General features: G+C 58.8%; 1 protein-coding gene and 1 non-coding gene across 2 annotated transcripts; one reads left to right on the top strand and one right to left on the bottom strand.

Annotated features, from left to right (window-relative positions):
- Positions 1 to 52,816: 52,816 nt before the first annotated feature.
- Positions 52,817 to 276,032, top strand: COL22A1 (collagen type XXII alpha 1 chain; the record flags this gene model as incomplete). Its single annotated transcript, XM_066372771.1, has 63 exons — positions 52,817 to 52,925; positions 56,762 to 57,328; positions 80,331 to 80,405; positions 86,923 to 87,034; positions 91,908 to 92,031; positions 97,649 to 97,924; positions 103,368 to 103,448; positions 104,460 to 104,582; positions 108,286 to 108,330; positions 113,357 to 113,419; positions 116,767 to 116,805; positions 135,805 to 135,858; positions 137,039 to 137,083; positions 138,074 to 138,127; positions 138,806 to 138,850; positions 144,605 to 144,658; positions 147,738 to 147,782; positions 151,371 to 151,415; positions 151,684 to 151,713; positions 151,996 to 152,049; positions 158,812 to 158,865; positions 168,758 to 168,811; positions 179,263 to 179,316; positions 179,969 to 180,022; positions 183,214 to 183,267; positions 184,181 to 184,234; positions 186,732 to 186,776; positions 187,986 to 188,048; positions 188,380 to 188,433; positions 192,739 to 192,780; positions 196,117 to 196,149; positions 200,979 to 201,032; positions 201,287 to 201,340; positions 203,865 to 203,918; positions 205,185 to 205,238; positions 206,436 to 206,489; positions 208,923 to 209,027; positions 209,733 to 209,777; positions 214,268 to 214,345; positions 220,101 to 220,136; positions 221,733 to 221,786; positions 222,972 to 223,016; positions 227,096 to 227,143; positions 231,866 to 231,979; positions 232,342 to 232,395; positions 243,878 to 243,931; positions 245,568 to 245,621; positions 245,915 to 245,968; positions 247,035 to 247,088; positions 249,368 to 249,421; positions 251,347 to 251,400; positions 253,104 to 253,148; positions 253,825 to 253,878; positions 255,981 to 256,034; positions 256,665 to 256,718; positions 258,172 to 258,243; positions 259,751 to 259,786; positions 264,054 to 264,098; positions 268,571 to 268,750; positions 269,281 to 269,347; positions 271,030 to 271,212; positions 272,934 to 273,011; positions 274,915 to 276,032. Coding segments are annotated over 63 exons (4,830 nt in total), but the record flags the coding sequence as incomplete, so codon positions are not given.
- On the bottom strand, positions 73,969 to 74,044 carry TRNAA-UGC (transfer RNA alanine (anticodon UGC)). Its single transcript has one exon. It is a non-coding gene; the product is annotated as a tRNA-Ala (tRNA).
- Positions 276,033 to 281,567: the final 5,535 nt, after the last annotated feature.

Here is a 281,567-nt window from a genome sequence, read left to right as displayed (position 1 = left end):
GAAAACCGTAGGGACAGACGGTTGGAGGGACAGACGGTTGGACAGCTGCTGGAGGAGGGACTGTGCTCAAAGTGTATGAAATACAAAAGGACGCTCACAGGGTCTCTCTAATCGAAGCCACAGAAGGTTGGGCATGAGATGACAGTGACCTGCTTCATCTCTGCAAAGCCGAACCAGAGTGGACGCTGGCATGAGAGATGACCTGCACACCCCATCGGTGTCAGGAGAGGCGGAGGGACCCCTTCCCTACACCCCCTCCAACCCACGTGCCTCCTGGCGCTCCACGCTGCTCGAGAAGCGGTCATTCTGGACACACCGTCCGACTCTGTCCTCCTCCTGTCTCAAAGTCCGTGGTGGAGCCCACTGGCTCGAGCAGTTCCGACCTGAATATCAGAATCACTAGGTGAAGGGTTTCCTTTTCCTTTTTATTCAGAATTCCTAGATCTTGACCCGGAGTCACGGGCTGAGACTGTTGGGGAAGAAGGCGTGGGGAGCTCTCGTGTTAGTGTCTGGTTCCCACGCAGGACCAGCTGAGCCTCCACGACACTCCACATTCCCCACGGGACGCTTCCCCAAACCTGAATCCTGAGGGTGGCATGCCTGGCCCTCGAGGAAGCTGCACAGACGGCATCGTCTCCCGCCACGCCGGGCCACAGTCGCCAGTGACCGATGCCGGGGCGTCCGTGCAGTCAGGTATGAAACTGTGTTTCTCTTTGTTTCTCTGCCTTTGCGAGGCTGGTGCCATGTCCTTGGGAATTCTTTCCTTTGCCTTCAATGTTATGTAATCTTTCAAGGGTTTGAAACTCAGACACCACATCAAAAGAAAGGCCACTCCGGCCCCAGATGGGGGTTGCCAGGGGGATCCCGGTCAGGGCACATAGGGGAGTCTGCCTCATTATCTCCCTTCCTCTCACCTACAGACCAAAAAAAAAAAAAAAAAGAAAAGAACAAAGAAAGAAAAAAAAGAGAGAGAGAGAAAGAAGAAAGAAAGCCCACTCCACGCAGAGACCCCAGAGGCAGGAGCGAACGTCTGGGCTGGCAACCAGAAGCAACCACTGAACTCGTGACCGCAGAAGACTGAGTATCTCCACCCCCGAGCCAGCAGGTACTGATGAGTGGGTGAGCTGGGCTCTGCCCAAGGTCCGAAAGCTGTAAATGCTCTCAGCGGTTGTGCTGTTGTGATGGAGTGTTGGGATGACCTGTTTGTTACGCAGCCATAGGCACTGGTAACAGCTACACACAAAAACGTGAGTAACTCTCAGAAATAAAAATAGTTAAGGATACCAACAGCCCATGAGCTCTGTTCCTGCCTCTTCCGCAGAATCCCGAGAGCTCAGGAGGACTGTGGTCTGTAAACCCTGTGACTGTGACGGAGGTCCTTTTCGCTTTCTACATCCTGTCATCCCTGCGTCTCCAGGGCCTGCCACAGGGTCCGACCTACAGCAGCTGCTACATGAATGCTGAGTTCACGAGGACACGGGTGAGGGAGAGAGAATTCTGTCTGTCCAGGGCCCCTGCAAAGCACTCTTTCCACGGGACAGAGAAGAGCCTACAGATAAACTGGAACTCCAGGAATCCTTTCAGACATTCAGGGACCGCTTTCAAATCATTTTGATGAATTACTGTCCATTTTTCAAATTACTGTATATTTTGTAATACCTGTGCCTCCTCCGCTATCTAATGGAAGCTTTGACAGCGCTGTTTCCTCCCATTAGTTCCAAGCACTGTTTATATAATGGTATTGGAGGCAACCCCTCGGAGGACAGCTCACGAGAGACACCGTGGCATTCAGAACGTTAATAAAACAATACGGTTTACACACTTTCTTCTGCTTGTTGAAATTCTTATTTATTCCTTAAAACTGGAATTAAATATCTTTTTCTTCTTAATGCCCTTTCTAAATTCTTTAGACATAACTGTGTCCATTAAGTCATGGTGCACTTTTGACCGGTCACAGGAAAGCAACAAAATACAATAGAAATGTGAAATCTGCATCAAATAAAAGGAAAACTCTCCCAGTTATCATACCTATTCAGTGTAGTTCAATGTGGGCTCACGCACAGATTTTTAGGGCTCCTTAGGTAGCTATCCCGTATAGCCTCTACAGACTCCTCACTGACTGATGGCCTACCAGAACGGGGTTTCTCCACCAAACTGCCAGTTTCCTTCAACTGCTTATCCCACTGAGTAACGTTATTCCTATGTGGTGGCACTTCGTTATAAATGTGCCGATATTCATGTTGCACTTTGGTCACGGATTCGAATTTAGCAAGCCACAGAACACACTGAACTTTCCTCTGTACCGTCCACATCTCGACTGGCATGGCCGTGGGCTGCTCCGCTGTATACACGGTGTTACGTCATCATCTGCGCGTGCGCACATGCTGCCACTTCATCCTACAGAAACTGGGAGGGTTTTCCTTTTATTTGGTGCAGATTTCACATTTCTATTGTCTTTTGTTGCTTTCCTGTGACTGGTCAAAAGTGCACAATGACTTTACGAACACACTGTATATTAGATATAGCCTATTCATTATATATAATATTATATAAACATGTATATAATCTCTAATGGCACCAGTATGTATGTATGTATGTATGTATGTATATATATACACTGCTCACAAATATTAGGGGATATTTTATCGCTTCATAGTCATTTTGAAATATCCCCTAATTTTTGTGAGCAGTATATATGCATGTATACCACACATATCACATGTATATATATGATATAGATAATCTTCTTGGTTCATTTAAGATGAGGGTGAGGGATGTTAAAGGGAACATCTACGGACTATCACTTATGTCCTAGCCATATATAAGAAGAGCATCATGCTTTGACCAAGTGTGATTCATTCTAGGAATGAGAGTTTGATTTTATATTAAAATTGTGATTACTTAACTTACACATTAATAATACAGGAGAAAAAACTCTGATATTCTCAATCAATGTGTAAAAGGCATTTGACAACATTTGAAACATATGAAGGATAAAAAATAATTAGCACACTGAGTTAAAGGAGACTTCTTTAATGTGATAAAAGATACAAACTAAAAACCTTTTGCTTACTTCCTGTTCCATATTAAAACATTCAATGCTTTCCCTCTGAGAACAGGGACAGAGAAAAGATGTCTACTGTCAACATTTTTTAATCAACTTTGTACGGGAGACATTAAGCAGTGCAATTATGCACAAAAAAAATAAATAAAAACTATAAAGGTAAAAAATGGCATTAAGATCGCCATCTGTCTTCATAACTGGCAGGATTATGAGTGCAGAATGTGCTTTAGTCCACAGCTAGAATTAATAAGTCAATTTAGCTAAGATGCTGGAACTAAGCTAATAAAAAAGTCTACAGGAAACCATATGTGTCTATATTCTAGCAGCAGAGAAGAGAAAAATAAATTTAAAAATACTACTGTTTACAACTGCATAGAAAAATGCTCAAGTACAAAGAAACACATCTGTGGGAGTATGTGTAATATTAAGATCATATAGCTGTGTGCATAGGAATTCCACACAGACCACAGAACGCTGCTGAGAAAATTAAGGAACACCTCGATGCATGGACTAATATCCCAGGTCCCTGGACTGAGATACTTAATATTACTGAGATTTCCATTCTCTCCAAAGTCATTTATAAACTCCACATAATCCCAGACAAAACCCAAGATGGTCATCCTTTCTGTGTTGGCATTATAGCTACTGATAAACAAATGAAAAAGTGTTATTGAAATGCGATGGACACGGACTAACCAAGACCCTATTTAAAAAGAAATAGAGGATTTATAGGTTTCAAGACTTGGAAGGAAGCTAAGTGATTAAATTAATGTGGGGATGGACGCACAGATAGACAAACAGAGCCATCCGTCAAAATAGAGACTCCAGAAATAGAGCCCCCCCCCCCACACACACACACGTAGATGGCCTTTGCTCTTCCTTGGGGAAACCGCCTTTTCAATACGGTGCGCCTCAAAGTGCTAAGACGTGTGTGGGGAAAGATGACCTCTCCTCCCTCTTGCACAAGTGCACCCGAGGACAAGCACAAGGACAGGTCGGACAGGCGGGACGACCCGGCTCTGGGATGGAGAGGGAACTGCGGTCCACTCTGCACCCTGCCCATTCATCTCGGTCCTGGGCCCCCCGCCCAGGGCCGGGAACCGGTCCGTGCCCAGGAGAGGTCTGCTTCCTCCCTACCCCTCACCCTTCCCTCCCCTCTGACGGTGTCTAGCTGTGTCACACCAGCACCCGAGTCTCCTGCACTAGCAAAGCGATCCAAGCTCACCGTGCCTCACGTGGAGACATGGATGGAGGTGGTTTATTGGGCAAGTGTTCTAAAGGACCCCCTCCAAACAGCGAGGAGGGAAGATTGATGTGAGTGGTGGAGGACAGGCACAGACCATGACCTGTGTCCCAATAATGTCTACTCATCCGGGGGTCACGGCCTTCACAGTCCGTCAGATGTGCGTACCATCAAGTGCCGGCGGTGTGTGTAGAATTTACTTGTTGGCTTTAGATGAAACACCACGTCCCTCTGGGTCTCATTTTTCTTATCTGTAATGGGATCACTATTGAGTAGTTTGTTTTTAATGATTATAATATCAAAATCCCTTCCATGAAACATTAATTCCTATAATGCTAATGGATATTCCCACATAGAAACTGTTTCATTATCAAGTATGGCTCAATAGTTTTGAATAGAAATTAATTTTTTAACTTCATGGCTGCTAAAGGGATGTTTGCAATGAACATTGTACATCTTCGTGGAGGGGCTATCCTATCCGGCTTCCGCCTACATCTCTGACCCATGAGACATGTCCTGTGACACAGGACTAGTGTGGCACGAACACACTCGGGGAAATGATGATGTCGAACAGGACAGACATTCCAAAATGCCATCTGCCATCACTGTTACGGTTAGCAAATATTTTTAGGTTATTAAGTGTTACCCTGTAGCAACGATCAGCACACAAGACGTCCAAATCCAAATTGCAGTTCAAAATCCATAAAGCATCATTTTTTTTTTCAAACATCATTTTGCATGTTGCCTTTTGCCTGGGACATCTCTGAATCCTAGAGTAGAGGGTTTGAAAGTAGCTGTTTCCCTTTTCCCCTTGCTAATTAGTGTGATGGATTGTTGAGGTGGGACACTGCTATCGCAGAATGATGATGCCGTGCTTTTAATTAACAATACAGGGACTCGAATTGATTCAAAAGGAAAGAGAAATCCCGAACGTGCTCACTGACTGGGTTAATGACTAAAGAAGTCAGAGGAAGAGGAGAGCTGTGGGCTCCCACTTTCTATTGCATTCCCTGGATGACAACAGATTTGTATGCGCCGCTTTGCATATTTATAATTGCCTGTGTTTTCTTGGCATGGGGCTAATGAGAACGCGGACAGGGAAAGCGGTGGGGGCGCAGAATTCTGGGGGGCTGGCAGCGTTTCCTTCCCCTGCCTCCCTGGTTCTGCTATGAATTGCTTAGAACGTCTGATGCATCGTCGTTGCTAGGTGATGGGTGGTCCTCCGTTATTCGTGAGGGCGTTCTCGTGTGCAGACAGCAGGCTCTGCGTGCCCGTCTCCGTCTTGCTGGCTGTGACGGGGGCTCAGACCACTGTACTCTGGCTCTTGGCCCTTATTCCAGTGTCCTGAGGTCTCCAGGATGCTGGATCACCAGGAAGCACCCAGGCCTGGGTTCTGGCCTCTGGGTTCTCATCTGGACTTCCCACCTGTAGAGATGTGTGCGTGGCTGTCTGTCATTCCTCTTTCCTCTGCCGGCAGGAGGCCACGAAGAGCTCCCCGGTGCCAAGACCCCAGACGGACGGTCTGATTTCACGGCTTCAGTTTCACATGAAAGCAAAACCGTGGGGGGGGGGGGTGAGGAGTGCGGGAGTGCCTGGTTTGTCGCTGGCCCTGACTAGCCTACATCGTTCAGCCCGCAGGGACTGAGCACCTAAGTCACTGGGCTAGGGGCGGAACACCAGGGACACAGAGATAAGTATGTGCCGATAACAGAATGTGGCACGGAGCATTCGATACTGAGATGAACGTGATTCCACTTCTGGGGATTTATCCAAAGAATCTCGAAACACTAATTCAAAGCATACATGCACTGCCATGTTCGCTGCAGGGTTATTTACAGTAGCCGAGGTCTGGACGCAGCCCAAGTGTCCGTCAGTAGATGAGTGGGTAAAAAAGCTGTGGTATGTTTACACCATGGAATACTACACAGCCGTAAGCAAAGAAGGAAAGCTCACCCTTTGCGACAGCCTGGATGGACCTGGAGAGCACTGTGCTAAGTGACGTGAGCCTGCCAGAGAAAGACAAGTGCCCTATGATGTCACTCATGTGTGGAGGCTAATGAACTAACAAGCAAAATAGAGACAGACTCACAGACAGAGAGCTGGCCGAAGGCTGTCAGGCGGGAGGTTGCGGGGGCCAGTGGGGACGAGATAGGATTAAACAAAACAAAAAAAAAAAGAGAGAGAAAAAACTGATGGCCCTGAACAACAGTGTGGTGCCTGCCGGGGGAGGTGGAGGGGGGTGTGGGGGGTAGATGGTGATAGAGGAGTGCGGAACACACACTACAGATGACAGGTTGTGGAACTGTGACACTGGAGTTACGTTAACCAGCGTCACACCACTAAATCCAATAAAAAGGAAAAAATACTGATATGAACGTACTACCAAAGAGATTCTAATCTAGGGGGCAGAGAGGGATCGCAGAAAGCCTCCCACAAGGTACACGTATAAGAACAGACGTCTGACTCACGCTCCGCAGTAGCAGTCCGGGAAGCCAAGCTTCCCCGTCTAGCAGCCGCCCAGGAAGCCAGCCGATAACTCCTGCAACAGTCCACCCCAGACGGCCGGGTCTTGATTAATAACTGACAGCTTCCCCAGTGTTCGCCCCTACTTCCAAATTAGGGCCAACAGGAGAAAGCGCAGTATCTTTCTGCCCCTAAATAATCACGTCAGCTGTCCTCCCTGTAGGCAGCCCGCCGCCAGCTTCCCCAGGCCGGCCGCATCCAGTCAGCCCCCCGGCAGCCCCCCATCCACATGAAGCCCCCACCCCACCCCACCTGCCTCCCTCGCTCTAGCCAGTGCAGAATCAATAGCTTTGCTTGTTCTTAGATGGTCTTCACTGATTTTCACAGCACAGAGACGTGAAACCATGCATTTTATGTAAAGAACTAAATGTGCAAACTCTGTAAATGGTAGTGTGAGTGCGTGTTTCTGTGCGTGTTCACGTGCGTGAGTTCCAGGGACGGTAAGGGCGGCAGATGAGTTCGGGAAATAGTGCCGGCCAAAGCCAAATGGACGTCTGTATAACGTGTTAGTTAACTGTCGCCGTCTCACAGGATTACCGCACTCTTAGGAGCTTAACCAACACAGGGTGTCGTCTCATCCCTGCGCACCAGGAGTCCAGGAACGCCTCAGCGTCCCTCGGGACATCAGCCGGGGCTGGTCTCATCGGAGGCTCGACCGGGGAAGCATCTGCTCCTGGCTCGTGTGCCTGTGGGCAGCATTCAGCTCCCTGTGGGCTGTTAGTCTGAGGGCCTCAGTTCCTTCCCGGTTGGTGACTGTGGTTGGCAGAATAATGGCCCCCCAAAATGCTGCATGCCCTTGTCCCCAGAAGCTGTGGATATACGTCCCTGTACCTGGCAGAGGAGCGTGATAAAGGTTAAGGACCTTGGTATCCTGATTATCCAGGTGGGCCAATCTAATCATGTGACTTTAAAAGTGGAGAATGTCTCCTGACCATTCAGTTAGACAGAAACATGACAGCAAAGCAACTGTCAGGCTGTTTCTGTCTTTGGAGATGAAGGAAGAGGGTCATGGAGCAAACACAGTGCAGGTGGCCTCTGGTACCTGGACAAGGAGGACCCGCTGTCCCCTAGAGCCTGGGGTGGGGCCCCAGCTCTGCCCGCACCTTGATTTTCCCCTGGCAGACCTCGTGGCACGCTGGGCTCCAGAACGGTGAGGGGATAAGTGTGAGTGTGTGTGGTGACTGTCACAGCAGCACGTGCTGCCCCTCAGGTATTGCGCCGGGCCCCCTCGCCGCCGGCAGCTCACACGGGGCGGCGGCTGCTCCTTGCCAGGTGGGAGTCATCATCCTCTGCGGCGTAATCGCGCACACCCACCGCCCTCACCCGCGTCTGCTGCCAGAAGCAAGCCCCAGACCAGCCCGCCCTCAGAAGAGGGGGCTCCACAGAGGCCGCGGGGCCACCCCGAGTCCCCCCGCCTCACGTACCAGGAAAAGGTGCTTGCACCTCCCAGCAGACTGTGTTCTCAGTCTCCTCCATTCATTTGGGGGATGCCCGTGATCACAGTGTTTGCAATTGCTCCTCCTGATCCTGGGGAGCCACACAGGTTGGGGGTGTCAGACCCCCTGGGCTGGGGGCCGTGACCACGGCAGCATCGGCTGGTGGGCCAGCCCTGTGGGCATGCCTGCGGGGGGCAGGTGTGGTCAAAGGGTGGTTTCGGATGAAGCCTCCCGGCTGTTGCAAGCCCAGGCCGTGGTGGAGCAGAGGGAGGGAGCTGTCTGATTCAAGCGCATTTACACAGTAAGTCTCTCTGGATGGGGGACCAGCTGGATGAGACCAACGCTGTGTGGGCAGGCTGCTCTCTGCATATCTGTGCAGGCCTACGGGTGCAGACAGATGACCGTGCGCTGTTCAAAGATCCCCACCAGGCTGAGCAGCCGCTAGAACCCTGCCTGTCCTCTGCTCACCCAGCGATGCCCCGTCCAGGTGGCGTCCAGCCAGGGGTCATCCCTGTAATCTGTCCTCCTGAATCTCTCTAGAATAGAAGGGCTGTACTTTCACAATTTGCACAAAGGCCCCAGGCAGCAAGTCTGTCTCCGTTTTTACAAACACTTCCATGAAGTTACTGTTTCCTGTTCCCTGGAAATGACATGGGAAATAAGTAGCATTTTGCTATTAACTCAAAGGGTTGGAGGCTCTAATTTTAGTGCATTCCCTCCCACCCCCACCCCACCGCCAAGCCATCTCTTTCTTTTCTGTAATCCCCGGAGCCTACATCCATGAGAGGCACTCAGAACACGTCTGTTGCATTGAAGTGACTAGCGGATTTCCAAAGGGACTTGAATAATGAGGCTCCCGCACCAGGGCTGCAGCCAGGGACTGTCCATCATAACAGCCACCGCGTACAGAGGCCACTCCAATGCCCTGGAGAGTGCCAGGCAATTTGCATTTATATCACCCGAGCCCTTACACCAAACCCACACAAAGGTCTCATTCTTGCCAACTTCCAAATCAGGAAATAATAGGAGACCGAGTAGGATGAATGAACTGGGCCAGGGTGATAGAACGTGTGAGGACAGAGCTGAGATCAAAGCCGACCTGGAGACACCCCTCCTGCGGGGAAGATGAAGGTAAGACGCCCGGGACAGGATCACCTGTTTCTTCGTAGCATGCAGCCCAGGGCCACGCCCAGGTTCCTCACCCCCCTCCCACAGCACCTGCCCCAGGCCAGAGACCCAGGTGAGTCCCTCCCGGCACCGTCTTCCTGAGACACCCCGCAGGTCCCCGCAGCGTCCTCCCCCTCTCCGGAAGGCAATACTCCGACTCGTTCCTCACAAGTGTTGCTGGGGGTGACTGGTGGGGAGAGGGCGCTGACCATGGTCTCTCCAGAGACCTCCCCTTCTCCCGCGCCCCAGGTGCGTGCGAGCGGCAGATCAGGGAAGGGTTTCCAGGCACTCATGGCCCTGGACGCAAAGCTTCCCCCGACCTCTGACCACCTGTCCCTCCGTGTCTTCACGTATCCACCTCTCTTGCACTGAAAACTGAGAACTTACAGGGCATAAGCTTCTCTAGAGGAGAGATGTGCCCCCCACGCCCAGCCCCCGAGTGGAGTGACCTGGCGGTGGTCAAGGCCACGATGACAAGATGTTAAGGAACGAAGTGCAATTCCTTTTTTTATTTGCTAACACAGTCACTTCCTATACGGCACCTTGGTGGTCAGGCGGCCCTGCTGGTCATGGGGCCCATCCCACGGTCCCCTCCCCAGGCTCCCGTCTCTGCAGGTGGCCCCGACCTGGTTCTGTCCAGTGAGTGCACCGTGTCTCCTGCGCCCTGGGCAGCACCCGGCGCACACGGGGCTCCCAGACCGCTGTAACCGCAGGACCAGCTCCAAGGGGCCCCGGGCTGTTTAGCAAGACGCTGACTTGCTTTTCAGGGACAACAGCCAAAGCAAGCACTTCGACCTCCCAGGGCATTCGGAACCGAAGCTTCCCCCGGTCCCCACCTCCACGGAACCACAGGACCAGGATAAAACGGAACTTGAACTGGGACCCTTTCAGAAGCGGAGGGTCCACTTCCCAGGGAGCTCCAGCGGTGATGCCCCTTTGCCATAAACGGCCGAGCTCCGCGGACCTTCAGTTCAGACTTGCCCACCATCATTCCCACGTACCTGTCCCTCCAGTCCCTGGCCCCACCCACACCCTGGACTGCGGAGTTCCGGCTTTTGAGCGGTGACTTTCCTGCTCGCCTGGCTCTGTAAATAAAGCAACTGACTTCTCCACCGCAGTTCTCCACGTTCACTGTTTGCTTCTGCGAAGCCGGAGCTGGAGCCGCGCGGACGAACTCTTCCTGCTCGGTACCATGAGGGGAGAGTGCTGGCCCCTGGGCTCTCCCAGCTTGCCGAGAAAGTGACCCCTTCTCCTTCACCACCTTTCTGTCGCTAACTCAACGCATGTCGGAGCCCAACTCACCGTCAGGGGCCCCCTCCACGCGGCACCCCCTCCACGCGGCACCTCCTCCACGCGGCACCCCCTCCACGCGGCACCCCCTCCACGCGGCCTCCCCTCCACGCGGCACGCCCTCCACGCGGCACCCCCTCTGCGTGGCACCCCCTCCACGCGGCACCCCCTCCACGCGGCACCCCCTTCACGCGGCACCTCCTCCACGCAGCCTCCCCTCCACGGGGCACCCCCTCCACGGGGCACCCCCTCCACGTGGCACCCCCTCCACGCGGCACCCCCTCCACGGGGCACCCCCTCCACGGGGCACCCCCTCCACGCGGCACCCCCTCCACGCGGCACCCCCTCCACGCGGCACCCCCTCCACGGGGCACCCCCTCCACGCGGCACCCCCTCCACGCGGCACCCCCTTCACGCGGCACCCCCTCCACGCGGCACCCCCTCCACGGGGCACCCCCTCCACGGGGCACCCCCTCCACGCGGCACCTCCTCCACGCGGCACCCCCTCCACGGGGCACCCCCTCCACGCGGCACCCCCACCCCCTCCACGGGGCACCCCCTCCACGCGGCACCCCCTCCACGCGGCACGCCCTCCACGCGGCACCCCCTCCACGCGGCAACCCCTCCACGCGGCACGCCCTCCACGCGGCAACCCCTCCACGCGGCCTCCCCTCCACGCGGCACCCCCCACACGGCACCCCCCACGCGGCACCCCCTCTACGCGGCACCCCCTTCACGCGGCCTTCCCTCCACGCGGCACCCCCTCCACGCGGCTCCTCCTCCACGCGGCTCCTCCTCCACGCGGCACCCCCTCCACGGGGCACCTCCTCCACGCGGCCTTCCCTCCACGCGGCACCCCCTCCACGCGGCTCCTCCTCCACGCGGCTCCTCCTCCACGCGGCACCCCCTCTACGCGGCACCCCCTTCACGCGGCCTTCCCTCCACGCGGCACCCCCTCCACGCGGCCTCCCCTCCACGCGGCACCCCCTCCACGCGGCACCCCCTTCACACGGCACCTCCTCCACGCGGCACCCCCTCCACGCGGCACCTCCTCCACGCGGCACCCCCTCCACGCGGCACCCCCTCCACGCGGCACCCCCTCCACGCGGCACCCCCTCCACGCGGCACCCCCTCCACGCGGCCTCTCTGAGTTCACCGCCAGGCGGGGCCCCTCCCTTCCCCTGCATTTCCCGAGGAGATCAGTGAGTCCTTAGGGAAAAGTGAATGCGTGGGCCTCAGGGAAGACACACCCATGCTAATGGAGATACTTCTAAAAATTCACCTTAATTCTGCTGTTCCGGGTCAGCCCAGGCCACAGAGAAAGTAAGAAACACATGGAAACACCATCTCGTCTTCTGGCCCAGCCCCTTCCCGCAGCGGCCCGCCTCGTTACCAGTGCGCAGGGCAGCTGGAGGCTCGTGGCCCAGCAGCAGAAGGCGGGCCTGCTCCCTGCCCTTGTGAGCACCCAGGCAGTAAGTCCTCCGTCAGCACAGAGGAGCAGGCTAGGGCAAATTTCCTTATTGCTTTTCGTCCTGGAAACGGGACTGTGAGGCTGGCATTTGAGGAAAAAACAAAAAAGTAAATTTTAAAGTCAGTTTCCATTTGTCAGGACTTATGTCTTGCCGGGTAAGTGACTTAAAATTGCTCAAGACTATGGCTAGGAAAACAATTATAAAATTATAAAAGTTATTCATAGCTATAGAAACATATAGACACACAACACATTTCCCCCTTGTAGATAACAAATATTTAACATCAATATGCTACTTATGAATTACTTTAGACTTTTAATAATAAAGGTACCGGTTAGAACCGCCCGTATTTATCTGGCATGACATACGGGCGGCACAAACACACCCCTGAGGCCTGCGGGTTCACAAGTAGCGACGCCTTACACTATGAAATGGAGACGGGTCTGTGTCACGCCCACGGAGACATCACACTCCGGGGAAGTCACTGCGCAGAATGGGATGAAGGCACAATGGTCTAGCATCGGACAGACCTGAATTTGGGGCCAGACCCCTCACGGCTCTGCACCGCCGCCCGAGATGCTGACTGCTTCTCTGCAGGCATCTCGTGAGCAGTCAGAGCCGTGTGACGTGGCGTGCACACGGCATCACCACGGCACGCCGTGCGTGTTCGGGAACCGGCTGTGCGTGTCACTCATCAAGCTCTTGGCACCTGCGATGACCGACATCCCACCCCACGTGTGCTACCCACGGAAACTGCCACACCGGGGCAGGGACCCCAGAGCTGCAGAGCTGTTTGCTCCTTGTTATTTGGGGGCACAGTCACCCCCAATGACGACAGGAGAAGGGCCCTGAAGCACCGCTGTGGCTCCCCGGTCCCTCTGCTCTGTGAGACTCTGGAGGGAAAAGCCACCAAGGCTGAGGAAGTCCGGCTTCCGGGGCGTGTGGAGCCCTCCGTCCCAGCGGCAGCGCTGGGCTCACAGCGGCCCCTTGGCGCGGGGCCCTTCCCAGTCCCTCCGTCGGCCCTGCCCCCCCCAGTCTCCTCAGGCACGCCCTCATTCACTCACATGGTCCATTCATCCAGACGTGGCCCACACAGCCCCTCATCCGTGAATGCCCGGAAATGCCCTCTCATGTAGTCAATCATGTAGTCCAGGGGTCCCCAAACTTTTTACACAGGGGGCCAGTTCACTGTCCCTCAAGACTGTTGGAGAGCCAGACTATAAAAAAAACAATGAACAAATCCCTATGCACACTGCATATATCTTATTTTAAAGTAAAAAAACAAAACAGGGACAAATACAATATTTAAAATAAAGAACAAGTAAATTTAAATCAACAAACTGACCAGTATTTCAATGGAAACTATGGGCCTGCTTTTGGCTAATGAGATGGTCAATGTCCGGTTCCATATTTGTCACTGCTAGCTGGAACAAGTGATATGACGCGCTTCCGGAGCCGTGACGCGTGCATCGCGTCACCGGAAGTAGTACTGTACGTGAGCGACGCTGCTACATACAGTACTCCAGGAGCACAGGATATGGATGCTGACCACCAGTGAAAGAGGTGCCCCTTCCAGAAGTGTGGCAGGGGCTGGATAAATGACCCCAGGGGGCCGCATGTGGCCCGCGGGCCGTAGTTTGGGGACCCCTGATGTAGTCCTTCACTGCCACCTCCAATCGTGGAGCCTTATGCTCGTGACTGCTATGCTTATCTGTCCACTTATCCATCCACGTCTTCATTATTTATTAATTTGTTTCCATGCATGTTAATTTAGTATTCATTCTAAAATTTACCCAACCACCCATATACATGAATTTCTTTGCATGCTTACTCACTGATTCATAACTCACAGGTGTAGTCACTTATTATTCACCTACTTATATAGCGATCTACCCATCGGTTCAGCAGTTAATTCTGACATTCACTCAGAGATCCTTTCATTCATCCATCAAGGGCCATAACCTCTCACCCATCCACTCACTTGTCCATTTGCTCATCTTTCCTCTAATCCATGCACCCATCCATCCATCCATCCATCCATCCATCCATCTCCCCTTCCATCCATCCACCCATCCATCCATCCATCTACCCTTCCATCCATCCACCCATCCATCATCCCATTTATTCACAAAGCATCTTGGAGACTGTCATCTATCAGTATTGGGGACACAGATGTATAAGAACTCAAGCTAAATCTCTTGAAATGTCTCTTTAGAGGCCAAATGATATAAGAGAAAATTTAAAAGCTTTGAGGCAGAGGGACCTGGTATTTATAATTAAATTAATCATAATTAATTTTGCCATTTCCTAGTAAGGGGATATCAAATAGCCTTTTTGAACTTACTAAAATTTTCCATTCTGTAGAGTGGGGAGTTGTATATAAAATTCCATGTTGTGGAGTTTAGGACAATTTCAGAATGTAGTTCCAAGCAGGCAATGAAAGTCCTTTCCTTCTCTGTCCCTGTGGCGAACAGGGTCTCGTCTCATCTCCTGGCCTGGCATCTCAGGCGTTTCTCAGTCTGCCTCTCACCTCCTCTCTCCTAACCTTCCAACCCCCCAAATTGTTGAACTCTACAGTGGCCTTTCACAAATATTCCTCTGTTCCTTTGTCCATGTCACCGCTCCCTACCAGAACACCTTCCCTGGTCACAGCTGTATAAACTGTCACAGGGTGTTGACCACGGGTCATCTTCTGACCTGTGGGTTGGCAAGGGCAGAGATGTAAAGAAATGATTGCAATGAACTGTGACAATGTTCTAAATGGAAGTGTGCTAGAGTCCTGTGTGCGGCTGAGGAAGGAACCGCTAACCTTTGGATCGGTTACAGGATTGGGGGGGGGTGCTATTCATAAGAAGAATGAAATGTGAAACTCACTACTATTGGGTGGGGCTAACCAGAAGGAAGACCACCTGGCAGGCACAGGCATCAGGCTGGTTCAAAACCAAATGTCAGCAACGCTGCAGCGTGCCCCTGGCAACCTGCCCAGGGCACCCCAGGCAGAGCCTGAGCTTTGTGTGGGAGAAAATGACAACAGTTTGGTCTGAATATGGCACCATCTCAATGCAGGCTGCAAGGGAGGGGGGTCTGGTCAGTGCACCATGCTCTCCACACATGGGCCTTCTCGCTCTGAGTGCCCTGGGCCGTTCAGCAGCCCGAGAGCCAGGTGGGCGGGCAGCCGAGGTTGCTGCTGGGAGTGGGCAGATGTGACCGTCTGTGCTCCCGCTGGGCGAGACCTTGGCAACACCCTGAACTCACTTCAAAACTCTGCTGGAGGGATGTCAACGCTGTCAATCACTGAAGCTTCGCAGTGGCCTGCAGATGGCTCCGATGTCTTTGGGGGCCGGGGGAAGGTAGACACGTAGCTTTGGAGGAAACGAATTCTAATGAGGACAGTAATGAGAGCAGTCAGCACACGGCCGGCCCTGTGCCAGCCCGTCGGGCACGACCGCCTCCTCTCCTCCCGCCAGCGACAGCGGCGGCACTATGCTCACCGCGGTTACAGACGATGGGGCCGCAGATATCTGAGGGTTGCTGACCACCTGTGGTTGCTGGACGGCGCACCAGGAGGCACTGCTTCCTTTCATACCCGCCAGAACCCCGCCAGGAAAGTGCTACTGTGATCCCATTCCACAGGTGGACAACCGAGGCTGGGGCTCTCAGGGTTTGCACACGATCACACCTGTGAGCTGGGCTTGAACCCACATGGAAGTAACTCCTAATGACCTTCGTGAAGTCCAGGGGCCGGTTGGAGGTCAGGGCTGCGGAGGGCAAGAGGGGGAAGGAAGCGTCCCCACTCTCAGTCCGGGCCACAGCACAGCTGGACGGCCAGAGAAGCCGCGGTGCTTTTCACGGTGGCTTTCGGGGAATAAGCTCGTCCCCCCTCTGGCCTCCGTGTCCAAGGTGGGAGCAGCAGCACCACCTGCCCTGGTGATGGGAAATCCCACTCCCACACCTGGAGCCGCGCTGCTGCACCCTGTCGCACCGACATGCCCAGGAAGCACTCGGTAAGTGAGAGACACCGACATCAAGGCATCGTACTGAGTGATGCTGTTTGTACGGAACGTCCGGAGGAGCCAAGTCTAGGGACACAGCAAGGAGACCGGCGAGGTGAAGAGTGACCGCTCATGGGCACAGGGCTTCTTTCTAAGGTGAGGGAAATGTTCTGGAATTGGACAGAGGTGGTATCATACCACTCTGTTAATACATAAAAACCCTGAATTATACACTCTAAAACGATGAATTTTATGGTGTGTGGATTATATCTTGATTAAAAAGACCAATTTCTTTTGATGTTTGTTTAAAGGAACTGAACACCCAAAAGGGTGAATATTACTGTGTATAAATAAACCATAGCTTCAAAGAAGCCAATATGAAAAAAAGTTAAAAAGCATTTTATCAAATATTCATTAAAAAAATTATTCAACCAGGGGATTGAGACTTAATAAGAATCTTGGATAAATAGATAAGATTATCCCAGAAGGAAGTTTTGCTTTTCCCTTTATCTTAAATAATAAACTTTGGAAAAAAGAATTTTCTGTTTAAAAAAACACATCAATTTATTTTGCATTGCCTCATGCTCTGTGTCTTTGTATTATTTTGTAGTGGTTACTCTAGACATAAAATATACAACTATATTAATGTAATTGTGTTAGGTTCAGGGACACAAAATAACAATTCTACATTTGTATCTATTTTAAAGCAATCACGCATCTGTTCCCATACATAGTTACAAGGTTTTCCCTTGTGATGAAGACTTTTAAGATCTAATCCCTTAGCAACTTTCAAATATGCACTATAGTATCATTCACTACAGTCACCATGTTGTACATTACACCCTCATGACTTATTTATTTCATAAGTGAAAGTTTGTGCCTAGTGTTTCTTATACTGCTATGGATTGTGACAGACCCTGGCACTTAACCGTTCCCTCTCATGTATCCTTGTCACTACCTCTTCCACCCCAACCTCAGCACGTTCAGGTCCAGCTGGGGCTCAGCCAGCAGGATAAAAAAAACGTCTGTGGTGCATGTCCACGTCTCCTGATGCTTCCATTAACCGACAGCTTGACACTCAGCACCTTTACAATCAGCTTTCTCATCTGTCTCCATTGGACAGTCAGCAGCGCTTGGATGACAGGGACTGCGCCTCTCCATCTCTGTGGCCCTGGTGCTGAGTACAGCCCCCGTGCACAGTAAGTGTCGGTACACACACCAAATTCACATCGCGGGGGCTTTGCCCTGGTGCTGAGTACAGCCCCCGTGCACAGTAAGTGTCGGTACACACACCAAATTCACATCGCGGGGGCTTTGCCCTAGTGCTGAGTACAGCCCCCGTGCACAGTAAGTGTCGGTACACACACCAAATTCACATCGCGGGGGCTTTGCCCTAGTGCTGAGTACAGCCCCCGTGCACAGTAAGTGTCGGTACACACACCAAATTCACATCGCGGGGGCTTTGCCCTGGTGCTGAGTACAGCCCCCGTGCACAGTAAGTGTCGGTACACACACCAAATTCACATCGCGGGGGCTTTCGGGCACCATCGAGTCTCAAGGAGCGGCCGGCCGGCAGAGCTCCGGATCTCTGCACTCGTAACCCAAATGGGCGTCACAAATCAGCGACCTTGAGGGGCTGAAGTCGGAGTGAATACCCACTTTTTATTGAGCAAGAAATGAACTGTTATAATAATGGCTAAGGAAATTGGGGTGAAGTGACATTTAAAGGGCGCTGTCAGGAATCCAGGCCCCGCGTCAGAGGCTCCTCATGTGACCTTATCAAATTTGTAGTCACCTGGCCTCCTAGAGCCAAAGAGGGCCTTGCCTCTGGTTTGAGCCAATGTTTTCATTCTGAAGAGGAAGAAGATGGAAGCCTAGAGAGGGGGTTCCCCCACATGACCCCAAGATGCACAGAAAGGAAGTTTGGGGAAGAGCCAGGCCTGCAACTGGGGTCCTATTTCTAGTCTGTAAGACACTAGTCAGAATGTCTGGTACAAGTATCTCCACGTCCCCAAATCCCTGGCCATTCTCTCTAATAGTCACCTAATTCTTCCTGGGAAAAGATCACTGTCCTACCGTCACAGGGGAAGGCACTGAAGCTAAGGGAATTTAATTCACCTGCCGGAAGACCAAGCAGGCAGAAGTAGAAGACCAAGATTCTTATGTATGGATGCTGCTCTGTGGCAGTCCTAGGCCACAACTGTGGGCTGAACATATATACACACACACACGCATGCACACCTTTGAGTGTGAGGATACCTAAACCACAGGGTGCTGACATTCCTGCAGTGACCACACGCAGTCCAGGTGCCCGTCTATCCGTCCTGACCGACTGGCTGTGGTTGGGGTGTTGGTTGCGGTGGGTCCTCCCTCTTCAGCAGGGACCAGGAGCAGACGCTGTCCCCGAGGGGCGGGAGCGAGCACGCGAGACCGGCTGGGGTGGGGACGTTCAGGAAGAGATTCGCCAGCTGCTGAGGCCATCCACCCCCCTCTCACCTCGTCTTACCCAAATGGCGTGTCAACAGTCAGGCATGTCGTGGGGCTCTGTGCTCAATGAAAAGGGCGTGAGTCAGTCATGGGTACCCCCAGACCTGCTGCCTGGGACCTGAAGAAGCCCTGAGCCTGTGAATAACTCACTCTTCAGCATCAGAACCCGGAGCCCAGAGTGGAGAGTAGGGCCTCCCTCTGAGCCACAGAGAGGGCAGACGGCCCGGGATCAGAGGGTGGACATCTGGGGAGAGCCCACACGAAGGCCCTCGAGTAAGAATGTGTCTGGGTCTTCCCAGTAGAGCAGATTAACCTCCCCAACTGCAGTTAATCCTGGCTGAATGTACCTTTGCCCACCATTCCTAATAATGCATATGTTCTGGTGATTAAGGACCGCACCCCCCAGGCGGTCCCTGCCTGCTGGGGCCAGGCTGGCTCAGAGAGGGGCCTTCGCCGGGGGCAGAGGCCATTACCCTGGCGGCCCACCAGAGGGCCCACTCCTGTCGGGAATCAGCCCTGGCCAGAGAGGCCGGAGCAGGGCCCCTCATCCTGCCTGTGCCGAAGCCCAGCTGTCCTCCTCAGCCCACCGACCCCTCCGCACTGGCCCGGCTTCTGCCGTGAGTTCCTGGGACGGGCTCCTCTCTGGCGGGCCAGACCGGGGTCACAATCCCAAAGTGACCTCAGACTCCTGGGGACCAGGAGAGGGCCCACAGCAGGACCAGCTCCCTGCCTGAGGCTGGAGTCGCCTTCCTCATATCCTTTCTCAGGGCTCGTCCAGCTGTTCTGGGCAGCGCCCATATGCAGGTCAGCTCCATCATTCAGAAAGCAATGTGAGTAGAAGTTGGCATTTTCCGGGCACCTACCCTGTGGTGCCAGGCCCTTGACTGTCAACGGCTTTATCCTCCTGGGATGCTGCTATTGTGACACGATGGCAGGTTAGTGACGGTGGGTGACGGATGGGCCGAGAGCCCGTTAGCTGATCTACACGTTACAGACCAGGGCCCCCTGAATACGTTGTCACAGGTCCTACAGCCCTGGGATCGGAGGGCTGGGCTGGGGTCAGCTTTCCCGGGGCGATCTCCAACTTCACACGGCAGATCCTGAGGCTGCTCAACCTCCACGACTTCGGTGAGCAGGTTCTTTGATCGATCGATGATAGATAGATAGACAATCTCATTGGTTCTATTTCTCTGGAGAACCCCGACTAACCAGCCTCACATTTGGTTGGGTTCTTGACTGTTACTGCCTTGAAACTCCTAGCAAGTTTATGTTGAACTTGTGCTTTGGGAGTGACGTCTGATGGGACAATGGAACGTGTGTGCGAGTGCAGGAGGCACGCAGCAGATGCCACCCCTGCCATCCCGTTTGCACACGACTTGTCAGCGGCCCCAGCAGAGAGCAGCGTCCTGGATCAGAAGCTCCGGCCGCTCAACGGCGCTGGCAGGGAGCACGGGTGAGGGTGTTTGTGACAGGGGGAGGGAGACACATCACTGGCTTCAAACACGTGAGGAAGGCACTGGTACTCTCGCCACGCGACCAACCACGGAACTGCATCGACCTTTTCTCAGCCCTGTCCCTTCCCTGTCTGAGTCAACCGTTCCGTCTGAACCAACGAGGGGACGCCAAGACAGAGAGGACAGAGCCCAGTCCCCTCTCCTGTGGGTCCCCTCGCTTCCCAGCGAGCAGAGGCAGAGAGCGCTGTAACTTGCGTCAGCCTGTGACACAAAGCAGTGGGTCACTCCTGCGCCGCTGCTGCACGGTCCAGTGACATCACAATCCCCGTGCGAGCGGGCAGCCGGCGAGGAGACACAAATCCCCGACGTGGCCAATCCCAGCGCTGCCAACGCTCCTACGTTTGCATCGGAAACAATGTAAGGACGGCTGGGGACACTCACGCTAGCAATGTAACATTTTTAAAAATTTGTCTTTCCTTAGGACGACATTAAATACCAAACAAACCACAATGGTACCATGAGAGAGCGATAGGAAAACACCTCCTATTTCAGCCCCTGGGACAGCACCATCCCCCGGCTTCGTGAACAAAGGTCCTTCGCATTTTCATTGTGGGCTAAGCCTTGGACATTCCGTGGCCAGTCCTGAACAGAATATTTCAAAGTTGAAAGAGGATTCGGAGGAGTTTCCTGAAACGCTCTCGTTTCCCAGATGTGGAAACCGCTGGGAGAGGGGGGCAGCGGCTCTGGTCCCCGGCTCCCCCCTTCCCGGTGGCTGGCCTCCTGGGGGTCCCACATGGGCGGCCCAGGCTCTGTGGGGCTCACACCCCTCCTGGGAAGGAGCTTTTCTCATGAGCTGCCCAGGCCCAGGACCCCAGCCTGGCGGGCGTTCCCTGAGGGCCTGTTCCAAGGGCAGAGGCTGTCTGCTTAACGGTTTCCTGAGAAAGTCCCAGAAACCCCTGCCCCCTTCCCAACAAAGTGTCTTTAGTCACGGGAGCCCCCATACTGTGAGGCCCGCGGTCCAACACACACCCTCATTATAGCCCCGCACAATGCAGGGCTGCCCCGCACTGCCCGGAGTCCCGGCCTCACTCGCTGTGTTGTGCCCGGAGGGAGAAGGGCGCTTTGGGCACGGAGAAGAGCGGGGCCCCTCCTGCCCGAGTGTGGAAGACGGTGTCCACCCGGCGGGTCGAGGGGCCCCCATGTTCCCACGGCTCCCCCCTTCAGACGGGGCTTCATCCTCCCGGCTGTGGGCTGTGAAGCTGAAGGTTGTTTCCAGGGTTGATCTGCTTTTGTGCATCTTGGGTCAGCAGAGAAGAAAGGTGCTGATGGTGGGGGCAGGGCTGTGGGTACAGGCGGGCAGCTGGGCTGGGCCGGGCTCCGGGGGAGGCCGGTGGGGGCTGAGAGGCCGGAGGGCCTGGGAACTGCGGCACGCGGCCAGCCTTCTTCAGAAAGAACCCTCCCGGCAGCACTTCCCCCGGATTGGAAGGAAGCGTCTTCCTTGTGGGACCCTCATCAAACCCGCTCCTGTGTGCCTCAAAATCTGCACGCCCACCCCACCTCCCTGCTTCCATTCCCACGTCCGACCAGCCTCCTGCTCCTGCCGGATGGGGACAGCAAGGAAGAGTCGCCACCATCGTGCCAGGCCCAGCCCTGCAGCTCTCTGTTCCCCTAGGCCTCGCCCCCCACGGGCAGCTGTGACCCCTGGTCCCCGCCCTCCACGGGCAGTTGTGACCCCCTAGGCCCCGCCCTCCACGGGCAGCCGTGACCCCTGGTCCCCGCCCTCCAAGGGCAGCCGTGACCCCTGGTCCCCGCCCTCCACGGGCAGCCGTGACCCCTGGTCCCCGCCCCCCACGGGCAGCTGTGACCCCTGGTCCCCGCCCTCCACGGGCAGTTGTGACTGAGTCCTAACAGCTACTCCCGTGCTGACATGGGGCCTTCACCTTGAATATGTAGTCACTGTTTATTTTCATTTTTTTCCTCCACGTATGTGCTGACCTCCAGATGTGCAAAAGAGCCCCGGGCCAGGTTCAAATGCTGGACCCGCCAGTCTGCAGCTGTGGAGCTCGGGCACGTGGCCTCACTTCTCTGAGTCCCCCTCCCGCCTTCTCACAGCTCTCAGGCTGTGCAGTGAAGCAACTCAGGAGTTCTAAGTCGGCAGAGCGGGGGCTTCGCACTTTCCGGGGTGACTCTGAAGACCGAGGGGCTCTGGAACCCCCCATCACAAAGGTTCACAAAGGTCCACAGACAAACAGCAAAGAAGCCCCCGGGAGAGTCGGGGTGGGAGGGTCACTCCTCACGGTGGGACCTCTGGCTCTCAGAGGCCTCTTTTACAAAAACAATAGTATACAGGAGAAAAAGCCATCTGATCCTCTATGAAGCACAAATACTGTCAGTCAAGGAGAAACCCCAGTGGGTGCCCGGCCGTGAGGGGGGCGGGGAGGCGGCCTGAAGGATGTTCAAGGCAGCCCGGTCCCGGGAGGCGGAGCGCGGGCCCTGGAGTCTCTCTGTGCGGACGGACTCCAGGCTGGGAGTTTCCAGTCCTGCGACCTTGGCCGGGGCACTGCCCTTTCCAGCAGCAGCTTCCGCACCGACGAAGGTGAGGACAAGCGGGGCCTGCTCCTCTAAGTGTGGTCGGTCCACGGACGAATGCGTGGACATCAGGCGGGGACTTTGTCAAAGACCAGATGCCGGGGCTCTACCCCAGCCCTCTGAGCTACGATCCCCGGGGGTCTCGGCCAAGTCTGAGACCCATAAAAGCTGGAAGGCGAGTTGTCTGCGGTTGCCAAGGCCTTTCCTAGCTCTAATGTTACAGAACGCTGTTTTCCAAAAGGCACCCCCTGTGGCGAAGAAGAAAGCAGGACACATAGCTCAGCGAGTGCATTCGATTTTATAAAGTATGTTTGGCTGCGTCTCTCTGGACTCACGCAGTATAAGCCATGCCCACAAATAAGAATCTTAAAGTGGCTGCAAAAATAAACAGATAGAAAGTTGACACAGAGAGGCGAAAGGTCCGGAACAGCCAACACGCGATTGAAGGGAGAGCGCAAAGTCGGAGGACCGGCCCCACCCGGCTTCGAGACTCTCTGTAAGTTACAACGGGCAGGACAAGCGTGGCGTTGGCTGAAGAACAGAGCGCTGCGTCAGTGGGACAGAGCGGAGAGCCCAGACACAGACCCGCATAAATATACTCGACGGACCTCGGACAGAGGAACAAAGGCAGTACAGAGCCGAGACGGACTTTTCAACAGACGGACTTCCACAGGCAAAAAGAAAGAAAGAAACTAGACACAGACCTCACACCCGCCACAGAAGTTAACTCACCACGCACCACAGGCCTCTTTGTGAAATGCAGAGTCTAAAATTCCCGTCAACGTAAGAACCATCCAAACCTGTAAGAATTTGTTTTTATGAGTTTATCTGAGCCACACAGTGGACAATTGTCAGGAAACCAAGCCTCAACGGATTGAGAAAGTGCTCTGGCACATGGCGGCGTCACCACTTACTGTATCCATCAGAGTCGAGGGGAAGACTTCGGGGGTGGGGGTGGGGTACATGAAATTGATGGGTGATCGGTTAGGGAGGCCGGAGGAAGCGAAGAGGAGGGGGATCTCTGGGACTGAATAAAAAAAAAATGTAACTATTGAAACTTCTTTTACAAGGGCAGGAATAAGACAGTTAATAGTTAATTAACAGGATAATAACAGCCATGAGGGGGTTTGTGGCTCCTGCTCTGGTATGAGGCTTGCCCTGAGAGGGGGCAGGAGATGGCCCTTACATTTCCAAGGCACGTTATCGGTATGTTATTGTAGATGCAAAAGGCAACAGACAGGCTGAGTTAAGGTAAGCATGGACCATTGTTCGAGAAAAATACCTCCCTAGGACATGACTGCCCACCATGAACTGCTTTTAGTTAGATAGTTTTAATTCCAGACCATCCTGTGTGGTTACTTTAGGTCTCTGAGTCCGCAAGGCCACCATGCAGTGTGGCCCCTTTTTCGTCCACACCCCCAGAAGATAACTTCGGAGAACATCGAGGCAGCCTTGGGTTGGGTGAGGCCATTTCAGATATAAAACCAAAGACAAGATCCAGGAAAGAAATAATTGATAAACTGGACTCCGTTAAAATAAAAAGAAACTCTACACCTTGAAAGACAAAGTCAGGAGAATGAGGGGAGAAGCCACAGATGGGGAGAAACACTTACAAATGACACATCTGATTAAAAAGAAATTTTTATCTCAAATACACAAAGGACTTTTCAAACTCAGTAATGAAATACCCCTACACAACCAGAAAACAAGCAACCCAGTTAAAAAAGGGTCACAGATTTTTTTTTTTTTAGCATGACCGACGAGAAACATCAATTCGTAGTTGCCGCGCTTTAGTTGTTCATTGATTGCTTCTCATATGTGCCTTGATTGGGGGAGACACTCCCACTGAGCCTGTGACCCCTTGCTCAAGCCAGTGACCTTGGTCTCAAGCCACTGACCTTGGGCTCAAGCCAGCAACCTTGGGATCATATGGATAATCCTATGCTCAACTGAATGAGTCTGTGCTCAAACTGGCAACCTCAGGGTTCTGAACCTGAGACCTTAGCTTCCCAGGTCAACAGTCTATCCACTGTACCACCACTGGTCAGGCAGGCCAAAGATCTTAACAGACACCCCAGCAAAGAAGAGCAGGTGGCAGAAAAGCACACGGGAGATGCTCCATATCTCCTGCATCAGGGAATGCAAACTCACACAGGAGGCACCACGGCACACCTGGTAGGATGGCCTGAACCGGGAACACTGACCGCACCAGGTGCCGGAGGACAGGAAGCGACAGGACTCAGTCACTGCTGGTGGGCATGCACAACAACGCAGCCGCTCTGGGGGACAGCTTGGCAGTCCCCTACAACACTAAACATGCTCTCTCCGTACAATCCAGCCATTGTGCCCCTTGCTATTTACCCACAGGAATGGAAAACTTATGTCCACACGAAAACCTGCACACGAATGTTTATAGCAGCTTTCTTTATTCACCAAAACTTGGAAGCAACCAAGATGCCCTTTAAGTAGGTGACGGATAAACAAACTGTGGTCCATCCAGACAATGGAACATTATTCAATGCTAAAAAGACGTGAGCTGCTAAGCCATGAAGAAACAAAGAGAAACCTTAACTGCATATGACTAAGTGAACAAAGCCGATCTAAGTGTCTACACATCGTGCAGTTCCAACCCTATGACATTCTGGAAAAGGCAACACTCCAGAGACAGTAAAGGACCCGTGGTCCTCAGGAGCCGGGGGTGGGGGTGGGGGGTGGAGGGATGAATACGTGAGCACAGATTTTTGGGACGGTGAAAATATCGTGTATGATACTGTGATGAGGGACACATGTCCCTCAAATATTTGCTCAGACCCATAGAACGTACAAGCAGTACAAACCCTAAGGTTAACTATAGACTTTGGGTGATTACTGTATGTCCACCTCAGTCCATTCACTGTAACAAAGGCACCTCTCTGGTGGGACGTTGGTAATGAGGGGCCCGAAGGGGATGACTCCGCACAGTCTCCTGATTTTGTTGTGAACCGAAAACTGCTCTAAAGGAAAAGAGAAAAAGTAGAGTCTTAAAAAAAAAAACAACAAAAACAAAAACACCAGAAATCAGATACAATTAAAAATCTACCATAATGAGATAAGTAGGGGCTCCAGAAAGTTAATCCCACAAAACAGTGGTCCCCAACCCCTGGGCTGTGGACCGGTACTGGTCTGTGGGCCATTTGGTACCGGTCCACAGAGAAAGAATAAATAACTTACATTATTTCCGTTTTATTTATATTTAAGTCTGAATGATGTTTTATTTTTAAAAAATGACCAGATTCCCTCTGTTACATCCGTCTAAGACTCACTCTTGATGCTTGTCTCGGTCACATGATACATTTATCTGTCCCACCCTAAAGGCCGGTCCGTGAAAATATTTTCTGACATTAAGCCGGTCCGTGGCCCCAAAAAGATTGGGGACAACTGCCGTAAAACATGGCATTGTGTGAAAGCAAAGTTAAAGAAAAGCAGTATATATTAAGGGGTCAGAAATAAAGTAAAAAAAAAAAAAAGATAGTAAAACTTAAAATTATACTGTTCACAAAAATTAGGGGATATTACGGAATGAATATGAAGTGATAAAAAAAAGCATTTGATTTTTTTATTAAACAAGAACATCAGAAAAGCAGACAAGTCAAAGAAAGTGGTTTGATTACGCCAATGAGATGCAAAACCGACTTTTATTTCATTGGTGAAAATGGACTAGACAAAAGGCTGAAAGTCCTGGAGTGTCTGCACGGTCCCTGGTCCCCTAATTTCTGTGAGCAGTGTACATGCAACTGAAGAAGCAGACGCAGAGAACGTCTGAGCCTTCAGGAGGCAGGCAATTTCCTGATGCACACCTGGCCCCCACCCCAGGGGAGGTGAGGACCCCAGGGGAGGTGAGGACCCCAGGGCCCGGTCTGACGGCAGGGCGGTGCAGGGAGGGACCGGCGATCCCTCCCTGCGTCCTCTCTGCGCGGGTCTGGTCCTGGACCCTCTCCGTGCTCACTCACGTTTCCTCCTCCGTTCTCAGTGCTGCGTGCACCTGCGTGCGACCCCTCTTGTGAGGCTATGGCTCCTTATCTGCTACACGTCAGCTTTTGTGCCTCGTTTCATATAGGGGATGTCATTTCCTTTAGGGAACTACTTTGCCGTTATCCTTGGACCACTTTCATAGGGGGCGGGGCGGTGGTGACAGTATAGGGCCAGGGATATTGAGGGGCGTGTGGTCCAAGGTTATGCAGCTGGGTAAGTGGCCGAACAGGGATTCAAGGTTACGTCTCAATCTTCTGCCTTGTGCCCTTCACGGCAACGATGCTCGGACTTCCAGGCTTCTCTCTGGGAGACGATGGGTGCGATGCCCTCACACTGTTTTCTCGTCCAGGGAGCCTGACGTCCGGGCTAGTCCCCACTTACTTCCACCCTGACAAGAGTTCAGGGAGCTTTCTCACTCCTAGCGAAGGTGAGTAAGGGCACAGCTGGGCTGGGCATGTGAGCACAGGCCCTCTGTCAACATAATTGATACCACCAAGCCAGAGGGCCAGGACAATGGAGGCTTGCCGAGCAGATGGGGGAGAATGTGTAATCCCTATAATACACACAGAGGCATGTAATTTAGACAAGTGGATTTGTTTTTCTGAAACAACCGGGATGAAGAATGCCCCTCCGTGTAGTCAGCGCTGTCTCCGGAAAAGTTCAGACACTCATTATATTTCCCCGTCCCGCCTCCCAGCTCTGGTTCTGGGGCATCCACCCCAGGATGGTGGCCCTGGGGGCCATCCCCATTGGCCTCCTGGGCGTGGTCTCCCCACCCCCCAGCTGCCCACATGCATGTAGACTGACCTCCAGGCAGCAGCGAGCACTCCTGGGCACTGGGGTATCCAGCAAGGCCCCACTTTCTTCCTCTTCATGATGGAGACACCAGAGCTCTTCGCATGACCCCTCACTCATCGACATCAAGCATTTAGGCAGCAGCTGGCACCTGTCCTGAATGGCGGCAGAGCCGCCCTGTGAGCTGCGTCTGAGCACCGAGGCAGGTGCCAGCACACAGGGATGCTTCCTACACGTGACTCCCGTCCGTTCCTTCTCTCCTGCAACTCCAGGGTCCGAGCCACCCCTCCCGCCTCTGAGGCCCCCTGTGGCATCTGACCTGCACAGGATGGAGTCCAGATTTCTTCATTAGGCCCTAATGTTTAAGATATCCAAGAAAGATACATCTATCCGAATTTAAACGGTGCACGTCCTTGGACCACGTAGCCCCCCCCCCATACATAAATACAGGTACAGCACAGCGTGAGCCACGCACACAAAGGTATTCATGGCAGCGTGTCGCAAGTGAAAAAAAAGAGAAGGAAATAACCATCTATCAGGTGAGGCGTCACGAAGGAGCTCGCGGCCCCGCCACGGACCACGCCCAGGGAAGCTCTCCCTCGCACGGAGTCTGGCGTGTGCCGAGATCTAACATTAGTGGAACGAGAGCACAACAGATGGAACGCAAGCTGGCTGTTAATGGAATAAGGCAGAGCCGAATGAAGTGACAATGACAGGTGTCCAAGACACATAGTTAGGTGGGGGTGAAAAAAAGCAAGCTACGGAATAGGCTGTTCTCATTTTACAAACTAGGACGTGTCTGGCTCTGTACGAGACAAACCCCTGAGTGGGCAGAAACGTTGTGAAAGAATCTCTTTGAGAGGTATTTTTGGAAAGAGAAATGGAGAAGCCTGTTTTATTTTTCTTCCCCACTGAGCAACAGGCAGGACATCTCACCTAGTAATGAACCCAGTTCCCCTGGTGATGGACTTTCTGACCATTGCCGATTTGCACGTTTATGGACGATTGCTTTCTTAAACATTCTCCGGAGTGCATCTCGGCCCGTGAGTAATACCCTCCCGGAAGCGTCACTGCTGTCATTTTCCAGGGATGCTAATTATGGCTGTCTGGGCGCCGCACCCCGTTGAACTGACTTCAAAATCAGGGCATGGCTCAGCCTCCACGGCCCCTGAGGCAGAAGGAAGAGCCGCGGAGGCCCGCTGTCCGCACCTGGGAAATGGAAGCCTGCCTGCGGCTTGCGGTGCTCTGAGACAACGCGGCCGCCAGGGAAGCTCCGTGGACGTGGGCGGGCATGTTACCCCAGGACTGCCCAGGGATCCTCGGGGGGGAACTCTGCCCAGAGAACGAGTTGTCAGTTTGACTCCTTACACAGGAAGCCCGGGCCGTGGGGTTCACACACAGGGCGAGAACCTGGCTAAGTGGCTTCAGCAGGGTCACGTCATCGGCGAGTGACACAGGCTGTTCGGCTGAATTATTCTGAATGGAACAGAATGTGGGGGCAGAACGTGGGGGAAGGAGAGTCCACGTTGCCAGGAGACCAGAGTTTGATTTCACAGCGGACAACTGCAACTAACTTTTCAGAAATCGGAGAATCCTAGTGATAAGAACTTTTAAAGTTATTTTGCAGGTGAGATAGGGAAGAATGTGCAAGCTTTCAGAGGGAGACGATGAGAGGTCTGAGGTCAGGTGAGCGGCTCTGGCAGGCCCCTGAGCGGCCCCAAGCCTCCGTCTCTGTCACGATGACTCGAGGACGTCACTGCCGCTCCCAGGTCTGCTTGTTGCATGTCGATGTATTTGCGAGGGTCTGGGAGTGCGTCCGGCACACAGGTACTTAACCAATGGCCACTGTCAATATTATTGTGATTGCTGTTGTGTTATTACTACGATGATTACGCTCTCTCCTGGAGAAGCTAGGGCGTCTTAGGAGGATACACTAGGCCAATGACTAAGTGCACTCCCTCAGGGCTCAGGGCCCAGCGGGGAGGCAGAATGTCCTGCCCCCCACCCCGGATCTGGCTTCTGGCTGGGGGGGGGGAGGAGAGTAACAGGTAAATATAAATCGTGCAGTCAGATAGCAGTAAGAGCCGGAAGAACCACAGATCCCAGCAGGAAGCAGAGATGTGTGGCTGGTTTCAAAGGGGGGGTCTGTTTGTTTGTTTTTAATTTCCTTTTACTGTGGTGAGAACACGGAACAGGACTGCCACCCTCTTAACGTGATTCCACGCAGTTAACCAGGACTGCCACCTTCTTAACCAGCTGTGAAGCACGTGATTCCACACAGTTAACCAGGACTGCCACCCTCTTAACCAGCTGTGAAGCACGTGATTCCACGCAGTTAACCAGGACTGCCACCTTCTTAACCAGCTGTGAAGCACGTGATTCCACGCAGTTAACCAGGACTGCCACCCTCTTAACCAGCTGTGAAGCACGTGATTCCACGCAGTTAACTAGGACTGCCACCCTCTTAACCAGCTGTGAAGCACGTGATTCCACGCAGTTAACCAGGACTGCCACCTTCTTAACCAGCTGTGAAGCACGTGATTCCATGCAGTTAACTAGGACTGCCACCCTCTTAACCAGCTGTGAAGCACGTGATTCCACGCAGTTAACTAGGAGTGATTTTATACAGCGGCTCTCTAGGGCTGACCTGACTGGCGAGATGATGGGCAGCTCACCACCTGTGCCCCCCCCACCCCAGATCTCGGCCACCACCATCCTAACTCTGCTTCTCTGAGGCTGAACCGCAGCTCCCTCCTGTCAGTGGGCCACACAGTATCTGTCCTTGTGTAACTGCTTACTCACGTAGCCCGGAGCCTTCCAGGCTCACCCACGTGGCGGCAGGCGGCGACACGCTGCTGGTTCCAGGCCGGACAGTGCCCACGGCCGGTGCAGAGCACATCGTCTTTGCTCGCCCCCCCACCCGTCGGTGGACATCTCTGTTGTCTCCCTTCCCTGGACACTGTGACTGATGCTGCAACATGGAAGGGCTGGTGGTCAAGGGCGAGAACAGCCACCTGAGGGAGGGAGGGCTCTGGCCACCGGGCAGCCCACTGGAGGTTCCCGATCCGGGTGTGGGGCTCCGGGTCTGAGCCAGCACGAGGAGGCCATGGTGGCTGGGACGCTGGTGAGGGTCCCGTGGTCGTGGTAGGACGTGGAATGGGCAGGCAGGCCTCTGGGAAGTCTGGGAGGGAGCGTGCTGGCCTGGGGTTTTAGAGGGATGGACCCTACGATGCCCCAGGAGGTGTCAGCAGGAGTGAAGAGTCTGGGCTGCCTGTTGAAAGGACCCGCCTGGTGGCCGGTGGAGAAGGGGCTGGGGGAGGGGTGGAGGGGGCCAGGCTCTCCGAGCAGACCACCCACTTCAAACACCACCCCCCTCAGGCCCTTCCGACCATGTCACCCTGGTCCCAGCTCTTTTCTGTGACTTTTCTTTTGACCTCCCAGTCTTGTGCACTGTCACATATTAACGAGGTTTGATTTAAAGTCTACGAAGGGCCACGTGCGAATCTCTGAGAGGGGGGCTTTCTCCTCGTCACTCATTCCTTCTGTCCCTCATCTATTCAGACTTCAGAGATGCTGTTCACACCTGTTACACGCCAAGCACCAGTACTTGGGGATACAGCAGTGACCAAAAGGTAGGACTTAACCCTTCGAGGAGTACGAACGTTCATGAACGTCCTCGTGCCTCCCGTCCATCCAGAGTACGAGCGTACATGAAAAAAAGGCAAATGTATGTTCTTCTTGTTTCCATAAATTGGTTATCAAACAAACATGATTTTAAGGTAATAAAACTGTCACTGGAACTGATTTCATTTTTTGAAAAAAGACTCACTCCCAGGGATCAGAGAGCAATGAAAAAAACTCTACTCAAAGGGTTAACTATCCTCACAAAGATGGAAGTCAAATAAAAATACAGGAGAGAGACAAGTTTTGGGGGGTGAAAGAAAAGTAATTACAAATTTCAGTACATGCAGAATTTTTTTTTAAAAAGGGTGTGGGCATGGTAGGTCAGAATTATGACCCTCAGGAAGTGCCCCGCCCTGACCCCCGGAATGTTAGAACGTGGGGACACCACTCTGTACCCGTGTTACGTTATGTGGCCCTGCTGGCCTCCGTAGAGGGTGGTTATCTGGGTGAGCCTGCTCTAGTCACAAAAGCCCAGGAAGTCAGAGAGCTCTCTCTCTGGTGGCCGAGGAAGGCAGGAGGTGACAGAGAGGCGTCCTGTCCTCCAGCTGGCCTGGGCCAGGAGGACGCAGCGCTGACGGGGAGGGTGCCGTCTGGAAGCCGAGAGCCTTCTCTGAGACTGTCAGGTAGCGGGAAAACAGGGCACTTGGTCACCCAAGAGCTTGGGAACGAAACTGCGGGAGGAAACGCAGTCCGGCCAGCCCCTGACCCCCGCTCTGGGAAACCGTGGGCAGACGGTCCGTGATGGAGAAGACAGACCTCGTTCCCACAGAGACCCGGACGGACTGGCGGTCACCTCCAAGTCATCCGCAGAGTGACCTGCGGCATTAACTATCTGTGACAGAAGGAATGACAGAAATGGGAAGGAATGAAGTCACGCGGGGACGTCTTCTTCCCCCTTGTTTAATGCTCAGCCATATCTTGTGGGTGTGTAGTGACATATGCTTGTTTTCTCTCTCTGTTTAACACATCTTAGAACTCTGAACAGTGTGTCATCCTGGCAGACAGTCGTCCCAGGAGGGGAAGGGAGGGAGACAGTTCCAGAATCATCTTTGCAGAACCCTCTGCTCACGGCCTCCAGCCTCGCGGCCCCTCCTGGCAGAGCAGGAAGGACATGTGGGTTCCAGTGCCCCTCTGCTTTGGGGCAGAGCACAACCTATGTTCCTGAGGAGAAAGCGGGGAGGGGGGGCATTGGGAGGCTGTGCTGGGTACACAGCTCACCGGCCTCTGCTCTGGGCCTGGGTACACTCAGGTGACAAGGGGCTGTGGGAGGAGGTCCCTGGTCTGCAATGGGGGGGCACTGGGAGCCGGGATAGCCACAGTGCGGGGTTCCAGAGGGGGTTCCGGTGGTGGAGGGGGTCGTGTCCTGTGAGCCTGACCTCCCACAGCAGAGCCCAGGGGTCGCCAGAGGGGAGAGGCTGTTCTGGGGGCTGCCCTGGGCTGCCTGTCAGCTGTGCCGTGCTCCTTTGTACCAGGGGTCTTTGCACTTGCTCTTCGCCCCCTGGTACACTCTTCCCCAGCCTCCCCGCCCACAGCCCCTTCCCTCAATTCCTCACTGTCACTGACAGCACTCGGGATGACCCTGTCCACCCCCGTGGTGGTCCACCTCCCTGGTTCCTGTCTGTGTCCCCCAGCAGACTGCACGGAGGCAGAGGCAACCCTGAGCTCAGCTGGCTAGCCCAGCACCTGGACTGTCCTGGTGCACACCGGGCTCCCGAGGGCCAGGTGCTGCGTGAGGGTGCCAGGCAGCCTTCTCTCACCGGTGTGACCACTCTCTTCTCTGCCTCCCTCTACCTGGGCACCACCCCTGACCTCACCGGCACACCACCTGTGCCCTTGCAGCTGGCACCCAACGCTGGACGGCACCAGGGGGGCACTTACTGAGCGCGCGTGGGATGAACTATCACCAGGCTGGGGAACAAGGCAGGGGAGGAGGGCATGGGCCAACTCGCTGCGGACTCCCTGGGTCACTACCATGTGCTTATTAACCCCGCTGCCCCGCAGGCAGCCATATAAAGATGTCCCAGAGTTTAGGGGCCCACGGGGAAGGGTGTGAGGGTGGGGAGGGCATCCGAATCAAGCCCTGTTCTCACCGAGGTCAGAATACCCCTGCCTGCCCGGGCCATGTTTAGGACCAGCGGTCAGGAAGAAGTGGAGGGGCCCCTCCCCCACCCACCATTCTCTCTCTGTGCATTTAGGGGCTGGACAGCCCTTTAGGAAGGAAAGTGTTCCCCTCAGACTTCCTGGGCCCCCACCCCTACTCTGCTGTGGACCCTGGCTGGTGACAAGGGCTCTGTCTGAGCCTTCACAGTGTTCGTCCAAAAATAAGGTCTTCAATCCATCCCTCTCCCGCGGTGCAGTGAGAGCCAGTCAACCCGGCCAGCCACCGGCAGAAGGGCAGCTAGGAGCTGGGACAGGGTGGGCCCCTCCGCGCACGAGGAAAGGCACAGAGGCCTGGCCCTCCGCCGCTGCCCCCCTGCACTGCCCAGGCTTGCTGCAGTTGCTGGCTAGTAGGGGCTACTTCAGACCGGGCTGTCAAAGGGACCAAAATATCCCAGGAAGTCTATAATTGGGCAGAGTTGTCAGTCTGTGTCCTGGGCTTCCCAGGGACGCCTCAGTGCTGCCTGGAAGCCGACGCTGTCCCTGCTTCCCGGGCCTTGGCTCCTCTTGCTTTGGGGACCTCCCCTGCCAGCAGGGCCTCCTCCCACCCCTCCAGCCTCGCCTGCCCCGAGGGAGCAGATCTCCCGCAGGAATCTGCCGCCCCGCCCCCGGCCCTCCTCCCGAGCCCGCCCACCGCCGGCTCCTCCCTCCACAGCTCTGGGCTGGGGATCCCACCACTCTGGCCACTTTGCCCCTGGGGGGATCCAGCAGCTTTGTTCTTGGGCAGCAGCTGGGCCAGCTGCCTCTGCCGCCCGCCTTCTCCCCAGGAAGTGTCCCCCCTCTCCCCGTTTTTCTGTTGCTCCCACACTTTCTATTTTATCCTCTGGGTTCCAAGCCTTACCTTTTCACTGCACTTACTTAGTTTGTTTTAAAAGTGCTCTGTCTCAGGACCTCTGGCCTGGGGGAAGCCCCTCAGACTTCACTAGGCTGGTCCAGAGACTGAGTTTGGGGGACAGTGGGGTGCGGCTGCCAGCAGGTGACCCCTGGAGGGGCTGCCTGGGGCTGCCATCTTCTCCAGGACTCACTGCTACCAGAGGACTGGCCCCGGACCGGAGCCCCAGCCGGCATCTCCTGTGTCAGGTAAGGCTGGATCTCTCTGCTGTGGCTGCTGGGGGCCAGGGGGCCCTGTGACATGCGGAAAGAGCCATGGGTGCACGAGAGGGGAGAGCCCCTTCCAGCTCAGACGCTGCCTCTGGAGCCCACGCACCTGTGCTCTGCGAGAGTGTGCACAGTCCTGAGCTCCTGAGTGGGGGGCTCTGCGGGAGTGTGCGCAGTCCTGAGCTCCTGAGTGGAGGGCTCTGCGGGAGTGTGCGCAGTCCTGGGCTCCTGAGTGGGGGGCTCTGCGGGAGTGTGCGCAGTCCTGGGCTCCTGAGTGGGGGGCTCTGCGGGAGTGTGCGCAGTCCTGAGCTCCTGAGTGGGGGGCTCTGCGGGAGTGTGCGCAGTCCTGGGCTCCTGAGTGGGGGGCTCTGCGGGAGTGTGCGCAGTCCTGGGCTCCTGAGTGGGGGGCTCTGCGGGAGTGTGCGCAGTCCTGGGCTCCTGAGTGGGGGGCTCTGCGGGAGTGTGCGCAGTCCTGGGCTCCTGAGTGGGGGGCTCTGCGGGAGTGTGCGCAGTCCTGAGTGGAGGGCAGTGTGCGCAGTCCTGAGTGGGGGCTCTGCGGGAGTGTGCGCAGTGCTGAGCTCCAGCGCGGAGGGCTCTGCGGGAGTGTGCGCAGTCCTGAGCTCCTGAGTGGAGGGCTCTGCGGGAGTGTGCGCAGTCCTGAGCGGAGGGCTCTGCGGGAGTGTGCGCAGTCCTGGGCTCCTGAGTGGAGGGCTCTGCGGGAGTGTGCGCAGTCCTGAGTGGGGGCTCTGCGGGAGTGTGCACCGTGCTGAGCTCCTGAGCGGAGGGCTCTGCGGGAGTGTGCGCAGTCCTGAGCGGAGGGCAGTGTGCGCAGTCCTGAGCGGAGGGCGGTGTGCGCAGTCCTGAGCGGAGGGCTCTGCGGGAGTGTGCGCAGTCCTGAGCGGAGGGCTCTGCGGGAGTGTGCGCAGTTCTGAGCGGAGGGCTCTGCGGGAGTGTGCGCAGTCCTGAGTGGAGGGCGGTGTGCGCAGTCCTGAGCGGAGGGCGGTGTGCGCAGTCCTGAGCGGAGGGCTCTGCGGGAGTGTGCGCAGTCCTGAGTGGAGGGCGGTGTGCGCAGTCCTGAGCGGAGGGCGGTGTGCGCAGTCCGAGCGGAGGGCTCTGCGGGAGTGTGCGCAGTCCGAGCGGAGGGCTCTGTGGCTGGCCTAACCTCAGAGTCAAGTGTAACACGGCCTCTGAGAACGTCTGTCTGCTTCTCCTGGAGCCGCTGGAAGGCAGGGGCGCACGGGTCACTGCAGGGTGTCAGGTGCGGGCTCATTTCCCAGCTGAGCTGCCACCTGTAGAGTTGCAGAGAGAGCCCAGCCTCTGTCAACTTCCAGTAAGAAAGAGCCAGAAAACTGGGAGTGGGGGCAGGACAGGGAAGCGGGGATTCCCTCTCTGCAGTTCTGCATTTATTGTAAAAAGAAGCTCTTCCTTTCGGGTCTATGTTTAGATCTCTTTTCTAGCCAAGCACTGTAGCCCCCGCTCCCATTTTTCTCTAGTCCGGAGATGAGTTTTTTGTTCCTTTTTCTGCACATGGTCCTCTGCTGCAGGCCAGGGGTCATGTCCAGGTTACGGAGTGTAACTGGTGTTAGTCATCTTATTGTAGAATGTGCCCTCGCTTCTCCCCACGGAAGCTGAGACTCAGAGATGACAGGGACACGCTGTCAGGCATCCTCCGAGGAAGGCGGCCCTCCGGCTGTCCTGGCGCTCTGTGCTGGGCACACCTCCCAACACCTCACTGCCTTACTTGTCAGCTTCCAGAGCCTCGTGCCAGCACCTGTCTCTGCACAGGCCTGTCCAGCCCCAGCCAGCCTGTGTCCCATGGACCGTGTATAGCTGTCCGTGTACCACGAGCCAGACTTCTGCCCAGACCCCTTCTAGCTGGGTTCTCCGCGTTGTGCCCGGGTCATTGTACATTCCAGGGCTTCTGCGTCGTGCGTGCGGGTCCTGCTGATGGGGCGCTGCCCAGCTGGTAGGGGGTGCAGGTGCAGGGCAGGGCGGAGCCCTGCGGCCCCTCTCGCTGACCAGTCCTAACTCTGTCTCTCTGTCTGAATGCCCGGAGCTAGAAATCTGTGTCCAGTGAGCCTCAGTGTCCTCCTCTGCCAAGAGGAGGGGACGGAAGGGACAATGTGACAACCCGTGAGTGTGGGGTGCGTGATCAGCACGCGACAGATCTTAGTTCGCCCCTGCTACCCAGACGCGGGGAGGTAGAGGCGTCAGTGTTTCTGAGGGAGGAAGCCCTCCCCCCTCCCACCCTGGATCTCCTTGTCACAGGGCTATTGTGTGACTTCGGGAAACTGTCACCTTGCTGTTGGACCTTCGTTAAGGGCAAGAGGCTAGAAGAGACGAGGGTTTCCCTGATCCAGGAAGGGCTCCGGGAGCCCACGAGCCTGTAACATGTTTGGAGCAGAAATCTGTGTGTAACCGGCTTTTCTGGGGCATCTTCAGAGTGCCATCAGTTCCCTCAAAGGGTTTTCACACCTACAGAGCGGTGAGGTGGGGGGCCCGCGGGCAACTGCGACACTTCGCCAGTGACTCTAACTTCACTCTAACGGCTTGCCAACATAGACCGTGCCAGAGGGTTCCTGTACACGCCCTACTCTCCTGAGAAGTGAGGAGATGGGGGACTTTGCGCTTGCTTTCCTGTAAGGCCTGCATTAGGGTGCTGGTCCTCTGTAGCCAGGCGTGTGCCCTCCGGTCACCCAGGGTCATCGGTGATGCCTGCAGGGTTTCCCCAGACATGAGAGTGGCGGGCTCTGGTCGAGGTCTGGGCTTGCTCTCTCCCTCCAGCCCCACTGTAAGAGGGCTGCGGCGGAGTGGGGGTGCTCCCGTTAAGAGAGCTCCGGGGAAGGTAAATGCCACCACAGCACAATCCTGGGGGATGGAGGAATAGAGTGCCGTGGCCACGGTGACCCGTAGGAGAGGCAGCTGATCTGTCCTGGGTCCCCACAGAGTGGAAGGAGGTGGACTAGGGGGACCATTTCACCGAGCCCTGGGCTCCAGTCCCACCCCAGTGAGCCCGCTGGGGAGGCTGGCTGGTGGAGGACGGATCTGAACCTTGGCCCTTGGGACCCGGGGAGGGGGAGGGGGGCAGCGAAGGCCTTCTCTCAGGCTGACATCCTGCGCTGGGAAGTGCTTCCTCTGCAGCCTCCACGCTCGGGTCCCCTCTCCTGCCGCCCGGCCACTGAGGGCCGCAGAGGCTAACAGGGACTGTGTGGTCACCCCGGGCCAGGGCCCTGCACTGTGTGTCCTCCGATCTCGTTTCATAAACAAGGAAGGAACGATCAGAGAGGCTGAAGGATTCTCCTGAAGACAGGCAGAGAGAACACAGGAGGGAGCATTCAAAGTCACCCTGGGGGACCGGAGTCCGCTCTCATGTCACCCGGGGGACCGGAGTCCCCTCTCAAAGTCACCCTGGGGTCCGAAGTCCCCTCTCAAAGTCACCCTGGGGTCCGAAGTCCGCTCTCATGTCACCCTGGGGGCCGAAGTCCGCTCTCATGTCACCCTGGGGGCCGAAGTCCGCTCTCATGTCACCCCGGGGGACCGAAGTCCCCTCTCAAAGTCACCCCGGGGGACCGGAGTCCCCTCTCAAAGTCACCCGGGGGACCGGAGTCCCCTCTCAAAGTCACCCTGGGGGACCGGAGTCCGCTCTCATGTCACCCTGGGGACCAAAGTCTGCTCTCAAAGTCACCCTGGGGGACCGAAGTCCCCTCTCATGTCACCCCGGGGGACCGGAGTCCCCTCTCAAAGTCACCCCGGGGGGACCGGAGTCCCCTCTCAAAGTCACCCCGGGGGACCGGAGTCCCCTCTCAAAGTCACCCCGGGGGACCGGAGTCCCCTCTCAAAGTCACCCCGGGGGACCGGAGTCCGCTCTCAAAGTCACCCCGGGGGACCGGAGTCCCCTCTCAAAGTCACCCTGGGGTCCGAAGTCCGCTCTCATGTCACCCTGGGGGCCGAAGTCCGCTCTCATGTCACCCTGGGGGCCGAAGTCCGCTCTCATGTCACCCCGGGGGACCGAAGTTCCCTCTCAAAGTCACCCTGGGGGACCGGAGTCCCCTCTCAAAGTCACCCCGGGGGACCGGAGTCCCCTCTCAAAGTCACCCCGGGGGACCGGAGTCCGCTCTCAAAGTCACCCCGGGGGACCGGAGTCCGCTCTCAAAGTCACCCCGGGGGACCGGAGTCCCCTCTCAAAGTCACCCCGGGGGACCGGAGTCCCCTCTCAAAGTCACCCCGGGGGACCGGAGTCCCCTCTCAAAGTCACCCCGGGGGACCGGAGTCCCCTCTCAAAGTCACCCCGGGGGACCGGAGTCCGCTCTCAAAGTCACCCCGGGGGACCGGAGTCCCCTCTCAAAGTCACCCCGGGGGACCGGAGTCCCCTCTCAAAGTCACCCCGGGGGACCGGAGTCCCCTCTCAAAGTCACCCCGGGGGACCGAAGTCCGCTCTCAAAGTCACCCCGGGGGACCGGAGTCCGCTCTCATGTCACCCTGGGGACCGAAGTTCGCTCTCATGTCACCCTGGGGGACCGAAGTCCGCTCTCCTGTCAGCAAAGGCCTTTGCCCGTGGGCTGGGGAAGTCCCCAAAGGGGACATCGTTATCGAAGCAGGCCCACCAAGGACGACCCGAACACTAGAGAGGCTCACTGACATTTTTTAGGGTGGGACAGGTCTCTGGGGGTTTTTCCAGCCAATCCCCTACTCGGAACTGAAGACACCCCAGGCTGCCCAACAAATATAGCTCCTGAATCGAGGCAGTCCCGCGTCAGGTACGCCGGGAGAGGGGCAGTCCCCCCACATGAGAGATGAGGAGAGAGCTCAGGGGGATGTGAGTGACCTGTCTGCTCTGCGTTTAGACACAGAGGCGGGTCTCAAACACAGGACGCATTCAGTGACGGGGACTTAGTGGGTCAATCCTTTGGTCTTCCCACCCAGAACTGTGCAGTGTGTGTGTGTGTGTGTGTGTGTGTGTGTGTGTGTGTGTGTGTGTCTGCATTAGGGTGCTGGGTTGGTGGCAGAGACCACCAGTCCCAAGCCAGGTGGGCAGCCTGACATCTGCTTTGCACTCCGGCTGGGGCCGGCACGGGGTCTGTTGAATCAATGAGTGAGTGAGTGCCCCATCACATGAATGCAAATTCAAATGAATGAATGATGTGATGTGATCATTCCTCAGCTTTAGTATTTAGCAAAATAGACCGCTCCCATTGTGGTTTTAATAGATACCGTTTCTAAGGCTTCTTAAGATCCCTTCAGGCGAATGAGCTGTGCCGTGCTAACTGTTCCACCCGCTACTGCAGTGAGGATCCTTGTGCCCGTGACTTCTGCCCTGTGGCAAAGACGTCCCTCAGATTATTTCCAAGAGGCAGGGTTCCTGGGTGTTGCATATTGGTTCTTAAGGAGGTAGTAGGAAGAAGCATTTGTGAGCAGCTGAAAGCCGGTTAACCTCATGACGCAAACAAAGGGAGTCTTGGAAGATACCGACGGACAGCATATAGCAGGGGTCCCCAAACTTTTTACACAGGGGGCCAGTTCACTGTCCCTCAGACCATTGGAGGGCCCGACTATAAAAAAAGCTATGAACAAATCCCTATGCACACTGCACATATCTTATTTTAAAGTAAAAAAACAAAATGGGAACAAATACAATGTTTAAAATAAAGAACAAGTAAATTTACATCAACAAACTGACCAGTATTTCAATGGGAACTATGGCCTGCTTTTGGCTAATGAGATGGTCAATGTTGATTCCATATTTGGCACTGCTAGCCGTAACAAGTGATATGACGCACTTCCGGAGCCGTGGCGCATGCGTCCCGCGTCACTGGAAGTAGTACTGTACGTGAGCACGCTGCGCTTTGCTCTCACTGACCACCAATGAAAGAGGTACCCCTTCCGGAAGTGCAGCAGGGGCTGGACAAATGGCCTCAGGGGGCCGCATGTGGCCCATGGGCCGTAGTTTGAGGACCCCTGGCATATAGGGTGGACCCGCCAGTCTGCGCAGTTGTGGACATGTCAGAATCCTGCTGTGACAAAGCCCATCCGATGGCGAAGTTCCTTAGCTTGTATACTCCCAGTTATTGGAAGCTCACCCCTTCTACTTAACTCCAGCTATACTATAGTAGAGATGAGAGTATCACTTTAATTTTTTTAAAGTTGGGTTTATAATAAAACTTTGGAAGAAAAATAGGAGTTTGCACTATCTTCTGGTTGAAAGCATCTGGAAGAAGCTTTCCCTTTAACCAAACGGTGGCAGAAGCAGCCAGCTGGAGCTGCCCTTGACTGTGTGCCCTCTCAGTGGCCTGGGGACAGTACGCTCCTGAGTCCACAAAGACCAGGAAAAGCAAACTAACCTTAACGGTACCTTAAACAGTATCTCACTTGAAAATGAAACAACTGCAAACTTGATTGTGATTAGGAATTCAGAGTGACTACGCCAAATCATCACTCCTTCTCTAGGCTCCTTCCTCGGAAGGCTGGGAGATGGGGCCGCCACGGCCACCTTACTGATGACTCAGTCCCAGTTCTCCCAGGCACCTGCTCGTCTTCTCCTGGCCCAGCTCCAGTGGCTGAGTCCCCACCTCCCAGGGCTGCCTGCGGTCACTGCTGAGAGCCTGGTTATGAGTCTCCCTTTGATTGAAAGCTCCCTCCCTGCCATTCCCACTCCTCAGTCCTATGTCATCTTTTGGGGGCACTGAGAGTAAAATAAATTAAGTCCCTTTTTCTTTGAGCTCTGCAACAATAATAATAAAGGTGCCCCCGAGCCTCTCTGAGACTGAGTGCCGGTCGGTGCCGGGTGTGTGCTAGCCTCACGCACAGCATTCACTCCTGCGAAACAGCTATGCTGTTACCCTCTGTGCAGACGGACAAAGGGAGGCTTACCGACATTTAACCCACAACTAGGGAGTGGTGGGTTTGGGATTCAAACCCATGTCTTAGTGCAAAGCCCATGCCCTTAACCAAAATTCCAGACTTCCTTAAGTGTGTATATAAATTAGGTAAATATATAGAATCCATACAAAAAAGACAGACCACTTGGAATATCTTTTTAAGAGGATTTCTCATTATCATGGTTCAAATGATAAAAGTAACAAAAACATATTGTTACATGTGCAACAATACCAGCAACCACACTGAGCTGGGTTCTTCCCACCCCCACCCCCTACCCCACCTTAGCCAACTGTTACATTATGGCAGACATCCTTTCACAACCTTGTATGCAAACATATACATCAATCAAAATCTAGCACTGAAGAATGGGGGAATAAAAAAAACGGACAGAAAACTGTATCTAGCACAGTATCTAGCTCCATAGGAAGTATTAGCAATGGAAACACTGACTTGCTCTAACGACTCCATTTTGCCTGCTCTAAGGTTGCTGTGAGTTCATCAGCCAGACTGATGGACAGTGTGGCAACGCTGTGTGGGATGTTTCCAGGCCTCTGGGGACATACCTAATGGCCACCCAAGCCTTTTCCCAGAGTTGCTGTGGCTTTTCTCTGCATCTCTGATTTTCTGACCTGCTTTGCCCCCGGCACCCTGACCAGTCCACATCATCAGCTGATGTAATCCACTGTGGACTTGCCCATTTTTGCTGCTAGGCCCCTGGTCGGCAAACTGCGGCTCGCGAGCCACAGGTGGCTCTTCCACAAAATACCATGTGCGGGCACTACGTCGATAAGGAATGTACCTACCTATATAGTTTAAGTTTTAAAAATTTGGCTCTCCAAAGAAATTTCAATCGTTGTACTGTTGATATTTGGCTCTGCTGACTAGTGAGTTTGCCGACCATGCACTAGGCAGTGAGCTCATCACGTCCGTGGGCTTTGCGTTACTTCCACGTAAGCTAGCAGTACCTACCCGGTGTAGGACACCACAGGAACTCGACAAATCTTTGTGGAATCAAATTATCTCAGAATGGTAGTAACCAAGTACCTGACACCTAGTTAGTGAGTGAATGAAATTACAGCTTCGTTTAAATCCCAGTTAAGTAAGTGCAGGAAGTGTCAGAATGGGGTGAGTCCTGCTGATACTGAGCATGCTCAGCCCAGTGGGTCACGTATGGTGTGCGTGCCAGACGCTATCCACCAGCAGGCCCAGCTCAGGGAGGGCGCTGCCTGATGACCAGGTGGTGGCACCCTGGGCGCTGTCGAGGCCCCCAGGCTTAGTGGGATTCACAGATGGGCTGTGTCAGCGGCTACATGTCTGGCTTGGGTCTGAATGTGGCTGCGGTTTCTAGCATCTTTTAGCACATCTTTGCCGAGCCCTTTGGCTCAGAAAGTATAACCAGTGTCAGCCTAGAGCCCTGTAGTCTCTGGTCAGTGAGCAGGTCTGACATCCTCTGCGCCTAGTAGGTCAATTTTCTATGACCTTTGCAAGGTGACGTGGGCTTCTGCATTCCCTTTTGACCCCACTAGCCTGTCCGTCTGCTGAGAAAGTACATGACTTAGTAGGTGTACCATATATATATCATTCAACCCACGCTGAATGCCTGCAGTGTGTCAGGTGTGCTTAGGGACTTCAGGGGCAGAGATGACACCCCCGACACCGAGCTGCTCAGTGTGCTATGGGGGGAGGGGAGCTCAATTGCTGCAGGCAGAGGAGAGCGGAGCACCGCACCCTGACCCTCCACTCACCGTGCATCAAGTCCTGGCTAGAACATGGACGTCGGCATTGCGAGTTAGTCCTCCCCGCCTCACGCAATTCTGCAACAACCTTACAGGCATTTAGTAATCACTTTACGTATGAGGAGAGACTGAGAGAGGTTAAGCGATCTGTCCCAGGGCAAATGACCAGTAAGGAGAGCCCCTCTGCTCCATGCCAGCAATTTGTGACTAGTGTGCTGCAAGGATTTTTAAAACATGCAGAAAGGGGCACCAGTCCCTCTTCCCTTAGATCGTCAAATAAGAAAATGACAACAGCCAACACAATAGCTGCCTGGTGTGAATGAATCAAAATCATACCCATTTTTCCCATTTTTCTTTTTTTTTTTTTTTGCAAAATTGGCAAAAAGTATCACATATTTTTCAGCGTGCTGCAGAATTTTGAGAGTGTGTCTGCAGGTTCGAGCAGGGAGCACAGTTGCTCATATCCCCTTGACTGAAGAACGGTCCTCTCCTCTATCGGGGAGGTCGTCCTCATCATCGGAGTGCGCAGCCTCGGGAGGGTCGCTCACGGAGCCCTGAGGGAGGAAGGGACACCCGCCTAGCCGACCAGGTCAGCCAAAGCAACCCTGGCGACCATGGGGTGACAGGCGTCACAGCCAGGTTGCCCTCACACCCAAATTTTGGTAGTTAATGTGTACCATGAGATTAAAAAAAAAAAAAGGTTGGAAACTGCTGCTCTATGCTACGCTACTCTACTGAGTCTGTGCGCCTCTCCTCTGCTCCAGGAGTCTGTGTGTCTCTCCTCTGCTCCAGGAGTCTGTGTGCCTCTCCTCTGCTCCAGGAGTCTGTGTGCCTCTCCTCTGCTCCAGGAGTCTGTGCGCCTCTCCTCTGCTCCACGAGTCTGTGTGTCTCTCCTCTGCTCCAGGAGTCTGTGTGCCTCTCCTCTGCTCCAGGAGTCTGTGCGCCTCTCCTCTGCTCCACGAGTCTGTGCGCCTCTCCTCTGCTCCACGAGTCTGTGCGCCTCTCCTCTGCTCCAGGAGTCTGTGCGCCTCTCTTCTGCTCCACGAGTCTGTGCGCCTCTCCTCTGCTCCAGGAGTCTGTGCGCCTCTCCTCTGCTCCACGAGTCTGTGTGCCTCTCTTCTGCTCCACGAGTCTGTGCGCCTCTCCTGTGCTCCACGAGTCTGTGCGCCTCTCCCGTGCTCCAGGAGTCTGTGCGCCTCTCCTCTGCTCCACGAGTCTGTGCGCCTCTCCCCTGCTCCACGAGTCTGTGCGCCTCTCCTCTGCTCCACGAGTCTGTGCGCCTCTCCTCTGCTCCACGAGTCTGTGCGCCTCTCCTCTGCTCCACGAGTCTGTGCGCCTCTCCCCTGCTCCACGAGTCTGTGCGCCTCTCCTCTGCTCCACGAGTCTGTGCGCCTCTCCCCTGCTCCACGAGTCTGTGCGCCTCTCCCCTGCTCCACGAGTCTGTGCGTCTCTCCTCTGCTCCAGGAGTCTGTGCGCCTCTCCTCTGCTCCAGGAGTCTGTGCGCCTCTCCTGTGCTCCACGAGTCTGTGCGCCTCTCCTCTGCTCCACGAGTCTGTGCGCCTCTCCTCTGCTCCAGGAGTCTGTGCGCCTCTCCCCTGCTCCACGAGTCTGTGCGCCTCTCCTCTGCTCCAGGAGTCTGTGCGCCTCTCCCCTGCTCCACGAGTCTGTGCGCCTCTCCTCTGCTCCACGAGTCTGTGCGCCTCTCCTCTGCTCCAGGAGTCTGTGCGCCTCTCCTCTGCTCCACGAGTCTGTGCGCCTCTCCCCTGCTCCACGAGTCTGTGCGCCTCTCCTCTGCTCCAGGAGTCTGTGCGCCTCTCCTCTGCTCCACGCTGCTCAAGCTACAGCTGCGGGGGGAGGAGCATTCGCCGCCCTGCTCCTGAAGCAGCGGTCCCTCCTTCGGACAGTCGCCCTGCCGCGGGCAGGCCCAGAGGCAGCTGCAGTGTCTGTGGCACGCGTGGGCATTCGCGTGGGGGAGTGGGTGGGCCAGGATGAGTGTGAGAGGGCGGGAGCGCAGAAGGGCTTGGCTGGTGGCCGGACAGGGTAGGGAGCAGTCAGGGGACAACGGACGAGAAAGCACACACGTCGGTGAGTGAGTCCGTTAGTGTCACCAGGTCAACATCAGCCACGCCTGGACGGACCTTCAGGTGGGCAGGCAGGAGGCGAGAACTGTGGGCCCTTCGCTCAGACGGAACTTTCCCAGAGGCCTTTCCCTGGCCCCTCTGCGGGATCCCCATCCACAAGCGCTCACACTAGTGTAAAAGCCCGACTTCGCGGGTACACAAAGCGCGGGGGTAACGAGCAGAGCTCCCCGCTCCCGCCCACAGGCTCCCCTTGAGGGAGAGACAGACGTTCTAGGACCTTCTCCTCGGCTTCCGTCGGGCAGTCGGGCACAGCGATGCCCGAGCCGGGCGCTCCTCTGGGCGATGAGCGGGAGAGCCCGCAGTGTGGTGGCTCAGGAGCCCCTCTCTCCGCTGCGCTGCGCCCATTTGTACATTGACTCCCGGGGAAGAAAACTGCAGAACCCGAGGAAGTCACCGTGGCGACTGGGTCAACACAGACCCTTCTGTGCTGCCCACATGCCCGCTCTGTTCCCGGGAGGGAGGAGTTCCAAGACTGTGTTTTTCTTTTTTAATTTTTTTAGAAAAAATAAAAAAGAACTCCTTCTTACCATTTAAGTTAAATAGAGTGTGAGATATAATTCAGACATTCAACATGTTGACTCATTTCTCCGCTACACTGATGCTTGGAGTGCCCTCTCTGGCCTGCCATCACTCCAGCTGTGGAGGAAGGGACCAGAGACGCCGTCCCTAAGTCCAAGGAGCTCAGGGAAAATGCAGATCAATAAGTCAGTCAATTTTTTTTTTAGACTTTATTTATTGCATTGTTTTTCAGAGAGGAGAGAGAGAGGGGAGGGGGAAGAAGGAGAGAGAGAGAGAGAGAGAGAGAGAGAGAGAGAGAGAGAAGGGAGGAGGAGCAGGAAGCATCAACTTCCATATGTGCCTTGACCAGGCAAGCCCAGGGTTTCAAACCAGCGACCTCAGCGTTTCCAGGCCGATGCTTTATCCACTGCGCCACCACAGGTCAGGTGATATAAATCGGTCAATTTTAATGCCACTTCCGGGGTGATAATAGCAAAGGGCCGGTGGGAGCCTAAAGAAGACAGGGACACACACCCTGCCTGGGAAATCAGGGAAGGCTTCACAGAGGATACGCTGGCTGGGTTCTGAAGGGTGAGTAGGAGTCTGCGTGGCAAGGAAAAGTCCTCATCTCAGAGGTATCAGCAGAGGCAATGTCAAAGTCAGGAAGAGAAAACGCAGGGTGGGTGTTGCAGGAAGAGGGGGCACCACTGAGGTTGGAGAAGAAGGTCTGTGAGATGGGGGTGAGCATGAACCCGAAAAGGAGGCTGGGGCCAGTCTGAGCAAGGCCTTCCAGAGAAGGCTGTGAGCGTGGAAAGGACATGGACGGACCTGTTGCGTCCGATCAGACACTGCCCCCGGGGGTGGTGTGGGGGGTGTGCTCACAGACGGGTCCCCGAGCGGGGTTACGTGCTGTCAGTATGAAATCCACGCCGAAAAGGGCTCTCAGATAATAACAGCTGCCTTTAATTGAGCGCATGTAGCTTTTTAAAATTTTTTTTTCTTTTATGACTGCCATTGACTGACAACGGGGCACTGTGCGAGGGACTCTAATCCCTCCAGGAACTGGGTGGGGGGGCAGCTGAAGTTTAGGAGAGGCACCAGCTGACGTCGCACAGCAAGGGAGTGGTGAGGACAGGAGCCTGGACCCACGGTCCCTGGCCCTGCGATCCACTACGCTGTCTCCCGTCTCACAGGGGGGGACCCTGCGCCTGGCTTCTCCTTCCTCTCCCCCAGGAGACGGGAGCCTGCCGGGCCAGCGCCCCAGAGCCAGTGCGGGCGCTGTGGCACTATTTATGCACATTGCTTCATCATTGGCCAGACGCTGCTCAAAATAAGTGAAACAGAAATGTCTCTCTGTGTCCTCAGGACCCTGTAATCCGAGACAGCCTCCTGTGACATGGACCCAGACCGTGTGGTTGGGAGGGGAAAGACGAAAGAATCGGGAAGGACTCAGCACTGGAAATGGGGAAGAAATGAGGGTGGGGATGGCATCTCTAACGTGTGACTATACTTATGAAATAATACAGGGACTAGTGTTCCCTGTGCTGACAGGGCGGGGGGCAGGCTGGGGAGCTGTGCCTCTATCTGGGCTGCTGCCCCATGGCCCAGGAAGGATGCTGGGCGGGCTATCTGGACGGATCTGGGAGTCAGTCCTCGGAGCAGGAGGTTGAATGGGGTAATTCTGGGAAAGCCTATCTAAACTGAGTTGTCAATCAAAGATGGAAGGAGAGAAAGAGAAGATGCAGAGGGGAGAGGAGTTTCAGGAGCCAGAGACACTGTGCGGAGAGGCTGGGGGGGCCCAGAGACGGGGCTGTGTCCGAAGGCAGTTAGCGGGTCACCGCAGGACTCACCTGCGAGTCCGAGGACCTTCCTTGGGCACCAGGAGCCTCCCTGGGTCCTCGGGAGGGTGTGCAGACGCGGGGTAAGGGCCCAGTCTGAGAGCCGGCGGCCACTGCCCAGGCTGTTGGTTGCAGGAATCAAGAACTCAGAGACTCACCTCACCCCCTTTGAGGATGGCTGGCTCCGTCCCATCCGTCGGACCTCCATTCAACTGTCCCCAGCTCAGAGGAGATTTCCCTTGTACAACGTGCAAAAACTGTCCTACCCAGTCCCCTCCTACCCCGGGACTGCGCTGTGTTCAAGTCAATGATTACTCTCGCAAACCGTGTTGTCCCTTGTTTTCTTTAGTTTTTCCTTCTGTCCCCAGACCATCAGCGGGAGGCAGGATGTTGCTATACCCAGTGACAACGATACCCAGTGACAACGGCCATGCCCGGCCTTAGTCTGGCACTTGACGCATGTTTGTTGAATTGGGTCATCAATGAGTCCAAAAGCGTGTGCAGAACACTGAGGAAGTGTCTGATGGCTCTGGGATGAGGGGGTGCCTTCCAGTTCTTCGGGGGGTCAGATTAGGAATCTTCACCGTTTCAAGAATAGACAGACATGGCTTGAGTTCCATTCATCATTTTTAGTAACTAGGAAACACAACTGGCATCTGGCCTCTTCTTAGGGGGAAAAAATTACTAATAATATATATTTTTAATTCCGTAACATAAAAAAGGAGGTTAGGAAAACGCAGTTCTCACTCCACCTCAGTCCCTTCAATCAAACTGATCCCGCGTTCTGGCAGCGTGGGGCTTACGCCGACTCCGTTTAAACCCCGGAACGTCTGTGTGGACAGGACATAAGGACCGGGTGGCTGGTCCTGCTCGTTAGCGGGACCAAAGGCTCCCGGGGGCCTGAGCTCTTTCCTTTTCTTTCTTTTTTTTTTCCCCCGGAATGATTCCCCCGAGCTCCGTCTTGTGTTCCTTCTGCACTTTTCCAATTTCTCTTCTGTGCTTTAGACTCCAATGTCTGTCTACCTTTGACTTCTTGACGTGGCTGAGTTCCAGGCACCTGAGTCACTCAGTGTGTTCAGCCCCAACCTCCTCTCTCTGAATCCTTCGGTGACTGGCTCCCAGGTGCTCAGCCTGTAATTCCGGGCTCCCTTCGAGCCCTCTCCTTCCTCCACCCGTCCACTCTGACAGTCCCCTGGAGTCACGGAATCTGCAGCTGGTCCCCTCGGCCTGCTGCTGTCCTAGGAAGAGCACCGATAGCTGGTTTTGGGGGTTGCTGTGACGTCCTCGTTGGTACTGCTGCCCAATCCACCCCTCTCAGCAGCGTTTCCTGTCACAGGGGATGCCTGGGAACAGCCACTGGCCTGACCCCTCACTCTGCCTCTCTTAACACTTGAATGCCTTCCTCTGCACAAATTCCTCCCATCTGCTCTGGCCAGAACGTTCACCATTCCTTTCATCTTCTCCTGCTCGTGCCATGAGCCATACCGGGAGGGAGGCAGGCTGTTCCCGGAGAAGGCAACCCTTGTCCTCCTGCCTACGCCCCACCCATCTTCCCAGGCTCAGCCAGAGCACTGTCTCCTCCAGGAAGCCTTCCCTGACCTCCCAGGACTGAGTGAAGTGCTTGTCCTCCCTTTTACAAGGGCATGACCCACATAGAAAAGCCAGCGTCTACCTGCTTGTCTTTCTCCACCATGAGGCGGCAAGCTGCGCAGACAAAGCGGCTGGCACTTCGTGAGTGTTTAACACGCATTTTGGGCGTGACTGAGTTAGAGACTGAAACGGTGGCGTTCCCAGGACCCCTGTGTAGCTGACTTCTCTCGGTAGCTCAGACGGACAAGTCCCCCCTTTGGGTCCATTACGGCAATAATGCACAACATGTTACTTTCTGAAGAGTGATCACATCCGCTGACCTATGTAATCTCTACAGATCTATGAAGTCGGGGGTGGCGTTCCCATTCTACAGGTGAGGAAACAAAGGACTGGGCGATGACAACACCACCACGCCCTGTGCGCTCCCCGGGTCAGCGCTGTTCTGCATTTTTTACCTGCAGTGACTCGGTTCTCCCAGTGGCCTGCGACGCAGGTGCTGTTATCCTCACTGCACGTGTGCAAGGGCCAAGGTCCAGAGAGGTCGAGTGACTTCCCCTTGTTTGCACAGCTAGTAAGAAGAGGCAGGGATGGAACGTGAGCACAGATTCTGGCTGAGAAGCCTCATCATTATGTCAGCTGTCCCAGGAGAAATCACTGCCCAGAACAACACCCCGTATACAGAAGGTGCTCAGTATGTGTTTGGTGACTAGGTCAGGTCACACAGCCCTGGGTGTTTGAGTCCAGGACTCAGGCCTCCCCCTCCTCCCAGGCAGCTCTGCGCTCAGGCAGCCCTGTACTGACAGAGACCACCAGCTCCCCCTTCCCGTCCCTGACCGGCAAGTGCGGCTGGCATCACACACAGCCCAGCAGACATGCACCAGGGGCTCAGCGCTGGGCCTGTGGGGCAAGGACCTGCCTGGCTCCGGGGTCTGGACAGAGTCACGCCATGCTTTCATCTCCCAGCCAGATTCCTGCCCAGAGCATCTCCCGTCACCCCAGCAACTCGCCGGCCCCGCCTCCGGTGGGCAGCGGCCAGACCCTCGGATTCAGACAGAGATCGCACTCTGCCCCGACTGCCCTAGCAGTGTGCCAAATCTCATTTTCTCCCTCTAAATTGCTTTCTGCTCAGTATCTTTCCTCCCCCACCCCTGGGTCCCTGAATAGGGAATGCTGGTTACTATGGTGACGGGCTGGCTTGTGGAAGAAACTCAGCTTAGTAAATTAATTGCTGGACTTTTGGAGACTAATGGCAGAGCTGTGTCTCCCAGGGACAGGGTGTGGCCTACATCATGCCAGCTGGACAGCCATGATGGACATTTCTCAGGGCCTGGTGAGAGAGAAAGAGAGTGATGGTGCCCGTGGCAGCTTGCGGGGGCTGGATGGGTGGGAGGTGGGCCCCGAAATCTCACAGTGACCATGTATCTAGTCCATGCTGGGGTCTGTCCTGCACGCTTTGCAGAAATTACTTTCTGTAAGCCTCACTGCACCCCTGAAGGAGTAGAGATCATCTTCATTTTGTGCAGAAGGAATGCTCACTGATACCACCAAGAGGCCTGAGGATTCTATACCAGCCTGCCACACTCACAGGGCATTTATTAGGAGCACTCCATTTATTCCTGGGTCAAAGGCCATCTCATCTTCACAGTCTTTTCCAGAATACAGAAGCACAGGGAACATTTCCAAACTCAGTCCATGAAGCCAGTGATTACCCTAATCCTCAGACCAAAGACATCCCAAGAAAAAGAAAGTGACAGGCCAAAATCTCTCATGAACATAAGTGAAAAAATCGTCAAACTATATTAGCAAATCAAATAGAATACTGTATAAAAAGAAGTATACACCATGACTCAGAGATTGTAGCCAGAGCAATCAGACAAGAAAAAGAAGTAAAAGGGATACAACTTGGAAAGGATAAAATGAAACTGTTGCTATTTGCAGATGACATGATCCTATATATAGAAAACCATAGAGAATCCACAGAAAGCTATTGTAAGTAATAACTAAAATCAGCAAAATTTCAGGATACAAAATCAACACTCAAAAATCTGTTGCATTTCTGAATACTAGCAGCCAATAATCAAAGTAGAGAAATTAAGAAAATAATTTTATTTCCAATAGTATCAGAGAATAGCATAACAATACTCAGGAACAAAGTATTTCACAGAGGCACAAGACTTATCCACTGAAAATTATAAATCTTCATTCACAGAAATTAAAGAAGACCTATATAAATGGAAAGACATCTGTTATTGCTTAATGGTTACAGAGTTTCAGTCTAGGGTGATTAAAAATTCCTGGAGATAGTGGCGATCATTACATAACATGTATAATTAATGGCACTGAATTACATGCTTAAAATGGTACAATTTGGCTGATATATTTGTCGTCACACACACATAAAAGGCGTTCATGACCCCCATCTCTGTGAATTGGCAACATTACAAGGCAAGGGAGAATTCAGGTTGCTCCCAATCTGACTTGAAAACATGGAAATGACCCTGGCATATATGAGTGGGCTCAGTGTCATCACAAGAGCCCTTACAAGTCAGAATCCGAGAGAAAGGGACAGTGAACCAAGGAAAACCTTCCACACTAGGCTTGGCTGGTGCTAGTGCAGAAAACCAGACCTTTCCTGAAAGGATTCTTTCCCTGAAAGGATCATGTGACACCTCCCTCCCCCACCCAGTGCTCCCATAAGCCCTCGTGCTTCCCTCCACCTGTGCTCATTTCACCCTACCTTCCCCTGGCCCGAGTCTTACCTGTCTCCCAGGTGTCAGTGAGTGCCCTTGTGGGTGGATCTGGTGCCATTCGTCTGCCTGCCCTCAGCACCTGGCATAGGAGGACCACTGGTAAACATCTGTTAAGTGAATAAATCAATTGTGAAATCTACAAATGGTCTTCCCTCTGCTGGATCTTGCATGACAAATGATAAGTACCTGTTGAAATGGATAGGAAGGGGAGATACACTCAGCTAATAAACCTCCTGGATCAAGGAGACGCATAGCAAGCAAGAACCAACCTCTCTCCTATCGAGCTGGCAAACTTTGAAGGAATGATGGTACTTGATACTGCCAGGTAGGGAGTGAGGAGGGCACCCCCCCCCCACACACACACACACACTCCAACACTGCTGGGGGCAGCGGGAACCAGGGCGACGTTCTTGTCGAGCAGTTCGACAATGCCTATCAGGATCCTTTCAAAACTCATGTGACATCCTAAGTATTTTCCACAAACCTTCCCTAAAAACTCAATATAAGGCAAAAACCGGCAGAAAGATGTCCTCTGGTGACATATTAAACTAATAAAGTAGTCTATTAAATGTCTGAGTTAGAATATGTGATGAAAACAACGGTGCTGGTGCATAGGTAGAGCCTTTGGTAGTTACGGTGATGGGGCCCGGCAGGTCCTCAGTACTCGTGTGCCAGTTAGTGAAGGGGGAGGTCACCCTGGACTGCGGTCTTTAGAAGGTCACACTGTGAGAAGTGTCGGGTCTGATTACTGAAGATGAGCCGGGAGGCTGGGGCTGGGGGAATTCCTCCCACCTGGGGGCCCAGAGGTCGCCTCTTGTGGCTTCTCAGCTCCAGGGCCTCCTCTCAACGTGTGTCTTTTCTTCACACAGGAAATGCTCCAGTAGAACCCAACGGCGTGTTTCTTCCTGGCCAAGAAATGCTGGTCCTCAAGCACAAGAGAGCCACGGCCAGCCTGCGAGGGAGCGCCGCGACCTGCCTTCTCTGGGTGCTGCTGCTATGGCCTGGGGACCGCGGCTGCCAGGCCCAGCGGGCAGGTGGGGCTGCCGCAGTCTGTGCGCGTCCGTGCGCGTGCGCGTGTGAGTGGGGCTGCCGCAGTCTGTGCGCGTCCGTGCGCGTGCGCGTGTGAGTGGGGCTGCCGCAGTCTGCGCGCGTCCGTGCGCGTGCGCGTGTGAGTGGGGCTGCCGCAGTCTGCGCGCGTCCGTGCGCGTGCGCGTGTGAGTGGGGCTGCCGCAGTCTGCGCGCGTCCGTGTGTGAGTGGGGCTGCCGCAGTCTGTGCGCGTCCGTGCGCGTGCGCGTGTGAGTGGGGCCGCCGCAGTCTGCGCGCGTCCGTGCGCGTGCGCGTGTGAGTGGGGCCGCCGCAGTCTGCGCGCGTCCGTGCGCGTGCGCGTGTGAGTGGGGCCGCCGCAGTCTGCGCGCGTCCGTGCGCGTGTGAGTGGGGCTGCCGCAGTCTGCGCGCGTCCGTGCGCGTGCGCGTGGGGCTGCCGCAGTCTGCGCGCGCGTCCGTGCGCGTGCGCGTGAGGTGCAGCGGCGTGCCTGCCCGTGTGTGTCAGCCCTCCTCCAGCCCATGTGCATAAAAGTCGGCTACCCAGCAAGGGCGAGGGCCTGTGTGTGTGTGAGTGCGAGAGCGTGTGTGGGTGTGTGTCGGGGAAAGGAACGAGCTGTCTGGACCCGTCCTGAGTCCTTCTCAGAATGAGCCGTGAGCTGCTCCCTCTCAAATGCCTGTTGGGTTTTGGGGACAGCAGGCAGGGCTTAGGGCCCGGTTGTGTTGGTGAAGGCTCTGGGGCTGTTCCCGGGGAGAGGGAGGTAGCCAGGGCAGGTCCACAGGAGACGGAGGAAGCAGGAGAGTTTATTGGAGAAGAGGAGGCCCGAGGCGGGCAAGGGAGGCCTGTTGGGCAAGGGAGGCCTGACCTGAGACGGGGGCTCTGCTCACCTGTCCAAGGGCCTCCTGGAGGAAGCCAACATCCGTGCGGAGACACGCAGGACCAGCAGGAGCACTGGGCACCTGTCATCAGACGCCTAGACTTAAAGCATCACCTGCATAGTAAAGCGCCAGCTGGACATAGAGCCCCTGCTCCACACAAAGCCCCGCCCTCATTAAGCCCCACCCCACGCCAAGCCCCGCTCTTGTAAAAGCCCCACCCCCATGAAGCACCACCCAGAAAGCTCTGCCCTTGTAAAGCACTGCCCCTCGCATAGCTCCGCCCTATTCATAGCCCCAGCTTCATAAAAAGCTCTGCCCTATTCAAAGCTCCGACCCCAGGGCACCCCCCCCCCTGGACCCCGTAAAGCTCTGCCCTTGTAAAGCGCAGCGCCCGTTTTGCAGATAAGGAACCCAGGTGTGAGAGGCCAAAGCCCCACACAGGTGAGGCTGGTGAAACTCGGCGCTTGAGTCCGAGCCCCAGCTGTTTCCTCTGAGCCTGCAGGAAGGCAGAAAACAAAACAAACTGCCCGAAGGTGGGCGTTTCTGTGTCGTTATTACAAAGTCTTTGCGTGTATTTCACTCTGCCCCAACCTCTGACCACCCGGCTCACTGGGAAGACAGTGATGACATCCCGGGTTTCAGGTGAACACGTGAATTTATGTTCCCTGAGAGGATCTCGCTGCGCGGTTGACACAGGGTTATTCAGTTCAGGAATGGGAAGGCCGAGGGCCGGCTTTTCCAAGCCCTCGTTTTCCTAGGGTAGAAAATGGTCACCAGACTGGGTTCACACAACCTTTACCTGTGGCTGAGCAGAGGCCAGAAGCCAGGCCATGCGCCCCAGGGTCAGGGCCCTTCCCTGGACATCACACTTAACTCTCACGTGCCTACCATCCAACCTGCTCTCTGGCCACCAGGAGAAATGTACAGAGAGCTCCGAAGGGCCCCTTGGGGAGGCCTTTTGAACACATGAATTTTCTTCAAGATTAAAACAAATTTGCTCAAGGATTCCAGCCCACAGGCCGGGCCCTGCTGAGCCCGCAGCAGCAATTATCCTGAACTGACTGGGACATTATTGTGTCACAGACAAAAGGATGACCTTCTGTGTCAAGGAGAAAAACTCCCCAGGAATTACCTCTTGAGTCCACACATCTGGGCAAACACACTCCAGAAGCTCTTATCCCATTAGGGTTCAATTTTGGGAAGACAGGGATTAAGCTCCGCTCCGACAGGCCGATTGTCACTTGGGTTGTAGGAACTAGAGGGAAGGGTAGATGGGGAAATATCAGGAGTGGCCCCAACTCAGGTTGAGACCGGAAAGTGTGTGTGTGTGTGTAAACTTTATTGTTACTCTTTCGAACTTAATTTACTGTTTGTATACATAAAATTAGAGATACAAGATAAGAAATCATGCATGGTTCTGCTTGCCAGAGGTTAGCAATGTTTCTTTTTGCATGTTCTCTCAAGCACAATCCCACACCTAGACACACCCGGCATTTCACACCCAACAGTAAGTGGGGAAAAGGTGTCCCTATTGGCAATAAGAATTCCTTCACAGCCATCCCTGTCTTGACCGCCTGCCATTTCACTGTAGGGATCCAGGTGACTTTTATTTCAGTAAGGCTGTACAGGCTGTCTCCAGGCTTTTGCTTGGGAATGCTGCCGTGAACTTCCTTATATAGTACATCATTTTTTTTCCGTCTTCCATTTATCCGGTTATTTTCTTAGGGTAAATCACTAGATTTGGAATTGGTCGATCAAAAGACTCATTGCATTCTCTTCACGTTCTCACCGGTTACAATGGTCTTTGTAACTTTTGTCAATCTGATAGTTTATATCAAAATGGGGTTTGTGTGTGTATGTGTGTGTGTGTGTGTGTCTTTTGTTTTTACTAGCCAAATGTTTCTGCCCGGTGTTCCCAGAGGCCTGGTCGGCTGTGCTCTTGGCATGACCAAAGCCCAGCTTCTGACAGAGTCAAGACTGGGGCCTCTCCTCAGTTCTCTCCTAGGTTTGTGCAGCTCTTTGGAGTGTAGCAAACACTTTTCCTCATATTCTCTAATTGTAAAACGGAGATGAGCAAACTCTGCTCTCGTTGCTCTGAAGCCTAGAAATAAATTATACGAAGCTCTTTTTTGTTTAATCAAAAGCATTGAACAATTAATATGAAATTGGTATTTATCTAGTTATAAAAACATAAGCAGGGTTTCATAAAGCATTATGGAATTCTATGAATGTATATTTAAAATCTATGAATGCCATATATTGTATTTGACTTCTAAGAGTAAAGTATAGTAAAGTGTTTAAATATCCAACAGGAAAGCACTGGCTAAATAAATTATGCTCCTCCTTGCAGTGGACTCTCTGTAGCCATGGAAACCGGCATTATCACATTGAAAATGGGTTCCCAGCACATTGCTGGATGCAGGAGAAACAGCTAATCCTTCAGCGTGTCTAGTAGAGTCCCACTCCCATCAATAACTATATGGAAATAATGGAAAGTAATCAAGTATCTGGACCGTGGTTAACAGTGGTTGTCTCTGTAGATGAGAATACCAGCACTTCAAACATTTTTTTTTGATTGCCTCTTCCAACTTTGCTGAAATGGGCATGCATTTTTTAATTTATTTTTTGGTAGTGGGTTGAAAAAATAATGAAGTCACTTGTAACCACATAGATAAAGAAATTGGGACAGTACTTGCTGTTCCATGAATGTTAATCACTTTCCTATAAGATTATATATTGTCAGCTGAACCTCACAGCCACCTTGGGGACACTTGTCATCATGGGACAGTTAGGAAACTGAGGTTTGAGCGTTAAGGCAGCAGGACAAGGGCCCTGGGTGGGTGTCTGAAGCATGTAGTGTGAGTCAGAGACCATCCCTCCAGGTCCCCCAGGGGTAGCGCTCTCTCCACAGCACATGACCCTGCCTTACCCCTTGTCTCACCCCTGCAGGCTGCAAGACTGTCCACTACGACCTGGTCTTCCTGCTGGACACTTCCTCCAGCGTGGGCAAGGAGGACTTTGAGAAGGTCCAGCAGTGGGTGGCCAACCTGGTGGACACCTTCGAAGTGGGCCCCGACCACACCCGCGTGGGGGTCGTCCACTATAGTGACCAGCCCACCACGGCCTTTGAGCTGGGCCACTTTGACTCCAGGGAGGCGGTCAAGGCGGCTGCGCAGTCCCTGGCCTACCAGGGTGGCCACACCAACACGGGCGACGCTCTGCGCTACGTCACCCGCCACAGCTTCTCGCCGCTGGCCGGCGGCCGCCCCGGGGACCGCGCCTTCAAGCAGGTGGCCATCCTGCTGACGGACGGCCGCAGCCAGGACTTGGTGCTGGAGGCGGCGACCGCAGCCCACCGGGCAGGCATCCGCATCTTCGCGGTGGGCGTCGGGGAGGCGCTGAAGGAGGAGCTGGAGGAGATCGCCTCGGAGCCCAAGTCCGCCCACGTGTTCCACGTGTCCGACTTCGACGCCATCGACAAGATCCGGGGCAAGCTGCGGCGCCGCCTGTGCGAGAGTGAGTCTGCGTGGCGTGGGGGGCGGAGGCGGGGGCGGGGGCGGGGACGGAGGCGGGGGCGGGGGCTGCGCTGGCCGCCTACCCAGGGCTGGAGCCGCGGTTTCGAGCAAGGCTGCTGGGCCAAGGCGAGGGAGGCCTCAGCTGCATGACAGCGGTGACAGCTGTGGCCTGAGTCCACCATTCCCAGCTCTGTAATGTAAGAAACCCAGTTGCACCTACGCATAGCATGTGCCTGTCACCAAGATCACGACTTTCAGGGCTGCAGAAATGGAAAGGGAATTACAGAGGCTGCGTTCTGACCCCACCCACCCCACCCACCCTGAGAGGCATGGAGACCGGCTAAGGGTCTGGTCCAGGGCCGTGAAGACGGAGCCTGTGCCTGCAGAGGGCTCGCTGAGGCCTCCACACGCAGCAGGGGGACAGAGAGGGGACCTGTCCTGATGACAGCTCATGTAAGAGCATGGCACAGGCAGGCTCGGGGACTGTACCCCGGGACCCCGAGTCAGCCGTTTCGCCGTGGTGGGGGTGCTGCTCTCCCAGAGGCCAAGGCTGTGGGCCTGGTGCCCTCGAGATAACCCTAGGTCTCCGAACCATTTGTCTGAGCACGGCTGTGGCTGGGGTGAGGGAGAGGGATTGGGCTGCAGGCTGAGAGCCCATGCCCCTAGGGGCTCTGACCTCTAGGAACTTATCCTGAGGCCATCCCTTCCCTGGGGCAGGAAGATGGAAGGGGGCTGTCATGGGCCAGCCTGTCTCCACCTTCTGCCTTCTGCCTCATTAGGGTGGCATTTCCACCTTAGAAGTTACCCACTGCCAGACCAGTGCTGGGTAACTTCCCCTCCAGGGTCAGCAGGTGGGGGCAGGGAGCAGTCTCAGCCTCCCTCCACCTGACTTCTGGGGACTGAGACTCTCAGGTGGGAAGCCCAATGGTTATCATCTCAGCAGGTGCAGGGGGGCGGGGGCTGGTGTCTCCGATCCTAGGGGTGAGCCTGGCTTGCAGCCCAGTGAGAATCTGAGACTGGAAACCCTTTGATTTCTTTACCACTTTGTGACTCTTTCCCCTACGTTGGCTCACTTAATTTCTAATAGTCACAGCTCCTTGTTGGAGATCTCCTTGTGTGTGCCCTTGTGCTGATTCTGGGCCTCTAAAAAAAGTTGTGACACAGCCCCTGTCCTCACAGTCTAGATGGCCAAGAAAAAAAAAACATAAAGAGGAATGGAACGCTGCATGGATGACTTTAATGAAGGTTCCACAGAGCCTCATGGGCAGAGTCCTGCTGTGGTTTGGATGGGAGGTGACCATGAGAATGAGGGAGAGCTTCCTGGAGGAGGTGGCATTTCGGTGGTGGTAGAGAAGGACAAGCATGAGCTGCATGATGGGATGGTGACATGGGATTAAGAGACAGCAGGACACATCAGTGAACTATACTGGGCCACATGGCCAGAACAAAGGGGGGGGGACCAGGGGTTGTAGCTGTGTCTGGTTGTCAGGGTCTCAGTTGTGAGCTCAGGTGAAGCACTGGAGGGTTTGTGCCAGGGCCTGGCGTGGTCACATCTGGAGAATGGGCTGCAGAAAGGACACCAGGGAGAAAGCCTGCTGGACTGGTGGCGCATTGGTAACCAGGCCTGTTTTCTAGACCAGGAAACCATGTGCCCAGAGGGCTAAGTGAAGGTGGCCTGTCCTGGAGGCACTGGCCATGGACTTTCTGTGAGTGACTTCCTTTGACCCTCGTGACAACCTCATAGATTAGAGGTACCTCCTTTTCACAGATCTGAGCGTTTGGGATGCTAAGCTCCTGGGAGGCTCAGTTGTGGGCAGGGGGGGCCATGGGGGTCAAGGTGGAAGAGAGGGGTAAGGGAGGAGACAGTCCAGCCAGGGGTGATCTGGGTGCACACTGGCCAGAAGTCTGGGCTGACCAGAGCCAGGCACCGGGTCCCAGGCCCAGCCAAGAGGCAGAAACCCAGAGCGGTGGCTCGGGGTCATGAGCACCGAGCTGTCATCCCAGAGCCCTTGATGAGCCCTGGGGAGCAAGGCCACGTCCAGACCCTCTCCACTGGCAGCTTGCCATCCTGCAGTGCTGGCTCAGGCTGGTTCTGGACCCGGGCAGAGTGGAATCTAGAGTGTGAAGCACTTGTGTTCCCAGGGGACGGTTCTGGGCCTGGCAGGGACACCCTGAGAGGGGAGGTCACGGGACTGTGGTGCCCAGTTAAGAAAACAGCAGGGCTGCAGCCTCCACACTGACCTCGTGCCCCGGAACACAGGCTCTGAATCAGGGATGGTGATGTCAGTCACGGGCGGCGGAAAGCCCCCCTCTAGCTGCCTTAAGGAGTGGAGCAAATGGACATGACACACGATGCAAAGGCCCGAGGTCGGGCGGCCTCAAGGGGGAGAGGCTCCCTCCACTCCCTCCATTTCTCCTGGTGCTTGGTTCTTTTCTCGCATGAGCCCTGTTCTCGGCAGACTTGTGTGTCAGGGTCCTGGCGGGCCGAGCGAGGCTGAGGAGGGGTCCCAGGCGCTGGGAACTGGCAGGAGGGAAGCCAGCTATACAGGACAGAGGGTGGCTGCAGCCCTGTGGGGGTGGCAGAGGGCTGCCCCCCGGCTGTGAAGTCACCTAGAGGGACGCAGCACTGCCTCAACGCCTGCCCGGAGGGAACACGAAAGGCTCCCCTCCTCTCTGGCTGCTTGGCACCCCCTTTTGGCCTGACCCTGCCAAGCGCCAGCCAGCACGGGGGCCCGGTGCAGGCAGCCTGCCAGGGCTCGGAGCAGGGCAGAGAAGGGGTGGGAGAGGGTGAGGGGGCCGCCAGCGTGGACAGCTCTCGGGCTCTCGGAGCCGGGTGAGTCTCCAGACCCGGGCAGGGGGCTGAGACCAGGCACCCTGGCTTCAGTCTGATACTAGCATGGGCCCTGGGACCCTGAGACCCTGAGACCCTGACATGTCACTGTAGCCTGGGCGTGGAAACACAGGCTGCGTACGGCCGGAAGCACCGGCCCCTGTCTAGCATTGGAGAGTTGAGTTAGAGTCCACCCCTTCTCCCTCCGGGAAAGGGGTTTGACCTGTGCTGGAAAATTGGGGGGCGGTGGATGTAGCCAACAGAAGGAGAAACGGACACAAGCCCGCCTGGTCCAGCCCACCCCCACCCACATGATATCATTAGGAAAACCCCCGTTACGCTCTCCCCAGCCTTCTCCAGTTGCTGTAAGTTCCGCCCCCCTGTCCGTCCGAAGGGAATCGCTTTGGTAAATACAGCTGTGAGCTGACGAGGGCCTGCTCTATTCTGGTGACAGAGGGAACGAAGTCCCCTCACAGTCGCGTCAGTTAGAAACCAGGCACAACCAAGTAAAATAGCTAACAGTAACACTGAAACGCCGTAGGATGGGATCAGGAAGTGTCACGGAAACCCCCGACGACAGAAATCCCGTGGCACCCAGCAGAGACCTGCAGGGGGCTTCACGGCCCACGTGGGAGGGACTCTGAGTAGGGGGTTTCTCTCAGTGATCTGGAGAGTTATAGACTAATTAACATGGGGTTTTGGTGTAGTAATCATTTCATTTGCTCTAAACTACATACCCGTTTGTTCATGGCAGAGCCCTGCGTTGCAGCAGTCATTGGGTCCAGTCTCAGTCATTCATTCCATCAGTCCACAACCACACGCTGACTGACTCCTCTGCTGGGGCACAGCCACCGTGACCAGTGGCTGTTTGTTGAATGAATGAATGAATGAAGTGCATGGTATTTGAAAAAAATCATTATCCCCATGTTATAAAAAAAGGAGATGAGAGGATGGGATCAGAGAAGGAAAAGGGACTGGTGAAATTGTATACACATAACACAGCGTTATGGAGAGCAGGAAAGAAAATCCTGGAGGGAAGGGGGGAGGGCGTTGCAGGGAGGGGGGCAAGGGGGGTGTTGAGGGGAACACGGGGGAGGGGGAATGCATTGGGGGGACACTAGAAACTATATAAACACAAAAGAGAAAAAATATATATATAAATATGTATATATATCTGCAAACTTATGAGCAGAATAACATTACCAGCAGCAACACGTGGCTGACGTTATTAGAGGTGGATTTCTGGCTTCAGCCCCACCCCGGGGCCTCTCCCAGCTGGCTCCCCTACCATCTGCTCTGGCATGTGGCTCACTGTCCCCCTGGCCTCAGGCTCATTCGGGGAAGCAGCTCAGGGTCACGGCATCAAGCCCTGCGTCTCCGTGGCCTGACGAGGTTCCCAGGGGACTCAGCCTCGGCCTGGCCTCCTGCAGCGTGTGGGGCGGAAGCGGCAGACGGCCCGGCCCCGGCACGTCAGCTGTAATTAAGAGCTTTCTCCACCCCGGGCTCTGTCGTGGCCGCAGGACGACTTTATATAGCTTATCGGGTCGCCGTAAGTGACCTGTGGTGTGCCAGCCGCCGCGGGGAGAGCCTCCGCCCACTGCTATTCCGAGGACACCGTGGTGGTCCTCTCTCCCCTCTCCCACGGGCAGCGGACACTCGCCTGGGTGCTGTCCTTTAGCGCCTGGACAGGGGAGCTGATGTGTTATCGTGGACTAGGGCCAAGCAGTGGCCTCTCCCATGCTTCCAGTGTCTGTGTCCTGACACATGGTCACCCTCTGGGTCTCCCTTGATGTGGTCGTGACTAGCTGCACCGCTGTCCTAGTGAGAGCTTTGACTACTGGATGTTATTCTTACCACGATGTTGGGGGGCGTGGAGAGGGAGAGAATGTGCTTTCTTTCGGAAGGGGGGATGAATTTATTCTTCCCCTGCTGTTCTCACTGGAACCTGGGTGTCTGCACCCAGCTCAGCACCCGCACCAGAGCGAGCCGCGGGGTCAGCTCTGCACGTGGGGCCGCCCCCCCCCCCCCCCCGACAGGCTCAGCTGTAATGAGAAGTGAGATTGGCCTGGAGGGGGCGGGGCATGGATGCTGATACTCATTGAGAGTGTCACCCTAGCTTCTTACTGTGGCCAGGGACAGGCCACTTCCCTTCTCAATGAGGGAATTATTCGGTTCACTTGAACATTTGTTTATGCTCTTTTTCGTAGTGTAGAGCGTGTTCAGTAAACAACAGAACTTGTTTATGTGGCTGGGAACGGACTACACAGGCCTCATAGCTGTCATCTCACGACAGTGGGTGTTTTAAGGATCTTTATGTATACTGTTGGGCTGTTACTATTATTTTTAACACTTATTTATCTATCTGCTATTTCCCCCTAGACACTGTGCTGAGGCTCAGGGGTCACACTGGTGAAGGAGACATCTGTGATCCTACTCTTAGTGTGCTATTCCCCAGAAAGGAAGGAAAATAGATAATAATAAAAAAAATCAATGGGTAAGGTCATTTCAGATGGTGACAAGTGCTTGAAGAGAAGAAAACAGGGCCGTGTGAGAAAGGGTCTCAGGCCGGGAGGTTACAGGAAGGCCTATTTGGGAAGAACAGGATTGAGTTGAGGTCAGGATGACACGCCAAGACTTACAGGCCCAGAGCTGCAGGTAGAGGCCCAGGGAAAGCAGAGGCCAGGACAGGCAGGAACCCGGCCCCCTGCAGGGCAGTGCCGAGGGCATGGGCAGCAGCTCGTAGTCCTTCGGAGGAAGTGTCACTGTCCCCAATCTCAGGAGGCAGAAATTGAGGCTGAGCTCTGAGCCGACTTCCCCAAGTTCACACGGCAGGAGGAGGGGGTCCCGGGTCCGCCCCTGTGCTTCTCAGACAGAAGCAGTGTCCACTGCAACCCCCCGCAATAACCCGCCCCCTGAAGACCCGGCGGCCACGCCCAAGGGTGGAGCTTTGGGGCCAGCGGGCGGCAGGTCCGGGTGGCCCGTCCAGCCTGGTGATTTCTTTGGGCCCAGAGTCCCTCTGAGCCCAACTCTTGTAGTTTGTTTAAAGAGGGCACAGTCCTGCTGGTGTCCTTGTCCCCATCTGCTGTGAGCACACTGTGTTCTTCCTGACCACACTCCTGCCTCTGTCCTCATGCCCCTCTGCCCACAGAGCCAGCAGTGAACCCAGGACACACATGCACACGTAGATATACCACATGCACACACACACACCACATACACACACGTGCGTGCACACCCACACCCATGTACCGCACACACACATATACACACCACACATGAATCACACACACACACATCTGGGAATAAGTCTGTGGCCACGAGGGACCCACCCAGCGAGTGCCCTGGCTGGACCCAGAGGCCCGGGAGGAACCGGAGGAAGCGTCCGCTGTGGGTTTGCAGCTGCCACGTGGATGTCTGTGGCTTGGCCCTTGGGACTGCGTCAGCCTCAGGAAGCAATTCAGGCCTGGTCGCCACCCTTTACCTAAGGGTCACTGGGAGTTCCTCCTGGAAAAACTTGCTATGATCGTGGCCAGCCCTACAAGTAGTAATTGGGCCATTTAGTTCTCATTACGAGTTGAGAAACGTTATTAGAAAAATGCCTGAAACTGACAAAACACTGAAAACCGCCCATAATTTATTTTTAATTTGTTTATGCCACGGAAGATGACCCCTGGGGGCCCTCGAGTGCATGTCCCTGCCTGACTCCTGTCTGGACCGAAGACTCTCTGACCCACATATCAAAACCGAATGGTCCTGCCTGCAGCCCCGATTGGACCAGGGCACACGGGGCCGTCTCAGTCTTCATAGCACGTGTGTCCCCCTCAACTGTGAGGGCCACGTGTCGTCATTTCCTCAGCCCCCCCAAACCTGTCCTCAGCACTCTGCCGCCGGCATTGAGTCCTGCCACGCGGCGTGCCAGCTCACGCGGGGCGGTGGTGCGCGCCAGCTCACGAGCTCACGAGGGGCGGTGGTGCGCTCCAGCTCACGAGGGGCGGTGGTGCGTCCCAGCTCACGAGGGGCGGTGGTGCGTGCCAGCTCACGAGGGGCGGTGGTGCGTGCCAGCTCACGAGCTCACGAGGGGCGATGGTGCGTTCCAGCTCACGCGGGGCGGTGGTGCGTTCCAGCTCACGAGGGGTGGTGGTGCGTGCCAGCTCACGAGGGGCAATGGTGCGTCTCACACGATGGCTTCCGTCTCCACTCGGTCAAGGGGCAACGTGTAACGGCCACCACTAAATTGGCACTTGCAGAAGGCCTGTTGTACACATGCACAGACCAGCTCTGTGTAAACCGGGGCCTCGCTCTAAACACGCCTCCCTGTCATTAAACACGAGGAGGGGTTCCGCACGTCTGCGTGGCTCCTGCGTCCTGCCGCCATCCTGTCCTAACTGAACTTGTTTCTCACTTGTTGGGGGCCAGTGGGACTCGGGGCCTACGTGGTGTTTAGGGGCTTTCCAAGAACTGTGGCTGATTGATGACAGTGCTTCTGACCCCGCCCCGCACTTCCTGGAAGGCTGAGGGGGCCCAGCTGTCAGAGCAGGGTGTTGGAGGTGACTGTGCTACTGCAAGACGTCCGTCTCGGTCCCTTTCATTAGAGACTCCGGTTTCTTTGCCTTTGCCCACACCCAGACGTGCTCAAGCACACAGCGTTATGCTCACACCCAGACGTGCACAAGCACACAGCGTTACGCTCACACCCAGACGTGCACAAGCACACAGCGTTATGCTCACACCCTTATGCTCACACCCAGACGTGCACAAGCACACAGCGTTACGCTCACACCCAGACGTGCACAAGCACACAGCGTTATGCCCACACCCAGACGTGCTCAAGCACACACACACAGACATGCATTGACGCTGAAACGCTCAGGGACACAAACACACTCGCGTGCCCGCTCACGCACACACTCCGACGCCGGCGTGTACACACACATGACGCGCACACACTAATGACCTGAGACGGGGGTGCGCAGACCCCTTCTCTCTGCCTCTCACCCTGGAGCAGCCTGGGTGCGGCCGCTTAGAAATACATGGCTTCGTGAAACTCCGCAGGCCGAGTGTCTGTCTGCACGTGTGGCATCCCCACGCCCGCTTTCTGGAACTCTGACCAGCCGATTTGGGTCGCCGCTGTGACACACAGACAGCGTGTTTTGTTTGTTTTTAATGAAGATTAGGATGTAAGAAGGGGTGGGTGAGCGGGTGCTGTGCTAACGGTGCTCTTGGGGCTGCCCTAAGGGAGCCTGGCAGGCCGGGGAGGGGGCGGGGAAGGCGTGAAGGGGTGCCCCCTGGCAGGGGAGAGGGGCGGGGAGGGGGTGAAGGGGCGCCCCCTGGCAGGCCGGGGAGAGGGCGGGGAGGGCGTGAAGGGGCGCCCCTTGGCAGGCCGGGGAGAGGGCGGGGAGGGCGTGAAGGGGCTCCCCCTGGCAGGGGAGAGGGGCGGGGAGGGGGTGAAGGGGTGCCCCCTGGCAGGCCGGGGAGGGGGGCGGGGAGGGGGTGAAGGGGTGCCCCCTGGCAGGCTGGGCAGAGGGGCGGGAGGGCGTGAAGGGGCGCCCCCTGGCAGGCCGGGGAGGGGGGCGGGGAGGGGGTGAAGGGGCGCCCCCTGGCAGGCCGGGGAGGGGGGCGGGGAGGGGGTGAAGGGGTGCCCCTGGCAGGCCGGGGAGGGGGGCGGGGAGGGGGTGAAGGGGCGCCCCCTGGCAGGGGAGAGGGGCGGGGAGGGCGTGAAGGGGTGCCCCCTGGCAGGGGAGAGGGGCGGGGAGGGGGTGAAGGGGCGCCCCCTGGCAGGCCGGGAGGGGGGCGGGGAGGGCGTGAAGGGGCGCCCCCTGGCAGGCCGGGGAGAGGGGCGGGAGGGCGTGAAGGGGCGCCCCTGGCAGGGAGCGCTCTGGCATCCCTTCGCCTCCCCTCAGCGTGTGCGTTCTGCCCTGCAGCCGCCTTCTGCCTCAGACCCCCAAACGCCACCCCGTGCTCGGGTTGGGCTGCAAGGGAGGCGCTTGGGCCGGAGCAGGGCTGTGCCAGCTGGAAGTGAGTGAGCCCCGGGGGGATTCGTGAAGCCGGAAAGCAGAGCCAGACACCTCCGTTCACCACCCTGCTCGCCCGAGACCCTGCTCCACACTCGGCCCCGGGAGGCCTGGGCAGGAGAGCAGAGGGAGGCCTGCCTGCTCCCTGCTTTGTGTCTGTCAGTGACAGAGGACGTTTCAGGAGCGTCCCCGAGAAGGTGCTCCATTGTCCCACCCAGGGGCCTGGGAGGCAGCGCTGTGTCTGGAGGCCTTGGGCCCCTCTCAGTGGCATGCAGGGACACGGTGCCCAGGATAGGCACACCCTGGCCCCAGCGCTAGTCCACGCCCCCTTCCCTTTTCACCTCCTGTGGCCTTGGTCTCACGCCAAGGGGCGGGGGGCCTCACGTGCATGTGTGAGGTCACTCTGATGTGAGAACAGGATTAAGCTCCATTCGGATCCACAAACAGCTGCCCCTCACAGCCCTGGGCCATGGCACACCCTCAGGAGAACAGGTCTGCTGCGAGGCTGTGCCTGGAAGCAGCGTCGGACTGTTTGGGCAGGAAGTCCAGTGGGTTGGAAGAGGAGCACGGGCCTGAGTGGGCCTGGTTCTGAGGCTGTTTTCTCCTCCGTGGGGACGTGGAACTGGCCGAGGTCTTTCGAGAGGCCCCGGGGCGTGTCCAGGGCTGAACGTGGCATCGTCCTTTGTTTCCTCGCTTTTCCTTTTATTTACTTATTTATTTATTTTTAAGGGAGGCAACAGAGAGCTGAAAGAACGCTCTTTCTGAAATACGACAGGCCTGGGCCGTTGATCAGCTGTGTGGCTTTGGGCAGGAGGCTTAACCTCAATCAGCTTCCTCATCTGGAAACCAGGAAGCAGGCCTGTCACAAACATGCTGTGAATGTCCTTGGCCCGCCTGGCCTGGGTGAATCTAGCTTCCCCACGGCAGAGGGGGCCTCAGCCAGAGCCCAGAGGAGGCAGAGCCGCCCGGCACGCCCCCAGAGCCACACCCACGTGTGCCCCCACCCCACCCCACCCCACCGCGTCCTGTGCAGACATGCAGCCCCAGGAGGTGGAAATGGCCCGGTCAGCACTGCTTCTCTGCACACTGGAGCTCAGGGTGAAATGGACGGAGAGACGTCCACCCAGAGGGCGGGTCAGGAGGGAGAGGGGCCTGGGCTGCCGGGGGTGTGAGTGTGGGGGGTCTGGAAGGCTGAGCCCACCAGCGCTCGGCATCTCGCTCTCCTCGCTGCTCCGTGCGAATCTGACGCCAGAGTTCACGTGCAGGGGCCACGCGCTGGGAACTCAGACTGAAGCCCGTGCTGAACAGAGAATCGGGCTGTGGTCCCCAGGTGGGTGGCAGGACCTGGCCACAGGGTGTCCAGGGTACCATCTCCAACAGGTGCTTGCTGATTGGAGGCCACCGGATGGCCTTCAGGATCCATAAAAAGAAAAGGAAGTAAAGAGAGAAAGGGGCGTGGGCACCCGCGTGAGGACGTGCTGGTGTTCTGGGCGGGGAGGGCTCTCCCGGGTCCGCACCGCCGGTCCCGGGTCCACACCGCCGGTCCTGGTCCGCACCGCCAGTCCCGGGTCCACACCGCCAGTCCCGGGTCCGCACGGCCAGTCCCGGGTCCGCACCGCCAGGCCCGGGTCCGCACCGCCAGTCCCGGGTCCGCACGGCTAGTCCCGGGTCCTCAGGGCCAGTCCCGGGTCCTCAGGGCCAGTCCCGGGTCCGCACGGCCAGTCCCGGGTCTGCACGGCCAGTCCCGGGTCCACACCGCCAGTCCTGGTCTGCACCGCCAGTCCCGGGTCCTCAGGGCCAGTCCCGGGTCCTCAGGGCCAGTCCCGGGTCCGCACCGCCAGTCCCGGGTCCGCACGGCCAGTCCCGGGTCCGCACGGCCAGTCCCGGGTCCGCACCGCCAGTCCCGGGTCCACACCGCCAGTCCCGGGTCCACACCGCCAGTCCTGGGTCCTCAGGGCCAGTCCTGGGTCCGCACCGCCAGTCCTGGGTCCTCAGGGCCAGTCCCGGGTCCGCACGGCCAGTCCCGGGTCCACACCGCCAGTCCTGGGTCCACACCGCCGGTCCTGGGTCCGCACCGCCAGTCCTTGGTCCGCACCGCCAGTCCTGGGTCCTCAGGGCCAGTCCTGGGTCCGCACCGCCTGTCCCTGGTCTGCACCGCCAGTCCTGGGTCCGCACGGCCAGTCCTGGGTCCGCACGGCCAGTCCTGGGTCCGCACCGCCAGTCCTGGGTCCGCACCGCCAGGCCTTGGTCCGCACGGCCAGTCCCGGGTCCGCACCGCCAGTCCCGGGTCCACACCGCCAGTCCTGGGTCCACACCGCCGGTCCCTGGTCTGCACCGCCAGTCCCGGGTCCACACCGCCAGTCCTGGGTCCACACCGCCAGTCCCGGGTCTGCACCGCCAGTCCTGGGTCCGCACCGCCAGTCCTGGGTCCGCACTGCCAGTCCCGGGTCTGCACCGCCAGTCCTGGGTCCGCACCGCCAGTCCCGGGTCCGCACCGCCAGTCCCGGGTCCGCACCGCCAGTCCCGGGTCCGCACCGCCAGTCCTGGGTCCGCACCGCCAGTCCCGGGTCCGCACCGCCAGTCCTGGGTCCCGGCCACTTCTGCGTGGTTCGGTGCTGGGAGGGTTAGGCTGGTGGAGCCGGGGGTGAAGTCCTGTGTCTGCCACTTGTCCTCTCTTAACCTACGAACCTCTGTGCCTGGGTCCATCGTCTGTGCAATGGGTACACCACCCCCTCGCTTCCGTGAAGGGGAAATGCATTCGGGTGTGGGAAGGGAGCGATGGTGGGCCCAGGGCGAGGCGTGGGGGGGGGAGGGCAGTGCCGTGAGGGGTCTATATTTGGAGAAAGAACATAGTAGGGGTGTAAGCCGAAGGGAGGGATTCAGGGCTAACTCCTGGGCACCTTCGAGAGTGACCCTTTAGGAGTGGGGGAGGCTGAGGGATCAGTGGGTGCCAGGAGAGCATGTGTCCCTTGGGGACTCACTGTGTTTGAAGTGGCTGTGAGGTCATGCAGGTAGAAAATTCCAACAAGGAGCTGGAGATGCTGAGAAGCAAGGTGGGATGTGGGCGAGGCCACGAGGCCCCCGGATCTAGAAGGGGCTCACTCTGAGGGTCTGGCAGTGTCCAGGTGGGCACCTCGGGTGATGACTCTTCAGACGGCGGGCCCTTGCGGTCCTTGCCCTGCTCTGACCCGCCGCAGAGAGGACGTGAATGTGCCGCTTTGTGCCACACAGCTGGACAGAAGCAGCTGGGAGATGAGGGCAGAGGGAGGAGACCAGGAGGGGGTGGGGTGGGAGGCTGGCTGGAGGACGGGGATGAGGGCAGAGGGAGGAGAGCTGGGGGGGTGAGGGGGGAGGCTGGCTGGAGGACGGGGATGAGGGCAGAGGGAGGAGAGCTGGGGGGGTGAGGGGGGAGGCTGGCTGGAGGACGGGGATGAGGGCAGAGGGAGGAGAGCTGGGGGGGGTGAGGGGGGAGGCTGGCTGGAGATCGGGGATGAGGGCAGAGGGAGGAGAGCTGGAGGGGGTGAGGAGGAGGCTGGCTGGAGGACAGGGATGAGGGCAGAGGGAGGAGAGTGGGAGGGGGTGAGGGGGGAGGCTGGCTGGAGGACGGGGATGAGGGCAGAGGGAGGAGAGCAGGAGGGGGTGAGGTGGGAGGCTGGCTGGCTGGAGGACGGGGATGAGGGCAGAGGGAGGAGAGCTGGAGGGGGTGAGGTGGGAGGCTGGCTGGAGAACGGGGATGAGGGCAGAGGGAGGAGAGCTGGGGGGGTGAGGTGGGAGGCTGGCTGGAGGACGGGGATGAGGGCAGAGGGAGGAGAGCTGGGGGGGTGAGGGGGGAGGCTGGCTGGAGGACGGGGATGAGGGCAGAGGGAGGAGAGCTGGGGGGGTGAGGGGGGAGGCTGGCTGGAGGACGGGGATGAGGGCAGAGGGAGGAGAGCTGGGGGGGTGAGGGGGGAGGCTGGCTGGAGATCAGGGGATGAGGGCAGAGGGAGGAGAGCTGGGGGGGTGAGGGGGGAGGCTGGCTGGAGATCGGGGATGAGGGCAGAGGGAGGAGAGCTGGGGGGTGTGAGGGGGGAGGCTGGCTGGAGATCGGGGATGAGGGCAGAGGGAGGAGAGCTGGGGGGGGTGAGGGGGGAGGCTGGCTGGAGGACGGGGATGAGGGCAGAGGGAGGAGAGCTGGGGGGGTGGGGTGGGAGGCTGGCTGGAGATCGGGGATGAGGGCAGAGGGAGGAGAGCTGGGGGGGTGAGGGGGGAGGCTGGCTGGAGGACGGGGATGAGGGCAGAGGGAGGAGAGCTGGGGGGGTGAGGGGGGGAGGCTGGCTGGAGGACGGGATGAGGGCAGAGGGAGGAGAGCTGGGGGGGGGGGGGGGGGGAGGCTGGCTGGAGATCGGGGATGAGGGCAGAGGGAGGAGAGCTGGGGGGGTGAGGGGGGAGGCTGGCTGGAGGACAGGGATGAGGGCAGAGGGAGGAGAGTGGGAGGGGGGTGAGGGGGGAGGCTGGCTGGAGGACGGGGATGAGGGCAGAGGGAGGAGAGCTGGGGGGGTGAGGGGGGAGGCTGGCTGGAGGACGGGGATGAGGGCAGAGGGAGGAGAGCTGGGGGGGGTGAGGAGGAGGCTGGCTGGAGGACGGGGATGAGGGCAGAGGGAGGAGAGCGGGAGGGGGTGGGGTGGGAGGCTGGCTGGAGGACGGGGATGAGGGCAGAGAGCTGACCCGATCGCCCGGCCCACCGTGAGGCTCTCGTGTGGAAACCGAGGCTGGGAAGCCTATTCAGGGTCCGTGGCAGGAGAAGGACCAGTCAGTACAGCAGAGCCCAGGCCGCAGGCAGGGGCTCCACAGTCGCCCAGGGGCACGGGGCAGGTGACCCCTTCCTCCGTGTGCTCCCCACGGGCTGTCCCCCTCTGGCTGTGGATCCTCAGAGACGGTGGCAGATTGCGGCGGGAGGAGCAGGCCCAGGTCAGGTAGAAGGAGCACTCCTGAGCGGGGGCCCCTCCCAAGGGTGTGCCCCCTGCCCCCCACCCCCACTCAGCTGCTTCTCCAGTTCCTGCCCTCCCTGGACCAGCTGCCCTCCTCTGGGGCAGGAGTGAGGCCACCAGCTGTTCCTCATTGACTTCGGGCTGTGGCTCCCACCAGCCTGACCAGAGTCCCCGCAGGAATGCAGCCGGCCAGTGGCCCATCCGGGACCCCTCCTCCACCACCTTCTGGAGAGAGGAGCCGGGCCGGGCCGGTCCATCTCTGCCCAGCGCCTGGGACCCAGCGAAGGGCCCCTGGCCTTGCCGCCTGCTCCTGGGGCCGTGTTCATCCTGTCCCTGTGGCCTGCCTTTGTCCCTGGTGCTCTGATGCTGGGGACATGACCCTGAGCCTGGATACAGATACGTGTGATCCCAGGCCACATGCTAATGGAGAGAATGTGGCCGCGCGAGAAGAAATAAATAGCGCCTAATCTTGTTTGCCCATCTCCCCCAGAACCACAGACCGCGGGAGGCAGGCTGGCCCTGGCGGGGGGGCTTCTGCAGCCAGCCCTCTGCTTTCCCGAGACTCAGCGGGGAGATGGTTTGTCCCGGCCACAGAGTGACTCAGGGTCAGCGCTGCCACCCGAACCCAGGTCCTCTTCGCACCGTCCTTGCCTTCCCTCCTCCAGCTGACCACGGACAGCGTCCTCTCCAGAGGGCCGGAGTGGCATGTCCTGTCCGCCTTCCCCGGGATTCCCACAGCAGACGTGCACTTTGCCGGTCCATCTGAGCAGAATCCCCGCAGGAAGAGGGCGGTTCCCCCCCTGCCTGTGGGTCCCCGCAGACCTCCTTTCAGCCGGGACCCTGCACCTCGTGATAACCGTCCGTGGGGTGCCCCCTCCCCGCTGACCCTCTGCAGCTCCAGGTTTGTGGGTGGTGGCTGGCAGACTGGGCTCAGGGGACATGTCACCCAGCAGCCCAGGTCCCACGGGAGAATGGACAGGAGGCAAGGGGGGGCCGCTGTGAGGTCGTGGTGGCCTCAGGGCTGAACTTGGGGGCATCAGGTACTTTCTGTGGACTAATCCCTGTTAGGGCTCAAGGGGTCGGTAGGTATTAGCAATGGATTCTGTTCCAGAACCGAGCAAGCCAGCCTGCAAAGGGGTTGAAAACGCGGAGGCTGCCGCATGCAGAGAGTGGAGTTCACTGCCTGGGGCAGAGCAGACAGAGCAGGCAGTGGGGAGGGAGCTTCAAGTACTGTTTGCTCTCACCGAGCTGGAGGAATTGCCACCGGAGGCAGTGAACTTGCACCAAAGACAGGAGGCAAAGCTTGGGGGGGGGAGTTCGGTGCTAGAGAGGACACACGCCACCCCCCCCCTAGGACCAGTGTTCCTGTAAAACACACTGAGACAAGAGGAGAAGCTCCGAAATGACCGCTCCGCAGCTGGTGTCTGTGGGCTTGGCTGCGGGCACCTTTGGGGAGTGGGGTGGAGGCTGCCAGCCTCGTGCCCACCCGGAGGGGACAAGGGCCCTGAGTCTGGTCGCGATGGCACCAGGGGGTCGCTCCCCTCCCCCCCGCATCAGTTCCTTATCTGTAAAGGAGAAAAGGAGAGGACTGGGCTACAGGGTCATTCAGGCGTCCTGACGTCTGATTTTATGTGGTCAGACTATTGCTTCCAAAGAGAAGTGCTCTTCTCATTTATCCCTGCCCAGCCTGACTCAGACACTAACCTTTCCTGAGACGCCTACCTGCCACCTGCCAGGTGCGCCGGGCAGGTGTGTGTGTGGGGGGGAGGGCTGTGCATTTACACCAGACTTGGGTGTGAGTAAATCCTACCCCTGCCACTTGATCGTGGGTGGGCCACCCAGCCTCTGAGAGCCTCTTTGTTTATCTGTAACCTGAGCATGATGACCCCACCCCCCACCAGGACGGCCATTGAGAGAATTAAATGAAATTCACTGGTATATGGGCTTCGGGAGGGCAGGATTTTTCCCTTTCTGTTCCCCGTGGCTTGTGCAGCATCCGGTCTACAATCGTGTCCCAGCAGAGGGTGGACACTCAGGACACTCTGGTGCGTGTCCGGCTCCTGCACTCCTCAGCGAGGCCCTGCAGCTGGACGGTGGTACCTTCCCCACAGAGCACGCGGGTCCCGCAGTTCCGAGGGTGCCTTCCTCCACCCCGCCCCCCGCTGGCCTGGGGTTGTGCACTCCTGTCCCTGCCCCTCATCCGCCACGTGCAGGTCTCACATGTTCTCACCGAAGGGCTCCTGCAGGTCCCCAGAACCCTTGCTCTCCAGACAGGCCCTTACCCTCGACCTGGTCTGGCCCCTACCCCCTTGGCCGTCCACACAGCGGCCGGCTGCAGGAAAAGATGGGAGATACTGGGACCAGACACACCCAGGCTTGAATTCTGGATTCCGGATCATGGGCTCTGGGCCTTGGGGACAATGACTGAATCCTCTGAGCCTCTCTTCTGTCTTCTGAAGTTCCCACGTGGAGCTCTCGGAGGTAACAGTATGTGAGTGTGCTCAGGGAAGGGATTTTTCTCCCCAGAAGGGTTTCTATTTTTTTTTTTTTTTTGTATTTTTCTGAAGCTGGAAACGGGGAGAGACAGTCAGACTCCCGCATGCGCCCGACTGGGATCCACCCGGCACGCCCACCAGGGGCGACGCTCTGCCCCTCCTGGGCGTCGCTCTGCCACGACCAGAGCCACTCTAGCGCCTGGGGTAGAGGCCAAGGAGCCATCCCCAGCACCCGGGCCATCTTTGCTCCAATGGAGCCTTGGCTGCGGGAGGGGAAGAGAGAGACAGAGAGAAAGGAGGGGGTGGGGGTGGAGAAGCAAATGGGCGCTTCTCCTGTGTGCCCTGGCCGGGAATCGAACCCGGATCCCCCGCACGCAAGGCCGACGCTCTACCGCTGAGCCAACCACCCAGGGCCTCAGGGAAGAGATTGATAACTGGTCTGGCCGCTTCCTTCCTCCCGGGAGCCACGTCCACCTCGCGCTGAGATACTGGGAGTCGTCTCCACACTGTTGAGTCCCCTGGAATCCTGAGCTTGTTGGTTTTGAGATGAACCAGGTGACAGTCCACACACCGGCTCTGGAACTCCGACTTGGAAATAGAGTCATTAGCATCTTCCTTATTTCCTTGGAGAATATAATTTTAAAAGTCACCAGAGAGGGAGACTTTTGTACAGGAAAGAGGCGTGTTTTGCAAGCACTGGGAGCAGGTGCTTCCCGGGGAGGGGGGGGCCTCGTCCATCATCACTGGAGGTCACGGGGATGGGTAGTCAGGGCCTCCCCCCGAAACCAGGAGGCAAGGAAAGGGGAGTCTGGTCTGACGGCCGCTGGCTCTGCTCCTCTGCCCTGACCCCTTCACTCGGGTCACCGCCCGTCCCTCAGGGCACCGAGGGTCTCTGTGCTGCTGTCCGGTCCCGTGGCACACGCCGCACTGATTCTTGTGACGTGCGTGCCGGGTTTGACGTAGACCGCTCCTGCCGCCGGAAAGGCTTCCTGCACATCTGTACCTGCCCTCCGGACCGCCCGCCTCTCTCGCTGGTCCTATCTCGCCAGCCTCCCCTCCTTTGCCGTGTCCTCCCTTCATCTGCCCAATGCTGGAGGCCCGGGACCCGGTGTGGAGACTCTTCTCTCCGTCTCTCGACGATCTCATCCGCTCCCAGGACTTTAAACACTGTCTCTGCACTGGCTGCTTGCCAATCCAAAGGCAGGAGCCCTTCCTAGAGGCGGTCGGCGCAGTCTCTGGTGACACCTGCTGGTGCGTGGCCCGTGGGACAGTCCCCCCCCCCCCCCCGAGGGAAGGGAGGGCAGAGGGACCTGGGAAATCGTACAGTAACCACCACCACCTTCTCCCTGGCTTCAGGAGCACACGCTTGTATGCCGGGTGGGTCGCCTCTTGTCCCTTTGCTCCCGGATTCCCAGCCCTGCCTGGGGTTCAGACGGGGCCCTTGCATCGGGGGAATCAACCCTACGCGGATGGAGAACTAGGTGTCCTCTGTGGCTTTTCTGCTGCGCGGGGGTCAGCACCCCAAACCCTGCGTCATGCAAGGCTCAGCTAGACAGAAAAGTAAAAAGGAGGAAAAAAGTCTGTCTAAGGTCTGCCCCCTCCTCGAGGTGAGCACAGCTGAAACGCTGTGCGGGTCCTCCCAGACGGCCTGTGTGCGCGGGTTTGAGCTGCAGGTGTGAGAGTGCTGGGGCGTGCTGAGTTTGAATCCCGTTCCCACCACTAACGAGTGGTGTGATTTAAATGGGTCCCCCAGCTTCTCTTAACCTCAGTTTTCTCATCTGCAAAATGGGCTTGATGATACGTAGCAGGAAGATGTGCCAAACAGGATGCAAAACGCCGCGTGTGTCCTCAGCAGACAGCTTAGCCCTGCCCATGGGAGCCACGATTCTGGTGACATAAGTGCAGATTCTGGTGACGTAAGTGCATGTGGGTCCTTGTGGCTCCGATGAGACCTAACTCCTCCCACTCCTCCTGGGGCCGGGCGGCTTCACTGGAGAAGTTCAGAGGGTAGGAAGAGCCCACAGCTGTGCTGAAACATCTGACTTTTAGGAGAGAGAAGGGCACCTGTTTTGGGTTTGGTGCCAGCCGAGGGCAGGCTGATGCGTCTACAGTCTGCCCCCCACCCCTCTGGGTCCCCAGGCCCAGCTGCATGTAAGTGGGCACAAGTGGGCCAATCTCAGGAAGCACCTGAATTCTCTCAACTCAGAGTGAGGAAGCCCCTCTACAAGCCAGGGCTGTTCAGAATGTCGGAGGGGCTCCTCAGGAGGGAGCACGCTGTCCGTCTGTCTGTCTGTGCAGGCTTTGGGGACAGACAGACTTGGGGCCTGGTGGGCTGAGTGACCTGGGGCAGGTGACCCTGGAGAAACCGCTTGGAGTAGTGGTCCAGAGCCTGTGCTATAGCCAGCATGCGGAGGGTACCGTTGACTCGTCTCCGGCCTCAGGCCTTCAGATTCCTAACTTCTCTGTGCCTTTCTCACCACTTCTGTAAACAGCAGCACCAATCCTGCAAGGCTGTGGGGAGGCTTCGATGATATGCACTGATGTGTTCAACAGCTGGTGCAGAGCAAGCTGTCTGCACATCGGTCTGCTGGTCACACAGGTAGCTCCGTCCCCCAGCAAGGCAGACAGTCGGCACAGTGTCTGGGCAGGCAGCACTTTGTCCCCCGGAAAGGGAGCAGTTAGGATTGTAATCATTATTCACATCGTCCCCGGGGCCTGGGGCCTGGGGCCTGGGGCCGTGTCTCCTGGCTCTACAAAGTGGGGGCGTGTGGACGATCTCCTGGCCGGCCTTGGAGCTCAGAGGAGGGTGCCCTGCATCCGCTGCTGCCCGATGTATCACTTCCCTCCTCCGCCTCTTCCCTGCCCACGTGGAATGTCATCATCGCGCCTCGGTGAGCTGCCCTCAGCAGCGGCCGCCATGGGGTGATGGATGGGCAGTGATTGTTTCGTCGCCCTGTTTGCCGAGGCCCCGGCCTCTGCTCCCTGCCGATTTCCTGGACCGGGGCCGCCATCTCTAGTCCTAGATTCTAGAGGCAGGTAGACCTTTACTTAAATGCAGACACTCCTATATCATGAGTTTCTTTAGCCTCAGTTTTTACATCTGTGAAATGGAAACAAATTGACCTCCTAGAATGGTGGTTGTGGATGACATCCCCATCTGCGTGATGGGCACACAGTAGGGGCTTAATAATTGCCAGCATCCTCTTTTCCCCAATTGGAGACCCCCGTGGCTGAGAGCCAGGGTCTGGCACGGCTGTGTGTTCTCCAGACAGAACCGTGGGTGTGTCATTGCCAAGCGGATGGACGTCAGAGGCCATCTTGTGCAAGCCTTCCTCCTCCCCAAATACACAGACACCCCCCTTTGCCACTGGGTAAACTGAGGGTGAGTTGCTTTTCCAGAGACACTGCCGAGAACTCCTGGTATGTCCCCTGGGGGTGGCAGCTCGGCCTCAGGGGAAGGCAGCTGGTGAAACGACCCCCTTACTGTGGGACGAGAGATCTTTTTTTCTCTCCAGGAATCGAGTCTGTTCCTCTTACTCAGAGACCGAGGGAGGAACACATGTCAGTGGGTGGCTACTCGTGAACCCCAGGAGAGCAGGGTCTTTGTCATCGGCCATGTCCCTCTGAGTGCTCTCATGACCTCAGGGAGGAAAGCCAGCCGACCAGGAACCAGCGGCGTACACATTTTAGTTCCTGAGGACGTCCCCCTCTCCTTAACTCCAGAATTGCTTCCTCTGTGGCTCCTGTCTGATTTCCTGATCAATCCATATGTATTGGGGGTAGTCAAGGGAACGCAGTCGGTCGGTAGCTCCTTACCCAGAAAAACAGGGGGCCTGTTCTCACCTCCCTCAGTGATTGTCCTTGGGCATCGGAAGGGGAAGCTCGCCCTCGAATCCTCCAGTCCGGCTTGTCAGCCTGCAGCTCAGAGGGAGTGCCTGCCGATTAGGCATAACACACAACCACGAATAAAGAAAACCCAGCGACAGTGGCTTAGACAAGGAGAAGTTTATTTCTCCTGTGCGTTTCATCTCGGCCAGGGGTCAGAGTGCTTCCCTCTCTAGTCTAGACGCCCAGCAGACGTTGCACGCAGCATTCCAAGCAGGAGAAAGGGAAAAGAAACTTGCCCAAACCATCTACCTCTCAATCCCCTTACGCCGGGAAAACCAAAAGCGTTTTAAGACAGCACTTTTCTCCCAGCCAAAGCAAACTTCTGTTATCTGTTTCCTTGTCCAGAACTGGGTCACATGTTCGCCCCTAGCTGCAAGGGAGTCTGGAAAGATGGGCCCAGAGTAACCATCATGGCTTCGGCGGCCAGCCAGCCAAAGCCCAGTCTCCTTGGGCTGACAACTCTGCCGTTCTGAACAAAAGTGACATTCTTTTAGCCAGGAAGGTGAGAGGGAATGATGTGAGGAGGACGAGTAGACGGTGTCTGCCACCCCTTCGTGGCAGGAGTCCAGGACCTGGTGGGCTCTTCTTACTAGTTCATCGGCATCGTGGTGAAGCTCGTGCCCAGAAGGCCGTCCAATCCACCTTTCAGTGTTTACTTCTCAGTGCAGGTGGCACTGGTCATTTCTCTTCTGCATGTACTCAAGACCTGTTCATGCCCGAGTGTGAGGGCAGGGTAGACCTCGGGTTGGACTGAGATCCAGCCGAGTCTTCAGACTCCCACTCACTGAGGAGACAGACAGATGTGTCTGTGCCTTCGGCATGGTACCTTCACTCTTCGACACAGGGTGGGAAGAGGGCCTCTTTACCCAGGGTGGGGTGCCTGAGAGCAAGGTCCTGAGGGTGGGTTCTCAAGGCTAAGAAGGCTCTCAAAGGTTGAGAAGGAGGAGCCTGTGAAGCCAGGAGACTCGCAGGTGTCACGGCAACCCTGACTCTTTCTTGTGTTTACTTATTTCTAGTTGGTAACCATGGTCAGCCCGCAAGTGCCCTGAAGGCAGGGACTGTGACTTATCTGTTATCCCTTTTCTGTGTCCCCAGAACTAGCGCAGTGCCTGGAACATATCTGCAGCTCTATAAATATTTTAGTTTGAATGAATGTGTTAATGCAGAAATAAATAGATCATTATCCAAGACAAGGAACTATCCTCGGCCGAAGGGATATAGCTGTGGGTTGGGAGGGACTTTGGATCCTCACCCTACCTCCCTGCGAAGCAGGTGAACCCCGAGGTCCCTACAGCCCTGGGGAGCTGGCTGGAGGGGGTATTTTGGGAGCCATTTGTCCTGACTTAACCAAGTCAGCTATAAATTGCCCCTTAAGTCTTCTGAGGCTTAGCGATATCCCCAAAAGGGGGTTGGCAGCTGGTTTGGGGAGTGATTCCTTAAAGCAGTTAGGGCAAGTGCTAACATCTCTGAAGAGGGCCTCTATCTTTGCTGTGTCCAGGGACTTCAGACTGTCCCTGCCTGCCCGGGTTCGGGACGTCCCCTGGGGATATTTGCAAAGACAAGGCTCAGTGGCTCTGCCTGCCCTGGGCTCCAGCCTGCAGCCTCCGGGGATTTGCTCATAGACAAAGCTAGAACCCCTGAGTCAACTCATTTTAAATGACGCACGGTCCAGGCCAGTCACTCTGGCCAGCTGCCAAAGTTAAAGCCATTGATCGCTGCCCCGCAGCTGCCGCTGTCCTGGGAGGAGCCGTCTAAATTCTGCGCACTGCCGGCACCCTCTCTTGCATTTGGTCCTAGACAGACAGACAGCTCGGTGCTGGGTCCAAAATAACCTCTTCCACGGGGCTGGTCAGACCTCCTGGTGCCTTTCAGGATCAGCAGTAAAAATAGCTCCGCCCAAATCAGGAACCACCTCAGGGCGTTTTCCTCAGGGCCGATTTGAAGGTTTATGCCCCAATGTGAAGAGAGGTCACTGCACAGGGAGCTGAGTGGACCGCAGACTTCCCTAAGGGTGGTCAGTCGTAATGATGATGTGGACAGCCAGGTTGCTCCGAGGGCCGGGGCGGGGTCCACACGGAGTTGCCTCCGGTGTTAAGAGGGACCGTCTCTCCAAGCTGTCCTGTGGCGGGCATGGTCTGTCCTTGAGGAGCCTAACCTTAAGTGAGAAGTCATCCGGATGTCCAGAGAGACGTCTGTCTCTGTCATGGGCTGTAAGCAAGTGTTTTCTGCTGCGTGACTTGCTCTGCTGTGACTGTCTGTGACCGAGCAGTTTCCACGCTCTTCTGGAATCGTGCCTGAAGCTCCTGGCATCAGAGATGCCCCCTTCTGGTCGGTCCCTAGCACGGGCTCCCGTTTCTTTGACATCCTGAGGACTTGGCGTTCTCCTGTACGAGCTCATGCCTCTGTCGTGAGGCTCCCTCCGCCCGTGCCTCTGTGTGTCTGGTCGAGTCTCACCATTCCCTTCAGTGGAGCCCAAGCACCCCGCCTTCCAGGAAGGCTGCCCCGACCTCCACAAGCCGGGCTAGATGTGGGCTCCGGGCCCCGCATCCCCCGGCCACCTGTGCTCTTCTTTGTCACTTAGGAGACCCTGTTGATTGGCTGGGTTTGGTGCCCGGCACCCCCTCTCACGGAGGATACCCCGAGCTCCTCCCGGGTGGGGATGTGGCCGCGTTCACAGTTGCATCTGCTCCGGGCCCTGGGTGTCCTACGTGAAGTGAGATGGGGGGGGGGGACTCCACATGGGGCCACACCTTCCACAGGGTGAGTGTGAGTCCCGTAGGTCACTGGTCTCCGTTTCCTCTCCCTCTCACAGACGTGCTGTGCCCCAGCGTCCGTGTGGAAGGAGATCGCTTTAAGCACACCAATGGCGGGACCAAGGAAATCACAGGTGAGAGAAGAAGGCCCCCACCCTGCCCCCCGTGCGTGCCTTGCTGCTACACTTGCTGGACCTGATCGCGACCCCCCCCTCGGCCCGGCTCCTCCTCCTGCTTTGACCAGAGACCTGGTGGAGAGGTCTGGACTGTCATCAACAAACTGCCCCACAGACAACGCCTGCACGTTTTCCTCTTGGGAGTCGGGGGTCCCGTGGGAGTCACTGAATAACGCGTGAGCATGAATGAGCTGGTGGGGGAGCTGGTGAATGCGTGAGCGAGTGATTGGCAGGGCGGGCAAGCGAGGGAATAAATAAACGCACTGGGGGTGAAGGGGAGAGTGAGTCAGGGTTATAAACAGACGAGTGAGTCGATGGGTGAGAGGACACGGGGACACAGGACCACAGCCCCTCCTCAGATGCTGTCCCCGTCCATGAAGGGCCGCGCTGGGGACCCGTGGGGCGTGGCGCAACTCGGCTGGCTCCTCCGTCATCCTGACGGTGATGGCGACGGTTCACTCCTCCCTGTGGCCCGGTGTCCTGCGAGCACGTGAAGTGCCTGACCTCGGGGACGTCTCCTCCCCGCTCCAGGACAGCAGGCCTGCCCTCCTCACCATGCTGTGGGTCCAACCCTGGCCTGTGTGCAGTGCGGAAGGGTCAGGCCCCCTCCTGGGCAGTGAGCCGCAGCAGTCCGACCCTGGCCCGTGTGCAGTGCGGAAGGGTCAGGCCCCCTCCTAGGCAGTGAGCCGCAGCAGTTAGAACCCTGGCCCGTGTGCAGTGCGGAAGGGTCAGGCCCCCTCCTAGGCAGTGAGCCGCAGCAGTTAGAACTCTGGCCCGTGTGCAGTGTGGAAGGGTCAGGCCCCCTCCTAGGCAGTGAGCCGCAGCAGTTAGAACCCTGGCCCGTGTGCAGTGCGGAAGGGTCAGGCCCCCTCCTAGGCAGTGAGCCGCAGCAGTTAGAACCCTGGCCCGTGTGCAGTGCGGAAGGGTCAGGCCCCCTCCTGGGCAGTGAGCCGCAGCAGTTAGAACTCTGGCCCGTGTGCAGTGCGGAAGGGTCAGGCCCCCTCCTGGGCAGTGAGCCGCAGCAGTTAGAACCCTGGCCCGTGTGCAGTGCGGAAGGGTCAGGCCCCCTCCTGGGCAGTGAGCCGCAGCAGTCAGAACCCTGGCCCGTGTGCAGTGCGGAAGGGTCAGGCCCCCTCCTAGGCAGTGAGCCGCAGCAGTTAGAACCCTGGCCCGTGTGCAGTGCGGAAGGGTCAGGCCCCCTCCTAGGCAGTGAGCCGCAGCAGTTAGAACCCTGGCCCGTGTGCAGTGCGGAAGGGTCAGGCCCCCTCCTGGGCAGTGAGCCGCAGCAGTTAGAACTCTGGCCCGTGTGCAGTGCGGAAGGGTCAGGCCCCCTCCTGGGCAGTGAGCCGCAGCAGTTAGAACCCTGGCCCGTGTGCAGTGCGGAAGGGTCAGGCCCCCTCCTGGGCAGTGAGCCGCAGCAGTCAGAACCCTGGCCCGTGTGCAGTGCGGAAGGGTTAGGCCCCCTCCTAGGCAGTGAGCCGCAGTAGTCCTACCCTGGCCCGTGTGCAGTGTGGAAGGGTCAGGCCCCCTCCTGGGCAGTGAGCCGCAGCAGTCAGAACCCTGGCCCGTGTGCAGTGCGGAAGGGTCAGGCCCCCTCCTGGGCAGTGAGCCGCAGCAGTTAGAACCCGGGGGCATGGCCGGCGTGCCTGTCCCCTCCCCATGCCAGGCCCTGCCAGGTCAGGGTGCCGCCGCCGACCACACGGAGGTGTCAGCATCTGCATCTTTGTGCCTGAGGAATGTTTCTAGAATGGCGGCCGTTGTGCTGCCCGCGTGCGCCGCAGAGGAGCGTAAGAGGCGCTGCCAGTCCTCGGGACAGCCCTGAGCAGTGACCGCTGTTGTAGAAACACCTCTGCTCCACTGCCACTTGCAGGGGGGGTATGATTCTCAGGTCCACTTTGACCCCGCTGCCCAGGGTCCCAGTTGGATCCAGCTGCAGTCACCACCGGGCCAGCAGGCCCAGGACCATGTTCCGTCAGCTGCCCCCTCCCGTCCCCGTCCCCACTGCCCTGCTGGCTGCCCCCCCCCCACACACACCACGAGCACTGCTGCAGGGACCCGGAGGAAGACGCCGCTGCTCGTCCCATCTCCTCTCCTGCAGAGCAGCTGCTTCGTGGTGGGTGTCCAGGGAGGGGCCCTCACTCTCCAGGTTTCTTTGTCCAGCTCCCGAAAGGACTCTCAGCCTCTCCACTCTGTTAACTCAATTACCTTGGCGTGAATGTATTTACAGCTGAGTCACTCTGGCCCGAGGGCGAGACTGTGGGTTGGATTGACACGGCCCACCCTGCTGACTGTGGTGGCCACCAGCCCCCAGCCAGGCCCCGGCTCCGGGTCACGCGCTGCCCGTTGACCTCGAGCGGGATGTGTCTGCACGGCTCAGCCCGGGAAGCTTTCTGTTGACGTCACTCCCGAAATCGAATTCCCACCTTGCCGCTCTGCCCACACGTGGCTTCCTGAGCGATGAATCTTTCATAGCTGAGCTTCTCCTAAATAATTCATCCTCCAGCGGGCGCATCCGCAGAGGGAGCGGTTGCGGCCACGGCGCCGAGAGGAACGGTGGTGCTGATGGCCCGCTCTTAGCGTGGGCCGAGGGTTTGCACGTGTTTCTCATTTAACCCTCGCTGCACACGAGACCGGGACCATTACCTGGCTCGTAGAGAGATTCGGTGGCTCGCCCACCTGTGTGGCGGAGCAGGGGTCGCCCCCCGACCGTCAGAAGGAAGGAACGAGACAAGGAACAGCTCTGCCATCTGCAAGTCAGAACGAGTCGGAAGCATCCCTGTCATCCCGCAGACTGAGAAGCCGAGTGCTATTCCTACTTCAGAATAACTTACTCCCGGTGGGACGGTTCAGTGTGTGTGTGAGTGTGTGCATGTGCGTGTGCATGCATACACGCGTGTACATGTGCACATGCAGAGCTGTGAACAAATCCTTTAGTCTCTGGCGTATGAGGAGGACTCTGCTGCAGAGTCTGTTTGGTGAGTAGATAGAAAGGGGGCCCTCTATTCCGAACCCACTGTGTCCGTCTGGACTCTGAAGTGTCCCCGCCCCTCTGTGGGCTCCGAGACTCCCCGGAATGCATCCCGGTGCCAGGTGGGCATCCATCAGTATGCTGGGCACACGCCCTGTGTGTGCAGCTCCATGGTACCCATTGTCTTCTCCAGTGGTCACTGGCCCAGAATAAAGCCCCAGCCAGGAGGCGGCTGAAATTGGAGTTACAGAGAGACAGACCTCAGACTTGCCAATTTCAATGCAGTTGGGTAATCAGAGAAGGTTTTCTATTCTGGGAAAAATGCAGTTCCCCTGAGCCTCACCTCCGGGCTTTTCCTTAAATGACTCTGGCTATTTTTAGGGCTTATCTGGACTGGAACAGTGAGGATGCGAAGAACAGACAAGGCAGCAGGGAGGCAGAGGTCTGAGCCTGGCCCAGCTGCTGATGTGTCAGGGGCCTCGGGGAGGCCGAGGTCTGAGCCTGGCCCAGCTGCTCAGGTGTCAGGGGCCTCGGGCCATCTCCTGACGTCTCTGAGGCTCAGTTTCTCCAGTTCTGTGACAGTGGCTCTGTCCTAATGTCTCTGAAGATCCCTCGTGGCTCTGATAACTGAAGGGTTTGCAGATTCAAGTGACGAAAGATGTTCCGCAGCTTTCCTGGGCAGGCAGTTATTTAAAGCCTGAGGAATATGCCAGGGACAGTGCAGGGTGGAAGTTGGGCTGCAGACTTCCCGATTTCTCTCTCCTCCCACACAGACTCGCGTACCTGGACACTCACCAACCGCAGCGAGTCTGCAGTCCAGGGGCTCTCCCTCCCTCCTCTCCCTCCCTCCCTGTCCCTCCCTCCCTGTCCCACCTCACCAAGTCTCGTCCTCACTGGTCCCCGGGCTCCTCTGTCCCCAGCTGCCGGAATCGCATTTGGAAATAAAAACCAGATTGTGTTTCTCCCTTGCTGTGAAACCCTTCTGTGGCTCCCCATTGCCTGCAAAAATAAATTCAAATTCTCCCGTATGGCTGACAGAACCCAGCCTGACCTCATTCCAAGCCAGTGTACCCCCTCGCTGTGTCTCCTGACATCCCGAAATAGCCGAGATTCCCAGAAGGAACCTGGCTGACTCGGGTCCGGTGACCTTTGTACCCCTAGCTGCTTTGTAAGGCCTTTCCCCTTTTCTCTGTCCATCTGGACTCTGAAGTATCGTCCCCTCTCCTCTGTGGTCTCCAAGGCTCCTGGGCATCCATCGGCATGCTGGGCACACAAATAAATTCCAGCATTTATTTGTCCTTCAAACTCAGCCAAGCCTTGCCTCCTCTGGGAAGCCCTCCCTGATTGATTGCCCCGTAGGTTGGCAAGGAGAATATTCCCTGTGCTTCTATACAAGCCCAGCCATTCCTCCTTCTGCTCATTTACGGATTCTGTTCATTCATCGGTTTCCCCTGAGACTCTACACTTTGGGGGGCGGGTAAGGCTGGGATTCTGTCCCGTTCATTGATGGAATGTGAGCAGCCAGTAGAGCACCGACTGGCCGAGTGGGAGCCTCTCTTCCCATGAATGGTGCGCAAACAAGAACCGTTTCAGGGGTAGAAACCTGGCCAGGTCAGGCCCCCTTCCTCAGACCACTCTGCCCCTGGCGAGGGAGCGGTCCCATGGACAGACCGGCCGTGTGTACCTTGCCAGAAGCCCCGGGGCCACCGTCACCACCGTGTGTGTGGGAGGCCGGAGCAGTCCCGTCCCCTGCAGACCGTGGGAGGGCGGGCACAGGTGCAGCCAGGGCACTGGTGGTCTCCCGGGGCGGGGCCGGGTGCCCCGCTGCTGCGGACTCCGGGGAGTGGCCCCTCGCAGCAGCCTGTGCGTGAAGCAGTGGCTCCTCTCCGGTGCCTGGCGTTGGGCCCACTTCCCTTGGGGACATTTGTACTTTCCGTCCCGGCCCGTGTCTGTTGTGGGCTCCTCCTCTTCCCTCCCGGTGCCCTCGGCTGCCACCTCGTTAGCTGCTTGTTGGTCACAGCGTCCCACGTGCGTGTCTGTGTTTTTAGTCATTGAAACCAAGGAGAGCGCAGCCAGGACGCAGAGCACATGTCTGCTCTGAGAAAGCGCTCCGTCTCTGATTCTCCCCGTGTGGCTGCGGGAGGGGAGCCCCGCTCAAGGTGGCAGTTTCTAGGGGCACCTGACGAAGCCGTGAAGCAGGGGGGCGGGGGGGGCCAGCCCCGCTGTCCTCACCCCTGCTTTCCCCAGGGCGGCTTTGGGTGCCTGCCCACCACATTCTGAATAGGAGCCAACACGTAGTGGGACCGTCCAGGGGTGGATATCAGTGTGAGGCCTGGGCAGCCCCAGGAAGTGACCGCCGTGTCCCTGCTCCTTACAGATGAGAAACGGAGCTTTAGGGGTCACGTAATGGCACCAAAGTCCATGGAACTGCAGGGTCTGAGAACAGGGACAGGACGGGGCCCAGCGGTCTCTCTTCGCTGCCTTCGCTCCCCGATTTAAACTGCCAGGCAAACACCTCTTGCCTCCGACTCACCATTGCCAGGCAGGGACTGCTCAGGAAGTTCTGGCTAATGGGGGCGTTTAACAAATGGGAGAGCCAGGCTGCAGGTGTGGGCATCGGGGAGGTGCAGCTCTGCCTGCAGGGATGCACGTGCCCTGGAGGTGACTAGCCTGCGAGTGGTGTCCCTGTCCCTGCTCACGGACGAGGAAGGGAGGCACAGTGTGCTGACCCTGCCCTTGGCCAGCGGCGCACAGCTCTCAGACCCAGGGCGGACGGGCTCTCAGCTGCTCCCGCTGACTCTGCCCTTCCCTGAAACAGCCCTGGGCAGCCCCTCCGCCCTTTACCGCGTGGCGTCTGAACCATGGAACCCTAGCAGTGTGGGGCCCCCCTGGCCTGCACGGCCGGTCATGGCATTCCCAGCCCCTGGAACACTTCCAGGCGCAGGTCCCCTAACATTCGGCAGGCCTGCCGATCTTGTATGGGGCCCACTCAGCTCCACCCGCTGGTCCTGGCTCGAGCCGCTGGGCTTGGGGTGGTGCTGAGCCCAGAGCTACAGAGGCACCTTATGCCTTCTGCCCCCAGACGAGGCTTAAAGAGCAGCCTGTGTGAGTGAAGTGTCCCCTGTGGGCTTCCTGAGGACTCAGGCTCCCTGACACAGTGTCACCGGCAAGACAACCCTCACTTGCCTCCTGCTTGACTGAGATCCGGGAATTTTGCGGTGCTCACGTCACAGTGGGAAGCCCAGCATCTGTGTGTCTCAGCAGCTTTTCCCGGGAGAGGAGTCGGACCTGGGAGTTGAACCCGTCCTTACAGACCGTTGTTCGTGTTTGCTCCCGAACATGCATTCGAACAGTTTTACGTGCTCAAGCCCCCACCCCACCCCACCCCACCCCACCCCCGGCTCGCCCAGGGCAGCCGGGCAGGCGGCTCTGCAGAGAGCGGACGGCGTTCCCTTTGTGTCTGTGCTCCTCTCTCCACGCTTCACCCCGGCTCTTGTCTTCGCACAGGTTTTGACCTGATGGATTTGTTCAGCGTGAAGGAGATCTTGGGGAGACGAGAGAACGGGGCGCAGAGCTCCTACGTCCGGATGGGATCCTTCCCTGTGGTGCAGAGGACCGAGTGAGTGGCTCCCTCCCCTTCCCGACCTGCCCTGGACGCCTGGGAAAGTCACAGTTGCACAGAGCGCTGAACAGGGGGACGGGGCTCCCCTCCTCAGCCACCCTGAAGGGAAGCCACCCAGCCGCCGACCTGGGCTCCGACCTGGAGCTGCGGACACTGACTTGACTGGCTCCCCGGTCCTCCCGCGTCTCCGTACGGGCTTGGCGTTGGTCATTCATCCCTGTCCCGTGGGCCCTTTTCTACCCGCCCAGCCAGCAGCAGGCGCTGGTGGTTATAGGTGCAGTTACCCGCCCAGCCAGCAGCAGGCGCTGGTGGTTATAGGTGCAGTTACCCGCCCAGCCAGCAGCAGGCGCTGGTGGTTATAGGTGCAGTTACCCGCCCAGCCAGCAGCAGGCGCTGGTGGTTATAGGTGCAGTTACCCGCCCAGCCAGCAGCAGGCGCTGGTGGTTATAGGTGCAGTTACCCGCCCAGCCAGCAGCAGGCGCTGGTGGTTATAGGTGCAGTTACCCGCCCAGCCAGCAGCAGGCGCTGGTGGTTATAGTTGCACAACTGCGTCGTACGGCAAGCCCAGCGGCACCTGGTGTCACGTGGTCGTCTTGGCCAGGGTGGACTCAGTTCCAATATTTACGGGGTGCCTGGCCCTGCACAGGTTACTGGGTGCCCCGTGCCTCAGCGATGTCTGTTGCTCACCTGGGAGGAATGTTCCTGCCTTGCTACGCTGTTGAGAGGGTTATAATGTAAAGCCGTGTCCAGGATCTGCGGCCGAGATCGGGTGATGAGGCCGAAGTGAGCGTTCCCATCTGCTCATCTCAGGCAGGCAGATCTTTTGAAAACAAAAATGATATTTCATGGCCCTGGCCGGTGGCTCAGTAGATAGAGTGTCAGCCTGGCATATGGCTGTCCCAGGTTTGATTCCCAGTCAGGGCACACAGGAGAAGTGACCATCTGCTTCTCTCCTCCCCTCCTCCCCCTGCCACTCCTGCAGCCACTGGCTTGATTAGTTCAAGCACGGCCCTGGACACTGAGGCTAGCTCCGTTGGAGCGCATCAGCTTCAGGTGCTAAAAATAGCTCAATACTCGAGCATCAGCCCCAGATAGGGTTGCCAGGTAGAACCCCATTAGGGCACATGTGGGAGTCTGCCTCACTATCTCTCCTTCTCTCACCTAAAATTAAAAAAAAAAAAAAAGATACTTCATGCCGTCACTCCTCCAGTTAAAACCCTTTAATTGATTCCAGTGTATAGGTGTGGACAGGCGTAGGTTTCCGGTTATGAGTACACAAAGCACAGAGTGTATACTTGTATTAGTGTTTATCCATTACTGTGTTACTTTCCTTATGAACAATGGTGAGCCTGCTTTGTGCCTGTCCTTGTATTTAAGCAGAAGGGCTGGAAAAGCCTGTGTGTGACCAGCCCCGTCCTACCTTTGTGGCCCCCGGCGTGGCCCCCAGCCTGCCCTTGTCTGGCTCCTCTGCCTCCGTGCTGGAGCCTGTCAGGCATCCTCCTCGCACCTTCGCTCCTGTGCTTCCCACCACCTGGGCCGCCGGCTGGTCCCCTCCACCTGGGCCGCCGGCTGGTCCCCTCCACCTGGGCCGCCGGCTGGTCCCCTCCACCTGGGCTGCCGCTGGTCCCCTCCACCTGGGCCGCCGGCTGGTCCCCTCCACCTGGGCCGCCGCTGGTCCCCTCCACCTGGGCCGCTGGCTGGTCCCCTCCACCTGGGCCGCCGGCTGGTCCCCTCCACCTGGGCCGCCGCTGGTCCCCTCCACCTGGGCCGCTGGCTGGTCCCCTCCACCTGGGCCGCCGGCTGGCCCCTCAGAGCGCAGCTCGACCGTCACGCTTTCAAAGACGCCTCCCCTGGACTCCCAGACTGAGTCAGGCCTCCCTCGTCCTCTGTCCTCACAGCTTGTGTTCCTGCACAAAACAAGGCAGAGTTGGCCCTCACTAGTCAGCTGTGCAATGAGTCATTTACAGGCCGCTGCCCCGCACAGTGCGCCCTCGTGGAGGGAGCGGAGTCGCCTCCTGCCGTCCCAGCAGCATGCTGAGCTCTGCCCAGAGGGGGGACCTGGTCAATGGTGCTTGAGTGGAACAGTGAATCGATTGGTCCACAGTCAGTGAAGAGGCTCTATCAGACAGACCCCAGCCCGACTCAGGGGTGCTGGGCACACCAGCCACAGGGCTTCCTGCGCTGTGCAGGATTCTTGCGTGCCTGAGCTCACTCTTCCAATTCAGCGAGCGAGCAGTCCGAGTGCCAGCCGTGGACCGGGCCTGTGTCAGGCTCTCACGCCCGTCATCCGGGGCTCACGGCTCCTACTTCCCAGGAGAGTGATTGTACGTACGAAAGAGGAGATGCCACAGTCACTTCCCCTCTCCGTGCCTCCTTTCGCCACCCAGGACGTGGAGACCTAACCGCCCTCTGCCGACGCTCAAGGGAGGCGTGTCTTTCCCGACCTGGAGCGTGGCTCTCTCTGCGCAGACACTGGGGGACGAATGCTCCGTCCCCTGGTCCGTGCTCACAAGGATGGACACGGTCTAGGCTCCTTTCCCACATCACTCCCCTTCTTTGTCCTGCTGCCCCCGACTCACCATCCATCCTGCTTAGAACAAAAAAACCACAGACAGCTTCACTCGAGAGCGAACACAGGGAAAGAGCAGGACAGCGGAGAGAGAGCACAGACTGCAGGCTGGTGGGAAGGCCCGAGGCCCCCGCCGTCTGCTGACGCCGCCGTCTCGTTAATGAGGCTTTCGGCGCAGAGAGTCATTTACAGACCGCTGCCCCGCACAGTGCACCCTCGTGGAGGGAGCTGAGGGTGAGGCGGAAGCTGCCCTGGCCCGGGCAGGGTTGGAACACTATCAGGGTAATGGGTTTTGGCTGTCGTACCGACGCGTGCCGAGAAGGAATTTCTATATGGTTTCAAGTGTGTTCATGGCAAGACACCAGAAATGCAATCAAGCCAGCCAAGCTCTGACATGTCGAGAGAGAACAGCACGTCTTTAATTTTTAATGCTTCGAAATTTATGCGCCGATACATGCAGACCTGCCACTTTAATTTGAGTTTAATTTTTGTTCGCAATGGAAAGGGGTGTGGCTTTCCATCTTTGACTTTTTCTCACCTGTTTAACCTTGAGCGGGCCGTTCCCGCACTTCTCCTGGTTTATCTCTCAGCCCAGCAAAGCGAGGCGAGCAGGGCAGGCAGCGTGCTTCTCAGTAAGCCGCGTTGGAGACTCGGAACGGGACAGTCCCTCGTCCTAGCTTCCACGGTCCGTAGGAAGCTGAGGCTGGCCTCTCCCTCGGGCCCCTCCACTCCAAACCCCTAACCTTTTCCACCAGAACCTTGTAATTGGCTACATTATCTGTGGGAAGGATCAGATTAGGCCATCTGGTTTTTTATAGTCTCCATCAATGCACTTTTCCCGCTGACTTGATTGTAATAACTTTTTTTTTTCTTCTATATGCTTATATGTAGCCTAAGGAAAAGTCTTAGTCCCTCTGTCTCCAGGGCTGTAGATAAACAGATGCATATGGATACAGTGTTATATAGTATAGATACCTGTAGGTATGAACGTAGAGATACAATAACATAGAGCACGATACTATGTGTATAGGAATCTATGCGTGCACACCCATGTATGTGTCACTTCGAAGGTATAAGAAAGGGTGTTTAGAAGAGCTCAGTAGAATAGTCGGACTCATGAATGGAATAAGAGAAAAAGGAAGTGAAGAGAAGTCTCTGTGCGGCAGCAAAGCCCGTGTCCGTGCAGACAGGAGGGGGCGTTCTAGGGCTGTGATCCTGGGCGTCCCGAGTCCTGATGACGTCCAAGTGCAGACAGGAGGGGGCGTTCTAGGGCTGTGACCCTGGGCGTCCCGAGTCCTGATGACGTCCAAGTGCTGAGTGTTGGGCACTGCTTCTCAGTGCCTGGTGTGGTCCTGGGTGAAATCTCAGCTCAGACAATGACTTTGAACCACCGGGCCAACTCCCAGCTCAGACCTGTGAACTGAGGACCAGACCAGACGTGAGGATCAGACCAGACGTGGCCAAGCCCAGGGTCCCTGCGGGTCTGCAAGTCTGAGAACCAGGAACCCATCCGCCCCCTCGTTTCCCTTCCTGGCTCCCTGGCCAGACAGCGAATGGAGAAGTCAGTGCCGTGTGTGCCCCTGGGCAGCTCCCTGCCCCCAGGTCTGCTGGGTATAGGCACAGCCGGCTAGGGGACTAGGAGAGCCCTGGAGACCAGACCCCTGTCCATGTGAGCCTCTGCCCGCCCCTCACCAGCCAGGCTGCATGGCATTTACCCCCAGAGTCTGGCGGCCTCGGCTACAGAGAGACACACCTTCTTCACAACTTCCTGCAAGGGACAGCTTTCATTCTGAATTTGGAGGGGGGCTGCGGGGAGATGGGGGCTGACCACCATGCTCCCTGGGACCCCGGATTCTGTGGGGACAGAAGGGCGGATGTCCTGGTGCAGGGGCAGGGGACCAGGCAGGATAGGGTGTCGCAGGCGGGCTTTGCCACCTAGGAACAAGCAGGAAGAGGTGGAGGTTGGGTGACTCAGCTGCACTTGACCCTGGGGGAGGACAGTGCAGCCTTTATCATGGATTTTGTCAGGGACGGTGACACTGGAGAGATGGAAGTTTCTGTGGGTGGATTTGAAAGGAGTGGGGGTGGGGCAAGGGGACAGTGAAGAGGCCAGAGGAAGGGTCTGCAGAGGGTCGTCTGATGGAAGGAAAAGGCAGCGAGGGTGGGAAGATGGGGGACTTTAGAAATGTTTGGGAGGCACAGTTGGCAGGATGTCGTGGGCAAGGGGGTGGGACTTCCTTTTGCAGCTCCTGCTCCCGCCCCTCAGCCTGCTGTCACCTGTCTGTCTCCGTCTTCCTGCAGGGATGTGTTCCCCCAAGGTCTGCCTGACGAGTACGCCTTTGTCACAACCTTCCGCTTCCGGAAGAGCTCTCGGAAAGAAGACTGGTACATCTGGCAGGTCATCGACCAGTACGGAATCCCACAGGTACGCACGGCCCACCTGTCTCCGTGGGCCCGTGGGTTTCTGTGTCCTCCCGAGGCCTCTGTCCTGGGCCTCAGGGATCGAGGGTCAGCTGTGGGAAGGCCCAGAGGACCTGTGGGGAGTGTCACCCACCAGAGAGGCTCAGCTTCTCCGAGGGACGGTCAACCGCTGGCACTGTCATGGGGACGAAAACCTACTCCTGTCTGAGGGACAAGCCACCTCGCCAGTAGGGTGGCAGCCAGCTCGGCTGGCCTCTGGCACGTGCTCTGTTGACAGCACAAGCGAGTCTCACCATGTAGCAGAAGAAAGTGGCTCGGGCTCCACAGACCTGGGTTCAAGTCTTGTGTCCGCCCCTTGCTGTCAGCTCTGAGTGTCGATGCTGGGGCTGTGAGCGGGGGCGCAGCCCTACTGTGCACGGTGGTGGAAGCATCACACAGGGTCTGACACCTCACACAGTTTTGTCGCGGGTCACGACCCTCCTCTAGTGGGTTTGGGCTCTCAGTTCTCCCGGAGGTGGAACCGCCCAGAGCAGCACGTGGCCGAGGGGGGGACAGACCTGTCTCAGCCTCAAGGCCATTAGCACGAGGGTTTGAGGTGCGAGTAACTCTGCCTTTGCCCCGTCTTCAGCGTCCGTGGACCAGCCACGTCTGCGTGTGTGGTTTACCCTTGTTCTTTCCTGAAGAATGAGCCGCGTGAAGACTTGCCCCCCAGCTGGGGGAGGCTGACTACGCTTTCATTTGGGAGTTAAGTAAAGTGGAAGCGTGCCCAAGCCCCTCGGCATGGCCACTGTCTGCGAGCACGGCTTCTCCAGGGCTGGTTCCAGCTGCCCCCAACACGGCGTGCGGGTGCCTATCCCACACGCACCCACGTTGCGGGAGCGAGGGACGGTCTGAGCGCCTCACACACCTTCACCCACTCGGTCCCCCTCACCGCCCTGCCGGTGGGTCCCCTGTTACCATCTCACAGAGCAGGGCGCTGACCCACAGTGCGGTGAGGCCGTGCGCCTGCATTTCTGTAGGTGATAAGAAGGAGAGGTGGGATTTGAACCCAGGGCATCAAGCTCCAGGTCTGTCTTCTCCCCACCGTGTTCAGCTGGCTCCTGTCTCCATCAGTTGGTCCTGACAAGTGTTTTCCTGCCGCAGCCAGGTCAGATGGTCAGACGGTCAGACGGTCAGACGGTCAGACGGTCAGACGGGGACGCACACGCGCTCCTGGCTCGCCTGCTGGGCGATCTGACTCCTTCCGCGTGGGAGGCGGGGGCGGGGACAGTCTTCCCCGGGGGCCGTTCTAGTGACCCTCCCCCCTCCGCCTGCGGCTCGCAGGTCCTGCTGCTCCTGTTTCCCAGGGCCAGAGCCCCGAGGCTGGGCGCCAGCCACGGCATTCCTGTGGGCCAGGCCGCGCCGCCCCCTCCGTCTGGGCTCTCCTCCATGGCGTTCGCAGGGCCGGCTGTGCTCCTGTCTGCTGGCCGCCTCTGTCCCTCCGTTGGCCAGACAGGCCGTGGGCTGAGTCTGCCCTCAGGGACCTCGTGCACTTGCGAGGAGGCACCTGGCAGCGCAGCTGCGTGGCGCAGGTCTTGGTGCGTGCCCGCCATTGGCACTGTTGGTGGGGGCCACCTCCGTGTCCTGGGGAATCCTGGCTCGACTCGGGGGACCCGGGGAAAGGCCTCCACAAGGCGCTCTGGAGCAGGCTGCTGTGAACACCTGTCCCACGCCCTCGGTCTCCATAGATCTGCCCTTAGACATTTTCAGATCCGAGACTTTAGTGTTTACAACCTTCCTTGAAAGTTGACACCTTCCCGTTGTCATTTGGAGAAACCAAGGGGCATTCACTCCTTCCCAACATGCTGACGGGACAGGAAGGAGGCTGGGAAGGGGCCTACTGTGGGGGTAGTTCGAGCAGAGGCTCGGGTGCTGGGTGGGCAGGTGTCACGGCCGTGCAGGTGAGTGTCGGGACTTGTCTGAGACCCGGCTCTGGGAGCTGGGCAGGCCCAACCAGGGAGAGCATTCTAGTCCTCTAGGCAAGAGAGGACATTGACCAGACAAGGGAGGGACAGTGAGTTGAGGGGACATGACCAGATTCTGGGGTATTTGAAAATAAAACCAGCAGGATTTGTGGGTGGATCTGAGCCATGATGTGCCTTCCCGAGCACCACCCCCCCCCCCCAGTTAACATGGATAGACAGGCGACTCAGGTCCACGGGGGTCTCCCCCTGCTCTGGACCTGCTGGAGGAAATGGAAACGTCGATGGGAAGCTCCAGGTGCTTCAAGGACAAGGGCTCAAACCCAATTTTCAAGAAATGGAAGGCATATTAGATTGCACGTATCAGGTACTGGGTTACTCGTCAGGGGTTTATAGTCTTCTGTTTTGCACCCACACCGTAACGTAGCAGCAGGTGGTCAGAACACATCTGAGGTTCCCCTGGGCTGAAGCCGTGTGAGGCCCAGAGAGAGAAACCAGCCACCTGGGGGTGTTGCAGACACAGCGGCTGGTCCCCAGCACTGCAGTGGCACCTGCCTGTCACCTCAGGGCTCCTGTTCATCCATCCATTCATCCATCCATCCATTCATTCATTCATTCATTCATTCACACCCTTATTTATCAGTGCTACTACGGGCTCAGTGTTGTCCGAGCCTCTGGGGTAAAGGGGTGAACAAGAGAGACGGGGTGCCTGCTTACAGGGGTGGGCGGTCAGGCGGTACACGGGTGACCCGGAGAAATGAACAAGACACACATATACGGACAAAGTGCTGCGAGAAAAGTCAATACGTCTACAAGCCTGGGGTGTGAGAGCAGATGGCCAGGTTAGAGTCCAGTTACACACGGGTGTCAGAGAAGGCTTCCCTGCGGTGTCTTTGAACTCACTTGCTTAAGTTAGTCTAGCTCAGGGGTCGGGAACCTATGGCTCGCGAGGCAGATGTGGCTCTTTGGATGGCTGCATCTGGCTCGCAGACAAATCTTTAATAAAAAATAATAATAACGTTAAAAATATAAAACATTCTCATGTATTACAATCCATTCATTTCCTACCACTCATGTTCATGGTTGTGGGTGGCTGGAGCCAATCACAGCTGTCCTCCGGGACAACACCAGATTTTTATTGGGTAATGCGTAATGTACACGGGTCGTTGTATGGCTCTCACGGAATTACATTTTGTGTGTGCGTGTGTGTGTGTGTGTGTGTATTTTCCCGAAGCTAGAAACGGGGAAAGACAGTCAGACAGACTCCTGCATGCGCCCGACCAGGATACACCTGGCACGCCCACCAGGGGGCGACGCTCTGCCCCTCTGGGGCATCGCCCTGCCGCGACCAGAGCCACTCCAGCGCCTGGGGCAGAGGCCATGGAGCCATCCCCAGCGCCCGGGCCATCTCTGCTCCAATGAAGCCTCGGCTGCAGGAGGGGAAGAGACAGAGAGGAAGGAGAGGGGGAGGGGTGGAGAAGCAGACGGGCGCCTCTCCTGTGTGCCCTGGCTGGGAATCGAACCCGGGACTCCTGCACGCCAGGCCGACGCTCTACTACTGAGCCAACCGGCCAGGGCCCAGAATTATTAATACATTTTAAAATATGTGGCGTTCATGGCTCTCTCAGCCAAAAAGGTTCCCGACCCCTGGTCTAGCTAATGTTCAGAACGGCGCCTGGCATATAGTAAGCACCATGTAAGTGTCATACATGGACATGAATTCATTTAGTCCTCGAAACAACTCTATGGAGTAGGCACTATTATTGGCTCTGTTTTACAAAATGAGAAAATAGCACAGAGAGGTTAAACAGCTTGCCTGAGGTCACACAGCGCAAACGTGACTTGCCATGAGTATTTGAAGAATGCTTTAATCAAGTGGCTAGGGAAGAGGCAGCTGATGAGGCTAAGGGTGAGGGTTAAGGAAATCAACAAAGGGTGTTGGGATATCCTGGGAGTAGCGACAGCCGGAAGCTATCTACCACCCTGACCTTGGATGGTCTGGGTGGGGGGGGGAAGTAGGTGGTTCATGGAGATGGTGACTTCCGGAGTCATCGGGGCGGGAGACTGGAAGAAAAAGAGCCCAGCCATCTGGGACCACAGGGAGCCAGGAGGGGCAGGAAGAATCAATACACTGACTCTTCTCTCTTCCGGCTCATTGATCTCCACTCGAATGGCCTTCCCATGGGCCAAGCTAACCAGAAGCCAAAGGGCCAGGGGCCCAGGTAAAGAAGTCCTTGAAGGTCAGAGTCCAGGAGGGAGGCAGAGGCAGGCAGAAGAAGGTGGAGCGTGGATGTCAGGGCAGATGAAGCCTGACCTCGTGGGGGTGGAGCACGAATGCACTCCTTCATTCATCCGCTCATGCGTTCTAATTCCCTGCGTGTGACGTCCCCACCTTCACGCCCCGGGAGTGTATCGACCTTGCCCACTGTGGCATCCCTGATACCGGCATGTGGCTTGCCTGTCACAGGGGGTGTTCAGTGAGGGATGTGCGAGGGGTGGAGAAAGGAGCACAGGATGGGAGCGTATTTACTCATCATGAGAAACACACCAGCAAGACTTTCCCCCAGGGCTTCCCAGGCGTCTTTGCAAAGGGCTCGGGAGATGAGTACACGAAGCAGGAGGGGTCCCTGCCGTGGAGGGCGTGATTCTGCCGGACCTTCACCCTCCAGAGGAGAGACTGAGGCCCTGACGGGGTTTGGACCTTCACCCTCCAGAGGAGAGACTGGGGCCCTGGCGGGGTTTGGACCTTCACCCTCCAGAGGAGAGACTGGGGTCCTGACGGGGTTTGGACCTTCTCCCTCCAGAGGAGAGACTGGGGTCCTGACGGGGTTTGGACCTTCTCCCTCCAGAGGAGAGACTGGGGCCCTGACGGGGTTTGGACCTTCTCCCTCCAGAGGAGAGACTGGGGCCCTGACGGGGTTTGGACCTTCTCCCTCCAGAGGAGAGACTGCGACCCTGACGGGGTTTGGACCTTCTCCCTCCAGAGGAGAGACTGGGGCCCTGACGGGGTTTGGACCTTCACCCTCCAGAGGAGAGACTGCGACCCTGACGGGGTTTGGACCTTCTCCCTCCAGAGGAGAGACTGGGGCCCTGACGGGGTTTGGACCTTCACCCTCCAGAGGAGAGACTGGGGCCCTGACGGGGTTTGGACCTTCTCCCTCCAGAGGAGAGACTGGGGCCCTGACGGGGTTTGGACCTTCACCTTCCAGAGGAGAGACTGGGGTCCTGACGGGGTTTCAGGCTCGTCCCTGGCCACTGGCCAGATAAGGTTGTTTTGCCATCCTGGGGATTTGAGAGACACTGAAACCGGTCGGGGTTTCTGGTGGGTCTCACACCTTGGGCCGCCAGCTGTCTGGCAGTCTCACGTCGGGCTGTTCCCTGCGAAGTCCTTCCAGGCAGCTGAGGCCGGGACCCTGGGTTCAAGTGTGAGTCCAGCCATTCCATGCGACACAGGGCTAAGAACAGCCTGCAAGGTGGGCGATCTGAAAACTGTCGCGTGGAGGAGGAAGCCAGGGCTTAGACCTGTGAGATGGCGAGCCCACGGTTGACCGGCTGGTCAGGGTCCCAGCCAGGGTCTGACCCTGCCGTGGGCCCCCCACCCGCACCCCTTGGTCTCAGCTCAGTGGGCCTCTGGTCCTGTTCCCCCCTCCCCCCCCCCAGGTCTCCATCCGGCTGGACGGCGAGAACAAGGCAGTTGAGTACAACGCTGTGGGTGCCATGACAGATGCCGTCAGGGTGGTCTTCCGCGGCGTGCGGGTCAGCGACCTCTTTGACCGGGACTGGCACAAGGTCGCCCTGAGCATCCAGGCCCAGAACGTCTCCCTCTACATCGACTGCGCGCTGGTGCAGACGCTGCCCATCGAGGAGAGGGAGAACATCGACATCCAGGGGAAGACCGTGATCGGCAAGCGCCTCTACGACAGCGTGCCCATCGACGTGAGTACCAGGGCCCTGGGGTCACGTGCTCCCCGTGTGCCCTCTGCCTGCCGTATCATTGATCACATCGTCACCTTGGGTCTGTCTGAGAAGGGCGGACCCTGACTCAGAGAACTGCCGTGTTGGAACATCCGGTCAGCATCCCTTACTCACTCACTCATTCAGTTATTCATCCCTTCAGTCAATCATTTCTCACACACGTCCTGAGCGCCCACCCACTGTGTGCCGGGCACTGTGCTCAGTCAGCACTGGGTACATAGTACATTTATATATTTATGTATCTGTAGTCTGTATTTATATTTGTATTTCATATCTATTTAGAAATACAGGAAACTTTGTAGCCCTGTTTACCCAGCTATGTGTGTAGCCTGCGTCCCCTCTAAGAATTTAATACTAATACAGTGTTATTGTAACTCAGTTATAGATACTATGTGATACAGAATAACACTTCTGTTCATTTTACTAATTATATGTGTACCTACTTTGGTTCAGGTACTAAATAATATATATAAGCTAATTGGATTCTCATAAAGTCTTTGAAATTTCCAGACTGTTTCTACATTTTAAATAAAAAAGCTTTGTCTCAGTGAGACTCCATTAGCTCAGTAAATAGATATTTTGTTTTATTTATTGAGGTGCCATCACCTAAGTAAAATGAACAGTCTGCTTTGATGAGTTCTGTGAAATGTGTACACCTGTGTCATTTTTTTCAGTTGCCTGAAATCACCCAGTTGGTCAGGATGGAGAGGGGTTGTAAATCCACCCAGCTCCCCCGAACCCCTGACTGACCTGCATTTTCTGTGTCACAGCCTGGTCCCTCCGGGCATGTCCTGGGCCACCTGCTGGGGGCTTGTGTCTTCCTCCCTTCCTGGGGGGGATTTACGCTCTGTGGTGGTGGCCGCTGTTTCCGCCTTGTCTGTCTCTTTATCTGTCAGACAGACAGTAGGCTCTCTCTAACTTTAAGGCACTTACGGTCTCACATAGAAGAACGACTCACACTGAGGTCATTTTGGTCTCATTGTGTCAGTTCCATGAGAACAATAAGCATCAGCTATTTCAGGACCCAGAGGAAAGACAGCACACTTAGTCGAGCAGAGCAGGGTAGGTGGATGGGGGAAGGAGGGAGGAGGTAGGCAGGGATGGCTCCTTGGAGGAGGTGATTCCTGGGATGAGTCTTGAAGGATGAAGAGGATTTGTCTGTGCCAGGCAGCCTGAAGCTTTGCCGCGTGGTGTGTGGAGCACCGTGAGGCAGCAGGAGCTTCAAGCACAGCGTGGGGCGAGGCCGGGTGGAAGGCAGGGGCCCTGGGGTCTGCCTGCTGGTGGAGTGGCCTGGAAGGGTTGGGGCGAGGCCGGGAGGAAGGCAGGGGCCCTGGGGTCTGCCTGCTGGTGGAGTGGCCTGGAAGGGTTGGGGCGAGGCCGGGAGGAAGGCAGGGGCCCTGGGGTCTGCCTGCTGGTGGAGTGGCCTGGAAGGGTTGGGGCGGGGCAGGGAGAGGCGGGGCTGTATTGGGGGAAGTTCCCTGGGGTTGCAGAGAGCAGAGCTGAGGGAAGGAGGAGAGGCCGCCCCTGTGGAGAATAATGAGGGAGACCCGGGCCCTGGGCCGGGGGAGGGGGCTGGGTGCTGGCCCAAGGGGACAGTGCTGTTCCTGGGGACTCCATGCTGGCCGCCTCTGTCCTCCTGCCACTGCTTAGCTGTGTGGGGCAGCGCGGACCCGCCAGCCTGCGAGCGCTTGGCCCCGGTGCAGGGGCAGGGGACGCCTGTCTGCCTGTGCTGTTTGCTGCTCATGGGTGTGGGGCGGGCGTGGGGCGGGGCACGGGAGCGGGGCGGGGCGTGGGTGCGGGTGTGGGTGCGGGGTGGGGCGTGGGTGCTGATAGCTCTCCCCCTTTCCAGCCCTGCAAGCTCATTCACCATGTGGACCCGTTCAGTCAGGAAAATCAGGCGCAGAGATTGAATGACTAGCACCAAGTGCGAAGTCAGTGAAGGGCGGCCGACATCGGCCCGCTTGGAAATTCTGCATTTTCCTTCCAGTCTGCGACCTGGGTCCTGCCCTTCCCTGACTCTTAAATTGGACCATCCCGTTGGGCCTTTCATTGAGCCCTTTTAACCCACGGTGTGGAGTCTGGGGGCTGAGGTGGGCCCCTCTCTCTCCTCCTGGTGCCCACTGACATGAGCTGAGTGCCCACTTAGCTGAGTGCCCGCTTTGTACCCAACGCTGGGGAATCCCGGAGCCCCGGACATTTGTTGGGGGGAGTGCTGCTCCCACGTACGGCTTCGTGCTGGGTTTCTAGATTTAAAGGAACCTAAGGACATGGACGGAGGGGCGGTCACCAAATGCCTTGTCCCTCAGTAAGTCTCCAAAGCCCGAGCTGGGATGCTGGCACCCACATGGCTCTGGGAGAGACCCCAGCAGCTTGCAGCTCCCCCTGCGATGGCTGCAGCTCCCCCTGCGGCTGCTGCGGCTCCCCTTGCGGCGGCTGCGGCTCCCCCTGCGGTGGCTGCGGCTGCGGCTCCCCCTGCAGCGGCTGTGGCTGCGGCTCCCCCTGCAGCGGCTGCGGCTCCCCCTGAGATGGCTGCAGCTCCGCCTGCGGTGGCTGCAGCTCCCCCTGCGGCGGCTGCAGCTCCCCCTGCGGCGGCTGCAGCTCCCCCTGCGGCGGCTGCGGCTGCGGCTCCCCCTGCGGCGGCTGCAGCTCCCCCTGCGGCGGCTGCGGCTGCGGCTCCCCCTGCGGCGGCTGCAGCTCCCCCTGCGGCGGCTGCGGCTGCGGCTCCCCCTGCGGTGGCTGCAGCTCCCGGCCTCCCTCGGTGCTCAGCACATCCCTGGGAGCCAGTGTCCTCCTCTCCACCTTATGGATGAGGAGGCCGAGGAGCCGGGCGCTGGCGGGCTTGACCAGCTGCCCCGAGCGGCGAGCAGGGCTGAGACTCAGGCCCGGGCCTGGCTGACCCCAGGTTCCAAGCCCTCTGCACCCCTGGTTGGTTTCCACACTGTGGTCAGAAAAGGGCCTCCAGGCTGCAGACGGGGGCAGCACAGAGGACACTGGGGCCGGGGGACTACAGCTCAGTACTTCAGCCCAGAATCGCGGAGGTGGGGACACTGGAGCAGGGGACTCAGACGGGCGAGGGGGCTGAGGGGCCTCAGCAGGCGGGCTCCCTGGCCTGGCCAGGATGTCAGGCCATTGGCAAGGGGCCCATCCTGGCTGCCGGGTGTGCTCACCCACCTGGGAGCGCCTCTGCCCAGGCCCCAGGCCCCCTGTGCTCCTTGTCCTTGACCCCGAGCCTCGGCCTCTGTCTCCTCTATCCCTGTGTCCTGAGCTTGGAGACGGGCCCAGCTGCGGGGCCCCTGTGCTTGCTCATGCAGGGAGCGGGGCCGTCTCTGCGCAGCAGGCCTCGTTCAAAGAGCATGATTCGGTATCTGGTCACGGTCTTTCACCTGCGGGCTGGTGTCTGTGAGGGAACAAAACAGACAGCCGACTGGAATTGTTACTAGTGTGTCTGCTGAGCCAAGTCGGTGCAGCGAGGGTTTACACCTCTGGGGACGGGTCATGAAGCGGGTGGACGGGGTCTGGAGCTGACCCCTGCCCTGTCGGTTTGCTCAGGACTCCCGGGTGTGGAGAGGCTGCCGGGGAGGGGAGCTCGGGGCAGGGGCGAGACCAGGCCACCAGGGTCAGTGTTCAGTAACAGAGCCTTCCTCTGGCCCCTGGTTCTGCTCCGGGTCCACGTTTGTCCAAGGGGCTGTGGACGTTTGTCCATGCCCGCACGCATCCCCCTCCCACGGTTTCCAGCTCCCGTGTGTCGGGGACGGCTCTGTGCTGGGGCCACAGGAGGGCCAGGGGCCGGGAGCCCTGCCTCCCCGTTTCTGCTCCAGCAGGGCAGACAGGTGAAGGAGTACACGGAGAAACACGTCCACGGTGCTGGGTGTGCTGAGTGCTGTCAGGAGGAGGGACGGGATGGCGGGTGAGGGCGACAGGTGACAGGGCCAGCCAGGCCCCGGGGGGGTGGCAGTGCAGGTGCAGGTGAGGGGTGAGAGGCAAGGGGTGAGAGGCGAGGGGAGCCAGCCTTGTGCGGAGTCGGCAGGGGGAAGACAGGAGCTGGGAGGGCCGAGCATGTGGGGAGCAGGGCTCAGTGCACGTGGGGACATGGTCCGTCTGGAGGCCCAGAGGGAAGATGGACACATAAACAGAGAATTAGGGCCTGACCTGTGGTGGCACAGTGGATAGAGTCGACCTGGAACGCTGAGGTCGCTGGTTCAAAACCCTGGGTTTGCCTGGTCAAGGCATGTATGGGAGTTGATGATTCCTGCTCCTCCCTCTTCCCTCTTCTCTCTCCCCTCTCTAAAATAAATAAACAAAATCTTAAAATAACATTAAAAATTAGAAACAACAACAACAGAGAATCAGCTGCATGATCAGGTGCCAGTGTGGCAGAGAGAGGACTCAATGAGCCCTCTGGACAGGGGGCGTGTATCAGTTACCTGTCGCTGTGTAACAAATGGCCGCTCCAGCTAGAAAAAGCCAATGAAAACAGCATTTATTATCTCCTAGTTTCTGTGGCTCAGGAACAAGGTGGTTCTTCCTTAGATCTCTCATGAGGCTGCCTGTTGGTTAGTTGAACGGTCATCTCGAAGCTCTAAGAGGGCTAAAAAACCCACCTTCAAGCTCACTAGGTTGGTGTGGGCAGCCTCCTGTGAGCCCTCGGCCTGAGGGCCTCAGCTCCTGGCGGGTGGGTGCTGGGCGCGGCCCTGGCAGAGGCGTGGGCGTGGGCCACTGTGAGGTCAGGAGCTGCAGACGGAGGGGACCTGGCCCTGGAGAGGCAGGCAGAGCCCTGTCCTGGAGGGCTCGGCCGTCCTGCGGGAGGCCTGGGCCTCATCTGGACACGTGTGGGTTGTGGGTGCATGTGTGTGCATGCATGTGCATGTGTGCATGCATGTGTGTGTGCGCATGCCTGTGCGTGTGTGTGCATACCTGTGTGTATGTGCGTGCCTGTGCGTGTGTGCGTGCATGTGCGTGTGTGCGTGCATGTGTGTGTGCGTGCCTGTGCGTGTGTGCATGCATGTACATGTGTGCATGCATGTGCGTGTGTTTAACGCCACAGCCCCTTTAAATGATATTTTGTGATAGAAGCACATTTTTTACTTTAAAAACTTCACATAAGCAACCGTGTGGCTGTGACAGTGGGGCTGACCATAGGGCAGTGCTGGGCACCCAGACTGTGGTGGCCGCTCAGGGGCGGGGCCGTGGACAAACACCTGGCAAACGCGTGCCCGGCACCTGCTTGTGCTGGGCCTCACTTTCAGGGGCAGGGGGCAGTTCAGGTGTGGGGTCAGGGGAGGCGACAGGGTCAGACCAGCACAGCTGAGGAAGAAGGGGGCCTGGTGGGCGGGGCCAGCCTGAATCCATGGAGGGGTCCGGGCTGCAGAGACTCACCCACCCCCCGACCTACCTCTCTTTCCAGTTTGACCTACAGCGAATTGTGATTTACTGTGACTCCCGCCACGCAGAACTGGAGACTTGCTGTGACATCCCCTCGGGTCCGGTGAGCCGAGTCTCCTGCACGGAGAGGTTGGGAGGAAATGGGTCCTTGGCCCTCAAGATGGACAGTGGGGTCCAGGGCCTGGGCGGAGGCAGCTGGGGTTCGGGGGACACCCGCTATCAGAATGGGCCCTGGAGGGGCGCCTGTGATCGTTGCTGGGATCCTCTCCCGGCCCAGCCGGGCGGGCGAGCAGGGCGAGCAGGTCCTCCTGGGGTCCTGCTGCGGTCCCGGCGTCAGTCTCACCGCACGGGCTGCGGGCCCAGCAATGCGGCCGGCTCTGGGGAGCAGGAGGCAGACTGGAGGCATGGCCCCAGGAGGGACTGACCGTCCTTGCCCCCAGTGCTCAGAGAGAGAAGGCGGAGGCTGCCGTGTGCTGGGCTGGTTGGCCAGAGAGCAGGAGGCAGGTGTGGCCAGGACTGGGGAGGGCAAGATGGACCAGAGATCGCCTTGGGCCCTGTGGGCTTCAGCCCCTCCCTGGGACCTCTCACTCCCCCCATCTCTTTACCTAACCCTAGCCCCCAGGCTACTCAGAGGAGAGAGGAGCCCTGCAGCCTGCTCTCCAGGGTGGCAGGGTGAAACCCAGGGGCAGCACTCGGCTGTCCAGCCCCTGGGACACAGCCAGCGCCTGGTCCCTGCGCCCGTCTCAGCGCGATGATAGTGCAGGGCACACAGCAGCAGGGAGGGCTGCCAGGCGGAGACTGGAGTCGGAGAGAGGGAGGGGGAGAGGGGGAGGGTCAGGAAATGAGTCCTTACTGACCGGTCCTGGCGGTCCTGGGCGTGAGACACTGAGCCGTCCCGTTAAATCCTGCTCAGCGCCTCGTGCTGGGAACGCCCTGGTCCCATCCTGCAGGGGTGACACTGAGGCTGAGGGGTGACCCGGTCCCTGCAGGGTGCCGAGAGGCCAGGGACCCCACTTTGCCTGCTCGGTTCTGAGGAACCTCCAGACCAAGCCCCTGACTGGGAGCAGTGCTGGGGGGAGAAGCCCGGTGCTGACCCGCTGGGCTTCCCTTCCAGTGCCAGGTGACCGTGCTGGCAGAGCCGTCTGCTCCGCCTCCGCCCCCGCCCCCGCCCACTGCCGGCAGTGAACAGATCGGGTTTTTGAAGACCATCAACTGCTCCTGCCCAGCTGGAGAAAAGGTACCTTCTGCAGTCCCCTCTCTGTCCCCAGCCCTGAGCCCCAGCGCTGAGTGGGGCAGGCTGGCCGGTGGGACTGGCCGTGGAGGTGGGAATTTCCCACCATGCACTTGTTCTGCTGGGGCTGATGCTCCCAGGCTCCTGTGACCCCAGGTCAGGGAAGCGTCCTTGCTCCTTGAACCTCTCATTTCTCGGCTTTGTGCCCATGAGGACGGTGCTGCTCAGACCTGGCTCTGACATGTTTTCCTGAAGTTAATGAGGTTTCCCTGAGGTTTCCCTGAGGTTTCCCCGGCCCTCACCTGCAGCCCCTCCGCTCCAATCCAACTAACTCAAACAGGATTTGGTGTGAGAATAGACTCAGGATGGCAATGATAGGGGTTAGACGTGCTCCGTGGAACACACCCTCATCCCTTTCTTCTCAGCGTTTCTTTGAATCAGCCATCCTCCGTAATCTCAGTGCATATACGAGTAGGTTTTCATGCATTGTGTTCTAATTTTAAAAACAACCGTGTCTCCGTGAACACCACCCCCATCCATTGCCAGGAACTAAGTGTGTCATTGAGTGCCTGAGTCCTTCATCTGCTATCTTTTTCTGTGGACCCGTGGACCCTTTGATAAGAAAAAACAATGTCTGCTGTTTGACCAGAACAAACCTAAACACAACCACAAGGATGAGACCAGCAGAACTGTGCCGGAGAGGGTCTCCGTGCCGTTCCCTGGACCCACCGCCCAGGGCCTAGATCTCCACTGTGCTCAAGTCCGTGGCTGTGTCCGCACCACCCAGCTCCTGGCCACATGCAGGCGGTGCTCCGTGACTTTGCGAGGGATGGGGGAGACGGACAGAAATAGAAAACCCCAGATGAAGTGAGTTGGAGAATTTCAGTAGCAGTCTTCTCTCACGAAGCTTGTCCTGGCCGCAGTCTCCTCCCTCCCTTCTTTCCACCCACGGAGCCAGATCCTGGGGACCCCGGAAGCCCCCGAGGAGCTCTAAGTCAGGCGGGGCCGAGAAGCCCCGGGCCACCTGGCTGGAAGGCCTGTTTGGGGCGGAGGCTCTCTCTGGGCAGCAGGGGAAGTGAAGGAGCCCGGATCCTGGTGCCAGGCGGGCAGGAACGACAGATGGCGGGGGAGAGCCAGGGTGGGCACGCACAGTGCTGGCCGGAGGATCCTGCCAGGCCCCCAGCAGGCTCAGGGCGGCCACAGACAGTCTGTTGATCGAGTCAACACAATAACAGCAATGGTGTGAACCCAAGTCCTTGTCAACCCTTGCTTTCGGTTGAGAACCTGGAGGACGGTCACGGCCTTGTGTGGTTTGGATCACCAGCCACTGTGCACGCAGACGGCCTGTGCCAGGGCGGGTGGCCCAGGCGAGCTGCCCAGTGCCCGGCCCTTCCCCGAGCCCGGCCTGTGGCCTGGATGCGTCCTGCCGAGACCCCTGGGGTCCCTCTCATGGACTCCTGGGACGGGGAGCCCAGCGTCAAGCAGGTGTCACCCTCCCCTTTCTGCTCATCTCCTCCCCCCAGCGCTCAGAGACCCCCGGGCTCAGCACTCATCTCCTTGGTGTGGCTTGTGGACCCTCCCCACGCCCCCCAGCCTGCGTGGCCCATGGGGGGTCCCCAGTGACCTTTCTGGCCTCATCACATGGCACGTCCCTCCCCGTTCCATGCCTGGCCAGACCTTCCTTAGAGGGCTCGTGGTCTTTCGTGACTTCTGGGACTTGCACGTGCCGCTTCTCCTGCCAGGAGCGACTTCCCCTGTCCCCTCTCCTTTCCCGGCTAATGCCTTCCCTTCTCTCAAGAGCTTCCTCCTGAGCACACTGCTGTCCGGATGACTCCCCCTGTCCTCTCCTGACCTCCCTCCTGACTCCCTTCATTCCCACTCGCCCACTGAGTAACTGTTTAGTAAGCGCCTGCTCTTTCTGAGGCCCCGTGACCCCTTTCTCTGCCTGGGCGTCCGTCTGCCATGACAGTGGTCACATTGCCTTAGACACGTCGGCTTGTCTTTACCTCCGTAAGGTAAGTTCCAGGTGGCAGAGACTGAAGGTGGATGTGCCTGTATTTTCAGCTACTGATACATAGCAGACCGCAAATCCTGGCCGAACTAAAGAATAAGAAGACCAGAGTGTAGAGGACGGATGGGTGGACGGGCGCACAGAGGGACGGTGGACAGATGGGTGGGTGGACGGGAAGGATGAAGGTTCACTCCCTCTTTCTCACTGGTAGGACAGGGTCTCGCTCTTTGAGATTATCAGTCATCCTACAAATTCTGAGCCTCAAATGCTGGGTGGCGTCACCCGGTCATCCATTCCTTTGTTTACTTAACAATGCATTATTTTTGACAATGCACATCCAACAAACACCCACTGTGTGCTGAGCACCGAGGTTGTAAGACACACAGGACATGGTCCTCAAACGTCCCACCGGCTCCTGTCTGGCTGGGGCACCCAGGAGCTCCATGGCCTGCCCAGCCGCTGAGCTTGCCACCCGGTGTGCTGGACAGCCTCCCAAGCACAGGCCCCCCCCTGCAGAGGCCAGTCCAGTCAACAGAGGTGACCTGGCCTCCTCCGTCCTCAGCTCCACAGAAAACACAGCCCAAGGGGCCTGGGAGTCTGAGCTTTCTCTCCGGGGAGGCGCAACTCTGGCCACGGGCGGACTTCTCTTCCGATGGCTTCAATCTTCAGTTCAGTTTAGGAAACAGGTCCATTATTTACCGAAGTCCACAGGTGGCCTTCGGGTCCATGTGTCCCATCTCTAAAGCCAGACCGGTGAGCGTGAGCTGCGTAAGGCGTTCTGCGGGGCACGCCGGGAGGCAGAACACACAGAGCATTTAGCTCCGTTTTGCATTCCTTCTTTTATTAAAAAATTTATTTATTTATTATTTTAGAGAAGAGAGAGAGAGAGAGAGAGAGAGAGAAAGGGGAGAGGAGCAGGAAGCATCAACTCCCATATGAGCCTTGACCAGACAAGTGCAGGGTTTTGAACCGGCGACCTCAGTGTTCCAGGTCGACGCTCTACCCACTGCGCCACCACGGGTCAGGCCCCGTTTGCAGCTGTCAATGGCCCCTGAGATTGCCTTTTCCATATATTCCTGAGGAGCTGCCTGCACGACTGTGGCGAGTGCGTCCGTGTTTCAGCGACGGGTGGTGTAGTGTCCCTATCTCTGTTCTTTTCTCTGACGGCGTGACGTTGCACACACGGTTGCCTGAATCACGCTGCCTGTGGTCGGGATGTGGCGATACCCACGCGTACCTGTAACTTCACAGGTCACATCTCACATCCAGGGATAAGGTCTTCTACACCCGTAGCACACGTTTTAAAAAGTGGGCAGCGTTTACATCTAGAAATAGCCTGGTGGACGTGCCCTGTTGTGTATTTTAGTGGGTAACAGTTACACGGACCTTTGTCAGGCTGCGTGTTTCTGTTCAACAGGAGGGACAGCAGGTCGGGGACCCCCCCCCCCCAGGGAGTGGTGTGGGTCTCTGCCTCTGTTTCCCAATGGCTGCATCGGAGGCGACGTCCAGGCCCCTTGGGTCGGCTTTCAGTTCAAGAGCGGGGCGGTCGCTGCGAGAGGCCTGTCCGGCTGGTTGGCCAGCACGCGGCTCGCCGACAGTGTCCTGGGGCACGGACAGGGGTGGGTGAGCAACGAGTGAGGAGAGGACGGGGGAATGAAAACAGAGCCTCACTCGTTTCTTCTGTCTTTTCTCCGTTAGGGTGAAAAGGGCTATGCTGGCCCTGTGGGACTCCCCGGCCCAAAGGTCAGTACTGCAGCCGGCAGAGGTTGGGGGGCCGGGGGTGGGGGGCCGGGGGTGGGGGGACTTCGGAGCCCAGGCGGCCGGCAGCTCCGCTCTGTGTGTAGGAAGGAAAACGGGAGTTAGATGAGTCCTGGCCGGTTTGGCTTCCGAGCTTGTTGGGCTGGAAGGAGAAAGCGGGCGGCATGGGACTCAGTCTGTGCTCAGAACCTCATTGCTCCGTCCGGAGGGCGCAGGGCGGGGTCAGGCTGCACGGCCCGGGTGCAGGGCCTGCTCGCCCCGACAGGCTTGACCGCAGTGACGGCCAGTTCCCATCAACCCCTTCAGGCTTCCGTCGTCCAGACCCTGGCGGGGGGGGGGGGCTCCTAAGAGTCTTTTTGTTTAGACTTCTGTTTGTTTGAATTGCCTGAAAAATTTTGGCGCACATTTTCAACTCACTGATTGCTCCAGGCCAGGTGCAGTTCATGGGGTCCTCCTTCCGCAGTCGGGGGGCAGCCCCTCTCTCCGTTTCCCCCCAGGCTGTGATGTCACAGCGCTGGGCAGGGCTCTCGTCTCACGTCCTTGTTTGTGCATTGCCCGTGGTCACACACAAGCTCGTAGACGAGGGCAGGTTGGTCCAGGGGCCGCTGCCTGGCGTTGGAAAGCGGGACTGAGTGTGGGGCTGGAAACACCTAGCAGAGTCTCTCTGTCTCTCTCCCTTCTCTCTGTCTCTCTCCCTTCTCTCTATCTCTCCCTGTCTCTCTCTCTGTCTCTCCCCCTGTCTCTCTCTCTCCCTGTCTCTCTGTCTCTCCCCCTGTCTCTCTCTGTCTCTCCCATCTCTCTCTGTCTCTCCCCCTATTTCTCCCCCTCTCTCCCCTGTCTCTCCCCCTGTCTCTCTCTCTCTGTCTCTCTCTTCCCATCTCTCCCCATCTCTCTCTCTGTCTCTCTCCCCATCTCTCCATCTCTCCTCCATCTCTCTCTCTCCCTCTGTCTCTCCCCCTGTCTCTCTCTCTGTCTCTCTCTCTGTCTCTCCCCTGTCTCTCTGTCTCTCTCTGTCTCTCCCCCTGTCTCTCTGTCTCTCTCTCCCCCATTTCTCCCCCATCTCTCTCTCCCCATCTCTCCCCCATCTCTCTCTCTGTCTCTCTCTCCCCATCTCTCTCTCCCTCTGTCTCTCCCCCTGTCTCTCTCTCTGTCTCTCCCCATCTCTCCCCATCTCTCTCTCCCTCTGTCTCTCCCCCTGTCTCTCTCTCTGTCTCTCTCTGTCTCTCCCTGTCTCTCTCTCTGTCTCTCTCCCCATCTCTTCCCCATCTCTCTCTCTCCCTCTGTCTCTCCCCCTGTCTCTCTCTCTGTCTCTCTCTGTCTCTCTCTCCCTGTCTCTCCCCATCTCTCCCTGTCTCTCTCTCTGTCTCTCCCCATCTCTCCCCCATCTTTCTCTCTCTCTGTCTCTCCCCCTGTCTCTCTCTCTGTCTCTGTCTCTCCCCCTGTCTCTCTCTCCCCATATCTCCCCCATCTCTCCCCATCTCTCTCTGTCTCTCCCCCTGTCTCTCTCTGTCGCTCTCTCTCTGTCTCTCCCCATCTCTCCCTCTCTCTCTGTCTCTCTCTCCCTCTCTCTCTGTCTCTCTCTCTGTCTCTCTCCCCATCTCTCTCTCTGTCTCTCTCTGTCTCTCTCCCCATCTCTCTCTCTGTCTCTCTCCCCATCTCTTCCTCTCTCTCTGTCTCTCTCTCTGTCTCTCTCTCCCCCATCTCTCTCTCTGTGTCTCTCTCCCCCTGTCTCTCTCCCCATCTCTCCCCCATCTCTCTCTCTCTGTCTCTCCCCATCTCTCCCCATCTCTCCCTCTCTCTCTGTCTCTCTCTCCCTCTCTCTCTGTCTCTCTCTCTGTCTCTCTCCCCATCTCTCTCTCTGTCTCTCTCTGTCTCTCTCCCCATCTCTCTCTCTGTCTCTCTCCCCATCTCTTCCTCTCTCTCTGTCTCTCTCTCTGTCTCTCTCTCCCCCATCTCTCTCTGTGTCTCTCTCCCCCTGTCTCTCTCCCCATCTCTCCCCCATCTCTCTCTCTCTGTCTCTCCCCATCTCTCCCCATCTCTCCCTCTCTCTCTGTCTCTCTCTCCCTCTCTCTCTGTCTCTCTCTCTGTCTCTCTCCCCATCTCTCTCTCTGTCTCTCTCTGTCTCTCTCCCCATCTCTCTCTCTGTCTCTCTCCCCATCTCTTCCTCTCTCTCTGTCTCTCTCTCTGTCTCTCTCTCCCCCATCTCTCTCTGTGTCTCTCTCCCCCTGTCTCTCTCCCCATCTCTCCCCCATCTCTCTCTCTCTGTCTCTCCCCATCTCTCCCCATCTCTCCCTCTCTCTCTGTCTCTCTCTCTGTCTCTCTCCCCATCTCTCTCTCTGTCTCTCTCCCCATCTCTCTCTCTGTCTCTCTCTCTCTGTCTCTCTCCCCATCTCTCTCTCTGTCTCTCTCTCTCTGTCTCTCTCCCCATCTCTCTCTCTGTCTCTCTCCCCATCTCTTCCTCTCTCTCACTCTCTCTCTCTGTCTCTCCCTCTCTCTCTCTGTCTCTCTGGCATTACGTATTTTCACACTTGTTCACTGCATCGCTGCCGAACACCTCTGTCCCTCTCTTCTCCCTCCTTCTGCCTCTGTAGGCACCGTCATCTCCCTCCCTCTTTTCTTATCCTCTCCCCTGCACCCCCACGTGGCTGGGACGGGGATGGAGAGTGCACACACACACACACACACACCATCACATACACACATATTCCTTCGTACGCACGTATGCACCCTCACAAACATGCACCATCACACACACACAAACCATTGCCCCACATGGACACATGCACACACACACAGCCTACTCAGCGGCCCTCCCCCGGGGTCTGCAGGAGGGCAGCGCAGGGCAGGCTGGGGTGCCAGGGGGTCTCTGTGAAGAGGAGGGCAGGGTTTCTGCCTCACCGAGCTGCCCCGGGCCGTCGCTGAGGCCCCTGGGCCGTCAGACAGGAAACAAGCACAGAGATGCCTGGGGTTCGTGGACCTATCCGCAGGGGCTGCTGGTGGAATGACCATGGTGCTGTGGTTGGACAGAGCTGGGCCGTGCAGGCGCAGAGCCGGACCCGACTCCGGGAGAGATGGGGGGGGAGGAGCCCGCGGGGGGAGCAGCTGCAGCCCCCCCCCCCGACCCCTGTGGAGACGCCACGCCACGCCGGGCTCCCGCCTTACTGCCCTCGGTCCTGCCTGCAGCGCCCGGTCAGGTTGTCCCAGCGTGGCCGACCCTGAGTAAACAGCGGGATTCCCCGGGGTTCCGCTCACCTCCACACCGCTCGGGTCAGCCCCACAGTTGTGGCCTGGTGTCTCCTGGGTGCCGCGGCCCATGCTAGATGTGGGGACATGGCAGTGAAGGGCAGAGAGCCCGGTCCCAGGATGCGCAGGCCGGCCAGGGAGGAAGAGACACGTGACGGAGAGGAGTGGAGTCCCAGGTGGGGAGTCCCAGCTCCCTGGGAGGCCTCAGGGTGCCACTCCCTGGGAGTCCCAGCCGAGCAGGGTCCAGGAGGGTGCAGGGGAGCTGCCCGGGACAAGGAGGCAGGGAAGGGCATCACACGCCAAGGGAACAGCGTCAGCAAAGCAGCCATTTGTTCTCAGAGGGTGGAGTGGGAGGTGGGGTGGTTGGAGAGGAATTGCATGCCAGGGGCAGAGGGAGGCAGAGGAAATGGCTCGAGGGTCCCTGCTCAACACTGAGCAGGTCTGGGCTTGGCTCAGAGGACGGTCGGAACCTGGGCTCCAGTTCCACAAGGTCCTTGGGGAACCTTTTCTTCCCTTGAAGACAGTTTTTCCTCCCCCACCTGCCCTCCATCTCTTCAGGAACAGCTGGAAGGGTCCAGGGCCCTGACGGGCACAGACCTGTCACGCCGATGGCTTGGTCAGGGGCCCCGGTTGACCCGGGGCAGTCAGCTCGGGGGCCCCGGCTGACCCGGGGCAGTCAGCTCGGGGGACCCGGTTGACCCGGGGCAGTCAGCTCGGGGGCCCTGGTTGAGGTTGACCTGGGGCAGTCAGCTCGGGGGCCCTGGTTGACCCGGGGCAGTCAGCTCGGGGGCCCTGGTTGACCCGGGGCAGTCAGCTCGGGGGCCCTGGTTGACCCGGGGCAGTCAGCTCGGGGGCCTGGTTGAGGTTGACCTGGGGCAGTCAGCTCGGGGGCCCGGTTGAGGTTGACCTGGGGCAGTCAGCTCGGGGGCCCCGGTTGACCTGGGGCAGTCAGCTCGGGGGCCCCGGTTGAGGTTGACCTGGGGCAATCAGCTCGGGGGCCCTGGTTGAGGTTGACCTGGGGCAGTCAGCTCGGGGGACCCGGTTGACCCGGGGCAGTCAGCTCGGAGGACCTGGTTGACCCGGGGCAGTCAGCTCGGGGGCCCTGGTTGAGGTTGACCTGGGGCAGTCAGCTTGGGGGCCCCGATTGAGCCGGGGCAGTCAGCTCGGGGGCCCTGGTTGAAGTTGACCTGGGGCAGTCAGCTCGGGGGCCCCGGTTGACCTGGGGCAGTCAGCTCGGGAGCCCTGGTTGAGGTTGACCTGGGGCAGTCAGCTCGGGGGCCCTGGTTGAGGTTGACCTGGGGCAGTCAGCTCAGGGGCCCTGGTTGACCTGGGGCAGTCAGCAGAGCACTGCATGCGCCTGGTCACTGTGTGCTCAGGACAGCTGGCCCCTTTCATGGAGGAGGAGCCTGAGGCCCAGGCACTGACACCGCCGGGCTGAGCTGCAGAGCTGGCGTCTGAACCTGGGCTTCTATGTCCCCGTCTGGGGCCCTGGCTGCGTACCAGCCGCCAGGCCATGCCCAGGGACCAGCATGAGATACTGTCATCCACTCGCTTTCTCAAGGTGTCCCTCGTTCCTGGAGTTCAGAAGTTGGGGAGATGATTCCGATCTTTCCCCCGCCCTGGAAATGGGCAGTGTGGCCACACTGTGCAGTGGACAGTGACAGAATCCGGGGCTTCGGGAGTTGGGGCGCAGTGGCTGTGGGGGGCCTGTGGGGGACGGCCCTGGGGAGGACCTGCGTGGTGTTCACCTCTGATTTCAACTCCCCAGGGAGACGCGGGCACCTCTGGGCCAGCTGGAGCTCCCGGACCCAAGGGAGAGAAAGGCGACTGGGTGAGTGAAAGGCCCGCTCTCGGTGGCTGTGGGGGAGCCGCAGGGCTTCCCCCAGGGGGGTGCCAGGCACCGAATCCCACGGCGCCCTCCCAGTGCAGCCCAGGCCCCCACTGTGGGCACGGGAGGCAGTGGGCGTGGCACACCAGGCCGTTGTTGCTGTCACTGTGGCCTGGCCTGGCGAGAGCACCATCCCCTCCCCCCACACCCTCCAACCCAGCACCGTGGCATCAACAGCACACGCTGGGTGTCAGGCAGACCTCAGTCATGCTCTTAGCTTCAGCCTTATTTGCTGTGTGACCTTGAGCAGGTCTCTCGACCTCTCTGCAAGCCTCATGTACACCATTAGCAAAATGTCTCTAAAACTCCTGGCCCTTGGTAGGTGGTCAGCGAGTGAGAGTTGTCTTTACTTGTGATTATAATTAGCTCCTCCCAGGTTCTCAGTACAAAGGGGCAGGCCCCAGGTGACAAGACAAAGCCTCTCCCTGGAGGAGCTGACCTGGACAGCCGGGGTCCCCCCGCACCCCACATCGCAGTCACCCAGCAGCAGCTCCTTCCCTGGCTGTGCCATCGGCTCTGCTTCGTGGGACAGGGCGTCCCGGGGACCCTCCTGTCACTCCCTGTGACAACTCTCTAAGCACAGTCTCCCCACGTCTCGAAAGGGAACGACACAGAATGTCCAGACTCGAAGGACCTGCCCCTGGTCACAGGGCTCGGATCTGGCAGAGGCAGAATTTGAACCTGATCCGCTTTCCCCCGAGTCTCGTGCTCACTGGGTGCTGCACTCGTCACCCGTGCTGTGTATGCCCGCCCCTGAGTGTGGACGGGAGTCCCAGCCCTGTGCAGGGTCAGGATGACACGGGGCAGGGAGACCTGCCGGCCCTGAGCAGGGGTGTCCCACTCCCTGACACGTGTTCGCAGGTACCGGGCACGTTTACACCTCAGGTCAGCCCGGTGAGCTGGGGTCCAGGGAGACGCGTGTTCCTCAGACACGGGGGGGGGGGGGGAGCAGGCAGCAGACACTGCCGACGAGCGGGCACAGGTGTCGGACTCAACACAGTAGCCGTAGGCCCACATTCAAAGAGCTGTAGGAAACCATTCTTCAAGAAATAAAGGAAGGTAGTGTGACACTGTCTCATCGAAGACTGAATATTAAAAAGAGATAAAAATTCTTAAAAAGGACCTGGTGGAAATTCTGGAGCTTGAAACTATAGTAAGCAAAAAGTAAGAACCACCAGGGAGGCCCCACCGCAGGCTCGACGCTGGCTGAGGAGCCAGCGTTCCTGAAAACAGATCAATAGAGGTGACATCACCTGAAGGTCAGAGGGAAAAGGCTAAGAGGGTAAATGAACAGCCTCAGAGGGGGTGGGCCCACAAAACGCCCCAGTGTGCACATGATGGGGGCCCAGAGAGGGCGGGAGGAGCAGGACAGGTCCTCAGACATGCGGCTGAAGACCCCCAGATCGATGAAGGTCAGTAATCTGCACATCCAGGAGCTCAGTGAGAGAGCCGTCCTCAGATACATCATTGAAAAATCCTAAAACGCAAAGAGGAACATTTGAAAGCAGCAGGGGAAAAAAATAAATCGCCGTGGACAAGGCACCCCCGTAAGGTAATCAGCTGACTTCCCCTGGGAAAGAATTAAGGCCAGAATGCAGTGGGATGGTGAGTGCAGAGTACGAATTATGACTGTGTTTGGGGTGTTTAGTGTCTGTAGTAAGAACAGCACAGAAAAGGGAGAGAGGGAACAGCTATGTAGGAGCGTGTTTGTAAGTGTTAGTGGAGGGAAGTTAGTCTAAATCTGGAGCGGATTCTGTTGGGTAAGATGTAGATGCCAAACCTCTGGGGAAATAATTGAGAAATATATAGTGAAAATATCATTGAAGAGATTAAAAGGTTGCACTGGAAAATACTCAATGCAAAAAAAATAAAATAAAATAAAAAGCAATAAAGGAACAACAACAACCAAAAACCCCAGAATATGTAGAAAACAAAAAGAAAATAGTGTATGTAAACCTAATGGCATTAATAATAACACTGCATGTGATTATATTAAACCCATTGAAAAGTAGAGATGTCAGATTGGACCAAGAACCTGACTTAACTGCTCTGTGCCCACAGGAAGGAGACACACTTCAGATACAAAGATACAAATGAGTGAGAAGTAAAAGGATAGAAACTATATATCCTGAGAGTAGCAATAGAAGACATTTGACTCGACTGGTATCAGAGAAAATAGATGTTAAAACAAACAAACAAAAAGGTTAATAGAAATAAAGAAACACATTTTATAACGATAAAAGTGTCAATCCTTCAAAGACGGGAAGTAATTTATCTGTACGTAAACGCAGAGCCCCAAAGGAAGCAAAACCTGACAGAATTGACAGGCGTGATAGGTAAGCCAACAACTGTGGTTAGAGACTCAGTTTCTCACTGGCGATGATGGTCAGGACACCTGGGAGCGGGGAGGAGTCCGAGCCCTCACGTCTAGCTGGTGTGAGATGGTGCAGCTGCTTTGGAGTCAGCCTGGCAGTTCTTAAAAGGTCACACCTAGAATCACCGCAGGACTTAGCACATCCCTCCCAGCCCACCCCCAAAGAAACAAAAACACACATCGATACAAGACCTTATACACAAACGTTCCAGCAGCGTCTCAGTTCACAGTAACTAAAACGTAGAACCAACCCAAACATCCCGCACCTGACGGAGGCGGACAGGAAGCGTGTGTGGCATCACACACAACGTTTCCCTCAGGGAAGGGTGCTGATACAGCAGCGGCGTGGGTGAGCCTCGCGAGCACTCTGCTAAGAGCACATGGCCCGAGAAGCCAGTCCTGCCAACCCACCCGCTCCCTTTCCCTTTATACAGAACAGCAGGACTAGGCAGGTCTGCAGAGACAGACCCTAGATCAGCGTCTTCCCCGGGCAGGGGGGCAGGGGGGGGGGACACGTGGAGTGACCACCTATAGGTACGCAGTCCCTTTTGAGGTGATGAACACGTTCCGAAGTCGATGGTGGTGGTGGTCGCACAGCTCTGTAAATATCCTAAATGCCACCAAACTGTGCACTCCCGGGTGAATGACAGGCTCTGTGGGTTTATCTCAATAAGCCTGATGGAGAAAAGGAAAATGAAAGGATCGTACCACACCACTAAGTGGTGGGGAAAGTTAAATCAGACGGCTTCACCAGGAGAGAACCGACACGTGTGCATGATAGTCGTCATCTTCCTGGGGCCCCCGGCAGAGCGGATGGGACGGCAGCCTCTGCTTCGCATGCCCGGGAGCTGCCCCGCCGAGACGTCCTGACCTGAACTGCCCTGTGGTCACCTTCGCCCTCTGCTTTCCCTTCCAGGGCCGAGGACCTTTCGTCCACGGAGAAAAGGGTGAAAAGGTAGGCGTCTCCCTTTCTGTCACACTCCTCCGGGGCTGCGGCGGTGGCTCGGGAGCAGGGCGGGGTCTTGGGGTGGGGAGGGCTGTGCTCCCGTGTGCGGCCGGGGAGGATCTGAGGGGGAGAAGGGGGTCTCCGCGGCTGAGCGTTGGCCTCACGTCTGTCCTCCCGTGACTCGGGGACGGTGTGATGGTGGGTGGTCAGGGCTCCCCAGGGGCTGTAGGGAGCTGGGCGTGCGCAGTGGGAGGCGGAGGAGTGCTCGTTTGGGAGGGCAGCGGGTCACGATGTCAGGACAGAGGTTCCGGAGTGGGCTGCAGAGTGGCAGGACCGGGCTGAGGGCCAGCACGGCGGGCATTCCGTGTGGAAGCATGTTAAGGCCCCGTTTGAAGTGTTAGGAAGTGTCGAAGGCTCTGTGCTCGGTCAGACATGTGGAGACATGTGGACGTAAGTGTGTGTGTCGGTGGGGGACACCAGGGGGGCTGGGGGGGCAGAGACTGGTGCAGAAGGTGAGAGGAGCGATGGAGGGGACAGAGCCACAGGTGGTGGCCGGACAGTCCAGGCAGGAGGAAGACCAGGGGGGCTCGGGAGCGCTCTCCTTGAAGAGGGGGGGCTCGGGAGCGCTCTCCTTGATAGAGGGGGGGCTCGGGAGCGCTCTCCCTGATAGAGGGGGGGGGGGGCTCGGGAGCGCTCTCCCTGATAGGAGTGCCGTGCCTTCGTCACCTTCACTGTAACAGGAGAGGCTCGCCGGGGCCTGGCACGCAGGGGTCCTTCTGAGGAGGAAAGCTTTCTGAAGCTGTTCACCTGTAAGGAGAAATAAATAAAGAGCAGAGAGTCACTAAAAATGCCCTTTTCCACTCACACCCACTGTTAAAATATACCTCCCGTCTCACAGCAGAGGCGGCCACAAAACTCTGTGGGTCACGTTTCTGTCGATTGCACCCGAGCCCAGGCCCCTGCAGACTCGGCCTGCGCTGCCCGGGGCGCCCGAGCACGTGCTGCTGGGACGGAGCTCACGTCAGCCCCCCACAGAGGGCTGCTGGGACAAACCAGGGGCCGCTCCGTCAGTCCCCACAGAGGGCTGCTGGGACAAACCAGGGGCCGCTCCGTCAGTCACTGTGGACCCACAGAGGGCTGCTGGGACAAACCAGGGGCCGCTCCATCAGTCACTGTGGACCCACAGAGGGCTGCTGGGACAAACCAGGGGCCGCTCCGTCAGTCTCTGTGGACCCACAGAGGGCTGCTGGGACAAACCAGGGGCCGCTCCGTCAGTCACTGTGGACCCACAGAGGGCTGCTGGGACAAACCAGGGGCCGCTCCGTCAGTCCCCACAGAGGGCTGCTGGGACAAACCAGGGGCCGCTCTGTCAGTCCCCACAGAGGGCTGCCGGGACAAACCAGGGGCCGCTCCATCAGTCTCTGTGGACCCACAGAGGGCTGCTGGGACAAACCAGGGGCCGCTCTGTCAGTCCCCACAGAGGCTGCTGGGACAAACCAGGGGCCACTCCGTCAGTCACTGGACACGGAGCTCTCACGTGGCCACGGAGCTCTCACGTGGCCAGCCCATTTCCTCCCTGGAGGTTCCGTTTTATTCAGTATGTTCATGTCTAGAGCTTTCTTCTAAGGAGATAAATTGAGGATGCACACAGGTATATCCACCTGTTTAACTCAGAGTAATTTATATAGGCAAGACGGGAAACACCATGACGCTCTGTAGCGGGCAAAGGGGAAATAAGTTATTGTGAGCTAAATAATGCTTGACGCCCAGGGCTGCAGAATCACCGAAGAACAGTTAACGGCCTGGAAAACACACACCATGAACTGTCTGGGCAGCAGGACCCCCGTTGGGTATGTGTGTGTGCATTTGTGACACACACACAGATTCTGGAGGCAGAGCCCATTATTAACCACTGGTTTTCTGTGGGCAGCAAAGTTGTGTGTTAATGTCCTCCTTTGTATTTCTCTCTGTCCTCACTTATTGCATAGTGAATGTCCCTTTATCTCACCCCTGTTAAAAGCCCAGGCGCACGCGTGCGCGCACGCGCACACACACACACACATACACACACACACACACACACACATGCGCGCGCGCACAGACCACTGCACGGGAACAGAGCAGTTGGAGGGGACGTGGCACACAGCACAGCGTGAACTGTGCACCGGGCCACCGGTTCAGTGACTCTGCCATGAGTGTGCGAGTCTGGGTCCCCTGATACCTGACGTGGGGCTGACGGCGGCCACCTGTGACTCGCTCCTGTGTGGTGCGAACGCACAGCACCTGGGATGCAGTGCTCACATCCGGCACCTGTCTTTAGAGCATCCTCGGCCCCTGTGGGCCCGGGGCCAGAGCACAGGGCACTCTCAGGACTCCAGGTGACCCTCGGTGATAGGACCGGGGTTGCCGGAGCCCTTGAGGTCAGGCACCAGGTCTGGGCGGTGGTTGCTGGGCAGTGGTTGCTGGGCAGTACCAACGTGCGGCTCCGGGACCAGCCTTTCTCTGACGGATGTGACGGCGTCCCCGGGCAGCAGCTGACACATCTCTGCCTCATCTGTTTTGAGGGAGCTCAGGACATGCAGCCTCAGTCTCCTGGTGCCCAGGGCCCCTTCCCTGGTGCCCGGAGCCCCGTCCCTGGTGCCCAGGACCCCTTCCCTGGTGCCCAGGACCCCTTCCCTGGTGCCCAGAGCCCCTTCCCTGGTGCCCAGGACCCCTTCCCTGGTGCCCGGAGCCCCGTCCCTGGTGCCCGGAGCCCCTTCCCTGGTGCCCAGAGCCCTGCCTGGAGCGCCGCATCCAGGGCCTGAAGCCGCGGGGGGCACCATGTAGCCGGCGACCTCATGTACCCGGTGCTGGCAGGAGCGCCGGCCGCTGAACAGACTCAGGCCCTCAGCTCTGTCCTCAGCTGACACTCTCTGCAGTTGTGCATTTTTAGCAAAGTCTGAGGCTTGGTTCTGCCACAGACGAGCTGTGTGATTTGGGGTGAGTCAGCTCCCTCTCTGAGCCTCTGCTTTCTCATCTGTAAAAGCGTGGGGGTGGGGCGAGGTGAGGCAGAAAGGTCCTGGTGGGCGCAGCCCTGGGATGTGGAACCGAGCCCCCCTCGGGTCTGAGGCCCCCCCTAGGCCCCCGTTACGGAGTTTCTGCTTTCCTTCCGGGGCTGAGTGGAGGCCAGCTGGGGCCAGGCAACCGAGTCCCAGAGGGGGGAGGTCACTGGTGACTAAGGCGCGTGAACAAGGGCGGGTTTTACAAGCTGGCTTCTTCGCTAGAATGTTCTCTCCCGAGTAATTTGCAGAGTGGTGGGTAGGGGAGGGGTGGTTGGAGGACTGGGGCAATGGGTCCGGGCATCACACGGCTCTGACTCTGGCCGCGGCTGTTTTGTATTTTTGGTGATGTGAGTCACCACCGAGAGACTGTGCTTGGCCCCTGGGAGGACCGGGCCCCGTACTAGGTGGGTCCCATACTTGATGTCTCGTCACCGAGACCCGCTTCAGGAAAGGGGCTGCCGTGCCCACTTCACCCACGAGGAGTCCGGGGCTTAGAGGTCAGGTGGCCTGCCCAAGGTCCCCGAGTCACTGAGGCGGCTAGGAGACATCTTTGCTGGTGATTGCTGAAACGAGGTCATTCCAAAAGGGAATGGATTGGGTGACCGTTCCCAGCAGCTGAGGAAACCAAGGCTCAGAGAAGGCGTGTGTCTGGCCCATGGTCACACAGCAAAAACACGGCTGGAGAACTTGGCCTCCGGACCCTGCTGGGCCTCGATGCTGCCTCTGGGGCTGCTGCTGCCCTCCCTGGGAAGCTGACCCCCTCCAGCTCCCGTGCTGCCCCCCCTCCAGCTCCCGTGCTGCCCCCCCCTCCGGCTCCCGTGCTGCCCCCCCCTCCGGCTCCCGTGCTGCCCTCCCCTCCGGCTCCCGTGCTGCCCCCCCCCCGGCTCCCGTGCTGCCCCCCCTCCGGCTCCCGTGCTGCCCCCCCCCCGGCTCCCGTGCTGCCCCCCCTCCGGCTCCCGTGCTGCCCCCCCCCGGCTCCCGTGCTGCCCCCCCTCCGGCTCCCGTGCTGCCCCCCCTCCAGCTCCCGTGCTGCCCCCCCTCCAGCTCCCGTGCTGCCCCCCCCCTCCGGCTCCCGTGCTGCCCCCCCTCCGGCTCCCGTGCTGCCCCCCCCCTCCGGCTCCCGTGCTGCCCCCCCCTCCGGCTCCCGTGCTGCCCCCCCCTCCAGCTCCCGTGCTGCCCCGCATCCACCAGGGGGTCCTTGGGGACAGGTCTCCCTCGTGTCTCAGTGTGTGTGAACTTAGACTAAGTAAGGTAAGGTGGGCAGGCAGTCTCTCAAGGGATGTTTCAAAGAGCTGCTCCCAGCCCAGGTGCTGAGGGCATGGGGGGTGAGGCAGGTGAGGAGGGGCCCTGCCTGGGGGGACAGCTGACATGGTTCAAGTGCTCACCCCATGGTCTGCAGCCCCCTCATCCAGGGGGACCACAGCCTGCAGGCGACCCAACCCAGCTTCCAGTTTGGGCTCCCTACATCAGTGGTCCCCAACCCCCGGGCTGCAGACCGGTACCGGTCCGTGGGCCATTTGGTACCGGTCTGCAGAGAAAGAATAAATAACTTACATTATTTCCGTTTTATTTATATTTAAGTCTGAACGATGTTTTATTTTTATAAAATGACCAGATTCCCTCTGTTACATCCATCTAAGACTCACTCTTGACGCTTGTCTCGGTCACGTGATACATTTATCTGTCCCACCCTAAAGGCCGGTCCGTGAAAATATTTTCTGACATTAAACTGGTCCGTGGCCCAAAAAAGGTTGGGGGTCACTGCCCTCCATGTGAACTATGCGTCCCTCCCTGGGTGACGCTGACCTCCACGTCCTTTTCAGAACAGTGGGGACGGGATGATGACAGTTCCTGCCGCGGACGGTTGCTGGGAGGGCTCAAGCAGAAAGGGTCTGACACAGCGCCTGTCCCAGCAGGCCCGGTCCCCGGGGACGCTGCCACCTGGTTGCTGTGGGAGGGGGGCCCCGGGCTGTCTCAGTGCTGACGATGAGGAGGGCGTCCGGCCCCTGCTCTGGGCCGGTTTGCAGGATTCCCGTGGCCTTGGAGAGCAGGGAGGGGTGATGACTCCCATGCCCCTCCTGCCCCTGGCTCTTCCCGGCTGAGAAAAACAACGCACACGGCGAGGACGTGGGCGTGGGTGGTGTGGGGTGGTGGGCACGGAGCCAGTGACACTCCACGGAGATGTGGTCTGCAGACCCCACTGGACCCTGCAGCGAGGACGTGGGCGTAGGTGGTGTGGGGTGGTGGGCACGGAGCCAGTGACACTCCACGGAGATGTGGTCTGCAGACCCCACTGGACCCTGCAGCGAGGACGTGGGCGTGGGTGGTGTGGGGTGGTGGGCACGGAGCCAGTGACACTCCACGGAGATGTGGTCTGCAGACCCCACTGGACCCTGCAGCGAGGACGTGGGCGTGGGTGGTGTGGGGTGGTGGGCACGGAGCCAGTGACACTCCACAGAGATGTGGTCTCAGGACCCCACTGGACCCTGCAGCGAGGACGTGGGCGTAGGTGGTGTGGGGTGGTGGGCACGGAGCCAGTGACACTCCACGGAGATGTGGTCTCAGGACCCCACTGGACCCTGCAGCGAGGACGTGGGCGTAGGTGGTGTGGGGTGGTGGGCACGGAGCCAGTGACACTCCACGGAGATGTGGTCTGCAGACCCCACTGGACCCTGCAGCGAGGACGTGGGCGTGGGTGGTGTGGGGTGGTGGGCACGGAGCCAGAGACACTCCACGGAGATGTGGTCTGCAGACCCCACTGGACCCTGCAGCGAGGACGTGGGCGTAGGTGGTGTGGGGTGGTGGGCACGGAGCCAGTGACACTCCATGGAGATGTGGTCTCAGGACCCCACTGGACCCTGCAGCGAGGACGTGGGCGTGGGTGGTGTGGGGTGGTGGGCACGGAGCCAGTGACACTCCACGGAGATGTGGTCTCAGGACCCCACTGGACCGTGAGCCCCACGGGTGGAAAAAGATTTAGAAACAACAGAAACAGGGGCCAGAGTGTGCAGTTTCCAGGGCGCTTTCTGGTGGCGCCCTGTCCCCCTTCCTGGACCCACAGCGCCCTCTGGTGTTGGGAAGCCAGAGCGTCGGCTCCAGTTCCGCTCTGCAGGGCTCCTGTCTCTGTGATCTCTGTCTGGGGAGGTCCCTGCCCTCCTCTCTGGGGCGGGCCTCCTGTCCTGGCCTCTGGGAGGAAGGAGGACAAAGAGCCTCGGCTTTGTGCTCACACAGGGCTCGGGTGTTGGGAAGAACGCAGGGCTGGGAATCGAGCAGACCTGGTGTGGATCCCAGCTCTGCAGGGGCTGGGTGAGCTTCCGTTAGGGGCTCTCTGGGCCTGACCGATGAGGCCTTCCTCATCCTAGAGTGGGGCCATGGATGACCACCCCCACCCCCACCCTGGGGCTGTGGTGCGGAGCAGGGGAGGTTGATCATGCTTGTGAAAGCACTTGGCTTCATCCTTGGCACAGGGCAGGTGTCTGTAAAAATCTGTCCCCTGTCTTTATTCCTTTCCTCTTCCCGCCAGAAGGTAGACAGAGTGACATATCTCTTTCTTCGATGCATGGCATTTACGTACTTCATGCACAGGGAAAAGGGGTGGGTTCGCAGAGGTCCATTCACCACCAGTTCAGTGGAGGAGGCGTGCACTCAAAGTCCGGCCACATGGTTATCTTTTCAGAGAGTGGTTCTTCTTGCTGGTCCTCCAGCGAGTCCGGCGGAGCGACCTCTGTCCCTGTGCTGTTAAGCACCCAGAAGGTGACAGCCTGTCAGGAGCCCCTGTCAAGGCTGCACAGTGTTGGGGACAGGGGAGCAGACAGCCGTCACATCAGTGAAGCACTCTGAGGGTTTCCTAGGAGCCTCAGTGTTTACCGCTGGGGGTGCTCGGACGACACCCGCACACGGCTGGGGAATTACCCCCGGCACAGCTCCTGGGGAGGGAGAAACAGCAGCAGGGCTCCGCTCTGGACCAGGATTCTTCACACAGAACAGCACAGCAAGAAGACGGGGCAGCCTGATGGAAAACTGCATCACACGAGCCAGACGGATGTGAGTGGGAACGGGACGGGCCGACGATGCGGAGACGAGCACGGACGTCACGGGGGCGGGACAGTGGACGAGGAAGCCGAGCGCGGACGTCACGCGGACGGGACAGCGGACGAGGAAGCCGAGCGCGGACGTCACGCGGACCGGACAGCGGACGAGGAAGCCGAGCGCGGACGTCGCGCGGACAGGACAGCGGACGAGGAAGCCGAGCGCGGACGTCACGCAGGCGGGACAGCGGACGAGGAAGCCGAGCGCAGACGTCACGCGGACGGGACAGCGGACCAGGAAGCCGAGCGCGGACGTCGCGCGGACAGGACAGCGGACGAGGAAGCCGAGCGCGGACGTCACGCGGGCGGGACAGCGGACCAGGAAGCCGAGCGCGGACGTCACGCGGGCGGGACAGCGGACGAGGAAGCCGTGTGTGCTCACGCGTAAACAGGGTGCGCAGTGCAGAAACGGGCCCATCGGGGCCACGGGATCCGGGACGGTTTATGTACGTTGTCACTTGCCCTGCGTGGTGCTGCTGTATTAGTACATCTCAAATGTGTAACCAAAGAATGGGCCTTAATCTCAATATACTGAAAACCTTTTGTGTGTGTGTGTGTGCATGTGTGTGTGTGTGTTTGTGTGTGTGTGTATTTTTCTGAAGCTGGAAACGGGGAGGCAGTCAGACAGACTCCCGCATGCGCCCGACCAGGATCCACCCGGCATGCCCACCGGGGGGCGATGCTCTGCCCATCTGGGGCGTCGCTCTGTTGTGACCAGAGCCACTCTAGCGCTTGAGGCAGAGGCCATGGAGCCATCCTCAGTGCCCGGGCCATCTTTGCTCCAATGGAGCCTCGGCTGCGGGAGGGGAAGAGAGAGACAGAGAGGAAGGAGAGGGGGAGGGGTGGAGAAGCAGATGGGTGCTTCTTCTGTGTGCCCTGGCAGGGAATCAAACCCAGGACTTCTGCACGCCAGGCTGACGCTCTACCACTGAGCCAACCGGCCAGGGCCTATACTGAAAACCTTTTAAATATAGGATATTCATACTTGTTCATGGGTGAAATCCAAAAGCCTTATGACATGGAGGGAGGAGCCCTCTCTCCCTCGTGCTGGGGATTTGCTGGGTGGTGCTGACGGGTGGGGCAGCGGCTGAGGGTCAGGCTGTGGGGACCTGGCACTGCCCGGCCTGCGGTAGAACCCTGGAGAGGTCATTCTCCTTCTCGGCACCTCCGTGTCCTCACCTGTACGCTGAAGGTGACAGAGACACCACCGCGGGCCTGCGAGGCCGATGTGAGGGTTCAGGGAGGGTGTGTGACCGAGGACAGACCTCAGGGGGCACCTGGGGAATGACAACTTCAGGAGGCAGTAGCGAGAATCCGGTCTGAGCCATCCGGGCGCTGGGTGCCCCGAGCGCCCAACTCAGGCACGTTTCTTTAGTTCCGAGGGAAGGCACGCAGTATTTCTGCTGCGAAGTCTGGAGCCGGGTGCTCCTGCCCCTTCCCCGGGCGGAGGGCTGGGAGGACAGTGCAGAAACCCCTTGCTGCATCCTGCCGGGCAGGGAGCCCGAGAAGGGGAAGGGGGCACTCAGAAGTCGGCCGAGATGGACGCTGTGATTGGCGTTGCAGGACGGAGTCCAGGCTCGCCTCTGCCTGCGTCCCCCGCCCCGGCTCAGACGTGGGGGGGTTGGTGTGTCTCCTGCGGGGTCCCTTGTCTTCCCTAGAAAAGCAGCTGGTGTCAATGGTACCGTCGGAGCGGGGCAGGGTGTAGAGGAAGGCCTTCAGGCAGGGACTGGCCGGGACCGGGGCGTGGAGGTGGGACAGGCTGTGTACTGAAGGCACTCGGTTTCCCTGGCACGGAAGGGCACAGGGCACAGGGCACAGGGCGGGGAGAGGGCCTGACAGCCCCTCACGGAGTTGGGCTCAGACCTCAGAGACGCCCAGGGCCCTTGAGACCCGTGGGGATGGATCTGGGGCAGTGTCCCGGACCGCCCGGGTCAGAGGTTCATTACTCAGCGTTTGCTAGAGGGAGAAAAACCTGAAAACAACAGCCACCAAAAAGCCCTTCCTTAAGCATTTTCACAGAAACCCATATGGCAGTGAATGCAGCCACACACGGGTCGGCGCTGCGATTTCACAGCATGGTGCTCCAGACAGACGGAGCCGGCGGCCAGCCCGAGAACTCAGCTGAACCGTGCGGCCACGCGGAGGCGGCAGCCTGGGGGTCGCGCACACACCGGCGCCCTGTCTTCCTTGGTTTTCTCCCCCCCCTTTTTTTTTAACGGGGACTGTACACCTGGCAGGGGATGAGCTGAGCTGGGGAGAGAGCAGTCTGAACCGGACTCAGAGCACAGGCTGTTTGGACCTCCCAGGACGCCCTGAGGAGGCGGCCAGAGCCCGGTGCGGGCACCCGAGGGCTCCGTAGCCGTGGCGACCGAGTGTCTGTGTGGGCCGGCTCACCACGGAGCCGAGGAAGGAGGGTGCCACCAGGAAACCGCGGGAAGGGGGGCCCCGGCCCTGGTGATGAGGTTGAGGAGGGGGTGTCGGCCCGGATGGGCAGCAGGCTGGGGCGGCCTGCCCCCAGGCCTGAAGGAAGAAGTAGATTCCGCACCTGTTCCTTCCAAACGCCCCCGAGGAGGCCGGCGCTCCGTTTTCTGAGTTGAACTTGAGTAGGGTCCTCCACAGCGCGGTGGACTGTGGAGCGTCCAGCTGCTCGGGCGAGGCAGCCGGCTGGAGGGGCACTGGCCCCGGCGGAGGGCCAGAGGGCCTAGACGTGCATCCTTTGGCCTAACCTCGCTGTCCCGTTTGAAACACGCGAGTGTGGGGATTACGTTTGATTCTAGAAGGCTGATGTTGTCTCGCCGTTCTCCGCCAGCCACCGCTGGGCCCCTCCGTGTCACCTGGCAGATGAACTTGGCATTGTTTGGAGTGTGTTTCCCATCTGCCAGGATGGGGCCCCAAGCGACCCTGCCCCCCACCCGCCTCCTGCTGATTCTTGGCTCATCTTCCCGGGGGACACGCTGTGGACGTGCCTGTGTCCCCGACAGTGGCTCTTCCTTCATGCACGTGCACCGTCCCCCCTGCCTGTGCAAACCCTGGGGGACACGCTGTGGACGTGCCTGTGTCCCCGACAGTGGCTCTTCCTTCGTGCACGTGCACCGTCCCCCCTGCCTGTGCAAACCCTGGGGGACACGCTGTGGACGTGCCTGTGTCCCCGACAGTGGCTCTTCCTTCGTGCATGTGCACTGTCCCCCCTGCCTGTGGAAACCCTGGGGGTGCTTCCCACCCCCAGGCTTCTAGGCATCGCCGTGGAGCAGGTGGTTCCGTGGGCACCGTCTCAGTCACCCCTCCCGAGGGGGCAGGGGGCAGGCACTACTGCTCCCCATTCAGGGCCGGGCACCGTGTGACAGGGCCGGAGACAGGGCCAGAGAGGGACCGCCATGTGAGGGTCCTGGCGTATGGTTAATTCGGCCGTCAGCACCGGAGAGGGAAGGTCGGGGTTAGGAGATGCTGCAGGTTCTAGGGAAGACATCGCTCTGGTCATGGGGCAGCTCCTCGGGCCGAGCAGTGAGCAGCTAGGAGTGCTGGTCCCACTCAGCCCTGCCCCCGACCAGCCCCCGCCGGAGCTCACGGCAGGCCCTCTCCGGGGTCCTGCTGCAGGGGACAGCGGGTCTGCCCGCCCGGCGACCCTGCTCTGGAGCCAACGTGCCCGGCACGTCTGGCACCGGCCGCAGCGTAACAGCACGGCCCTGCCCACCTGAGCCAGCTCTTCCTTCGGCGGTTTTTCCAGGCAGGGGCTCTGTTTGAGGTTGTGAGGTGAGGTTCCAGGGAGCTGGAACTGGACCACAAAGGGGGTGGAGAATGCAGAGAGGGCTCTGCGGCAGGCGGAGCTTCTTCCCGGGGCCGCCCTTCCGGAGCGGTGACCAGGACAGGTCCCCAGGCCCCACAGGGAGGTGCTCCTGCCTCTCAGGAGCCTCTGCTCTCGGTGAAGGACGTGCCATAGCAAGGCGCAGGGGGCGCGCCGTCGTCCCAGCAGTCCTTTCTGGAGGGCAGGGTGGGCACACAGCGACAGCCCCGCCATGTGGCCACCAGCACTTGGGGGTCTCGTCTGAAACGGTGCCACGCCGTGGGAAGAATGACCACGTCAGCCCGTTCTTGACCTCTAGATACGGGCCAGGCCCTGCAGCGCACGAGTCTCAGCCGCTTGCAGCCCCTTCGAGGGGTCTGGGGCATGTCCACGGTCACAGCGCTGACGGGGGAGTGGGGCAGAGGCCGTGTCTGTCTGTCTGCCGGACTCTAGACCCCCACCCTCAACCGGTTCTCCCACAACGATGCCCAGACCTGAGCGTCCTTGACCCGGTGGGAATCCGCCTACGTAGGGACTGCATCAGAAAGGGTCAGAGCCACACGACACAAGTCGTGTGTGTGTGTGTGTGTGTGTGTGTGTGTGTGTGTGTGTGTGTGTTCGTAGGTGTGACCCTCTGGGGCCTGTTCCTGCCCTTGGCCTTCGCTCTGGGTCCCCTCTGACCCTCTGGGGCCTGTTCCTGCCCTTGGCCTTCGCTCTGGGTCCCCTCTGACCCTCTGGGGCCTGTTCCTGCCCTTGGCCTTCGCTCTGGGTCCCCTCTGACCCTCTGGGGCCTGTTCATGCCCTTGGCCTTCGCTCTGGGTCCCCTCTGACCCTCTGGGGCCTGTTCCTGCCCTTGGCCTTCGCTCTGGGTCCCCTCTGACCCTCTGGGGCCTGTTCATGCCCTTGGCCTTCACCCTAGGTCCCCTCCTCTGTGCACGACTGGTGTCATCAGCCCCCGGCTCCTACTCTCAGCCTGTGCGTCGATGTCCATTGTTCATGGTCATCGTGTCGGATACTGTGGTCCAGGGCCTTCTATTTTTATAGTAGTGATTAAGGGGTTTAGGGTAAAACAAGTTAGCTGCTTGGGCGCCCTCAAACGGCGTGGTAGGTTGCGGGCAGAATGCCGAGGGTTGAAGTAAATCAAGGCGCCGCGGGCCCCTGTCCGTGGTGCTCAGGGCACAGTGGGGACGTTTGGAGGTCACGGGCTCTCGCAGCCCCAGGCAGAGCTGCGACAGGGGGGTCTGCACTTTTCACCAGCTCCGTCAGACACTCAGACACTTGCCAAGTCTACTGGGCCGGTCCCAGGACCCAGGGCTGCCTAGGAGGGTGGGGGCACTTCTGTGGAGGGCCGATGCCGGACGGCTGGACCGCTGGGCCGCGAGGACAGCAGAGGCGGAGGGCGAGGACCCTAGACACTGACCGGCTGGGTGAGACCCCGCCCAGCTGGGTGACACTTCGCAGTTACCCCACCCCTGGGACCCCCGCTTCTCTCATCTATAAAACGGCCACTGTCATCTTAGCCGCCTCCGAGGGGGGTTATGAGGATGGAGTGGGCTCGTGTAAATAAATGAGTTGTGTTTGAGAAAAGTGCTCAGCAATGCTGAGTGTTGTCATCGTCACAGCAGCATGGCGCTCCATTTTTTTTAATGCAGCCGGTGACGTCCTCTGTGTCCTGTGCACCAGGGAGGTCCCAGCCCCCGGGGCAGCCGCCCACTGGGAGATGCCAGGTCCTGTCCCCTGAGAAGGACTTTACTTTCCTGTCCCCTGGGGAAGCCTGGGGGTGTTACTAGACGGCGTGTCCCGGTGGGGCTGACTTACAGGTGGGGGTGGTCTTCACTCTCTTCGGTTCAGCCTCAGCAGTCCTCCGAGCATCTCCCCAAGGGTAACAGCAGCTCCTGTATTCACAAGTCCCGCGCACCCACTCACTAGGTGGGGGCAGACATCACGGTCCTCGTTTTACGAGCTTGTGAGCCACGTGACCGGGAGCAGGTGCGCTTCTCTCTCGACGTGGCCAAGCCTGGACCTGAGTGCTTGTCGTCTGACCCTGCAGCCTCCTTTCGTCAGTCCCGAGAAGTGGTTCTCAAACGTTGACCGGGAGTCCGACTCATTGGGAACCCTTATGAGACCAACAGGCCAGGCCCGTCCCGAGTGCTGGACTCAGTGGGGCTGGCCGGGGCCGGGAATCTGCCTTCCAGACCAGGCCGGGCAGTGCTGGTGCTGCTGGACTCAGTGGGGCCGGGACTCTGCCTTCCAGACCAGGCCGGGCAATGCGGGTGCTGCTGGACTCAGTGGGGCTGGCCAGGGCCGGGACTCTGCCTTCCAGACCAGGCCGGGCAGTGCTGGTGCTGCTGGACTCAGTGGGGCCGGGAATCTGCCTTCCAGACCAGGCCGGGCAGTGCTGGTGCTGCTGGACTCAGTGGGGCCGGGAATCTGCCTTCCAGACCAGGCCGGGCAGTGCTGGTGCTGCTGGACTCAGTGGGGCCGGGACTCTGCCTTCCAGACCAGGCCGGGCAATGCTGGTGCTGCTGAACTCAGTGGGGCCGGGACTCTGCCTCCCAGACCAGGCCGGGCAATGCTGGTGCTGCTGGACTCAGTGGGGCTGGCCGGGGCCGGGAATCTGCCTTCCAGACCAGGCCGGGCAATGCTGGTGCTGCTGGTCCCAGAGCTACACCGGGGCCGGGAATCTGCCTTCCAGACCAGGCCGGGCAATGCTGGTGCTGCTGGTCCCGGAGCCACACCGGGGACCCTGCCCAGAGGGCGTCTCGGACCCCTCCTGAAGGGTCAGCTCTGGCTCCCAGCAAATGCACCAAGAACACTCACATCACTCCTCTAGCCGTGAAGCAGTTTCTTTGTCAGCATTTAGGAAAAGGCCCTGAGAGTTAATTAACCGAAAACAGGGGAAACACCTGTTCTCTCTTTTCTCTGTGTTTTGCCCAGTGAGGTGTCCACGCAGTTCCTGGAGCTCTACTTCTGCCAGTGGGCGTGGGCGGGTCGCTTCCTGCCAGCTGTCCCTCTCCCGCCTGCTCCGATGAGATCACGGAGGCTGCTGTGTGGGGGTGCGGCGGGGGGAGGGGGTGGTGGCAGGGAAGTCAGAGCTTGACTTGGAACTGAGGCCCAGATGTTGAGTCCCAGCTGCCAGCGTCCACAGCGGGTCGCCCCTGTCCCAGCGCCGGTCACCTTCCTTACCGGGTCTCCGGTGCACTGTCATCATCCTCTCCACCGGAGCGATTTCCTTCTCCCAGGTGAAGAATGAGGTTTGGATCATTCACCCAAAGCCACAGCATCCGCTTTCCCCGTGTGCAAGCAAAGCCCTTCCTCCGGCACCTCTTGGGGCACCCTACCCACCAGCTGGGGCCGAGCACCAACGCTCCTGGCCTCCCCCTTCCAGCGGGGGTGGGGTGCAGGCCCAGAAGGGGCGCCCCTTGTCTGCCCAGGGGGAGTGGCTGCAGGGGGTCCAGACCCTTCTCCCTCCATCGGGTGCTCTCCTCCACCCTCTGCTTTTTCTCTTCTCGCCCCCTTTCTCTCCTTTTTCCTCTTTCTCTCTCTCACTCTTTCTTCCTTCCCCCTCTTCCTTCCCCCTCTTCCTTCTCCCTCTTCCTTCCTTCCTTCCTTCCTTCCTTCCTTCCTTCCTTCCTTCCTTCCTTCCTTCCTTCCTTCCTTCCTTCCTTCCTTCCTTCCTCCCCTCCCTCCCTCCCTCCCTCCCTCCCTCCCTGTTTCTTTCCTTTTTCTGTATTTTATTGTGGATTCTTAGCTACATGTATTTTGTCTACAAACCTCCCCGTGCCTGACCTCACGAACTCCCAGACAGCCCGTCTCCTGGACATTTAGTTCACTGTCCGGCCCCGCGGCCTTGGGGGAGTGCTCCCGTTCCCAAGGGCAGACAGCAGACACCTGGGGTTTTCATGCTGTTTTGAGCTGACAGTTTGCATCTTGATTCCCCTCCCACCTGACAGCCGCGTGAGCCCGTCTCAGGGATGCTGACACTGGGCTCCGAGAGGCGGAGGGCCTTTCCTGTGGGACAGGGGCAGCAGCCTGGGGCCCCGACGTCCTCTGTCAAAGCCGCTGCAGGACGCTGGTGGGGAGAGCGGCTGGAGGGTTTGGGAAGGTGTGTCACGGGCCGGCGGTCGGCTGTGACGTCCAGGTCAGGTGACACTAAAACATGAAACCACGTGGGTTAGGTCGACCTGTTCTTGGGGACACAGTTTTGGTAAGAGCAGGCACCCACCTCACGAGCGGCCGGGCCTTCTGAGATGTGGAAGTGGAGCTTTCTCAGCAGGGTCTCTTTGTAGGGGGCTGTCTGGGTCTTCCTAACCCCGTGAGGTAAGATGCAAAGAGAGACGTCACCCTCGCAAACGAAGAAGACGCTCGCCTCTCCGAGGCCCCTGCTCACTTGGCTACGGAATACACAGCAAGGGTAGCCACCCCCTTGCCCAGGCGGAAGCGGCCGGTTCTGGGACACCAGTCATCTCGAAGCAGTTTGCCCAGCTGCCCACGACCCCAGGAGACACAGGCCCCGCAGCCTGGTCCACGTGCCCCGTTCACAGAAGGAGACGGACTCGTGCCCTGCACACAGAATGAGACGGACTCGTGCCCCGCTCACAGGAGGAGGCGGACCCGTGCCCTGCACACAGGAGGAGGCGGACCCGTGCCCCGCTCACAGGAGGAGGCGGACCCGTGCCCCGCACACAGGAGGAGGCGGACCCGTGCCCCGCTCACAGGAGGAGGACTCGTGCCCCGCTCACAGGAGGAGGCGGACCCGTGCCCCGCACACAGGAGGAGGCGGACCCGTGCCCCGCTCACAGGAGGAGGCGGACCCGTGCCCCGCTCACAGGAGGAGGCGGACTCGGCGCATGTCACCGCCTCGGCCAAGGGGGGCGCTCCTGAGCGATGGCGGCAGCGTGTGCGGGTGCAGCTGGGCTCTCGAGACCTCTGGGCTTCTCCAGCACCCTGCTGGTCACATTGTCCCTGGGGCTGCGCACCCCCATGCTGGCCTTGCAGTCGGAGGGTCTCCCTGTCGTCACCCCTGCCCCTGCAAGGCCGCAGGACTCTGGTCGGAACTGACGTGCTCAGAGCGCAGTGGGCAGAGGTCACACTGATGCTGACCTCACACAGCTCCTGCATGCTGACCTCACACAACTCCCACCATGGGAATGGCAGAGAGCACACACTCAGTCACTGGTTGGGCAGCTACGAGGGACCACCAGCAAGGGTGGACTTGTGACACCTGTGGGCGGAGAGAAGATTCCGGAACTCTCCGGGCTCCTCCCTGGCTCCCTTTATTAGACAATCCTGGGAGCCCCAGTGCCCTCCCCCCTTTACTCTGGAGGCAGGGCCCCACCCGGACACCCCTCCTCCGCCTGCAGCTGCAGCAGCCGGTAGGCAGGTTGGCCTTCCAGGGACCCACCATCCTAACCGGGAAAGCCAGCCCTGGAGCCGACCCGGCCTCCCCTCGGTGAAGGTCCTCGTCCCCTGTGACAGCCCCCGGGGCGGACCGTGACCCCGGCCCTCACGTGTGGAGCAGTGGAGGTGAGCGGGCTGCTGCCCCTGCCGGGCCGTCTGCTCAGCCCCGTGCGGGGTGCGGCCGGGGGCAGACGTGGGCCTTGCAAATGGACCGGGAGTGGGGGCTGAACCCACCTGCTGCTGACCCCCAGCATCCTGGCTTCACCCCAGGTCCCGCCTCCTGTGGGGCAGGGGCCGGAGCGCCAGAACTTTCCCAGGGAAGTGTGGGGAAACACTGGGCAGGAGACCCCTGGAGAGGGTGGATGGGGCGTCTGCTGCCCAGCCGGCCTCACCTGCTTGTGCCAACCCCTGGGGGCCACGAGGGAGCCGCTGGGGGCCACGAGGAAGCCTCTGGGGGCCACGAGGAAGCCACTGGTGTGGCCACGAGGAAGCCACTGGGGGCCACGAGGAAGCCACTGGGGGCCACGAGGAAGTCACTGGTGTGGCTACGAGGAAGCCACTGGGGGCCACGAGGAAGCCACTGGTGTGGCCACGAGGAAGCCACTGGGGGCCACGAGGAAGTCACTGGTGTGGCTACGAGGAAGCCACTGGTGTGGCCACGAGGAAGCCACTGGGGGCCACGAGGAAGTCGCTGGTGTGGCCACGAGGAAGCCACTGGGGGCCACGAGGAAGCCACTGGGGGCCACGAGGAAGCCACGGTCACCGTGCTCGTGGGCCCTGTGCACAGTGGGGACAGCCGCAGTCTGCCGGACGGCTGAGCGTCCCGTGAACAGCTGTGTGTGGCTCGCTGCTCAGGGCTGTGAGGACGAGGGGGGCTGACTCCGGGGCCCAGGGTCCACGCTCGCATGCCAGCACCGTGCCCCTGTGCTGGCCATGGAGCTGCCTCCCCTCACAGACCGCGGCGTGTCAACAGCAGGTGCAGCCCACAGAACCGTGGGGACAGACGGAGTGCGCAGGTGCGGGCGAGGCTCAGGGAGACATGGGGCCGGCCACGTCTGCAGCGCCCCTGCCGTCTTACTGTACTGATAACATCTTGCTGTTGCTGTTAGGTCAGCCAGGGTTAGTACTAGTTCACGAAAACTATGCCAATTAGTGCTCGGTCAGAGCTCGGGGCCTCGGGCATCACTTCCGTCTGCACTGTCACCTCTCAACCTGTGGCTGAGTTTGGAAACAGCCGGTGGGAGGCGGGATCCGTCCTCGTGCTGATGTACAGATGGGGGCTGCCCCAGGTGCTGCCCCTCTCAGAAGGGTGGTGGGGGGGGTCTGACCCCAGGAAACACCCCCCACGGGCTCCCACTTGTCTCAAGGACGTGGCCACCACAGAAGACCCTGGGCCCCTTCTTCCTGCCCCCGTGCCCCCGAGGACCAGGGCGCGTCTTCCGCGGACACCTCCCGCCGAGCCCAGAGCCCGCCCGTCCGAGACGGCCTTGGTCAGTCAGTCAGTGAGGCTGACTCTCCACTCTGGCTCCTTGGAACCGCTGCGCTGGGCAGCCTGGCCCCTGTCCACAGGTGCACTGGTTTGGTGTCACACGGAAATGTGACCGGAATGCGGAGAGCAGGGCTGGAGATCGTGGAGGGACCCTCGATTGGAATGAGACATGGGGGGAGAGGGCCCGGAAGCCTGAGTCCCCTGTTTTGAAGTTGACCCAGTAACTCTCAAGGAGCGTGTTTGGGGGGGGGATGTGAGCAGCCTGGCCTGGTCTCCTCTCCCCCACCCCCAGGGTGTGCTTGCCACAGGCTTCTGTGTGATTCCTTCCTGTGGAGTTTGCCCAGCCTAAAAATATTAAGTGTCCTAGTCCATCAGCTCTCCCCTGGGGACAGTTTTGGCTCCCAGGGGCACTTGGCTGTCTCCGGAGACATTTTTGGTTGTCACGCTAGGGATGCTGCCGGTCATCCCACAGTGCCCAGGGCAGCCCCCCAACCAAGAATCAGGCAGCCCAGCCGGGCTCTGCTCCCCGTGGGCGGCACTGAGCTGGGAGTGAGGTGGCCACACTCCGCGCGAGGGCAGGGACCTGGGCCGGGGCTCCTCCCCTCACACTGTCAGGTGCGCTCACTCCGCGTGGCGGTCTCGTTGAACGAGGAGCTGCAGCCCAGTGGGTCTGGAGGGCAGTCTGAGGACCTGCGTTTGTGACGCTCTCCCAGGTGATGCCCAGCCTGCAGGTTGGTGGACCATTCTCTGAGGAGCAAAATCTGGGCCACGGTCCTGCCTGGCCTGTGTCCACTGTGCCACCATGCCAGGAGCCTATTTCCTGTGTCCACTGTGCCACCATGCCAGGAGCCTGTCCCCGTGTCCACTGTGCCACCATGCCAGGAGCCTGTCCCCGTGTCCACTGTGCCACCATGCCAGGAGCCTGTCCCCGTGTCCACTGTGCCACCATGCAGGAGCCTGTCTCCGTGTCCCCATGTCCACTGTGCCACCATGCCAGGATCCTGTCTCTGTGTCCCCATGTCCACTGTGCCACCATGCCAAGAGCCTGTCCCCGTGTCCACTGTGCCACCATGCCAGGAGCCTGTCCCGTGTCCACTGTGCCACCCTGCCAGGAGCCTGTCCCCGTGTCCACTGTGCCACCATGCCAGGAGCCTGTTCCCGTGTCACCCTCTTCCTGTAGTAATGGCTGTTCTCTTCCTGTCATCCTAGGGTTCCCTGGGCCCACCCGGTCCCCCTGGGAGAGATGGCAGCAAAGGCGTGAGGGTACGTGTGCTCCGACTGCCCTTCCCACACGACAGTGCTGCGCGGGCGACCTCCGGGCAGAGCCCCCGCCCTTTGCTGGGGTGGCCTTTGCCAGGGCCGGGCCCGAGCTCGGGCTCACGTGTGTTAGCATCTTCCCGGGTCCCTGGAGGTCAGCCCAGTGATTCTGACAACCCAGCAGCAGCTGATGCCACCGGGCACCGCCTGCCTGTCCTTGGAAGCTGTGCCCCAGCTCGTTGATGAGCCATTCTGTGTGGGAGGTCTTGGGGTCCCCAGTGCCCAGACTTGGATCCCAGTTGAGATCCAGGGTGAGGGATTTGCCCACGACCCCAGTTTGTAGCTGGAGCAGTGGGGTGCGGCCCGAGCAGCACCCTGTGTCCAGCATGGCCAGCCCACCTCCCTCTTACTGGCACCCAACAAGACTGACAGTCCACCTGTGCCTCGGGCCATGCTCCAGAACCCGGACAGACGTGCTCTCCCCTCGGAGGGGTGCTGGTCTGCTCTGGGGAGGCAGGGTGGCTCCTCTCCACCGAGAGCCCAGTGGAGATAGGTCTGGGTGCCCCCCGCCCGGAGGGGTGCTGGTCTGCTCTGGGGAGGAAGGGTGGCTCCTCTCCACCGAGAGCCCAGGAAATAGGTCTGGGTGCCCCCCGCCCGGAGGGGTGCTGGTCTGCTCTGGGGAGGAAGGGTGGCTCCTCGCCACCGAGAGCCCAGTGGAGATAGGTCTGGGTGCCCCCCGCCCGCTCCCTTTGCAACTTTCAGCACCGTGTGATCCAGCCTCGGAGCACTGCGGGATGGGGGGCCCTGGGAGGGCTTGGAAGAGAAGGGGAGCCCCGTGACTCTCCAGACCCCGTCTCACTCCCCGCTAAGTGACCAAGCTCCCTGTGAAGGCCTCGCAGTCACACCAGTGGCTCAGCTTCCCCACGGTCCTGCCCACGCTGGTCCCGCTGACCTCCCACCCAGGAGCGAGAGGGTCGGGATGACACTGCTCCCCGCGAGGGGCGACTCCTTTGCTCATGGGCAGGGGCTCTGGGCAGAGCGGGTCTCTGCCCACGGGGGCGGGGGGCGGGTTCCATGGCGGCGTGGTGCCTGCTGAGTCCCAGGAATGGGCGCCGCGGCTCTGGGTGGCCCGGGGTGGCTTGGCCCGTGTCCCGCGGGCTGGTGACGCTGTGCTGTCTCTGTGCAGGGGGAGCCTGGGGAGCCGGGGCTGCCGGGCGAGGTGGGCATGCGGGTAAGTGTTGCTCCCAGCGCGTTCCTGTTCCCAGTGGACAGATCTGGACGCCAAGCCGGCTGCTTTTGGTGGAGGGAGGTGTCCACACGCACCCCGGCCCAGCCTCCTCCCAGCCGCATGCCGCCTGGGTGTGTCTGTCCAGGCATCACGACCCCTAGATCCCTGCAGAGACGAGTGGTGCCTACTCACCGTCTGCCGATTATGTGGGAAGAGGTCAGGGCATCTTTCCACACCAGCCAGACAGACGCCGACATTCCCCCCCTCAGAGCGCGTAGACAGATGCCTTGTCATTTGCACACCTGTCCTCTATGGACGGCTCTGCAGTGGTTTCTAATTTCACTTGCCTCTTACTAAGATCAATGAAGCAATAATCGCTTGCATGTGTGTGTCTTTCTCCTTACCTACCGCATTTTTATTTCGGTAGGATAGATGATAAAAGTTGGCCTATCTCTGGTTGAGGAAATGCACGTTGTAATGTTAATAACTTTTAATAGATAGTGCCAAATTAGTTGCTTAAAAGCTGTAACAATTCATGGCTCAGGCAACAGAGGAGCCCCTGGGCCCTGCGGACGTCTCTGGGTGAGGTCAGGGCAGTCCAGGCCGCACGGGCCCCAGGCAGAGTCATGCTGGTCAGCAGCCGTGCACACGTGCTGGCCACCTCATGGGACAAGGGGCACAGGTCCCGGGGCAAGTGCCAATGGAAATTGTCACACTGGCCTCATTAGAGCTCAGACCCAACCCTATGCTGGCTGGCCCTTGGAAGTGAGTGGATCGGGTGTGAGTCTTGGCTCTGGCAGGCAGGGGGTGGCTTGAGGTCCAAAGAGAGGAGGCGGCGGCTGTGAGGGTCTCTTGGTGTGACCTTGCGGAGCAGTGGGCAGCACAGGGCAGGTGGGACAGAGGGTCCCCCCCCACAGGGTGTTGACTGAGGGCTGCCTCTGCTCCTGCCTTCCCTTCCCTCTCCCAAACCTTCTTGTGGACACTCCTCTGCAGGGACCCCAGGGGCCACCTGGACTTCCCGGACCTTCCGGCCACGTTGGAGCCCCGGTAAGTCCAGCGCTCTGGAAGGGGCTCTGCTCCCTCCCCCAGGGCTGGGGACCCAGGCTCTCTGACGAGTCCCCCTCCAGCATCTGTCCACGGAGGACACACTGTTGTACACGTGTCAAAGGCAGTGGGGTGACAGTGATGGAGTCACAGGCTCCAGGTGGCAGTGGGGTGACAGTGATGGAGTCACAGGCTCCAGGTGGCCGTGGGGACTGACTCTGAAGTCACCTTCCTGACCTTGGCCAGAGGAGCTCAGGGGCCCAGCCAGGGACCGGCCCTGGGAGCTCACCACCTCCTGGCGGGGGCCAAGCTCTGCTGCCAGGCCCAAGGGAAGGGAGCAGCCCCAAGCGCGCAGTGGGACTTCCCGGGAAGACGCCGCCACCGTCCCAGGCGACCCCCAGCGCCCAGTGGGACTTCCCGGGGAGACGCCGCCACTGTCCCAGGCGGCCCCCAGCGCCCAGTGGGACTTCCCGGGGAGACGCCGCCACCGTCCCAGGTGGCCCCCAGCGCCCAGTGGGACTTCCCGGGGAGACGCCGCCACCGTCCCAGGCGGCCCCCAGCGCCCAGTGGGACTTCCCGGGGAGACGCCGCCACCGTCCCAGGCGGCCTCGGGCCCTCGTGCAGTGGGAATAGGGAAGCTGGGCCTGAGGTGTTGTTACTAATCCTTTCCTCTCCTCCCAGGGTCTCCAAGGAGAACGAGGGGAACGGGGACTCCGAGGAGAAAAGGTATTTACAGCTGCTTCAAATACTCATGCAGCTTTCTGTAGAAAGAAGAGGGTGTCTGGGACTGTCCTCTCTGTGCCTGTTTGTATGTGTGTGTGCATGCACCTGTGTGCAAGTGTGTGTGTGCGTGTGTGTCTATGCATGTGCCCATGTGTGCACCTGTGTGCTTGTGTGTGTGTGCACGCGCCTGTGTGTGCACCCGTGTGCAAGTATGTGTGTGCTAGTGTGTGTGCGTGCACGCACCCACACGCACACCTGTGCATGCATATGTGTGCTTGTGTGTGTGTATGCGCATGTGCTCGTGCGGGCACCTGTGTGCATGTGTATGTGTGCTTGTGTGTGTGTGCACGCACCCATGTGCACACCTGTGTACAAGTGTGTGTGCTCGAGCACGTGCACCTGCCGTGCAGTCCAGGACGGGAAGTCAGCCGGCGTCCCTGTCCCTCCGTCTCCAGGCCACCACAGGCAGCATTGCTGTGGCATGGAGGAAGCCCTGCACGGTGACTCTGAATCCCCCGCCTGCGTCATGTCCCAGAGCAAGGCTCTGCAAGCAGTGTGGCTCTCGGAGCGTTGTTTAACCTCTGGGTGTCACATGTCCTCAGTGCCAAGAGGACCTGTATCTGTCCCATAAGGCTCCTATGGGCCTTCAGTGAGTTAATATTTGCAAAATGCTTAGGGCAGTGCTGAGTGCCATGTACCATGTATTGGGAAGTGGAAAGACAGAGAGAGGGGGACGGAGGAGGTGAGAGAGTGCTCGTGCTGGGCGCTGCCAGCTCAGCGTTGGGGGTGATTTCTGACTCCAGTGCGGACCTTCTGGGTGACTCGGAGGACAGCTGGCCCCTTCTCTGCACCTCCGTGTTCCCATCTGTCAGACGAGAAACCTGGTCAGCAGGGTCCCCCGGGCTGCATTCCAGCGCCCGCGTCTGACAGGTCCTCGAGACAGACTGTTTCTCACCAACCTGATTTCTTACATCAGCAAGAAGGAAGTTTCCATCTTCTCCCTTCGAGACAGGCCCGTCCAGCTGCCCGGCTTCACCCGGCGTGGAGCCAGGCCAGAGAGAGCCAGCGCCATCCATCAGCGAGGTCCTGCCGGACGGCCACGTGGCCGGGCGTGCTCTGTGAGGTGGGGCACAGCCCCTGCTCCGGGCCTTTTCCCGAAGGTGCCTCAGCCGGCACGGCAAGGCGTGGAGACGGGATGTCCTGGTGACTGCAGGGCAGCGAGGCCCGAATGGGCTGGGCAGGGGCTTCCGAACTTGGGGTCGTAAGGTGGACCTGGCCAGTCACAGAGAGAGGGTCCGCCCGTGAAGGGGCCACCGTGGGACGCAGCGGAGAGCCGTGCTCTGGGACAGCTGTGACCCTCACACTCCTGCGGCCCCAGGAGGGCTTTCTGGGCGGCCCTAGCCATCAGAACCAAAATCTCACCCTGGGCCGCCTCCGCCAGCTCTGGGGCCTGGCACAGGCGTCTGGCCTCTCTGACGTTTAGGGGGTCACAGCAGCTTTCTCTGATCTCTGACGTTTAGGGGATCACAGCAGCTTTCTCTGACAGCAGCTCCGAGAAGCTGACGAGGGTAGTTGTGAAAACAAGTGCAGGACCATCGCCCTAATTCCCCGTGTTCTAGAAGCGCTGGCTGGGGCGGCCCCAGGTCTCACCGTGGTAAGTGCTGGTTTGAGTGCCCTCCGTGTGCTGCGCACGAAGGTACATTCACGCCGTCATCCGGTAAACCTCGTCGGAGCGAGCGGCGCGAGAGAAACGCACCACACACCCTCCCATGCGGGATGTGTGACCAACACCCAGAACTGAGAATTGTCCAGAGTCCAGACCAAAGTGCCCAAGAGGAAGGCTGCTCAGGTGTTTGTGCTGTAAGTGAGGTGCGTGCGCGCCCTCTGCTGTCAGAGACCGGGAGCCGCAGCCGGCGAGCCTGGCCTGGAGGGATGGAGACCAGGACCCTGCGGGTGACCACTGGATGGATCTCCGAGACCTGGCTTCCTTTGCTGACTCCGGGGAGCGGGGGGCGATCTGTCACAGGAGTGATGTGAATCGGAAAGGCGATCGCGTCCTGTCTCTGTAGTTGGCACCGGAAGGGGCTCTGGATGAGGAGTGAGCCTCCCCTGGTCTGCATACCCCCTTCCCTGGCACCGAAGGGACGTGGAAATGAGAAGAGAGCTTTGGGATTTTGTGCTGCAACCACCGTGCGCCCCTTTCCTCGTGTCTTACTGTCTCCACCCACCAGGAGACCGAGACCCAGAGGGGTGCAGACTCCAGGCGGCAGCCGGCGTTGGCCGAGTCCGGATTAGGGCTCAGAGCTGACTCCTCGCTCGCCCGTGGCTCTCCTCTGTGGCCCCTTCTGTCCCCCACCCCGGCTCACACCCTTCCTCTCCTGTGACACTCTGCTCCTGCCGGCCCCTTGGACCTGATTTATTTTTCTCTCCATTCCCGTGGTCCACAGTCACTCTTTCTTTGCCTTAACAGGTGTTTAATGCACACCGTTCCCATGTCAGCACTGTGTAAGCATCTCACATGTGTTAGCTCACTCCTTGTGTTTGGAGATGGGAAACTGAGTCACGGAGCTGCTCAGTAACTGGCCCGGCTGGAGAGTGGGAGAGGCAGGCTTAGCGTCTGTGTTGTGAGGTTGGCCGCTGGTCCCTGCCCCCCACTCCTGCCCCCGAGAGCCCGGCTGCCGCCTGGTCAGTGCCAGGAGCAAGCTGGCGGCCAGCCGTCCACGCCCTGTCCTCAGTTGTGCTTGTGTGGTCAGTGTGGTGGTGACAAAGCCCAGCAGAAGCCGGCAGCTGCAGAGCAGAACTGAGCGCCAAGCCCTCAGGTGGGACCCGGTCTCTCAGGGTTGACCTCTAACTCAAGTTTCCCCGGGTTTCCTCCCCACTCATGTTCCCACTCATGTCCCGGGTGGGCCTCTGAGGGCATTGCAGTTAGGGGCCCTGCTGTGGAGACCGCTGTCTCCCTTCTTCTGTCTCTGTCGCCATGTCCGGCCCCGTCCCTGCTCTCCCCCACCCGCTGCTCCTGCTCCTCCTCTCTCCCTCCCGCTAACGAGGAGCCACGTGTGTCAGCACCCAGCATGTCCCCAGCCCCGCTCTCCGTGTGCCGCCCAGCCGTGCGGGTTGCTGACCGTGCGTCCAGCCGGGCCCTCGCCATGCGCCCACAGCTGTGCTGAGTGGCAGCTGGGGAGTCTCGACTCTGGGCTCCACTGATCTCGAAATGCAGATGCAAGGCAGTAAGGACGGGGGGCAGGCAGGCAGGCCCCCGCTTCCAGGAAGAACTTGGGAAGTCAAATGCTGACCGCACGTTCTTGTGCGGAGCCCCTTGGAAGTGTCGTGTTCTGGGGTGACGTGCATTGGGCTGCCCATGGCGGGGAGGAGAGCTCTGGCCGGAAGTCGGGAGGCCATGGCTCTGGTCCTGGCTCCACCACTGCGTCCCTGGGTGGCCCTGGACGAGGGGCACCCCCTCAGGCTGTCGGGTCCCCTGGCTCCAAGGGAGCTGGTTGGATTCCCTGGGCGGGAAGCCGTCGCCACCTCGGCCACTGTGGGGTCAATGGGAGAGTCGTGCCTGCTCCTCCAGGACCTCTGCCCGGACCTGGGGGACGGGGGGTGGGGTCGGAGGGTCCAGGGAGCCAGGTTTCCGTTCCCATGTGGGCGCGCCTCCCTGGGGCAAGCAGCTCTACATCTGGGCCTGTCCCCGCCTGCCGTGATCTTCAGACCTGCTGACCTCACAGCATCCGAGCAAAGAGCAGGAGCGGAGGCCCCAGGGACGTGGGGTCGGCCGGCAGAGGCAACGCCGGCTGCTCCCTCCTCCCCAGAGCCCACGGGATGAGAGGCTTTGAAGAATGAACGTGGGGTAGTACCTGCAGGTGGAAGCATGTACGTCCCTGCCCTAGGATTCTGAAAGAACGTGTCAGGGATGGGAAATGATAGATGATGAAGTTTGCATAGGGGCACGGCGGACAGACGATACCGACCAAACCGCCGACCTTAGCGAGGTTCTGCAACAAGCCCGGAGCTCAGACAGTGGACGCAGGGCGGAGAACCCTGGGGCACGGCGGACAGACGATACCGACCAAACAGCTGAACTTAGCGAGATTCTGCCACAAGCCCGGAGCTCAGACAGTGGACGCAGGGCACGGGACCCTGGGGCAGCTCTCGCTGACTAACTGGGCCGTGCACTTGGAGCCGCTGGGGGGGCTCCTTACACACTCCCACCCCCCCTTGTGCTCGAGCTGGCCCGTGGAAGCAATACTTTTTGTCCTCAGGCAGAGAGGGCCCACTCCCCAGAGAGGCAGCGGTCCCCAGGAGGCCCGGCCCTCCACACCAAGGAGGAAAGCTCCCGCCTGTCCGCAGGCCCCACTGTGGCCCGCAGCCGCCGGGGTGGACCACAGAGTCAGAGCCGACCGCCGCGGGCCGCGCCCCGAGACTCACGTGGCAGAATCTCGGACCACGCGAAGAAAAGGCCTCCCGGAAGAGACAGGCCGACCTTTAGAAAAAAAAAATACAAAGAAAGAAATTCGTGAAAAAGTCATAGGAAAATAGGAGAGTTTAAAATAATTTTCACAGGCAGTCTTCCAGGCATTTAATAAATGTCATCTGAGGGCCACACGGTGCTTCTCCGGACTGGGCACTGGGACATGGAGCAGAGGAGTGGACATGTCATGTCCTCGTGTGAGAGACAAGGAGAGAGCAGGGAAAATAGAGGCTTATCGAGTTAAAAGCTCTGAGACCGTGAGGATGGAGCTGATGATTTGGAGTGGAAGGGCAAAGAGGTGACAGTGAGCCCTGAGGGTGCTGAGAAGCCAGCAGAGGGAACAGCACGTGGGAACAGAAAGGACGTGTGGTGCGTGCTGTGCGTGTTCCCTGGGAGGGAAGCCGTGGCCGCTGGACCCACCTGCGCGTGCACCTGCCTCTCCCGGTCACCTTCCTCCGTCGGCTGTGCAGGGGGCCCCGCCCGAGGAGGACCCTGGCCGGGAGCACTGGACAAGGAGTTAACTCTGCGTGGAACCCAGGGACATCTGTGGGCTCTGGCCACACAGCCCGTGTGTGGCTGCGCGGGGTGCTGTTGCTCCCAGGTGCGTCAGGCAGCGCGTCTCCCGCTCCCAGGTGCGTAAGGCAGCGCGTCTCCTGCTCCCTGGTGCGTCAGGCAGCGCGTCTCCTTGCCGAGGAAGGGATTACCTCACTCAACAGGAGTCATGGATGCAGCTGACAGGCTGTGCCCAGGATTGCACAGCTAATGGAGACCCAAACCCAGCGCTGTCTGCACGTGCACGGGGGCGGGTGCTGGATGGCGGCCCGCCGTGAGCCAGCGTGAACTCTCAGGTCCACTCCCAGCACTGAGAGTGTGGTGGGTGCTCGTGCTACGCCCGGGTGCATGGGCGATGGGTACAGTGTGCCCTCAGTCTTACGAGCTGCACCACAGCCCCCCACACAGGCACTGCTTTGTTGGAGCCCCATGAAGACCTGTGAGATGAGAAGACTGGGATTCAGAGAGGCTCCCTGGCCGGCCCTTGGCCACAGGCTTGGGAAATGAAAAGCAGGGATAGGAATCCGGTTTCTCTGACCTTTGACTTGTGCTCCTTGACCCCCAGTACACTTAAACCCTGGGCCGTGGTGTGTGTGTGTTTGGCTGTCCGGCGTCTGCAGGTGCCTGGGGAGAGCAGAGCGCGGTCCAGCCGGACGCGGAGGGCCTTTGCTCCCCCGGCATTGGCCATGGGGACGTCGTCTGCTCTTCATCTCTTCATTTTCCTTGTTTCTTTCCAGGGGGAGCGCGGCCTGGACGGATTCCCCGGGAAGCCCGGGGAGACTGGAGAGCAGGTAGGTGGGCGTGGGCACGGGTGGGCGGGCTGCTTTTTGTTGGAGGACAGGGTCGGCGGGCGTGGGCACGGGTGGGCGGGCTGCTTTTTGTTGGAGGACAGGGTCGGTGGGCGTGGGCACGGGTGGGCGGGCTGCTTTTTGTTGGAGGACAGGGTCGGTGGGCGTGGGCACGGGTGGGCGGGCTGCTTTTTGTTGGAGGACAGGGTCGGTGGGCGTGGGCACGGGTGGGCGGGCTGCTTTTTGTTGGAGGACAGGGTCGGCGGGCGTTGGCACGGGTGGGGGGGCTGCTTTTTGTTGGAGGACAGGGTTGGTGGGCGTGGGCACGGGTGGGCGGGCTGCTTTTTGTTGGAGGACAGGGTTGGTGGGCGTGGGCACGGGTGGGCGGGCTGCTTTTTGTTGGAGGACAGGGTTGGTGGGCGTGGGCACGGATGGGGGGGCTGCTTTTTGTTGGAGGACAGGGTTGGTGGGCGTGGGCACGGATGGGCGGGCTGCTTTTTGTTGGAGGACAGGGTCGGTGGGCGTGGGCACGGGTGGGGGGGCTGCTTTTTGTTGGAGGACAGGGTCGGTGGGCGTGGGCACGGGTGGGGGGGCTGCTTTTTGTTGGAGGACAGGGTCGGCGGGCGTCCGACGCAGAGCTCCACGGGGCCGGGGGGGGGGGGGGGGGGGGGGGGGGGGGGGGGCTTGGCCGCGGTCCTGCGCAGCCGGACGCTCCAGCAAGCCTCGCGACCAGCCCTGGCTCAGGGTCACACGTGGGCTCCTGCAACACCAGCGCTGAGGGATCGCCGAGAAGCCGGCACTTTTAATCCATCCCAACCTCAGTGATAGGAGCGCATTCAGGGAGGTCAAGGTCTCACGGGTGACGCTCACGTGTTCAAAGTGACGTATCCATGGCAGTCAGGCCCAGGAGAGGCAAAGATTACACACCGCCCTAGTGCTCACTAGTGAGGAACGCGTTGACTAGATCAGCGTGTCTAGACACGGGATGCTCTGGAGATGTGGAGATGACGAGACTCCTGCCGAGCTGATGCGGACGTTCTGTAAGATTTATCGTGGGTCAGGGGGGAGGTGTAGTGTGGTGTGGGAAGTGCATGGACAGTGCGGGCCGTCCTGGGATGGACGGTCACAAAACGGATAATTTGCTCTCCTGCTTGTCCCTGAAGTGGTCCCTCGGTGGCTGGCAGGTGGGGTTGGAAGGAAATGTTTATGCATTTACACTATGAACGATGTGAATGTATTGTCTAAAAAGTAACTCCATTTAAATATTTAAATGGTTCAATGGTTTAAACTAAATAGAAACTAAAATCATACATCTGCTTGAAGAGAATTACAAATACACTAATTTGTTTAGTAGACTTAAATGCATCAACGTTATCAGTCAGTAATAAGTTTATGTTACTAGTTTACAGATAAAATAATTAGGCCTGACCTGTGGTGGCGCAGTGGATAAAGCATCGACCTGGAATGCTGAGGTTGCCAGTTCAAACCCTGGGCTTGCTTGGTCAAAGCTCACGTGGGAGTTGATGCTTCCTGCTCCTCCCCCCTTCTCTCTCTCCCTCTCTTTCTCTTTCTTCTCTCTCTAAAAATGAATAAATAAAATCTAAAAAGAAATAATAAAATAGATAAAATAATTAACTACATAAGTTAATATATTTGGTATATAAATTTATAATTAATTTCAATATATTATTATATATTAATAGAAATGAAATTTTAGTTAATCTCATCACCCGGAAATAATGTCTTACTTTGAATTTATTGTAGCTTAACAAATTGAAATCATATCTTGCCCACTTCTCTTAGCATTATGTCATAAATGAACATGTAACCATTTTATGTTTTTTTTTTTTTTTAATTTTTCTTAAGTGAGAAGCAGGGAGGCAGAGAGACAGAGTCCTGCATGCTCCCTGACATGGATCCACCCAGCAAGCCCCTACCAGGCGATGCTCTGCCATCTGGGGCTGTTGCTCCGCTGGTCAGCATCCAGGCTGTTTTAGTACCTGAGGCAAGGCCATGGAGCCATGCTCTGCACCTGGGACCAACTTGCTCCAACCATTCAAGCCATAGCTGCGGGAGGGGAAGAGAGAGAGTGAGAGAGAAGGGGGGAGGGGGAGGGCTGGAGAAGCAGATGGTCACTTCTCTTGTGTGCCCTGACCAGGAATTGAACCCAGGATGTCCATACTCTGGGCCGATGCTCTACCACTGAGCCAACTGGCCAGGGCCATGACCATTTCCTTAAACGTTCACCAAGGCCATGACTCAGTGGCCACTTAGTACTCTGTGGTGTGGATGCGCCGTCATGTATTCGTTGTTGTTGCTGACGAGCGTCCAGTGTGCCGCCCTCTGTGCCAGGCTGGCTCTTAGCTCCACACACACCTGGGTGGCGGTGGCCACGGAAGCAAAGGCCCCGCCCCACGGGAGGGTGGCGACAGCAGTAAACTGACAGATAAAATGCGAGGCATGGAGGCCCCAGAGCAGGGTCTGAGGAAGCAGGGACAGTGAGCGTCCTGGGGGGTCCGCTCCACTGGGGGGCATGCGGGCTCTGTTCTGACGCTCGCTACTGACAGGGTAAAGGAGGTGAGAGGGCGCCTCCAGTCACCCCGCTGGGGGAGTCCCTACGAAAGCTCTCGTCCAGGGGGACGGATGCTGAGTGTGCGACTGTCTCCCAGGTTCTTCCTCGTGGCTGTGAGTGGGGGCGGGGGGGGGCTCCAGGCCCTCCTCACTCCCGCTCCGGACGGCACTGGCTCTCCCCTACCCCACCCCGCCCACCACACTCCCGCCGCCTGTGCCTAAAGCCGGGCTGGGTTGCTGGTCTCCGGCCTCTCTCCAGTTCTCTCTGATTGTCTCTCGTGCCCCCCGGGAAACGCCCTCTGCTGGCTCAGCATGTGTTTTCCACGCTGCGGCCCCAGCGTGGGTCCGGGGGGCACCCCACGAGGTGTTAGTTCCGGAGGAACTTTCTGGCAGTAAGCACAGTCCGAGAAGTCTGGCCTGAGGTCACCCGTGTCTTCTGGGGCCAGAGCGTCCCCTGGACCTCTCTCTTCTCCTCACGGCCGCTGACTGTCCGCCTCTCCTCCTCTCCTAGGGAAGACCTGGCCCTCCCGGCGTGGCCGGGCCCCGCGGAGAGAAGGTAAGCTGGGCACCGGGCTGGGAGGTGGCGCTGGGCTCTGGACAGGCAGGAGGGTGAGCAGCCGGTCTGAGCAAGTCAGGGCCCGGGGACTTGCGGGGCGGGCGGTGGGGGCCAGGCCAGTGGGGGCCAGGCCGGAGTTCAGGGAGCAAGCACAGGAGCTCGGCTAGCAAGTAATTTCTGGTGACCGTATTTCATTTTTTTCTACTTTAAGGTATAAACGTTTCTTTAATAAACTCCTAGTATATCATATTCAGACATAGTGAAAAATTATGCTACTTAAATTGCTTTTGGACTAAGGCAGGCCAGGAATACATTTTAAACGTCTTACAAGTTCTTTTCCTTTTCCTCTCTCCTCTGCAGTGTTTACAAAGTATGGGTTTTTTTGTTCTTTGTTGATTTTTTTTGTTTGTTTTTGTTTTACCGGGTCTTTCATAAACAGTAGAGTGTCTCTTGTCATTCCGGTCACCTATTCTCGAACGTTTTCCTAGCCAGCCTCCACTCTGTGTCTCAGCCGAACACCCCACATGTAGGAAGTCCTGGCAGATCGTGAGGCGCTGTGAGGAGGGATGCGATGACAGAGACCTTACCGAGCAGCCAGGGGACAGGGGACAGGACTGGGACAGTGTGGTGTGACCCGGATCACAGCGGGAGGGTGACGCGGTACAGCTGGCGCGCCTGAGCACAGGGCTCTGGGACAGGCCCCTGGGGGGACGTCCGACATTCCGACAGGGCTGGAGACCGGCTGGGCGGGGGCAGGGCGGGCAGGGGGGGCAGCTGCACTGAGACGGGAGCGACCAGAGGTGCGTCCCCTCATCAGTGTCACTGAGCTCAGGAGGAGGTCACAGCCCACGAGACGGGTGCCCAGCAGACGCTGAGCTGAGCGCACAGGAGGAGAGCGGTCTGACTGGGGGCAGACGGGGTCATGTGATAGATACATAAACTGACCTGCAGGCAGCGGAGACCTCGGTGGGGTCCGCGGGCCGGGGAATGTTGACGTCTGCCAAACCCACTCGCCGGGGCTGCCGTTCGAGCTGAGTTAATTATTTTCTCTCCGTCTCAGTATTTTTAGAGTTGAGCATTTCACCTTGTTGTGTTATCCCGATGTCAGGATTTTAGAGTCTTCTCGCAGTGCCTTGACAAGATGCTAACTCCTCAAAATAAGTAGGAAGGAAGGATCCTTGAAGTTTGGATCTGGTGACGACTCGTTCCTGCTACTGTGTGTGCGTGTGTGCACGTGTGTGTGCGTGTGTGCACGTGTGCGTGTGTGTGTGTGCACGTGTGTGAGAGAGAAGGGAGAGATTGGTTATTATAAATTCTACACTTCCACCTCATTTATATGTTTTTTTTGGTTCCTCCTGTTTGGGAAGCAGCTGAGTGGTTACTGGTTACTACGACGAATGCAGTAGAAGTGAGCAGACGAGGTCAGGGTCGTGGCAGGGTCTGGGGCACTGCGTGGGACACTCGAGACCAGCGGTGCTCGGGTGACAAGTGCCTCTCAGCTCGTTCTGAGAGGACACCATGGAGACGAACCTTGGCTGGTTTACCGTGGGAGAAAGTCCCGGAATCACAGAGCTGGTCTTTCTGAACCCCGCCTCGCTTTGCAGAGGAGAGCACGAGGCCCAGAAAAGTAGGGCGTCTCGTTCAACGCTAAAGTCTATTAAAAACATCATCCACTGAGATTTGAGAAAAACATCTGAGGCTATGGAGAGATGATTTCTCCTTCAAGTCTTGGGCCGTGGTGGGGACACCGGGGTTGTGACCATGTCAGTTTCGGTACCAGAGAAAGCATGTTCTGTGCGTGTGCTAGAACCCCAGTGCAGTGAAGGCTGACAGGCGTGCATGTCCTAGAACCCCGGTGCAGTGAAGGGTGACAGGCGTGCGTGTGCTAGAACCCCGGTGCAGTGAAGGGTGACAGGCGTGCGTGTGCTAGAACCCCGGTGCAGGAAGGGTGACAGGCGTGCGTGTGCTAGAACCCCGGTGCAGTGAAGGGTGACAGGCGTGCGTGTCCTAGAACCCCGGTGCAGGAAGGGTGACAGGCGTGCGTGTGCTAGAACCCCGGTGCAGTGAAGGGTGACAGGCGTGCGTGTCCTAGAACCCCGGTGCAGGAAGGGTGACAGGCGTGCGTGTGCTAGAACCCCAGGCGTGCGTGTGCTAGAACCCCAATGAAGGGTGACAGGCGTGCGTGTGCTAGAACCCCGGTGCAGGAAGAGTGACAGGCGTGCGTGTGCTAGAACCCCAGTGCAGTGAAGGGTGACAGGCGTGCGTGTGCTAGAACCCCGGTGCAGTGAAGGGTGACAGGCGTGCGTGTGCTAGAACCCCAGTGCAGTGAAGGGTGACAGGCGTGCGTGTGCTAGAACCCCAGTGCAGCGAAGGGTGACAGGCGTGCGTGTGCCAGAACCCCAGTGCAGTGAAGGGTGACAGGCACGCATGTGCTAGAACCCCGGTGCAGTGAAGGGTGACAGGCGTGCGTGTGCTAGAACCCCGGTGCAGTGAAGGGTGACAGGCGTGCATGTGCCAGTACCCCGGTGCAGTGAAGGGTGACAGGCGTGCATGTGCCAGAACCCCGGTGCAGTGAAGGGTGACAGGCGTGCATGTGCCAGTACCCCGGTGCAGTGAAGGGTGACAGGCGTGCGTGTGCTAGAACCCCAGTGCAGTGAAGGGTGACAGGCGTGCATGTGCCAGAACCCCAGTGCAGTGAAGGGTGACAGGCTTGCATATGCCAGAACCCCAGTGCAGTGAAGGGTGACAGGCGTGCCTTGAGCCACATTCATTCTTACCTCTCGGTTTTCTTATTTCTTCGGCAACTCATTCATTCATTGCCGGCGTAGGCGACAGTAGTTTCTGAATGTTTCACATGTCCCCTGCACTAGCCTCTAGGGAAAATGAAAAGTTATGTCCCCAAGCCATATGTGGGGACATTGGCTACAGGTTGTGTCCTTGTGTTAGACATAGGGCAACATAGTAATAGCAGGGGAGTTTTCTGCGGCCACCGTTGACAGATAGACCCCTAGGTAGAACCAGGACTTGATTCACACCCGAGAAGTCTGATCCAGACATGGTCATCGCCGCCTGGTACCCCAGTGGTCATGGAGGAGGGGACAACATGAGTCTTATTCCTCATTACTTGTTGAGCTGGATGAGGATTGTCTCGCCATCTGTCTTAGTTATTTATCCGATAACTGTTTATTGGATGCTGACCGTGTGCTGAACCCTGGACTTGGCAGAGGGAACGTACCCTAAGGTGCGCTCACTGCGCTCGGTGCATCTGACACGGCGCTGGTGCAAGCCGGCGCTCGTCAAATAGATGGACAAGGGCTGCTTTGAGCAGAGAATGGTTACAAAAGCACCAGCCAGACCTGGCACTGGACCGGATGTAGCAGAAGGGAAGTCCCGTCTCCTCCCTCAGAAAGCTGGAGTGTGTCGCAGGAGGGAGTGGACCTGGCGTGGCGGCCCCACGTGCGGTGGGGTGCAGAGGAGGAAGGGGTCTCGTGGACCCGCATGAACGTGCAAGGCCCTCAGAGGAGGGGGGGATAGTGGGGGGAAAGAGGCTACGCACACTCTGTTGAAATGCTCGTCGTTTCTCCGCAGGGGGACGCGGGGCCGGCTGGACCACCTGGCGTGCCGGGCTCTGTGGTAAGTGGGGCGGTCCCCCTGGCTGGGACCTGGGGTTCCGAGCTGGTAGGATGGCGTGCTGGAAAGGGTCCCTGTCTCTGGGGAGGAGGCGGACTCCTGGAAGAGCACAGGCCGGGCTTGGGCTTGCACCACGGAGAGCGGGGTCCAGTCCAGAGCCGTCGGGCCCCCCTGCGTTCCCGCACGCCGGGCGCACGCCCTCCCTGGAGCCCAGGGAGCTTGAGTCTGGAGAAAATGCCACCTCCTTTGCTGACACTGGTTTGTCCCTCAGGTGCAGAGAGAGGGCCTAAAGGGTGAGCAGGTAAGGCGAATGTGGACCTCTACCCCCCTGTCGCGGGCTTTAGGTTGTAGCAGGAACAGAAGGGCCGTAGCCATGGGGTCGAAACTGCGTGCGCTCAGAGGGGCCTCACAGGGATGCGTCAGGGGGCTTCCTACCAGGGCACAGGCCCACCCTGCACCTCGGGATCCCTGTCGGGGACTTGGGAAGTGAGCTGAAGGCCGTGAGCGAAGGGCCGTGGGTGGTGGTGGCCCTGTCAGACGGAAGGGGAGTCATGGCTAATGCTTGTGTGGCTTGTGTTGCCAGGGGGCTCCAGGACCACGGGGTCACCAGGGCCCACCCGGACCTCCAGGAGCTCCGGTGAGTCGCCCCGCCCCAGCCCTCAGTCTGCTCTGAGCACCTGTGGGTCTGAGCAGAAGTTGTCCTCATTACCGGGCACCGCGTTATTCCGGAAGCTCGTGACGTCACCCTGAGTGGGAGGTGGTGCCACCGTCTTGCACAGGAGGTGGCTGAGCCTTGAAGAGGGAGGGGACTGGCCACAGACCAGGCTGTCCCCAGGGGTCAGAAGCCTGGGCAGCCTGCCCTCAGAGCCCCCAGCCCCCAGCCAGCCGCGGTGGGGGTTCTGGAGTTCACGCCGGTGCTTCAGTTTCCCTCCAATAAAGTGGAATAAAAGTACTGGCCACTCCACTGCCAGCTGAGTCACGTTCAGCGCACGCTGGCCTCAGGCGTCTGATCCATACGGACTTTGTGGTGCTTGGAGCACCTCCGCCTTCGGTCTCTCCCCTTACTAAACATTTAATGCTGTGCACGTAACCATTCGAGGAGAGGCCACTCGCAGGGACTCTGACCGTTCTGTGCTGTGAGCTCAGATACTCGGGTAAGTAATAAGAACGCAGTCATTCCGCAGACCGGTGACTGTACCGTGTCCCATCTGGCCACGTGCTGCTGGCTCTTCCATGTTGTGATATTTCATTGCAGGAAATAGGCAATTTTATTTTGAAATCTCCATAAATCACGTTTATCTTACCCCAACGAGGCCCGTCCCTCATTAGCATAAACATGCGTAGCTTCCCTGGGATAAACCTGGAAGAAAGTTAGAAGAGGTTTAATTCCAGTACTATCATGACATCTTCCTATCAAAGGGTACCGGTCAGAAAAGCTGCGCTCTGTTGCTACAGTCTTGGACGTCTTGCTTAACCTCCCGAAGGGTCCGTGTCCAGCGCTCTCCACCACTGTTACCACTGTTAGGGGGTTTCAAGTAGGCAACACAGTACCTTCTCAATAGTTGGCTCTCTCTGCATACGGATGTCAGACCCATCACCGGCCAGCACTGCCTGTCTACGCTCCGGTCTATTTTGACATGCAGACATATGCATAGTAAGCCTGCCAGGGTGAAGGTGTTTTGTTGTTCTTCTCCCAACGAAGACATTGGGGCAGAGATACGGAGCGGCTTGCAGCCACGCAGCTGTGGGCAAGCAGCACGGAGCTGTGAGCCCAGACCTGTCTGTCTGTCCCACTCGCTCTTCATTGCTGAGTGCCCAGTGCGCGGGCACTTCCTCTGAGACGCAGCAGGGAACTGTGGTCCCCCCGGGCACTTCCTCTGAGATGCAGCAGGGAACTGTGGTCCCTCCTGGCTCCCACGGGCACTTCCTCTGAGATGCAGCAGGGGAACTGCGGTCCCCTGGCTCCCGCGGGCACTTCCTCTGAGATGCAGCAGGGAACTGTGGTCCCCCCGGGCACTTCCTCTGAGATGCAGCAGGGAACTGTGGTCCCCCGGGCACTTCCTCTGAGATGCAGCAGGGAACTGTGGTCCCCCCGGGCACTTCCTCTGAGATGCAGCAGGGAACTGTGGTCCCCCCGGGCACTTCCTCTGAGATGCAGCAGGGAACTGTGGTCCCCCGGGCACTTCCTCTGAGATGCAGCAGGGAACTGTGGTCCCCCCTGGCTCCCACGGGCACTTCCTCTGAGATGCAGCAGGGAACTGTGGTCCCCCCTGGCTCCCGCGGGCACTTCCTCTGAAATGCAGCAGGGAACTGTGGTCCCCCCGGGCACTTCCTCTGAGATGCAGCAGGGAACTGTGGTCCCCCCTGGGCACTTCCTCTGAGATGCAGCAGGGGAACAGTGGTCCCCTGGCTCCCCCGGGCACTTCCTCTGAGATGCAGCAGGGAACTGTGGTCCCCCGGGCACTTCCTCTGAGATGCAGCAGGGAACTGTGGTCCCCCCGGGCACTTCCTCTGAGATGCAGCAGGGAACTGTGGTCCCCCGGGCACTTCCTCTGAGATGCAGCAGGGAACTGTGGTCCCCCGGGCACTTCCTCTGAGATGCAGCAGGGAACTGTGGTCCCCCCTGGCTCCCGCGGGCACTTCCTCTGAGATGCAGCAGGGAACTGTGGTCCCCCCTGGCTCCCGCGGGCACTTCCTCTGAGATGCAGCAGGGAACTGTGGTCCCCCGGGCACTTCCTCTGAGATGCAGCAGGGAACTGTGGTCCCCCTGGCTCCCGCGAGCACTTCCTCTGAGATGCAGCAGGGAACTGTGGTCCCCCCTGGGCACTTCCTCTGAGATGCAGCAGGGAACTATGGTCCCCCCTGGCTCCCGCGGGCACTTTCTCTGAGATGCAGCAGGGAACTGTGGTCCCCTGGCTCCCACGGGCACTTCCTCTGAGATGCAGCAGGGAACTGTGGTCCCCCCGGGCACTTCCTCTGAGATGCAGCAGGGAACTGTGGTCCCCTGGCTCCCACGGGCACTTCCTCTGAGATGCAGCAGGGGAACTGTGGTCCCCCCGGCTCCCACGGGCACTTCCTCTGAGATGCAGCAGGGGAACTGTGGTCCCCTGGCTCCCCCGGGCACTTCCTCTGAGATGCAGCAGAGAACTGTGGTCCCTCCTGCTCCCCCGGGCACTTCCTCTGAGATGCAGCAGGGAACTGTGGTCCCCCCTGGCTCCCGCGGGCACTTCCTCTGAGATGCAGCAGGGAACTGTGGTCCCCCCTGGGCACTTCCTCTGAGATGCAGCAGGGGAACTGTGGTCCCCCCGGCTCCCACGGGCACTTCCTCTGAGATGCAGCAGGGGAACTGTGGTCCCCTGGCTCCCCCGGGCACTTCCTCTGAGATGCAGCAGGGAACTGTGGTCCCTCCTGCTCCCCCGGGCACTTCCTCTGAGATGCAGCAGGGGAACAGTGGTCCCTCCTGCTCCCCCGGGCACTTCCTCTGAGATGCAGCAGGGGAACTGTGGTCCCCCCGGGCACTTCCTCTGAGATGCAGCAGGGAACTGTGGTCCCTCCTGCTCCCCCGGGCACTTCCTCTGAGATGCAGCAGGGGAACTGTGGTCCCCTGGCTCCCCCGGGCACTTCCTCTGAGATGCAGCAGGGAACTGTGGTCCCCCCTGGGCACTTCCTCTGAGATGCAGCAGGGAACTGTGGTCCCTCCTGCTTCCCCGGGCACTTCCTCTGAGATGCAGCAGGGGAACTGTGGTCCCCTGGCTCCCATGGGCACTTCCTCTGAGATGCAGCAGGGGAACTGTGGTCCCCTGGCTCCCCCGGGCACTTCCTCTGAGATGCAGCAGGGGAACTGTGGTCCCCTGGCTCCCCCAGGCACTTCCTCTGAGATGCAGCAGGGGAACTGTGGTCCCCTGGCTCCCCCAGGCACTTCCTCTGAGATGCAGCAGGGAACTGTGGTCCCCCGGGCACTTCCTCTGAGATGCAGCAGGGAACTGTGGTCCCCCCGGGCACTTCCTCTGAGATGCAGCAGGGAACTGTGGTCCCTCGGCTCCTGCTGGGGAATAAGAAGCCCAATAGAGCAGCAGTTCTCAACCTGTGAGTCACGACCCTGGCGGGGTCACCTAAAGCCATCGGAAAATATATAATGCATATCAGGTATTTACATTCTGAATCATAACTGTAGCAAAATCACAGTTAGGAAGTAGCCACCAAAATTATTTTTTGGTTTGGGGTCACCGCCACATGAGGAGCTGTATTGCGGGGTCACGGCATTAGAAAGGTTGAGAACCACTGCCTTAGTGGTTAGTTAGCCCAGCGCAACCACAGGCGGCCTTCCTCCCTCTCACTCTGGGATCTGGATCTAATAGTAGCCAGTCCTCCTAGTGTTCGCAGATTTCGTTATGATAAATGAGGGAGGGAGAAAACAAAGAAACTCCAAATGTTTGTGGCTCCCTACTCTTTATATCAAGTAAAATATTGATGCCGGGGATACAGGGATGGCAACCCAGGGACCAATCTCAGAGTTGAGGGAAGGAGATAGGAGAGGAGTCCCTGCGAGCACACCTTGCAGTCATGATGCTGGGGATACAGGGATGGCAACCCAGGGACCAATCTCAGAGTTGAGGGAAGGAGATAGGAGAGGAGTCCCTGCGAGCACACCTTGCACAGTCCCGGGTGACGCGTGGGCATTGTCTGCACGGATTATTCCTACGAGGCAAGGACAGGGCCCCAAACCTTCAGCACCTTCAAACCCAGCACCTCAACTCTGCAGCCGAGGGGAGCTGCCCAGGGTCCTGAAGCAGTCCTCTAGACTAGATGCTCTCGATAGGATGGATTTAGGACAATAATACATGGTGTTGGTAGATGAAATTCCCTTGGAAGGAGTTAAAAATCAAACAAAAAACCAACAGCCTGTTGTAAAGTCCTAGTTAAAAGGGGGACCAGCAATGAGGTGCCAGGCCTGTAAGATTCTTAAGGCCAAGGCCAATAACAGCTCCGCCATCTCTGAACCCACAGAGTTGATCACATGGTGGGAACTCACACGGGCTTGTAGAGGAGTGGGCCCACAGCAGGTGTCCAGGGGGGACACTACAGGGGGGCCTGATCGCCCTGTGATCTCTTGAGGAGCCACATGGCCATGGACGGCGCTCAGCACTGGGAGCCAGGATGTCTGGTTTCACGCCCGGTACCTCTGCCCCGTAGCTCTGAGTCGCTGATGGCATTGCCGAACCTCTCTGGGTTCAGTGAGCCAGTGCCCAAATAGCGCCCTTTGAAACCACGTTTATTATAAGCCCAGCACCCACACCCACTGTCATTCCCATCCTGTCCGAGTCCCCAGAAGCACCTCACCCAGGACCCACACCCACTGTCATTCCCATCCTGTCTGAGTCCCCAGAAGCACCTCACCCAGGACCCGCCCCCACCATGGTCATTCCCATCCTGTCCGAGTCCCCAGAAGCACCTCACCCAGGACCCGCCCCCACCATGATCATCCCATCCTGTCCGAGTCCCCAGAAGCACCTCACACAGGACCTGCCCCCAACATGATCATCCCATCCTGTCTGAGTCCCTAGAAGCACCTCACACAGGACCCGCCCCCACCATGATCATCCCATCCTGTCTGAGTCCCCAGAAGCACCTCACCCAGGACCCACCCCCACCATGATCATTCCCGTCCTGTCCGAGTCCCCAGAAGCACCTCACCCAGGACCCACACCCACTGTCATTCCCATCCTGTCTGAGTCCCCAGAAGCACCTCACACAGGACCCGCCCCCACCATGATCATCCCATCCTGTCCGAGTCCCCAGAAGCACCTCACCCAGGACCCGCCCCCACCATGATCATTCCCGTCCTGTCCGAGTCCCCAGAAGCAGCTCACTCAGGACCCACCCCCACCATGATCATTCCCGTCCTGTCCGAGTCCCCAGAAGCACCTCACACAGGACCCATACCCACTGTCATTCCCATCCTGTCCGAGTCCCCAGAAGCACCTCACCCAGGACCCGCCCCCACCATGATCATTCCCATCCTGTCCGAGTCCCCAGAAGCACCTCACCCAGGACCCGCCCCCAAACAGCTGCTCCCCAAACATTCATTGGTTTGAATCGAACCGAGAAGCTGGCTCCCGTGAATTCTGTTGAGAATGGAAGTTGTGGGTGTGTGGTCAGCAATCCCAGCGAGAGGGAAACATCTCCCACGCTCTCAGTGGAAGCGGCAGGCCTCCTGCTGCCTCTGAGGGCTGGAGCTGTCCGGCAGGCGTCCTTTCCCAAGAGGGGACGGGCTCCAGCGGTTGTATCAGTGTTGCCTGTGTCATGGGGAGGACCGGGTGGGCAGACCGGGTACAAGGCATTTGCTGCTGCTTAAAGAGCAGTCACTTCTGTGGGGGGCGGGGTGTCTTCCTGTTCTGTGTACCCCGAGCTCAACGGAAAGGAGGTTCAAGCCTGTAATCATTGCTCTTTGTCCATTTGCATATTCATCTCTGTGGTGTTAGTAAGAGACAAGACCTTGGACCTAAATACAGCCACTTAATAGTGATGCAAAAATTTGGCAATAGTAGCTATTTGTGTGGTGATAATAACTATTGGAGATGAGGACATTGGAACTCAGAGAGGGAGTTTCTGGCCAAAATTCACCCAGAACGTTGGTAATAAAGTCCGGCTAACGCTGCGGGCTGCCTTTGCCCGCTCACACTCCGTGCCTTGTTCTCCGTGCCAGCGTCTGGGCGTAAATCAGGGGCTGTCTGGAGGTCTGGGTGCCGCGTCAGGGATTTTGTGCCCATTCCTCACGTGGTCCTCCCAGCCACTCAGCAGGTAGGCGTGATGGATCAGCCCCACTCCAGAGATGAGTAACCCAGGTTCAGGGACGCCCAGGGGCCTGTCTGAGGCGGAGACGCGGAGACGTGGTTGGGGGGTGGGGGCGGGATGCGAGGTAGGCCGGCGTGGCCTCTTCCTGCACCCGTGTTCCTTGCTTACCTGACACGGTCTTTCCTAGACAACTGTATCTACTTGTGCCGATCATCCTATTTTGTGTATCACTGCTGACCCCAATCAGTTTTCAATGGGGGGGGGGGGGAGAGCAGAGGGTTTAGAACTAAGACACTTGGGTTCCAGAGGTTTCTTTCCCCCCCCCCCCCAGACTTCTTGCAAAGCACTAACACGAGGCATTAGCATGTGAGCAGTGTTGTCGACCTCTTGGTGGTGAAATGTACTTAATTAGATCAGACAGGTGCACCTGTTTCCAAGTTGCCGAGATGTGAGGGGATAGGTGTTTCTTCCCACCTTCCAGTTTCCGCACTGAAAGGGGTGGTGTTTTCCTACCCAGTGAGAGTGAGGGCGGAGCAAACCCTGTAGTGTCGGACCCTGCACTTACCATTGTCTCGTGTTTCTCCCCCCCCCCCCCCCCACAAAGGGTCTGATGGGTCCAGAAGGCAAGGACGGACCTGCTGGCCCGCCAGGTCTCCGGGTAAGTAAGCCGTCTCTCCTTTCTGCCGCCCTGACTCACCCACTCTGCCCCGCCCACATCCACTGGAGCAGCTCAGACAGGGGAGATGTTGGCAGCTCGCGCCCTGGAGATGAGTCGACTAAAGGCTTAGACTGAACTCATCAGACGAGGCTCAGGGTCTCCTAGGTGTTCAGCCTGGCGTGGACCCTGGGGAGATGGGTTACGCGTCTGTTGTCTTCCCTGAGCCGTGTACGTGGAGACTCACACCCTGGCAGACGGCAGCCGGGTGCCGAGAGACACGGGCACGGGCCACCTGACCCAGCCTGGAGGCAGCCAGGGCTTCCTGGAAGAGGTGCTGTTTGAGCTCAGTCTTGAGGACAGAATGAGAAAAATTAGTGGGTAAAGCAATGGGAACTGCCAGTAGGCTGTGAACTTCTGTAACCATCCACATGATTACTGAATATCAGAGTATCTCATGGCGATCCAATTAATTTAATTTAGCACCTGTCTTGCTATGCAGCTTGTGCACACCTTACACGTTTAATGGTAAGCCCAGCTCCTGCCACGAGGCGTGTGTGGTAAGGGGTGCTGTGATTTAAGGGCATGTGCTTTAAGGGGTCGTGTGATAGAGGGCTGTAGAGGCACCCCTGGGTCAGGTGCCCTCCTCCTCGATGTCCCCTCCACAGACTGGGACTGACTCTGGACGCGGTGTCCCCAGAGGCACACCTGGGTCAGGTGCCCTCCTCCTCGATGTCCCCTCCGCAGACTGGGACTGACTCTGGACGCGGTGTCCCCAGTTCTCAGCAGGGTGCCTCCACGCAGAGGTGACTGGAAGAAGAGTCTTTCATCCACGTCGTTATCCAATGTGTCTTAGTAAGGAGGAGGATAACCCATCTTGCCTGGAGCTTGCTGTCAAGGACTGTACCGCCTTGCCCATGACCTGTTAGCCCCCCCAAAAAAAGTGTCCATGTGTTCCCCAGGAATGGCTGTTGTCATCCCCAGAAACACCCTTTGTTCCTGACCAGCCACCGTGCAGTGCAGACATGGCCTGGTCCACCCTTGACACGGGCCAGGGTCCTTGGAGAAATGCACCAAGACAGGGTATCGCGGGATGAGACAGGCCAACCCAGAGGAGCCACCAGGGGGGAGGGGAGGGGAGGACAGGGAGCAGGTGGCACTACTGAGCTTCCGACTCCCAGGAAAGTGCCCCCAGCCCCTACCTACCAGGGAAGGGCAGGGGCGCTGAGGGGACACGGCTTCCAATGGTGCCCCCTATCCCCTACCTACCAGTGAAGGGCAGGGGCGCTGAGGGGACACGGCTTCCAATGGTGCCCCCTATCCCCTACCTACCAGGGAAGGGCAGGGGCGCTGAGGGGACACGGCCTCCGGTGGTGGCCGCTCAGGGATGGACGTCTCCACGGCCTGGCTTCCTCTTTCTCCCCCACTGTCCTTCCGCATTGTCACTCTGTCACTCCGTCAGCAGAGCTCACGTCCTTGGGAGAAGAATGAAAATCCCCGCCTCCTGATGTTTCCGTCTGGCAGGCAGGGCGGGGGATGACCGTAAGATTCAGCACGGAAGTGGACGGTGCTGGGTGCCCCCTGGGAAAGCCACACCTGAGCAGCTGAGGGAGTCGGACGGGCCGAGCCGGGGAAGAAAGAGTGTAACAGTCCACGGGAACAGCTCGGGCCAGGGGCCTGGGGCCAGCACATGCCCGGTGTGTTTGAGCCCAGAGACCTGTGGCTGGCGCAGGCGAGGGGCCAGAGGAGGAGGCCAAGTTGGAGAAAGTGGGGGCCAGCTCATGTTGGGCCTTGTGGGCCACAGTGAGGGTTGTGCCTTTTCCTGCCCGTGAAATGTGGAGGTAGTGGATGTTTTCAAAAATATTTTATTGTGGACAACTTCAACGTATACAAAAGTGGAGAAAAGAGTGAAATGAACCACCATAGTCCCCCCCAAACCTGTCTCAATACTTATCAAGTCACTGGCCAATTTGTTTAGTTTATACCAGTGCCCGCCTCTCCCCCCACTGGGGTGCAGAAGAGGCGTGGCCCGGCTTGCAGATTGAATGCACCTGGGAGGCCACTGTGTTGGTAAGAGACTGCAGGGGAAAGGGACCCATTAGGTGATGACCACAGTGACCAGAAGAGCAAGGGTGGTGGCCCCAAGCATGCCAGAGGATGGAGGAGCACCCAGCCTGGGCCAGGCAGTGGGGACCCTGGAGAAAGGTGGTGCCCGTGCCAGGAGGGTCCCAGCACCCGGCGGGGGAGAGGGAGCTGCGTCACCGGGCAGGGAGGTGAGAGGGGCTGCCCGCAGCCCAGCGGGTCCCCTTGTCCTGCTTCCTCTAGTGGATGGACGACGGTGACCAGTGTGTCTTTGGGGACCCCTGGTCCCCCCGGCTGTCACTGGCAGTTCCCTGACTCGGGACTTGTTTCTGCCCGTGGGTTTCGCTGGTTCCGTGGCTGCACCAACGGCAGACGGAGCGGAGGCGGGTTTGATGTGAGCTTGGGTTTGGAAGCAGCTTGCCATCCAGGGAGCCCCTGGCGGAGTCAGGGAAACCAAGTCAGGGTGGCTTCCGCACACAAAACTCTCTCTCCTTCCCTCTCGGCGACCTGCCATCTCCTCCTCGTCGCTTTCAGTGGCAGCACCGCCCTGCAGAGCTCTGTCGTGTCACTGGACACGCTCGGGCTGTGCCAAGGGCAGGGGCGAGGCAACGAGAAGCCCGGGGACCCGGGAATCAGGAGCTGAGGCTGAAGTCCAGGGTGGGCAGAGGCGTGGACGCTCTAGTTTAGAGATTAGCCACGGGCACACAGTGTAATCCCCGGCAAGGTAAATACACTCATTTGGACAAAGCTGGTACTTTTCCACAGTGACATCGCGGAGGGGGTCGGGGATATCAGGAGTCAGGCCCCCCTGCACGTTCAGGGGAGCGGTGGGAGATGCCGGCGCCCCCTGCTGGCTGGACGATGTTAGGCCGTGGCTGCCCGGCTGGGCTCCCTGCCTGAGAGAAGGTGGGTGGGGAAGGGGCTCCCCATGTCCTCCTGTGGGTCTGAGCTGGGCACACGCTCAGGGGGGCTAAGCGCCTTCTGACCCCGAGTGCCCACAGCAGAGCCAGCCTGGCTCAAGGCCACGGAGGCACTTGAACACTCAACAGCCTCCAGGAGGCTGATTTTCTCCCCCCAAAACCCAGCCGTGCCCTCGTCACCTACCCCGAAGCAGACATCCTCTCTCCATCCCACCAGCCTATTTAATTTAGTTTTCTGAGGCGAACTTGCCTGATGGTGTCCTGACCTGGGGACGCGTGTACTTTTGTTTTCTCCATGAGGAAATGCGGCCGTGAGAACGCTCTTTACTTTTGTGCCTGCCGCACACAGAAGAGGGCCTCACGTGACCAGATGTATAGACATAGTTATGCACACGTGAAGTGTATAAACGATACGTATCAGTATACACAAATGTGCAATGCATTCACAAGCATCAGACACCATTAGCGTGCAAACGTGAGTCACATGTGAGTGCCTCTCCCCACGCAGCCCACATACATGATCGGGTGGTTGGGGAAGTTCAGGACCAAGAATTGGGCCTCTGGTCACCTGGGTGTTCTGACCTCCGACATGGAATGTCCAGTTGTAAAGAAGAGAACCTTTGTCCTAGTTTTGCTTTGACCTTGGTCTGTGGTGCTGAGTCCCACCTCGGTCAGCCTGGATAGCTTCTTTCCTCTTCTTTGGACAAAAGAGAGAGAGAGAGAGAGGGGAGAGAAAGGAAAATATTTTAAAGATAATTCTGTATTGTCAGACATTTAAAGTTAATGTAAAATTTGGAATATCAAAGCTATAGGACCATGGTAATGGAAGTGGGGGAGGGTCCCTGAGATTGACAGGGAGAAATTTCATGTCCAGAAAGAGGAAGTCACCTCCCTGGTCACGGCTACTCAACCTTTGTCACTGCTCCATCCCACAAGCCGGTGACAATCTCTTCGGTTCCTTTGGTCACTTTCTCCGCATCTTCTGGTTTCCCGTCTCTCTCTTTAGTCGTTGGGAACTGTTGTGGTCCCTGCAAACCTGATGCTCCCTTCTTCCTAAACATAGAGTGGTCCCCGCATGTCTCCTGGTGTGCCTGATTGTGTCCGTTGCTTTGGGGACGTATTTTAAAAGAACACACACACATACACACACACCGGAATCTATCTACACAGGTGTAGAACCGACAGGAGGTAGAAAGGAAGGAAGTGCCCGGATGCTCGGCAGGCATCCAGCCAGGAAATGGAGTGCACTCACGTTTGTCACTGAAGTCTCACAAGGATCTGATAATCCCTTTCTGCAAATGAGAAAACCAAGCCTGGGAGGTGTAAATCAAATTACCCTTGTCATACAGACTGTAAATGGGGCGAGGATTAACACTCAGCTCGGCCTGGCTCCGGACCCTTCACTGTTTGTGCTTCAGGATGGGGCGTGTGTGTGTGTGTCTACGGAACACCAGCATTCTGAACTGGACCTTAGCAAGCCTTGCAGTGGATGCCGTGGAGGGGCTGAGGACCCCTTCACAGGTGACAGTGCCTGCTCCGTGGGATGGACTGGAACCCCACGGCTTGAATCTTGGACTGCTGTCCTGGCAGCTGAGGGTCTCATCTTGCTGGAAGTGTCCGGGCCCATCAGCTCTGACTTCTCGTGGACCCAAGGGGAGGAGCCTTTTGTCAGTGGCAGCGGGGATGAATTTGCTTTCCTTTACAATTTCTAAGACCTCTTCCCTTGCCTTTGCCTGCACGACCAGATGGTAACGGCCTTGTCTGGATCGCAGGCTACTGTTTGATTCACTCCGTGGCGCAGGGCCAGGGTGTATGTGAGGACAGCACCTGGTTTCGGCTGTAACCCGGGGAAAATAATCATGTTTGACATTTGGAGGCGCGGAGAACAGGAACTGAGCAAAAGACCATACGGCACGAATTAGAATCACTTGCACAAGCAATCCTTTTCTCCGTTCCTGGCCCCTCGCACGGCTGTGTTAGTGCGTCCTGGCTGGGGAGGAGTCGCTGTTAGAATTTATAGGCTCCTCTTCTCCTCGGCAGACAGGCGGTGTTGGAAATATCAGTTCCGCTCAGCATCCTGGCGTTCCGAATGGCTTGAATTATTTGCCCTCATGATAAATTACAAACACTTACCCAGTTATTGTGTTGGGTAGCAATTTAAAAGAAAAATGACAAACAGGCTTATTGTTAGTAATTCTTTATTGCCTCAAAACTTGCCCTGGCCAGCAGTTCTCAAACTCCCACAGCCAATTGTATGTCTAGAATGCAGTTCCCTAACTAGCTACAGCCACTACTAGAGCTCCTTCCTCACCACCACCACAAACACCACCATCATCACCACCACCACCACCATCACCCTCTCCATCACCATCACTATCACTACCATCATCACCACCACCATCATCATCACCATCACTATCACCATCACCATCTCCATCACCATCACTATCACTATCACTACCACCATCACTATCACCATCACCATCACCACCACCATCACTATCACCATCACCATCATCATCATCACCATCACCATCACTATCACTATCACTACCACCACCACCACCACCACCACCACCACCACCATCACCATCACCATCACCACCACCATCACCACCACCACCACCACCACCACCACCACCACCACCACCACCACCATCACCACCACCACCATCACCACCACCACCACCACCATCACCACCACCATCACCACCACCACCACCACCACCACCACCACCACCATCACCACCACCACCATCACCACCACCACCACTGGTACACATTCCCTGACATCAGGTCCTTGCTGAGCACCTGTGAGCACCCTCTCATGTGACCTCCACAACGTTACTAGGAGGCAGCAGTGGTGACCCAGATCTGTTGACGCGTGGTCTGTTGCCCACTACGGGGACCCCGAGTCCTGCTGCTTGAATATCTTTGTTACCATCACTGCCATCCTCCTCCTCATTCTCATAAATATCTGTTCCATCTGCATGATGCTTTATTATGCTTTATAAATCACTTCAAGTATGAGTTATTTCTTCTACTATCTTTTCAGATCATTACAATGATTATAATTTTCCACATGAGAAAACCAACACTCGGCGAGTTGACTGGCTTGCCCTCCCCATCTGCCCGGGACTTAGAACTCCGTGTTTGCAGAGCTGCAGGGAAAGGGTAACAGCACCCAGTGAACTCCTTTGATTGCAGTGAAGCGCACTTCGAGCTTCTCCCCACCCTGGCAGGTCTGACCCGGTAGCTCTTGGGGGGCACTGGGGAATGTATAGCTCAGGTATGTTTTTGCCACATCTTGCCATTATTCCTCCTGATTGCTGGGGCTCCCTGGAAGAGGAGGCACTGGACTGGGATATGATTTTGACAAATTGAGGTAGAGGAGAAGGATCATAGAGAGAGGCCGCAATGTAGCAAAGTTGCTGAGGGGGTGTTGGGGGGCCAGTCTCAGCAGCCCACTGGAGCTGCTGCTTCGGGGTGAGAGCATGACCCTGGCCACTGGACGCACACTAGAACCACAGCGCCTGGCAGCTGCCACTCAGAACCGCTCAGATGCGGTGTCTCTTAGATAAGGAGGAGCCTCTGACTGCATTAGAGGTGGACAGTGACTTGGGCAGTTTCTCTTGTCCTTCGGGAAGATAACTTGCTAGCACAGGTCCTTCCAGAAAAGTGGGGTGGGGGGAGAACTGGGCACGTGAACAGGACATGCTCTGGTGGGTGGCTGCAAGCAGCGGGCACTGGGCGCGGTGCAGGGGCTGGAGCTGGCCAGACGTGCCACCCTTGTGTCTACCCGGGAGAAGCCCCTTCCTGCATGAGCCATGGAAGACTGTGCCTTTCCTGGGGGCGGGGCTGCTTGTGTCACTGCCGTGATCACTTATTTCTGACACTGTCCTTCCTCTGGGCCCCTGCCACCCTGTTTCTGAAGCCCAGCGCTGGGGATGCCTGCTTCTCTGGGAGCATTCCTGACACTTCCCTCCTTCCCACCGCACCGCCCTGCCTACCCCGTGTCTCCTTTTCCAGATCATATCTTTTGACTTTCGTCCTGACTCCATGGCTTCTATAAATTCCTCTACCGTCTGAGGTGCTTACGGAGCATTAGTAATGCTCTTACATAAGGTGCCCGCACCAGCCGGGGAGCCGGAGAACTGCTGAGCCCTTGTGCCACCTCAGGAGGCACCGGACCATGTGACGGGGGAACCCATCATGTCCCCAGCCCAGGTGGCACTCAATAAATAATTCTGCTCCGTCACGACCCTGACCTTCGCAGCCCTTCTCTTCCCTCTGCTCCGTCCCCGCCCACCTCCAAATGGGCCAGTCCCTCTTGTCACCCAGCCTGCCTTCCAGCCGGTCACCTTGCTGGCCTGGGTTCCGAATTCTGGGGATGATTCAGGAGGACGCTCACCGGCCCCGAGGGAAAGCGGCTTCATCATCGTGGAAATAGCTGGCACTCCCTGTGGAATGTCCTGGAAGCCCGCGGGTGTCTGTCTGGATTGGGCACTGACGTTGTCTGGCCTCCGTCCCCCGGGCCGGGAAGCCGAGGGCTGTCAGCTCTCCGTGGTGGGCTCCCCAGCGTTGACGCCAATCAGAGGGGGATCAGACGGGACAGGGACACAAAGCCTCCAGGCTGGGCCCCCGCCTGACGGTGCCTGTGACCACATCTTGAATTTTACCTGACAGCTCAGCAGTCTCCTTCTGGCCTGGACCTCCCTGCCCGGCCCTGGCTGGCGTGCTCCCTGGCTCAGGGCTGAGGACGCGCGAGTCCTCAAGCAGGCCGCTCACTCTCTCTGCGGTCAGCAAACGTCTGAGTTGTGTCTTTCCCCCTGTATGCCACTGGTGTCACCTCTCCCTGCCGTCCCCGCCACATCGCCCTGGCTCAGGAGCACCCTGGTCTCAAAGGGACGATGCCTCTGTCCAGCCCAGAAACATGCACTGCGTTTCCCCCGTGGCGGGCACTGTTCTGGGCCCGTGGGCGCCGCAGTGACAGGAGCAGGGCCCGCTCTGTTGGCCGGAGGCTGGCATCCGCCAGGGACAGGCCGGCCGTTCCCGCGTGCACACGTCAACAGCACGTGGGGCGGTGACACATAGGACAGCAGAGTGGGCTGCGGGGACCGCATGGCGGACCGCGTGCTGTCTCGGCTACGCTGACCTGAGGAGACGTTGGGGTCGGGGCCGTTGGGGACACCGGGGACCCGGCACGCAGGCAGGAGGCCGGCCAGTGGGAAGACCGTGGGGTGTGAGAGTGTCTGCCACACTCGAGGTGACGGAGGGGGGCCCATGGCCGCAGTGGGGGAGGGGAGCAAGGATGCGAGGGGCAGGTGGCCAGAGGCAGTCGTGGAAAGACGGAAAGACGGTGAGAGGCCGTTCGAGCAGCTATGCGCGTTGTCAGCAGAGGGGGTGTGGCCTGAGCTCGGTTGTAGGATATAATCCCGGCTGCCGGCGGGGGTGATTGTGTGGCCTTGTGTGGAGTGGGAGGCAGTCTGGGAGGCCCTGCAGTGGCCTGGGCGAGGGGCGATGGTGGGAAGGCCGTGGGCCTTGAGAGCTAGTTTGAGTAGCCTCCCGGGTCACCCCGTCCTTCCTGCTGCAGCCAGAATCCACACAAATTGGACTCAAGGTCCTTGACCTCCTGGGTGGCTCCCCGCGGTCCAGGGCACGCAGGCCCTGCCTGACCCCTGCCGACCTCGTCAGCCTCACCCCGGTCCTACCGCCTTTCACCCTGGGTCACACAGATGCTTCGCCGATGTCCATCCCGTTTGCCTCTGAGTGCTTGCCCACTCTGTGCCCCGTGCCCTGTGCCACCCCCCAGGGAGGCACGTCTTCCTTCTTCCATTGTCGCCTCTGCACCTGCTCCTGCAGGGAGTTCCCCCACACCTCAGGCAGGGGGCGTCCGGTGCCTCTGTGCGCCCCTCCGTTCTGTTCGTCCCGTGTTGGGACTGTACTGCCACATCGGCCTCATTGGAAACAGTCCTCACGGGCAGAGGCCGGGGCTCGGCCCTGAGGTGCCCCTGAGTCAGGCTAGCGAGTCGCAGAGAGCGCAGGACCTGAAACTCTCTAGAGAGTGTTTCCTGCCAGCTCCGCTGTCCCTCCTGTGCAGCCCTGGGACCCTGCCCCTCGAGTAAAGTGAGAGAATGGATTCTGACCGCAAAGGGTCGGGGGACATTCCGCCCTTGAGTAGGCCCCAGCAGGTGCACCGTGACTCATCCTCCTGGTGAGAGCTCCGTGGCCGTGGCCCCGGCCGGCCGCAAGCAAGCTTGGAGGGCTCCCTGGGCTGCTCTGGGCGCACCCAGGGGGCGTGGCTGAGCGAAGAAAAGGAGAGTTCACCTGCAGAGGGAAAGATAGTTACAGTTTGTGAGGGAGAGAATGGGAAAGGGGGAGAGGGCTGTGTGCGTGTGCGTGTGTCCGTGTGTGTATCTGTGCGTGTGTGTTTGTGTGTGTGTGTGCATGCGTGCACGCGTGTGTATGTGTGTGTGTGCATGTGTGTGTGTGCGTGTGTGTGCATGTGTGTGTGCGTGTGTGTGCAGGTTGCTGACGCATAAAATGCCTCTGGAAAGACTCCTCTCTGGCCAGGTTGGTGACCTTCCGGGAAAGGCACTGGGTGGCAGAGGACAGGACAGGAGGCTTTTCTCAGGCACCTTCCGGGTCCTTTTGGATTTGAGGCTGAACATGGGCCAAGATCCTCTAAGGCCCAGAGCCGGACCCACAGCCAAAGCTCCCCACCCCCCACCCCCAACTGGAGCCTTTCCCCGAATCCCATGCTGCTTCTCTGTGGGGCCCCCCAGGGGACAGGCTGGTCACCAAGAGGGAGAAATAAAGACCGAGACTGCCACTTGTTCTGGGGCCCTGCCTGTCTCCCGCCGGCTAACCTTGCCTTCTTTCTCTGCACGTAGGGCAAGAAAGGCGAGGTGGGCCCGCCTGGAACCCCCGGACCGCTGGGACCACAGGTAACGTTCCTGTAGAAACGTGCTGTCTGATGAGGTGAATGACCAGGCGGCAGTCCTCGGCCTGGTAACCAGAGCCGTGTATGGCCACCTCCTCAGAGTGTTAAGAAGAACACTCACTAGGTCATTCATCCTCCCTACGTCCCTTGTCCCTCTGTCCTTCCACTCCTGTGCTGGGAGAATGCCCACTGGTCACTCTCCCGGAGGATTTAGGTCCAGAGGAGGGCAGGCGCGTGACGGTCAGGGTTAAAGGAAACGGTGGAGACACGGGGGGCCCCCAGGACCAGGTGTCCACGGGTGCAGAGCACACAGCTAGGGAGGCAGAGGTGGAGGTGTCTCCCCGCAGGGCAGGGTGGGTTAGTGGTTTGTGTGCCGGTGTGGGCAGGCCCCGGGGGAGGCCGCAGGGCAGGGTGGGTCAGTGGTTTGTGTGCCGGTGTGGGCAGGCCCCGGGGGAGGCCGCAGGGCAGGGTGGGTCAGTGGTTTGTGTGCCGGTGTGGGCAGGCCCCGGGGGAGGCCGCAGGGCAGGGTGGGTCAGTGGTTTGTGTGCCGGTGTGGGCAGGCCCCGGGGGAGGCCGCAGGGCAGGGTGGGTCAGTGGTTTGTGTGCCGGTGTGGGCAGGCCCCGGGGAGGCCGCAGGGCAGGGTGGGTCAGTGGTTTTGTGTGCCGGTGTGGGCAGGCCCCGGGGGAGGCCGCAGGGCAGGGTGGGTCAGTGGTTTGTGTGCCGGTGTGGGCAGGCCCCGGGGGAGGCCGCAGGGCAGGGTGGGTCAGTGGTTTGTGTGCCGGTGTGGGCAGGCCCCGGGGGAGGCCGCAGGGGTGGCCCCAAGCAGGGCCAGCTGGATGGTGGTTTCAGAATCGGAAGGGCCGGCACACTCGAAAAGGTGGTCACTGCTGCAGGACCGAGGGACACCAGTTCCGCTCTCATCTGACTCTGACACACGGGGACACTGCCACGTCCCCTCCCCTCCCCTCTGGGTCTCAGTGCCCCCTCTGCACCGTGATGGGGCTGGGGTCCCGATCACCAAGCCTGTGTTACCAGGCGGACACGGTCTCACTTCCTGGACACCCACCCTCCCCCTCCCCTAACCCTCACTGGTCTGGCAGGCTCGGCCCTGGTGTAACCTGCTTCTGGCCTGCGCTCTTCCCAGCGCGCCGCCCCCACGCCCTTCCACATGGGCCGTCACCAGCAGTCCCCTGGGGGCCCCCACAGCCGCCCTGCCAGTGGGCAGCCCCCCAGGTCACCATCCCCGTTTCACAGATGGGCGAGACCGACCTGGGTGTAGAGCCGTGGTCAGGGCCACCAGCTGCCTAGCAGGTCCCCAGGCCACTGCCCCTGGGCACTCTCAGCGCCCCTGCTGTGTAAATTGTGTGTCCCTGTGAGTTCCACCTTAGTGTAGGCAGCTGGGCCTCGCCTGGGGTTCCGCCTTCCCTGCCCCCCCCTGCGCCTCCTTCACTGAAGTTCACCCCGCGCCCTGGCCCCCGCCTTCCATTCGGACCATTCCCTTCCTGGGGAGGCCACCGGGGTGAGTCACAGAGTCAGAGTGACCGGGCTCACACCGCAGCCCCCGCCACTTTCCGGCTGGGCGTCATCGACACGTTACTTCATCTTCTGAACTTCAGTCTCATCCTTTGTTCATGATAACTGAAAAGGAGTCAGAGAAAGAGCAGGGGTGAGACCCAGGTGCTGAGGCCCCGAGGCCCGGTGAGCATGAGGAGAGGGGGCTGTCCCTGTCCCCCTGGAGGGAGTGGCAGCCAGCAGGGGACCTCCAGTCGCTGACGGGCTCTTCCATCTGGCCGTAGCAACCCACCTAGCCGGGGACACCTCCGTGGTGGTGGTCACACCAGCTGTCAGGCACTGCTGGGCAGGGAGGTGCCCGCCCAGGAGACACTGCCAAGTGCACTTCCAAACCCACATCGTGTCCCAGCGAGCGATGGTCACCGTGCACGCAGTCCCCGAGTCCTTTTGAGCACCGTGCATTTGGGTCAGGCGGGGAAGAGGGGAACGGGGATCCATCCTAACTCACCGTCCTCTAAAGCAGTGGTCCCCAACCTTTTTGGGGCCACGGACCGGTTTAATGTCAGAAAATATTTTCACGGACCGGCCTTTAGGGTGGGATGGATAAAATGTATCACGTGACCAAGACAAGCGTCAAGAGTGAGTCTTAGATGGAGGTAACAGAGGGAATCTGGTCATTTTTTTTTTTTTTTTTTTGTATTTTTCTGAAGCTGGAAACAGGGAGAGACAGTCAGACAGACTCTCACATGCGCCCGACCGGGATCCACCCGGCACACTCACCAGGGGCGACGCTCTGCCCACCAGGAGGCGATGCTCTGCCCCTCCGGGGCGTCGCTCTGCAGCGACCAGAGCCACTCTAGCGCCTGAGGCAGAGGCCAAGGAGCCATCCCCAGCGCCCGGGCCATCTTTGCTCCAATGGAGCCTCGGCTGCGGGAGGGGAAGAGAGAGACAGAGAGGAAGGAGGGTGGGGGTGGAGAAGCAGATGGGCGCTTCTCCTATGTGCCCTGGCCGGGAATCGAACCCGGGTCCCCCGCACGCCAGGCCGACGCTCTACCGCTGAGCCAACTGACCAGGGCCGGAATCTGGTCATTTTTAAAAAAATAAAACATCGTTCAGACTTAAATATAAATAAAATGGAAATAATGTAAGTTATTTATTATTCCTCTGCGGACCGGTACTGAATGGGCCACGGACCGGTACCGGTCCGCGGCCCAGGGGTTGGGGACCACTGCTCTGAATATTCCGCACACGTGGCAGCGTCTGGGTGCTGAGAGTGAGACAGGGAGTGTCTGCACGTCTCATTACCCCCTTTCCAGTGCGGGTTAGTGAGCTCACGCGTCCCCACGCTCGGCCGCCCGGCCGCTCCGTCAGATTGCTCTGAGCGCAGTCTGCCCTGCCCTCTGTCTGCGACCTTGGAGAACGCACTTCCTTCTCTCATCTAAAATGTTGAAGTCGCTTTCACTCAGCAGATCCACACGGAGTGCCGGGCACGGAGCCGGATGCTGCAGGAACAAGGCCGGCTGGCCGGGCTCCCAGGGGCAGGGGCCAGGCCAGGAACGGGCACCCGGGGGGTGTTCAGGCCCCTCCGTGGGGCAGAGCCAGGCGGGGCCGGGCTTGTGGGGTGTCCCACCCGACGGGCTACGCCTGGACGGAGAGGCGGATCTTGGTCCGGCGGCTGTGTGTCCGTCTGCTCTAATCTGCTCTTCCCCTGACATCGCTGCCCACCCCCATCTCCTGGGCCTGGCTGAGGTTCTCTCCGGCTGCCAGCTGCGTGTTTGTCCATCGAGGGGTTGATCTCACAAGCGTTGACTAAGCGCCCCTAGCCCTGGGGCACGGCCTCTAAGCAGCTCTTAGCCCCGTGCCCGGAGGAGCCTCATGTTGGTGGCGCAGAAGGAGCTAGAGACAGAGCAGGACGCTCTGACGCGCGGAGTCCTGGGAGAGGGTGGTCAGAGCTCTGGTCCCGGAGAGAGGGAGCCTCCGCGGGCCCCACGGAGGGCCCTGCGCTGACCTGCTGACCAGGGCTGGTCCTCGAGCAGCAGGCTCTGCGTGACAGCACGTTTTGCCCCGACGAGGAGGAGGCAGGGAGATGCGTGTCTGTGTTTCTGCTGTCGCCGGACTCGTCCTTCGTCGCCCCTGTACACCCGCGTCTGTTCTTCATAACCGCCCGGAGGACAGCGTGCCTGTCCCCCGTTCGCTCTAAAGAGACCAGCGCAGGGTTTCGCCCGCTCTGCGTGGGGTGGGGAGAGCCAGCCAGCCGCCTCGTGGGCGGGAACCGTCCTGGCAGCCGCCGTCCTGGAGACGGTCTTGCTGCCCCGTTTTTGGAAGATGGAAAATGTCACCGGCCAGAATGCGTTAGGATAAATAGGCACATTCGTGAGGTCGTAGATGGGGACTCTGGGTCCTGGCAGCCTTTTAGGAAAGATGGTCTGCGAAGGCCGTGCCGCGTGCTGCTGCCATCTGGACGGACGACGCCCCTCTAGTTGGTGGGAGCACGGCCAGGCAGGGGGCTGGCCCCAGAGGGCTGGGTGGGTTTGCAGACCTGGCCCTCCACAGAGACGCCAGCATCCTGTTCTGTACTCAGGGAGCCACAGTGCAGGGTGAAGCGGGGACTCAGCAACCATGAACGGCTTCCCCCGAGAGCAGGCGTCTCCACGCCGCACGGGGGGCACGTTGCCATGCCAACCTGTGGGAGTCAAACCCCCGTCTTCCCCCGAGAGCAGGCGTCTTCACGCCGCACGGGGGGCACGTTGCCATGCCAACCTGTGGGAGTCAAACCCCCGTCTTCCCCCGAGAGCAGGCGTCTCCTAGCCGCACGGGGGGCACGTTGCCATGCTAACCTGTGGGAGTCAAACCCCCGTCTTCCCCCGAGAGCAGGCGTCTCCTAGCCGCACGGGGGGCACGTTGCCATGCTAACCTGTGGGAGTCAAACCCCCGTCTTCCCCTGCCCGCCGCACGGGTCGGCCCCGGTGGGAAGAGGGTGGCTGTCCCGAATAACCATGTGCCACTCATTTATTGATGATGATGATGAGGTCAGCTGGACATGTACGATTCATGCTTATCAGTACTAATCACGTTAAACAGCCTTTGGGCCACTGTCACATTAGGAAGATCAAATATTGCTTCGTTAAGGCATGAGACTGATGGGCTCATTAATAAGTGGAGTCAGCACTTGGGCTGTTTTCATTAGTAATAATTAAAATCGTCATTATTTTGCGATTAACATTTACAACTTTTGGCTAATTTGTCACTCTCGTGAATAATCAGGTTGGTTGGGTTTTTTAAGAATATGTTTATCAGTGAGAGAGGAGCGTGAGTCAGGGCGGTGGAAGCCTCCCCCGGGCAGGCTGGGGCGCGCCCCTTCGTTAACCCGGACTGCAGTCGGGCAGGCCGGGGCGCTGAGAGGCGACGTCCTTGCCCAGGTCCGGGCAGGCTGGGGCGCGCCCCTTCGTTAACCCGGACTGCAGTCGGGCAGGCCGGGGCGCTGAGAGGCGACGTCCTTGCCCAGGTCCGTGTGGCTGTCGTGAGGTGACCCGGCATTTGACCCGGACCATCTTAACCCATTTCTTTTTCATTTCCTTGTGCTATCATTGCTACACTAATACTCAGAATAATCCAATAGTTACAGTGTGAAATGCCCTTCTAATTTATCTATTTATTTTTAGTGAGCAAGACAGACAGAGAGAAGGACAGACAGGGACAGAAAAGAAGGGAGAGAAATGAGAAGCGTCAACTCATAGTTGTGGCACTTTAGTTCATTGATTGATTTCTTATGTGTGCCTTGACCAGGGGGCTCCAGGTGAACCTGTGACCACTTGCTCAAGCCAGCGACCTTGGGCTTCAAGCCAGCGACCTTAGGGCTTCATGCCAACAACTTGTGGGCTCAAGCCAGCGACCATGGGGTCATGTCTTTGATCCCACGCTCTAGCTGGATGAGCCCATGCTCAAGCCAGTGACCTTGGGGTTTCGAACCTGGGTCCTCAGTGTCCCAGGTGAATGCTTTATCCCCTGCGCCATGGCCTGGTCAGGCAGTAGCCTTCTAATGTCTCATCCTTAATCCAAGTGCTAAAATAGCAGACAGGGCATTTTGCTCTTGGACAGAACCCCAGTTGAGGTCAAAGGTTCCCTGAAGAAATGGCACTTCGTGACCAAACAGCTGCTTACAGAGGGGGTCCTGTGTCCCAGGAGGGTGGGCCAGGCCCGGGCTGGGCAACCAGCGTTCAGTAATCCAGACTCTTGTGGTCCTACCCCGTGGAGCCCCTGGTCTGGGAGGAAGACACTGAACCCCGCAGAAGGCCAGACGGAAGTCCTTAAATCCTCTGTCCTGCGCATCGTCGTGAGCTTGGAGACCAGGTCGTCGCGTGGTTTGGTTTCCTGCAGAAGAGCTGGAAGGGGGAGTCCATTCGTGCCGTCAGCCGCCTGTCCCTCACTCCCGCCGTGGCCTCAGGCCCCCGGTTTGGTTTCCTGCAGAAGAGCTGGAAGGGGGAGAAGCCCATTGGTGTCGTCGGCCGTGCCGCCTGTCCCTCACTCCCGCCGTGGCCTCAGGCCCCCGGTTTGGTTTCCTGCAGAAGAGCTAGAAGGGGAAGCCCATTTGTGCCGTCAGCCATAGGCCTGTCTGCTGCCTGGCCCTCACTCCCGCCGTGGCCTCAGGCCCCCGGTTTGGTTTCCTGCGGAAGAGCTGGAAGGGGGAGAAGCCCATTGGTGCCGTCGGCCACCGGGGCCTGTCTGCCGCCTGTCCCTCACTCTCGCCGTGGCCGCAGGCCCCCTCCCGCGGGCTGGGCCCTGTGCTCCCCGTCCTCTGCTACGCCCTCCGGGACCTCGCTTCCTGGGAGATGGACAGGCCTCCTGGAGGGCCCGCGGTGCTGGGGAAAGTCGTGTCACCTGCAGGCTCAGCTGTCCTTCCACCAGACTTGCAAGAATCTCCCCGCCAACTGCAGAGGACGCTGCAGGCAGCTGGCCGCAGCCTGTCTGGCCCCTCCCGGAAGCGGCTGCCTCTCCGACAGCTGTTTGGACCCGCTTCCAGCGTCTTCTCCCTCCTGTGACGGCTGCCGCACCTGCTGGGTCACTGCTGTGCAGGATGCTGCTCTAGTCCCTGAGCTCACAGCGTCAGACGAGCAGACGGTCGCCGGCTCCCTCCCGGGTGCGTGGCCGTGAGCCGAGTGCCGCTCACGGGTCCTACGGGAGGCGGACTCCGTCCTCGAGCCTGTGTGAGCCCCGGGTTCTCGTCCCACATCCTACAGGGCAGTGGTGTTCCAGGGTGGAGCAGGCTGTGACAGGAGGGCGTGAGACCCAGGTCCCCAGGCCGAGTGCTCTGTGGACGGTTCACGAGGGCGGAGGAGGGGGGTCAGGGGGGAGGAATCGGGGCCGTTGTGTCTGGACAGCAGCTCTGTCTGATATCAGTTAATTTTCCCCGAGCTGCAGCTCCTCGTGGGCGTGTGGACTACGTGAGCAGCAGTGCTGAGCAGACACTGACTGGGGGGTGGGCTGTTCCTTCTCCCACAGCCCCCCTTGTCCCCTTGTGCTTGTAGCAGTTTCAGCAGTTAGGGTGGCGCGTAGAGTTGGTCTGGATGGATATTTCCCAGACTTGGTGGCTCTCCACCAGGGGAGTGTTCGTTAGGGAGTGTTTCCAAGGTCACCCACCCCTCGGGCGTGTCCGGACCTGTATCTCAGAGACCAGACGAGGGGCCTGTGTGCCTGCTGTTAGGACGGGCTCTTCAGCTGCCTCCTCAGGAGCTGACCATTCAGGATCCACCGGAGGGGACGGCTGTGTGAGCTCAGGTGGAGCCCTTGCCCTCTCTGGGCCTCGGTTTTCATTCTTGTTGCGAAGGGGGGTTTAATTTTCAGTAGATGATGACCGAAGCTATGTCCGCTCTGACCTGCTGTGGAACTCTGGGACAAGCAAACAGCAGCCTGCCAGAATTTGCAGGAGAGGGAGGGGGGAGGGGAAGGGAGGTCGGAATCATGAACAGCCGCTGTGACACAGCACAGAGCGTCTGAGGGCACCCGTGGGGGAAGGTGAGGAGGGAGGAGAAGGAACTGCCTGAGCAGCCAGAAGGGGGGGGCTGTGTGTGGGGAGAAGGGACCTCAGACGAGCTTTGTGGGACGGGGGTTCGGTGAGAACCCCGGAGGTCACGTTGACATGAAGATGTCACGGTGAGGGGAACTGGTGTGACTCTGGGTGGTGGGCCCACAGCACAATCAACAGCTCACATGCTGTTGATGTTCACCTGACACCTGTGTGCTCTTATTCATCAATGTCACCCGTTACATTTAATTTCTATGTTTAAAAAAACGATCAAAGTGAACCTCATTTTAATTAGTTAAATCAATATTTGGTGCCTCCTGGTACAATGTACTCAAAAGGCTATAAGCTCACATACATGTGGTCTTCTGCAAAAATGCCAGGCTGATTTTAATTATAAGAAATTGTTAGGCACCTGCCCAGGCGGTGGCACAGTGGATAGAGTGTCGAACTGGGACCCAGAGGACCCAGATTCGAAACTCCGAGGTCGCCAGCTTGAGCATGGGGTCATAGACATGACTCCATGGTTGCTGGCTTGAGCCCAAAGGTTGCTGGCTTGAAGTCCAAGTTTGCTGGATTGAGCAAGGGGTCACTTGCTCTGCTGTAGCCCTCTCACCTCCACCCCGTCAAGGCACGTATGAGAAAGCAATCAATGAACAAAGATGCCTCAACAAAGAATTGATGCTTCTCATCTCTCCCTTCCTGTCTGTCTGTCCCTATCTGTCCCTCTCTCTGTCTCTGTGTCTCACACACACACACACACACACACACACACACAAGAAATCATTAAGCAAACATAAATTGAAGGACATTTACAAAATTACTAGCCGGTAACTTTTGTTTTCCTAATTGTTGAAGTCAGGGAAGGCAGAGAAAGCCCGGGGAGTTCCCGCAGGTGGAGAGGAGTGAGAAGCGAGCACAACTCAATGAGTGTGTGATGTACTGGAATGCACCTTGGACCAGAAAACGGGCCTCAGGGGAACAACTGGAAAAATTCAAATGAGGCCTTCAGTGGGGCATAAGGTTATCATGTCGGCGTTAATTTCCTGGTTTTCATACATTTACCACGGTCAGGAAATATGCTAACGAGGAAGATTGGCAAAGGCTATGTAAGACGTCTTGTATAATACAGTGAATCCCAGTTTTACAACTTTTTTTAAGGCTAATATTATTTCCAAAATAAAAAAATACTAAGTGTGGGGGGAAGGGAGATGTCACCTTCTGGAAGGTGGCCTGTGCTACCCGCGGGGACGTGGCTTTGCCGGGAGAGGGGAGCAGAGCTGAGCGGGCGCGGCATGTGGGCGGCATGTGGCCGAGTGACAGTATAGGTGAGGCCAGGAGCCTTCTTTGGTGCCCTCTGCCCCCTCACCTACCAGGGGGACCCCTGCATTGGTACCTGTCCCGGCCACCCCCTGTCCAGCCCTGTCTGGCTCCTCTGTTGCGGCTCCAGCTCAAAGCACGTCTTTGGGGACAAGTCGACGCTGCCCCCATGGACTCTCCAGGGCTGAGTGAGCTACAGGGAAAACAGGTACAGCTGCCACTCCGAGGTCCTGGTCCCTTTCTGCGCCCCTGGTGCCTCACGTGTGCCCCCAGAGGGAGAAACAGGGAGCGGTCCACAGCAGCGGCAGCCTTTGCCGTTTTTAGGTGTTTATCGCCCTCCAGTGGTGATGTGACAGTGTGCTCTCTGAAGGCGCAGCCCTCCCCTGGCTCTCTGTTGGGTTCCGTGGACTTGTTCAGACACTGAGCTGAGCGCCTGCTCTGTGCCCAGCCCTGGGGGTGTCACCGTGTGACGCCAGACACAGAGGGAACAAAAGGTGCCTCTGCCTCCGAGGGCGCCTGGGTCCGGTGAGCGCTGTCTCGCTGGGCTTGAGCGTGGAGGAGGGTTCGAGTCATTTCACTCGGGGGAACAGGAGGCCATTTCAGACAGAGGTGGTGACTTCGGGAAAGGGAGGTGAGGAAGGAGGGCGTATCTGGAGAGAATGCGGAGCCCACAGAGCCCAGAGGCCTGTCTGCCAGCAGTCCTGTGGGGCCCCGGATGGCAGGGGCAGAGAGAGGGACGTTCTGGCCGGGCGCTGGTCACTCACCCTGGGCCCCTCGCGGCCGACAGTGTTTCGGAAGTTGTTGCCTGTTCTAGAAGACCTTTGATGATGGGTTTTCCACTATGTGTGTGCAGATAACGTTCAAATAAACTATATAGTAGGGTAGATCGTATCCACTATGCGTGTGCAGAGATGCACACACCTGTTTCTCTTTAACGTTCAAATAGTGAAACTATATAGCAGGGTAGATCGTATCCACTATGTGTGTGCAGAGATGCACACACCTGTTTCTCTTTAACGTTCAAATAGTGAAACTATATAGCAGGGTAGATCATATCCACTGTGTGGGTGCAAAGATGCACACACCTGTTTCTCTTTAACGTTCAAATAGTGAAACTATATAGCAGGGTAGATCGTATCCACTGTGTGGGTGCAGAGATGCACACACCTGTTTCTCTTTAACGTTCAAATAGTGAAACTATATAGCAGGGTAGATCATATCCACTGTGTGGGTGCAGAGATGCACACACCTGTTTCTCTTTAACGTTCAAATAGTGAAACTATATAGCAGGGTAGATCATATCCACTATGTGGGTGCAGAGATGCACACACCTGTTTCTTTTTAACGTTCAAATAGTGAAACTATATAGCAGGGTAGATCGTATAAGTTTATATCCCCGTTACCCCAATAGGACATGTTAACATTTTATAAATTTTACATCAGATCTATTTTCTCTTTTTGCTTAACAGCAACAACAAATTACAAAAGAGCTGAAGCCTCACCCCATCACGGTGTCCCCTCCCCTCCCCCTTTCTCAAAGGTCAGCGTCCCCAGGAGCCGCCGCACACACGCTCGTAACCTGCTGCATGCTCTATCTTTGCAGGGCCCCCCCGGACCACCTGGCGTCCCCGGCCCCTCCGGACCTGGGGGCCCCCCGGTAAGACTGCCTTTGACTTTCTCTTACTGGGCTCTTAGTGAGGTTCCATGGCCCCTGGGCACCGGGGACGTCTTCCTGTGTAGCTGACACACCCGGAGACCCACCTGCTGCCTCTCCGGGCCTCGGGCTCTCCAGACCATGCCCCCCTTAGATGAGGGACGTCACTTGAGCTCGTGCAGCACGTTGCTTGGCTGCTTCCAGAGACATGTCAGAGGAGACTCATTAGTCTGGGCTTGTCCACTGGGGTGTCTTACGAGAGAGCCCGGGTTGGTATGGTCACCGTTTCCCTTCCCCCAGTCCAGGCATAGCTGGCAAAATGGTGCTGTGGGCAGGGGAGGAGGGGCTCTGGGTGAGGCAGGCCCAGAGGGCGTTCTCCAGGGGGAGGTGGTCCTCCCTGTCCCACCAGGGAGGGATGGAAGTGATGGTGGCCGCAATGCAGACCAGACAAGCCCTCGGCTCGCCAGCCCGAGAGGTGTGACTCTGCCTGTCGAGGTGGCCTATGTGAGGGACGGCCCGATGGCCCCGGGGTGTAGCCATACCTGGGGGCCCTCCTTGCAGCCAGAGGCTGGGCCTGCTCCTGCTCCAGGAAAGGGAGTGGGAGAGAGGCTCTCTGCAGAGGGCAGACTGACGGCCCCTGTGGCTCCCTTTGCAGGGCTTACCCGGAGAGATCGGCTTCCCTGGGAAACCTGGACACCCAGGGCAGACGGTGAGCACCCCACCTCCACGCCCCTGTTCCCCGCACCTCGTGCCGGAACCTGTCCTCCCCGCTGGGGCTGCTCCTGGAACTGGGGGCTGTGCGCCCCGTCCTCCCCGCTGGGGGCTCTGCTCCCGGGGGCTCTGCGCCCCGCCCTCCCCGCTGGGGGCTCTGCTCCCGGGGGCTCTGCTCCCCGTCCTCCCCGCTGGGGGCTCTGCGCCCCGCCCTCCCCGCTGGGGGCTCTGCGCCCCGTCCTCCCCGCTGGGGGCTCTGCGCCCCGTCCTCCCCGCTGGGGGCTCTGCTCCCCGCCCTCCCCGCTGGGGGCTCTGCGCCCCGCCCTCCCCGCTGGGGGCTCTGCGCCCCGTCCTCCCCGCTGGGGGCTCTGCTCCCCGCCCTCCCCGCTGGGGGCTCTGCTCCCCGTCCTCCCCGCTGGGGCTGCTCCCGGGGGCTCTGCGCCCCGCCCTCCCCGCTGGGGGCTCTGCTCCCGGGGGCTCTGCTCCCCGCCCTCCCCGCTGGGGGCTCTGCTCCCCGTCCTCCCCGCTGGGGGCTCTGCTCCCCGCCCTCCCCGCTGGGGGCTCTGCTCCCCGTCCTCCCCGCTGGGGGCTCTGCTCCCGGGGGGCTCTGCTCCCCGCCCTCCCCGCTGGGGGCTCTGCTCCCCGTCCTCCCCGCTGGGGGCTCTGCGCCCCGCCCTCCCCGCTGGGGGCTCTGCTCCCGGGGGCTCTGCTCCCCGCCCTCCCCGCTGGGGGCTCTGCTCCCGGGGGCTCTGCTCCCCGCCCTCCCCGCTGGGGGCTCTGCGCCCCGCCCTCCCCGCTGGGGGCTCTGCTCCCGGGGGCTCTGCTCCCCGCCCTCCCCGCTGGGGGCTCTGCTCCCCGTCCTCCCCGCTGGGGGCTCTGCTCCCGGGGGCTCTGCTCCCCGCCCTCCCCGCTGGGGGCTCTGCTCCCCGCCCTCCCCGCTGGGGGCTCTGCTCCCGGGGGCTCTGCTCCCCGCCCTCCCCGCTGGGGGCTCTGCTCCCCGTCCTCCCCGCTGGGGGCTCTGCTCCCCGCCCTCCCCGCTGGGGGCTCTGCTCCCCGTCCTCCCCGCTGGGGGCTCTGCTCCCCGCCCTCCCCGCTGGGGGCTCTGCTCCCCGCCCTCCCCGATGGGGGCTCTGCTCCCGGGGGCTCTGCTCCCCGCCCTCCCCGCTGGGGGCTCTGCTCCCCGTCCTCCCCGCTGGGGGCTCTGCTCCCCGCCCTCCCCGCTGGGGGCTCTGCTCCCGGGGGCTCTGCTCCCCGCCCTCCCCGCTGGGGGCTCTGCTCCCCGTCCTCCCCGCTGGGGGCTCTGCTCCCGGGGGCTCTGCTCCCCGCCCTCCCCGCTGGGGGCTCTGCTCCCCGTCCTCCCCGCTGGGGGCTCTGCTCCCCGCCCTCCCCGCTGGGGGCTCTGCTCCCGGGGGCTCTGCTCCCCGCCCTCCCCGCTGGGGGCTCTGCTCCCCGCCCTCCCCGCTGGGGGCTCTGCTCCCGGGGGCTCTGCTCCCCGCCCTCCCCGCTGGGGGCTCTGCTCCCCGCCCTCCCCGCTGGGGGCTCTGCTCCCGGGGGCTCTGCTCCCCGCCCTCCCCGCTGGGGGCTCTGCTCCCCGTCCTCCCCGCTGGGGGCTCTGCTCCCCGTCCTCCCCGCTGGGGGCTCTGCTCCCGGGGGCTCTGCTCCCCGTCCTCCCCGCTGGGGGCTCTGCTCCCGGGGGCTCTGCTCCCCGCCCTCCCCGCTGGGGGCTCTGCTCCCCGTCCTCCCCGCTGGGGGCTCTGCTCCCGGGGGCTCTGCTCCCCGTCCTCCCCGCTGGGGGCTCTGCTCCCGGGGGCTCTGCTCCCCGCCCTCCCCGCTGGGGGCTCTGCTCCCCGTCCTCCCCGCTGGGGGCTCTGTTCCCCGTCCTCCCCGCTGGGGGCTCTGTTCCCCGCCCTCCCCGCTGGGGGCTCTGCGCCCCGCCCTCCCCGCTGGGGGCTCTGCTCCCCGTCCTCCCCGGCAGCGGGGACCACAGTGCTCACCCTGACCTCCTCCTTCTGGGAGCACTGCACGTGCTCCGTCCCCCGGGACTGCTCGCCCCCTGGGCCCGCGCTGGGTGGGAGGGGCACCCTCTCCCGGGCCCACAGCACTTACTCTCGTCCCCTAAGGGCGAGTTCCAGAGCCCTGTGCTGTTTGAAGGGTGACTTCTTGACCTTAGGGGATGCATGCAGAGGTGACAGAGTGACGGGGTTAGGGGCATGAGAAGTGGCCCTCCCGGGACACAGCAGAGTCTTTCCTGTGGTTCTCCTGATGGGTCCTTACTCCTGAGCTGCGGGGTCCGGGGAGTGTGGACATACGCGTCTTTTCTCTTTTTCCCTGAGGTCGTTTTGTTCTATTAATTCCCATGTGGAGAAATTTTCTCTGTTAAGACAGATGCTGGAGTTGTTAAGTTGGGTGGCAAGGGGATTTCTGGGCAGAATCACTGGGCTTATATATATATATTATATATATAAAATATAAACTTTGAGAGCACTCACAGCTGCCACCGTGATAACAGAGCCCTGTTAGGAGAGGGTTTTCTTTGTCTGTCAGGGGCGGGGAGGGGTGTTTGTGCACAGAGAAAGTGAAAGAAAAGGTCACTCCAGGGCGGTGGGAGGGGCCCAGTCTAGAGCCAGGATGTCGGGGTGTAACCCCGTGGGTCCCTATTACTGAGAGCAGGACCCAGAGCCAGTCACTAGGCCTTGTGGAGGCTGCATCTCCTCACGTGCCGACAGCTGCAGTGACCCCGTCCTGGCCATGTCCTGAGGGTGGGGTGGACGAGGTGTCTGGTATTAAACACAGGGACATGGAGCTTGTGGATTTTTAAAGAACAGTCGGGAAGGAGGATAGCCGTGTGAGGGACAGTGATGGCAGGGGTCAGGGAGCGGACGGGGGGGGGGCCCTGTGGAGACTGGAGGGAGGGACAGACCCATCGGAGCCGGGGCCAGCCGGCCGTCCGCTCCTCCCGCCCACACACGTGCCCAGGGCATGGGTACCGCAGCCTAGCCCGGAGCGCAGTGATCCTCCCTGTCAGGACGAGTGTGTCAGGAGGACCCACAGAGTCTCCAGCACTCTGGGGACAGGCCTCGGCTGAAGGCAGGGAGACCCCGGGCTGCCGTCGGCTCCCGGCTGGAAACGGCCGGACACAGGCCCTCCCGGCCGCCGCTCACTCCCCTCTGCTTCTCTCTCTCGGGCCAGGGGCCACCTGGAAAAGATGGGCTGAACGGACCCCCAGGCCTGCCTGGGCCCAAGGTAGGTGTCCTCCAGGGGCGGGGGGCCCTGCCTTTGGGAACCCAAAGTGCAGGAGCAAGAAGGTTCTTGGCTGCTGAGGAATTCTGAAATAAATGGATGGCAAAGCCTGGATCGGGACTCAGGGAAGCTGAGGAAAAGGGTTTGGGAAGCCACGGGCTTTAACCAGCCCCTTAGAAATGTGTAATCTATTTACTTTGCAAGGAGGAAAAACTTTCAGAGACTCTTACTTGCAGAATAAGAGACTTCAATTTTAAAAATATTCTGGTGGGAATCACTAGCGTAGGATCGTTAAGAAAAAGAAATCAGTGGTTTAAAAAATATCAAATTGGGAGGCAGAAACGAGGTGTGCAAACTTCAAATGAACAGATACAAAAACTCCACAAGGCCTGTTTTTAAGAAATGAACTTAATTCTTTTAAGAGCGAACGTCCAGCCCGAACAGGCAGTTCCACGGCCCTGGAAAGGGAGTTTCTGAATATCAGGGGGAAATCACCGTGCTCTTCAACGAGCAGACTTAGGAACTCAACTTTTAATGACAGAGTCAGAACGGATGTAGCTTAATTGTACAGGCAGTTAATGTAAACACCCCCCATCCTTTTCTGTTGTAGGTTAAGACAGAAAGTAACGCTGACTGCGTACTCTGTATTCCAGAAACATTAGAGTACTGTAGGTCTTACTCTAAGCCTCTCGGTAAGAGCAGAGAGCGCCGTTTCTACTCGGTTACTTTTTATGGAGTACAGGCAGAGCCGAGGCTCCCGGCACCGGGCAGCGGGTATGACCCGCTGCTGGTCACCGAGGTCACGCAGCGTGCCGGGCGAAGGCCCCCAGAGCACGGGAACTCACTGCCTCACCCGCAGCACAGCAGGTGCCTGCCCGGCACGGCCGCCTGGTGACTGTGGGTGCCTTCCTTGCAGGGACAGCCCGGAGACAGAGGCGAGGACGGCCGGCCCGGGACGCCCGGCCTGAGGGTATGGACGCGCCCCTCCCCCGTCGCCCTTGTTAGTCTGCACGGCACATCTGGGGCTGCGGGTGACCCCCATCTGACAGAGGGGGCAGAGTCAGGGTCCCTGGGGTCAGGTCCAGAAACAGCTGGGAGCGGTGGAAAGGGCTCCGGCCGGATGGTGGCACACCACAGAAACAGCAGCCGCGGACGGTCCCAACACCTGGAGGACAGAGCTGAGCTGCAAGGGGACCAGCGGCCCCTCGGGCCCAGGGAGGCCCCTGGAGCTGCGGGAGAGGCTCCTCTCTCCGTCTGGGTCCTGGTCTCCTCCCCCTGACCTTTGCCCTCCGTCCACTGCTCCCCAAGGGTGCGGAAGCCTGCCCAAAGCCGGAGTCAGGACACAGGCTGCCGCCACCGGGGAGCCTGCCTCCCTGCTTCCCTCCTGTGGGCGGGGCGTGTGATGGGCCCCCAGCGGGAGGCAGAGCCCCCTGCACATAGGTAGTGGGCTCTTCTTGACTTCATTGACCGCGTGGGTGGTCCCTACCCCACCGCTGTGTCTTCTCCGACTGGGGAAGTGGGAACCCCACTCCTGCGGGCCTGCCCGTGTTCAGGTCTGCATTCTGGTCTGCGGTCTCCGGGCAAGGTCCTGTGTGGCTCTGCAGGGGCCGCTGTCATGATGGGCAGTATCGGGAGGAAGTTAGGGGTGCCCTGGGAGAGCGTGTTCCCCTTCCAGTCCTTGTGTTTTTTATTCCTGATCACCACTCACGGCCGGCAGAGTCAGACAGGAAAGGGCGTCGCTCCAGGGCCTGTGTCGTTCTGTGCGGTCTCCACGTGCAGCATGTTTAAAACGTTTCTCTAGGAGATTCAGAATTCTGAGCGTCTGTCCTTGCGATGCGTTTACAGGGTCTCCCAGCCTCGGGGGAGGCCTGGCCTGCAGCCTCTGACTTTCTGTTCACAAAACTCCACCGGAAGATGCACATCTCCCAGGCAGAGGGGGGCTCCGTTGCCAATGGCAGGTCTCTGAGCCCACTCCGCGCGGTGGTTTGCAGGATGTGCAGACGCACCCGCCGCTGAGGCTCGAGTCGAGAATCCAGGCAGCCTTCCAGGGCTGCGCCCCGCCTGCCTTTGGCTGGGGGTTCCCAGCACGGGTTCAGGAGGCCTTCCCGGGGGTTCCCGAGAATGCTTTCTGCCCACACTCTGCCCCTCCACACCCTTCTCAGCCCGTGTGGAGCAATTCTCAGGGCAGAGGCCTGACCAGCCCAGCAGATCTGAAGTGACAGTTTGAGTGGCAAGTGCTTACACAGTTCCGGTTCGAGCAATCCTTCCTAATGGTGCTTGTCAACGTTGGGGTTGATGGGAGAATTGCTGTGCGTCTGGGTTTTCTGCCGGTGCCGCCCCCAGCGCTGCAGGATAATAGTCCTTAAATGACGCTCCAGTTAATGATTATGATTTTTTTTTTGCCTTCCTCTCAGGTGATAGGGGGTGGTGCTGGCCCTCACTACCCATGGAGTCTAGCATTGCTGCAGGGGAAACCCTTATGAGCGGGCATACCTGCCTGCTCATCCATCCATCCATCCATTCCTTCCTTCCCTCACCCTTTAATTCATTCATCCCTTCGTGTGTGCATTTCCTCCCCAGAAAGCCTCATGTCCTCACAGAAGTCTTCTTCAAGGTTTTTACTCAGTGGCCTAAAGGGTGTTAGATAGAAACCGTCCTTCATGAAGTTAGTGATCCCCAGACATGTGGTTGGTTAGAAACCACAGCTTCTCCCACCCCCACACTCACCTCTTTGCATCAGAGCCTGTTCAGGACCTGGCAGGCTCGGCACCCTGGTGCCCGGGGGTCGGAGAGCAAGTCCCCCTGGTGCTGTGTCCCCTCTTCAGACTGACCACAAAACGCTAGTCAGGAACCAGCTGGCCGAGGTCAGAACCTCATCTCGCCTCCCAGAACCACTGCCTACCTGCGTGGGGGACTGCTTCCAGGCTCGGGTTGGGAGCTTAACAGAATGTTGCCCAAGGCCTGCCTTTGTGGTGACCCACCGTGGGGAGGGGAGACGGATGCCTGTGGTCACCAGAGTCGGCCTGGCAGCCAGGGACCGTCTCTGCGCGGACATGTCCACAGCAGCTTCAATGTCCCCGCGCCCGGCGTGGGACCTGGACTGTCACACAGCTGGGAATTGGGGTCAATGTAGGAGTCAAGGAGTTTGGGCCTGCGTTGTTTGGAATGGTTACCACTTAGCCTCAGAATGAGTGGGTCCCACCTGTTCCACCTGAGGGGCATTTCCAGACATTGCTCCCCGTGGGGAAAGACAAAATCAACACGAGGGCGTGCGGAGGCCCCCCGACCCCCGCCTCCCGAGGTGCAGAACACTGGCTTCCATGGCCGGCACCCTTGGGCTGTAACCCCAAAGACATGTGTGAGAATACAGGACTGTGGGGCAGCTGCACATGACTGGGCCACCAGAGGGAGGCAGTCACCTCTGTAAATGTGCATGGAAAACAACCAGTGTCTTCTTCTCTGTGCAGGGTGACGTCGGGGAGCAGGGCCTGGCCGGCCGACCTGGAGAGAAGGTGTGTTTGTTCACACCTCCCTTTCTTCCTTCCTTCCCCCTTCCTCCCTCCCTTCCTTCCTTTCTTCCTCCCTCCCTCCCTCTCTTCCCTCCCTCCTCCCTCCCTCCTTCTTTCCTTTCTTCCTTCCTTCCCCCTTCCTCCCTCCCTTCCTTCCTTTCTTTCTCCCTCCCTCCCTCCCTCTCTTTCCTCCCTCCTCCCTCCCTCCCTCTCTCCCCCTCTTCCCTCCCTCCTCCCTCCCTCCCTCTTTCTTTTCTTCCTTCCTTCCCCCTTCCTCCCTTTCTCCCTTCCTTTCCTCTTTCCTTCCTCCCTCCCTCCCTCCCTCCCTCCCTTTCTCCCTTTCTTCCTTTCTCCCTTCCTCCTTCCCTCCTTCCCTCCCTCCTTTCCTTTCCTTTCCTTTCCTTTCCTTTCCTTTCCTTTCCTCCCTCCCCCCTCCCTCCCTCCCTCCTTTCCTCCCCCCTCCCTCCCTCCCTCCCTCCCTCCCTTCCTTCCTTCCTTCCTCCCTCCCTCCCTTCCTTCCTTCCTTCCTTCCTTCCTCCCTCCCTCCCTCCCTCCCTCCCTCCCTCCCTCCCTCCCTCCCTCCTTTCCTCCCCCCTCCCTCCCTCCCTCCCTTCCTTCCTTCCTCCCTCCCTCCCTCCCTCCCTCCCTCCCTCCCTCCCTCCCTTCCTTCCTTCCTCTTCTCCCCTCCATTCTTCATGTGAGGCCTTCATTCAGCAACACACACGAGGCCGGTAGCTCTTGTCTTCTGGGGCCCACTGCATTCAGTTCATTTGTTCACTTACCTAGTGACTGCCAGCACGCTCTCTGCATCCGTCCCTGAGTTGGCCCTGGGGTCACATCCCTGAACCAGGAGCAGTTGAACAGGTGTGGGGGGTGGTGACAGGCAGGTGAGACTTGGGGAATATCAGGACAGATGGTCAGGACTGACCATGAGAAGTGACATTGTGTCTGAGTCCTCAAGGGTAAGGAGTTGGACACCAAGAGAGGCCAAGTGGGTTCTTGGGAGAGGGAACAGCCAGAGAGGGAGGGAGAGCTTGGACGCCCCAATTTACACGTCCCCTAGCACCCCCTTTCCCACTAATTTCCGTGTTATTCCCACAAGCCGGAGCTCAGGGGTGGGGGGCGGGAGAGCAGAGGAGAGCGTGCCGCAGCATGGAGCTCCGGAGGGCCCCACGGAGACCCTGAAGACCAGGGCGCCTGTTGTCTCCGCAGGGACAGGCCGGCCTCCCGGGCGCCCCAGGGTTCCCGGGCCTGCACGGAGAGAAAGGCCAGCAGGTGAGCACTGGCAGCCCCCACCCCACGTCTCCTGTGCCCACTGCCTGTGGAGAGCAGCCCCTCTTGCAGTCAGTCCAGTGCAGGGTGGGGGGGGGCGTGGGCTGGGGCGAGCAGGCGGGGGACATCATCTGTCAGGTGCCCCCCGGGTGATCCAGGGCGCCACACTTCCTGGCCGGGCGCCCCTGAGCCCGGCGTCACCGCGCAGTTCACTGAAAGGCCAGGGCAGGTCGGACGGAGGGAAGGGTGTGTCCAGGGTCCCCTGGTCCTACCCGAGCAGGCGGGTGTTCACACGGTTGAGTGCTAATGCTCTCCCACTTGGTCTCTGCTGCAGGGAGAGAGAGGTGCGCTGGGCCCCCCGGGGCAGAAAGGTGACCAAGGAGAAAAGGTAAGAGTGGCCCCACCCTGGTTGGGACACTGCGGGACTTCCTTGCAGCAGTGCAGGGCACCCAGGACACTGCGGGAGTTCCCCGTGGCAGCGCAGGGCGCCCCGGTCCCTGTGGGAGTTCCCCGCGGCAGCGCAGGGTGCCCCGTTCTTAGGGTTGGACTGGTGCCCGGGTTGTCGTGCGGGTTCTCCTCACTGTGTGGCTCTGAGCAGGTACTCTGGCCTCCCTGGGCCGGGGCTTGCTGTCCGGGTGGTCACACACCCAGAGGGGCCTGGCGTCCCCCCTTCGGCACCAAGGCCCCTCCGTCGCCCAGGGGTGCACCCGTTTCCCCCCCACCCTCCCGCCAGCCTGCGCCCTTGTCTTTCCCGCTTGGCCCCAGGACCCCTACCCCCTTCTCACTCCCCGGCTGTGGTTTTTAAGTCACGGAGCCTGGAACGGGGAGGGGTCTGCGTGGAAGCCGGCCAGGCCCGCTGCTCTCAGGGACTTCTCAGAAATGCGGTTTTTGTTTGAGAAGCTCGTTTCCAGAACACACAGGGCTCAGAGAGGCCACCAACCCCCCACCCTTTATGGCCTTGGCAGAATTGCCAGGGTCACAGCCATATCCCATCCGAGCCGCCAGAATCTGGCTGGCGTTCCTGTCCTCCGGGGAAGTGCGTACGCAGCGATGGGCAGCTCTGGTTCACGCCCCGAAGTAAGCGTGAAACCAAGGCCGCCCCCTTCTGCTGCGCCCTGCCCGTGCCTGGCTGCTCTCTGTCCACTTCCCCCGGCCAGCCCCCGTGAGCGTGGAAGCCCAGTGTCTCTGGACACCGGTCTGATGCTACCCCCTGCAGCAGCTCCTGGAGGAGCTGGGATGGGGACCCGGTCAGTCACATTCACTCCGGGACACACAGGTCCTTCTTGAGCAGAGCCTTATCCTCCAGGCCAGAGAGCCGCCAGGGGTCTTCCGCACCCACCTTGCCCGCCCGCCGGGCCTCCCCTGCCCCACAGCCCTGGGAGGAGGAGGCCTTGCAGAAAGCCAGTCTCCAGGGCTCTGGGCTGGAGACACAGCTCTCCTCCAGGAGTCCTCTTGTGTGTACCGTTCACACGTGTGACGGGAAAACGCTGAGCTTTGCTCGTTTGGATTGTTACTGTTGGGTCAGCTGGTTCAGACGAGCGGGGTCAGCAGCACACGGAAGAGAGCTGGCAGACTCGGATGGAGCTGCAGACAGCACCGAGCTTGCAGACAGCACCGAGCTGGCAGACAGCACCGAGCTGGCAGACTCGGGGAGCTTGCAGACAGCACCGAGCTGGCAGACTCGGGGGGCTTGCAGACAGCACCGAGCTGGCAGACAGCACCGAGCTGGCAGACTCGGGGAGCTTGCAGACAGCACCGAGCTTGCAGACAGCACCGAGCTTGCAGACAGCACCGAGCCGGCAGACTCGGGGAGCTTGCAGACAGCACCGAGCTTGCAGACAGCACCGAGGAAGCGCTTCCTCCCTGCAGCTCCCGAGAGGCTCCTGCAGGGCGATGCCGCCCCAGTTAGGGTCAGACTGAAACCAGGCTCCGCCACTTGCGGGCTCTGTGACTTCGGGCACGTGCATGGCTGTTACTGCCTCGGTTTTCCTCACCTGTGAAATGGGAATCCTAAAGTATCTCTGTTCCAGGCATTTAGAGAGAGAGAGAGAGAGTGCAAATGAGTTAATGCATCTAAAAACGTATACCAGCGGCCCTAGAAATAATGATAGAAAACAACCCAGCAACCACTTTTACTCCTGCAGAACTGTTTACTCGGGGTGGCCTTGTCCCTCTCTGAGCCCACGTTATCCATTCATGTGTCCACTGGTTACCATGTGTGGAGCTCAGCCATGGACGAGAACCTGGGGGAGATGCCCGTGTCCTGACACGGCCGTGACAAGGGTGGAGGTACAGGTTGGGGGACTGTGTTTGTGGCTCCTCCGGCGGGCAGTGGCTCAGGGACCGCCTGTTCTCAGGGAAGACGTTGTGACAGTCTCCCCTTCCTTGGGCCTGCTGGCCTCAGGCCCCAGACAGTGCTGGAGCCACGGTATTCTGCAAAGAGGAGCACAGCCCGAAGAGACACAATCACGCAGACAAGGGTAGTGAGGTTTCAGGCTCAGGAGCTTCAAGCCTGTGTTACAGGAATGTCATATTGTCCCCTCGGGCCTCTAGAACAGCCTGTTCCCTTCAGAGAGGGTGGGACAGGGCCCGGTGGGGTCCTCAAGGGAGCTGGAGGCCTGGTTCTGCAGGGCACGGTGCCCAGCGTGGCTGCCCTGCTGGGTGTGGGCCAAGGTGATGTAAGTGGCCAATAGCTGGTCACATCAGCATGGGTACTTCTCAAAGCACAGGGTAGTTACATGTCTGACTGTTTTATAACTGCGAATCGCCTGCCTGCCTGTCTGTGTCTATCCATCCATCCATCCATCCACCCACCGACCCACCCACCCATCCACCATCCATCCATCCATCCACCCATCCACCCACCCATCCACCATCCATCCATCCACCCACCCACCCATCCACCATCCACCCATCCACCCACCCATCCACCATCCATCCATCCATCCACCCATCCACCATCCATCCACCCACCTACCTATCCACCATCCATCCATCCATCCACCCATCCACCCACCCATCCACCATCCATCCACCATCCATCCACCCATCCACCCATCCACTCATCTATCCACCATCCATCCATCCATCTACCCATCCACCATCCATCCATCCATCCACCATCCATCCACCCATCCACCATCCATCCATCCACCATCCATCCACCCATCCACCCACCCACCCATCCACCATCCATCCACCCACCTACCCATCCACCATCCACCATCCATCCATCCACCCATCCACCCACCCATCCACCATCCATCCATCCATCCACCATCCATCCATCCATCCATCCACCCATCCACCCACCCATCCACCATCCATCCATCCATCCACCATCCATCCATCCATCCATCCATCCACCATCCATCCACCCATCCACCCACCCTCCATCCACCATCCACCCATCCACCATCCACCATCCATCCACCCATCCACCCACCCATCCACCATCCACCCATCCACCCACCCACCCATCCACCATCCATCCATCCACCCACCCATCCATCCATCCATCCACCCATCAACCCATCTATCCACCATCCATCCATCCATCTACCCATCCACCATCCATCCATCCATCCATCCACCATCCATCCACCCATCCACCCACCCATCCACCATCCATCCATCCACCCACCCATCCATCCACCATCCATCCATCCATCTACCCATCCACCATCCATCCATCCATCCATCTACCATCCATCCACCCATCCACCCACCCATCCACCATCCATCCATCCATCCATCTACCATCCATCCACCCATCCACCCATCCATCCATCCACCCATCCACCATCCATCCACCCATCCACCCATCCATCCATCCACCCATCCACCCATCCACCCATCCACCATCCATCCACCCATCCACCCATCCACCATCCATCCACCCATCCACCCATCCATCCATCCACCCATCCACCCATCCATCCATCCACCCATCCACCATCCATCCACCCATCCACCCATCCATCCATCCACCCATCCACCCATCCACCCATCCACCATCCATCTACCCATCTACCACCCATCCACCTACCCATCCACCATCCATCCACCCATCCACCCATCCATCCACCCATCCACCCATCCACCCATCCATCACCCATCCACCCATCCATCACCCATCCATCCATCCACCCACTCACTCATCCATCCATCCATCCATCCACCCATCCACCATCCATCCACCCATCCACCCATCCACCCACCCATCCACCATCCATCCATCCATCCACCCATCCACCATCCATCCACCCATCCACCCATCCATCCATCCACCCATCCACCCATCCATCCATCCACCCATCCACCATCCATCCACCCATCCACCCATCCATCCATCCACCCATCCACCCATCCACCCATCCACCCATCCACCATCCATCTACCCATCTACCACCCATCCACCTACCCATCCACCATCCATCCACCCATCCACCATCCATCCACCCATCCACCCATCCACCCATCCATCACCCATCCACCCATCCATCACCCATCCATCCATCCACCCACTCACTCATCCATCCATCCATCCACCCATCCACCATCCATCCACCCATCCACCCATCCACCCATCCAGGCAGATGCAGGGCGGGTCATTCTTTTGTCTGGGGACAGACGTCCCAGGACAGGCAATCTGCAGGATTGCTGCTGACATGTCTTCGGTTTCTTCATCCAGGGTGAAGCTGGTCCCGCAGGCCCCCCCGGATTGCCCGGAACTGTAAGTTCTTCTGCTTCTAATCTTCTCTCCTTTCAATTCCTAAGGCATCCAGATGCCTCCCCCCCCTCCACACACACACCTTAGTTATCACTGTCTTTCTCACGGAGTTTGCCTAGAGCTATACCTAGCCCCAGGTTTTTTAATCCAAAGATACTATATGTCAGTTTCTCTAAGACCGCCTGGTGCTTGCCGACTTATTGAACCCAGCAAGCACCTTACGACACATCAGAACGATGGCCGGTTCCTGAGAATATGTACCCGCCTGTTACACTGGGGAAACTGAGCTCCAGAGACAAGAAGCAGTGGGAAGCTGGTGCAGGGTAAGAGTGCAGTGTGGGCAAACAACCGTTAGCCTCAGTTCCGCCTCCTGCTCCCCCCTCTGCAGGGACGAGGACAGGCATGTGAGCAGGTGTTGAGTGGAACACGGGCTTCAGAGTCAGAAAAACATGGGTTTGAATCACAACTCTTCCATTCATGGGCACCACGGTCTTTGATACATTGCTTCACTTCAAAAGGACTCTGTTTTCTCATCTGTGAAATATATATATGTTATACCCAGCGATCTTATACAATTGCAGTGGACATGAACTGACATCATGCACGTGCATAGCACCATTTCCGATACATTCGTAGATACTAAATATACTAAGTAGAAACTACTGTATATTTCATCTTACTACTCCCTGGCCCGTGATGTTCTGTGCTTTGCTCCGTTGATTTCAGGGAGGTTGAGTGTGGCTTCAGGGGCTGCCCATTCACTTTGTATGTGTGAGTTTGTTTTCTGAGCACCTGCACTGAGTCAGACATCGGCAGCTTTTGGACCTGATGGAGTTCACAGCCTAGTCAGAGAGAAACTGTCCGCCCACAGTGGGTCAGAGAAGCCTTTATTACAAACCACAGCAAACGCTTTCGAGAGAAAGGACAGGATGCGAAAGACAGGGATCGGATTTCTGTTTAGCAGCGGAGGGGAAGGGGGATCCTTGAAGACAATGACTTTCCAAAGAGCCCTGAAGGGGAGGGCTCAGTTAGTGGGAGGAAGGGGGGAGGAGAGCGTGTCGGAGGGAGGGGAGAGTGTCAGGGGAGGAGAGCATGTCGGGGGGAGGGGAGTGTGTCGGGGGGAGGGGAGCGTGTCGGGGGGAGGGGAGCGTGTCGGGGGAGGAGAGCGTGTCAGGGGAGGAGAGCATGTCGGGGGGAGGGGAGCGTGTCGGGGGGAGGGGAGCGTGTTGGGGGGAGGGGAGCGTGTCTGGGGGAGGGGAGCGTGTCGGGGGGTGGGGAGCGTGTCGGGGGGAGGGGAGCGTGTCGGGGGGCGGGGAGCGTGTCGGGGGGCGGGGAGCGTGTCGGGGGAGGGGAGCGTGTCGGGGGGAGGGGAGCGTGTCGGGGGAGGGGAGCGTGTCGGGGGGAGGGGAGCGTGTCGGGGGGAGGGGAGCGTGTCAGGGGAGGAGAGCATGTCGGGGGGAGGGGAGTGTGTCGGGGGGAGGGGAGCGTGTCGGGGGGAGGGGAGCGTGTCGGGGGGAGGAGAGCGTGTTCGGGGGGAGGAGAGCGAGGGGAGCGTGTCGGGGGGAGGGGAGCGTGTCCTGGGGGAGGGGAGCGTGTCCGGGGGGAGGAGAGCATGTCGGGGGGAGGGGAGCGTGTCAGGGGGAGGGGAGCGTGTCGGGGGGAGGGGAGCGTGTCGGGGGAGGAGAGCGTGTCAGGGGGAGGAGAGCGTGTTTGGAGGGAGGAGAGCGTGTCGGGGGGAGGAGAGCGTGTCGGGGGGGAGGGGAGCGTGTCGGGGGGAGGGGAGCGTGTCGGGGGGAGGGCAGTGTGTCGGGGGGAGGGGAGCGTGTCAGGGGGAGGGGAGCGTGTCGGGGGAGGGGAGCGTGTCGGGGGGAGGGGAGCGTGTCGGGGGGAGGGGAAGGGAGCGTGTCCGGGGGAGGGGAGGGGAGCGTGTCTGGGGGAGGGGAGCGTGTCGGGGGGAGGGGAGCGGAGCGTGTCGGGGGGAGGGGAGGGTAGCGTGTTGGGGGGAGGGGAGGGGAGGGTGTCGGGGGGAGGGGAGGGGAGGGTGTCGGGGGGGAGGGGAGCGTGTCGGTGGGGAGGAGAGCGTGTAGGGGGAGGGGAGCGTGTCCGGGGGGGAGGGGAGCGTGTCGGGGGGAGGGGAGCGTGTCGGGGGAGGGGAGCGTGTCGGGGGGAGGGGAGCGTGTCGGGGGGAGGGGAGCGTGTCGGGGGGAGGGGAGCGTGTCGGGGGGAGGGGAGCGTGTCGGGCGGAGGGGAGCGTGTCGGGGGGAGGGGAGCGTGTGAGGGGGGAGGGGAGCGTGTCGGGGGAGGAGAGCGTGTCAGGGGGAGGAGAGCGTGTTTGGAGGGAGGGGAGCGTGTCGGGGGGAGGGGAGCGTGTCGGGGGGAGGGGAGCGTGTCGGGGGGAGGGGAGCGTGTCGGGCGGAGGGGAGCGTGTCGGGGGGAGGGGAGCGTGTGAGGGGGGAGGGGAGCGTGTCGGGGGGAGGGGAGCGTGTCGGGGGGAGGGGAGCGTGTCGGGGAGGGGAGCGTGTCGGGGGGAGGGGGAGCGTGTCGGGGGGAGGGGAGCGTGTCGGGCGGAGGGGGGAGCGTGTCGGGGGGAGGGGAGCGTGTCGGGGGGAGGGGAGCGTGTCGGGCGGAGGGGAGCGTGTCGGGGGGAGGGGAGCGTGTCGGGGGGAGGGGAGCGTGTCGGGCGGAGGGGAGCGTGTCAGGGGGAGGGGAGCGTGTGAGGGGGGAGGGGAGCGTGTCGGGGGGAGGGGATCGTGTCGGGGGGAGGGGAGCGTGTCGGGGGGAGGGCACTCGGAGGCTTGGGGCTGGAGCTGAGGTGCCGCGTGGGGGTGCTCCGGGCGGCGTGGGTGGGCGAGGCTGGGGTCCGGCCGAGATAAAGAGGGCCCAGAGGCTGACCCCTCTCCTTGGTGTCCGTGTCACCTGCATCGTTGCGAGAGGTGCTGACAGTGGAAAGGACACTGTGGTGGGGCAGCAGCATCTGGGCACAGCTGCCCGCACAGGGGTGGATGCAGCCCCCACCACCACCCCCGCAGCCTGCATGGAGGAAGCTTCATCCCGTCTTATCCACGAGGACGTAGAGGCTGACAGATGACCAGGGTCGCACAGTCGCTAGGTGGGGGTGACAGGGCGTGAGCTCAGGCCCTGGGACTCCAGGGTCCCCCCATCCATCCACTGTGCTGTCCTGTCTTCACCGATGCTCAGGGCTCTAAAGCAGTGTGACTCCCGTTGTCAGAAGCAATCGTCAGTAAAGGAAACCCTGGGCTATATCCCACCTGGAGATTCTCTCAGAGTCCGGTGTTTAAAATCGCTCACCTCTCTCTCCTTCCTGTGGTTCTCTTCCAGACGCCGCTATTCACTCCATACCCGAGAGTGCCGGTAAGTGCAGCACCCCCTTGGGGCCAGCGGTGCCCCTGGCTTGTGACCCCGCAGGTGCTCTGGGGGTGGTCTCGGCTGGGTCCTGACTCCCTGCCCACCACACAGGTCCCTGCCGGGCTTGTCCTGGCAGCAGGTGGGGGATGGGACTTGTAAGGAACTGGGGCCTGGAGGACACCTCCCCCAGCCCAAGGCCAAGGGCAGACCCTCCTGGGGTCAGTTTAATCCTTCCCTCCACACAGAGTCCCTGGTACCATCTTGGAGGGGAGCAGAAATATCATATGAGAGGTGGCAGAAAATTAGTGAGCAGAGTGAGGCGCTTGCTGTGGGTGCCGGCCGTGTTGGGGACAGAGGGGACATAGTCATGGGAGGAGCCAGGTCTAAGAGAGGCTGCTCAGAGGACAGCCAGCCTGCTCGGGTGTGGCGATAGAGGGGCAGCTTGTGGCTTCTTGTAAGGATGGCGCCCCTGGGCAGGAGCGAAAGCTGCCTTTTCCGCACCTGGCGGAACACTCCCCTGTTCATCTTGTGGAGAGTTCTGGGGACCCGTGTCCTCAGGCTCTCTGTGTGCCCCTGGGGACAGTGCGGCTGGAGACTGAGCCCTGTGTTTCCCCTGTGCTCCCGGTGGGCACGGCTCTCCCGTGTGGGGACTTGTCCGGCTGCTCTGGGACGTGCCCCACAGGGAGCCGGCCACACAGAACCCCCGGCCAGTGGCTGCTTGGCCCCCGTCTTCAATAGTAAGGGGGCAGCCTAAGGAGCCAGGAAGGACCCTGTCCACAGCGGGGAAGGACGGAGCACGTGACTGAGCCACCTACTGACATCTACACGGAAGGAGACGGGGAGGGGGGTAGTGAGCTTCTTCCGAGGTGCCCCGGCCGGCGAGGACGTGAGGAGGGGCCCCCCCCGGGACGGCACGGGCTGCAGACGGAGGTGCCCGCAGGGAGGGCCCTCTCTGATCCGGCTCCTCTGGCTGTGCCCCCTGCTCTCTGAGAAGAAGGACTCAAAGGGACACAGCAGGACCAGCTAACACGGCAGGCACAGCCTGGTGTCGCTCACACCACCCCGAGGATGGCACCCACTTCACGGGGGGTGACCCTGTGGCTCAGAGCAGCAAAGCGGCTCGCAGAGGGCCTGCCTTGGACAGGGAGATCTCTGAGACGGAGTTGTCCGCTGAAAGGCCCTCGCTGTCCCCACCTGCTGCCGAGTGCAGGGCTCAGCCCCACCCCGTGGTGGCTTTGTGCTCGTCCGCCCCACCCCTCGCCCCTCCCCCAGGACCGCCACCCCGGGCACGTCCTCCACCCTTGAAGCTGCAGTCGGTCCGTCTCCCTTGGCCCCATCTTGAGTCCCTCAGCTTGACACAAGCCCACACTTCAGCCTCTCCTTGACGGGACTGCCCCATAAAAAGCTATTTCCAAGGAGTTTCAGCGAGATGGCCCAGGGGCCCAGGGTCCAGAGCTGAGACCTGCCTGGCCCCCCTGAGAACCCAGGGGTGACACCTTCCTGCAGGGTCTGAAGCTTTGCAGGGACCAGGAAGCCACTCGTGGATGCAGAGCAAGGAGGTGGAGTCTTTGGGGTCAGGGGAAGGTTCCCCGTGGGTTGTTGCAGGGATCTCTCTGGGACCAGCCTGGTCACCGTGGTAACCATGTTTGTCCTGACTGTTTTGAAAAGCATTGTGTTGAGTCTCCCTTGCTCCTCTCAGGCCGGTGCCTGGGGCACAGATGGAGAAGGGGCCAGAAGGAAGTGCCTGCCGCTGGGGCCAGGAGCTCCTGGCGTGGCTGGGGCCGCGCCTGGGATGCCCTCCAGGCTGCCTGGCGATGGCTGTTTGTGGAGGACACAGTGGGGGCTGCTGGGCGGTGCGCAGGTCTGGGGACGCCAGGTGGACAAAGGAGCCCATTACTCAGCCGGAAGCAGGAGGGACAGGCAGCCTTGGACGTGGAGAAATCACCGTCGTGCCAACTCTACCCCGTCTGTGTGCGGAGGTGTCTGCCAGGACTCCACACCAAGGCTGGGTTTGCAGGGACTGAGCCCCCAAGAAGCAATCAGGCTCGGCTGACTGCCCCAGCGGGGGCCGTGGGGGGAGAGAGAAGCCAGGAGCACTCGTGCGTTCGCCAGCCTGGAGGGGCGTCTCCCGTGGCCCCCAGCACCGAAGGCTCTGCCTCCTGACTCCGGGCCCAGGGCAGATGGGCTGAGCATCTTCTCATGAGCCCCCACGGTCCCTCCTCACCCCGACTGCTCAGGGTCCTGAGCCTGGCAGGTTGGAAACGGAGCTTCTCAACCAAGGAATGAACTCGGATCTGTGGAAAACCTCCCCACGTTCACACCGCGAAGCACTTTGCAGGAAGGGGCAGTCTCGCTGAACCGGGTCACGATCCGCACGTTGGGCTGAGCAGATTCCACTCAGCGGGAGGCGTGGAGAGGAGGGAAGCAGCCCGGGCCCTGCAGATGCGCACAGGGGCTCAGCGGGGAGCTCCCGAGATGGGAGTGGCTGGTCATCTGGAGCAAGGTTTCCAGTCTGCCCCGGTGAGGACAGAGGGCGCGGCGTGGAGCCTGGGACCGCACAGGGCCATGTCTGTCTGTGTGCCTCCTCCTCCACCAACTAGAAGCCGACCAGCCACCCCAGGGTCCCAAACAGGTGTCAGCACCTGCTGCCCAGGTGTGCCCAGGGTCCCTAACAGGTGTCAGCACCTGCTGCCCAGGTGTGCCCAGGGTCCCAAACAGGTAGTCAACACCTGCCTCATCTGCTTCCAAGTGTGCCCAGGGTCCTCTGTGCATTCTGTGCACCATCTCTCACTGATGGTCTGCTTGCCCAGCTCTGAGCTGGAGGACACAGGAGTGACCACAGATACGTGTAGCAGTGCTCCCGGGCCTGGTCTGCGTGTCCGTGGCTCTGGGACACAGGAGTGACCACAGATACGTGTAGCAGTGCTCCCGGACCTGGTCTGTGTGTCCGTGGCTGGAGGACACAGGAGTGACCACACAGATACGTGTAGCAGTGCTCCTGGGCCTGGTCTGCATGTCCGTGGCTGTGGGACACAGGAGTGACCACAGATACGTGTAGCAGTGCTCCCGGACCTGGTCTGTGTGTCCGTGGCTGGAGGACACAGGAGTGACCACACAGATACGTGTAGCAGTGCTCCCGGACCTGGTCTGTGTGTCCGTGGCTGGAGGACACAGGAGTGACCACACAGATACGTGTAGCAGTGCTCCCGGGCCTGGTGTGCGTGTCCGTGGCTCTGGGACACAGGAGTGACCACACAGATACGTGTAGCAGTGCTCCCGGGCCTGGTCTGTGTGTCCGTGGCTCTGGGACACAGGAGTGACCACACAGATACGTGTAGCAGTGCTCCCGGGCCTGGTGTGCGTGTCCGTGGCTGGAGGGCACAGGAGTGACCACACAGATACGTGTAGCAGTGCTCCCGGGCCTGGTCTGCATGTCCGTGGCTCTGGGACACAGGAGTGACCACACAGATACGTGTAGCAGTGCTCCCGGGCCTGGTCTGCGTGTCCGTGGCTCTGGGACACAGGAGTGACCACAGATACGTGTAGCAGTGCTCCCGGGCCTGGTCTGCGTGTCCGTGGCTCTGGGACACAGGAGTGACCACACAGATACGTGTAGCAGTGCTCCCGGGCCTGGTCTGCGTGTCCATGGCTCTGGGACACAGGAGTGACCACAGATACGTGTAGCACTGCTCCCGGGCCTGGTCTGCGTGTCCGTGGCTCTGGGACACAGGAGTGACCACACAGATACGTGTAGCAGTGCTCCCGGGCCTGGTCTGCGTGTCCGTGGCTCTGGGACACAGGAGTGACCACAGATACGTGTAGCAGTGCTCCCGGGCCTGGTCTGTGTGTCCGTGGCTCTGGGACACAGGAGTGACCACACAGATACGTGTAGCAGTGCTCCCGGGCCTGGTGTGCGTGTCCGTGGCTGGAGGGCACAGGAGTGACCACACAGATACGTGTAGCAGTGCTCCCGGGCCTGGTCTGCATGTCCGTGGCTCTGGGACACAGGAGTGACCACACAGATACGTGTAGCAGTGCTCCCGGGCCTGGTCTGCGTGTCCGTGGCTCTGGGACACAGGAGTGACCACAGATACGTGTAGCAGTGCTCCCGGGCCTGGTCTGCGTGTCCGTGGCTCTGGGACACAGGAGTGACCACACAGATACGTGTAGCAGTGCTCCCGGGCCTGGTCTGCGTGTCCATGGCTCTGGGACACAGGAGTGACCACAGATACGTGTAGCACTGCTCCCGGGCCTGGTCTGCGTGTCCGTGGCTCTGGGACACAGGAGTGACCACACAGATACGTGTAGCAGTGCTCCCGGGCCTGGTCTGCGTGTCCGTGGCTCTGGGACACAGGAGTGACCACAGATACGTGTAGCAGTGCTCCCGGGCCTGGTCTGCGTGTCCGTGGCTCTGGGACACAGGAGTGACCACACAGATACGTGTAGCAGTGCTCCCTGGCCTGGTCTGCGTGTCCATGGCTCTGGGACACAGGAGTGACCACACAGATACATGTAGCAGTGCTCCCGGGCCTGGTCTGCGTGTCCATGGCTCTGGGACACAGGAGTGACCACAGATACGTGTAGCAGTGCTCCCAGGCCTGGTCTGCGTGTCCGTGGCTAGAGGGCTTGGCTGGGTTTGAGGTTCAGTTATCCTCAAGAAGTGATTCTTAACCTGAGGTCTGAAGGGTGAGTAGGGATTGGTCGGAGTCTGAGCGGAGTGGGAGGAACTGCTTTGGGTGGGGCAGGGGCAGGTGCATACTGGGGCTGGCGGGCCCTGTGGCCAGGCCTGTGGGTGGGCGGGCACATTGCTATACCTGGTGCCTCTCCACCGACAGGGAGAGCAAGGACCGAGAGGAGAGAAGGGGGACCGCGGCGTGCCTGGGGAGCCGGTGAGTGCCCCGTGCCCCCCCCCCAGAACAGGGTGTCCAAGGGCCGAGCATCTGCAGGTCCGAATGCGCAGTCCGCCCACGGGGCCCAGCAGAACCGAATGTGGTTCTCCTCTTGTCCCTTCTCCCTCGGGGCCCTAAGGATGCCCCCCTATCTGGGGACCTCAGCTTATACCCACTGCTCACGTCCACGCCCCGCCCCGTCTGCACAGAGCAAGGGTGGTGACCTCGTTTGTGGGTGGTTTGCTTTGTTGCAGGGACCACAGGGCCACCCTGGAGAGCAGGGGCCTCCGGGACTCCCTGGACCGCCGGTAAGAAAACCCTCGCCCACCAGGTGGCCCCGGACACAGAAAAGCCCACAAACCCGGGTCCTTCTGTCCCCGCTGGCCTCTGTCCCTCCCGGGGTCCCTCTGTCCCTCCCTGGCCTCTGTCCCTCCCTGGCCTCTGTCCCTCCCTGGGTCCCTCTGTCCCTCCCTGGGTCCCTCTGTCTCTCCCTGGGTCCCTCTGTCCCTCCCTGGGTCCCTCTGTCCCTCCCTGGCCTCTGTCCCTCCCTGGGTCCCTCTGTCCCTCCCTGGCCTCTGTCCCTCCCTGGGGTCCCTCTGGCCTCTGTCCCTCCCTCGGTCCCTCTGTCCCTCCCTGGATCCCTCTGTCCCTCCCTGGGTCCCTCTGTCCCTCCCTGGGTCCCTCTGTCCCTCCCTGGCCTCTGTCCCTCCCTGGGTCCCTCTGTCCCTCCCTGGGGCCCCTCTGTCCCTCCCTGGCCTCTGTCCCTCCCTGGGTCCCTCTGTCCCTCCCTGGCCTCTGTCCCTCCCTGGGTCCCTCTGTCCCTCCCTGGGGTCCCTCTGGCCCTCCCTGGGGTCCCTCTGGCCTCTGTCCCTCCCTGGGTCCCTCTGTCCCTCCCTGGCCTCTGTCCCTTCCTGCCCTCTGTCCCTCCCTGGGTCCCTCTGTCCCTCCCTGGGTCCCTCTGTCCCGCCCTGGCCTCTGTCCCTCCCTGGGTCCCTCTGTCTCTCCCTGGGTCCCTCTGTCCCTCCCTGGGTCCCTCTGTCTCTCCCTGGGTCCCTCTGTCCCTCCCTGGGTCCCTCTGTCTCTCCCTGGGTCCCTCTGTCTCTCCCTGGGTCCCTCTGTCCCTCCCTGGGTCCCTCTGTCTCTCCCTGGGTCCCTCTGTCCCTCCCTGGGTCCCTCTGTCTCTCCCTGGGTCCCTCTGTCCCTCCCTGGCCTCTGTCCCTCCCTGGGTCCCTCTGTCCCTCCCTGGGTCCCTATGTCCCTCCCTGGATCCCTCTGTCCCTCCCTGGGTCCCTCTGTCTCTCCCTGGGTCCCTCTGTCCCTCCCTGGGTCCCTCTGTCCCTCCCTGGCCTCTGTCCCTCCCTGGGTCCCTCTGTCCCTCCCTGGGGTCCCTCTGTCCCTCCCTTGGTCCCTCTGTCCCTCCCTGGGTCCCTCTGTCCCTCCCTGGCCTCTGTCCCTCCCTGGGTCCCTCTGTCCCTCCCTGGGGTCCCTCTGTCCCTCCCTGGGTCCCTCTGTCCCTCCCTGGATCCCTCTATCCCTCCCTGGCCTCTGTCCCTCCCTGGATCCCTCTGTCCCTCCCTGGGTCCCTCTGTCCCTCCCTGGCCTCTGTCCCTCCCTGGCCTCTGTCCCTCCCTGGGTCCCTCTGTCCCTCCCTGGGTCCCTCTGTCCCTCCCTGGGGTCCCTCTGGCCTGCCTTTCAGGAGCACCCACCAGAGACTGGCACAGGCGGTACTGGGACTTGAGCCCCATGCCCAGGGGTGAAGAAGCCCACCCAGAGTGCCCCAAAATGCAGCCCTCCAGGGCGGGTCCTGCCCCAGGCCCCGGGATGTTCATCTCTGTCACCAATGTGTCGGTTTAGGAGAGTTTGGCTCTGGCCACATAGCTTTCCTGCCCTGACTCCGCCTCCTTGGGGCGGCCTGCTCTGGGCTCAGGTGGCTCCTGACTCCCTGAGACTCTTCAGGTGCAGAAGCCCCGCCCCCTCCCAGCCCTGACTGGCAGCTCTGGTTTGAAGGATGCCCAACATGCATTAGCCTTTTTATTTTGTTATTTTTTTTTGGCTTTGGCTTCTTAGCTGCCTGTTTCTTGGGCTGGTGTTCAGGTGTTCTGTAGAGTCCCAGTGGAAGTGGCCTGCTTGGGCTCAGACCCCTAAGGCCACTGGCTGGCCATGTGCCTGGGCCGTGGTCCCTATGAGCCCCCCTTTTTTTTGACAGAGACAGAGGGAGAGTCAGAGAGAGGGACAGATAGGGACAGACAGGAAGGGAGAGAGATGAGAAACATCAGTTCTTCATTGCGACACCTTAGTTGTTCATTGATTGCTTTCTCATATGTGCCTTGACGGGGACGGGGGGGGGGCTGGGGCTACCGCAGAGTGAGTGACCCCTTGCTCAAGCCAGCGACCTTGGGCTTCAAGCCAGTGACCTTTGGGCTCAAGCCAGCAATCATGGGGTCATGTCTATGATCCCATGCTCAAACCAGCGACCCTGTGCTCAAGCTGGATGAGCCCACAACTCAAGCCGGTGACCTTGGACTTACGAAACTGGGTCTCTGCGTCCCAATCCGACGCTCTATCTACTCCGCCACCACCTGGTCAGGCCCTCTGAGCCATTCTTACACAAAGTGTCAGCCATGTTGACGCCTGCGTCCCGGGGTTGGAAGCGGGGATAAGCGCCAGGCGCCAGCGGAGGACCAGGAGAGGTGACGTCTGCACCTGCAGACCCTGCTCCCTGCGTCTGTGGTTTGGGTCGCCTGAATCTGATGAGCAGGTGTCCCCGAGTCCCTGCAGGGGACGAGGACAGTGCTGCCTGTAATGTCCCTCCTCTTATTACTTCCTGTGCAGGGTGCCAAGGGACAGGAGGGCACACACGGAGTGCCCGGGCCAGCTGGAACCCCCGTGAGTCCTGCCCTGCCTACCTCTTCGGGATGGGGGGGGTCACACAGAAGGGACCCTTGGCTCCCAGCTCTGGGTAACTTGGGGGGAAAGGACCAGAGAAAGTGCAGTCCACACGTGAGGGGCTGGCCAGGACTGGGAGCTTCTGGAGCAGAAAGACCAAGGGGACGCTGGCCTCCACATTGCCCGCAGGTCAGGGCTTTGTCCGTGTGCCCACCTCCCACTTGCATGCACACGGTGACACACACGGAGTCACCAGCACCCACTCACAGGCTCTGAGAGGTGTGCTCCTGTGCACATCACACACATTCTCAAGTCCAGATGCACACGTACTGCGATGTACACGTGCCTAAACTCCCGACACGCAGGCGCAGCCATGAGCACGCGGACACGGACACGCCTCCACGCACGTGCCTCTGGCGCTCCTGCTGCTGCTGCTCCAGGCTGGCCTCCTCGGGGCCAGAGTCTCGGTGGGGTTGGCACTTGTCCCCAGGGGTCGACTAGAGTTCTGTCTCGTGGTGCTGAGCTCGGGCTGCCCCTTGGGAGGCGGGACCAGGCCGCCCCCAGCAGGTCTCATTGGACCCGGGGCCACAGGCCTGACGGTCAGCTGTGATGCACTGGCGTGACCAGGCCCTCCGTGCACACGGCTGAGTGGGAACGGGGTCAGCCAAGGGCAGTGGCCAGTGTGGATGTCACAGTGAAGGGGCAGGTGGCAGACTGCCTTGCTGGTGGAGGCAGCCCCAGAGCAGCTGCTGCTTGGGGGGAAGAGGAAACCCCGTGCAGGTGAGGAGGCTCTGGAGAAACACGAGGAGCCTCCAGTATAGAGCTCCCTGCTTCCTCCAGCTCCAGGGCGGTGACCCACCGGGTACCTTCACCACGTCTCTTCCCCTGGCGCCTGTGCCCAGCCTTCAGTGTCGAGTTCAAGTCCACTTCCTTCAGGAAGTCTTCCCTGATTCACCAGTCAGAGCTAAGACACACACACACACACACACACACACACACACACACACCCCGGGAGGCCTCCTAGAGCCCTGCCCTGCTCCTCTCCCCCACCTCTGCCCGAGTACTGAAGCCCCTCTGAGGCCTGGCGAGTTGGGGTGCTGTGACACTCAGACGGGAGGAGGTTCCCCTTCCCCGTGGGGGGAGAGTTCAGATCAGACGTAGTCCCAGCAGCTCCCGGGGCCTTGAGTGCCGGCGGGTTTGGAGAGAGACCGGGGTAACCGCTGTAATCAGTACATCGGGTCTGTCTAAACTGCCGCTTCTGAACAGGGCGCTCCTGGACCTGCCGGTCCCCCCGGTCCCAGCGGCCCCCCAGGAGGTGTGGTGAGTAATCAAGGGCAGGGGTGGGCCTGGGAGGCCTCTGCAAGCCTCTTCTTGGGGCTCAGTCTTTCACCTTCCAAAGGAGCAGGCGGCTGGCACTGGCTTCTCCCCCGTTCTGACGCCCACACCCAGGCGCTGCCTCTCTGAGCGCCCCCCCCCCCCCCCGCGTCTGCTAATGCGCTAGCTCGGAGCTCCGCTGCAGACGGCGGTTTCACACTTTGTGCAGCACAACACCCGGTGGCATCTCCTGGTGGCATCTCCCCAAGGGCAGCAGAGAACTGTGCTCCCACAGTAGGCCGAGGTCAGCCTCACTCAGTCACCAGCCTCTGCCAGTGTCACTGCGGCTGCTTAGGGGACAAACCCTGGCCACTCTTCGTGACAAGCTCTGTTCTGAGCATGTCACTCGTGTTCCCTCGTGAAATCCTCGTGACCCTGGGAGGCGGATGCTGTCATTGCCCCCTCTACGCAGGAGGAAGCTGAGGCACAGGAGGCTGAGTCAGGTTGTGAGTGGCGCTGTGGATGCCACCGGATGTTGCCTGAACTGCCCCCCCCCACACACCCCTATATTTTGTGCTACCAACTTCTAGGAGCCCACACTCCTTTGCCTGAGAGTTTTCTCTGGCTTTTAGAGACCACGTTGTCCCCCAACATGACACGTGGCCACTAGTCCACCAGCAGCAGCCCTGACTGATGGGGTATAAAGACCAGCTGCCCGACGCGGGGCTCCTCTGGGGGTGTTTCCCACGCTGGCTCCCGGTGCCCCTGCAGGGAGCCGCTGTCTTCCCCTCACCTCCCTGCGTCCCTGGGGTGCGTCCCTGGGGCACCTGCCCCTGAGCCTTGTCTCAAAGGCCACCTCTGGCCGGCTGTGTTCACACAGCTGCAGCAGGTCTCTGATAAGCCTGTGTTCTCAGGTCATCCTCGTCCTGCCCGTGTCCCCTCTGAGCCAGGCCCTGCCCTGCCCTGCCCTCTGGGAGCTGCAGCCGGGGGACAGAGCGCCAGGCAGTCCTTGTCTGTGTGTGCAGAGCTCTGATGTGCACGGGCACGGGAACAGACCAGGACGGGCAGCTCCAGTGGGCAGGGAGGGGACAACTCCAGGCCTCTGGGGAATTCGTATCAGGGACAGAGCCGTAGTCGTTGACTAAAAAGGGACCGGTTACCCTGCTCTGGTGGCCACCTTGCCAATAACCTTTCTTTCTTCAGGGCGCCCCTGGGGTCAGAGGCCCCCCCGGGAAAGACGGGGAGCGCGGCGAGAAGGTAAGACAGCGCGGCGTCTGGGCACGCGGCCTCTGGCCTGTCTCTGAGAAGCGTGGGCCGAGTTGGGACCCAGGGCTCAGAGGGACTCTCCACAGGGGAGGAGCCGGGGGCCCTGCAGCATCTCACGTGACCCTCGCCACAGGCAGGGGACTCCGTGCGTCCCCACCTGGCAGATGGGGAGGCTGGGGCTCTGAGACGAATGGATTTGCCCTCCATCACAAGCTCTGATTCAAACTCCCGCTCTCTTTCAACCCAGTGCATCTAATTTTGCGTGCTTTGAGCATGCCCCAAGCCTTGAGAAAGAGCTTTCTTTATTAAGAAGAAGAGAGGCACGGTGTCCCCAAACACCAACACCGCAGGGGTGGAGAGGGAGAACCCACCACTCTTTGAAATCCCATTTCACGTTTTTCTCTGACCTCGCTGTTCAGAAAGTGTCTCTGACACCTGCTGGTGACAGGCAGCTGGTGGGAGGGGCCAGGAGTCTGCTAAACCCCCAGGGCGTGCCCCTCCCCCCCCCAGCTCAAGTCACCCTGAATGTCAGCAGTGCCACCGTGGAGAAACCTTGACCTCAGGGGCCCTCTGTGCACTTGGATTTTCTCATCTGTCAAATGGGACAATAATGTGCTGATTGCAGGTTGTGAGCATTGTTGTGAGCCATTAGCTGAGGAGGTGACGTGTCACAGGGACCCACAGAGAGCAGGTGAGGGGGGTGGGGGCGGTCTGCTGTCCTCATCTCCCCAGCGAGCAGGCTCCACACCCACGGACAGGTGTCTCAGCAACTCCTCAACTTCTGACGGGTCTTCCACGGAGGCCCCCTCCTGGCACACTCGTGTGTCTGGTCTGTTTCTCCTGGGACCCTTTAAAGAGGTCATCATTTTTTCATTTTTTCTGTTTTGATGAAATTTAACAAGAATAGAGGTAAACGTTGTACTCTAGGGAGGAGGCTCTATTTTACAAGACTTATCTCAGGGAGGAAGATGATTAATTGCGGAGGAAAACGAGCAGCCGGCCTGCGGGAAGTGCCCTGGGACTGTGACATCTTAGCGGATTATAAGCTCAGCAATAACCTTAAGTGGTGCAGGTGCTATTTTTTTTTTTTTTAACAAAAAGATAACACCATCTTAGACTGCAGTAACGAGAGCAGAGACCCAGGTTAAGTGAGGGAGGGAATATTCTGACCATCGGCTCTGCCTTGCTTTTTCTGCCACCTGTGTCGGAAGGACTGAGCTCCACGCTGGGCATGTTACAAGTAGGGCCCTGACGGCCGAGAAGGGGCGACCAAAATGTGAAGAGGTTTTTTTTTGAGTTCTAGTCCTTTGAGCCAAGGTGAGGAAATCAGTGAGCAGTTAGCACACTGCACCTCTAGAGGGAGCCAAATGCCCATCCTCCGCTGAGCGGAGGCCCAGGCTGAGGGCCAAGGCCGGGGCTGTGCAAATGCAAAGTGGTACCAGTGTCTGCTCGGGGTGTGTGTGTGTGTGTGTGTGTGTGTGTGTGTGTGTGTGTCTGTGTGTGTCCGTGGAGGGGAGCAGGTCCCCCGCCCCATGCACCGAGAGAGTCCTTCCCTGGGTTGCGTCCTCCGTCCTGGCTGTGGTTCCCCCACCTCCCCTCCACCAGGGACGGGTGGGGACATGCGGACCGCGGCTTAGGCCCGAGGGAGCCTGGGAAAAGCGGTCCCTGTGGCCAGTGCGGTTCTGCCCGGCGCTCCACAGCCAGGGCCGCCACACGGGGCTGGTGGCTTTGTGCTCTGGAAGGGTGGGGGCAGCTGCCTGGAGCGAGCGCGACGCCCAGCCCCCTCGTCAGACCCGAGCATCCTGGGGGAGCCGGGAGCTCTCCCTGCTCTCCGAGGAGTCCAGGACGAAGTGGACACGGCCCGTAAGAGAAGTCCCCGGTGCCTTCCTGCCCGGGAGGGAAGGGACACGGATGTCCTCTGCGTGCCTGGGCCCGTGTCATGTGTTTGCTGCGGCAGCTCCGACAGAGGTCGCAAGCTGGGTGCCGTCACCAGCACGAGCGCGTTGTCACCGTTCCTGCCGTGTTCGTGTCCAGGCGTCCTCCGTGACCGCTGGCTCCCCATGGGCTGGGAGGGGAGGGTCTCTTCCTGGTCTCGGTTCTCAGCTCACTGACGGCTGCCTTCTCCCTGTCCTCACTTTGTCCTTGTGCCTCTGTGTGACCAAGTGTCCCCTCCTTATGACACGGGTTCGCACGGGATTAGCAGTCACTCAACTGCACTATGACCTCAAGTCAACCTGATTAAAAGTCCCTGGTTCAACACTGAGGTAGTGGTGACGAGGACGTCAGCGTCTGGGTTTTGGGGGGAATGCAGCACAACCTGTCACCGCTCAGCAGGAAGCCTCTGAGCCCCCTTCGCCGGGTCACCATTGAAAAGCTGGCTCTCTGCATGTCACCGATCCTGCAAACTGTCACTTTTCTTTCCAGGGTGCAGCTGGGGAAGAAGGGAGCCCAGGGCCAGCCGGGCCCAGAGGTGACCATGGTGCTCCGGGGCTCCCCGGGCCTCCTGGGTCAGGGAAGGATGGAGAGCCGGTGAGTCAGGTGCAGTGTCTGCGTCCAGGACGGCCAGGCTGGACTTAGGGAAGGAGAGGGGGAGGGGGAAGGGATACACTGGCTACACTCTGCGGAAAGTGAGTCCCGGCCAGTGGGCTGGGGCTGGTTGGAAAGGGGTGTGGCGTGGGAAACAGCGCCCTCTGGTGCTGCAGGCCGGCGTGGCAGGTCGCCGGGGTGGATGGCTTGCTGTGTGCCAGGCTCTGGGCCAGTGCCGGACGCAGAGCCGGACGGGCGTCCAGCAGACCTAAGCACGGCTGGGGCCAGTCGTGGTTGTGCCCGCAGAGAAGGGGCTTCGGGGTCCATGTGCCGAGTAGCGTTTGTGAGACCCTCCTGCCTGAACATGAAGACAACATCCCCCGGGGCTCCCCAAGTCTTGAGAGGTGAAGGAGGAGGAGGTCGGGCCTTGGCAGCAGGGAGCCCTGCTCTGAGCCCTGGCCTCGCCCTCACGTACGGGAGCCCCCGGAGGGACGCAGGGTCTTCGGTGGGAGAGCAGAGTCAGAGAGACCGAGGGATGAGTGCAAGGTCACACAGCAGCGGCCAGGGGTGGAGTCAGGAGTTCCATCCCAGGGCCTGGTGGTTCAAACACAGGCTGTTTCCTCTGTGCGGACAGCAGGGTGCACAGCTGGGGGGTCGTGGTTGGGCAAGCACTCACTTCCGCTCCATAACCATCCTTCCTCTCCCCAGGGGCTTCGTGGACCACCTGGCTTACCCGGGCCTCTCGGAACGAAGGTACGTGTTTCTCCGAACCAGCCGTCGATGCCTGTGGGTTCTTAGAAGGAGACTTTGTAGAATTTCACTGTAAGCATCTCTGGTCACCTCGCTCCACGTCCACGTCCCTCCGCTCCTCACACCCCTCTTGATGAAAGGCCCCTGACTCTGTGGTTTTGAGGTCCTCGCCCACAGGGGAGCTTTATGGATATTTGATGACTGAATGGACTTGCACAGGCTTTCAGCCGGCGGAGCACTAGGTCTTTGCGTTATTAGTTGAATTGTGGTCAAAGATGATCCGCACATTTCAGCTGCTCAACATGCTGAATGGGAGGGGGCACCACTGAAGCTTAGGGGGTCGCCTCGGGGTGAGGGGTGCAGAGAGCCTGGGCCGGGGGTGCAGTTGACCAGTCAGGTTCATCTCCGGGGGACCCAGGTTCAATCATGCTGTTTCTTTGGCCAGAGGCCTTGTCCTATTTAAAATGTGAGATGTGTACACGGATGACCCGTTGCATTTGTAAATTAGAATGTGGTTTGGAAACGATGTGGTTTCCGTAGTCGGCCGGCATTGGGAAGGTAAGCTGGGATTCGGAGAGGTGTTTAGGTGGAGAATGGAGAGATCAAGGGGGGGTAGGAGGGTGGAGAAGGGAGTGAGAGAGGGAGGGAGGGACCAGAGAGTGCCTGCTTGTGCCTGCCCGGCTGCTGTCCCTGGTGCTGACGAAAGCTCTGGGGGAATTGAGGAGGGGTCTGTCTGTTTCAGCCTGTCCTCCTTACTGACAACGGCAGGGAGACGTACAGACGCCTCCTTCCCCCCTGTGTCCAGACACTGAACAGGCTTCACCTTCACACAGACCTGGGTTAGGATCCCGGCTCCGCTGCCCAGCAGACTGCCGACTTGGAGGCTCTTTCTTTCTGACCCTCTGTTCCTTTTCCGTGTAAGGGCGTAACCTCCCAGCGGGCTGACGGGCACGCCACTGTGCTCAGTAATGCCATTCTCCTTCTGCCAACCCACCCTCCTCACACGCTTTCTGCCCGGACGCTGCTGCCCTGGCCCAGAGTGCCCGCAGCAGAAAGGGATGCTAATGTCCCCATCGCCCATCCTGCCTCCCGCGCCGCCATTTTTTCTTAACCGTGAGCCTTTTTGCTCTTGGCGACACAGCATGAAGGCCTTTTGTTCTTTCCTGGGGCTGCTTTCTAACCATTTCAGTCCATTAAGCTGGGGGAGGTGTGAGCATGACCGCGGGCCACACGCTTACAGAGGGGCCAGACCACCCGCAGGAGGGAGCTGTCAGTCTCAGGGGGTCGAAGTTCGAGCTGGGCTGGGGGGTGCCTTTCTATTCCATCTCCTCCTCTGCAAAGAGCGGCAGAACTTAGTAACCCAGCCAAAGGTGAGTGAGCATAGGTTCATTTATTGTGGCCTCCGGGAAACAGCTCTTCAAGGCTGTGCCTTATGCTGGGCCCTGCCCTGGGCACTGTGGATGCACAGGTGTACAGACGGTGTGCCCAGCATGGGGTCTCGGAGGAGTGTCAGGGACTTGACTTGATGGGTGTTTGGTGAGTTAGTGGATACATGAATGAAGGGACCGTTCCTACTTGAAGTCGGAGGGCCAGGCAGATGAAATGGGAGGGCAGCGTGTGAAGGGTAATGAAGATACCGCAAATACCAGCAGGAGGACAGGGAGGAGGGCAGGCGGGGGCGTGTGGAAATGGGCAGTGAGGGCGGTCTCAGCGGAGGGCTGGGTGTTTGGCAGCTTGGAGCCTGTGCGGTGGGGGGCGCTCTCTCAGGGGAACAGGCGCGTCAGGGAGCAGGGGCTAAACAAACGGCTCAGGGGATTATAAACACGGCGGCAGGTGTGGTTTAGCTCGCAGTGAGTGGGTTGGTTTTGCTCATCAGCGTGAGGCAGCCTTGGGAAGAAGGGGCGCCTAGCTAGAACCCGACATTGCCGTGAGAAAACCTCCGTTAAATCCTCTGTTAGATTTTTTTTCTCTTTCGTATTTTTCCAAAGTGAGAAGCAGGGAGGCAGACAGACTCCTGCATGCGCCCGACCGGGATCCACCCGGCACGCCCACCAGGGGGCGATGCTCTGCCCATCTGGGGCATTGCTCTGTTGCAATCAGAGCCACTCTAGCACCTGAGGCAGAGGCCACAGAGCCATCCTCAGCACCTGGGCCAACTTTGCTCCAATGGAGCCTTGGCTGTGGGAGGGGAAGAGAGAGACAGAGAGGAAGGAGAGGGGGAGGGGTGGAGAAGCAGATGGGTGCCCCTCCTGTGTGCCCTGGCTGGGAATTGAACCTGGGACTCCTGTACACCAGGCTGACGCTCTACCACTGAGTCAGCTGGCCAGGGCCCATTAAATCTTTTGAAGAGAAACCGAGGTGCAAAGGGAGACAGGTTGGTCTGGTTCCTGTGCGTTTAGTTCAGTCCCTGACCTCTAACCCTGCTGCTGAAATGGTGACAATATGCCTGTCATACCCAATACTACACAGTCTCTTATTTTTTTAAAAAATGAGTCTTTTTTGAGATTCAGGGGAATTTGGGAGAATGTTCTATTTCCCCCCCAAGTGATGAGGGTCCGAAGGCGTGGAGAGGGTATGGGTTTTCCCAAGCTTGCAGAACCAGCTTGACAGTCCGGAGACTGGACCCAGAGCCACCCGCCTGCCGGCCTCAGGTCGTCCCGCCTGACCCTCCGCCGGTCGGTCGGAAGCCCTGACTGCGCCCATGGCACCTCCCCGCCCCCCCCCCCCCCCCCCCCCCGCGCGTCCTTGCTCCTCGACCCGCCCCTCTCCCCGTCTTCTCTGCGTCCCAAGCACGTCGAGTTCCCCCTGGCAGGTCACACCCTATATTCTAAAGGAACAGCAGGCACCATCTGGGACCTGGAAGAGAGTTTCAGGAGGGGACTGGGCAGAGCTGAGGGCGGTGCAGAGGGGTGCTGTCCTGCTCATGAGGCAGGGCGCCCGTGGGCCTGGAGGACAAACTCATTATTCACGGGGTTGTTTTTTTCATGCTTAAGAACATAAATCTTAATAAAGCCAAGAGTTGCCTAGCAATGGCAGGGCCTGCCTGAAACCCACCTGCGGCCCGCTACCTCATTGGCCTTCCCTGTGACCTCCTAGGGCGCTTCCCATCTATCGTGCAACTGATCCCGTCCCGGGGAGGCCAGGGGCTCCCACAAGGCCACCTCCCGTGGCAGCGGGAGGCATGGCTGCAGGTCAGCTGAGCGAGCACAGCTGCTCAGCCTCCCACTCAGAACTGCGGGGACTGCCGGTGTTCCGGTTCCATTTCCTTTGGGATTTGAAAGGGTAGCCGACGTGTGTGCGGACCTGCGTGCGGACAACACTCCCCGTGGTGTGCGCGGCGGCCCTCACCGCCATACTGCGCATGAGCGCGGCCCTCACCGCCATACGGCGCATGAGCATGAGCGCGGCCCTCACCGCCATACGGCGCATGAGCATGAGCGCGGCCCTCACCGCCATACTGCGCATGAGCGCGGCCCTCACCGCCAAACGGCGCATGAGCATGAGCGCGGCCCTCTCCGCCATACAGCGCATGAGTGCGGCCGCCCCAGAAACGTGTCGCTCCCCACGCCACGTGGGCTGACTCAAGCCGGAGAACAGCCTGGGTCAGAACAGCCCAGTCTGGCCGCCCCCTGAGGTGCGCTGATCGCCTGTCTGCAGAGGTCGAGGCCTTTGAAACGGTGGGAGAGAGGGTACACCTGTCTCAGCTTCCTTCTCCAGGCAATGGCAAACACCTTTCCTTCCCCTTCTCTCTTCCTTTCCCCTCTTTTCTCTTCCCATCAAAGTCCAGATTGACAGGCGCCTGAGCACAGGCACACACAGGCACCTCCGCTGGCTGGCCCAGAGGTGGGGGGCGGGGCCAGGCACCCTGCGGCCACTCTGGCTGCAGGCTCTCATTAAAGGGGCCAGAGGCCTGCGTCCACGGCAGCTCCTCCACTCCCCACCTTTGTCAGTAAAGGGACTAAAGCTCACAGAACTTTTCACAACCTTAAGTAGACAGTGAATCCGTGTGGAAGCCAGTACTGACACCCACACTGTGAACCTCTTGAGCGTGAAGGCAAAGGTTAGAGCTCGCTCACCCTTGCCCCTCCCACAGAAGAGAGCCCCACGGCACATTATCAGGGAATTGATGAGTTCGTTTATTGGCGATATGGGAACTGAGCTGACATGTGGGTACAGGGTCCAAGCTGGGGTGTGGTCAGGCTGGGGACATGGTGAGGTCTGGAGAAAGCACAGCGAGATTGAAAGCTGTGGTCACACGGAGGGGTCACAGTGTTTTAACCACGTTTGGAGTGAGGTTGAGGCGTGGTCATCCTTGAAGGAGCTCGTGGTCACGGCCGTGGCCTGTGCCCGTGGGCGGGGCTGGACGGTGGCTGCAGCATTGACTCTGGGAGGGGCCGGCGGTCTGCCCTCGGACAGTGAGAAACGCGGGAGCCTTTGAACCCTCACCCTCTCCTCCCCGAAACTAACCTCTGGGTTTCACTTTTTCTTTCTAGGGGGACCGAGGCACACCTGGAATCCCTGGCTCTCCCGGCAGCCGCGGCGACCCGGGCATTGGAGTGCCCGGCCCTCCTGTGAGTCCTTGTTCCTCTCGCACTTCCTAGCTCGGGGTCCACCCGCCGGGTCCCTGCTGACCCCCAGGTGGACCCGGGACCTTCCTGCGGGCACTCCTGTCCCAGCCAGCCTGGCAGGGGTCACTGGTCCCGGGGTGTGTCCACTGTCACTGTCAGTGGCATTAGGCTTTTGGGGAGACCGAGATTTGTCTACTTAAAAGAGGAGAAAACAAAACTCATTTTTTAAAAAGACGTGGGACAAACTTGGCAAAAACCGAGTGACCCGGTGAAACGTTGGTGGGGGTGGGGCGTGATGTGGCGGGAAGAGCGTGCTTGCTTGTGTTTCAGGCCAGAACGAGGTCGTTGCCCCCTTCCTCCAGTGAGTACCCAGGGGAGGGCATGATGCTACCAGGAAAGGTGTTAGTCTGACCTCCGGGTGAAACCTACGCCTGGCCTCACACTGGTGGTTAGGATGGATGAGTAACTCGCGTCAGTCTGTGAGGTGTGAGTTTGCAGGGTTCGGAGAGGTGGTGACTTCAGTGAATCTAAAATCTTTTGAGTTATCAGGGGTCATCGAGAACAATGCCTTCCGGAACCCCGTCCGAGTCGGATATGGCTGTCAATATCTTCAACCGGCCTCCACCCTAGAGCAGCAACTTCCAACCTTTTTCTTCTCACGGCACACAAAAATCCAATTACCAAAATTCTGCAGCACACCAGAAAATCATTGCTTGCTGATCTGACAAAAAAAAAAAAAAAATACTGTAGATATAATTTGGCCTCGTTCACATCGATGGCTGTTGTTGGTGTTGCTGCTATCATTCTTTTGTTTATTTCACAGTTTAAAGGAAAAAGAGGTCTCTATCCCTGACCAGTTGAAAATTTCTGCTCTAGACTTCTTTGAAGCTAGTATATCTAGAGCTGAGGTCTAGACTGTCGTCTGCACAGAGAAGAGACATTTAGAATTACGGTCTTCAGTGTTCTCCTCTCCTCCCATCGCCCCTAACTCTTCCCTTTGCCCCCCCCTCCCTACCCTGTAACGGAGGGGTAACCTTCAGAATTGATGGCGGGGTTCAGTCCTGGGGTTTTATCTCCTCCTGTTTGGCCTCTCCTTGGCTCAAGACACAGCACCTTACAGATGCCCCTAATAATGGCATTGGCTCCTTTTCTGACAGTCCGGTTGTCTCAGTCCACTGGGGTGGCTGTAGCAAAAATACCGGGACAGGTGGCTTGTAAACAGCGTTTATTTCTCCCAGTTCAAGAGGCCAGAAGTCCAAGGCCAAGGTGCCGGCAGAATCAGGGTCTGTGCCCCTCTTCCTGGTGCGTAGACATAGATGGTGGTCTTTTCTGTGTCCTCACGTCGTAGAAGAGCTGGGAGCCACTGCGGTCCCTTCTGTCCGAGCGCCGACTCCCGTCACGCACGCATTTCACTCCTGGGACCTGTTCTGTTCTATTCTATTCTATTCTATTCTATTCTATTCTATTCTATTCTATTCTATTCTATCCTGTCCTATCCTATCCTATCCTATATTGGAGAACTCCGGGTATACCAGAAGTAGGCATCTAGTTAAGAGAAGCCCAGGCAGCCACACTCCGCTCCGACAACCAGGGTTCCTGCCCAGGGGTCAGCGCTTCCTCCTCCTCCTCCTCTGCTGCCCTTCATTTTGGAGTAAACCCCAGACACGTATCACTTCAGCTGTAACTACTTCAGCATGTATTAGTAAAAGGTAAGGGTTTTCAGTGGATCCCCAATTTCACGGCCACCCTCCTGAAAATGATTCTATAACCCGATCAAATAGCCTGTCCGTGTTCGAGTTTCCATTTATGCCACAAAGGCCGTGCTTCTGCACTTTGCTCTTGTTTGGATCAATATCCCAATAGAGTAAAATGCAACTGGTTGATTTTTTAAAAAAAAAATTCTTTCATTAATATAAATCTGTATGTTTATGTAATAGAATCAGAGTATAAACCTATATATATGTAAATTTTTAGATTCATAGATTTTCCCTTCATGCTTTTCTTTTTCATTTTGCAATATTTTTACACTGATGGAGCAAGATTTCTGTTCTGATCTCCTGAGCTCCTGGTTTGATCCCATTGGCTGGTTTAGTGGTTTAACGCGCTGCTCTGCCCCGTATTTTCTGTGCGTTGGCATCGGGCCCAGGGGCTCCGTCAGACTCAGTCTTGATGTTTTTGGTAGGGCGGACCCCACAGTTCGTGCGTCCCCCCCCTTAGGAGGCATGGCTGTCTGCTGGCCTCACCTGGGATGGTCCCAGCCCTCGATGTCCAACACTGAAGGCAGTTCACACATCAAGGGTTGCCGTGGGCACTATTCTGGTTCTGTCCGTTTGTAAAATACGTTCACTAGAACCCTTCCATGTGGGGGGGCGCCGACCCGTTCACAACGTGGACACTGGCGGTGCGAACCCCACAGAAGGCAGGGTACACAGTCTCCAGCCTCCCCCTTTCCTTGTTTCCAAACAGTGGCTCGGTTTCCCAGCAGCTTGTGACGACAGTAAACTAGATGTTTTTGTTTTGTATGAATAATTTTGCACTCGTAGATTTAAACCCATTTGATGTTTTAACACATCACGATTATTCTCCCGGTGATGCTGAAATCGTCTTTGCCACTAGGAGCCTGACCAGCCCAGCGCTCTTCCCCAGCCCCCTGCTCGTTGGCATGACGGGAGACCCCAGATGTGTGCACATTCCTTGCCCAGGTCTGGGGTCAGTCACTTCTCCCGGGGGTTGTGGTTCATTTTAGTGGGGCATGGTAGCAAAGGTCAAAATCTGTGTGTCCGGGTAAAGCAACCCTTGGACAAACCCACCAGAGAGCTGAGCTCAGTCTTGGAGAGCAAGGTGGTTCTTGTTGAAACACGTTTAGATGTTAGCTTCAGAAATGACATTAGGAAGTTGTTATATACCCCCTGCTATGCAACACACTTGTGTTTCTGAAGATATACTTAACCTGCCCTGGCCGACTGGCTCAGTGGTAGAGTGTCAGCCTGGTATGTGGAAGTCCCAGGTTCAATTCCTGGTCAGGGCACACAGCAAAAGCGACCATCTGCTTCTCCAACCCTCCCCCTACCCTTCTCTCTCTCTCTCTCTCTTTCTCTCTCTCTCTCTCTTTCCCCCTCTTGCAGTCATGGCTCAATTGATTTGAGTGCATTGGCTCTGGGTGCTGAGGATGGCTCTGTGGAGCCTTTGCCTCAGGTGCTAAAAATAGCTTGGTTGCAAGCATGGCCCCAGATGGGCAGAGTATTGGCCCCAGATGGGGGTTGCCAGGTGGATCCCGGTTGGGGTGCATACAGTAGTCTTTCTCTCTATTTCCCTTATTCTTACTAGAAAAAGAAAAAGAAAAAACATAAATACTTAGCCACGTAGCTGTGGGAATGCCTTTCACGGGCGAGCACTGGCCCGCTTCTCTGCTTAGTCTCTTATTGATTACCGAAGGGCAGGCGATTACTGGCTTTGTGTTTGTTACATTGGAGGAAACTGAGGCTCAGAGAGGCTAAGCAACCTGCTCCGGGTCAAAGTGCTGATAACTGGTAAAGCCAACATGTGAAATGGAGACATTCCAGACGACAAAATCGATCCTCCTGTGCGGATTTTACGTAACATAACATGAGAGGAATTTGGAGCCTTGTTGCGTGAACACGTTAAACGCTTGCGGTGGATCGTGGGATTTAATTTGGAAACAATGAAACGTCGTGGCAGCGTTCCCCTGTGGGACATAAACTGCTCCGAAGCCCTGTCCTTGAGGGAGGCGGGTACAGTCCCAGTAGGGTTACTCTGAAAGGCACACCATGTCAGTGAGCGTGTGCTGCTCCGTGTGTGCCGCTGCCTCACACATGACAGGGCCGTGAGCAGTGACTCTGAGCAGCACGCTGAGAGTCAGACGCACCCACGGTGGAATTTGGAGTCCATCATGCGCCCTGCCTGATGCGCCCGCTTGGCTGCCGGCCTCTGACGCACTCCCGGGCTGTCTTCCGGGCTCTGCTCTGCACTTCTGTTCACCGGGCAGTGCTGGGACATAGGTAATGGGCAGGTGACCCCGTGTGTCATTACAAGGAACGTCCGCATTGTGTGAGGTCTTTTCTCCCTCCTGCGAAGATATAGGGACGTTCCCATGGGCTCTGCTCCTGGGAGACACAGGTGCTGGAGCGCCCTCAGGAGGGGGACCAGTCCTGCTGTGTGTGACTCCCCGTGTGGCTCAGCAGGCGCCCTGACCCCTCTGGGCCTTCGTGTGACCCTCTGAGAAGGAGGGATGACTGCAGATGATTCCCAGGTTCGCCTTGTGTGGTGGCGTGCCGGTGGCTGTCTCCACGGTGCCCTGACCATGCGTGGGCTCTGCGCTGAGAACCGCAGAGACTGTTGAGCAGGGAGCGTGGTGCCCACCCCCACGCAGCGTGATGTCCGTTCAGTAGAGAGGACAGAGGGCCTTGAAGCAGCGGGGACACTAGGCGGTGCCTCCTAGGCGGGGTGCACAGAAGGGGTACGGCCACCCCAAACACGCATTCTGGGAACAGCCAGTGAAGGCTTTCTAAGGGTGGTGCCACCTCAGCTGAGAGCCACAGTGTGACAAGAAAGTGCCCAGGACGGAAGGCAGGGCAGTGTGGTCTCTGCTGAGGGCCAGCAGAGCTGAGAGCCACAGTGTGACAAGAAAGTGCCCAGGACGGAAGGCAGGGCAGTGTGGTCTCTGCTGAGGGCCAGCAGAGCTGAGAGCCACAGTGTGACAAGAAAGTGCCCAGGACGGAAGGCAGGGCAGTGTGGTCTCTGCTGAGGGCCAGCAGAGCTGAGAGCCACAGTGTGACAAGAAAGTGCCCAGGACGGAAGGCAGGGCAGTGTGGTCTCTGCTGAGGGCCAGCAGAGCTGAGAGCCACAGTGTGACAAGAAAGTGCCCAGGACGGAAGGCAGGGCAGTGTGGTCTCTGCTGAGGGCCAGCAGAGCTGAGAGCCACAGTGTGACAAGAAAGTGCCCAGGACGGAAGGCAGGGCAGTGTGGTCTCTGCTGAGGGCCAGCAGAGCTGAGAGCCACAGTGTGACAAGAAAGTGCCCAGGACGGAAGGCAGGGCAGTGTGGTCTTTGCTGAGGGCCACCTCAGCTGAGAGCCACAGTGTGACAAGAAAGTGCCCAGGACGGAAGGCAGGGCAGTGTGGTCTCTGCTGAGGGCCAGCAGAGCGAAGGCTCCAGCCGAGGGAGAGGCTGCTCCCTGCAGGACCTGCCCCTCCGCAGGGCGCCCCCACCATGAGCACGTCTCAGGTGCAACAGAGAGGCCAGTTCTGGGCTGACACACTTGCAGGAAGGCAGACCCGTGTCTGTGTGAACACGTGTGCGTGTGCGTGTGTGTGTGGACCCCTGTGGGAGAGGGCGGGCCACCACGGCAGCCTCCGCCCCGCGGGCCGCACTGGTGAGTCCGGCCCTGTGTGTCCCCCAGCCCGACCCGAGCAGGAAGGGGGCGCAGCACGAGGAAACGGGGATGCAGGGTCCCGCCCGCACCAGAGCTGCACACTGGGGACGGGCTCAGGTGTCAGGAGCCACGTGGGTGCCAGGACAGGGTGGTACCAGTTCAAGGGCAAATGGAGGAGGTTCCGGGAAGATTTCCACGGGCGATGTAGGCGGGTGGGCGGTGAGAGGAGGGGACAGTCCGGCCTAGGTTTGGGATGAAGCGAGCTGCTCCTTCAGGACAGTTAGAGACCTGCCTTAGAGATAAACGCTGCATGTCTCCCGAGCGGTCCCCTCCCGCTCGGCTCACTTTCTGTCTGCTCCTTTCTCAGGGCCCCTCTGGACCACCAGGAGACAAAGGACCCCCGGTACAGTATGATTTAAATAAAGGGCTAGGCTTCAGTGGGAGAAATGCTGCTCTACCCAGAGCCATTTTAAGTGGGAGGGGCCAGGGACGGCAGGGAAGTAACAGTCCCTACTGTGGAAGGGTGCAGACTCTCCACAGGGAAGCCCCGCCCCAGGAAGCCCCGCCCCAGGAAGCCCCGCCCCCAGGCACGGCGCCGGGCAGGGGCGGGGCTCGCGTCTCCGGCACGCCCACGTGGCGGTCGGCAGGGGCGGGGCTCCAGTCTCCAGCACGCCCACGTGGTGGTCAGCAGGGGCGGGGCTCCAGTCTCCGGCACGCCCACGTGGCGGTCGGCAGGGGCGGGGCTCGCGTCTCCGGCACGCCCACGTGGTGGTCGGCAGGGGCGGGGCTCGCGTCTCCGGCACGCCCACGTGGCGGTCGGCAGGGGCGGGGCTCGCGTCTCCCGCATGCCCACGTGGCGGTCGGGCAGACTGAGTCTGGCTCGGCCGTGTGGCCTCGCTGCGCCACAGAGGGACGGCCGTGGTTTAGTGGACTCAGCAAGGGGCCGGAATGTCTGGTTTTGGATCCTGGCTCCATCACCCGCGACCACATGGCCATGAGCCCGTGAGGGCTCTCAGTCTCTCAGGTGAGTGTGGCGGGACTCACGGCCCTTTGTGGCGATCGGGGCAGACTCAGTGCACGTGGAGCCACAGGAAGGCTCTAGTCCACATCTGTTCGTTAGCACGAGCTGCACGGGGTGACGAGCACATGCCCGTGCTCACCAGGAGGATGTGAACTTTTGTAAACGGACCCCGTGCGGCAGGAGCTGCCTGTGACTGGCTGTGCCGTTGCTGTACCTCCTGCCTGTCCCTTGTATTAAGTTCTCACTCATCTGATGTCTGCCCTGAGGAGGAGGGAGCTTCATACCCATTTCCTACAGATGAGGAAACAGGCTCAGAGCAGCTATGAGATTGCATTTATGAGCAGGCATGCGATGGCAGAGCTAGTTATCGTAGAGGTGAGATAGATAGGACTCCCCGTGCAGGGCTCACTGCGGAGGGGAGAGCTGTGAGGCCCCAGAAGAGGCAGGGACAGCCCCTGAGCGGCCCTGTGGCAGTGTCAGCACCTGCCGGGACTAAGGGCTGTCTCCCACCGGCACAACTGTTTAAGGAAAATTCCTGCAGGAGGCCAGAGCCAGTGAGAGAACTGTGTGCCCATTCCTGATGTTGTCCCGCAAGTTCCAGTGACCAGAGTGGGAGTGGATTGTCTCATAAAAATAACTGTCATCTAAGTGCTGAGCACTGTGCCGGCTCTCCAAGGAACTGATTCCCCGGGGGGCTGTCATCTGTACGTGGGAGGATGCGTCAGGACTCCAGCCCAGGCCTGTGTCGCTGGGTCCCTGTCCCTTCCAGGCCTGCATTCCCGGCCTGGGCAGCCAGGCTCCCGTGAAGGTGTCAGGCACACTCTCCCCACGGTTACACGCCCCGCCCACAAGCGCAGGGGGATGCCTACGCTCGGAGCAGAGCTGCACCAGGTTCCTCGGAGAAGCAGCTGTCGTCTGAGGAAGGGGATCTTATTCCCCCACAACTGTTGTGAGCCGTCTCCTCTGCTCTCTCCTCAGGGACCCCGAGGCCCACCTGGATTCCCCGGCCTCCAGGGACCGGCTGGACAGGATGTGAGTAGAGAGATGGTACGGCGCAGTCCAGGTTACTGCAGACTGCCCGGAAGCCCAGGCGCCCCGGGTCCGGAAAACGCCCGGAGGGGCTGTTCTCCTGCACTAACCCCGCCCCGTCACCCTGACGGTCTGAGATGGTTGCCCTTCTGAGGATCGTGGCCTGTGACTTTGTGTGGTCCAGTCTTGTGTCCTTGGCTTTTGTAGTATGCTGTCGGAACCTCGTCAGCTCCTGGGCACCCCATACAAAGCCTCCCACTTTTGGGGTCAGTTCTCTTTCATGTCTATAGGTGGTCCGTTCAGCTCAGATTAGGTCCGGCTGCTCTGTGGACGCGTCCCTGCCCCTCGCTGAGACGGCGTTCTCCCTTCAGGGCACTCCACCGCGGTGCCTGCCGCTCCCCGGGGTCGCGTCCCTTCCCACTCCCGTCTCCAGTCTGCTCGTGCTCAGGTAGACCTGAGTCCCAAGGGGACAGGGGCCCTGCGTCTGGTGCGTCTGTGGGTCCTTGAGGCCTCACGCACGCCGGTGCTCCCTACTGCTCAGTGACCAAGGGTATGAGTGGCAGCGATGGCTTCGTAAGGGACAGTGTCCAGCACGGGAGCGGTTGTTGACTGGCTCGACACGCCCCCTTCCATCTCCGCAGCTTTAGTTTCACTGTGAGCAGGAACAGGCCACCCCCTTCCCTTCCCGCCCGGGGGCTGCGTTTCAGAGAAGAAAACGAGCTCTGGTTCCTGCCTCCCCACGTGCAGATTTACCTGGTCCCCCCCCCCACATGGTGTCCTCCCAGCCCGTCCCGTGAAAGAGCCTTCCTCCTCTGCAAAGCCGGACCTTCCCCAGCATCTGGAGAAGGACGGCAGAAGTGTGATAGGCGTGTGCGTGCTTGTGCGTGTGCGTGTGTGCATGCGTGGGTACACAGCCTGTGTACACGAGTTGCTTTCGGTTATGTGTCTTGGACGGGAGTTTGAAGAGGGTAGCTTTCTGTCCTGAACGTTTCCCACACTTGAACCTTTCCTGGGAAGGCTTCGGGGTTCGGCCGAGATGGGAAAGCGTGAATTTTTGCGGTGCGGTGTCTGCGGTTGGGTGGTGCTCCCCCCACCCCCACCCCCAGTCATGCTCGCAGACACAGAGTCTGGGGGCTGATGAGCGGGGCTGGTGCTCAGCACACTGACATCTCGTTTCCTCTTCTCCAGGGCATACCCGGAAGTCCAGGCGAGAGGGGCCCCCCTGGCAAACCAGTACGTCACCTCCCTGCTCCGGATGAGTATTGACCGTCGGTCAGGGCTCTTGCGAGAATAAAATGCCACTCAGACGGGTCAAGAGACTTTTAAGAAGGGGCTGTTTCTAAGGCTGTGGGCAGAGGGGCTCCTGTGAGATGCTGTGATGGTCCTCGGTGACAATCCCAGAGAGACAGTGCACTGGGAGCCGATGCCACCATCGTGCCTATTTTCAGAGCCAAGCGGGAGGGGCAGTGGGGGAGGGGCTGATAGGAGCTGTCATTGTGGTTCAAAGCCAAGCCAGACAGGAGAGCTTGGCCCGAGGCAGGGAAGAGGGTGGAAGAGCTAGGTTCAGGCCAGAGGGGCTCAAATGACCTCTGCCAGATGTGAGCCTGGAGCCCTCTCTGCCAAGGGAACCGAGCTGCACAGTGCAGCTGACCGTGTGGACAGCTGAAACTGTCTCCCCGCTGTTGTCAGAGTTGAGGGGAGGGGAACGTGTCTATTTTTAACTACCTTTAAATTCACTGGACACCCCCTCCTCCCGCCGAATGGTCCCAAGTATAGCCCAGCAGCTGTCAGGGTGTCTCTGATCTCACTAATCAGTTCAGTCCATTTTCAGGGGTCCCCCAGACCACCCTCAGTTTCCGTGACTACCGGGAAGGACCCACAGAACTTAGGAAAGCCTTACCCTCACGGCTGTGGTTCGTTACAGTGAGCAGTACAGACGAGAGTCGGCCGAGGAATGGCGGGCAGGGAGAGTCCAGGGGGGACTGGCGTGAGCTCAGGTGTCCTCTCCCTGTGACCTGGGGCAGACAGCACTTAGTTGCCCCAGCAGAACGAAGTGAGGTGACAGTGAGTGCCCTGGGAGACAGGGAGCACGGGCAGGGGACAGTGGGTGCCCTGGGAGACGGGGAGCACGGCCAGGTGACGGTGGGTGCCCCGGGAGACGGGGAGCACGGCCAGGTGACGGTGGGTGCCCCGGGAGACGGGGAGCACGGCCAGGTGACGGTGGGTGCCCCGGGAGACGGGGAGCACGGCCAGGTGACGGTGGGTGCCCCGGGAGACGGGGAGCACGGCCAGGTGACGGTGGGTGCCCCGGGAGACGGGGAGCACGGCCAGGTGACGGTGGGTGCCCCGGGAGACGGGGAGCACGGCCAGGTGACGGTGGGTGCCCCGGGAGACGGGGAGCACGGCCAGGTGACGGTGGGTGCCCCGGGAGACGGGGAGCACGGCCAGGTGACGGTGGGTGCCCCGGGAGACGGGGAGCACGGCCAGGTGACGGTGGGTGCCCCGGGAGACGGGGAGCACGGCCAGGTGATGGTGGGTGCCCCGGGAGACGGGGAGCACGGCCAGGTGACGGTGGGTGCCCCGGGAGACGGGGAGCACGGCCAGGTGACGGTGGGTGCCCCGGGAGACGGGGAGCACGGCCAGGTGACGGTGGGTGCCCCGGGAGACGGGGAGCACGGCCAGGTGACGGTGGGTGCCCCGGGAGACGGGGAGCACGGCCAGGTGACGGTGGGTGCCCCGGGAGACGGGGAGCACGGCCAGGTGACGGTGGGTGCCCCGGGAGACGGGGAGCACGGCCAGGTGACGGTGGGTGCCCCGGGAGACGGGGAGCACGGCCAGGTGACGGTGGGTGCCCCGGGAGACGGGGAGCACGGCCAGGTGACGGTGGGTGCCCCGGGAGACGGGGAGCACGGCCAGGTGACGGTGGGTGCCCCGGGAGACGGGGAGCACGGCCAGGTGACGGTGGGTGCCCCGGGAGACGGGAAGCACGGCCAGGTGACGGTGGGTGCCCTGGGAGACAGGGAGCACGGCCGACACAGGAAGCTCCCCCGAAGCCTTGGCATCCGGGGTCTTCTCAGGGGTGAATCATGGAGGCGTGGAGCACCAGCGTGGCTGAGCTCTGTGACTCAGCCTCCGGCCTCCCAGAGGCCAAAGTGATCCCCGGCCAAGGTCCCCGCCGTGGTCACACTGTTAGCATGAACTCTGCGTGGTCCGAGAGCAGGTGACAAAGACGCCCACCAAGTCGGGCTTCCGCAGGAGATGGCAAGGGCCAGGGGCTGTCCAGGGTGGGGCTCTCCAGAAGCAGGACCCCTGGTGGGGGTCCTTGGGCGAGTGACAGGCGGAGGGAGTGCACGCAGGTGCAACCTACAGGTGTGACAGGTGATGGGCAGTCACATCCCTAGGTTCCCCTGGGGTCCAGCCTCGGCCTGACCCACAGGCAGCTCTGAGTGGGACATGCCATGGCGCTGCCCCATCTCGAGTGAAGGGACCATTCTTCTTCATCTCCATGCTAATCAGTCACTGGCCATGGAACCTCTGGGCACTTCCTGCCGCTGTTCCCGACAGCTAGTGGACGGGCACAGCGGAAGTGCAGAGGATCAGGCAGGGCACACCCCTCAACACTGCCCTCCACTTTGTTCTCTACCCCATCCACCACGTGTCACCGGCCCCTCCGAGGGGGGCATGGCAGTCTCACGCATCCTCCGTCCATCCTCGGACCACACCCCCACACCCCTGTCCCTGTGTAACTTCTTAATACATGTCTTGTGAGTATTGCCGAAATGGGTCAGAACAAAGTTGTTCATTAAATTGCCCCAAGGCCACTCTGTGTCTAGACCGAACATTCACTCCCGGTCTCTCTCTCCACGTGACTAAGGCCAGCTGCATACGGCTCACGCTAATGACACAAAGGGCTCAAAGCACGGTGTGAAAACACGCCCAGGAATTCAATGCCAGTCTCATGGAAGTGTCCTGAGTCAAACTGTGTGACTCCTGCACTGTTACTTACTTCCCAGGGCAAAATGGGAGGCTTCAGAATACCTCTGCCATCCCTCTTTTAAATTAAAGCTCCCGGAAGTGAACTTGCAGAAGTTGGCCTTCCGGCAGCGGGTCCCCTGCAGATGCCTCGGGAAGGTCTCCGTGTCGTCTTAAGCAGCTGCGACCTGTGGAAGCCGTCCCTGCCGGGCTGGTCATTTCTTTAGCATCTGCAAACGCGAGCCAGCCCACCCCAGTCCCTCTCAGGCATCCCCAGTAGCCCAGGGGGCTGACCGAATGCTTGAACACACTAACACAGAAACAACCCATGGGTCTCCCCAGCCGCTACCAAGCTTAGGTTCCTATGCGGACCTGTACGACGCTACCGTCCCAGGCCCTTGTTAACCACAGGATGTGGCCAAAACCCCATGGGCTCAGGACAGGAGACTTAGGCAGGAAAACAATCTTGGTTTCAGCCTCCCCGAGATGCGAGGCTAGATAAATAATTTGTAAACCTAACAGGTTCCCGTTCCAGAGGTAACATCCCACCCTCCCTGTGTGGGGTGGATATTCCGTTCTTTCCATTTCAACACTTACAAGTTGGCAAAGTAACACGCTAGTCTGGGTTCACACCCGAGAGTCCCTTCTTCCCTTCCCGTGGCATCTGCCTTTTCCTTCTCCTCCCCAATCCTGTGTCCCTCGGCCCCGCTGTGAACCCGGCCTCCACCCTTCCGGGTCTCCGCCCAGGCTGGTCACAATCCTAACACATCACTTCCCAATGCACGGTGGGTTTGACGGGGACTTCAGTGATCTGCTGAGTCCTGTGTTCTTTCAGAGGCTTTTCTTACACTCCTGGTTTCTGAAACCCTGTGCTGGAGTTAGATGCTTTCAACCTAGACTGAGGGCTGAGGGCTGAGAGAGCCAAAGAAATGGCCTTAAATTCATACCAGGTTGTGAATGACTGATAGCAACAGCTTCTACCCGTGTGGGGAACCCATGCCAGTCTACCACCCTCCTTCCACAGTGCCCATGTGACCTGCAAGGTTTGAATGGCGGTGGGAGGAGGGGCCCCCTGGAGCAGAGGAGAAGCCAGCAGGGGACACTGGGCACCAGGAAGGACGATGGCGGTCAGGCTTGGCCAGGACTGGCGGCCAGTAGCATCCTCACCAGGGTCTCCTGTCGGTGGCTGCCAGGTCTGGGACGCAGACGGGGCCGTGTGCGTCCTGTGCCCGGCACGGGCGTGCTGGGGGTTGCATCTTGATGGCCTTGCACTCGGGGGCAGGGGCACGCCGTCTGGGCACGGGTTGCGTGTCTGTATTTACTTACTCTTGCTCTGGCAGGGCCCCTCCTCACGCCTGTCTCCGGAGGACATCAGCCTGCTGGTCAAGGTAAAACCAGAGAACAGCGTGCATGCGTGTCTGTAACGGTGACGGGTGGGCTGGAGGTTTCAGTCACGTGTCGTTTGCTGCGGTCTGAATGGCTACGTGTGGCTTTAGTAATAGCAACATTTGTGTCTGAATGGCGGCGTTGTGGCTTTAGTAATAGCAACATTTGTGTCTGAATGGCTGCGTGGTGGCTTTAGTAATAGCAACATTTGTGTCTGAATGGCGGCATTGTGGCTTTAGTAATAGCAACATTTGTCGAGAATGCTCTCTGCCTGGTGATGTGCTAGTCCGCTGTCCACTGTGGCAGATGCTGGGCACACGTGTTAATTTAAACTGAACTAAAATGAAATGCAGTTAAGAACTCAGGCCCGTGGTCGCCCTGGCCACATCCCACCTGTATAACAGCCACGTGTGGCCCCTGGCTGTCTTGCTGGATGAGGCGGAGGGAGGGCGTCCCCTCATCATGGAGAGTACCCGTGAGCAGTGGCACGCCGTGTGCTCTGTGGGCACCCCTGATGCGATTTCCACAGTTGCCCTGAGGGGTCGGTGCTGTTCCTGTGCTTGGTCCACGTAACCCGAGACATCGTGAGGGTCAGTGTCTCCAGTCCTCCCTGAGCCCAGAGACTGACCTCCCAGCCCACACAGGCTCGCCCCCTCCTGTTCGGGCGAGAGTCGGGGGGTGGGGTGTGGGCCCTGCTGCTGCAAGGGCCCCAGCTCAGGTGCGGGAGGAGGCAGGGGCCAGTGCTGGGCGCCTGCGCGGGGTGAGTCCAGGTTCGCGTGGTGACTCGACCACGGGCACTCTCTGCGGGGGTGGCGACGCCCCGGGGAGTTGAGCGTGACTCCAGTGACCCGGGCAGTGAGTGCCGGAGGCCCGGCCACAGACCTCGGGCCTGCAGTGGTAGAGGGCTGGGAAGGACCCTGAGCCAGGCAGAGGGGGCAGGGTCTGCCGGTTCCGAAAGGACAGTGTTGCTGCAGCGAGCCTGAAGGACCCTCTTCTGCCGCTACTTTATTCGAGCCTTTGTCTTGGGTGAGGCTGGGCCCTTCCTCACTTCCTGTGCTGGCGCAACACTTGGGTGACGTCAGAAAACCCCTGTCCATACGTGCTGGCAAGGAAGGGAAACAGAAGAGACGAGAAAACCTTCTCAGGAGCCTGGGACTTTCCATCTCTCTGCCCACGGAGCTGCCTTGATAGAAACTTGTACATTTTATTGAGAAATTAGTAACAGTAGCACAAATGTTCCTGGTTTTATTGACAAGAGAGTCTTTTCCCGCAGTTCAGGCTGTGACAAGAAATCATTACCTATTGATTCAGCCCCCGGTTTATGCAGGCTTGTATTAGCCTGGATCATTTTTCGTAATTCCATTACTCTGGAGGGCGCTGGGTTGCACCAGTCCCTGGACTTCAATACTGAGATGCCCCAGGATTGACGCCAGAAATTGCAGGAGGGGACCTGAGTGGCTGGGGCCTCACGCTTGTAGATACTGCACTGAGACAGATATTCAGTGAAAGGAACACTCCTGACCGGCTCACGGATGTGTCTGTGCCCGTGAGAGCAGAGGGGCGTCCCACGGCGAGGGTGGCACCTGCGTGCGGCTGGCACCCGAGACTCCTGGGTCCCCTGGAGCCCGGCTTGCCTGGAGACCTGTAGACAGGTGCCCAGTCTGCCCACGTGGGCGTGCAGAGCTAACTGTCAGCTCCCGTCGTATAGTCGCCTGCTGCCGTCCGGATGTTGCGGGTTGAAGCCTGTGGGTCTGGCCCAGGCGGCAGGCGGCACGACCCTTTCTTCCTGAGAAGTTTACTTTATTACAGAATGTTTGAGTCTGCCGGAGGGCTTTATAAACGTAACAGCCTCACTCCGATAGCTGGAGGAGAGCCTGGGTAGAAAGCTCATCTCCTAAGGGTCCCTGTTACATGAACTCCGGCGGTTGGATCTGTGCTCAGGGAGGTCATCCCTGGGACATCTCCATCTGCTTGCTGATCGCCTCGGATAAGTGGGATGTCGTCCGACCCTCGCCAACAGCCCTGTGGGCGGCGACGCAGCGGGAGGTTGAGCACAGGTGAGCAGGCCACCTGTTCGGGGCCACAGAGCTGGAGCGCGCCCCAGCCAAGACTCAGACGGGGTGCCCGACTCCGAACCCACGTGTCCAGCCCCGCCCCGCTCTCCGCCTTCACCTCGGCCTGACCCAGAGCTTCCCAGCAGCTGCCTGATGGGCACAGAGGCCGGTAGGAGTCCCCTGCCGGTCACCCGGGGGTGTGAGATACAGACGACACGGCCCTCCCTGCGGCAGTGAGGACTCCGGGATCCAGCAAGAGATGGGAGGAGATGGCCCGCACACTATTTCTGTTCCTGGGGAGCAGCGAGCCCCCTCCTCCCCCGTAGCAAAGACTGCGGTATTCCTCCCTTCGGGGCACCTGATGAGCACTTACTCAGCAAGCTGTTCCCACACTGAGCACTGGCTCCGTGAGCTGGGTGTGTGGGAAACAGCCCAGAGCAAAGGAGGGAGAGAGACCGCAGGGGATCATTACGCCCAGGGACCCCTGCAACCTGCCAGGGGCTTTGCCTGCCTCATCTGCTTCTATCTCTCAAGTAGGAGAGGACCCCTGTCAGCCGATAGGGAGCAGCCGCCGGGGTGTGGTCACTTGCCTGAGCTGCCTGGGCTTCGTGGGGCGGTTGGGAGCCAGCGTGATGACCAGTGGTTCTGGTCTGTGAATGGGGCCAGGCAGCGGGTTCAGGGAGGGGACTAAGACATAGGCACCCGAGCCACACGGCACTGTCGCAGCTCAGAGGCGCTCGGCGCTCACTGTGGGCCAGGCAGCTGCTTTAGGGAGGGGACTAAGACATAGGCACCCGAACCACACGGCACTGTCGCAGCTCAGAGGCGCTCGGCGCTCACTGTGGGCCAGGCAGCGGGTTTAGGGAGGGGACTAAGACATAGGCACCCGAGCCACAGGGCACTGTCGCAGCTCAGAGGCGCTCGGTGCTCACTGTGGGCCAGGCAGCGGGTTTAGGGAGGGGACTAAGACATAGGCACCCGAGCCACAGGGCACTGTCGCAGCTCAGAGGCGCTCGGCGCTCACTGTGGGCCAGGCAGCGGGTTTAGGGAGGGGACTAAGACATAGGCACCCGAGCCACAGGGCACTGTCGCAGCTCAGAGGCGCTAGGCACTCACTGTGGGCCAGGCACGGCCTTGGGGCTTTTCCATTCGTTACCTCCTGCATTTCTCACCAGACCTTGAGGTCCCATTTCCCGGATAAGGAGGCTGAGTCTCAGAGAAGGGAAGCCATGGACCCAGGTGGGCAGAGCTGTCAGCGTGGTCTGGTTTGAAGCAGAACTCTGTATAGTCTCAAGGCTCCAGGGCCCCAGGAGCACAGGGCCCCCGGGAGTGTGGGTGGGGCCGCAGGGTGGAGGCTGGCCTTGCCTCGCCCCGTGCTCAGCGGACTCTGGGTCAGGGCCAGTGCCCTAAGTCCAGAGCCCTCCCTGGTAACTCCAGGCTGCTGACACCTCTGGTCTGCAGGGAACAACCTTCCACAAAATCTGGGACCAGGACAGACCTGGGCTGAGAGCTAGCCCTGCCAGAAATTGAAAAGAGAACATTGAAAGTAGGGACATTTTGTGAGATACTGTGGATCCCATGGCAAAGACTAGGTTCTAATCACCACTGCGTCCTCCGAGTCTGGCAAATCTCAGTGGCCAGAGTTCCTGCAGCCACCAGGGTGGCTCTAGTGCCCTGCGTCACGTGTCCGTTGCAGTGTTTCAAGGACACGTCTGATTTAGAAGAGCTGTCGGGAATGTCTAGGAAAAGGTGAGCCCCTCCCAGCCCTGCTACGCTTCCAAACAAAAGTCAGCAACTGGAAACAGGATCCCTCAGCTTACCCCATCACCCCTGCTTCGTGTACCCCAACACGGAACACCCTCCATCCCCCCAATTCAACCAGCTTCTCAAACTGCTCCCTAACGGAAGATGGCACAGGACAAATGGCCGGTCCATTGGTGGGTGGGTTGGTTACATGGGTCTACCAGCTCACTCCTAATGCTCAGTGGAAAACTGTTTGCTGTGAATTGGATACAAGGAGATAAAACAACCCCACCCCTGTCTTCATAGTCCATGCTTTCTTTACACATGGTGTTGGGGCGGGGGGTGGAGCTACAAACAGACCGCTTCAGCTGCTGACAAGGGCCCTCAGTACGAAGCAATCAGGAAGGCTTCTTGGAGTAGGAAACTTCTAAAGAATCCTCAAAGATTAAGAGTGAAGCAGATAAGAAGGTGGACCCTTCAGAGCGGCTCTCTGAGGAAAGAACCCTTCCATCCTGAATTAGAGACCACCGGACAGAGGACTCGGCTTCCAACGTGGTTTCGTCTGTCGCCGTGGGGACAGAGCCTGCTATTCCTAATACTAGAGATTTGCATTCGCTCTGTACTGTTAGACTTTTTAGGTGCTTACAGATATCTGTGCACTTTTGACATCACCGTCCTGTCCTGGGCTCCCCTCCCAGCACTCTGGCTGGCTGGAAGGACGGAGAAATGAGGTAACAATTCAGATATATCAATACTTAAATCTAATTGAAGATCCAAACAATAAAAATGCAAAGTGTGATGCAAAGCAGGTGTGTGGGTTGTGACTCAGTCCCCTGTCTGCTTTTCTGTCACCCTGGGTGGCATCCTGTCTTGGGGGGCAGGGCCCCCCTTTTTCCATGCTGGTAACTGTGTTTTGTTCTCTCTCAGGACGTGTGCCACGACTGTCCCCCGGGCCCCCCGGGCCTGCCCGGTCTGCCAGGCTTCAAAGGGGACAAGGGTCTCCCTGGGAAGCCAGGGAGAGATGGCACAGAAGGGAAAAAGGTGAGGAGAAAAGGGACACAGTATTTTCATTGCAATGTAACACGTCGTCTCGGAGATCCCGACGCTGCTTCTCAGGGACCAATGGGACGGCAAGCCTACTCAAGGGCGTGAGTCCGGGAGGCAGGGGCCATGGGGGTCATCTCAGTGACCGACTCACCACGCCGTCTGACCACGTCAGTTGTGGGTTGTGCCTGTGAATGCACCGCCAGCACGCTTTGCTGAGACGCACAGGGGGTGGGATGGGGCAGGGACATCCCAGTGCAAAGTCAGCACGTGGGTGCGTCGGGGTGACAGCTTGCTGGTGACTCTGGCCAGGGGCTTCAGACGCTCACTCCTGACTTTCCCTCTTGTCCCTGCCGCAGGGGGATGCCGGGCCCAGAGGACTCCCAGGACCCCCAGGAGTAGCGGGAGCACAGGTCAGTGAGCCTCCTGTTCAGTGTCTAACCACGGCTCTGACTCTCTGGGTGACCTTGGGGAGCAGGGTCATTTCAACCTGTCAAGTCTCAGGTTGTCCAGTGACAAACACCGGAGTGGTTGGAAGGATGTAAGTCTCAGCTACGGGACTGGAACGTGTACTGCTTCTTGGGTCACACAGGAGCCTCTGGAGGAGCTGTGTACTGCTTCCTGGGTCACACAGGAGCCTCTGGAGGAGCTGTGTACTGCTTCCTGGGTCACACAGGAGCCTTCGGAGGAGCTGTGTACTGCTTCCTGGGTCACACAGGAGCCTCTGGAGGAGCTGTGTACTGCTTCCTGGGTCACACAGGAGCCTTTGGAGGAGCTGTGTACTGCTTCCTGGGTCACACAGGAGCCTTTGGAGGAGCTATGTGGTTTTAGGCAAAACCCTTGACCTCTCTGCGCCTTAACTTCACCACTCACTATTGGTAATGAAAACAACTCCAGAGATATGTTAGAGGCGAACGATGGAATGCCAGAAAGGAACATGGCTCTCAGTTAACAATGACTGGTAGGAACATGGCTCTCAGTGACAGTGATTGTAGGAACATGGCTCTCAGTAACAGTGATTGTAGGAACATGGCTCTCAGTAACAGTGATTGTAGGAACATGGCTCTCAGTAACAGTGATTGTAGGAACATGGCTCTCAGTGACAGTGATTGTAGGAACATGGCTCTCAGTAACAATGATTGTAGGAACATGGCTCTCAGTGACAGTGATTGTAGGAACATGGCTCTCAGTGACAGTGATTGATTGGTAGGAACATGGCTCTCAGTGACAGTGATTGATTGGTAGGAACATGGCTCTCAGTAACAGTGATTGTAGGAACATGGCTCTCAGTGACAGTGATTGATTGGTAGGAACATGGCTCTCAGTGACAGTGATTGATTGGTAGGAACATGGCTCTCAGTGACAGTGATTGTAGGAACATGGCTCTCAGTGACAGTGATTGTAGGAACATGGCTCTCAGTGACAGTGATGGTAGGAACATGGCTCTCAGTGACAGTGATTGTAGGAACATGGCTCTCAGTAACAGTGATTGTAGGAACATGGCTCTCAGTGACAGTGATTGATTGGTAGGAACATGGCTCTCAGTGACAGTGATTGTAGGAACATGGCTCTCAGTGACAGTGATTGTAGGAACATGGCTCTCAGTGACAGTGATTGTAGGAACATGGCTCTCAGTGACAGTGATTGTAGGAACATGGCTCTCAGTGACAGTGATTGATTGGTAGGAACATGGCTCTCAGTGACAGTGATTGATTGGTAGGAACATGGCTCTCAGTGACAGTGATTGATTGGTAGGAACATGGCTCTCAGTGACAGTGATTGATTGGTAGGAACATGGCTCTCAGTGACAGTGATTGTAGGAACATGGCTCTCAGTAACAATGATTGTAGGAACATGGCTCTCAGTGACAGTGATTGATTGGTAGGAACATGGCTCTCAGTGACAGTGATTGATTGGTAGGAACATGGCTCTCAGTGACAGTGATTGTAGGAACATGGCTCTCAGTAACAGTGATTGTAGGAACATGGCTCTCAGTAACAATGATTGTAGGAACATGGCTCTCAGTAACAATGATTGTAGGAACATGGCTCTCAGTAACAGTGATTGTAGGAACATGGCTCTCAGTAACAGTGATTGTAGGAACATGGCTCTCAGTGACAGTGATTGTAGGAACATGGCTCTCAGTGACAGTGATTGGTAGGAACATGGCTCTCAGTGACAGTGATTGTAGGAACATGGCTCTCAGTGACAGTGATTGTAGGAACATGGCTCTCAGTGACAGTGATTGTAGGAACATGGCTCTCAGTAACAATGATTGTAGGAACATGGCTCTCAGTAACAATGATTGTAGGAACATGGCTCTCAGTAACAATGATTGTAGGAACATGGCTCTCAGTAACAGTGATTGTAGGAACATGGCTCTCAGTAACAGTGATTGTAGGAACATGGCTCTCAGTGACAGTGATTGTAGGAACATGGCTCTCAGTGACAGTGATTGGTAGGAACATGGCTCTCAGTGACAGTGATTGTAGGAACATGGCTCTCAGTGACAGTGATTGTAGGAACATGGCTCTCAGTGACAGTGATTGATTGGTAGGAACATGGCTCTCAGTGACAGTGATTGTAGGAACATGGCTCTCAGTGACAGTGATTGTAGGAACATGGCTCTCAGTGACAGTGATTGATTGGTAGGAACATGGCTCTCAGTAACAATGATTGTAGGAACATGGCTCTCAGTAACAGTGATTGTAGGAACATGGCTCTCAGTAACAATGATTGTAGGAACATGGCTCTCAGTGACAGTGATTGTAGGAACATGGCTCTCAGTAACAGTGATTGTAGGAACATGGCTCTCAGTGACAGTGATTGTAGGAACATGGCTCAGTAACAGTGATTGTAGGAACATGGCTCTCAGTAACAATGATTGTAGGAACATGGCTCTCAGTAACAATGATTGTAGGAACATGGCTCTCAGTAACAATGATTGGTAGGAACATGGCTCTCAGTGACAGTGACTGTAGGAACATGGCTCTCAGTGACAATGATTGGTAGGAACATGGCTCTCAGTAACAATGATTGTAGGAACATGGCTCTCAGTAACAGTGATTGTAGGAACATGGCTCTCAGTGACAGTGATTGATTGGTAGGAACATGGCTCTCAGTGACAGTGATTGTAGGAACATGGCTCTCAGTAACAGTGATGGTAGGAACATGGCTCTCAGTAACAATGATTGTAGGAACATGGCTCTCAGTGACAGTGATTGATTGGTAGGAACATGGCTCTCAGTGACAGTGATTGATTGGTAGGAACATGGCTCTCAGTGACAGTGATTGTAGGAACATGGCTCTCAGTAACAGTGATTGTAGGAACATGGCTCTCAGTAACAGTGATTGTAGGAACATGGCTCTCAGTAACAATGATTGTAGGAACATGGCTCTCAGTAACAGTGATTGTAGGAACATGGCTCTCAGTAACAGTGATTGTAGGAACATGGCTCTCAGTGACAGTGATTGATTGGTAGGAACATGGCTCTCAGTGACAGTGATTGTAGGAACATGGCTCTCAGTGACAGTGATTGTAGGAACATGGCTCTCAGTGACAGTGATTGTAGGAACATGGCTCTCAGTAACAATGATTGTAGGAACATGGCTCTCAGTAACAATGATTGTAGGAACATGGCTCTCAGTAACAATGATTGTAGGAACATGGCTCTCAGTAACAATGATTGTAGGAACATGGCTCTCAGTAACAGTGATTGTAGGAACATGGCTCTCAGTAACAGTGATTGTAGGAACATGGCTCTCAGTAACAGTGATTGTAGGAACATGGCTCTCAGTGACAGTGATTGTAGGAACATGGCTCTCAGTGACAGTGATTGGTAGGAACATGGCTCTCAGTGACAGTGATTGTAGGAACATGGCTCTCAGTGACAGTGATTGTAGGAACATGGCTCTCAGTGACAGTGATTGATTGGTAGGAACATGGCTCTCAGTGACAGTGATTGTAGGAACATGGCTCTCAGTGACAGTGATTGTAGGAACATGGCTCTCAGTGACAGTGATTGATTGGTAGGAACATGGCTCTCAGTAACAATGATTGTAGGAACATGGCTCTCAGTAACAGTGATTGTAGGAACATGGCTCTCAGTAACAATGATTGTAGGAACATGGCTCTCAGTGACAGTGATTGTAGGAACATGGCTCTCAGTAACAGTGATTGGTGGGAACATGGCTCTCAGTGACAGTGATTGTAGGAACATGGCTCAGTAACAGTGATTGTAGGAACATGGCTCTCAGTAACAATGATTGTAGGAACATGGCTCTCAGTAACAATGATTGTAGGAACATGGCTCTCAGTAACAATGATTGTAGGAACATGGCTCTCAGTGACAATGATTGGTAGGAACATGGCTCTCAGTGACAGTGATTGTAGGAACATGGCTCTCAGTAACAGTGATCGGTAGGAACATGGCTCTCAGTAACAGTGATCGGCGGGAACATGGCTCTCAGTAACAATGATTGTAGGAACATGGCTCTCAGTAACAATGGTAGGTAAATGCTATGCAAATTCACGTGAGTATTAAGGCTCCTGGGAACCACCAGGCATGCTTCTAGAATGAGCGGGGAAAGCTCTGGCTGCCAGGAGTGTCGGGTGTGCCATTTGCGCTCCTGTTGGGGACAGTGTTTGTCTCTAAGAAGAGGTTGAGTGAGCGCTGGGGGGGGCAGGGAGGAGTGGGGTTGACTGCACCCCGTTCCCTTCCCGACACTGGAGCTCCCCCCGCGGGGCTCTCCCTGACCACCCCCTCCCCCCGTGGCCTCTGCTTCTGCAAGCTGTGCACACCACCCACGCCAACATTCCAAGTGCCACCATGGCTCTTCCTGTGGCCTGCCTGGGACACGGTGTGGCTCGTCTGGTGGGAGGTGCAACATAAAATCGTCACTGGGAGGAGGAGCTCAGGAGTCAGACCTTCGGGGCGGGCATCTCGTCTCTGACCCTGGGGCAGTTCTTCTCTCTGCCCTTCCATCCCCTGGAGGGGACCTGGGACGTGCAGAAGCAGCAGGCTCGTGGGCTGGTGGCCGTGACCACGGCTCCTGAGAGGCCCCGCCAGCACCTGGGACTTGACCACCCCCGTCAACTCAGCTCCATTGCTCCTGGAGCCCCGTGCTCTCAGCCGGGCAGGAGCACCCAGGACTCGCGTGAGGACCGGGGTGGGAGACGTAAGGGGAAGCCCAGCCCCCCAGTGACCAAGATGACTGAGACTCGAGGCCAGTGTGCTTTAAGTTTTAAATTAGTGCAATTGATTCACGAGAAACAAAGGACCAACATTGAAAATAAAGGGGGGGCCCCTACCCTGTGCTGGACTGACCTGCCTCCCCCCAACCCCAGCCCCTGCCCCTGCCCCATGGAGCCTGCTTATTTACCTTTCATATTGTGTTCATCTCGGATCATTCTGCATTAATTTTTTTTTTTTTTTGTATTTTTCTGAAGCTGGAAACGAGAGACAGTCAGACAGACTCCCGCATGCGCCCAACCGGGATCCACCCAGCACGCCCACCGGGGGCGACGCTCTGTCCCTCCGGGGCGTTGCTCTGCCGTGACCAGAGCCATTCTAGCGCCTGGGGCAGAGGCCAAGGAGCCATCCCCAGCGCCCGGGCCATCTTTGCTCCAATGGAGCCTCGGCTGTGGGAGGGGAAGAGAGAGACAGAGAGGAAGGAGGGGGGGGTGGAGAAACAAATGAGCGCTTCTCCAATGTGCCCTGGCCGGGGATCAAACCCGGGTCCCCTGCACACCAAGCCGACGCTCTACCACTGAGCCAACCGGCCAGGGCCCTGCATTAATTTTGATGTTTAAAAACACAGCATTGGAATATTCTGTATCTGGAGCTCTGAGGTTTCTGGGGACCACTTACGTTTTACACCCCAGGCGGGCGGGCGCCTCCATGATATCCCCCCGAGCTCAGCCCTAGCTCATGGGGGGTGGGGCTGTTATTTTTACTAGTAAAAGGCAAGCGAGCAAACAAAAGCATGGCAGCCGCGGGGTGTCACTACGGAACACGCAGCTCTGCCAGGCCCTGGCCAGCAGGTTGAGGCGCTCGACATTTGTGGTCCGTGGGCTTTGGGAAGCCTGAGTGGCCATGGGCATGCCCAGGGCTCCTGCTTCAGGAGCTGCAGCTGTCAGGTCTCAGGAGACGTAGAATAAGAGATTTTGCCCTGGCAGAGATTTTGACTCCAGCAAAGCGCTGCATCGTCCACACTCTCTCCTGTGCATTGCCCTCTCTTTCTGGGGGCATCCTCGGGGGCTAAGCTTCTCGCCTCGGGGATTCTGCACCCGGTAGTTTCAGCTGGTCCCTGTGTAACCTTTGCTGTCACTTCACCAGCTGCTGGGCTTAACCTCTGCTGAGGAACGACCTCTGCTCAGAGAAGCAAGAGCCAATCAATGAAGCAGATAAGGAGGTCGGTTGCTGAGTAGAGATTGCTGAGGGGGGGGGGCGGTTGCCGAGGAGGAGTCGCCGAGGGGGGGTTATGGAGGGGTTGCCAAGGGGGCGGTTGCTGAGGGGGGGTCGCCGAGGGGGGGTTGCCGAGGGGGGATTGCTGAGGAGGGGTCGCTGAGGAGGGGGGTTGCCGAGGGGGGTCGCCGAGGGGGGGGTTGCCGAGTAGGGGGGGTTGCTGAGGGTGGGTCGCCGAGGGGGGTTGCCGAGTAGGGGGGGTTGCCGAATGGGGGTTGCCGAGGGGGGTTGCCGAGGGGGGGTTGCCGAGGGGGGAGTTGCCGAGGGGGGGTTGCCGAGGGGGGAGTTGCCGAGGGGGGTTGCCGAGGGGGGGTTGCTGGCTCTATTAGCCCAGCCTTGCTGGGGGTGCTGGTGTCTTGGGATAACGGCTTTGCCTTTGTTGTTTTATAATTGGATTCCAGGGAGGGCTTGTTCCTTCACATACACGGAGAAAGCCAAAGAAAGCTTCCATCAGAAAAGGAACATCTGAAAGGCAGAGTTCTAACTGCTCCGCTTGAGAATCCCTGGTGACTGAGAGGTTCTCAGGGCTTGAGGTCCACCCTACCTGGTGAGCCCCCAAGCCGTGACAGCCCAGGGCCAGGTCTCCTGCGTTGTAAGGTTATCCCCTGCAATGCTCAGCATCATAGTAGGAGGTAGAAATATTGTTGTTCCACTTTATAGACGGGACAACGAAGGCTTAGCAGGATTAAAATGATAGTATTACAAAACGGGTAGGTGATACAGCCACGGGGAAACCTAGCCAATCCAGCTCCAGGGTTCCCACTGATTAGTCTCCCGTTCCACTAGGACCAGGACAGCAGCATCAGCACCACGGACAGCTCCCAGTGGGCGCAGTGCTTCTCTCTGTGCTGCCGCTGGCAATGCCCCCTCCCTTTCCCCTGTGGCAGCGTCCCCTTACCCATTGTTGGGATTGTGAGTCGCAGAGAAGTTAAAATGTCTCACCCGAGGACTCACAAGCCTCCTTGCTTCTTGACTTCAATCCCAAGCCAGTCTCTGCGCTATTCATTCATCCCGCATAATGCGCCAAAAACCAGATGAGAGGGCTGCTTCGTTTCCTCTGGGCTGAACTGCACTTACCACACAAGACCTCCGCTAGACCCGCGGAGGTAAAGATGCCCCTGTAGAGTGAAGATGCTGCTGGTGGCGGAGCACTTAGGACCAGTGTTCGTGTTCCTCTACAGCCAGCGCCCCGGGGTGCACACTGGTCACGCGCTTTGCCAGGAGGGGGCTGGTCTGCCTGTTCGCTTGCAGTTTGGATTCGGCACCTGGTGAATCAGCCTTCCCGAGACTTACCTTGCCGATTTGCAGCTGCTCTCTCTGGTGGTTGGTCCAGGGATGCGCAGGGGGAGGGGGGGTTAGTGCCATGATCAGATGCAGAGCTCTGTTCTTGAGTTTTCATTGTGCACAAAACACTGACTTTAAGGGGTGAGGCCTGGAGACGGTGGCTACTGTGAGGATTAGGATTCATGGAGAGGAGGGAGAAGGAGCGAGTTGGTCATCAGAGTGATGACCCCAGGAACATGTATTTCTGCAGTCAGAGGTGGAACACCTCTCCTGGGGGGGGGGGGGGTCCCGTGCTGATGATTTTATCCTCCATGGAAAGCATTTGGTTTCCTTCTCATCCGTGCGTCCACCAACCCGGGATGGGTTGTCTGCAGGGATTGGGAACACTGTGGGAACACAAGCCCCCACTTCCATGCATGTTCTGAACGAGTCTTAGAGGCGGAGATGATACGCCCCCCACTGCCATTCGGAGTGCCAGGAGAGGCCCTGAAATCCCATCCTGCCGGAAGGTGACCCAGAGCCACGGAGTGCAAAGCTTTCTCCGAGAACAGCAGTCTCTTTTCACCCATAACTGCCTCGGTCCTGAAAGATTCTCACCGGCGTCCCCTCAAACAGTTTCCTTCCACGTCAGGATATGTAGAGATGGGTCACATATGGGCCATGACTTCCAGAGCCCAGTGCTCTATTGGAGAAGAGAGATTTATAAGCTGGTGACTCACAGAAAAGTCAAACTGGGGACTGGAGGCCCCCTGAGAGCGGCAGGCACAGCCTGGGCTCTGGAGGTCAGCTGGTTCCCCACCCTGGTTCCCCACCCTGGTTCCCCACCCTGGCTCCCCACCCTGGTTCCCCACCCTGGTTCCCCACCCTGGTTCCCCACCCCGGCTCTGCCTCTTCTTAGCTGATTGGAGTTTGCTTACTCATCATAGGACGTGGGCAGTTTACACGACCTGTCTGAAGCCCAGGTCCCTCGTCTTGCCGTTCTCACAACGAGGGTGGAAGGGATTAAACAGGAGATGTTCACGGAGCACCAGGAACGGGGCAGGCGCATGGGAAACACTGGCTACAAGAGACTCTGGGTGGTCTTTTTTAAGTGCTGCTGTTTGAGTCGATAGCAACTATAACCAGTGGCTTCCGATTCCTCGTCTGTGCATGCTGGCAACAACCCAACCCCATGGGGTAGTCTTCCTGGCTAAATTAGATAACATAGACATATTAAATATTTTCCTCATCTCAGCTCAGCGTAGTAACAAAGAAGGACGTGAAGTGGATCTCATTGGGAAAGCTTCAGCAGCGAGCCTGGCAGAGCAGGGCCCTGTAAATGTCACCCGCTCTCCTGGAAGGAAGTGAGTCAGGCCTCGGGGGTGGCGTGTTGGCTCTGATCTCCACCCGCAGCGGGGAAGGAGACAAGGACAACTGTGGCGATCGCTGAGCGGGCTGACATTTTCATTGTTCAGAGACGAGGGTTGAAAGCACTCCCAGCCCAGGCTGTGGACGGGCATCTGAAAGGAAGCCATTTACTTTTAAGGCCATTGTCCTAAATGTCAGAGAAGCAGCCTGCTCTTCTGCGTCACTTCTTGTCACTGAGATTCTAATGCGGCCCGCAGACAGGGCACTGCTGGCTTTAAAGACTTAAAAAGCAGCAGAAGTAATTGCACATAAAAACGTTGGAACAAATGCTCTTCCCCTCTGGACCTATTTTTTTTCCTGCTCTTCACAATGGCATTTGGCACTTGACAGGCGTGAGCTCCCCTGACGCTCCCAGCATGCCCAGGGAGGCGGGCAGGAGTGGTGTTCTCGGCGGTCATCAGCACCAGTGAACCGCAGCACCGTGCAACCTTCCGGGCAGGAGCAGGGCCGGGCTCGGTGCTTCACTGAGAGGACCGTGGGGTTCCGGAGTGGGAAGGAGCTGTGTAGACTGGCCTCCCCCCATTCTTCATGTCCTGGGTGAACAAACAAAGGGGAGCCCTGCTCTGCTCAAGGATGCAAAGATAGGAGATGACAGGTCTGGAATGAGAGCCAGGGTTGACTCCCTGCCAAAGACTTAATGCACTGCATAATGCGTCCTTTCAGACAGCCCGGAGCGCTTCTGTTTACTAACATTTCACTGAAGTGCACTTGTTAACACAGTCAATGTGGAGCCAAAATAGGTGACAGTTAAGAGAGAGTGGGACCTTCGATTGTTACTTTCAGAGTTAGTCTGTAAAAAATATTTTTTGGTAGGTTGCATGTTATGAGTGTTTTCATAACCACAATAATGACAAAGATGGTGATGGTGATGATGATGATAATAATGGTGATGATGATGGTGATGATAATGGTGATGATGGTGATGTTGATAATGACGGTGATGGTGATGATGGCGGTGATAAAGGTGGTGATGATGGTGATAATGGTGATGACAATGATGATAGTGATGATGGTGGTAACAATGATGGTGATGATGATGGTGACAATAATAGTGGTGATAATGGTGATGGTGGTGATGGTTACAATGATGATGGTGATGATGGTGACAATGATGATGGTGATGGTGGTGATGACAATGGTGATGATAGTGATGATAGAGATGATGCTGGTGACAATGATGTTGGCGATGATGATGGTGACAATAATAGTGGCGATAATGGTGATGGTGGTGATGGTGATGGTTACAATGATGATGGTGATGATGGTAACAATGATGATGGTGATGGTGATGGTGGTGAAAATGATGGTGATGATGATAGAGATGATGCTGGTGACAATGATGTTGGCAATGATGATGGTGACAATCATAGTGGTGATGATGGTGATGGTGGTGATGATGATGGTGGTGAGAAGAAGAATAGCTAATATGTATTGACAGCTAATGATGAACTCATCGCTATTTTAAGCACTTTGTAGATTTCAGGTTATTTAATCCTCACAACTTGATGACAAAGATACTATTACTATTATTCTCATTTTAGAAGTTAGAAAACAGAGGGTTGAAGTACCTTGCCCAGTGACACATAACTAGTAAATGACAAAGCCATGACTCCTATGCAAAATGGTATAAAATATATAATAATTATAGTCAATATTAATTGAGCTCTTACAGTGTGCTGACCTCTATGCTAAGTGTTTCCCACGTGTCATCTGATTTTATTTCCCTAACAATTCATGGGTTAGGCATCATAATTTTCTCTACTTTGTAGATAAAACTACAGTTTTCATGTCGGGAGATGTTTCAGTGACCACAGCTAGTGAGGAAGGAGGGAGGAGCAGGTGTACCGAGACTGTTCTCGCTCAGCCCGCTGTCCAGTGCTGCCCCGTCCATCACCATCTCAGCTTCCCCCTCGTTGCCCACCCCGACTGTGCCGTGCCACTGACAGTGCACTGGCCCTTCCCCCTTCCCTGCCACAGCTGGGACACCCACCCTGCTCTCCTCTTCACTGACCCTCCTCTCTGCACCCTGAACCTTCCAGCCCGCCCCTCCACTGGAGCAGAGGAGCCCTGTGATGTCTAGGGCAACCTACAGCCTTCTAGTGCTTTCCAGCGCCTCCAACTCAACTCGTAGTCAGGGTTTAACATGCCGGCCCCTCGGTGAAGTGGGCTCCGCCTGCTCCCCAGCCCCGCCCCCCCACCCTAGGTGAAGTGGGCTCCGCCTGCTCCCCAGCCCCGCCCCCCGCCCTCCGTGAAGTGGGCTCCGCCTGCTCCCCAGCCCCGCCCCCCGCCCTCGGTGAAGTGGGCTCCGCCTGCTCCCCAGCCCCGCCCCCCCACCCTAGGTGAAGTGGGCTCCGCCTGCTCCCCAGCCCCGCCCCCCGCCCTCGGTGAAGTGGGCTCCGCCTGCTCCCCAGCCCCGCCCCCCCACCCTAGGTGAAGTGGGCTCCGCCTGCTCCCCAGCCCCGCCCCCCGCCCTAGGTGAAGTGGGCTCCGCCTGCTCCCCAGCCCCGCCCCCCGCCCCGCCCCCCACCCCGCCCTCCGCCAGCACCCGCCGAGCAGAAAAGCCACTCCATCAGCAGTTAGCTGTTTTCTGGTCTGCAGCACGACCTGGAGAAGAGATTGGTGGAGGACGAGGAAGGGATGAATAAATGAAGGGCGAGGAGGATGAATGCATGCCAGCTCTTTTCAGACTCGATGTCGCTCTAACATTTCCCCCAATTTGCTTTCTTTGTCCTCGAAGGGCAGTAGAGGAGAGCGCGGAGCAGAGGGACAGGCTGGACAGAAGGGCGACCAGGTGAGCGAGCACTGTATGCTGAGCCGCCCCCTGAAGGGCGTTGTGGTTCTCCCGGTGAGCGAGCACTGTATGCTGAACCGCCCCTGAAGGAGCGTTGCGGTTCTCCCGGACGCTGTCTGCCCTGACTCCCTCCTTGTCTCTTTCATGTGTGCGGCAGGATTTTTTTTTAAATCCTGTTTTCCTGGTTTCCGTCTGGGTTCTTCTGGTTCCTGTTCTCCTTCCCCATCCCCAGTGATCTGAGGGGCCTGCCTTTTTTTTTTTTTTTTTTTAATTCTTTTGGACTCTTGCTGTTGCCGTGTCTTGCTCACTAAAATGACAGTCACGTGTTGCGAAGTGCCCCTTCCTTCCCTCCGACTCCCGTGGTTTCTCACGGGCCCCCCGTATGATGCCCGGGGCTGGCAGCTCTGCTTCACGACGCCCCTCTGGGCTCTGTGCCCATCAGCCCTGCCGGGCCGCTTCCCCAGGGGCACTGTCAGTTCGGGCCAGCGACGACAGGCAGCTCTTTCTGTGGGTTGGAGCGCTGCGACCCCATCGCCTTCTGTTCAGAGCGACCAGCTGGTTCTGCTGCCTCGACTCCTCAGCCGCCAGCAGCCTTTCCGCCGCTGGAACCGACCGCTGGGCCCCTGCTTACTGCTGACCGCTGTCCTCCAGATCCCTTTCCTTTCTCCTGCCTGCCCTCCCCTCGGCCCCCTCCCGTCTGAGCGTCCTCAGTCAGAGTTCACTGTGTGTGCCCAGCCCCCTGCTGGGCGCTGCACCGGCTCAGGAAGCAGAACGCAGGACGGGCACATCCCCAACCTAACGAGATGCTCAGTGCGGTGGGGGTGAGGCACTCGAACCAGGAACCAGAGGCAGTGACACGGGGTCTCAGGACAGACTCAGCTGACATGCCCCCCGCGTGCGGACACTGAAGTGTGTCTGTGTTGCTCTTGCATGGAAGAGATGTCGAAGGCTGCAGGATCCATCGTGGACGCTGTGGCTTGTGTTTCCAGGGGCAGGCGGTGGGAGTGGGGGGTGGAGGGCGGGCACGTCACTTATGTCACGGTGGCCTGTTTGGTTCCATAGCGCTGCTGCACAGAATTAGATGTTATTTCAATACACTTGACACGGTAACTTGTGTAGCGGCTTCTGCGGCACAGATGGGCTCCGTAAGTCAGTTTAACCTATGCGATGCCATTGTGGGCTTGTGGTGTGTCTGTTTGCGTGTATTTGGTTTTAAGCTTTTGTTACGGGACACCCCAGCCATACATGGGCATGGGAGCATAGAACGGAGGCAGCCTCCCTCGTCCCTGTCCCCGGCCCCAGTGTTCTCTGCTGTGCGGCCGCCCTGGTCTCCACCTGAGGTGTCTCTCGCTTTCCCACACTTCTTTCCCCTCGTCGGTTTGAAGCAGGCCCACTCTCAGGGCGGATTTGCTTCTGTAAATACCGTCAGATCCTTTCTAGACACACACACACACACACACACACACACACACACACACATATATAAAATGGGTCTTCTTGTCATCAGTGTCTTCGTCCACGACTGTTATTGGAGCTAGAAAGTAGGTTCCGGATCGCTGTCTGAAATTCGGCCGTTGCCCACAGTGGAAGTCTCCTTATAAGTCACCTGTAAAGAGTTGCCTCTCTGTTTCTCCAGGGTCACCCCGGAGCTCCGGGTTTCATGGGGCCCCCTGGGAACCCCGGACCGCCAGTAAGTTGGAAACCCTCTCTTTGGACCTTGTCATTGGGACACGCTCCCATTCTCACTGGAGATGGTACCACACAGGACAGACCTCTCGTCCTAAGGGATGGGCAGAGCTGGGAGTGTGGGTCCCGGGGGACAGCTTGGGAAGGAGCAGGGGGGCGTGAGCCCTGAGCGGCACCGACGGACCACGTAATTAGCATGTGGGATGCGAGACCTGCATGTTGCACCGTGCGCAAGTCAGGGCTCACGTCTCCTGGTCAGGCGCACATAGACTCACCTTCTGTCCCTCCCCCCACCAGGGAGCAGATGGGGCTGCCGGAGTTGCTGGACCGCCGGGAATCCCAGGGCCCCCGGTAAGCTGCTCCGTGGGCAGGGTCCGCCTTCAGCCGTGTTTGGCGTTCTCAGAAGCCCAGACGCTTGCCCACCACCCTGCCTCCCGTGGCTCACACGTCCCGAGGGTCTAGTCACGACTTGCCAGCTGCAGGAGGAATCACTTTCTGTTAGAGCCCCAGTTCTCGCATCCCCACCGTGCAGGCCTGGGCGAAATGACCCGGAGGCCTGGACGAAATGACCGCGAAATAACCCGGAGGCCTGGGCGAAATGACCCGGAGGCCTGGGCGAAATGACCCGGAGGCCTGGGCGAAATGACCCGGAGGTCTGGGCGAAATGACCCGGAGGTCTGGGAGAAATGACCCGGAGGTCTGGGAGAAATGACCCAGAGGCCTGGGTGAAATGACCCGGAGGTCTGGGCGAAATGACCTGGAGGCCTGGGTGAAATGACCCGGAGGTCTGGGAGATGGGACTTCGGTATGCAGCCAACCTGGACACCACACGGTGCAGCCCACCTGTCTGCCCCTTTCCAGGGCGGCCTCTGTCTGCACAGCCCAGGGGAGCAGACAGGCTTGGCGCTCGCCTGTCCTGAGCCGATGCTGCGCCCCAGAGAGCGTGCCCAGCAGCAGGCAGCGACTGTTACCCACTGTTCCAAAGGCAGAGTGCAGTTAAGAGAAGGGACGTCAGGAGTCAAGGTCTGAAACGACAGCAGGGGTGACAGGCTCTGACCCCAAGCCATTTACTCTTCAACCGTAATTACGGAATTACGTTCCACGCCGGCAGCTGCAGGAACCCCCCTCGGTTTCCACAACATGAGCAAAGTGTGAACCTCAGTGTAGCAGGCATTGTGATCGTGGCCCCGGCTTACACACTCAGAGGTCTGCACACCAGTCTGGGTGACTGTGCCCTTCCCGGGGCCCTCCCTGCCCTGGGGGAGGAGACACCTGGAAAGGCAGGAGGAGGATGCAGGGACACCTGTCACCTCCCACCAGACACCCCTTCCCACCAAGGCAACTCTGTGTGATGTCATTTTCGTGCAGAAAAGCCAATCTGAGAGTTAAGGGTGGTTTTGTGTCTTGGATCTTTTAGGGGAAAGAAGGCCCTCCCGGCCCCGTAGGCCCGTCTGGAATCCCCGGAATCCCAGTAAGTACCATTTAAGAAAATTCTAACTTCTTCACTACACCAAATACGGAAACAAAAATGTATTATATCATTGTTAAGGCAAGATGTGGTCACTAGGAGACTTTATTGTGTTATAGAGTATGTGAAGAAAAGCATCACTAAATTAAATTCAATTTTCTGTGGGGTCAATCTTAGTATCATTCTTTCTTTTTTTTTTAATTTTTTTTTTATTTTTCTGAAGCTGGAAACGGGGAGAGACAGTCAGACAGACTCCCACATGCGCCCAACCGGGATCCACCCGGCACGCCCACCAGGGGCGACGCTCTGCCCACCAGGGGGCGATGCTCTGCACGTTCCGGGGCGTTGCTCTGTTGCGACCAGAGCCACTCTAGCGCCTGGGGCAGCGGCCAAGGAGCCATCCCCAGCGCCCGGGCCATCTTTGCTCCAATGGAGCCTTGGCTGCGGGAGGGGAAGAGAGAGACAGAGAGGAAGGGGGGGGTGGAGAAGCAGATAGGCGCTTCTCCTGTGTGCCCTGGCCGGGAATCGAACCCGGGACTTCTGCACGCCAGGCCGACGCTCTACCACTGAGCCAACCGGCCAGGGCCAGTATCATTCTTTTATGTATACATTTGTTGTTATTTATTTAAATAGTGACGGTATTTTCATCTCTCTACACATATATGTGTATTCATGTATACATATGTATCAATGGGGTAGATACATATATATATTTATATATATAACTACAGTTAGGACAATCCAAGCATGTGCATATATATGCATACATAATCGAGATAATTAATTACTGTGATAATATAAACATTTTCTATTTTCCACACTGGCATTAAATGTTCCTAAATTTTACCTACACCCTATCTAATAGATGTCCCATAATGTGTATGGCTATTCCTCTGTTGCCTCATAAACCTTGAAATTGTTTTAAAAATCTGCACTAGCCTAGTCTACGCGCACAGCCCTTCCCTGATATCTGTGTGACGGCCCCTGAAAGCAGACTTGTTAGCATTTAGCCACGTCTAAGGCTCACTTTGCACGGATGTTCTGGCCTTCTTAATCCAGCGTCCCTCTCGGTAGGGCGGAGCTCTCTGTCCACTGCGTCAGCAACCAGGCTGGCCCAGAGAGCCAGGGGCGGCCTTCCCCGCTGAGAATGGGCCCTGCGTGCGGCTGCCGTCTGGGCTGCACCTGCCTCTGGGCCTCCCCTGGCTGCTGTGCCACCCAGCCCTTCCTGGTGCACATTCCCTGTTCTAGCCATTCTGGCTTCCTCTTGGTTTCCAGGACCCACAGCACCCCTCCCCTCCAGGACCCATGGCACCTCACCCCTCCAGGACCCATGGCACCCTCCCCTCCAGGCCACAGGGCCTTTGCACCTGCATTCTGTCTGCCCAGAAAGCCCTGTCGTCAGCCCTAGTGAACCACCAATGCCCTTGGTCTCTGCAGCGGCTCGTGAGCTCCAGGCGCTGTGTCACGTGCTGTCCTGTACGTCAGTGTCCTCCTCCTCCTCCTCCTCCTCCTCCACCTCCTCCTCCTCCTCCTCCTCCTCTTCTTCCTCCTCCTCCTCCTCCTCCTCCTCCACCTCCTCCTCCTCCTCTTCTTCCTCCTCCTCTTCTTCCTCCTCCTCCTCCTCCTCCACCTCCTCCTCCTCCTCCTCCTCTTCTTCCTCCTCCTCCTCCTCTTCCTCCTCCTCCTCATCCTCTTCCTCCTCCTCCTCCTCCTCCTCCTCCACCTCCTCCTCCTCCTCTTCTTCCTCCTCCTCTTCTTCCTCCTCCTCCTCCTCCTCCACCTCCTCCTCCTCCTCCTCCTCTTCTTCCTCCTCCTCCTCCTCTTCCTCCTCCTCCTCATCCTCTTCCTCCTCCTCCTCCTCCTCCTCTTCCTCCTCTTCCTCCTCCTCCTCCTCCTCCTCCTCCTCCTCTTCCTCCTTCTCCTCCTCGTCCTCCTCCTCCTCCTCCTCCTCCTCAGCGCCGGCATCTCCCCCGCTGACCACTGGGGCTGACCCACGGCCCAGCGATGAGGCCCACCACCCCAAGTGTGACCTCATGAACGAGTCCTGGGGCACCATCTTTAGAACAATAGCAACAATGGACTGTTACAACTTCTTGCTTTTTTATTATGTGCCAGACACTGCGACCAGACACTCAGGTCTCGGTGTTGGGGAAAGTCCGGGAAGTACACCGGTTCTGCCGGCTGAAACGCTTCCTCAGCGGCTGCGTGTGAATGGAGCGGCCTGTGCCCTCCCTCCCTCGTGGTGTCTCCGGCCAGATAACCAATCTGAGTTTCCCCTGCAGGGAGCCGAAGGCAAGGAGGGCAGAGACGGCAAGCCCGGTGCCCCCGGAGAGCAGGTAAGGGGCTCTGCACTCTTACCGTCTCACTGCCGTGTGTCCAGGGCCCCTCGGAGTGGGCGCGCTGAGAGGCGTTTTCCACGCATCCCTTCCCTCACTTCTCCTGACGACCCTGCCCGGCAACCACCGCTGTCCCCACGTTACAGCCGAGGAAACGGAGTCCCGGGGACAGGAAATGCTGTGGGCCCAGGGTCACATGATGGGCCAGTGGCAGAACCAGAACCTGAGCCCTGGCTCCTGGCTGCCCTCTGCATTTTTTAACTGCCCAGGCAGCCTCCCTCCTAATGACGTGGGATGGGGACCTGAGGCAGGTGAGCGCTGGCTAGACCGGACGTCTGATGTTGGAAAAGCCTGTCACACCCCCCACAACCCCAAGCTGCACCTGCTGTATCCAGGGAGGCGGCCTTCCTTCAGCTTACCCATAGGGGGCAGGTGGTGTCTCTTTAATTCGACTAATTCCTTCAAGTTTCTATACTTTAGGGACATGAATGGATAGGTAATAGATAGATGGATGGATGGATGGATGGATAGATAGGCAACCTTTCGAGTTGCCTGCTGCGTAACTTTTATTAGGAGTCATTTGAATAATTATAGTACAGAGTGAGATCTAGAGAGAGGCTCTAGAGCCAGAACGCCTGGAGGAGGACCCCAGCTGTGTGGCCTCGAGCAGGCCACTTGCCCTCTCTGTGCCTCGGTGTGCTCCCTGAGGGATAACGATCCTGCACAGTGAGGGGTCGTCGCTACAATCACATGACGGCCTGGTGCAGACCCTCAGCAGTATCTGGGAGGTAGCATCCTTCTGCCAGGGACTTGGGCCAGCGGCAGAAAGGTCATCATCCCACCTGACGAGGGGGGCGGGAGCCAGGCCAGGCCCTGTTCCCTCAATCACAGGGCCTGTGAGGGGGTTGTCCTGGTGGTCCACCGAGAGACTGTGAGGAGGTTGTCCTGGTGGTCAACTGAGAGACAGGCCCGGAAAGGAAGGAACACCCCCAGGTCTCACAGCCACCCTTGAACATGCCGGAACAGAGGAAAGCAACCACCCCAGAAATCAGCGTTGTGTACCCCACCCTCCTCCTCTCTGTACTTTCTCTTCAAACCCAAGGATGCCCTTTCCTGTCCCCTCTCCCTGCTGGTGGGCCCCTCGGGTCCTCAAGGCGTATGAGCTGTGTAAGTGAGGGGACAGTCTGGGAGAACAGACATGTCCCCCAGTTTCAGGGAAGGCAGGGCCGGCCCACGGCTCCCCCACCCGACACGCCCCTTCACGCCCTCTCCCTCCCCTCCGCACCCCCAACACCTCTGACACTTTCGTGGCTCCTTGGCTTTGTCCATGGCTTGATTCTCTCCAGGGCAGTCACGGGGCTGTGGGTAGTGAAGGACTTTCACTAGCCAAGGCGTCCTGTAACTTCTTTACAATGAAGAGAAGGTGGAACGGGGAGAGGGCGAGTGATGACGGGCCCCACCAGGGACTGCGGCTGCTGCGGGAGCCGAGCAGCCCTGTGGGGTCATTCAGGCAGGCTCTGCCCTGGACTGTGAGCCCAGCACACTGTCCCTGAGCCTCGCTGTCCCCGTCTGGGAAGTGCAGCCGTTAGTGGCTGCGTCGGAGCGGTTTTGTGGGAGGTACGAAGTCCGCAATAGCGAGGACGCCTACGTGATTTCTCAGCCAGACCAGGACACTTCTAAGAACACGAACAATCACCGTGGAGACAAAACCTGCGTCCCCACCCCCGTCCCCGGAAAACCGACACGTAGCGAGCCTGGGCCCAGGGCGGTGACTGGTGTGGATGAGATGACTCCCAGCGCCAGGGGAGGGCGGTCAGGGAGACAGGGCTGGGCTGTGGGCGCACAGAAGTAGGAAGCCCAGGGCTGTGTGCAGGAAGGTCCTTAACAGGCTGTCCTCACGCCCTTCTTTTCCTCTCCTCCCTCAGGGCAAGACCGGAGAGCCGGGCCTGCCAGGACCAGAGGGTGCCCGAGGCCCGCCCGTAAGTGCTGTGTGCATGTGTGTGTGTGCATGTGTGTGTGTGCGCGCGCGTGTGCGCGTGTGCGTGCGTGCGTATGTGCGTGCGTGCGTGTGCACGCGCGTGTGTGTGTGCATGTGTGTGCGAGTGTGCGTGCGTGCGTGTGCACGCGTGTGTGTGTGTGCGCGTGTGTGTGTGCACGCGCACCATCAGCCACACGGCTACGACACGCTGGACGGAGGTCTCCCAGACCGCCAGACCCCGGGGTTCAGACTTCCTCTCCTTCCAGACAGGGGGCCTCTGAGGCTCTATGTCATGGCTCTACCATTTATTTTCAGGATTGCAACCATTGTGACCATGTCGTTCTAAACTTCCCGTGTTCTTATCTTATTTATTACCATTTTAGGGGACTTTCTCCGGATGTTAGAAGCTAAGAGTCTGTCTTAATTCTAGTTCTGAACACTTTCCATAGCTAAAGGAGTTTCACCAATTATAAGAGTAACTCATTCTCATTGCACAACAATAAATGACGATGATGGCAATAATTAGAAAAATATACATATGATGTCATAGAGAGGAAATAGAGTTACTTATAGTTCTACAACACAGAGAGGAAAGGCTCTGTGAACATTCTAGTATACTGTTCCTGGTCTTTTTTATATGCATGAATTCTGACATTCATAAATACAAATCTCTAGCTATGTGTGAAGCTATTACACCTATAAACATACACAGTTATTTATTTTTTTCCTGAAAAAATGAACTCAATCTATGGATTTTGGGTTCATTGAGGGATTTTGTTTTTTGTTTTTGCTAAATGCTTTACTCAATCATTTTGAAGTTATTTACACAATTCCTTAAATTTTTTGAGGGGGAAAAATATGATTTTTAATGAAAATTCTAAAATCCAATTATCTGGCAAGGAAGAGGCTATCAGAATGCTAGTTCTCTCTCCTTAATGTGTTTTTCTGTAAAAAAAAAAAAAAATCAATAACTCACCTGCCTCATATTCAGTATGGAGGAAATAAAACACAAAATCAATTTCCTTTTTGCTGAATCTCTTTGCTTTAAACCCGATTACACCCGGAGAAGAATCCTAAGAATGGAGACCACCCCCTTCCAGGGGAGTGAAACACAGAATGAGTGATTTCTGTTAAGAGAGTTCCTGGCTTGTTGGATGGGAGGGGCTTCCTTTCAGCCGTGGAGACCCATTGGCGGGGACCTGTGTTGAGGCAACACCCATCTGAGAGCTGTAAGGAATCCCTCCCCAGGGTAGGGGCAGAAGGTGGAGACCCAGGCAGGTGGAAGGAGACCCATCTGCTCTGGCTGGCTGGCGTGGCGTGGCGTGGACCAGAGCAGAGTGTTAAATAATGAAACGAGCTCTGAGGTAGACCAACCTGGGTTCAGCTCTCACTTGTCCATTTATTAATTTTCTGACCATGGTCAGGAGACTTCTCTGAACCTCTGTTTCATCTTCTGTGAATTGGGGTGGTTTTTGCACACGGAAGGAGAAGAAGAAACACGTCAATTCCCAGCCAGGCGTCCTGCACATCACCCAGTCAGCAGGCATCAGGGGTTGACTGTGCCCGGCACAGGGCAGGGCCCCCCGCCTTTCAGCTGGTGGAGAGCGGGGGCAGTCAGGATCCGGTGGGGCCCTCTCACCGGGGGCTGCCCTCCCCCCGGCCAGCCTGCTCTGTGGTGGAACAGCTCCCTTCTCTCTCTTCCAGGGCTTCAAGGGACACACAGGCGATTCTGGTGCACCCGGGCCCCGGGTAGGTGCATGTCTGGCCTGGCTGTCGTCCCAGGTGGACCCAAGGTGGCACTTCCAGACGCTGTCAACCCTCCCCTGGTCTAGTTTGTAGACATTTCTCCCGGGACAGACACTGACTTAGAACTGATTTGACCGAATCAGCCTGGAGTCGGGTGCGGTCACTGACGTGTCCCACACACGAGCTGGGCAGTGTGAGGCCAGGGGACGTGGGTCACTCTGCCCAGGGCCCCAAGCGCCTGTGGAGAGGGCGCCGGTTTATACCAGGTGCCTGCTTTCCTGCCCAGTAGCTCCGCCTCTCTCTCCCAAGTGCCCTGGACAGGAGGAGCCACCGGGCCCCCTGGGGAGAGCCTCGGCCATGCCCTGTGTGGGCCGAGGAGGGCGAGGTGGGGAAGGGTCAGTGGGTCAGCAGGAGAAGAGGCAGGACTCCAGGCGGGTTCGCCGGCCCCTTCCGCTGTGTCCCTGAAGCTCAGAGAGCCGCGTGCACGTGGCCCACGCCCTGCACTGGCTGTGAGGGCACTGCAGACCCCAGCTCGGGGCTCAGACCTGTTGGGGGGCACTTTCTGGTGGGCCTCCCCCGGGTTCTTCCCCCTGATACTCAGAGACACAGGTGGAGGCAGCTGGCATCCTGAGTCTTTCTCTCTGACGGCAGGGATTTTGTTTCTGCTTTTCCCGTCTAGGGAGAGCCTGGTGCCATGGGGCCCCCCGGCCGGGAAGGGTCACCCGGAAAAGATGTAAGTGTGGGTGTCCTGTGGGGGACCTGGCTGGGTCTGTGGGAGCAGAGTGTGTCAAGACAGTGGAGAGGGCTTCACTGAAGGACCCAGGGGCCCCCGGAAACCGTAGTGGAGAGGTTGGTGGCACTGCAGAGGAACTCACGGGCATTCTCAGAGAGGGTCAGTGATGTCTCAGGGCCCGCACCGCAGGCCCAAGCCCTCCTTGGCACGTGGACGAGGCCCGGGATCCGGGCTTCCAGCCTAGCGGCGGGTACCTGTGCCCCACGGTGGGTAAGGAGGCTTTTCTGAACCCTTCGTGAGCTGCCTGTTGGCATCACGGGCACACCAGTCGGATCCAGCCTCAGGTGGACGGGGGCATCATGGCAGAGTCTCCCGGGTATTCCCCATCTCCAGCGGTCAGCAGCTTCACGCGCCTGCCGTGGCCGCCACCCCAGCGGTCAGCAGCTTCACGCGCCTGCTGTGGCTGCCATCCCACGTGCTGCGTGACACTCGTGGAGTTTAGGTCTAAGGGCCAGGGCAAGTTGCCATTTACCCCTGTTATACAGACGAAAACTAAGACCAGAGAGGTTGAGACACTTCCTCATGGCCACACAGAGCATCCGAGGCAGGAGGAGGCATGCTGGAGCTCGGGTTTGCCAGCTCCATGTCCTCATGGGGACCGGTCGTGTGACATGACATCCTGCAGGGCAGTCTCACGTGTGGACACAGCCTCCTGGGAGGGGGCACAGGGTCTGCCCCTTGCACCCTTAGGGACCTGCTGTAACCACGTGCAGTGGCCTCCTGGCTCATGGCGCTCAATGCACTGCAGTATGCCATGTTCTTGGCTGCCGTCACGAGAGGATGGAGCTGAGAACGGTCTTGGAGGAAATCCCATCCATTCATATGTGATTTCTAAATGACTTTTTTTTTTTACAGAGAAGAGAGAGAGTCAGAGAGAGGGCTAGACAGGGACAGACAGACAGAAACAGAGAGATGAGAAGCATCAATCATTAGTTTTTCGTTGCGCATTGTGACACCTTAGTTGTTCATTGATTGCTTTCTCATATGTGCCTTGACTGTGGGCCTTCAGCAGATGGAGTAACCCCTTGCTCGAGCCATCGACCTTGGGTCCAAGCTGGTGAGCTTTTGCTCAAACCAGATGAGCCTGCGCTCGAGCTGGCGACCTCAGGGTCTCGAACCTGGTTCCTCAGCATCCCAGTCCGACGCTCTATTCACTGCACCACCGCCTGGTCAGGCACATGTGATTTCTTAGCAGCAGATCCATTGTTCACAACCAGACTAGTGTCTGGGGTCCCCTGCCAGCAGCCAGGAGTGGCTCCAGGGACCCGGGCGGGGCTTCTGCTCAGCCCTGACCCCCAGAGGCCCCTCACACTCTGATGGGCAGTTTGCAAATCCGGGACTAGCCCACTCACTGCCATTATGGAAGAGGTGACGGCAGGTGCTCCCCAGGCAGGAGTGTGGTGGGGTGCCACTTACCCAGCGGGTGAGGTCGGGGTGCAGCGGGGACAGGGGCCCTGGCTGCCAGAGGGCAGGCGATGCTCTCTTCTCACCTCGTAGGCTGTCGGACTCTTCATTTACAATCAGTTTCCCTGAGTGGTGTTCAGTCTGCTTTCCATGGGAGGGTGGCGACGCTCTGTTCATACTCATGTCATAGGGCTGCTTGGAAGTCCTCGTGCGGTGGGGGTGGAGAATCACCACTCCTCTGTCCCCTAGAGGGCGCTGTGCACACAGGTGATATTGTTGTTACTGTGGGGACAGGGCCAGGTGACTGCCTAGGAACCAGGAGCAGACAGACCCCAAGGGGAACTGTCCTCTGTGACTAGGTCCCTGCTTCAAGGTGGGGCTGAGTTTCCTGTGGGACCAGGAGAGAAAGGTCGAGGCTAGTGTATAAACGAATGAATGAAGAATGAATGAATGAATGATCGCAGAAAGGGGAGGGTGGTCAGCGCACGGGGGGTGGCTGGTAATTAGCGGTGCAATGCTCTGGACACAGTTTGCTGGTGTCTTGGGTAACGTGGGGGACCATGGCCCACATCTGACTGTGCCTTCCTCATCTTCCCGCAGTGACACTGTGATAACGTGACTCTCTCTCTCTGTTTCAGGGTGACACTGGACCCATAGGGCCACAGGGTCCCCAAGGACTGAGGGGCTCACCGGTGAGTTTTGCTTTGCGACCAGTCTGCGCCCTGTTACCTGGTGATGTGTGGTTGGCTCACCCCGCTAGCCTGAAGGGTTGTTGAGGCCGTCAGAGTGACTCGGAGGTTAGAAACCAGTCACTGCCCTGAGCCCCGGTGCCCCACCCACCACGCGCGCCCCGGGCTCTTCTGTGGAACCACCTGTCCACAATCAGATTTAAAAGGTGCCACCTGGCCCAATGGGGGTGCACACGTTTTTTTGGGCTGCCAAAAACTCTCACATATTGAACACAGATCTGCACGCAGAGCAGAAACACACACGTGTGAGTCGGTGATGTTAGCGTCTCACAGGGGCAGTGGAGGGTAGTAGGGAAGAGGCGGGGCCCTGCTCTGGGCACTGACCACCGCGGGAGGCTGTCATGTGTGCACGGACTCACTGAACTCCACAGCAGTACCACGAAGTCGCTATTACGAGCTCATTACGAGCTCCTGTGAGGCACGGGCGGTTTCCTGAGAGCCGTGCTGGTCCAAGGAGCGGGGCTCGGGCGGGGCCAGGGCCCCCACCTCCGGGCGTCCCTCTGTCCAGCGTCCGCTCCGTGTCGCCCGGGCAGGGAGCCCCTGCAGAGCTACCACTGCTGTTTCTTCCGCCAGGGCAAGAATGGATCACCTGGGTCTCCAGGGGACCCCGGCCCTCCAGGAAACCCCGTGAGTACTCGTCCTCCACGACAGGAGGGGTCAGGGCAGGCTCTGGGAGGAGCACGCGGCTCACGCCACAGATCGCCTGGTCTCCGGGCCTGGAAGCCCCGGGGGGGACGGCCGGGGTTCTGACAGCAGAAACAGGCTGCGGAAGGACCTCTTTTAACGCTTAACATCCTCGACAATCATGCAGCCGGCTCTCTGCGCACTACGTACGACCACAGGCATCCACAGGGGCAAAACTGTTAAAGCCTTTTCTAAGAAATGTATAATAGGGCTGCACAGTAGTTGCTGGATGTTTTTAGATGAAGAGACAGGGTCAGGCTGACCAGCCGGTACCGTCTCAGACAGCAGCGTCCGCGTGCAGCCTGGGAATGGGTGTCCCGTGGGCCCTGGCTGAAGAGGGTCCTCCCGCTGGTGAGGAGGCAGGAAGCAACGATGGAGACGGATGTGTCGTAGAAGGAGGGTCAGCCGAGTCCTGGTCGCTGGACGGAGGGTTCAGGGTTCAGGGTTCCGGTCTGGTGGGCGGGAAATGTGGCAGGGAAGACAGTCTTTGAGGGGTTCTAGGGCAGGGGGAGTCAGAGCCTGCCCACAAGTCTCTCCACAGCCCCGCCTCTTGTATTGTTATTTGCTAACATTGGCAGTCTGGTTTGGAAGACCCCCCTCAGGGTATGCTGAGTCAAGCTATGTTTTTGCTGGGCAATGTGCAGACTAGTGTGGCCAACTAACTGCTGTCACTCTGGAAATTAGGAGTGACCAGTCTGTCCTGATTCGCCAGGAAACTTCTTGGTTTTGGCACCAAAAATCCTAGCTACATCTGGGGAAACTCCTCATTCCCAGGCAAACCCAGCATCTGGTCACCCGAGGAGAACCCCGTCTTTCTGTTGGACCAGGGACAGCTGCACGCAAGGCATCTAACCCCGTAGCTAATGTAGTCACCCCCCTCGGGAGCTGCGGTGTGGGGCTCATGGCGGCTGGTGAGACGGGGCTGGTGGGCAGCGCTTGGGTCCTGAGGCTGGGCTCACGGCCACGGCGGTGCTGGCCCCAGAAGAGCTGACTCACGTGGTGGCTTCCCAGAAAGGCTGACACTGAAAGGTTCCCAATGGCTTCTCCCAAAACAGCGTCCTTCCAAAGGACGAGCCTTGGTGTCCTATTTGGAAGGAGTATGGAGTGCTTCCCTGCAGGGCTGTTTGAAAGGACCACGTACACACCAGGGTTGTTTTTTATTTTTTATGTATTTTGTCTGATTTTATTCCTGTTGCTGTGAATGGAAAGGCCCTTGAGTGTTTGCAGAGACGCTTCTCATCCAGGTCCCCACTGTGTGAGGATCCTCCCCGGACCCCTCCCCCTCCATTACAGAAAAGGGTCTTCTCTCCTGTGTTGTCGGTGTCTCAGGCCTTCAGAGCGCCGAGGGGTCAGACGCACTCGACCTCGAGGGAGTAACCCAGCTTTCCGTCCGCAGGGCCCGAAGGGAAACAAAGGCGAGACCGGCAGCCCGGGACTCCCCGGCTTCCTGGGCCCCCGGGGGCCTCCGGTAAGCAGAGACCCCGCCGGGCGCCACGGTGCCTGGCTCGAGGGCGTGAGGTTCACGTTCCGCACGTGTCCTTCCACCTCCTGTGTCCTCCGGTCCATCTGCCGGGTGACAGTGACCCGGTGTGTGTGGTCCGAGAGGCATCACGACCTTGGACACGAAGGAGCGAGTGCGTGGACTGAAACCTGCTTGCAGGTTTCACACCTGGCAGGGTTCTCGGCCCCACCTGCTCCCTCCTCGGAGGCCCTGGGAAGGTCTCCTGACCTCTGAGCCTTAGCTTCCTCGTTGTTCACACGGGGGTGCCCCCGGGGACTGGCCACGGTGCTCTGTGAGAGGATTAGCAATGGTGCCCGGCCCACTTCGGGACCACAGTAAACAACTATTTTAATGATGGTGGTTGGGCGCTAGGGGTGGCGAGGACGGTCTTAGAACTCCAAGGGCCCGTCGTGTCACAGATGAGCGTGAGTGGGCTGCAGTGTCAGAACACCTAGGTGGTCTCTTCAAGGCCACATGGAGGTCCCTCTGTGCTCCAGCTGGCCCTGAGTCTGGCTCTCCTGACTTGGCGGCCGATGCAGAGCGGCTGTGGGTGATCTGTGCTGGGTTCTGGGCAGAGGGACGCAAAGGGAACCCCACACTCCCAGGCAAGCCCCCTGCTGCGCTCTGTGTGCTATGCCCACCCCTTGGGCTGCTGACCGGTGAGCGAGGGGTGTGTACAACATGCACGTGTAGAAAGCTCTCGCGCCCTTTTCTGCCTTATAGCCCAAACCTAACATGGCTCTGTCCACTTTCTCTACCTGAGTCTGCTCATTGAGGGGCAAGCCTCCTTCTCCACCCGCTCATCGCTAACCTGGCTGCCACAGAGTGGCCAGACCATCTCTTCTTCTATACTTGTTGCGACGAATCCCTTAGTCACAGTAATAGCTGCTCACTGGTTGAGCCTTCCCTGCCATGTGCCTGATCTAGCTCTGAGAGCATTGCAGGTCCTACCACGTTTAAATCTCAAGGCAACCCTGTGAAGCAGGTACAGCTGCTATTCCCATGTCATAGATGAAGAAACTGAGACACAGGTGGCTTAAGGACATTATAAGGGGCTTGCCAAGGTCACAGAGCCCGTAAATGGAAGAGCCAAGTCTTGAACTTGGGAAGCTGACTCAGAGCTCAGTGTCTTCTTGGTGTCTCCTCTCACTCACTGGGCATGCTCCTCAGAGAGGCCTCCCTGTCACAGCTTCTCAGCATCTACGGCTGATGCACTGGAGGCCCTCTTGGCGGAGTCAGAGCCGCCCCGGGGACCAGGAGACCCGAACCAGCGGCTCCCCTTCCCTCCCTGGAGCTTCCTCTTTGTGTCCTCTGCGCAGCCTGACCAGACGGCCCTGCTTGGGGTGTCCTTGGTTGGCTGGCCCATCGATTGTTGTCTTTGCTGCAACGTGACTTGAGTGAAAATGTGTGCTGAAGACCTTCTGTTATTCTCCACTTGCCTCCGCCGAGCTAACTGATGTGTTCTGTCTCACAGGGAGAGCCGGGGGAGAAGGGTGTCCCCGGCAAGGAGGCAAGTATCGTGTCCCCCACCTCTGCTCCCCTGGCGACCTTTCCTACGGGAGATGCAGGCCAGCTTTGTGGGGAGGGGGGCAGTGATGTGTGGAGTCCCATGGGGCCCTGGGCTTAGCTGACTGAATTCCCACATCTGCTTAATGCTTTCTGAACAAGGGTTCACCTTTTAAATTTGCAAGGGGCCCACGAACTCTGTCGCGAGTCCAGGGGTACCATCTCGATGTGTCTGAGTCACTTACCTACGTCTCTGTACCTGATCCAGCAAGAAGCCATTCATAGCTGGCTGCACAGGCCAGCTGAGCACTGTCCAGCTCTCTCGGTCTCCACCCGGGGAACCTGTTCATCCCCTCTCGCCTGGACCATTGCAGGGACCTGCACACTGGTTTCCTGGGTCCAGCCCTACCCCTCTACTGTCCTTTGGTGCTAGAACGTACATGAGAGCATGCTACTTTCCAGTTCACACCTGAGCTCTGTCCCCCGGGCCCCTCGCCAGAGTCCCGGATGCTCTGGCCCTGCCCGCCCCACCTTCTTTCCTGAGCTCCAGTTGCTCTGGCCTCTTGGTTCTGAAACTTGCCGAGTTCCTTCCCAAAGGTATTCATAGCCTGGGTCCTCATTTCTGAAAGCCCTTACAATTGCCTCTCCCTACTCCTCCTGAGGTCTGGGCCATGATGTTGCCTTTGCTGACTTTGCCTGGCAACACAGACAGAGCAGATACTCTTACACTGTGTCTCCTCACAGACAGAGCAGATACCCTGTTACACTGTGTCTCCTCACAGACAGAGCAGATACCCTGTTACACTGTCTCACCACAGACAGAGCGGATACCCTGTTACACTGTGTCTCCTCACAGACAGAGCAGACACCCTGTTACACTGTGACTCCTCACAGACAGAGCGGATACCCTGCTACACTGTGTCTCCTCACAGACAGAGCAGACACCCTGTTACACTGTGACTCCTCACAGACAGAGCGGATACCCTGCTACACTGTGTCTCCTCACAGACAGAGCAAATACCCTGTTACACTGTCTCGTCACAGACAGAGCAGATACCTTATTACACTGTCTCCTCACAGACAGAGCGGATACCCTGTTACACTGTGTCTCCTCATAGACAGAGCAGATACCCTGTTACACTGTCTCACCACAGACAGAGCAGATACTCTGTTACACTGTGTCTCCTCACAGACAGAGCAGATACCCTGTTACACTGTGTCTCCTCACAGACAGAGCAGATACCCTGTTACACTGTGTCTCCTCACAGACAGAGCAGATACCCTGTTACACTGTCTCACCACAGACAGAGCAGACACCCTGTTACACTGTCTCACCACAGACAGAGCAGATACCCTGTTACACTGTCTCACCACAGACAGAGCAGATACCCTGTTACATTGTGTCTCCTCACAGACAGAGCAGATACCCTGTTACACTGTGTCTCCTCACAGACAGAGCAGATACCGTTACACTGTCTCACCACAGACAGAGCAGATACCCTGTTACACTGTGACTCCTCACAGACAGAGCAGATACCCTGTTACACTGTGTCTCCTCACAGACAGAGCAGATACCCTGTTACACTGTCTCACCACAGACAGAGCAGATACTCTGTTACACTGTGACCCTCACAGACAGAGCAGACACCCTGTTACACTGTGTCTCCTCACAGACAGAGCAGATACCCTGTTACAGTGTCTCCTCACAGACAGAGCAGATACCCTGTTACACTGTGTCTCCTCACAGACAGAGCAGATACCCTGTTACACTGTCTCACCACAGACAGAGCAGATACCCTGTTACACTGTCTCACCACAGACAGAGCAGATACTCTGTTACACTGTGTCTCCTCACAGACAGAGCAGATACTCTGTTACAGTGTCTCCTCACAGAGCAGATACCCTGTTACACTGTGTCTCCTCACAGACAGAGCAGATACCCTGTTACACTGTCTCACCACAGACAGAGCAGATACCCTGTTACACTGTGTCTCCTCACAGACAGAGCAGATACCCTGTTACACTGTCTCACCACAGACAGAGCAGATACCCTGTTACACTGTGACTCCTCACAGACAGAGCAGATACCCTGTTACACTGTCTCACCACAGACAGAGCAGATACTCTGTTACACTGTGTCTCCTCACAGACAGAGCAGATACCCTGTTACACTGTCTCACCACAGACAGAGCAGATACCCTGTTACACTGTCTCACCACAGACAGAGCAGATACTCTGTTACACTGTGTCTCCTCACAGACAGAGCAGATACCCTGTTACACTGTCTCACCACAGACAGAGCAGATACCCTGTTACACTGTGTCTCCTCACAGACAGAGCAGATACCCTGTTACACTGTGTCTCCTCACAGACAGAGCAGATACCCTGTTACACTGTCTCACCACAGAGCAGATACTCTGTTACACTGTGACCCTCACAGACAGAGCAGACACCCTGTTACACTGTGTCTCCTCACAGACAGAGCAGATACCCTGTTACACTGTCTCACCACAGACAGAGCAGATACCCTGTTACACTGTCTCACCACAGACAGAGCAGATACTCTGTTACACTGTGTCTCCTCACAGACAGAGCAGATACCTTGTTACACTGTCTCACCACAGACAGAGCAGATACCCTGTTACACTGTCTCACCACAGACAGAGCAGATACTCTGTTACACTGTGTCTCCTCACAGACAGAGCAGATACTCTGTTACAGTGTCTCCTCACAGACAGAGCGGATACCCTGTTACACTGTGTGTCCTCACAGACAGAGCGGATACCCTGTTACACTGTGTGTCCTCACAGACAGAGCAGATACCCTGTTACACTGTGTCTCATCACCCCCTCTGTTTTGTGTAGCCCAGGTTCCAGGTGTTTGCTCGGTGATGAGGGAGGAATGGAAAGGGGCAGAGACAGGAACTAGGGGACGTGTCCGTGAGCTCTGTGGCAATCACTCATCCACTTCAAAGCCCCACCCTGCCTTCTGCATGGGGAAGGCCGCTGCCCTCTGCACTGCTGGGTCGCTTTCTTGATTGGCAGAGGAGGTGGCCACTTTCTTGTTGCCAGGTGGAGGGTTCCCTATCTGGGGAGCGTTAGTCCCTTTCGCGGCTGTGCCTTCAGCTCACTCACTGGTCACTCACTCACTCACAGTCCTCCTGCCCCTGTGGATTTGAGATGGAGTACCCCAGCTCCCAATGCCCCTGGCTGCCGTCTGCAGTACCCCTCCCTGCCTCTGGCCCTTCCAGCTCCCGTCCTGTCCCGACTCTGGGCCCGCAGCGGGTCTCCCCGGGCGGCCCCCACCCCCCCTTCCTAGTGGGCACTCCTGCCCCCTGCTGGCCCATCCCACTGTCTCTAGTGCCCCTCCCAGAGAGAGGAGTGGTGCCCAGGCCTGGCTGCTGTAAGGCGGCCAGAGACTTGGTGGCTAAGACCACAGACATGTATTGCTCACAGTTCTGGGAGCTGGAGAAGTCCAAGGTCAGGGTGCTGGCCGGCTGGTTTCCCGCCTCCTTAACTGCACTAGCTGCCCACTGATTGTCCAGGGTCACTCCCTATTGATATAAGAGGGGACCCACCCTCATGACCTCATGTGAACCTAGACACCCCAAAGACTCCCACCCCCTAATACCCTTACATTTAAATGGGGGGGCAACAAACCTGCAGTTCATAACAGATGAGGAGTGTGCTTCAGGCAGGGGGGAGGTGGCCTGCAGAGGCCCCCAGACAGCAGGATCACATGCTCCCGGAGTCAGGGAGTCACAGACGACACCCACTGTGGTGGAAAGGGAGCAGGGCCAGCCAGGTCAGCAGGGCAGGGAGAGCCACTGAAGACCCATCCTAGGGTCCCCGGGTGCTAAGGCGGGGCTCATCCTGGGCACGGAGGAGGCGGGCTCAGAAGGGGGCCGAGTGTGGGCTGGTGCCGTGGCCTGGGGGGGCCTCCATGGGGGCCAAGTGTGGGCTGGTGCCGTGGCCTGGGGGGGGCCTCCATGGGGGCCGAGTGTGGGCTGGTGCTGTGGCCTGGGGGGGCCTCCATGGGGGCCGAGTATGGGCTGGTGCCGTGGCCTGGAGGGGCCTCCATGGGAGGAAAGGAGAGGGGAGGCAGTGGCCCCAGGCCTGCAGTGTCCGGACAGGGTAAGGGGCCCCTGGAGGACTGATTTCTGGAGGTCCTCGGGACACAGGGTCGGGTAGAGGAACCGAGGGAGACAAAGATGGCAGCGCCGATGGCTTGGCCCTGGGAAAGTGACGGTCTTGCCTTGGGTTCTGTTGCAGGGTGCCCCTGGGAAGCCCGGAGAAGCAGGACCCAAAGGAGAAAGGGTGAGTGGGAGCCTGGTCCTGCAGACATGACCTTTCCAGGGTGGCAGGGGACTTTGTCCAAGACCCTGCGTGAGCAGCCCAGCCTGGAAAGCTGACTTCTCCGCTGGTGGTCCCCTGGAAAACCATGAGCCTTGGGGGGTAGGGGCAGCGGGGGGGGGTTCTTTGCACTGACGTAGTCAGTGTTGTTGTTGGTTCCACCCTGTTCCCCTCCATATTTTTTGATTGTTATTTGAAGAAGTGAAATCCTTTTAATCACACAAAGGCAAGAGGTCTGGCACTGTGACAGATCTGTCTCTCCACGTGCCAATGCCTGTGTGCACCGTGCCCAACTCAAGTGCCAGTTTGCTCAGAGCCAAGTTTGTCACCGGAGGTGACAAGGAAGCAGATCTTTCCATAATGAATTGCTTTGACGTTACACTCAGCGGGAGGGCCCTTTCCTAACATTTTGTTCCTCCAAAAAAAAGGAAAAACCAGAGTAAAATTATTTGTTTTTTCAGCAATGCCATTGGGAGGAGGGGCATTCTCATAGGACAGCTGTCCCTTCCTTAAGAGAAATTCAACACCTCCTGTGCCCACAAGCCTCCATGTGGTCAGTTGTCACCTGTCACACTGTTGTACCACATGGGTGTCACCGCCACCCCACGCCCCACCCCTGGCATGTTTTCCCTGGTCCTGTGAAGAATTTATCTTGGCTTTTCTCTCAGGTTGGGCGCATGGGGAGCTGGTGTCCCCTGGGGCCAGAGGCAGCAGGGAAGGGGCAGGGATGCTCCCACCCCCCGACCCCTGTCCCTCCTCCCTCTGCCCCACGGTGTGGGTTCCTGAGGACGAAGCCAGGGGAAGGGGCTGTGGCTGAGGAGGTGTGGAGGGTCCCCCCACTCCCCACGCCTGTGCCCCTGGGAGCTGTTTCTGCAGAGTGGTCAGGGAGTTCAAACCATAAATAAGAATCCTCTCTAATACCTAATCAATAAGCGGAGCAATGCCATCCCCGTTAAGTGGTTTCCTGGAAGCCTGCCAGGGAGCGGGCTGGCCCCCACCCCTGTGCCCCTGGGGACATTGGAAATATGGGACGAGTCCTCCGACCGCAGAGCGGCACTGAGGCGGCTACTGGCTAGGAAATGCGTCACGGAGGCATAGCTCCACGAGGCAGCTCGGAATCAGGTGCACAAGGCTCCAGGACTCCCAGGGGCCCCGAGCTCCAGGTCCCTGACAGAGGACAAGGTCCCTGTGACGTGCCTCACACCTGAGACATTTGAGTGACTGCCTCAGATCTGGCTCAACTCATGTTTAAGTTTGCCGCTCTTTTCCTGATTGTTGAAAAGTCATGCAGACACATAGTTGTAAACCAGGGGTCAGGAACCTATGGCTTGTGAGCCAGATGTGGCTCTTTTGATGGCTGCATCTGGCTCACAGACAAATCTTTAATAAAAAAAATAATAATGTTAAAAATATAAAACATCCTCATGTATTACAGTCCATTCATTTCCTACCGCTCCTGTTCATAGTTGCAGGTAGCCAGAGCCAATCACAGCTGTCCTCCAGACAACACCAAATTTTTATTGGATGATGCGTAATGTACACGGGTCGTTGTATGGCTCTCACGGAATTATATTTTATTATATGTGGCGTTCATGGCTCTCTCAGCCAAAAAGTTTCCTGAGCCCTGTTGTAAACAATGCGAATTGCAAAAAAGAAAATTTTTAAAAAGCAGATGCAATGATAAGAAATGTGCCCCCACCAGGACCTTTAGTCCCCGCCCCTCCGCAGGGCCCTCCCCGCACAGCCTGTGTACACAGATGTGGGGGGGGACACGTGCGTGCCCCTCCTGTTTCACCCCGGGGCGTTCCAGACTAGAGCTGGGTTCTGTCCCCTTTGTCCTCCACGGGACACACTGGGCGATGCCCCGCACTGCACAGCCTGTGTACACAGATGTGTGTGTGTGTGGGGGGGGACACATGCGTGCCCCTCCTGTTTCACCCCGGGGCGTTCCAGACTGGAGCTGGGTTCTGTCCCCTTTGTTCTCCACGGGACACACTGGGCGATGCCCCTCCTGTTTCACCCCGGGGCGTTCCAGACTGGAGCTGGGTTCTGTCCCCTTTGTTCTCCACGGGACACACTGGGTGATGCCCCGTACTGCAGAGCCTGCCTTCTCCATGACTCTGTGACATGTCCGTCGCCGGGTCCCCTTTCTAGTCACTGTCTGTTCCCCCACCCACTGCTTCTCCCTTTGCCACCACCCAGTGGCACGCCTGCTGGGGTGCTCTTGACCCTGAGGCCGTTCATGGGACCACTGTATTTTACACCCGCTGACAACGGAGTCTTGCTGGTCAGCCGCACGGTAGCACACAGGGCAGAGGACTAGACCATCCCTTCGTTGCCATGGTTTCCGAAGCATTGAGCCATGACCTCAAAGTCTGGGTCCACAGCGGGGAGGAAAGGGTCCCAGGCAGTGCCATCCTCTGTGGTCCCACTAGAGCTGAGAGGAGGGAGCAGGAGGTTACCTGTGCATCGGACACTTCTATCTTGAGTGCCACGGTCCCTGCGGCGGAGGGAGGACAACCGGGGCCGGAAGTGGCGGGCAGGCTCAGTGGTGGGCAGGCTCAGTGGTGGGCAGTCTCTGTGGTGGGCAGTCTCTGTGGTGGGCAGTCTCTGTGGTGGGCAGGCTCAGTGGTGGGCAGGCTCAGTGGTGGGCAGTCTCTGTGGTGGGCAGTCTCTGTGGTGGGCAGGCTCAGTGGTGGGCAGTCTCTGTGGTGGGCAGTCTCTGTGGTGGGCAGTCTCTGTGGCGGGCAGGCTCAGTGGCGGGCAGTCTCTGTGGCGGGCAGTCTCAGTGGCGGGCAGGCTCAGTGGCGGGCAGGCTCAGTGGCGGGCAGTCTCTGTGGTGGGCAGTCTCTGTGGTGGGCAGTCTCTGTGGTGGGCAGTCTCAGTGGTGGGCAGTCTCTGTGGTGGGCAGTCTCTGTGGTGGGCAGGCTCAGTGGCGGGCAGTCTCTGTGGCGGGCAGTCTCTGTGGCGGGCAGTCTCTGTGGCGGGCAGGCTCAGTGGCGGGCAGTCTCTGTGGCGGGCAGTCTCTGTGGCGGGCAGTCTCTGTGGCGGGCAGGCAGCGGCGGGCAGGCTCTGTGGCGGGCAGGCTCAGTGGCGGGCAGGCTCAGTGGCGGGCAGGCAGCGGCGGGCAGGCTCAGTGGTGGGCAGGCTCAGTGGTGGGCAGGCTCAGTGGCGGGCAGGCTCAGTGGCGGGCAGGCAGCGGTGGGCAGGCTCAGTGGCGGGCAGGCTCAGTGGCGGGCAGGCTCAGTGGCGGGCAGGCTCTGTGGCGGGCAGGCTCTGTGGCGGGCAGGCTCAGTGGCGGGCAGTCTCTGTGGCGGGCAGGCTCAGTGGCGGGCAGGCTCAGTGGCGGGCAGTCTCTGTGGCGGGCAGGCTCAGTGGCGGGCAGGCTCAGTGGCGGGCAGGCTCTGTGGCGGGCAGGCTCAGTGGCGGGCAGTCTCTGTGGCGGGCAGGCTCAGTGGCGGGCAGGCTCAGTGGCGGGCAGGCTCAGTGGCGGGCAGGCTCTGTGGCGGGCAGGCTCAGTGGCGGGCAGTCTCTGTGGCGGGCAGGCTCAGTGGCGGGCAGGCTCTGTGGCGGGCAGGCTCAGTGGCGGGCAGGCTCTGTGGCGGGCAGGCTCAGTGGCGGGCAGGCTCAGTGGCGGGCAGTCTCTGTGGCGGGCAGGCTCAGTGGCGGGCAGTCTCTGTGGCGGGCAGGCTCAGTGGCGGGCAGGCTCAGTGGCGGGCAGTCTCTGTGGCGGGCAGTCTCTGTGGCGGGCAGGCTCAGTGGCGGGCAGGCTCAGTGGCGGGCAGTCTCTGTGGCGGGCAGTCTCTGTGGCGGGCAGGCTCAGTGGCGGGCAGGCTCAGTGGCGGGCAGGCTCAGTGGCGGGCAGTCTCTGTGGCGGGCAGGCTCAGTGGCGGGCAGGCTCTGTGGCGGGCAGGCTCAGTGGCGGGCAGGCTCTGTGGCGGGCAGGCTCAGTGGCGGGCAGGCTCTGTGGCGGGCAGGCTCAGTGGCGGGCAGGCAGCGGCGGGCAGGCTCAGTGGCGGGCAGGCTCAGTGGCGGGCAGGCAGCGGCGGGCAGGCTCAGTGGTGGGCAGGCTCAGTGGTGGGCAGTCTCTGTGGCGGGCAGGCTCAGTGGCGGGCAGGCAGTGGCGGGCAGGCTCAGTGGTGGGCAGTCTCAGCGGCGGGCAGGCTCAGTGGCAAGACTTCTCTAGGTGGGCAGATGGAGGGGCCCTGGGCTGGGATTTGGAGATCAGCGTTCTCGTCCTGTCCCCTGCAGACCACCTGTGTGACTGTGGCAGGCGGCTTTGTCTCTCTGGGCCCCATGTCCTCATCCATGCTGGGACAGAAGTCTCCTCTCCTGTGCTCTGGGAGGCAGAGGACTGGGGACCCTGCCGCCCAGCAGCGCTGCCTGCCTGGACGCCCCTCCCAGTCCATTGCTAACACCCTTCTTTCCTCCTCTAGGGAGAGCCTGGGATCAAAGGTGACAGAGGAGCTCCCGGTGGGAACGGCCAGCCTGGGGACCCTGGAATTCCAGGCCACAAAGGCCACACAGGCCTGATGGGTCCCCAAGGCCCACCTGGGGAGAGTGGGCCATCTGGGCCTGCGGGGCCTCCGGGCCAGCCGGGATTTCCAGGACTGAGGGTAAGGACACTGGTTTCAAACTCAGGCTCCTGGGGCCTGAGGGAAGTCAGGGAGGGGTGTAGCCTTCAGCGGGACGAGGTCACAGGTCCCAGTGACCCGGGAGGCCTGAAGCAGCTTACCCCAGCTCTGAGCCTGTCCCACGTCTGAGCACCTGACGGGTTTGCTGAGGGATACGTGAGGTCTGTGACCAGCACGTGTCATGCTCCAGGGGGAAGAGGCCCTCTCCTGTCCCGTGGTGGCCTCTGAGCTGGACCGTGGGGAGACAGGACTTTGTCGAGGTGGGGGGACCTGGGGCCAGACCTCCAGGTCCAGTGTGGGGAGTGGTCTGTGTGGGAAGGGGGTCAAGCTCAGGAGCAGGAGGGGCGGGCAGCAGGGCCCCAGTGAGCCCGGCGTCCAGGTCGCGTATAACCTGGGAGGACGGTGCCTGCCTGACAGGGAAACCCTCTCGGTTTCCTGAACATCAGGGGCGTCCACGGGAGCAGCTCCTGGGAAGGTAAGTGACCCGGCCCTCGACCTTCCCTCCCTCCTAGGGCGAGTCTCCATCCCTGGACACCCTGCGGCGGCTCATCCAGGAGGAGCTGGGGAAACAGCTGGAGAGTGAGTGCTGGCCTGTGTCCGCCGGGCGGCTGGAGCCCGGGTGCTCCTGGGACCCCCGGGAAGTGGCCTGTGTCCACCGGGCGGCTGGAGCCCGGGTGCTCCTGGGACCCCCGGGAGGTGGCCCTTCCATTTCTCCTTCAGTGTCTCGCAGTCTGGTTTGGAAAAGGCCCCTCAGCACAGCTAGAATAGAAATCAGGGTTGAGGCTCTAGCCAGCCTTACCTGACACAGACCCTCCCCGGAGCTCCCGCAGTGCTGCTTGCTTACCTCTCATACGGGGAGCTCACCACCTGCAGATCCAGTCTGCCATGATTGTTCCTTTTCTGTGTACTCAGTCGTTTATCTAATCGATGTAATTTTTGGCAGGCCTGAGGTGGGCCTTACAGTGCTCCCAGCCCAGGAGGGAGAGAGGGGTGAGCTGATTTCAGGACAGTAAGAGAAGTTTTGTGATTTGATCTGGTACAGAGGGCATTGAAGGAGGACAGAAGAAAGTACCTAAGATAGCTCAGAGGGTGGGAGGGCTTCCTGGAGGAGATGTCGTGTGAACTGAAAGAAAGGAGGAGACTCCAGACCCCACATGTCCCTGAGGGAACAGGGACACACGGTGCTTTTAGGGATCTAGAATTCTTTTCATCCTAGTCCTGCCTGAGCCAGGTACATAGATACTCGGGGAAGGAGAGAGGGAGGAAGGTAGCAGTAACAATGCAGGCATGTAAGGTGGTGTTCTGAGCACTACCGCATGCAGGCAGCTGTGAGCTCATGAAGTGTGTATACTTGTTCGGGGCAGAGGCCCTCAGTGACCTACCCGAGGCCAGAGGGCTGGCCCACAGTCAGAGACCCCAACTCTGCCCTGGTTTTAATACCGAAATGCCGGGAGGCTTGGGCGGCCCTGCGGCTCAGTCACAGCATCTGTGAGGTGAGGGGCTGGCCTGTCATCTGCGATCCTGTGGCAAAGCTCTGGTGGGCATCGGATGGGATTCAGATGTTCCCAGGACAATAGCAAAGGTGTGGTGTCCAGCAACTGGACAATTACACAATTGATTTAAAAAAAAAAAACAATTTTTCAGTCAGTTCTATAATCTTTACATTTTAGACATCTAGTGGATCATTCATCTCCACCCCATTCAGCCCACCCTCTATAGATGAGGAATTTCACGCTCAGATGAGTCATTAAATATCTTTGTGTAAGCCACTTAAAGCTCACCCCTGCCTCAGTTTCCCTGACTGTTACCACACCCACCCACAGGATTCCTCCTGCTGCCGCGGCCGACGTGATTGGTGCTGTGGGCTGTGGCCCTGGTGGGAGCGCCCGCGTCTGAGAGCCTCCCCCTGCGCCAGGCTCTGCTGTGTGTCCTCATTCCACAGTGTCACACCTCCCACCCACCCCACGGGTAGCTGCCGTCTCCCTGCCTCCGCTTCACAGACAGGGAGACGAGGACTAACAGAGGTCTGGTGGCCTGTCCAGGGCCGCCCAGCAGGCAGCCTGGCCCCAGAGGCAGTGACAGCCACCACCTGTGGCCGCCCGGCCGGCAGGCACACGTGCCATGCTGCTCACGCGCCAGGCGGTGGCCGTCAGCACGGCGTTCCTCCTCTCGTGTGGTGGCGGCTCTGTGGTCAGGCCCCATCCTGTCCTCTGTCCTGTGTCCCTCCTTCATGAGACGTCTCTGTTTCTCCTGCTCCACAGCCAAACTTGCCTACCTCCTGGCCCAGCTGCCCCCGGCGCACGTGAAGGCATCGCACGGCAGACCCGGGCCCCCGGGGCCCCCCGGAAAAGATGGGCTTCCCGGCCGGGCAGGCCCCATAGGGGAGCCAGGACGGCCTGGGCAAGGGGGTCTGGAAGGGCCCTCTGGACCAATAGGGCCCAAAGGTGAGTGAGGACCCGGAGGGGTGTGTGTGTTGCCGTCCACCCCAAGGCTGAGGAACTCTCAGGGAGGTGTGCCCAGCATCTCTGATGCATAATTCACCCCATCCTCACCCTGCAGCGTGCTAACACCCACAACGTTGGCATCCTGTAATTCTGTCATACGCATAAGAGGTTTTCCGACGAGCTAGTTCTGCAGTTATGTTCCTGCCAGGGGGTTGAATCGGTTTCCTTCCACTCCGTCCTGTCTGCGTCTCCCCTGCTCACGTGTCCGGGAGTCACACAACGGGCTCATCGCCCCTCTGAGGGCAGAGCTCCCTGAGGAGTGAGAACACACCCCCCAGGCCAGAGGGAGCAAAGCGCTAGCTTTTTCCCTGAATAAGGCGGCTCAGACCTGCAGCCAAGAGGGCTGCAAACGGTCCAGCCCCCGGGTCCCACGCCTCGCCAGGATGTGGTGCGCCGGACAGCGGCTCTCCTGCGGCTGAGGGCGGAGGCCAGCAGGGCAGGAGGGCCCTTCCTGCAGGCAGGCAGTGGTGAGAGCGAGGGGAGGGGCCTGCGGCCACACTCACCGCCCTGAAGTCACCCCTCCCTGCGGGGGGCGGGGACAGTGGAGGGGGACAGCAGGGTGTGGTGTGCTCTCAGCTGCCACTTTGTGACTCTGGCTTAGGGTGGCCACGCCCAGAGGGTCGTCCCCTTCCCACAGCCCATTTTCTTACTAACTTTTCATTCACTTATTCCCTGTGGTGTTTTTCCTCCTGAAAGGACGTTTTGTTAAATCTGTGTCCAAATCCCACACCTCTCTTGGTTCATAAAACGAGATTTATGAAATAAATGCCAGTAAGGAAGCGTGAAGCATAGAACGCATCAGAGGGTGACAGGGAGTGACCGCCTGTATTTGTCACAGCAGAAAAGAGGGCTTGAGTCTCCGCGCACCAGCGAAATGTCAGCTGGGATCGCAAAATACAGTGTGCTGCCTACCGGCGATGTTACGGAAACAGTCTAAAAAGATGCCTGATCAGAAAAGGAAATCGAGACAGACAGTTAACCAAGTCTGTCGAGTATTCACTCAAATGTCATCCCAAACCCCCTCCGGGTGGGGGGGAGAGGAAGGACCCTCTCTCCCCTGCACTTCCGTTGTGAAGGTCCTGTCGGGGCCCACCCCACCCCGCTCTGTGTGAGCCTGTGCTTGGTGCGTGTCATCTACCTTACTGGATGTCAGGCTTCTTGGGGGCAGCGCTGCGTCTATGAGCACGTCCATGTGGCTCAGGATAGGCTTTAGTTTGCCACCCAGGACCTTTTCAGCGGGCAGCAAAATGCTCTGAGAACACGCAATAGCTCGTGTGCGTGGGTGTGTGGGAACACGTGTGTACACTTGGTTGCCTGTGTTTGTGTGTGTGTGTGCGTATGTGTGCATGTAATTAATCGGGCGGCTGTGTGCTCGAGTCCCTGTGTAAACGAGTGTGTCTGAGCATGCGTTCGGGCAGGAGGGAGTGCCCGCTTATTTTGGTGTGCATGTGTGTATTTACTTCCGTATGTGAGTGTGTGAACAGGAATGGGGGCCAGGTGTGGGCATGTGTGAGCAAGGGTGCTTCTGGGTGGAGGCTACAGCTCAGGGCAGGTGGTACCCCCACACCCCCCCCACACACCCCACACACCCCCACACACAGCAGATCTGACTCTGCCTGTATCCGCGGTCGCCACCACCAATGGTTGTGTTTTCCTCACAGGGGAGCGAGGAGCCAAAGGTGACCCGGGTTCACCAGGCATTGGCCTCCGAGGCGAGATGGGCCCCCCCGGAGTCCCAGGTAGGCACGGGGTCCGGAGTCTCCGCCGGGGACGGCCGTATACTGTGGTTACTTCTCTGCGCATGTCACCACAGGCCCCGGGAGGGGCTGGGGGCGAGGGGTACGTCTCACATGAGGGCAGCGGATGCTGATTTATCTCTGTCCCAGGCGTCTGGAATGCCAGCTGCTTGACTTGCTAAGACAAGACAGTTGTGGTCCTTCCCATGAGTCCTTGAGCCCATGAGTTAAAAGCCCTTGGACACGGGCCTGAGGACAAGTGGTTTGGGTACCACGTGTGCAGTCACTCACTCCCGGGGCACTCCTCCCCCGAATGAGCTTTGTCTACGTCAGCCTTCCCCAAACTCACCTGAATGTGGGACCCTTTCTCTCTGCCCTGTTCACACCCCATTACTATTCCTCAGGACATCTCTTGGGGGATGCTGGACAAGTGGCAGGGTGGCCAGCAGTCCCAGCTTGTCCTGGGCTGGCCTGCTCCTGAGACCAGGGACTTTGTTCTAAAACCTGAGTGAGCCAGTCGGCCACCTGCCTCAGGCGTGAATGAGCCGGCCACCTGCCACGGGGCTGTGCGAATGCTGCAGCCCCACGCTGGCTCGGAGATGCATTAGAAGTAGATTAGAAGGAGAACGTGGAAGGAATCACCCTGAGGGTGTGTCGGGCTCCACGTCACCGAGGGTTCTAGTTTTGTTTTCTTCTCTGTGTGTGATTCCCCGAGGCCGCTTCTGAGTACTAAGCCTGCAGGTCGTTTTCATTTTAGTATTAATGCCTCCTTGACTTCCTACATGTCCCACAGTGGCCCTAGGCTGTCATTGTCGTCAGAGAAGATACAAACAGGCTATAGATATTTTTTGACAGCATGCCTGCTTTCCAGTCACTTTAATGTTAATATTTGAAAACAAGACGATTCCAAATAAAGATTCAGAAGCAGACCAGAAAGCAGTCAGAAAGGGGCAGTGACTGGACCCGTGGGAGGGGAGGCAGTGGCTGGACCTTAGTGGTTCCCAGCTGAAGGGACGAGTGACCCCGCCTGTCTCAGGGCTGCGTCCAGGCAGGACTGCAGGTCACACAGCCACCCCCAAAGCACTCACAGATTTTAGCATTCCTGAAATGTCCAAGGATCTTTATTGAGGTAAAAAAATCTACTCTTTATTTTATTTTCTGGGGGACTCAGAGTTTCTCGCATGGTTATTAAGACTTAGGAAGGAATCTGATTGCCCGGGTTGACTACTGCCCTTAGCACCGAGCTTCCCAGTTGCCAAAGGAAGAAGGGAGACAGGTTGATTATATGTGACATTCCGACGCTCAGTAAATGGAGGCGTGGAAGTGTGACAATGGCCACATTTTCTGGGTCTATCTGGGCCGTCCGTGGTTTGCATTCTGTTCGCATCGTCTTGGACCATGATTTGCAGAACAGGCTAATATAGTCCAAACGTGCAACATATCCTAAAGCTTAGGAATTGCAGGCTATTTGGGACACATTAGACACTGGATAATGGGATGTCACCTGGTGTCTCTAAGGGCACGTGGACTGGGGCTAATGGTCAGTGATGAGGACGTGGTGTCCTACTCCCAGTTTAGAGCACGTCCCGGAAGCATGTAGGACGCAGAAGGCCGGGCTCCTCGCCCCCAGACAGAGCACGTGCCCCACCCCGGCCACCACCTACCCGTTTGCTCCTCTCTGGGGCACCCTGACCGCTGTCCTGGTCCCCCAGGGAAGGAAGCCCCTCCTCTGGCATGTCCAGGGGCTCTGGCTCCCGGGCGGACCCTTCCTGTCACTCGGGGCTGTTCCCTCTGAGGACCTTTCTCGTGCTGGGGACACCCCGGGCAGAAGCTGAGGGAACAGGGCTCTTGGCTCCGGGAGAAACCCGACTCTGAACCACCTTCCTTTGTTTTGTCCTTGGGCCAGGTCAACCCGGGCAGCCTGGCTACGCTAAAGACGGACTCCCCGGGGGCCCTGGCCCTCAAGGGGAGACCGGGCTGGCTGGACACCCCGGCCCCCCAGGCCCGCCCGGCCCGCCCGGCCAGTGTGACCCCTCCCAGTGCGCCTACTTCGCCAGCCTCGCCGCCCGCCCCGGGAACATGAAGGGCCCCTAGAAGATTCCAGAACACGGGGAGAAGGCGGTGGATTTCTGAAACTTGAAGCCAGAGCCCGAGGAAGTCTTGAAACACTTCAACCACCTATTTTTCTCTATTCTTTTTTCCTTTTATCATGTGTTTTTGCTTTATTTTCTCGAGAGACCTCAACGTTATTAAAACCAACAGGTGCTGGCGGCGGGTCAGATTATTATTCATGTTATGATTGTTGTTAATTATTATTATTATTTCGTTGGCTAATGCTTTGCGAGCGCTGCCCGCCTCCTGCGCCGTTGGGGGAGCTGGACCTGCGAGTGGCGATGGCTTCCCGGAGCTCCTGGCCGCCGTTCCAGGCGCATTGCCCGTCGGAAGGAAACTCGTGGTGTGTGAAGCCCCGGCGGCCAGACACCTGCCGTCGTCACCTCCTTCCTCCGAAGGGAACATGAACAGAACGAGTCTGTGTGCTTCCTCTTCCTCCCATGCCTGCTCTGCCCGGAGCCGCCCGGAGAGAGACTCCCTCCCGGAGAGACGGCCGCGCAGGAAGTGAGAGGGGACAGAGCCGTGCTGAGTGTGGTCCCGGCCACAGGGACGGACGTGCAGAGCGCGGAGCCCGTCCTCGGGGAGCGCACTCGCCGCCTCGGTGTCTCGGGCTGGCTGCGCGGACACGCTGTCCCCTGGGTCTGGCAGTGGCTCCTGGGACCCTGCCGGGACCACGATGGGAGGCGGAGTGGAGGAAGCAGCTCCTGCACGTGAATGTGGCTTCTGAGCCGCGGACAGGTCCCCAAGTGAGCACCTTACTGTGGGTGTCACTCGCTCACATTGTAAAGTAGGGGGCCCAGCGGCCACTCCCAGGCTGTCCCTGGTGGCGGGCAGATGGCCAGCGTCCTGGCCAGAGCTGGAAAACCTGTGCTCCCGGTTCCACCTCTGCGACAGAGTGTGTGTGTGTGTGTGTGTGTGTGTGCGCGTGTGTGCGCGTGTACGTGACACGCCGGCACAGACAGGTGCTCAATAAACCTGATGTCCTTGTCCTCGGGTCCGTGTGACGGTTCCTTCCTTACGGCCGTGCCATTGTCAGGGTCGTGTGGGTAAAGGACAGTCCTGTCATCGAGACGTCTGAGACCTGGCAGGAGGCAGGAAACGAAGCGATCCCTACGCAGACCACGTCCAGACCGCGTTCCCGTCTCCAGACGTCCCTCCTGGGGGCCTGGCGGCTCCGGTCTTCCCCTCCTGCATCCCCGGGGCCGGGGGCTTGTGTGGGACCCAGGACGCCGGCCCGCTCTGGGGGTCGTGCTGACCACGAGGCCTCGCCCTCCTCCTTGGTCTTTGACCGCTAACTTAGCCAAGGTCCCAGGCGTGACCAGACAAGCCGTTGCTGGGGAGACATTTGTGAGGTTGTTAGGCCGGCCCAGCCTGCCCTTGGTTTCCGTGCAGCGCGCCCCCTGTACTCAGGGGAGGGTCTGCAGGGGCTGCTGAGCTGGCAGCCACTGCGAGCAGCCTTACTCTCCTGTGTCTGAGCAGGTGGGGACACTGTGACCAAGGACGTGACAGAGACGGGGCTGAGGACGGGTGTCCATTCCCAGGTGGACACCCACTGGGTTCAGTGCAGCAGACACGGTGCCAGGTGCTGGGGATGGCAAGGTGACCGGGACGCACGCAGGTCAGGGTCTGCAGAGAGCGGAGTATAATTAACTCCAGACTCTATTTCTGGACAACGCGTAAAGAGATAGATGGGCACCCACAGAACCGAGCCTTACAGCTGAATTCCATCAGTGCCGTGAAGGAGAAAATGCATGGGTCATGTGGAAGGCTCCGTGCCAACAGGAAAAGCTCATCGCCCCCGCCAGTCACTGTGCCCGCCTCATCCCACAGCCCTCGTGGGGCCGGCATTTCTAGCCTCACGTTTCCAGGTGAAACCATTGCGACTGCAGAGGTGACGTGAGTCTCTCCAGGTCACCGAGCGGTGAGCCGTCCGGTCCCGATGGAAACATGGTCTCTGTGCTGCCTGGCTTCTCCTCTGAGCCGACCGCCTCAGAAAACCCGGCGGGGGCGGGGGGGGGGAGGTTCTGTTCCAGACATCTCTCCATTTTCACTCATTCAGCAAACCCAGCACTTCCGTTAAATAAGACACGGTACCAGGGACGCTGAGGTCCCGGGTTCAGTCCCTCCCAGGTAGCCAGTGTCGTCTGGCTTGACAGGAAGCCATTGGGATGACACGCTCAGGACATGTGGAGTGTGGACCCCCCCACCCTGGGCTCCCCTCCCCAGGGATTCTCTTACGGAATCCGGGAGGGACAGACGTGGGGCGGGACCGGGACACACAGCCTCACACACCACACCAGGGAGGAGGGGGCAGGCACCACTCGGGAGGACCTGAGACCCACCGTGGCACCTCAGAGGGCGCTGATTGAGACCCAAACCGCGGCACAGGGAGAACCGTGGCATCGCACCTGGAGAGGAGTTTGCCGGGGCCTCATAGCTGAGTTCAGACGCCTGAAGGAGATCGACAGGAACGGAACAAGGGAGTGACGTTAGAAGAGGCCCGATGTCCCCTTGGCATCAGTGACAGCATTTCCACCTGCTGCTCAAAGAGAGGGGCATCCCTGAGGGTGATGACATCCCTGAGGGGGACAGCCCCTTCCGGGAGAGCGGGGCAGCGGAGAACATCCGGGCGCCCTGGGGGCCGAGGACACACCTGGATGGGGTCAGTTCAGGAAACGGTGCCAGCTTTGGGGGAGTCGTGTGAGGGCTCACGAATAGGGCTTCATCCCTGGGGGACAGTGGGCACGGGGTACAGGTACTAGACAGTGGTCCCAGGACTGTGCCAGAAAGAAGCGTCTAGGTCAGAGTTGCAGGCACGAGGGAGGGGGGAACCGACAGTCACAAGTCACCTCCTAAATGGCAAACACCGGCCAGACGCCTTGCAGACGTTGCCACCTGTAGCCCCCAGACCAGCACGTGAGGCAGGTGGGGGTTCCGTCTTCATTTGGGAGAGGACGCTCCCAGGATGCAGAGAGGGGACGGGACGTAGCCAAGGCCCCACAGCAAGCACATGGCCTTGATGGAGGCCCAGCCCGTGTGCTGTCCCCTGACTCCTGGGCGGGGCGGGGGGGCGGGGCATCAGGCGGGCTCCGCTCAGCGGGGTTGGTCTCAGTCCAGACCGACACAGACATGTACTTCCGAGGGTGCTGAAGCTGGAGGTCTGAGAGGAAGGTGCCCCGTGGGCGGCTGGGGGCCCTGCCAGGGGGGGCTGCTCCTTGCGTCCTCGGTGCCCGGAGAGGCCTGGGCCCTCATCCCACTCGGGAGGGCGCCATCCGGACCTTAGCAGGCCTCTCTCGGTCCTCTCCTGCCGGCTCTCCCCCTCCGTCTCTACCTCTCTCTCCCTCGGTCCACCTCTCCCTGTCTGTCTGTCTCTGTCCCCGATCTGTCTCTCTCTCCCCCCACGGCTTCTCCCCCTCGTCTCTCTTCTTCATCTCCCTCTCTCGATCCCCCTGCCTCTGACAGCCCTGCCTCTCTTTCCCCGCTCTGATGCCTGTCTGTCCACTCTGCTGTCTGTCTGTCCGACGCCTGCCTTGGTGTGTCCGTCCTTTGCAGCCTCTGCCTCCATTCTTCTCTTCCTCTTGCGCATGTATAGCCTAGCATTTCTGGTATGACTGCTTGCTCCCCGTCTCCTCCCCTCCTGCTGCTCCGCCTCTCAGCCCTCTGCCTCCTGGCACCTGCCCCTCCCTGCTCTCACCGGAAGCCACCTGCTGGCCCAGCCGACACTCCCGCTCCCTGCAGCCTCAGTCTCTGCCAGGTCGAGCCTCCGGGTGCAGGGCCCTGGCCGCCCGGAGCAGTGGTCCTCTCCAGCAGGGAGGCCCTGTGTGGGGGCCGCACGTGTGGCCACCCCCCAGCCCATTCTCTCGTGGCCCACGGGGTGAGCTGTGTCCTCCACGCCCCACGGGCCTGCAGCTGCACCATCAGCCACCCCGATTCTGTGGCGGGACTCAGACGCCCGCTTGTCTGGGCTTTTCTCTGCATAGAATCCACTCAGAGCCTCCGCTAAGAAGGCTCCCAGCACGTGGTCACTGCCAGGCGCACCCTCTGTGCCCGCAGTTTATGGAATGGTCGTTGTCTGCTGCTCACAGACTTTGGGACCAAGACAGAGATGAGACTCCTCCATACTGAAGTCCTCAGAACTCCGAGGGCCACCATCACCCCCTGAGCCTTCTCTTCTCTAGCTGTCCGGTCTGGTCCCGTGCCGGAGGAGGTCTCCTTCGGCTGCAGGTTTGGGGGTCCTGCTAGAGGGTGTGAGGGAGGGTGCACCTCTTCCGAAACAGGTGTCAGGCTGAGTTCTTCCGCCTGGCTTCCTCCTGGAAGAGGCGCGTGGGCAAAGGGACACACAGGTGGTGGCCGAGGGGTGGGGCCTCCTTGCAGGTCGCCGTCCCGGATCCTCCCAGTCGGAGCAACCCCCAGTGTTCCAGAGGACGAGGGAAGGCGAGAGGCGGCCACGGCTGTGGCCGAGCCCCGTGGTCGTGGACAATCTGCCCGGTCAAGTCCGGGAGCGGTGTCCTCGCCACCCCATTTTATAGGACCAGCCAGCCAGCAGAGGGTCCGGGTGGAGGTGAGGAGGGAGGTGAGGAGGGAGGTGAGGGGGGAGGTGAGGGGGGAGGTGAGGATGGAGGTGAGGGGGGAGGTGAGGGGGGAGGTGAGGGGGGAGGTGAGGATGGAGGTGAGGATGGAGGTGAGGATGGAGGTGAGGATGGAGGTGAGGATGGAGGTGAGGATGGAGGTGAGGATGGAGGTGAGGATGGAGGTGAGGATGGAGGTGAGGATGGAGGTGAGGATGGAGGTGAGGATGGAGGTGAGGATGGAGGTGAGGAGGGAGGTGAGGAGGGAGGTGAGGGGGGAGGTGAGGGGGGAGGTGAGGGGGGAGGTGAGGGGGCAGGTGAGGGGGGAGGTGAGGATGGAGGTGAGGGGGGAGGTGAGGGGGGAGGTGAGGGGGGAGGTGAGGATGGAGGTGAGGGGGGAGGTGAGGGGGGAGGTGAGGGGGGAGGTGAGGGGGGAGGTGAGGGGGGAGGTGAGGATGGAGGTGAGGGGGGAGGTGAGGGGGGAGGTGAGGGGGGAGGTGAGGATGGAGGTGAGGGGGGAGGTGAGGGGGGAGGTGAGGGGGGGAGGTGAGGGGGGAGGTGAGGATGGAGGTGAGGGGGGAGGTGAGGGGGGAGGTGAGGGGGGAGGTGAGGATGGAGGTGAGGGGGGAGGTGAGGGGGGAGGTGAGGATGGAGGTGAGGGGGGAGGTGAGGGGGGAGGTGAGGGGGGAGGTGAGGATGGAGGTGAGGGGGGAGGTGAGGGGGGAGGTGAGGGGGGAGGTGAGGAGGGAGGTGAGGAGGGAGGTAAGGATGTGTTTCTTTGTGGGCAATGTGTTTGCTTCTACATTTATTTCCCCCCCTTGATTTAACAGCATTTGATGGCACCCGAAATCGTTTAATCTTGTGTGCCCAACGGACGCACTTCTATACGGAAGGGAGGCTGCTCCTGAGCTTGTGGGCTGCGGGGTTTTTAGCTGGCTTGTGGGTTCCGCCATCTGTACGTTAGCAAGGAGCTGTTCCAGGTAGGAGGTGGGGCGTCAGGGCAGAGGTCATACGATAGTCTGGGCGGAGGAGACTAACAGAGGCTAACAGGAGATGTTTGGAGGCACTGCTGAAGGTCGTTGCTGGTGAAAGCGTGGGGGCAGGCAGAGGACTGCTGTTACAGTTTGAGCTGAGCCTCAGGGAGACATTGGCTGACGGTGGGAAAAGTTGGGGAGTGGTCAAGTCGGGGAACCAGTAGCTCTGTGTTAGGAAGACATCATGGCATGAGGACTCCAGAAAGAGACAGCCTGGTGGCGTGGGCGCTCCTGTGCCCGGGGCTAGACAGGAGGTGTGGCTAACCACGTCCACTTGAGAGTGTTCGGCATGGGGTGGCATCGACAGCCAGGGCGATGGACGCAAGCTCTCCTCCATGTGCACTGCCCTCTAGGAAGGGAGCTGAGCCCCAGGGCACAGCCACCCCTGGGGTTCCTGGTGGAGGAGGACCCGGGCAAAGCAAAGCTCGAGGAAGAGGCAGCAGCTCTGGCGAAAGCCAGCTCGGCCGGTGTCAAGCCCGAGGGTGGAGGGTCTCGCGTGGCGCTGGGGGTCCCTCCGCCGACGGCTGCCGAAAGGCCACGGGGGTAAGGACAGACGAGGGGCTGGCTGTGGGTCGGAACCAGGTGGAAGGGACTTGCAAAGCCGTCAAGGTCGACTGAAGAGTGGTGATGGGTCTGAGGGCCTCGCTGTGGTGCGGGGGACACATCAGAAGGGCGAGCGTAGAGACCTCCACACAGAGAGCTTCAGAATCCCTCTGGGAGGAAGAGCAGAGAGGGATGTGGGATGGATACAGCGAGGTGTCTGTCTGTCTCTGTGTCTCTGTCTGTAGGGTGGACCTGGAGAGCATCATGCTAAGTGAAATAAGCCCGTCAGAGAAGGACAAGGG

Source organism: Saccopteryx leptura, chromosome 3 (assembly GCF_036850995.1).
Source record: "Saccopteryx leptura isolate mSacLep1 chromosome 3, mSacLep1_pri_phased_curated, whole genome shotgun sequence".
NCBI lineage: Eukaryota > Metazoa > Chordata > Mammalia > Chiroptera > Emballonuridae > Saccopteryx > Saccopteryx leptura.
This window is presented reverse-complemented; position numbering and strand designations above follow the sequence as displayed.